Source organism: Trichosurus vulpecula, chromosome 8 (genome assembly GCF_011100635.1).
Source record: "Trichosurus vulpecula isolate mTriVul1 chromosome 8, mTriVul1.pri, whole genome shotgun sequence".
NCBI classification, from domain to species: Eukaryota; Metazoa; Chordata; class Mammalia; order Diprotodontia; family Phalangeridae; genus Trichosurus; species Trichosurus vulpecula.
The window spans coordinates 115281337-115569694 of NC_050580.1; the positions used below are offsets into that span (position 1 = coordinate 115281337).

At 39.0% G+C, this 288358-nt stretch overlaps 3 protein-coding genes across 7 annotated transcripts; 2 read left to right on the top strand and 1 right to left on the bottom strand.

Annotated features, from left to right (window-relative positions):
- Positions 1–35307: 35307 nt before the first annotated feature.
- HOMER2 (homer scaffold protein 2) lies at positions 35308–196123 on the bottom strand. Of its 2 annotated transcripts, none has more exons than XM_036735747.1 (9): positions 195945–196123; positions 110633–110789; positions 82725–82856; positions 71456–71548; positions 66683–66786; positions 65130–65286; positions 51163–51273; positions 43271–43351; positions 35308–41380 (listed from the first exon to the last, which is right to left on the bottom strand). In XM_036735747.1, the coding sequence occupies exons 1-9, from the start codon at positions 195947–195949 to the stop codon at positions 41192–41194; spliced, it is 1029 nt and encodes a 342-aa protein (XP_036591642.1). In that variant the 5' UTR covers positions 195950–196123; the 3' UTR covers positions 35308–41191. The 2 variants fall into 2 exon arrangements, with proteins under 2 accessions (XP_036591642.1, XP_036591641.1); XM_036735746.1 differs by having other exon boundaries at positions 40347–41380; positions 66683–66819; positions 195945–196085.
- Positions 196124–231480: 35357 nt separating this feature from the next.
- Positions 231481–238941, top strand: LOC118830148. The gene is made up of 2 exons (XM_036737044.1): positions 231481–231513; positions 238234–238941. The coding sequence occupies exon 2, from the start codon at positions 238234–238236 to the stop codon at positions 238921–238923; it is 690 nt and encodes a 229-aa protein (XP_036592939.1). The 5' UTR covers positions 231481–231513; the 3' UTR covers positions 238924–238941.
- A 40389-nt stretch (positions 238942–279330) lies between these two features.
- Positions 279331–285546, top strand: RAMAC (RNA guanine-7 methyltransferase activating subunit). 4 transcript variants are annotated; one of them, XM_036736894.1, is made up of 4 exons: positions 279358–279405; positions 279706–279866; positions 283630–283808; positions 284747–285546. In XM_036736894.1, exons 3-4 carry the CDS (start codon positions 283639–283641, stop codon positions 284931–284933), a joined length of 357 nt encoding a protein of 118 aa, XP_036592789.1. In that variant the 5' UTR covers positions 279358–279405; positions 279706–279866; positions 283630–283638; the 3' UTR covers positions 284934–285546. The 4 variants fall into 4 exon arrangements, with proteins under 4 accessions (XP_036592791.1, XP_036592789.1, XP_036592790.1 ...); XM_036736895.1 differs by having other exon boundaries at positions 279387–279405; positions 279809–279866; XM_036736896.1 differs by lacking the exon at positions 279706–279866 and having other exon boundaries at positions 279331–279405.
- The last annotated feature ends 2812 nt before the right edge of the window (positions 285547–288358 follow it).

Here is a 288358-nt window from a genome sequence, read left to right on the forward strand (position 1 = left end):
AGCAAAGCGGTCTTCTGTGTTCAGCTGGAGATAAGATTAAATCATCCTGGGTCCCTTCCAATTCACATTCTCCTTCTAAACATCTATCTTGAATATTAAAATGAATGGTGTAATCCACCTACCTCTCTTCTAATGTTTTTACAGTGATAAGATCTTTCTTTAGTTTGAAATTATGGACACGTTTTCTCCTATAATTGGACAAATTCCAATTATGAGATCAAAATCTGCCTCTCAGTGATTTCTACTCATTGGTCCTTATTCTGTCCTCTGAAATACTGAAAATATGGCAGTTTTTCAGAAGTTGAAGGCACTTGTGTTTCACTAGTCATTGTTTGCAGGCTAAACAACTCCAGTTCCTTAAAGTCTTTGTATGATATGGTGTCCAGACCCCCTCACCATATAATATTCCAAATATGGTTATACGTACATAATATATATCTATACAAAAACACATATTTGTGTATATGTGTCTGCATACATTTGTGGACAAATATAGTATAAATACATGTTTCAAAGCAGCTATCGCTTAAAAGTTTTATTGCTATATTTTATTTTTAAATAATCTTCAAATATTTTTCTGTCTTCTACCCAGCAAGCCATCCCTTGTAACAAAGAATAAAAAAAAAATGAAGTTCAGCAAAATTAGCCATCGCTGGACTGATATCATATGTATGGTCTAAGACTATACGTATGACTGCAAAGAGAGGGAAATGTTTTTTATTAACTCCCAGGCCAAGCTTGGGGACCATCACTTTTCATGATTCTATTTGTTACATTTAAAATAGTTTTCATTAGTAGCTATATCACACTGATTTTGTGGTCAAATAAAACCATGAGGGTTTTTTTGTTCCTTATTACAAGAAGTTTTCCCACATTGTGTACCTATGCAGAAATTCTTTTTTTAAACAGAGCAACTAAAATTCATGAGGGAAAATATAATCCATGATTTAGGCACAGCAATTCTGCCTATCAAGACCATTTGGGATCTTGATTTTGTTTCATCTATCACATTTACTAGCTCCTTCCTAGCTTTGTGTCATATATAAATGTGATAAGAAAATATTTTCTCTTCCAGATCATGGATTAAAATGTTAAGCAGGACAAAGTCAAATATATCATATTCCGGAACTCCACTAATGACATCCCTACAGGTTAAAACTGAGCAGTTCATCTGTTCTTTCTAGTTCAACCAACTACACTTCAGGGGAAAAAAAATTGAATTATTTCCACACCATCCCTCTAACCTCCACAGTGGAAGGAAATGGGGGATCCCTAGAGCCTTAAAGTTTCTGTTGACTACATTGGTCTCCCAATTTTTTAAATCATGCACACCTTTCAGTAAATTTTTTTAAAATTTGAAAAACATGCATATTTACTAATTCATGAATTATATACATACATTTCTGTACTAATAATTACAAGAATAGGGGATAGGGACTGGATCTGTGATTTCATTGGCATAGGGAACTCTATTTTCTGCAACTTCTAGCCTTACTTAGCAAGTTGCCTATGGTCATATAATCTGTGTGGGTCAGAAATTAGACTTGAACTAAGGTTTTACTGGCCCGTAGGGCAGTTCTCTATCCACTGTGCCATACTGCCTCCTGCTGATAATTATATTATGAAACTTCCACCAAAAATACACTTATTCAAATGGGATAAAGATGAAATAATATCTTATCTCAGAGGTAATAGAGAGCCCTGAAGTTTCTATAGCATGGTAGTGACAGGATCAAACCTGTCTACATTTTAAGAAAAACACCTTTGGTGGTTTTGTGAAAGACGGATTGGTGAAAGGGTAAGACAAGGCAGGAAAACCAGTTAGGAGACCATTCACTGTCTGTTTGCTATTTGCAATTTAGATGACAAAGATGACCAGTGGGAAAAGCAGGAAGACATCAGCATTGAGGAAAGAGGGGGGACCTTCTGATTAGAAGAGCAAACCACAGTCGGGCTCCATTTAAGGCAGGGGTCCACAACTCTGAGGGGAACTCAAAATTACTGAATTGAACAGACATTTGCTAAGTGCCTACAATGTGCCGAGCACTGTGCTAATCCCCGGGGAAACATAAAAATTAATGGTTCCTGCCCCCGCGGAGCTTACATTCTACTGTGGGGAATAACAGATGATTAAATACTAAATAATATGAAGAGAGAGGGACATCAAGAAAAGCTTCCTGTAAGATGCGGTGCCTAAGCTGATCCTGTAAGGAAGCTAGGGATTCTTCGAGGTGAGCCTGATCAAGAGTATGGAGCTGAGGACAGGATGGAGATCTAGGGGGTCAGTTTGAGCTGAATGCAGAGTACATGAAGGGAAGTAATATATAAAGTCTGGCAAGGAAGGGGGACCCAGTTTATGGCTATAAATTCTAGCAGTTACCTATCACTTACCTCTAGGATCAAAGATGAGATCCTCTAGGGGTGAGGAACATGCAGCCTCAAGGCCACACGTGGCCCTCTAGGTCCTTAAGTGCAGCACTTTGACTAAAACTGACCTTCACAGAACAAATCTACCCGCACATATCACTACCACCTTAGTTGAAGCTCTCATCTCTTGGCTGGATTATTACAATAGCCTCTTAATTGGTCTCCCTGCCTTCGGCCTTTTTTTTCCCCTCTCCAGTTTATTTTCCACACAGCTGCCAAAATTATATTCTAGATCACACTTCTGATCTTGTCACTCTACTGCTCAAGAAACTTCTGTTACTCCCTATTGTTTCTAGGACAAAACAGAAAATGTTCTACGTTTAAAGACCTCCATCATTTGGCTCCAATCTGAGTTAAATGCCTGTTAAACTGACTATCATTTTAAACATACTTCCCATACTCCCTGTCAATCTTTTCAGATTATTTGAACCCCAATAACACCCAAAGCATTCAAATTGCTTTACTCTATTCTAAAAAAAAAAACCCTCTCTGTGTCAGCAACTTCAAAGACCAGATAAGATTAACAAGGGGTATCTTTCCTGCTGGTGACAGAACAGTGGGCTAGAAACGTTTGCTTCTTGTGCTCGTAATGTCTAAGTGACCCTACCTTGTCAATTGTCTTGTTTACCTAAGAACTGCCTTTCTTTGATATGGAGATCATAAGCTGCAGTTGGGAAATTGTTACTCAAGGCTTGTCCTTCTTCAAGCAGTTAATCAACGGTAAGTTCTGGTTTTGACACTTTGACTTAGTGATGATATTGGGCAGCCAAGTGAAAATGTTTCGCCAGCAGTTGTAGATACAATGATGGAGTCTGAGAGAGAGAGATCAGAGTGGGAGATATATTTAGGATCATCTGAATTGAGCTAGTACTGGACACTCTGGATGTAGACAAGATATCTAAGAGAATATAGAAGGAGAAGATCCTTGGAGAATGCTTACATTTAGAGGAGCCAGGAAAGAAATGATGTGGTAAGAGAATCTTACCCCGTATCTTAAAGCCCTACTGATGGGGTGCTTGTGCTTGGACCCTAATTCTAACATTACATTTCTCCTTAGTCTCTGCTTGGGTACCTGTGCCTGGACCCCAATCCCAAAATCACATCTAGTTCTAAAATCACATCTCTCTCTAACTTCAAAGCATTGGCCCTAGCAGTTTCTCTCCAGTTCAAGGGTAGCATGCCTTAGCAAAACACTTATCTGTCCTCCTGATACTGCAGTCAGCTGCACATACAGAATTTATTGGTCCAACTCCTTGTGTATTGCTAATTGGCTGTGCACTGGGACATAACAATATTTGCTACTTACTGACCTTCCTGATAAGTATCCTAGACATAGTCAAATGTATACTCCCTTACATTCATCTTGTCTAACAAGACATTTGATGGAAGCAACCTGGGCATCTTCAGCCAGCCTTGACCATTGACTTAGTGATGTTTCATGGTCAAAACCACACCCCCAGGTAGCCCCTCCTTGGGCTATTTCCCAGTGAACTTGGGGTAAGATACCTGCAGAGTAGATACAAAAAGTGCATGTTCCTTTAAGAACTGACCACCCCCTTAACCACTGCCTAATCCCACCCCAAAACCCTAATTGACATGTTTCACCCCCCAAATCTCATATTTAAGCTTTCCCTGAACTGCTCTAAGGTTGCAGGTTCCCTAAGAACTCTTGCCCGCTGTAAAGTGTAATAAATCTTTGCCACCTTGACTTAAAGAATGTTTGAGATCGTGAATTCATTCCAGGCAGTCCCAACCCTCTCCAGTACTCGGGTCCTTGAGGGGCACTCCCCCTCAACGACCCCATCTAAGAACTCTAGTCTTGGGGTTCCTGGACCTTGTCTCCCTCAGCCCTCAATACTTCTCCATGCACTCTAGGCTAATTTTTCCTTTAAAACTATCTTTGAGACTAAATTGATCCTGGGGACCAATCACTGACATAGCTTCCTGGTGGCCTAATTACAAAAGGAGTCAGTAGTTCCTCCCTCAGGTTTCTGACCAGCAGACCAGCTTGACCATCACAGAGGCAGGAAAGCTGAACCCAGATGAATCAGTGCAGGATCCTCGTTGAATATCGCTTCCTTGTAACAGCTAGGTAAACTTTCTTTGTTAACTGTTAGATGGTCTATGATTGTTTCAGTTCATTCTAATTCCAAATCTGAAGCACCAGACTAATCTGAGCTAGGCCTAGACCACAACAAATTGGCTCCACCAATAGCTAGTTATCTGACCTTGGGCAAATCACTGTTTTCTTGGGGCATCATTTTCTTTACTCACAGATTAAGACTAGATAATTTCTATAGTACTTTCCAGCTCTAATATTTTGTGAGACTGAGAAAGATCAGGGAGGCAGGAGGAGAACCAGAATCACATAATGTCATTGGAGGAGATTTTTTCAAGGAGAAGTTAGTGAACACTGACATATATTACATAAAAGCAAGGATAATAGTGTCTAAGGAAAGCTTTTGAATTTGGTAATTAGGAGGTAATTAGGCTGACCTTTAAAAGAGATAAGGGCAGAAGAAGTGGATGGTGAGGTAAGCAGCCATAAGGCTTAAGGTACTTCTGCAGAATATTTTGCAGTGGAAGGAAAGAAAAATAGATTGTAGCTTAGGATAGGGCAGCGTGGTCGAGTGAAGGAAGTTTTTAATATAGGTGTTTGTACACACAAGGGGTGGAGAAGGAAATGGCAAACCACTCCAGTATTTTTGCCAAGAAAACCCCAAATGGGGTCATGAAGAGTCAGACATGACTGAAACAAATGAATGACAATAATACACACAAGGGGATGATGTCAGTGAAAGAGAAAGAGGAAGTGATTGATGGCATATGGCATTAAAGAAGATGAAAGGAGATGAGATTAAGAAAATTAATGAAAGGGTGAGTCTCAGCCAGAAAAAAAAAACAAACCATCTCTTCCTCCGTGGCAGGAAGGAAGGTAAACAGAAAGACTGAGGTCCAGAGATGTCTCTGGCATGTAATAGCTGCTTAATAAATGGTTATTGATTGATTGAGGTAAGAAAAGAATTGAAAGAGCTCCCTTCAAATGACCTCAGATGGACTCACCTGCTGAAAATGTAGGGTCTAGGGACTTATGAAGAAAAGGTTTCAGATGATGAAGCCCATCTCCTTCTTCACTGCAGATAAGTAGGGGCCTAATTAGACTGGAGAAATATTTATTTTTTAATATTTTCAGTTGAACTAAAGAGGTAGTTTTTGATATGGTTCCATACTATATAGCCTATATCAGATTGCATGCTGTCTTGGGGAGGGGGAAGGAGAGGGGAAAAAATTGGAACTGAAAATCTTATAAAAGTAAATGTTGAAAACTAAAAATACATAAAAAAATAAAATTTTTTAAAAATTTAAAAAATGTGGTTCCATACTGATAAAAAGAGAAAAAGAATTAAAGAACATTTGATTCAGTGACTGGATGATATAAGAGAATGACATTTTTTTCTCTGAAAATATTAAGAAATAAATAATTCTCCAATCTAATGTTCTTTCCAGACTTACCTAAAGGAAGACAATTTGATAGGTACTTAATCAAACTTCTCGGGAAGCAAGGCCCTCCGTGAAAATCCCTATTCTCAGGCCTAACATCTATCTTTTTGGAAAGTATATAAAAGGTCAAGAATGAAAGCTTGGGGTCTAAAATATGGGTCAAGTGGTAACCAAACTTTGAAAGAGAAATATCTCTTTTCTAGTTAACTTATTGCCTATCTCAGGCCCTGAAGGGATGAGAGCTATGTCCCACTTTAAAGGAATACTACCTTTCCCCATTCTGAAGAGATGGGGGCGTGGATCAGAGGGAAAAGTCTCCTTTGATTACTTCCTGGAGAGTCCTTAAGGGGAGGGGCCAAAGAGGGATGAGTGGTGTTTCTCCAGGGACATTCCAGAAAGATTATGTGATTATTATTCCATTTGAAGAAGTGAAATGATAACCTAGTATTACGTTTTATGGTATTATGACATTTTCCTTGTTCAAGATTTCCTATAAATATTACTATAAATTGTCTTGTGTTGGAGACATGTCCAAGGGCCTGAAGGGAATCTTCTGATTTGGACATTTCTCTTCAAGTAGAAAGATGATTGAATTTAGAATAATGAAAAATCAATACAAATAAGTTTCTGGAAGACTTGTTCCCAAAATGCAGAGTATAATATTAATATTTTTCCTTTGATGTGAAGATGGAATTAATCTGAGTGAAAGTTTTTTTCCCCCAGAAATGACTGGCATAATAATAAATGGCACCAATAAACCTTTTTTCAAAATAAGATGAAGAAAAGACTTGGATTAAATGCTGCGGGGATTGATTCTCTAGATTGTTGATGAATTGAACAGAATTATGAAGCAGGCCCTAAATTCACAATGGAGCTCAGCCTTAAAAAGACCCATTCTTGCTGCTGGTACCTTATGTCTAGGGCAGCTAAGTGGCAGAGTGGATAGAATGCCTGGCCTGGAGTCAGGAAGACCTGAGTTCAAATCAGGCTTCAGACACTTACTAGCTGGGTGACCCTGGGCAAGTCACATAACCCTGTTTGCCTCAGTTTCCTCATCTATAAAATGAGCTGAAAAAGGAAATAACAAACCACTCCAGTATCTTTGCCAAGAAAACCCCATGGACAGTATTGGCATGTGATGGAACCACAACCACAATTATTTAATTATTGAAACTGATTATTTAAAAATTCTTCCTTATGTTGAGTGGAAATATGCCTCAGTCCTATTAGTGGTCTTGGAGCAACATAAAGTAAATATTTCAAGACAATGATCATGTCCCTCTCTGCTCCAAGTTTTCCCTTTAGCCATGTTGATTTTTGTATTTAGCTAGTTATTGGCTAGCTGTGTGACCTCAGACAAGTCATGGGGCCGTCGAATTTTTAAGCTAGAAGAGTCATTAGTGCCACCCCCTCATTTTACAGATGAGACCCAGAGAGGGTAAAAAACTTGCCTAAGTTCACATAGGATTTGAACTCGGGTCTTTTGTATCCAAATCCACACTTCTTCCCATTAGAAAAGTGGGAGCGAGGTAGACGCCATGTGCCTATTTGTTTCCTACTCTTTAAAAATTCATGCTTTCAAAGGCTGTAGCGGTCAACTGGGAAAAGTTCATTTGGAAATCCAGATGTTTGGATAAAGGCAAAGAAAGTCACGTAAACATCTCTGGTATGTTGGTGTTCAGTTGTGTCTGACTCTTCGTGACCCCATTTGGGGTTCCCTTGGCAAAGATACTGGAGTGATTTGCCATTTACTTTTCCAACTCATTTTACAGATGAGGAAACTGAGGCAAACAGGGTTAGGTGACTTTCCTAGGGTCACACTTGCTAGTAAGTGTTTGAGGTTGAACTCAAACTCAGGAAGATGAGTCTTCCTGACTCCAGGTCTGGTGCTCTACGCACTATGGCACCACCTAGCGGTGCACCTCTGGTATATTAGACACACTAAATTGTAAGTCTTTTGGGGTCCTGGAATATGTTATGTAGTTTTGTATTTTTATGGTGCTTTGCTCATGGCTGGTGCTCAAAATTTGATGAATTTATCTTTTAACCTAAACCAGGGGTGGGGAACCTGCAGCCTTGAGGCGACATGTGGCCCTCTAGGTCCTCAAATGATGTCCTTTGACTGAGTCCAAGTTTTACAGAACAAATCCTTTTATCAAGGGGATTTGTTCTGTGAAGTTTGGATTCAGTTGAAGGTCCACCCTTGAGCACCTAAACCAACCCCCTTTCCCTACTGCCACTGAGGATACCACCCTCTTTCCTGTCAGCCAGGGTTACAACCTTAGTGCCATCCTCATTCATCCCACTAACAACAACTAGCGTCCATACCCTGTGCTAAGGTTTCCAAAGCATTTTATATGTGTTATCAAAGCTGACCCTCACAAACAACCCTATGAGGGAGCTGTTGTTCTTCCCGTTTACAGATGAAGAAACTGAGACAGATCAAGTGACTTACCCAAGGTCATACACCAGCAAAGTGTCTGAGGCAGGATTTAAATTTAGGTCTTCCTGACTCCAGGTCGAGTGCTCTGTGCATATACTCCGCTGTCTAACTGCTTATAGCTATAGCCAATCAATTGCCAAGTTTGATTATTTCTCTCACAATATCTTGCATCTGTCTCTTCATCTCTCCTCATGTAGCCACCACCATAGTTAAGGCCTTCATCACCTCTCTCCTAGACTACTGCAATGGCCTCCTATTGATGCCCTGCCTTAAGTCTTTCCCCTTTCCAATATGTTTTGCTAATTCAATGCTAAATCGATTTTCCTGAAGCCCTGGTCTGATCATATCACCCTCCCTCTACAACCCATTGAACTTAAGTGGTTTCCTGTTACCTCTGGGATCAAATGTAAACTCTGGTTTGGCATTTAAAGCTCTTCACAACCTGACCCCTTCCTACTTCTCTAGTCTTTTTATATATTACTCCCTCTCTCTCTCTCTCTCTCTCTCTCTCTCTCTCTCTCTCTATATATATATATATATATATATATACACACACATACACACTTATGCATATCTATTGTATATACATTTATGTATATACTAATTATATATACACCTATGTATGTATTATATATACACTTATGTATATGTATTATATATACACTTATATATTATATATACACGTATATAATTATATATACTTATGTATATACATATATATTTATGTACATATATTATATATATACACTTATGTATATATGTATATGTGTGTATATACCCATATGTGTATGTATACATCTGTAGTCTAGTTATACTGACCTACTTGCCATTCCTCATGTACCACACTCCATCTACCATCTTTTTTACCTTCTCATTCCCCATGTTTGCAATGCTTTCTTTCCATCTACACTTCTACCTCTTAGAATCCCTAAGTTTCCTTCCAGAATTTATTCAAGCCCCCCTCTGGTGTGTTGGACATTCTGAAGGAAGCCTATCCTGATGCCCCAACTGCTAGCATCTTCCCATCCTAGATTGCTTTGTATAGGTCTTCTATGTATGTTTCTATACATGTATACATATAAGATTGTATCTATGTATATATGCATGTATATGTTCACACACACACACGAGCACGCACGGTATCTCCTCCGTTAGACTCTAAGCTCCTTGAGGACAAGGACTGTTCTGCCTTTGTCTTTATAATCCCAGCATTTAGCACAGTGTCTGACATGTAGTCAGCGCTTAAATGCTGGTTGATTGAAGAGATGAATTATGGCAGTAGCTGGTGGGCTTTTCATAACATTTAAAAATGAGAATCTGATTTCCTTACCCACCTGTAAGCAAACTGGTGAATCTTTAAACTCCTCACGTGACTGTCCCATTCTGGCCTCTCACATACTGCAGCTTCCCTGAATAGCTGTCATTGTCCTAGACTGCAGCAAGGGATGCTTTCACCTGAAGCAAAACTAAGTTGAGCCAAATATGGGCCGTGGTGGTACAAAGGATGGTCCAACTGCCAGTTGGAATGGTATGAAGATGTATACTCTCATGCCAGAGAGTTCAGTCTTTACTTACCCTTCAGGTAGGGCCCAGGAGATGAGTATCAAAGTGACAGGGATCTGTGGTGGTAGCTCTAGAGGAATTGACTCAGCACAGGTTGATAGAGGATAGTAAGGCCGAAGAGGTGGGAATGAAGTATGCCCTCTAATGAAAGAAGCCCCAATTCCTCTCCCCATCATGTCAATGCCCTGGGCCAAAGTCCCAGGGTGACCCAGCCTGAGTTAAGGTTCTGGCTAGCCACAGAGATAGTTTAAGACTTGACATTGGCTAAGACCACCCTTGAAGTAATGGATTCCAAGCTCATAAGAGCTTTGGATAATTACCACTTTCACTTCTATATTCCCTCTCCCCCAAACCACATCAACAATCCCTTCTCAAATATTCCAGTCCCTCTGATGACTCATCTGTCCTGCTTATAACAACTGAGATTCTGAAACAACAGCAGCCAGAGTGAGCCAAACATATCAATTTGGTTCCATCATAAAATATTAACATTTTTTTTAGTTCTCAGTTAAAAATAACTTCACCACAGATAACACTTGTGGGTTGAGTCAACCCACATTGAAGGTGTAAAATATTCTCTTGCTGGAAAAAAAACATTTTTTTAATCTGATTTTCCTTTTTAAAAAATCACAGATGGAACAATTATACTTTTAGCCTCATGAAAACATGGGTGGTTCATTTTTTTTTTAAAATGGGACTTGTTCATTAAAAGAATGTCATTGGGAAGGAGACTTAACCTAAGACAGAACTCTCCAAGACCTTGCCTCTAAAGCCTGTTCAGACACGACAGGTGATGGTTTTTTCAGATAAAAACTTACTCAACAGGTGTCAATCTCTGCCTTTTCTGAAGGCAGACTTTTTACTAAAATGGAATAAATAATGGTAGTTTGTTTCCTGTGTCCTTTATAAGCATTTGCTTTCATTCATTTCCACTCGATTCAGAACATAATGCAACATACTCCCCCACATCCTAACTGGAGAACAAACCCTCTGCTCCAAGGGAGGCAGTTTGGTACAGAGAACTCAGTTCAGTTCAACAAGTATGAGTGCCAACTGTATGTCACTAGCACAATGCTAGGTGCTGGAAAGGCCATTGGCTTTAGAATCAATAAAGCCAAAAGAGAGAGAGGCCTTTGATTCCTGTGGTCTCTGATCTCTGATACTGGATTTTGGAGGTGAAATTTCAAAAACCCTCCTCACTTCTTCTCCCCCATCCTTATCTATAGTCATTCAATTCCGAGGGAAGAAGGAACTTGGTCTATGTGGAATCACTAAACTCTAGAGTTCTCACATATTTGTTATCAATGACTTCTGCCCTGGCTAGATCACTTTGAAAGCACAGGGTCTTAGTATCCCCATTTAAAAAGGTCAGAACACTTCATTCCTTGTCCTTTACAGGTTGAGGCACTTTTCACATTAGGAGGTAGGGAGCTGAACATCCCAGGTCAGGTGGGCCAATGACAGAGCTACTTCTGTGGCTTGGTGTCACTTCTGAAGATTCTGCCTCCTCATCATTTAGAGGATAAGGGCTGTTATCGGTCACTATCGTGCACAATAGCCATGATCCTGTAAAGAAGTGGACGGCTATTAGGGATAATCCATGAAGGATCCTCATCGATCACGCTGTCCAATTTGTGTAAAATAGATTGAATTTCTGTCATCTGATACTTCCATTGCAGCTGCCTCTGGATTTATCTTTTCTCACTTTAACCAAGGTGATTGCTTCCAGGTCAGAAGAGGTCCTTTGACTTGGTTTGGTCCTGCATATGACAGGACTATATTTTCTAGGAAGGAACCCAAGATCCTTTCATTTAATCAACAAACATTTATTAAGAACTTAATATGTGCCAGATACTGTGCTAAGTGCTAGGGACATAAAGATAAAGCAAAAATAGTTCCTGCCCTCAAGGAGCTTGAAATCAAATGGGAGAAAAGTATATTAAAGGTACATACAAAATATGTAACGTAGTAAATAGAAGATTATCTTAGAGAAGAAGGCACTTGTAGATGAGGAGACCAAAAAGGATCTCCTATGGAAAGAGATACTTTAGCTGAGTCTTAAAGGAAGCCAGGAATATTAAGAGGCTGAGGTAAGGAGGGATCCCCCTTCATGTTCCTTCTTTACTACAGACATAGCCTGGTATAGTAGGGAAAGACAAAACAAAAAAATCCATCTGGAAGTCAGAAGTCCCAACTGAAAATTGAGAAAATCAAATTGATTCTTTTTTCTTATTGATTTCATTCTGTGTCACTGCCTACATTTTTTGTAACTGCCTAAATCATGTTTCATTTATCTAAGAGTTAAGTTTGGAAATTCAGCTTTCCTGTAAATCGCTCATTGTCTCTAAGTTAAGTTTAGAAGTTCAGTTCTCTTGCTAATCACTATTCTATTCTGTCTCAAGGAATCTGTTATTCTTGAAAGATGCAGGTGGATATCAAAGAGTCCGGTCTGTTATCCGGGGTTCACTGTCTGGTCCATCATCGCTGAACTGTCATAGCAGGTGAATTCAAACAATAAACATTTCTTAGCAAAAGGATGGAAGGAGGGGTTCTTGCTAGCCCCTCATTGCCAATTTCCAGCCAATCATATTAGTCCTCTTACTTATGAAGCTTTGTAACCAATCATACTGTTTTCCCCAGCTATAATGCTGCCTTCTATTCTTGATGCTCCTCCTTTTGTCTATAAAGAAAGCTGTCTCCCTCATTCAGGGTCTTAGCTTTTCTGGGGAGGCTAAAACCCTTTTTGTTGGAAAATTCATTCTTTGTTAACAAATTCCAAACTTTGTGCCTCAGTTTACCCTGATTTCAATCGTAACATGGCCCAGCTCTACTACTTACTACCTGTGTATCCTTGGAAAAGTCTCATCACCTCTATGTGCCTTAGTTTCCCTATTTGTAAGATAAGAGGGTTGAATTAGATGATCTCTGAGATCTCTTCCATCTCTAAAGTTCTATGATTCTAGGAGTTTCATCCAAGATAAGCTGTCCAGATACAACTTGAAGGTAGAGCCATGCTAGCTCAGTTCTGTGATTTTTCCATGACCTCCTCCTGGTCCTATTCACCTAAAGAATCAGCTCCTCTCTACAGGCCCCATGTAATGGCAAGGCACAGGAAGACCCTGGTTACTCTCTATAGAATGGCTAATTTCCTAGTGTCTCTATTGCTTGAATTGGGAAAAAAGTCTCACAGTATACCTGTCAATTATCCTGTGTTTTTTTCAGAGACACCAAGACTACATAGCAAGACTCATCAACTCATTTATGTAAGGCTGTTTTCAAAGTTTTATAGCTGAGAAATACTAAAAGAACTGTTTGTAGACTATAGGAAAAAATATGTATTGTCTGCTTGTACCGTATCTGGTAGAACTATGGATTTGGGTTTTCATCTCAAGTTAGAGATAGATTGCTACTTGTGACAAGACCCTGGTTGGAGGGCTTAGAAATAAGAAACAGAACATAGGAAGAATCAGAAGTTGGGGGCAGAAGGTGAAAAGAAAAGCTGCTTATAGAAGCTACAACACTAGAAGTCAGAAAACACAAAACAGAATGAGACAATAGCACTTGCTTGAACTGAGATATTAGAATGGAGACAGACCTTTTAGCTGCTTTGTTGGGAGGTGTGCTGACTAGACGAGAGAGACATTGTTTTGATGAGAGCTGACTGACTGGAGAAAGGCTATGTTGCCTCAAAAAAGGAGGTATAGCACAAAGGAAGACTGTATTTCCCTTTGTCATCCTCGACAGCTCCAGAGGGAAAACCCCTCAAAGGTACCTGTGTTGCCTTTTGTTGTCCTCCATGGCGTAAGAAAGAGAGAAGGAGAAGGGGATGGATGGCATACCTGTTTTTGTAGGAGCTGTGCTGTTACTGGGATCCTACTGGAGAGGACAGAAAGAAACTTGTGTGAAAAGCTGGATAGTCTGTATTTGTTTTGGAATTAAGTGCCAGGTAAGGCAGAGACCTGGAAAACTGCAGACCTTATGCTTATGGCTATTTTGCTGAAAGAATGAGATACTGTTACATTTTTGGTAAAAGATGATATGACAATTTCTCAGGGCCCTGCCAAGGATGACCATGTGCTAAACAAAGCTAATATTGTTTCAACAGACCAAGAATAGCAGAAGAGTGTCTTTATCCATCAGGAAAACAGAGAAGCTCAGAAGGTAAGCAAATAGAGGCGATATGATCCTTCAAAAGACCAAGGATATTCAGACCTATAGTCCAGGGTCTACTACTCAGTATATCACTGGTGGGTACCTGTAGTGTGTACCCATTTTTTCCCCCAAGGACGCTATGTGCACTGATGGGAGAATGTGAACCAGGTTTTTGGGTGGAATCGTGTTTCAATTATTCTTCTATTTGCTTTTGATTAAATAAAAGTTATACTCCTCTTTGCTTTTGTCTTCTTTAGTAAATGTCATGTTTAAAAGTTAATGGTATCATTGTGACTGCTGTGTGTGGCTTGGAAACACAGAGATAGGGGCTCTGGAGACACAATGGCGAGCAATGGCAGTGTTCTCCCACACTCCCACACTCTCACCCCTGCTACACATACACACACAAATTATGCCAAGGACCTTAAGAAAGAGTTGTCAGTATTTGGGCCATGGGTGGTCCTCCCTTAGATAATTCCCCCTAATCTGCCAGTGGAAACAGACTGGGTTCAGTGAGCTAGTCCAGAAAAAGAGAAGAGGGGAGCAGGTGCCACATGGGTCACCTGTGGGCTATATTGCCTTGGTGAGTGGGCGTGAGCAAACAGACACAGGGAGATGAAGCGACTTGTCTAGTGAGCATCAGGGGTCAGATTTTAACCCAGATTCTCTGACTCCAGAGCCAAAGCTCTCCCCACACTGCCAGGTTGCCTTCCGAATACTTGGTCCAACATGAGGTCTGACACACAACTTCCTTTTGATAAAAGGGCTGTTAAGCAGAGCTTATACCTGATCGCAGAAGTATATTTAAATTTAAAAATTAACAAGTTTTTAAACAAAATAGTTTTATTTCACCAAGGGGATGGGGAGGAGGTAGTGGTTTGGTTTGGTTTGGTTTTTTGTTTTTATTTCCCAGTTGCTTAGAGGAAGTCTAGAGCAATGAAAGTTAAAATTTATTTAGTATCTATTATAGAGTACAATACCATTTTCTTTCTTCTCTTTCTTTTCTCAGGCTCCAGGGAAAACATATTCAGCAATTACTACTCTCTTCCCTTACATGTGAAACGGTGAATAGAGAGCTAGCCCTGGAGTCAGAAAGAAGACCTGGGTACAAATCCTGCTTCTGACACTTATCTAACTGTGTGACCCTGGGTAAGTTATTTAGCCTCCTTTTGATTCCGTTTCCTCATCTGTAAAATGAAAGCTTGGACCAGAGGACTTGCAAGGTTCCTTTTGGCTCTAAGCCTATGAACCTACGGAAAAGTCCTCACTGCTCCTGCTCCTGCTCCTGCTCCCCCTAAAATAATTTTTAAAACCATAGCAGAAGAAGTAGAGCCCTGAGAAATGAAGAAAGTGTTGAAAAAGCATCAGCAGTGATGACATAGAGCCTTCTCCTCATCAGTAGGGTGGATGAGAGGTACTAGCTAGCTCCCCTTGGAACAGAACTCTAGCAGAAATCACAGAACCTCTCCAGTGAACACTGTCATCATGGGCTGAGGATTTTCGTCTAAGGCTTTTTCTTCGCCCCTCCTATACATCTACCCCAATAAGTGGAAGGAAGGAAAAGTCATTCGATGTGGAAGTCAACCAAGGCAGAGGTCAGTTGGCAACACCAAGGGCAAACACTTCCCTTGATACAATCAATGCTGAGATAAAATAGGACCATCATAGCCAATCAGCAATAGGCAAGCATTTATTAAGTGCCTACTATGTGTCAGTGTCACGCTAGTGTAGATCCAGCTGCACAAGGAGGAGCTTTACTGGATGCTAGGAGACAAATAAAATGGTCCTTGCTCTTGCGAAGCCTACAATCTGACAAGGACTGTTTTAAGAGCATATTCAGAATAGGTACACGGTAGTTAGGGAGGAAGGGCACTAGCAAGTGAAGGGTATTGTATAGAAGGTGGTCTTTGAGCTATATCTTGAAGGAAGAAGGGTAATCCATTAGGTGGAGGTGAAGGTGGGAGTGCAGTCCAAGTTCAAGGGATGACCTATGTAAAAGTAAGAAGACTGGAGATGGATTGCAGCGCAGGAGAAACAGAGAGGCCAGTCTGGCTAGATTTCAGAAGGCATGAAAGGTCATAATATCCCATGAGGATGGAGAGATACGTTGGGGTCAGATTGCAAAGCGATCTAAAGCTAAATCTTTGGCTTGGTGACTAGACTCAGCTACCCCACAAAAAGGAACTGCTTGTGTCCCCTTGGGAAAAGCACTTCCCCTCACCTGGGCCTCAGTTTCTTAATCTGCAAAATGAGAAATTTGGAACAGGTGATCTCTAACAGCCCCTCCAGCACTACAGTTGCATTGGGTTTGGTGATTCTGAGAAAAGGCCACTATTCATTACAGTACATGCATACACACATATGCATACACTCTATTTCTCTCTCTCTCTCTCTCTCTCTCTCTCTCTCTCTCTCTCTCTCTCTCTCACACACACACACACACACACACACACACACACACACACACACCACATAGCAGGCACTTCCTGTCTGGTTTTATAAGCTGAATAGACCCTGTGTGCAGACTCCAGACATGTCAGAGGTGAGGTCTCTGGACAGAAATAGCCCCATTTAGGAATGGCATTTCCTTGGATTCATATGGTTAGGAGAGGCAGCACTATAGAAAACACTCTGGATTTGAATTCAGAAAACCTGTCTTCTAATCATGATCATTATTTTCTATCTGGAACAGTCTTTAGGAGGCCACATAATCTAAGCCCTTCATTTGAAAGAAGAGGGACCCGAGGTTCAGAGAGTTTAAGGGATTTGCCCCCAAATCACATAGCTAATAGGTAGCAGAGAAGGCACTCAACACATCCTCTGGTTTCCAATTCAGTGTCTTTTCTACTATAACAGGGGTTCTCAAAGTGTGGTCCTGAGACTCCTGGAAGTCCCAAGACCAGTGGAGTCAAATTCAGATAGATACAAATCCCTGTGGGCTATATATTCTCTTAGGAAACAACAAATTAACATTACCTGTGTTGTATTATGTTTTCATTTACATTATTAAACATCTCCTAATTATATTTTAATCTGATTCAGTGGCACTGGGAGTTTGGTGAATTTGACACCTCTGCTCAAGACCCTTTCAGAAGACCCCTAAAGTCAAAACTATTTTCATAGTAATATAGGCAACTAGGTGAATCAGTAGATAGAGTACTGGGTCTAGAGTCAGGAAGACCTGAATTCAAGTGCAGTCTCAGATACTTATTAGCCGTATGGTCCTGGGCAAGTCACTTAACGATGTTTGCCTCAGTTTCCTCATCTGTAAAATGAGCTAGAGAAGGAAATGGTGAACCACTTTCAGTATCTTTGTCAAGAAAACCCCATAGACATTATGGTTCACAGGGTCACAAAGAGTCAGACATAACTGAGTGACTGAACAACAAATTTCTATAACAACATAAAAAAAATTACTTGAGGTTCTCAATAATTTTTAAGCGTGTAAGGGGATCTTGAGGCCAAAACTTTGAGTACCACTACTCTATGCCATTCTGCCCTCTCCTTATAACTTCCTTTCTATGTAACATTGAGCAAGTCAATTGATCTATCATTCATTTCCCTCATCTATAAAATGAAGGGTATTGGACTAAACCAATAAACTAAACTAAGGCCTCTTCATACTCTAAAGTCTATGATCCTATGGAGGTCACTTTTGAGGAGCTGTGGCTTGGGCTCCCCATTTTGCTCCATGTGTTCAATTCAGGGGCACCCTGGACCCAACAGGAGGAAGCCAAGTTAGATGAGGCTCTTCAAAGGCTTAGGGATTTCTTCTTGTCCTGAGCCTCTGAACACAATCATTCTGAAATACTGTCCATATGTAGCTTGGGCCCAGATTTCAGAAGAGCTGGATCCTAGTAACCTTGGTCGCTCCCCTGATCTTCAGTTTCCTTCTTGGCAAAATGAGGAAACCTTAATCTCTAAGGTTCCTTCCAGCTCTAACACTCTGTGATGCTATTCTGGTCTTGTTCCATTCCCAAACATCTGCAATACCATTGCAAGGATTAAAGGCTGGGGTTGGGGGAGGCAGGGACTGACAGTGGGAGGGGGGGAGTTGTATACTTTGTATACACCAGGGTACATGGTAGCATGAACCAATGACCAAAGCCTCTCCATTTTTTCTGAGGTTTCTGACCGTTTAGAATCCCAAGCCCTTTAAAAATGCCACTCCAAGATCATGTCCATGCTAGGAAAACTCTGGGTAGTGTAAATGGCGCCTTTCCAAAGAGGACCCTAATTACAGATGAAATTGGTGGAGCAGGAGCCTCCAGGCAACCAATGTTGCCATGGAAATCGTGGGGCTAAGCAGGGATGGCTCACAGAATTGTCTCTTCAGCAGCACACTCCTAATTATATTCTACCAAATTGCCCACTGAAAACAAAGAGACAGCCCCAACTGATATGATAGAAGTCTTGGCTTCAAGACTACCTGGAAAATACAACAGAAGAGGCTTCATTTCCTCTAATACCTTCCTATGCATCCTCCCAGCAGATGTGACGGAGGCATTGTTAGAGATGCCTAAATGGTAGTGCCCACAAGGATGCTCGGAATTACAGCCACCAAATGAGTGGTATTCTGGCCTTTGGAATGATTTTTCTTCCTGAAATGAATAGGAAAAACTCTATAGGGCCTTTGTGCAAATTACCCACAGAGCTAAGATTTTACTGCTAAGGAACTGTGGGAGTATGAAAATGTCAGAGTTAGGAGGCCTGGGTTCAAATCCTCACTTTGCCACTTACTGCTGCTGGTATGATCTTGGGCAAGTCACTCCCTCTCTGGGTCTAAAGAAGGTCCCTTCCACCTTTAAATACTCTGATCCTAATACATTATCCATCTCACAGGGTTGTTGTGACAAAAGAACAATAATTTAAGGCACTCTGGAAACATCAGAAGTTATTATCACTATGTCCTTATCCTAAGTGATGCTTTAAAAAATCTTCTTTTGATCTAACCAGCCTCATTGCCCCTCATCTTACATCTCTCTTCTACCTTCTGGCTAAATACTGAGAAAGCCATCTATACTCAATGCCTCTTCCTCCTCTCCTCTGACTTGCATCTAAACCATCTACAATCTGTCTTCAAACTTCGTATTTCAGCTGAACTCCTATGTCCAAAGTTGTCAATGACTGCTTAACTGCCAAATCTAAAAGAGTTTTCTCAACCCCCATCCTTCCTGACCTATCTGCAGACTCTGACACTGTCAATCACCCTTTGCTATCGCATACTCTTTCCTCTCTAGGTTTTCTTGACAATGCTCTCTCCTGGTTCTCTTGCTACCTGCTGAAATGCTGCTTTTCAGTCTCCTCTGATAGATCTCTATTCAGGCCATGTGCTCTAACAGTGTGGTGAGTCTAAAGGTTCTGGTTTAAGCCCTCTTCTATTCTCCCTATACACTATCCCAATTGATGATCTCATCAACTCCAATAGGCTCAATTATTATCTCTACACAGATAATTTCCCAATCTATATATCCAGCCCTAATCTCTTTCCTGAGCACCAGTCTTATGTCACCAAATCCCTTTTGAACATCTCACATTGGATTCCCAAAGGCATCTCAAATGTCATATCCAAACCAGAGCTCATTATCTTCTTTTCCTTACCACCCCAAACTCTTCTCCTCACAGCTGCAAGGGGTACCATCTCTTCCCAGTCACCCCGGTGCATAACCTTGATGCCATCCTCAACAACTCTTAAATATGTCTTTTTGTATTCTCTCACACAGCTGCCACACTAGTGTAAGCCTTCATCACCTCACACCTGGACTGCTGGACCTTAAGTCTCTCTCCCACTCCACTGCCAAGGTGATATTCCCAAAGCACAGGTCTGACCTTGTCATTTGGCCCACTCCTCATTCAATAAATTCCAGTATCTTTCTATTACCTACCCTACAGGATCAAATATAAAACCTTCTGTATGGCATTTAAATCCCTTCACAACCCGGCCCCTTCCTACCTTTCTAGCCTGTCTTACTTCCTCCCATTATTCCAATTCAACAACATTGGTCTTTTTTCTGATCCTTAAACATGATACTCCATCTCCCAGCTTCACTCTTTTTTTCTGGCTGTTCCCCATTCCTGGAATATTCTTCCTGCCTTATCTCCCCTTCCTGGCTTCCTTCGATTCCTTGAAGATTCAACTTGAATCCTGTCTTTGGCTTTAGGTCTTTCTGGGTGTCCTCCGTTCCCAACTCCCATAATGGCTAGGGTGTCTCTTCTAAGCTGACCTTCCATTTATGCCATCACCCACAAATGTACCTCTTCCATGTTCAAGAACTCCAAAATCCCCTTATCCAACCATAATCTATTGGTTTTCCACTTCTTCTGCCTTCCCTTACCTAACTCAACTCTTTGTCTATAATGTGACCTCTATTCCCTTGACCCCTCAATTTTTTTCCGTTAGCATTAACCACTCCTCTGCATTAAGCACTCTCTTCTCTTTTCCCCATTCTGACCCCTTGGTGAACCAATCCAATCTATACTCTCGAGTCCCTAGCTCTCTGCACTCTGCCAAGCCCCAGCCTTTGGTCACTCGTATCTCCAACTGCCATCTGTGCTCCTACCCACATGCTGCTGAAGAAAGGCGGAGAAAGTCATGCAATAATTCTGATTGGGTCCACTGCAAATTTACATCACACAACATTGACTGGGCCCTCATTGCTGCTAGGCAATCTCATTCTGCCTCTCTCATCAACTCACTATCCCATTCTCCACAGCAGCTCTCCCAAACCTTTTCATCCTTCCTTAAACCTCCTACATGGCTCCCTAACCCCCCACCCTCTCTACTGAGAACCTTGCCTCATATTTTACAGAAAAAATTGAAACCATTAACTGTAAGCTCCCTCTTCTCCCCTCTTCCTCATTTTGTATACCCTCTGCCAATAACTTCCCCTTCACCCCTGTCTCACATGATGAGGTAGCCTTACTCCTTCCCAAAGCTAGCCTACTCCTATGATCCCATTCCATCCCATCTCCTCCAACAGATTGTCCCCTCTGCCATCCCCCCTCTATCAATTATTTTCAATCTCTCCTGGTCTACTAGCTCATTTCCTACTGCCTACAAACACGCCAATGTCTCCCTCATTCTCAAAAAGCTCTCACTTGCTCCTTCCATCCCCACTATCATCCTATATCTCTTCTGCCCTTTGTGGCTAAACTTGAAAAGGCCATCTACAACAGGCGCCTCCATGTTTTCTCCTCTCCCTCTCTTCTTAACCCCTTTACAAGCCAGCTTCTAACCTTATCAATTCCACTGAAACTGCTCTATGCAAAGTTACCAATGATCTCTTAATCACCAGATCCAGTGGCTTTTTCTCCTTCCTCATTCTCTTTGACATCTTTACAGCCTTTGACTGTTGATCACTCTTTCCTCCTTGATACTCTCTTCTCTCAAGGTTTTCATGACACCCCTCTCTCCTGGTTCTCCTCCTACCTGTCTGACCACTCCTTCTTAGTCTCTTTTGTTGGATCTTCATCCAGATCACACCCTCTCACCATCAGTGTCCCACGGGGTTCTGTCCTGGGCCCTCTTCTCTCCTCTCTCTGTATTACTTCACTTGGTGATCTCATCAGCTCCCATGGATTTAGTTACCATCTCTATGCTGGTGATTCTCAAAACTATCTATCTTGCCCTAACCTCTCTGCTGACCTCCAGTCTTGCATCTCCAACTGCCTTTCAGACATCTTGAAGTGGATGTCCAGTAGGCATCTTCAACTTAACGTGTCCCAAACTGAACTCATTACCTTTTCTCCCAAACCCTCCCTGCCTCTTACCTTCCTTATTACTGTATTACTTTCTGGGTCTTCTTCATTCCCAACTCCCACAATGGCTAGAGTCCCCCCATCATCCCAGCGCACTGTGGCTGGCAACTTAGGTGTCATCCTCAACTCCTCACTACCTCTCACCTCCCACATTCAATCTGTTGCCCAGGCACGTCAATTTCACCTTTGCAACACCTCTCAAATATGGCACCTTCTCTTCTCTGACACGGCCATTACCCTCATACAGGCCCCCATCACCTCACATCTGGACCATTGCTATATTCTGCTGGTGGGTCTGCCTGCCTCCTATCTCTCCCCACTCCAATCCATCCACCATTTAGCCACCAAAGGGATTTTCCCAAAGCACAGATCCAGCCATGTCATTTCCCTACTCAGTAAATTTCTATGGCTCCCTATCACCTCCAAGATCAATAAAAAATTCTCTGTCTGGGATTCAAAGCTCTTCTTGACTTAACTCCCTTCTACCTTTTAATCTTTAATAAAGTATAAACTTTACTCCCCCACATATACTTTTTGATCCAGTGACACTGGCCTATTTGTTGAGCCATGAACAAGACACTTCATCTCTTGGCTCTGGGCATTTTTTTCCTGGATTTTTAAATTTTATTTTATGGGGGGAAGGCAGGGCAATTAGGGTTAAGTGACTTGCCCAAGATCACACAGCTAATAAGTGTGTCAAGTGTCTGAGGCCGGATCTGAAGTCAGGTCCTCCTGACTCCAGGGCCAGTGTTCTACTCACTGCGCCACGTAGCTGCCCTTCTCCTGGCTTTTTTTGTACTTGAAATGCTCTCCCTCCTCATCTCTGCTTACTGGCTTCCTTTAAGTCCCAAATAAAACCACATCTTCTATAGAAAGTCTTTCTGAATCCCCATCTCCTTTTTAATTATTTCTTATTTATCTTGCATATAACTTGCTCATACATATTTATTTGTTGGTTCTCTCTCATGAGATCATGAGCTCCTTCAGGGCAGGGACTGTTTTTTGACTCATATCCTGAATGTTTAGCACAGTGCTTGGCACATAGTAGACACTTAACAAATGTTTATCATTATATGTGTATAGTTGTTTGAATGTTTCCTTAACCACTAGAATGAGAGTTCCTATAGGGTAGAGGCTCTGTTTTTGCCTTACTTTATAATTCCAATGGGCACCCAAGGGGCACAATAGATAGAGTGCTGGGTTTAGAATCAGGAAGATTTATTTTCCTGAGTTCAAATCCAGCCTCTCGCACATACTAGCTGTGTGACTCTGGGAAAGTCACTTAGCCCTGTTTGTCTCAGTTTCCTCATATGGAAAGTGAGCTGGAGAAGGAAATGTCAAACCACTCCAGTATTCTTGCCAAGAAAACCCCAAATGGGGTCATGAACAGTTGGGCATGACTGAAGCAACACAACAATAATATTTCCAATGCTTAATGCAGTAACCAACTGACCAGTTGACCTATCCAAGGACTCCACCACTCATCAAGTGCATATCTACAGGCCGCAAAGGAAACTTTGACCCAGTATTATTTTCGCACCTGAAGATCAGAGTGAACCAAAAGAGAAATCCAGAATGACCTCTTAATCTAGTAGTTCTCAAAATATTTTTGGTCATAACTTAGTGTCATCTTTTCGCCTAAGAAATCTAGCATACTAAGTGAGTCAAGAAGCTTACTTGTGCATACCATTGCAAGGATGAGCCCTGAACAATGTGTGGCACACTGAGCTGAAACTTGGGACTGGCCCATGCTTTGAGAATAAATCATTTATACAATATGGAAAAGAAAAAGTAATAGATTTGGAGTCTGAATTGTTTTTTCAGCCCTACCTCTGCAATTGACTTTTACTGTGTAGCTTTGGTTAGAGGGGAAAAAAATACCATGGAATTTTGGGTCAGAAGACCCAGGTTCAAATCCTAACTCTTTTAACCATTGCTTGTGCAATTTTGTGCAAATTACTTCCCCCTCTAGGACCTTTAGTTTCTAAACTCATCTCTAAAATATGAGGGCAGAAATTGCTCTCTAAATGTTATTCCAACTCTAAATCTTAATGATCCTACTTATGGTTGTTATGGTTTAATCTGTGGTCTCTCAGGGCCTCAATCTCTTGCAGACTAGATCAAGGCTTGGCAAACCTTTAAGATACAAGAGCAAATTTTATTATAAGAAAGAATGCTTGTTAAATTATATTCTTGATTCATAATTTTAAGTCTATAAAAGCCTTAAAGGCCTATATCTAACCTGTAAAAGCCCTTGAGAGGCCTTCTATCCATCCATCTACCTCTAATATATCTTTCTCTGTTGATGATCGGGGACCTTTGTAATGACTTCATCTGTATTGTAAAGAAGATAACCTTCTTCCATCAGCACTTTGGTGCAATGAGTTTATCAGACTAATTAATGTGCCTTGGAAGGAAATTAAAGTCTGACGCTGAGGAGCTGAGACATATATAGGACTGGAGGGAGTAGGGAAGTATAGTATCAGTGAACTCTTGAGGGAAAGGGTTGCCAAATAGGGACAATGACTAAAGTGAAGAGGCCACAGTGGGGTGCTGTGCTTTGGGGTAGTGGTGGGAGGAAGGAACGGGGAGGGTGGTGGGAGCTCTACAGCACCAAGGTTGACTCATTGATGAGTCAACACACAGGTACAGAAGACTGATTTGTTTATTTTGGCTGAAAGAGCCCCCTAGCATAGGCTCACTGTCTTAATAAGGCAATGATTCCCAGTTTCTGAAGAAGATGGTCTTTAAAGTTTCCTCCCCCAAAAAACAGTCTGATTTAAAGATGCAATAGCAGACATGGGATAGTCTTACACTACCCTTTAGAGCAGCTGGACATTTGCTCAGTAGTCTGAAAGGTATCTAGGTGGCATGATAGATAGAGTGCCAGGCCTGAAGTCAGGAAGACAGCTCTTCTTAAGCTCAAATCCATGCTCAGACACTTAATAGCTGGGTGAACCTTGGCCAGTCACTTCATCCTGTTTGTCTCAGTTTCCTCATCTGTAAAAAGAGCTGGAGGACATGGCACATTACTCCAGTATCTCTGCCAAGAAAACCCCAAATGGGGTCACAAAGAGTCAGGCATACTCAAATGACTGAATAACAACATACTAGTTATAAGTTGTGTAGCCATGAGCAATTCACTTCCCTTTCTGCCTCAGTTTCATCATTTGTAAAATGAAGATAAAGATACTTAAACTGCCTATTTTAGAGATAAAGCCCATCTAAGTTCTTCGGGTCTTTAGCCCAACACCCACTCTCATAAATAGGCATCAGGTCCCAGAGCAAGGCTACATCTCCCCAGAAGTATCCTAGGAGTATTCTCTGTCATTGGCTCAAGACCCCACTGATGTGTTTTCTCCAAGATCACCATTTCAGTCACCCAGAATCAAGTAGCTTTTAGAAAAGGGTATTTACTGAAGATCTTACCATAAAAACAGTTACTGCAAAGTACCTCCCTAAAAGTCTGTGACTCTATCCTACAAGTTCATATAAAGTCTAGGGGTAAATGGGCTTGGGTTTAAATGCACATATGGCGAAGTGACTACTGGTTCCTGGATGTTCTTTTCTCCCATTCATGGGTGCTAGAGAAGTTCCCGTTGGGTATGGTGTAGTTTCTTTGCTGGACTTCTTCTAAAGCTGTAAGTACATGTCCAGCCTGGCCTTGGCTTTTGATTCAGATACTACCATGGGCTGATCTGGAAATGACGCTAGGTTATCGACGAGAAGTTAGAAAGTCCAAGGGCCTCCAAACACTTTAATCTCTCAAGGTGCAAGGGGTTGGGGGTAGGAGACCAAGGCCAAGGTCAAAGCTGAAACATTTCCTTCCTCCGCCCAAATTGCTCCTTCTCCCGTATGGCTAGAACTCACTGTCTCCTAGCTTGCCTCTCATTGAGATTCCCTGATCCCAACAAACTTTATGCTTTTACACATGACAGAGGATGTGATGCCATCTCAGCCAACTAGAGCAGATTTCCTAGCTGGCACCATTCCACTTGATCCAATGTTTTCCAAAGACTTTTCACACTTAGTATAAAGCCTCTGATTGAGGTTGAGTGTCTTATCGCTTAAATGGGATAGGATGATTCGATTGAATAACTTAATCACCACAGGTGTACTAGGAATCAGTAAAAGGAAGTTTACACATCTCAAGAAGAAGGGCGATGTGTATGTCCATCCCATCAGTCAGTTAACAAGCATTTATTAAGTTCTTAATATGAAGCAGCTGGGGGCAGAAAAGATTGAGAGCTGGGCTGAGAGCTCAGAAAGACCTGAGTTCAAATCCAGCCTTAGAGACTTATTACCTGTGTGACTTGGGGAAGTCACTTAACCTCTCTTTGCCTAAGTTTCCTGTCTGTAAAATGGGGATAATAATAGCACCTATCACACAGGGTTGTTGTGAGGATCAAAGGAAAAAATATTTGTAAGGTGTTTACCAAAGTGGCTGGAGTATGGTAGGCTCTATCTATTTATCTATCTGTCTGTCTGTCTGCCTATCTATCTCTATCTGTCTGTCTATCTATCTCTATCTATCTGTCTGTCTATCTCTATCTATCTATCTGTCTGTCTGCCTATCTCTGTCTGTCTATCTCTATCTGTCTGTCTGCCTGCCTATCTCTATCTGTCTGTCTGCCTATCTCTGTCTGCCTATCTATCTCTATCTATCTATCTATCTCTGTCTGTCTGCCTATCTGTATCTGTCTGTCTGTCTGCCTGTCTAAGTTAACTATTATTATTATTGTTTTTGTTGTTATAATAATGGTGATGGTGATGGTGATGGTGATGGTGATGTTCCAGTAATCATGCTAAGTGGAGGAAACAGAGATAGGCAAAAACAGTTCCTACCCTCAAGAAGGGGGGCAGGTGGGCAGTGAAGTGATTAGAGTGCCAGGCTCGGAGTCAGGAAAATCTGAATTCAAATTCAGCCTCAGACACTTACTAGCTGTGTGACCCTAGACAAGTCACTTCACCCTGTTTGTCTCAGTTTCCTCATCTGTAAAATGAGCTGAAAAAGGAAAAGGCAAACCTCTCCAATATCTTTGACAAGAAAACCCCAAAAAGGGGTCATAAGGAGTCAGATATGATTGAACAATAACCCTCAAGAAGTTCACATCCTAAAGGGGGAAACCTGGAAGTAAGTACATGTAAATACATGGGGTGTATGGGTATTCATCTGGTGTGAAGGCTTGCCAAGCCTTTTTCAGAGCTGCTCACCCACCTTTGGTATCTACTGATTCACTCCACTCTCACATGTGGCTCCAGGAAGTTGTAGCATGGGCAGTGACTACACCCCTGTAAATCATCTTGGCAGACGGGCTAGTCCAGGTTGAGGGTAGCCAGTGGACCGCAAAGTCATTAGTGAGTTGGGAGGGTGTCTATCCCAAGACTTCTTCCCGTAGAATGGGAGGATAAGAATAATTTGTTCCAACAGCCATGAAGGCTGTCGAAGCAAGTGCTACGGAGTGCTTAGAGCTTGGTCAAACATCAGAAAAGACAAGGCCATCCACTGCATCCTGAGCCGTTGCCAGTCATCCTGCCTTTCGTCTTGCCACTGGACTTCAATGACCCTGGAAGAGACAGTGGAGCTGATGACTTTGTGCAACTCTTTCTCACTTAAATCCAATTCATGCACAAGTCAAGACATGACAGAGTGAAGTCACAGATTCTGTTTGAAAAACAAAGGACAAACAAGCAAGATATAAGCAGAATAGATGGGAAGTAATCTCAGAGGGGGAAGGCACTAGCCAAGGGCTAGGAAAGACCGTGCACAAGATGGGATCTGAGCTGAGTCTTAAAGGGAGAAGGGACGAGGGAGAGCATTCCAAGAGGAACTGTAAGCGGGGCACCATTGCTGGATCACAGAACTTGTGGAGGAACGCGGAGGGTGAGAAGACTGGAAAGCTAGGAAGAGGCTAGGTTATGAGAGCTTTAACTACCATCACACTTAACATTTGGTGCTGCAGGTAATCCCCTGGAATTTACGAGGGGGTGGGGGAGCGGGAGAGCAGAAAGGAGAGGAGGAGGGACATGGTCAGACCCAGGCTTTAGAAAAATCGCTTTGGCGGCTGAGTGGAAGATAGATTAGAGTAGGAGAAAGACTTGAGGCAGGGAGACCATATTGCAATAAGCCAGGAGGGAGGTGATGAGGGTCCAAATTAGGGTTGGTGATTGTGGGAGTAAAGAAAAGGTGTATGAGACATGTTGTGAAGGTGGAAATACTCAGATTTCACAACGGGTTGGATAAGTAGAGCAAGCAAGAGACTGAGGCTGGCCCAAAGGTTATACATTTGGTTGCCTGGGAGGGTAGTGGTATTTAGTCATCACCACAGAGGCTTGTCAGTTCAAGCATGAGACTCTGGGCAGGAGCCATCACCCCACCATGGCAAACAGACCCCAAGAATATTTAACAATGGCAATGTTCCCAGAAACTGAGATGTGTTCCTGGAGACATTCAAGTTCTTTCTCAACTATCCTCATACATCTTTTCTATTTTAAAATAAACAGAAAGTGACTTACAGGTATTTTTATTTTTAAATAATATTTTCTGCCAATTACATGTAAAGACAATTTTTAACATTCATTTACTTACAGTTACCTAATTTGGAAACAAAAGTCCCTCAGAGTTTGGCTTGATTATTTAATAGAACTGCAGGGGCCACTTTCTAGTCATCTTCTTACCATGTTCCTGCCTACAGTCTGGCCATCACCCTCATCTTTCCTTCTTCCCACCTTGGAACACTGCTTCTAGGTTCCTTGGCTATAACAAGTGACCTTTGGCTCTGTCTTGCCCAGAACCAGGCCTCCAGAACACTTTCCAGCTATCTCCCCACAGTTCACTCATAAGCCTACCACCACCACCACCACCACTCCCCCTCTCTGCCCCCGCCACCTGCCCTTCCCTCCCCCCAACAGTGCATTCACAAGCCTACCACCCCTCCCTGCCTGCCCTTCCCTTTCAAGGTTCCCACTAAGGGCAGTCCTTTTCCGCTAGAAAATAAATTCTTTGAAAGCAGGAGCTGACTGGCTTCTTTATATTTGCATTCCCAGCACTTCCCAGGTGCTTAATAAATGCTTCATCTCTATCTGAAAGCATGATATTACTGGTACTTCATACCTCACTGAATATGAGGACCAAATCAAATAATGTATGTAAGGCTTCATGAACTATAAAGAACTACTCGGACTGAGTTATTATTGTGATGCTTTTATTTTGACTATTCACACTTAGTTCCGTTTATTTAAAAAGCCCAATTTCAAAGATGTATCGTAAAAGAATATAACCTGTATGTAGCATTCCATCTCCATTTTATAGATGGAGAAACTGAGAGGGAAAATCAAATGACTTATCCATTGACTGAGATCTGTTTTTCACTTTAAAATGAATGCATTGGCTCTGTAGTACGAGCCTTTCCCAATTTGGGAATTCCCTGGGCCATTGAGTTGCTACACTTACCAGGCTAAGAGTCTAAGCTTGCAGTCCCTGGTGGACCTACCAAGGCTTGGAGACCCTGCACAGTTGGTCTTCAAAAGTACATAGCTTGCCTATTCATCTTATTACATTTGGCAACCTGGGAGAGAGGAGAACTTGTCTGTCACTTCTCTTTGCACTTTCTGCAGTTTATTTGGAGGTTCTACTGGTTACCTAGGAAACTTCTGGAGAATAAGAACTGATTGGCTAGAGTTTCAGAGATGCGGGCATTGTTTTTAAAGGTCCTTATTTGCATGAGTCGGTGTTCCTGCCTCAGTGGCTCAAGAGTAAAAGCCTGCTTTAAAATAAATAGCCTCTAAGCTACAGGTTTTTATTAAGAATTTGTTTCATTTACTGGGAAATAAGATATACAGACAATGGAGTATGGAAATCTATCTTGCCCTACAAGAAAGTAAGGGGAAAGGGGATAAAAGGGGGTGGAGAGTGGGGTGACAGAAGGGAGGGAAAACTGGGGAAAGGGGCAATCAGAATATATGCCATCTTGGGGTGGGGGAGGGTAGAAATGGGAAGAAAATTTATAAGTCAAAATCTTGTGGAAATCAATGTTGAAAACTAAAAATATTAAATAATAAAAATGTTTTAAAAATTTGTTTAGTTTAGTTAGAAGATTTAATTGGAGTAGTTATTTAAGAATGAGAAATAGACATATATTTACATAAATTAATAAACTAGGAAACCAACAAATACTTCAAGTGCTCATTGGATTCAAGTGCTCACTTCTACTATTAACAGTTAATGAACTATGTCAAACAATTCTGCCATTTTTGAATGTTATTTTTCCCCCAAGAAAAGGGACATTTTCATAAGGATCTCTTATAATCTTGAAAAAAGCTGATTTGGTTTCTGCAGAGTGCAATGAAGACAATATCCTTTCTCTCCAGGGGCTATTCCACAGACTTCAGACTTCTCTAGAGGGTACTTAGGCACATCAATGGGGAGAAGAAACATCAAGAAAGAGCCTTTCTACACAGCACTGAACACAGGAAGTTTATTTCTCTAAGTCATCACATACCTGGCAAAGCATGTTCTCTAGAGGATTGTAGCAAAGCTGAGAGTTTCAATAAGACTTCTTAAAAGGACCAAACTCTTCTTCCTCTGAAAGAAGTACTCGAAGAGAAAGAATGATTTTTTTTTGTATTAACGTTTTTATTTAAAGTTTTGAGTTCCAAATTCTATCCCTCCTCTCTCTCCTTCCTGAGATGATAAGCAATCAGATATAGGTTGTACATGTGCAATTATGTAAAACATTTTCAGATTAGTCATTTTGTACAAGAAGACTCGATTAAATTTTTAAAAGTGAAAGAAAGTGAAAAATAGCCTGCTTCAGTCTGTATCCAAACAGTATCAGTTCTTTCTCTGGAGGCAGATAGTATGCTTCCTCATTAGCCCTATGTCTTGGATAGTCTTGGATCATTGGATTACCTAGAATAGCTAAGTCACTCACAGGTTTTCATTGAATAATATTGTTGTTACTGTATACAACGTTCTCCTGGTTCTGTTCACTTCACTATGCATCAGTTCATGTAAGTCTTTCCAAATTTTTCTGAAATAATATATATAACACTATTACAATCATACCACAGCTTGTTTAGCCTTTCCCTAACTGATGGGCATCCCTTTGATTTCCAATTCTTAGCCACCACAAAAAGAACTGCCACAAATATTTTTATACAAATAGGTCCTTTTCCCTTTTTTTTTTTTTTGGATGTCTTTGGGATATAAACCTAGCAGTGGTATTACTGGATCAGAGATAAGCATAGTTTTATAGCCTTTTGGGTATAGTTCCAAAGTGCTCTCCAGAATGGTTAGATCAACTCACAACTCCATCGACAATGCATTAGTGTCCCAGTTTTTCCACATCCACTCCAACATTCAACATTTTCCTTTTTTGTTATATTAGTCAATCTGATTGGTGTGAGATCTTATCTCAGAGTTGTTTTAATTTGCATTTCTCTGGTCAATAGCGATTTAGAGCATTTTTTCATATGACTATAGATGGCTTTGATTTTGTTCTTTGAAAACTGCCTATTCATGTCCTTTGACCATTTCTCAATTGGGAAATGATTTGTATGTTTATAAATTTGACTCAGCTCTCTATATATTTGGGAAATGAGGCCTTTATCAGAAATACTTGTTGCAAAATCCCCCCTTTGCCCCATTTTCTGCTTTTCTTATAATTTTGGTTGCAGTGGTTTTGTTTGCGCAGAAACTTTTTATAGAATCAAAATTACCTACTTTACATTTTGCAATGCTCTGTATGTCTTCTTTGGCCCTAAATTCTTCCCTTATCCATAAATCTGACAGATAAACTATTCCATGCTCTCTTAATTTGCTTATGGTATCACCGTTTATGTGTAAATCATGTACCCATTTTAACCTTATCTTGGTATACAGTGTGAAATGCTGCTCTATACCTAGTTTCTACTATATTGTTTTCCAGTTTTTCCAGCAGTTTTTTTTTTTTATCAAATCATGAGTTTTTGTTCCAAAACCTTGGATCTTTGGGTTTATCGTATACCAGATTACTATGGCTATTTACTATGATGTAATCTGTACCGAATCTATTCCACCGATCCATTATTCTATTTCTTAGGCAGTACCAGACTGTTTTGATAATTACTGCTTTATAATACAGTTTGAGATCTGGTATTAGACCACCTTCTTTCTCATTTTTCCCCCTTGATATTCTTGAGCTTTTGTTCTTCCAGATGAATTTTATTAATTTTTCTAGCTCTATAAAATAATTTTTGATAGTTTGTTTGGTATGGCACTGAATAAATAGATTTGGTAGAATTGTCATTTTTATTACATTGGCTTTGCCTACCCATGAAAAATTAATACTTTTCCAGTTGTTTAGATCTGACTTTGTGTGAAAAGTATTTATAGTTGTGTTCATATGGTCCCTGGGTTTTCTTGGCATGTAGACTCTCAAGTATTTTATATTGTCTCCAGTTATTTTAAATGGAATCCTTCTATCTCTTGATGCTGGACTTTGTTGGTAAAATATAGAAATCCCGATGATTCATGTGGGGTTATTTTGTATCCTGCAACTCTGCCGGTTGTTAATAATTTCAAGTCGATCAATCGATTCTCTAGGATTTTCTGAGTATTACATCATATCATCTGCAAATCATGTCAAGTGATAGTTTTGTTTCCTCATTGTCTATTCTAATTCTTTAATTTCTTTTTCTTCTCTTATAGCTATAGCTAACATTTCTAGTACAATATTAAATAATTGAGGTCATAGTGGGCATTCTTGCTTCACCCCTGATTGTATTGGAAAGGCTTCCAGTTTATCCCCATTACAGACAATGCTTGCTAATGGTTTTAGATAAATATTACTTAGAGAAAGAATGATATTTTCTCAGTTGGATTGGCCCAAGTCAAAAGAGGAGAAGAGACAACTCTGTCCCCCCAAATAGAATCATAGATTTCAAGCTGAAAAGTACCTTAGAGGCCATCTAGGTCAACCGCCTCCCAGAGAGGGAAAGTGATTTGAGTAGTGACTTGTCTGTGGGCACACAGATCTAAGTAACAGAATGGGATCAGAATCCAGTGCTCCTTTCATTATGCTACTGGCTCCTCCTCTCACATAGTTACAATACTTTTCTAGCCTCCAGACCCTGTGCATGATGGAAAATTTGCAATAACACATAATATTTACAAAAAGTGCTTTGCAGTTTGAAAAACACTTTGAATAATAGCTCATTTGATCTTTACATTGCAAGAATTTTCAGAATCATTGCTAGCCATTTAAAGAATAAGTCAAGCAATTCAACCTAGGCCACATGTGTATCATTATGTATAACCCTTCCACAATACTCATGTTGTGAAAGACTAACTACATTTTACTCCTTCCCAACCCATCCCGCTTTATTGAATTTTCTCCCTTGACCCTGTCCCTTTTCCAAAGTGTTTGTTTTGATTACCTCCACCCCCATCTGTCCTCTCCTCCATCATCCCCCTCCTTTTCTTTTTTTTTTTTTTATCTTCCTCCCTCTTCTTTCCCGTGGGGTAAGATACCCAACTGAGTATGTATGGTATTCCCTCCTCAGGCCAAATCTGATGAGAGCAAGGTTCACTCATTCCCCCCTCACCTGCCCTCTCCCCTCCTCCCACTGCTTCCTCTTGCCACCTTTATGCGAGATAATCCACCCTATTCTAATACACATGTGGCCTAGGTTGAATTGCTCGACTTCTTAGGGAGGGTGGGTGGGAAGGGAAGAGGGGAGAGAATTTGGAACTCAAAGTGTTTAAAAACAGATGTTCAAAAACAAAAAAAAAAGTTTTTGCATGCAACTAAAAAATAAGATACACAGGCAATGGGGCGTAGAAATTTATCTTGCCCTACAAGAAAGGAAGGGAAAAGGGGATGAGAGGGGAGGGGGGCGATAGAGGGGAGGGCTGACTGGGGAACAGGGCAACCAGAATATATGCCATCTTGGAGTGGGGGGGAGGGTAGAAATGGGGAGAAAATTTGTAATTCAAACTGTTGTGAAAATCAATTCTGAAAACTAAATATGTTAAATAAATTTAAATTAAAAAAAAAAGAAAAAAATAAAAAGTTACAAAAAAAAAGAATAAGTCAGCACAGTTTACAGACTGGCACTGCAATTTATGTATGTGCCACCAGGAGGTGATGGATATGTGTATCTCAAAATTCCATGGATGATGCTTTATTTTCAAACAACCTAAACATAGACAGGTAAGCACTATTTCCTGTCAGTAATAGAAAATAGGGAAGGCTAAATAGATTGGTGAAGACCAAGTCTTTCTAGAAAGCCATCCAAGAAGACACTATTTTGGGGAGGGGCCCAGGCAAACCTTCATTCTCCTCCAGGCAGCTTCCAAACTTCAAACTACCCTATATCCCCACCAGATACCTTACTTCTTCCCACCTCCACTTTGCATCTTTTGTGCAGCTTCTTCTCTCATTAGAATGTAAGCTCCTGGAGGCCTGGAACTGTCTTTCCTTTTGCTTTTGTTTTCCCACTACTTAGGACAATGCCAGGCAAATAGTAAGCATTTAATAAATGACTGTTTCCTTCAACCCTTCTTCTTGAAACTGATTTTTTTTTTAAAGTCAAAAAACCCTGTCTCAAGTACAACTGGAATCTAGGTATATTCACATATAACTAAATAATATATCTGGGAGCTGATAAAATTTGGTTGGTTGGGTAATGGGAAAGAGGGCAAGGAGACCTATATATTCCCTTGAATCATTCTTTGAAGGAAGGGCTTTTGTTGTTGTTCATTCATGAACCACTCATTGTGACCCCATTTCGGGATTTTTTTTTTGCAAAGATACTGGAGTTGCCATTCCTTCTCCAGCTTATTTTACAGATGAGGAACTTCAGCAAACAGGGTTAAGTGACTTGCCCAGGGTCACACAGCTAGTCAGTGTCTGAGGCTAGATTTGAACTTTGGAAGATGAGTCTTCCTGACTTCAGGCCCAGTGCTCTATCTGTTGTGCTACCTGGCTGCCCTAAAAGAAAGGGCAGCCTAGCCTTATCTCTCAATTCTCTGGAGGAGGTGCAGGATCCTCAAAGTCTTTAAGTTTCAAGGAACAACTCTGTGTTACTGAGTGACAAGGATAGCCCCTAAGGAAGAAAAGAACCTCCCCCTCTAATCGTGCCAGAAGGGAGGCAAGATGGAAAAACGAAGTTCCAAAACGAACTTACCTTATGCTTTGGAAGAACTGATGGTTGAGAAAGTGTGCTGGTCCAACAGAGCATCATCTAACACGGGGAACCTGCTTTTTAAATTTTGGGGGGGCGGGGGGGAGGGTGGGTGGGAACCTGCTTTTAAAGCCAGAGCAGCCTTCGTTATACCATAGTATAGAGACCTGAGGAAAGCAACCAAACTTTGGGGATGACCTTGGATAGATGGCCCAAAGATGAGACCCAAAATCCATGCAGATCTGAGATATCCCTTACTTATGGAAAAAAAGAAAAGAAACAGACACAGACATTTTACTTAAACTATATATTTTTACATAAAACAACTCTATATGATACAAGAAAATCAGATAAAAATCACAAAGGTATATAAGTTCTTAAAGGAAAAGTGTTCTTTTTTGTTCTTAAATTACACACATATATAAAAAACAGCCTTTACTGCTACCGGTAAACCAATTGACCCCATCTGCATTTACTGTTAAATTCTTGTGTTTGATGCGAGAAATGTCTATTGGTTAATGGCACACAGGTGACAACATAAAAGACTTAAACAACCCAACCAAATACTTCAGCATGTTTCTTCATATATTAAGTATATTAAAAGAGGTTACAAATGACAATTGAGGTGTGACCATGTTGCCCCATCATTGTATATTGACAATGTTCTCAATTATTTGATAAATTTTTATTCATAGTAGCAAAAAAGCAGATTTGGAAACTCTCTTTATTACCAAAGTCTCTTGACAGGTCTAAAAACCCTGTGGTTGGTCACAAGAAGTTGATTATTGTTGATGAAGGTTTAAAAAGAGTTAAATTCTGTAGAATTACATCTAAATGAAAGGGGGAGGGGAAGCCCACACACAATTGATAAAACTCTTCCTCTCGTAAATAATTTGCAGAGCATATTATGCAGTATTAACCTATTAGGGACAGGACCTTTGATTTTCATTAGTACAGGGTAAGGGAACTTTCTCTGCCAATGCAGGTTATCACCTTCTTGGCAACTCATATAGTCTTAGAAGGTTGCCTAGGCAAAACTTGAACCCCGATTTGAGGCCAGCTCTGTCTCTCAACTATCCATTAGGGAGAAAAAAAAAAAGAAAACTTCTCTTATAAATACAGAATGCCTTGCCCCACCCTAACAACCCTCCCTCATCCCCTTCTTCCCTAAGTTATTCATACTCTCCTCCCCAGGATTATAGCTCAAAAGTCTTTTCGAATAGCCATTCTCATAGCTGGTCTATGGCTAAAAATTATTGCTGACCAGTATTTAAACTGAAAATAAAAAACATTTTCTTAGGTGTTTATGTCATAGATGCTACCATGAGAGGTATTTAAGGGACATATATACAACACACACATAGATACATAAACACAAGTAGAAAAACAGTATAAATAAATTTTCTTTTGGTAACCACTTGATCAAGAAAAAGGGATCTGATATCATGTGCGTAACTCAAAAATACACAGGCACCTTGATGAGTGTTCTCCATTTAAACCATCTGTGCTTTCAAATGTAGTGCAAACAACAAATTCAGCCAAGAGTCACATAACTAAAAATAAACAACCAGCAACATCTAGTTGTACAGGAAGGTACTTTGAAATCTAACAGCATCCGTGTTGTTCCCTTAATGAAAGAGAAATAGAAAATCATGAGCTAAATCCTTAATCTCCTATTGGCCTTCTGTTTTCAGGGTCTGCCTGTCAAAATGGTTCTTACAATCCAACATTTACAGGTCCAACTATATGTACCCACAGAGGGGTGGCCAAAGATGCCACAGCATAGCACACAAAGGAAACTGGATAGCTCTTCATGTTTTGGGAAGGCAAAATTTCTATGTCCTCCTCAAGTGCCTGGTTATTGCCTGCTAACCAAGAGTTCCCCAAAGGCCCACTTCTTCATAGATTGTCAATCATAACGAATGCCAACCTAATGGCTATGAGAGGAGAGCCAACTGCCTTTCATGAGGATTTATTGATGTGCTATGAGGTAACCATTACATTTAAGTATTAAATTAAATTAATTAAATTAAAACAGTTCTTCATTTTAAGGTGATACTAGAATGGCTTAAAAAATTGTAAGACACTGACTAAAATCCACATGAGGGGAAGAATTAGGAAATTCTTGAGAAAGAATCCTATTCATATTTCTAAGGTTAAGACTAATAATTTTATGTTAAATAAATTGTTCTGCTAGTAATACCTGTTTAAGGGATCAAATCCCCTTTCAGACTTTGAAGAGTTGAAGAGGGGAGGCAAAGGCACCCAAAGGGATGCTATACATAAATATAAACTATATTTCTTTTTTTTTTAAAAAGTGATATTCACAAAACTTTCATTTCACAGTAGGGACCTAGCCAGTGCTTTCCTGTGGTGATACCTGTGATCAAATGCAAATCTTCAAGAAAAAAAAAACCTAAATATATTCATTGTTATTAATATAACTAGAATGGGATGGTTACTTGTTCTTCCTTGCTGTGGACAGTGGCCAGAGCAATAGTTATATGCTCAAAACAAAATTGTTTTTATAGCTCAAATCAGGTTATGAAAAAAAAAATCACCTGTGAGCCTGATAGATTTTTAACAGAAAGGCAGGATGTTGTCATGGAAAATAGGACTGGACCAAGAGAAGACCAGTCTTATAGCTCTGGCTCTACCACTAAGGGAGGTCACAAATTTTTGAGCATCAATTTCCTTCTCTGTTAAATGGGGATGAGGATCCCTGTTCTCTCCCCCCCCCCCATAGAGGGGCTATTATAAGGATCAAATGAGCCTGGAGATGTGAAAGGACTGCAAAACACCATGCAAACATAAAGGACTATTGTCACAACTGTTTCCCCAAACCCTTGGAAGCCAGATCACACTGTCTCATCCGCATCCACTTTATTTTTGTGCACACACTCTCAGCAATCCTTCATCGTGACCCTCTTGACCACTGAAGGTAACTTTTCTTTCATTCTGAGGAGCCTCATGAATCCGTATCATTTTATTCTCTTTGGGCACGGCACCGTGTTTTACAGACAGAGAAGAAAGGATGAACCAAGGCTGACAGCGGAGTCTCCATGTTGAATCTAAAAAACCTTATTTCTAAGCCTTGTAGGTAGTCCGATATCATTTGGATCTCAATACATCTAGGAGAATTTTGTCCTTACTATATATTTCACTGAAAATGAAACCTAAGGCAAAGCTTCTTAGTCCAAAAAATTTGTTTTTTGATTCAATCCATACTGATGAGAAATAAGAGCTTTAAGGCTACTCTGAGGAAAAGTGCTACAACACTATTTCATGAGTCAATACTAGAACCAACTTAAAGGGTCATTCTCATAATCTTTACCCTATCACACTAACTCCAATACACCACAGTCTATCAGACACTAACTACTCATTCAATTGCTACAGAACTTCATTTGATTTTTTTTCCTCAGAGGTTTTTTTTTCTTAAAGCAAGAAAACATTGAGGCAATTCTCAAAGAAAAACAGGATTGATCAATAGGTGCTTGAAGTTTTTTCCCTCCCTCAGACTGCATTAAGCTCACTTTTTACCACAGAAGATGTTCCCACACCTTATTCCCATAACACCTTGTCCTTAACCAATGTTTATTAAATGGCTTTAATGTGGGACCACAATATGTTCCGTCAAGATCTTCCTTTGTGGAGCAGCCTCTCTCTGAAGGAGTTTCAATGATATTCAGGGGGTGTATCAGATATCATAGATGAAATACTACTGATAAAGAATATTTTTCCATTTTGAACAAATCTGTAAACTACACCTTTGTTTATAGGAAAATACTTGTAATAGTCACTGTAATATTCAGCTGTGGATAAAAATTGGTGGAAATAAATACTTTTGAATAAAAAAAAGATCTTCCTTTGTGTTGTTCCACATTGGTCATTTGTTTCTGAGTTGGGGCAGATGGCATATTTCAAAGTAATTTATAAGCTATTTCTATTCTGGAAATCTGAACCAACGCCTCTATTGGTTCTGAGGTCTGAACAACTTTAATGGTATTCTCTAGGAAGGCCTTCATTGACAGTGACTGGTGACAGAGACTTCTGCTGGCCTCCATCCTAGACTCTAAATGCACAATTCTCTCCCACCCACTGGTGTTCAAGGAGTGGCAATAAGCCTTCCTTAGGGAAGATTGCCATTTGGGCACAATAACCCCTTCTTTTATATAGGGCTCTAGGTGAAACAAGGCATGGCTACTCCCAAGCTCTGAAAATATTTATTTATGGCCCAGGGGCAAAGGCAGATACAGGCACCTTTCCTCTGAAACATACCATGAGCTTGGTACAACCTGAGAAAACTCCAAGTTTTCCGGATGTTTCCTCCAAGACCTCATTACAGCTATCTCTGCCCTTCTCTCCCATCTAAGCTGTAGGGTACTGAGTCTCCACTTAAAGTGGGTTAGTGGGATTATGGGATAGCCCCCTTTTAACTCCCACCCCACATGTGCTGGATAACACAAATAAATGTCTAGTTGGTACAACTTCAGGCAATGTGAGGGAGGTATTTTGGAGACAAGAAAACGTCCTCTAATGAGAGAACCTAAAGCCATCTGCAGGAAGGATGGTAAGAGTAGGGGGAGGGACACAGTTTTTGTTTTGCCCCTCAGGCCCCTCCCTTCCGTTGAGGGAAGAATAGAAGGGGAAGAAGAGAAAGATGCTCTGAGTTCTTCCACATCTGTAACAGAGATCTGAGAGGTAGCCCTAAGAAAGGAGAGATGGTAGCTAGAAGGGAAAAGCTTTATTCATGCTTCTCCCTTTCCCCCCCTCCAATTGTTTCTAGCCTAGAACTGGAATTTGCCCTGGTGTGAACCTTGCACCTAAATAAAGAGGCACCTTGACTTAAGTCAAGGCACCCAAGGACTCCTGGCTCCTACACTTAGACCTAGGGGCACCTGGCATCCTATGGCTCCCAGAACATCTGTGCTGTAGGTGTCCCCCACTGGAGAAGGGAAGTCATATATATATTCACCTGGAATTCCTAGGATCAGCAGGTTCCTAATTTACCTAATTCCCTCACACTTTCCTTTGACCCCAGAAATGGTTTGGTTTGGCTGTGGAAAAAGTAATATTAGACATTTAAATGAATTGCCTACTATTTATCCCCTATTACCATTCAGCTGGATGGTGTGTGTATGCGTGTGCATGTGTGTGTGACAGCATCCAGCTGAATGGTAATTAGGTTATTAGTTATATGTGTGTGTGTGTGTGTGTATATCACACACATATATGCATTTATGTATGTATGTGTATATATACATGTATATGTCTACACACACACCCCATCCAACTGAATGGTATACAATTATATATTATATATAATGTACATATAAATTAAATATGTGCCAGATGAAATTTATTGTAAGTTTTATTGGATTACAATACCACTCTTCACATAGGCCCAGCCTTCATGGTCTGTTGCTTATATATCATAGTTGTCCACTTGTAAGTTAAAAATAATTAAAAGGAAAATTGTTTTGCAGTCCTGCAGACCACATGATGTGTGACATGTGCAAATGGTGCACTTATTTAGAGGACATACCTATGTTTCTTAAAAACCTGATTCCCTTTCTCCTCATAAAGACTCCATGAATTCATTTTTTAAAGCATCACAACATCTACCATGAGGGATTCACTACACTCATACACGATGAGTTTTAGATGTACACCTGTTGAAAATCATAGACTTGGAAAGGACCTCAGAATCATCTAATCCAAAATGCACCAGAGCAGAAATCACCCTATCATATTTCTGATCAATGACATTAGGAATCCCAACTAATTCCAATCCCACTTAACAAAAAAGAATGAAATTGCATGTTGCTTAGAATATCGGTAGTTGGATTAGAAAATACTTCGTGTTTCTATGGTTGCAACAGTCCTTAAGAAATATAAATGTCCCTGTACTGACTAACTGCATATGCATTTAACATAAACCTAGTTCCTGATTCCTGAGGCAGGATCCTCCACCTGTCCACAAGTCCAGAGAAGCAAGAGGTTTCTATTCTGGACAGAAGTTAGTGAGCAGCACAATTGTTTGTAAAATACAACAAACTCTGAGCCTCTATTTACAAAAAAATGCAGACAAGGTGTACTTCCTGTTCCTATTTTGTAATACACACATTCAGGGTTAACAAACATCAAACTCCTGGAGCCTAGATCACAATTTGCACCCTAATTTTCTGTTCCCAGTTTGGAGAGCCCTCGCCGAAAATCATGCAAGTCATCGATCTTCCCATCAAGGACCTCCAAAAAGTTCTTGAGTTCCATTTTTAGGTGGCGCTGTCTGTGTTTACTCTCCTCGATGTCTGTCCTTAAAGACCTCACTTTATCTTCGAGATTTTGATTTTCTCTCTCAGAAGCCTGGAATGAAAGCAAAAAGAAGAGTCAGGAAGATTAGTAATCACAGGCACCATCAATGACAAAGACATCCAATAGCATTCCAGTCTCAATTATTTGCAGATGTGGGGACCAGGAAAGAAATCATGGTTAAATGGAACCCAATTTCTCCATACCTGCAATCACCGTCCTCGTTTAGATGTTCATCACCTCTCACTTGGACTGTTATAATAGTTTCCTAATTAGTCTCCTGGTCTTGAGTCTTTTCCCTTTGCAACCTATCCTCCATACTGTTGTCAAAGTGATTTTTCTTAAACCCAGCTTTAACCAAGCCACCACATCTTCCCCCACCCCTGCCCTGGGGCTCAATAAACTCTAGTGGCCCCATATTACAACCAAGATGAAATAGAAACTTCTCTGTTTAATATATAAAGGTTTGTACAATCTGGCTCCATCCTACCTTCTCAGCTGTTTTACACATTACTCCCATTCATATACTCTGTGGTCCAACCAAAATGGCCTTTTTGTGGTCTCTAAAACAGGACACTCATTGCCTGCCCCAAGCCTGGCTGTCCTCCATGCCTGGATTGCATTCTCTCTCCACCTCTGCCTCTTGGAATCACTATTTTCCCTCTAGGCTGAGCTCAAGCAACTTTCCTTCCCTTCCACAACCACTGCTAGTGCCCCTTCCGCCTCAAAGTTACCTTTATTTACTTTATAATTGCTTTGTATATACCTATATATGTGCATCTTGTGTCTTCCACTGGAATGAAGTTCCTTGAGGGCCAGGGTTGCTTTGCTTTTGTTTTTGTATCCACAGTGACCTGACAGTACTTGCTTACTAAATGCTTGTAGGTTGACTGAATGACATTTTTCAAAGGGCCAAGGTAAATCCCAACAAGAAGAGATTATTGACTGTATAATCTTGAGAGGTCAAGAAGGCAGACATCATTGCTATTTTTTGAGAGAAACGAAACCCCCAAATAAAGGATATGACATCCCACCTCAGAATTCCAAAGCTGCTCTTGTCTGATTTTTTTTTTTTAATACTCCATGAAAAGCTGGAAACACATATTGTGGAACCCAAAATGTCCAGTCTCATGAGACCCCAACATGAGATCTCATCATTACCATCACCTGTGGCTATGTTTCTGAAGAGACTCTCATCACCATCATCGTTATCATCATCAGCATCATCATCACAATGATAATTATAATGACAGCTAGCATTTATAAAAGCACCTACTATGTGCCAGGCACTGTGCTAAGCACTTTACAAATATTATGCCTCACCCCTGGAAATAAATTTGGTCAATAAAGATTACTTGGGAAAATCTCCTGGAATCTGTAAAGGTTGCTTGATCACAGTGACTCAATTTTGGTGACTTTTCTTACCTGGGTTTAAACTGTGCCCCCTCTTAGTATCAAATTAGATGTTTCATAATATTTTGTCCTGTGGATTTGTAAAGTGTGGTTATTTTGGGAATATGCCCAGAAACTATTTATTAACCGGCAGCAGAGGCATTTATTTCAAAAGGAGAGTTTGTTGCTTAAATAGGTTCCTGATGTAACTTGGAATAAAACTACTACTATATCTGGAATAGTCACCTTTTATGTTGCTACTGAAATTTACATTAGGCCTACATAAATCTGATGTAGTGAGTTTTGGACTCTGCCCTCAAATTAAGGAGAAGCCTTCTTAAAACAGGATTAAAACAACAACAACCGAAAGACAAATCCTATTGCGTTTAAATTCTGGGGGCAAAGTACCAGGTATACAATCACTATTCACTTCCTCTGAATTAAAAAATTCTAACCTTCTTCATCTAGGAAGCTAAATGAAGTGAAGCTAGAAGATACTAATAAAACAAGTGCCTTCCCCAATGTCCTCTGATAGATGTTTCTGACCAGTACCTCTAATTTCTCTGTGACAAAATCACATTCCGACATGAGCTGAGGTATGATTTCACCTTGTTTTCGCAGATCTTTCAACTCCTGTTGGAAAAAATGGAACAGGAAATGAAAAGGAAAGAAACATGAAAACCATAACTCAGAAAAGTTATTTTTGCCAGTGACCACTTTTCACAGTTATTGACAAAATCAGAGTAACTATAAAACGTTAACATAGCAACCAACCCTAAAGATAAGGGTAGGGTGAATATTTTTATGTAGGGTTTACTAAGGCTAGATTGTGTATCATAAGGGTAGGTTGTATTCTATCACATTTTTTCATTAGCTTTAAACTTCTTAGAAGCTTCATAGACAAGGTAAAGGGATTATAGGTGTGAAACACCCATACAATCTAGGACTTTTTAGAAGTGCTACTTAATTTTGTTGAGTTGTCTTATTTTCCTTTTATTCTGTGTTATAAGGATAGCTCTGTGGGAATGGAAGGAGGAAAGAAAGGAGATGGATACATTGGAAAATGTGGGCAAGTGGGGCAGCTAGGTGGTGCAGTGAGTAGAGTACCGGCCCTGGAGTAAGGAGGACCTGAGTTCAAATCTGGCCTCAGACACTTGACACACTTGCTAGCTGTGTGACCTTGGGCAAGTCACCTTAACCCAATTGCCCTGCCTTTCCCCCTTCAAAAAAAAAAGGAAAAAGTGGGCAAGGTAAAAAACAACTTAAAGAGTAATTTAAATGTCTATAATATCACAAGTTTTTTAATTAACAAACTAAGTAATTGAATATTTTTTAAAATAATTTTAAATAAATGCACTTTTTAAAAAGAAATAAATAGCCATCATCATGAGTTGAGTTTGGATGCCAAACTAACGCAATTAGAACTAAATTATCTTTTCAATGAGAGGAACAATAAAATTCTAAATTTACAAAGTCAGAATTATTTTCTAACTTTTTGTTCAGTCATTTTCAGTTGTGTTGAACTCTTTGTGAACCCATTTGGGGTTTTGTTGGCAAAAACAGTCGTTTGCCATTTCCTTCTCTAGCTCATTTTACAGATGAAGAAATTGCATGAGGCAAACAGGATTAAGTGACTTACCTAGGGTCACATACCTAGTAAGTGTCTGAGACCAGTGTCTGCTGTGCTTACCTTGGTGCCCCAATTTCTAACTACCAGCCAACATAAAATTAAGCCAATTTTACATTAGTTCTATTCTTAAATAGAAATAACAAGAACGCTGGTAGTAACCTCATCAGAAGGGGTTTTTCAAAGCTAAAACTAGCAACTTTCTGTCTCCCACATCTTGCACCAGAAATGGTTGCTAATTGTTGGATTTTAAGGAAAGTATTTTCCCAAATAAAACACCACAAACTGTTAAAATTACCTGAAATAAGAAGAAACTGAGGTACAAAGTTACTGAGCAGTTACCATTTAATTTTTAAAGCCAGCATTTGTATATCTGAGGTCATCTGACCTCAGAGACAAAGAGTGATTTACAGAGGCTGATTTTTATAATAGAATATAGGAATAAAAAAATTCCAGAAACTTGTTTTAAATATAATTCAATTGGACAAGGCAGGTCATCTGGCCAGTTTGTTTCACTCAGGCTCTCTTTGTACTGTTGGCAACATCTAGCTGTCAAAGTGAGATTACCCCAGAAGTCCTTGCCCTACAGGTGATGCCTTTAGTAACCAGAAAGCTCACTATAAAGGGGAACTTGTGGCTGGGGTTAGCCATCACTCCCCTCCCCCATCTTCTAGTTGCCAAGATTCCATTACTCAACCTAGACTCTAGCTCCAGAAAAAAAGGAACTTATCCACTAACACTGCAAAGAGGAACTTAAAACTTTGATCAATCCCTTCTTTCTTTAGCTGCCAGAAGGGGGAACTCAGCCTTTAAAAAAAAAATCTTATAATTCTATGAGTATTTTATTCCTACAAAGATATATGTCTTACTCTAAATTATCTCCTACTAAAAAATAAAGTCTTATTCAATCTATTCGCTAATTCAATAGGTAACCTACATTTAAGAGCCTATGTATGTTAGCATGACTTAGCTGTTAGGGGTAGTTTTTCCTAAAGAAGGGAGTTTAATCCCATAATCAAACTAAAAATAAAATGCTGATTTCCTTTTCAAAACTTCCCATGACTGCTGAAAAAGTTGATACCATGATGTAAGAGCTCTTTTTATTTTTTTTTAAAAACAGCATATAGGCTTCACTTTACAATTAAAGGTGAGGCTTAAAATGCAAATACTCCTAAGAAAGGGAAAATCTAGACATTTAAATCAAAGTAAAGTAGGACTGACATCAAATGCTTTCCATGGAGCAGATCAAGAAGAGGAAAGGGCACTTTTACTTTACAGGAATCATGGGAGAAAAGTACTGTATAAATGTGATCTATTATTAATATTTAAAGTGCAGGGGGAAATCAAACCCAGCAAATTGACATATACTCAATGCTGGAGGGGCTATGAAAAGACGAACACACTGATACACTGTTGGTGAAGCACTACATTTGCCCAACCATTCTGGAAAGGTATTTGGAATTAAAATGTCCATTCTCTTTGACCCACATATCGCATTGCTAGGTACATATCCCAAGGAAGTCAAAGATAGGAAGAAATATTCCACATACACCAAAATATTCATAGCAGTATTTTCTGTGGTAGCAATGAAAAGAAACAAAATAGATGCCCATCAACTGGGGACTAAACAAACTATGGTATATGAATATAACAAGTGTTAATGTGCCATAGGAAATGATGAATATAAAAAATTTGGAGAAACATAAGAGGAATTATATGAACTGATGTAGAAAAAAAGTAAATCCATGAAAATGACACACATAACTATAACAACCTAAATGGAAAGAATACAAAAAGAGAAACTGAATGTTATATAATTATAATGATCAAATTGAATTAAAAAAATGAAAAAAATCTGCTTCCTTTCTTAGTAGAGGCGGAGGGACTATGGATATAGAAAATTACATATGTTCTCAGACTCAGTTGATGTCTTGCTTAGTTTTGTTAAACTGCTTTCTCCCTCTTTTTGGTTGGTTCATTCATTCATTTATTGTAAAGGATGATTCTTTGGGTAGCAGAAAGGGGAAGGATAAATTTGGAAATGAAGGTGATATAAAAATAAAAGCTATAAATAGAATTTTTTTAAAATTAAAGAGCAAACGAGAACTCCATGGGGCAAGCCCTAAAGTTACAGAACAGACCAAAACATAAATTCTAAAAACTTCCTTCTTTGAGGTCACATAACGTTAAAGAGATAGGATGTAGCTAATGTCCAGGAACTCAGTGAATTTGATGATACTAATTTCCTTGTCTCTCTGACCTTGCAAAACATTTCTGGGGAGAAATTCTTTTCTAAAGTCATTCTGGAGAGCTCTGAAATTTGATCTTACTTCACTGATGAGAATCTGACCTTGAATTTGTTGAGTTGATTGGTTTGTTGAGTTAATAAATTGCCATTTTCATATCACTAAGATGGAACATTTTCCAGTTGTCCTTTGGTTCTCTTCATCTTCTTGCAACATAGCTTGTTTTACACATTCACTGTCACAGTACCTTCTCAGGCATACTCACAAACTCCCATTTATGTCCAGCCAAAGGGCTGTTAACTTAAATTTTCTCCTCTTCTTCCTTCCTCCACCAAAATATAAAAAGTCAATGGGGCATATTCACTGGGATAGTCCAACTCTGGCTTACCCTCACATGACAGAAGAACAAGGCTGTATACAGATCATTACCCTAATGTGAGGGAGAGCTTTTGAAGATACTTTAGGTTGTTCCAGAATTACTGTTATTACTGAGTCCCAAATGCCATCATTCACAGTGCCACTGGGATAGCAGGGACAACACCAAGAAAACAGATAGAAGGCTGTCTTTAGTGCTTACTGCTTTTAGCTTTCTGTCTTCTTTGTCTCCTGAATGGTGCCCTTCTCCCTCTCCTCAGACCCACATGCAATTCCACTCTTTGGGCCATTACAAAAAATCACACTTGATTACTAAGCCTAGACCCTTCCCAGGAAGATTTGCATTTTTAATAGTGATAAATTCAAACCAAAGGACTAAAACTCTGCTAGTAGAATTTCATACAGCGGGAAAAGGATTTTCTGAAAAAACGAGATATGCCTGACCTCCATTAAATGCCTCCTTGGGTGAAGGAGGTCTGGAGCTCTGGAAGGGTATGTCAATGGAGCATTAGGTCATGCAGGTTCTGTTCAGAGCCGAAAAGGCCTAGCATTGGTTTTATGTCCAACGTCTGAGTAAGAACAAACTCAATTTTTCAGCCAATAGCAACTCTTAGGATTAGATCTAGAATGGAAAGGGACCTTCGAGGACATCTAACCCAATTCCTCCATTTTACAGAGGAGGAAAGAAAGGCCTCAAGACAGAAGTTGGCAGAGCTTGGATTTGAACCCAGTTCCCATGATTCCAAGGTTAGCTTCCTTTCCACTGCTGTTAGATGTCATGTTCACACTCACAAAATCCTGTATTCTTACAGTACTACAATAGGAGTCACCTAACTATGTTATAATTATAAGACTGGACTTGGATCTAAGAGAAGGAACTGCTTAAAGAACCCCTGAAGGTACCAGGTGACCATTGAAGGAAAAATCATCTATACTACATATTAAAAGGTTTATGAGGGTAGGAACACCCTTTTTCATGTTTCTCTCGGAATCTGATATTTAAACATGGGTACTAGGTGGTGCAGTGGATAGAGCGCCAGGTCTGGAGTCAGGAAGACTCATATTCCCGAGTTCAAATTCGGCCTTAGACATTTATGAGCTGTGTGACCCTGGGCAAGTCACTTAACCCTGTTTGCCTCAGTTTCCTCATCTGTACAGTGAGCTGGAGAAGGAAACGGCAAACCACTCTAATATCGTTGCCAAGAAAATTCCCAAATGGGGTCACAAAGAGTCAGACACAACTAAAATGACTGAACAACTACCAGCAAGATTCTGGTTTCATTGGTCCAACGTGTGCATGTAGGGTTATGGGATAGGGACTGGAATTCGACTCAATTGGTCTGGGAAATTCCTGGGTGAATAAACTCTCTACCAGTGTACATTGTTACCTTCCCTGTAACTTACACCCCTAGACATTTACCTAGAGCACTGGGATCATAGGGCCAGCATACGTCAGTGGTGGGGCTTGAACACAGTGCTTCCAGGCTCTGAAGCTGGCTGTCTATGCACTACATTATGCTGCTGCCTCTGAATGTGCCGTTATCTCCAAACGTTTACTACACTAGCAATGTTGACAGTGGGTAGCAACAGAAAGCAAGAAAAGCAACATCTATTGCTTCGTTATTCAATTAATTTTCCCACTTATATGACTTTTTTTAAAAATGTAGACTCCTTTCTATTTTAAAAACAAAAAGCATTCTCTATTATGGGTATTCAGGTGTAACACTATTTTATGGTAGGCTTTATTATAAACCCATATCATTATCCTAGTTTAATTCAATTTTATCAACTAATAAATATTTACTGAACCTTTCTTGTGGGTAAATCTCAATGTGTTTATGTTCCTTAATTAAAACAGTGTCATTACATAGGCGGCTCTCTGATGAGCTCAGATTTTCAAAAGGCTTTGTTTGTACAAAGAATGGAGAGGAGGGGTGCATAACAGAGGATGAATAAAATGGATGGCATGAATCTGTAAGAATAATGCTAAGTGGGCTAATGCCCACAAGGAGCTTTGAAAAATTTCTAAGGACAATAAAAGGGCTTTTTTTAGTTATGATGAGGAAAAGAACAAGGAAAGCCTATTAGTAAGGATTGATGACACAATTTGGTCAACTCTCTTGGCTCCAATGATGAGTTCTACTTTAAGATGTTAAGAGGTAAGAACAGAACAAGTGTTCCAGACATCAAATTTTTTTTAAAAAAATGCCAGATTTCCCCAAAGGCCACCCTACAAGTCTTTAGAAAACAGAAAATTATCTCATACTAAATTATTTGGTGAAATTATGGCTTTGATTTGACATCTTTAACTTAATAAAACATTTATTTAGTATTTTATTTTTCCCCAGTCACATGTAAAAACAATTTTTAACATTTGTTTTTAAAACTCTGAGTTCTAAATTCTCTCCCTTCCTACCCTCTCGCCCATCACTGAGAAGGCAAGCAATTCTACATAGGTTATACACATGTAGTCATGTAAAACATTTCCATAATAAGTCATGTTGTGAAAGAAAACATAGGAAAAATATCAAGAAAAATAAAAAGTAAAAAAAAAGGATGCTTCAATCTGTATTCAGACACCATCAGTTCTTTCTCTGGGGATGGATAGCATTTTTCATCCTGAGTCCTTCAGAGTTGTCTTGGATCGTTGTATTGCTGAGAATAGCTAAGCCATTCACAGCTGATTATCTTACCATATTGCTATTACTTTGTACACAGTATATTTCACTTTGCATCAGCCCATGCAGGTGTTTCCAGGTTTTTCTGAGAGGACCCTGCTCATCATTTCTTATAGTATGATAGTATTCCATCATTGTGATCACATATCACAACTTCTTCAGCCATTCCCCAATTGATGGGCATCCCCTTCATTTCTAATTCTTTACCTCAGAAATGTGCTGCTACAAATATTTTTGTATGTATAGGTCCTTTTCCTTTTTGTTTTTTATCTTTTTTGGGATACAGAGCTAGTAGCAGTATGGCTAGGTCAAAGGGCATGCCTGGTTTTATAGCCCTTTGGGCATAGTTCCAAATTGCTCTACAGAAGGGTTGAATCAGTTCACAACTCCACCAACAGTACATTAATGTCTCATTTTTCCTATACTCCCTCTCCAACATTTGTCATTTACCTTTTCTGTCTTATTAGCTATTAGTATGATATAGTACCTCAGAATTGTTTTAATTTGCATTTCTTCAATCAGTAGTGAGTTAGAATATTTTTATAGATAGCTTTGATTACTTCATCTGAAAACTTTTTAAATCTTTTGATCATTTATCAATTGGGGAATGGCTCTTACTTTTATAAATTTGACTGAGTTCTCCATATGTTTGAGAAATGAAACCTTTATCAGAGAAACTTATTTCAAAATTTTTTCACAGTTACTATTGCTAACTGTACTTCCCTCCATTCTATTCCCCCCACTTCCGTTTATTCTATTCTTTTTCCTTTCACCCTTTCCCTCCTCAAGTGTTTTGTTTCTAATTGCCCTCTCCCCCAATTTGCCCTCCCTTCTATCACTCCCCCAGCCCTACTCTTATCCCCTTCCCTTCCTACTTTCCTGTAGAGTAAGATAGATTTCAGTACCCAATTGAGTGTGTATGTCATTCCCTCTTTGAGTCAATTCTGTTGAGAGTAAGATTCACTCACTCCCCCTCACCTCCCTCCTCTTCCCCACCATTATAAAAGCTTTTTACTTCTTTTATGTGAGATAATTTACCCCAACCTCCCTCTCCCTTTTTCTTTCTCCCAGTATATTTCTCTCTCACACCTTAATTTTACTTTTTAGATATCATCCTTTCATATTCCACGCACATTCCTGTACCCTCTGTCTACACACTCCTTCTAACTACCCTAATAATGAGAAAGTTCTTATGAGTTACAAATATCATCTTCCCATGTAGGAATGTAAACAGTTTAACCATACGTCCCTTATGATTTCCCTTTCCTGTTTACAATAAAGCATTTTAAAATTTTGAGTAGTATTGCCTCTAATGCAACACCTTATCATTAAGCAAAAACTGTTACTATATATATACTACATAAGTTACTACCAGAGGCAGAGGTTTGGAGGGGGCAGGGAGAGAATGTTCTCTCTGTCTCTAAGTCTACCCCAAGCACCTTCACAGAGTAAGACAGATACTGACCAACCAGAGCTGGCCACAGATAACATTCTGCTGTCCTGCTGGTTCTTACTTACCCTCTCCTTTTCTTGAATTTCAGACTCCAGGGCCTCCAGTCTCCTGCTCAGCTGCGCATTCCTCTCTTTCTCCTTATTTATCTCATTACATTGTTCTTCCAGTTCTTCAATCTTCAGTGAACATCACATATGAAAACAGAAATGCTCATTAAGTCTTGATGCAACACAAAAGATCCCAGGCTCTGCTCCCCGCCCTTCCCTTAAAAAAATTAACTAACCCATTTACAAACAATCCCATGTAACTGAGTAGCCTCTATCTGAAACCCCCTATGGACTCTATCTGCCTCCTTCTGACCTGAGGGAGGCCTTAAGTAATTATAGCTCAGCTGCTGTATAATTAGTAACAAGTCTTAGTTTCAGGATAATTTGTATTTCTATTTTCATGCTCCTGTTGCAAGCTAGTAAATGATGGTTTTCTTCAAGGATTCAGGCAAACGCAAGGGTCAACAACCCACTATATCTATTTTCCTCTTGAATCTATTTGCTTTTAAGGCAAAAAAATTTTATATTTATTCATGCACTGAATGTATTTTGTTTCATCTCAAGACCCTAATGGTACCATGCTACTGACTACACCTCAGGGCAAGGGAGTGATTTCCAAATGAGCAATACAGATATTAAACTTCTGAGCACAACAAAGACATTGCCCTACTGAACAGGGGACCTACTCCTTGGACTCTCTTCCTTGGAGAGAGTAGAGTCAGCTTTAAATGGCAAATTCCAAGAAGCTTTCTCCTTCCTAAATCAGTCAACATATAGCCTAGCCCTTTCTCCCCAGAATCACCAAAAAGGGAGATACTAAAATAAGACTGAATAAATCTGGTTTCATGTCCATCCAGCCACGTAGCTGAGTGGCTAGGACATTGGACTGGGAGTCAGGAACAATTGAGTTTGAATCCACCTTCAGACACTTTCTCGCTGTATGACCCTGAGCAAGGCACTTAATCTCTCTCAGGCTCCATTTCTTCAACTGTAAAATAAGGATAATAATCTCTACCTCACAGGGTTTTTGTGAGTCCCAAATGAAATAACCTGTGTAAAGCACTTTGCAGACTTTAACATGCTATATAAATGTTAGCTGTATAACATATCGCATCACATTATCCAACATGATGTCTTGTTATATAACATCACGTTACATTGTCTTGGATTAAGCCCTAAGGCTATGCCCGTAGAACACAAGCGACAACTGGTCCTACCAAGCTGGAAAGGCCTGTTTTCAGACCGATTCTGCTTTCTGACGACCAGTCTGGCTAAGTATGAAGAATCTCTTTACTAGGAGACTTGCTGACTATTTTTTTTCCCCACAGCATCTCATAAAAACAGATGTTGAGGAACTGCCATTTCTGTGGGAGAGAGGATTCATGTAAATAAAACCACAAATCTTTTCAATATTATAGTACTGAAGGTGAGCCCTAAGATTATTTTACTGTTTCACATGGGTGAGGTTTTTGTTCATGGTGAGGCTATTGCTAGCACTGTAGAGAAGACAAGAATGAAAACCTTTGCCTAATATGCCACACAGAAACAAATTAATGACCATGTACCCACTTGCTTCTGACAGCATGAGGTTAAATTAAATCTTGAGTACCATATATTGTACGAAAGCCAGCACAATGCATTCTTAAGGTCAGTTTGTCCTAAGTAGTCAATGCCTAAATCCCAAGAGATAAATTAAAATTCACATACCAAATAGGCACACTAATAATGCACTGTAAAATCAGTTCCAACCTTTTGTGGGATTAGGTGAGAAAAATCACTAAACGGTTTATATCCTATCACTCTGCAATGCCACTACTGAGAACGCACTCTAAGAAAGGTAAAGACAGGGGCTCAGTGAGTAGAGCACCGGCCCTGGAGTCAGAAGGACCCGAGTTCAAATCCGGCCTCAGACACTTGACACATGTACTAGCTGTGTGACCTTGGGCAAGTCACTTAACCCCAATTGCCCTGCCAAAAAGCAAAAAAAAAAAAAAAAAAAAAAGAAAAGAAAAGGATAAAGACAAAAAGAAACATCCCACACGTACCAAAATATTCAGAGCAATCTTTTTGTAGTAGCAAAAAGTTGGAAACAAAGTGGGCACCTCATCAAGTGAGGAATGGCTGACAAATGTGTTATATGAATGTAACAGAATATAATTACACTGTGAAAATGAGTATGAAGAATTCAGAGAAACATGGGAAGATTCATATGAACTGATGCCAAGCAAAGAAAGCTGAAGCGAAAGATCGATAAATACAATCACTGCAATAACATCAATAGAATCAACACTAAAAGGCAGTTGAAGAAGACTGACAATTAAACACACCTCCCTTCTAGTTAGAGAGAGAGGTGGAGGGACTGAATGCTTTATATGCTACCAGACAACCATTTTCTCTTCTGACAAGGGAGGATTTTCTTGGGGTAGGAGGAATATCGAAAAATATCTGCTGTATGAAAAACAAAAGGCACCAATACATTTTTTTCAAAAAGGCTTCAATCATCAAACTTTTAGCACCTAATGCCTGGATATTTGGGGAACCAAGGAAATTATTCTTCTAAATTACTAAAAAATATTTTTAAAGTAATGATAATGATGGGCAGCCAGGTGGCACAGTAGATAGAGTCCTAAGCCTGGAGTTGGGAAGACTCATTTGCCTCTGACTCTTACTAGCTGTGTGACCCTAGGTAAATTACTTAAATCTGTTTACCTCAGTTTCCTCATCTGTAAAATGAAGGAAAGCGCAAACCACACCAATATCTTTGACAAGAAAATCCCAAATGGGGTCATGAAGGGTCAGACATGATGGAAATGACTGAACAACAAAATGATACCAATGGCTGGCATTCACACAGCACCTTAAAATTCGCAAAACATAATTTGAGTCACACAACAATCCAGTGAGATAGGAGCTACACGGATTATTAGCCCCATTTTGCAGACGAGAAAACTGATGCTCAGAGAAATTACATAACTTGTGTCAAAGGAAGGATTTAAATCCAGGTCTTCCTGTCTCTAAGCTCACTCTATCAAGTATGCCATACTGGAGTAGTCCACGTTGAACATTTACATTCTTCTTCCTACTATTCATCCTCTAGTTGCCTTCGGTTATTGTATTAACTTACAAGCTTTGCTGGTAGTAAAAATGGTCAATTCAAAGCTTTGCTGACAATAGCAATAGCTAATGTTTATACTGTGCTTTGAGGTTTGCAAAGCATTAATTATCTTATTTGATCCTCTCAACTAATGAGATAGGTGCTTTTTTTTCTTTTACATTTTACAGATGAGGAAATGGAGGCTCAGAGTTTAAGTGACCTTCCCACAAGCTAGTAAGCATCAGGGGCAGGAGTAAAACCCAGATCCCTCTTGACTCCAAGTCCAGCAATCTTTATACGATGCTACAAATAAGTAATGCCTTTAGAACCCAATCTTTTACAGGTCTCCTTGGAAGTGAAATATTCAGAACAGATGACAGAGTTAGGATGTGTAATATCTTAAGTTTTCAAGTTCAGCTCATGAGAGGTTCAAATACTTGGGTGACTTTCCCTATCATTAGGGCAAGCTGCTAGTAGATGAGTATCAGCGCCCTGTTTTCTGAACAGTGTATCATTACAGCTCTTACAATTTTTGCAACTGACGCATTTCAGCTTAGGGAATCATTCCAAAAATTTTGTCATAATAGATCCCTCGGAAGTAATTAACAGAACATTTCTAAAACAAAGAAGGCTTACTTTCAGCCAAAGCCTATGTTCCCTCAACAAATCAACAAATATTTATGAAGTCTCTTCTGTCAAAGAATTTACATCATATCAGGAAAGACAACATCTATACATATAAGTATATACAGAATAAACATAAGCAAAATAAACACTAAACAAACACAAGGTCATTAAATATGAGATAGGGAAGGTACTAGCAGTTGGGAGGGAATCAGGAAAGGCTTCCTGACTGTAGAAGGTGATGCTTGAACTTTGTCTTTGAAGGAGGAAAGGGAATCTAGGAGGTAGAGATAAAGGAATACATTTCAGGCATGGGCACTATCCAGGACGAAGCTGATGATGGGATGAGAGATGGAGTACCATAAGAAAGAAAAATAAACGTAAGTTCAGTTTGTACGAATCATGGAGGGCAGAAAATGGGATAATGAAGAACAAGGCTGGAAAGATAAGTTGAGATTAGTTTATGAAGGCTTTAAGAATTAGACTTTATATTTTATCCTGTTGGGGAGTCATTGGATTTTATTGAGTAAGGGATAGAAGATGGATAAGATTTTTTTAATCCTAGGACCTTTGGAATCATCTTGAATCACTGAGTTTATCAGAGTAGCTAAACCTTTCACAGCTGATCATCCTTACAATATTGCTGTTACTGTGTACAAAGTTCTCCTACTCCTGCTCATTTCATTTTGCATCAGTTCATTTAAGACTTCCCCTGTTTTTCTGAAACCATTCTGCTCTTCATTTCTTTCAGCACAATAAGGATTCCATCACAATCATATGCCACAACTTGTTCAATCTTTCCCCAATTGATGGGCATCCCTTGATTTCCAATTTTTTGTACCACAAAAAAGAACTGCTATAAATATTTTTGTACAAATAGGTCCTTTTCCCATTTCTGTGATCTCTTTGGGATATAGATCAAGTAATGGTATTGCTGGGTCAAAGGGTATGCTTAGATTTATAGTCCTTTGGGTGTAGTTCTGGATTGTTCTCCAGAATGGCTGGACCAATTCATAACTCCACCAACACTTTCCGCGTTTGAAATGACTTGTCTAAGTCATATATGAAGTATATGCAGAGACAGGATTAAAACTCAGGTTCTCTGCACAGCCAGTCTTTGAGGTCAGTAATTTTTGCTTCCATAGTGAGCATATTTTTAAAATATTATGGGTTTCTTTGTTTCTCTTCTTCTAGATTGTCCCCTATTTCTGTGTATTTTCATCCCTAATCTATTGCTTTCTCTTTGTTTCTTTCATGAGACTTGCTATTGAAGATTCCAGTTTTTCTATTCAGCCCATTTCGGGGGGGAGTGGAGGGAAGGTGAAGGTTATAAATTCTGATATCGTAATACTAATTTCTCTTTTAAACCACTTGGGCACAGTATGTTGTGGTTCCATGTTCTCTTCAAATTCCACAGGTTCCTCTGCCTTATCAAGTGTCGGATCATCTTTCTTTGTTTTGCAGTATTTATTCATTGATGCCTGTTCTTGTTTACCAGATGGGGAAGCCATATTTCTTTCAGTTCTTAATGTTTTTCCTGTTGGTTTCTCTGCTTGTGTTGAAAATCTTTGTTTTCTTCCTGATATCTTTTGTAATTCTAATCTTTTTCCTCCCTCGTTTTCCCCTATTGCTCATTTCCTAACTTCGTCCCCTCTGACGATGTTTTCCTTGGGGGCTGAATCTCAAAGAGCCTCAGCCCACTCCTATGCTGAGCAGATCACAGTACACCAGCCTAGACTTCTGTCCCAACTAACTTTGGGGGGGAAATAGAGCTGGCCCCAGTTAATTGCTGAGTACTTTCCTTCAGGCTTAGTGGAGTGGTACACAAAGCTCCTCTGTTCTCTGGACCAGCAATCAGGGATTCAGAGTTTCCATACTGTGCTACGGGACTGATTTGGGGTCTCTGAGGCTCCAGTGGGGGTAAAGGATGGGATATGATGTTGACCTCTATTTCCAGCCCAGACACTGTCCTGCCCCTTTCTTTCCCTCTGTTCCTAGATCTCTGTGGTCCCAGGGAGCTCTCAGAGTTTAGACCAGGGCTGTCCAAAATGAGGCCCACAGATCACATGAGGCCTACAGTGAGATTTGTGCGCCCTCCTACAAGCATAGAAATTTACATAAATGCTTTAGTAAACAAAGCCAAGCTACTGCAGAGCTCTCACTAAAATGGCAAATCAAAATATATTGTCTATTGTTTCAATAAAAACCTAAGGTTGGACAGCCTTGGTTTAGAATGCTGCAGAAAACATTGGCTATCTGTCTTGGCCCAAGTAGACCTCTACAGCCTAAAGCCAGGATCTCCATGGCACTGGAAGGAGGGAGGGGAGAGTGAAGTGACAGGGTAGGTTGTGTTAAAAGCCCATATGAGTAGCTGGTACAGCATCATTGCTAGTAGCATGGGGTATGGGGAAAGGGTGCTGAGTGAGCTCAGTGTAGAAGTCAATTCATGGCTTTAGTTTTTTGTTTTTCACCTTCTTTTGGATTCTCAGTATCCTAAATCATGGAGACAGATGAAGCTTCTTTATCTTTGGTCCATAATTCTGTTTTGGAGAGGTTGAAAGGATAAGAAAAAAGGTCTAGTCTTCCATCTTATTTATCACATGACCCAGAGAACTCAGGTTCTCTGACTCTAGATCCAGTGTTCTTTTCAGTGTACTATGATGCTTCTCTATAGGAGGAAATGATAGCCATACAGGTGAGAGGTGATGAGGGCTTGAACCAAGGTAACGCTCATTAGTGCAGAGGTGCGGTCAGAATGAGAGATGTTGTAAAGGTAGAAACAAAAAGAGTTAACAACTGATAGTCTAGATAGAGTGAGGGAGAGGAAAGAGTACAGGATAACACTGAGGTTATGAACCAAATGGAAGAATGCTCCCAAGACCTCTAGCTTGGTTATGGTTCTGTTGCCTTCTTCCTATTTTGTCCTTCTTTCCACATGGCAATAGCCAGAATACAAATGATTATTATCATATAATGTTTCTTTACATCAGTGACATGATCTTCTGGGGCTGCTTTTTTCCAATTAAAAGCATTTCTTTGTTTTTTTCCTCTTCTCTTCTTTTTTTGAAGGGATCACTTGCGCTTCTTTCCACCAGATATTTGCTTAAAATTCTAAGAGGTCTCTCTAGGAACCAAAATAGGCAGAGGATGGCATAGATGTCTTTTTGATGCATTACCATGCTAATGTGAAAAGTTGTTTTCTGCAAAGGATCACAGAGATCATGGGATCACAACTTTAGAGCTGGAAGGGATTTCAGATCTCATTTAATCCAATGCATTTTACAGAAGAGGAAACTGAGGTACAGATAAGCAAAGTAACTTTTTTTAGGGGCCTATAACAATTCCAGAGAAAACCACCTTGAATACAAAATGGAAAACTAAGTAATTCAACAGATGTACAAAATGGTTTCATTCCATTAACATAATACTAAGAGGGCTAAGGAGTAGAACAAAATGTTACAATATAATAGTCTTCTGATGCTTCAGAAATGTCAAGGCAAGGCAGGATAAATTTTTCTTTAAGTCAGTACGGAACTTTCAGGATGGAAGAGGTCTTCTTGGTGACACAGTCTGCAAATTTATTTCAATCATAAAATGAAAGTATTAGGATTATAAGTTCTAGAGCTAGAAAGGACCTAGTAAGGACCAGAAAGATGTCATGTAGGCCAGCCTCCTCATTTTTACAGACGAAGCATCGAAAGGACAAAATGGTTAAGGGACTTGTCCAAAATCACAGAGGCAGAAGTGGCAGAGTTAGGACTTGAACCTAGGTCCTCTGACTCCAAAGCCTACGTTCTTTCTACTTTATAACTCCACTTCACAGTTTGGATCTCTTATGAAACGTCTCTATATGTAATTAAAAAGTGCTTGTTATGCGTGAGTCACTGTGCTTAGCTTTCTTGGAACACAAGAAAAGGCAAAAGAAAATCCCTGCCCTCAAAGAACTCACAATCTAATGAGAGAAACATAAGCAACTATGTGCATATGAGATGTATACAAGGTAAATGGAAGGTACTCTCAGAGAGAACGCATGGGGTAAAGGGAGACAAAACAAAGGGCCTGGGAAAGGCCTCTTGCAGAAGGTAGGAGCTGAAGGAATCCTGGGAAGTCAAGAGGCAGAAATGAGGAGGGAGAGCATTCCAGGTATGAGGACAGGCCATGAAAAGGCACTGAGTCAGAAGATGAAGTGTACCATGTGGCCAGAGTGGCTGAATCACTGAGTAAGTGGGAAAGGGGAGGATCAAAGTATAAGAAGACCGGAAAAGTAGGAAGGAGGCAGGTTGTGAAGGGCTTTAAAAGCCAAACAGGATTTTACACTTGATCCTGGAGGTGACAGAATTAAAGCAGGAACAATTAAACTAATACTTTAACACTTTATTTTTTTAAAAAATGCATCATTTAATAAGTGTTTATTATGTGTGAGGCAACAGTCAAAACTCAAAATATACATAAGATAAATTACAATTGTAGTGGGTGATCTCATCAAATTTAATTTTATGGACTTTTTTTTCCCCCAAAGGCTGAAAAACACACACACACACACACACACACACACACACACACGAGAGATCCTCAGACACAGTACAGACTTTATTCCTGTTTTCTCTTTCTAATTTAAGAACAATATTATATGCTTCTATGCTACTTCATTTCAAGAGATCATAGGTTTGCTGTCAAACTGCAATCTTACTCTTTCCCACCTTTATTTGAACTTACTCTTTCACTGATCCTCCATTAATGAAGAAACTAACTTCTCTTCCCTTGTACTCTATTTAATCACAGAAAAATTGTGGGGAAAAAAATGTCCAGAAAGATCCTTGGAAAGGGGACACTGGAAAATTAGTTACTTAGCATTTTGTTTCTGGCTAAGATTTTATAAAGAAACTAAAGCCCACTGTAGAAAAGATGGATTATAGAACATGTGAAGGAACTATGAAAGAATAGATATCTCCTTGGGGACAGGGGTATGTTGGCAACACAAGTTCAGACTATGGGTCATGAATCATTCAAATAGAACAATTTGGAAAGAAAGAAGTATTAGGGACATTTAAGGTTATTCTCTGGGTGATATGACTAATCATCTCAAGAGGAAGCCTTTACTCTGGCTAGAACATGCCGCAGACATAACACAAAAGTGATAGGGGATTGATTGAGAAAAACTGGCAGCTAAATGGCCCAGTGGAGAGGGTGCCAAGCCTGGAATCTAGTATCAGGTACCTACTGGCTGAGTGACCCTAGCAGATCACTTAATCCCATTTGCCTCAGTTTCCTCATCTGTAAAATGAGTTGAAGAAGGAAATGGCAAACCATCCTAAATGGGGTCACAAAAGAGTCAGACGCAACTAAAAAACAAAACACCTATGGAGTCTGAAGGAACCTACTATTCATATCACATGCAAGTTAAATATGTAAGAATACTTCAAGATCATAATACTCAAATGTTTATGGATGCTGGACAGGCCATTTGGTGGCCTTGAGAGTTCTGGGGATACTTATGTGAAGTTACCATCAAATGCCCAATAGGAAAAGAAAAGGCTAAGATTTGAATGACTGCTCCAGGTGTCTGTCATTGAGAATGTGGGAGCTGTGGTCATGACATGGATCCTATAAGGCTGACTCAAGTGATAAGAGGGACTGTATAGGATGACATAGTGTTAGTGCACCTTTGGCCACTGTGAGTGGTAGGAATAGATTCCCCTAGCTACTGAGAATGAATCCTGTTGATTTGGGAGATAAAGGGAAAATTTACGGATGCTGAAAATACGTGCAGGCTAAAAAAAAAAAAATCCTCCTAATGCCATCAGCGTTCCTCAGGAGTGGGCCACTAAGACTAAAGTAGAAGCTGAGACATGCCAGAATGATTAAACCGAAGCATAAGCCAGGCCTTCTGGCTCACAGTAACTTCCCCCAAAAGGAAAAGGAGGTTTGGGTTTAAAAGGTATGGCCATTCTCTTCAAGAACTGCCCCTTCTCCCAAAAGGAAGGACAAAGAGGCTGTGCAGTATTTTGTTCTACCTGTGAACAAGATAGGCATGTGCATGCTGGATATCTCTGAAAGAAGAATCCAGAATCCCAACTCTACTGGAATGATACCAGGACACAGGACTGAGGTCAAGGATAAGGTCAGCTTGGGCCCAAAGAACTGAACTACTGTTTGCCCCACCCACCTTTTCTGGGTCCTTTCCACTTGGACTCAGGGGACACAGAGCATCTGTGTGTGAAGATCAAAGATACACAATGCAGCAGACTCCAAGCAGATTCTGAGTGACAATTATCTTCTAGTTCACTTATGAGGAATGCACCCCATAGCCAATGAGCTAAAAAGAATATCCATTTAGGCGTTATGTTGCAGAGATTTAGGAGTTTCTTGGGGAAGATGTAGATGCCAGTGAGAAGGTGAACACTGTAGCCCCGGTATATCCAAACACAGGAAACCTCTCTCAGGTTTTGTCACTGTCTGTGACCAAAACTAATCTATTCAAAGAATTGGCTGTATACTACAGGCGGTGACCTGGAGTCTATTACCTAAGGATGCTGCCAGTCCATGACTCCTATACAGAAATTTACAGTAAGGAAGAGGACAGTGTGAGCAGAGGACAGCAAGGAAGCACAAAAGCCTCCAGCCTGGAAGTGAGTCTAGCAAATTTCATCTCTGAACATGTTCCAAAGCCCCATGAACAGAAGGATTACTAAAACAAAAACACATTGAAGGCCAGTGTGTTCTCCATGCAGGAGTGGGATGTGAAATATGCCCAAGAGGAGCAGCTAGGTGGCACAGTGAGTAGAGTGCTGGCCCTGGAATCAGGAAGACCTGAGTTCAGATCCAGTCAGACACTTGACACACTCACTAGCTGTGTGACCTTGGGCAAGTCACTTAACCGTAATGGCCCTGCCTTCCCCTCTCAAAAAAAAAAAAGAAATATGCCCAAGGACCAATGCAAATAATGTCTCAGTTTAAGAAAGTGGCTCTGAATCACTATCACAACGTCCCAAAGCCCACATGCCTTACTCACAGTGCCAGTGTGGAAGAATGAGAGGAAGATTAAGGTCTATATTTATTTGAAGACCCTCAGACTTGAAATAAAAGAACTAAAGTAGATCAGTGGAAAATACAATGAATTCAAGCCCCCTTGACTGTTTTCTAGACAACCAGTGGTTCTCAGTATTAAACCTGTATAGGGGCTACCACTGTCAAATACCCATGGCAGAGGAATATAGGGAAAATATATTAAAAATAAAAATATTTAAGGCAGCTAGGTGGTACAGTAGATCAAGCACTGGACCTGGAGTTAAGAGGGACCTAAATTCAAATGTGGCCTCAGACACATCCTATCTATGTGACTCTGTGTGCTCTGCCTCAGTTTCTTCATCTATAAAAGGGAGTAATATCTACCTCACAGGGTTGCTGAGGAAAAAATGAAATAATATTTGTAAAGCACTTTGTAAACTTTAAAGCAACAAATTATGCTGGCTATTGGTACTATTATATAGCTTTTATAGATTTAATGGGATCGTAGCCATTTTAAGTGCAGGTCTCAAGAGGTTTCTGAGGCTATCACTTCTTTTCAGAGATTCAAAGAAAAAGTACTGATGACCTGAACTACTTGGAGGTGGTGATCCATCAGGACACTTGTTAAATCTGGAAAAAAATACTAGAGGAGCATGATGAAAGCCACAAGAAAGAAACCTTGGTGATGTCTATGAGAGGGCAAGGGGGAGGAAGGTAGATGAAAAGGATCTGAGACACGCAGGAAAAGGGTCAGTAACACCAAATCACCACTAGATTGGATAGAAGTTACTTGTCTAAAGTAGTCAAATGACAAGCGTCCCCTCTGCAGAGCCTTTGTCAAGGACGTGAGTCATATGCTACCTCAGCAGGGAGGGAGTGCTTGTCATAAGAAGATGGAATCATCGCTCATCTAGAGAACTCTCAAATACTCAGAGGGACCTGGGATCTCATCAATTTGGACATTCCTTCCAGTGGCACAGATCACAATTGATCCATGTCTGCCCATCCTGTGCAATTCTTGTCCACGTTATCCCATGAGGTCACCACAGGGCACACCCAATGTGTGGAAAAATCAACCTCAACTTCTCCTGAAACCCCAAAGATAGCAATGGAGCAATGCGGATTTCCACCAGTCATCCCTGGCCATGTGACCAGTCCATCTTTTCTTCCTATCATCCTTTCCCTGATGACATCTTTTACTCCTGTTCTTCAAAGTTTGTTATTGATTATGTTGTCTGCTCAGATCTCTCCATAGCCTTTTTTCTGATGTTCACTTTCAATTTGCCAGAGACTGTTGTTTTCTATGTATTGCTGCCACATGGGAACATTGATAAAATACTGGTATTACAAAGATGGGCCTTTCTTGTGTGTACGGTCAAGCCAAACTCTCAAACGGTTATGAATCTATTCCAGGAGACTTTTCAGTGTTCTAGGGCTTAAGGTAACCAGCAAACTATCATCTACAAATAGAAGCATCTGGAGGATCTCACCACCCACAGGAAATCTCTCTCTTCTATTTGGAATTTATGTTGGCTGTTCTCCATTTCATTTCATTGGTAAAATAACTTTGATGAACATACATCTTCCAATTTTATACCTTATTTGATGTTTATGACCAGAGAGTTGATAAAAAGGGTTACTTCTGTTATTATCCCTTTCCAGGAACCTTAAATGATTCTGATGTATAGGAAATATTTTTAGAAAAGATCCTTTAAGACGATGTTTTGGTTTACTGAATTGTACAACCCACCACCTAAGTTATGCAAGTCTTAAATGGAGGCTGGGCAGCTAGGTGGCTCTGTGGATAGAGTACCAGGCCTGGAGTCAGGAACTCATCTTCCTGAGTTCGAATCTGGCCTCAGATACTTAGTAGCTGTATCACATTGGACGAATCACTTAACCTTATTTGCCTCAGTTTCCTCATCTATAAAATGAGCTGGAGAAGGAAATGGCAAACCACTCTAGTATCTTTGCCAAGAAAAGCCCAAATAGGGTCATGAAGAGTTAGACATGACTGAAAAGTGAAGGAATAAAAAAATAGAAGCTATATACTATGTACTTGCTTGTGATCTATGTATTTGGCATAATTTACCTGTAACTATTCTGTTTGTAATTTGACAGATATTGTGTAACTTGTGCCTATAGACTGGATATACGCACCTGACAGAATTTACAGAGATTACCACACACACAGCCCTCCCTTTTTATGGGGGAAGAAAGGTGTAATAAAGCATTGCTGTGGTGAAAATAGAAAAGGACAATTAATGTATGACTACATCAAAAACAGGAAGAACAAGAACTGTATTTTCCATGAGGCCCTATCTGTCACAAGTTAATTTCAGCAGATGAAGATGCAGAAAAATTAGTGGGTTCTGGGTAGGTTCATGATCATACAGGGATGAGATGTGGGATCCTGATAGCCCAGAAATATCTGAATTCCCATGGAACAACAAGATGAGACATCCAGGATGTACAAAAGCTGATATACTTTAATTTGTGTGGCATGTTTGAGGAAAAGCAAACCAAGACACATTCAGGAGTACAAGCAAGCTATTGAGACTTGCCTATGTCTTTCCTATCAGAGTCCTAAGTTTGGGCTGGAACTCGAAGTCCAAGCTTCTTTTGGAGGAAAGGACGTGGAAGCAAAAGAAAGAAATGGTTCAGTGGCTGCTAGTGCTTTTCTCTTGCTTTACTATTCATTTTAAGTATTGATTAAATGCTTTCCTATTTCAGAGCTATTCACCACTTGGGTATGTTAGTATTATGATAATGTCTAGACCTGATTTAATGATCTAAAGTTCCTACTTTTCCAAATGAATGGAGGACAAAGCAAGCTTTTACCAATACTGTTTACCAATAAAAGTCCCTAAAATTTGAACCTAGCTATGATTTAGATCATTCAACTAGCTTTCTTTCTAAACTGCGAATATTAAGTAATTTAGTATATGCAGTTTAAAAAAAAGTCATCAACTCCATATTATGTCTTGTAAAGTAAAGAAAAAGAAGGAAGACAGCCCAGTAGAAGGAGATGGGCAAAGGGGACAAAAGCACTTCCCCTCTAGCCAAAGGGAAAGCAAAAAAAAGGCCCCCTTGGCCTGTACCCTTGTAATTCTATTTTCTTTCTTCTTCCTTTCCTCATCACTCATTGGCCCATATCTTTCATCTAGATAGCCTGTGCCCAGCATATAGCAAGCCACGCATCCCCTTCAACCACATAAACTCCCACCCAATTCTAAGCAGCCTAGGAAATCTGACTTACCTTATTCCTGAGTCGATCATTTTCATCTCTACAAATAGAAAACTGTTTTTTCCACTGATCTACACTGGCAGCAGATTCTTGAAGTGCTGCTGTCAATCTTGCATTGCTTTCTCTCAGAGTTTGCAGCTCGATCTCCCATTTCTTCACATTGGAGGCACTGTTGCAGTGACAGGAATGAAGGTTAGATTCAATACCATAGAGCTTGGCCTCCCATGAGAAGCTCTGGCCCTGTCACATCCATATGATCAACATCTCTGTATTTTAGAACCCATATCTCTCCGCCCTACTTAATATAAAGCCCATTTTTCTATGGAGATAACCATATTATCTCCAATATTGTACAAGTTCCATTAAAGATAACCAACATTATTCACTGGTTTATATCAAATGCCAACCTAATTCTTCCTGTAGCAAAAGTAAGTAATGAAAGCCCAAAGCCTTGCCATAGAGATGAAAATATTTTTACTGGGGTTAAAAGAAAGTGAGTTTCATACTGGTAGTCATCATTCCTTAACAACCCCCGGGGTTATTTTCCTTATTCCAAACCTTTAAATCTTTGATACTTAAGGTAAATCTCCAACCACAGCTGGGAGGAGTTTCACAGTAAAACTTAATTGTAAGATTTCTGGAAAGTTGGGTCACTAACCTGACAGCTACTCCCTGGTAGCACTAGCTACTGAGCTCAATTTGTCTTCTATGCATTAATTTCAATTGACGTATTCACATACTTTGTTAGCCTTTTTTTCTTGTGATATTTAACATTCAGCCTCAAGGCTCTAAAAACTTGGCACAAAGCCATGTCCTTTAAACTTCAAAGCCCACACATTAAGAATGATCAGAACTCATTTAAGTTGGTAATTTTAAGGCTGATATCAAAGAAGTCAAGCTGATTTGAAGAAATGGCTTAAAATTCATTCATATCATTCTTTCACTTGCTCATTAATCTAGGGTGTTGCAGCAAGATTAATTTCAGGTATGAAATCTTTCTATTTCAGTAGTCCAAAATGATGAAGAAAATATCCTGAGAACTTCTTTATGCCTAATAAAGACTGCTATACAATGCAAATCAAGTCAGTCGAGAATCCAAAATAAGACAGGTCTGTCTGAAAAATTATCAAATTACAAGACATTCCATATTGGGTCAGACTCCTGGAGTTGAGTTAGCTTAATCTAAGTTAAGTTACAGGGACTGGATAGAAGCATTTCTTCATTGCCTCCTTCAATGGAAGAATGCTTATATTTAACTTCTTCCCTAAAAAGAGAGTGCAGAGTCCTTAGCTTCTTCCTCTAAAAGAAAATGTGTTAGCTTCAGTTAGAATTTCTCTGATTATGTATGGGCAGAGAGCCAATGCAGGAGCAAGAAAAGTGCCATAGCTTTCTGTGTAGTGTCCTCCTCCAGTTCACATACATGTTACCTCTAGTGTCAGATTCAGGGGTCTTTCTTTAATGGTCAACTTACTGAAACATCCTCCTACCCAGTGAAAAGAATGGAAATACCACCAAGAGAAATTAAGCATCTGGGAGAAATCATTTAGAAGTGAAATCCTCATTACCTCTGTGTAAGGGCCAGTTTCAGCTTCTCATTCTCTGACTTCAGATGTGCTTCAGCAGGGCCATGAGATGCCTTTTCATCGTCTGTTCCATTCACACTTGATGCCTGAGTAGAAGATGGGGTTTCACATCCTGATTCCTATAACAGGGGTCATAGAAGTCGCCTAAACTAAACTAATTCACTCTTCTTCCCACGTGTGCAAATGAGAGATATGGAAAACAAGACGTACACATGTGTACACAGGTGCACATGTATATAGACAAAGAAAGAGTGGAACATTTTGCTTCTTGGGATATAAGGGACAACCACCCCTTCTAGAGTCATAAGAAATTTCAAAGTTTGTGCACTAAAGCGCAGACCTTGAACTCATAGGAGGATTTCTCAGTCCTTCGATAACTACCTATTTTCTAATACTTTATACATAATTCTAACAAACTTGCTTTAGGTTCCAACCCCTCCCTCCCAAAGCAGCAAATCAGAAGCATTGTTATTATAAATGTCATGATATAAATTATATAATTAGATTAATAATTACTGCTAATAATAATTAATAATGATAAACTGGAAACACATGGTAATGGCTAACAAACTGTGGTATATTAGTGAAACAGGTATCATTGTGCCACAAGGAATAGAGTATGTAGAAGAAATATAAAGAATATCACCAGAGACAACAGAAAATTAAATAAAAGATGGATCTGCAGCAACATAACAAGAACCAGGGATACCTGACATTCAGTTTGTGGGTTCCACTTATATCCAGGCAATATCAAGAGAAAGAGGGGAAAAAATATTAAGTTTAGGTGCTACAGATGTCAATCCTCAGTTGTGACTGATATTCTAGGGATTATAAGACCTCAACTATCACTGCATATTTGAATTCTAACCAACAGAAGAGGAAAAATAACAAAGGTCTTCTGTATGTTGTCTGTGCCATCCTCAGTCAAGGTGGAGAAAAATGAAAAGATTTCAATAATATTCATTTTTAGATTTACAAGTAACAATTGAATTTTAACATTTAAAATTTAGACAACATAAAAGTCAAAGATGTTATCATGGAATGGATTCTATAATGTTCAATTAGTAGTGATGATCTCTTTAAGCAACATAATAAGGAAACTTTTGTACACAGCTCACAGACTATTCTAGGGACCCAATTTCATAGGTCTGTAAAGCTTAAAGAAAATTACCTAAATGGAGTGTACTACTCTATCAAATTAACCTTCTGGACAAATGTCATCAATAGCCTCTTTCTTTCCAAACCCAATGGCCCTCCACCACTGCCCTCGCCCTCAGTCCTTATTCTTTCTGATCTCTGTATTTATCTTGTATATTCTGATTTATAAATATTTATATACAAGCTCTTTGAGAGCAGGGACTGGTTTTACTTCTTTGTCATCCCCAGTGCTTAGAACAGAATCTAGCAAACAATAAATGTTTAATAAGTTCTTATTGATTGATTGCTCTCTCTGTAGCATATAATACTTCTCAACACCCTTCTTTTTACTGTCTTCTAGAATTTTATTGTATTGTATTAGATCTTGGGCTTCCTCCTAAGTCTTTTGATGATTCTTCTTCCTCTCCTCACCCCATCAGCATATCCTAAGACTCAAACATCCCTTCTTCTCTATTTACACTCCATCCCTTAGAGGGCCCATTCATTCACCTTAGCCATTTCTTCCACACTTTTGACTCCTAACTACAATTTTGGTAATGATCTTTTTGTCACAGAGCTACCAAGTTCTCGTGACTTTCATGGTATCAGATTCCTTACATTCAAGTCTTCTTCTCTATTCCCGGTGCCACTAATCTAGTCAGGAGGAAGCATGACAAAAACACTAGCTCAGTCAGAAGACCCTCAATCTGAACTTGAATTGCATCATTTATTAGAGGTGAGGCCATTGAGAAGTCAATTCCATAAGCTTCAGTTTCCTGATACGTAAAATGGGCAGAATCATATCTGTCTACCTGCTCCACAGGGTTGTTGGGAAAATCAAATGATATCCAGGAATACCTTCTATAATAATGGTTCAATTAACATTATTTTGCAACAAAGTCATTACTATAACCAAATTCCACTGCAATATAATTAAATTCCTCTATAACACTATAATGATATGGTACCTATGGAACTGCACCCTCTCATGTTATTTTGTGTAATGTGACCCTTTCAAAGAACCAATTAATGATGTTTGGTGGAGTATGCCTGTAATGATTGTGAAGGCGCCGTGTTAATTCTAACATGTTTCTTAGATTTCAGACACCAGTAGTAGAAACTTAGGCCTTCATTATCTTGTTGCCTTGACTACTGCTATAGTAACTAATTTTCTACCTTCCTTCTTCAACACATCATCCTACAATGAAGAGCTCCAACTCAATTTTCCAAAAACACCATTTTCGTCCAGTCACTGCCATGGTCAGATGCCTCTAGTAGCTTCCCATGGCCTACAGAATAAAGTCCATACTGTTCAACCTTGAATCTAAAGTCCTCCATAGGCTGATGCCAATCTACCTATCTAATTCAGTCCCCTTCAGTGGAAGGCTCACCTTCTTCTAAGCCTGTCTCATCTATTAACCTCCCCACCCCCAACATTCTGCATTTATTCACAACCACAAGACTTTGCTAAGGTTCACAACTCCCAGAATAACTCCTACCTCATCATCTAACCAAACTATATCCATTCCTCACAGTCTGGTTCAAGTCTCTCCCCCCTCAAAGAGGTCTTCTTCAACTGGCCTAGCCCATAATGATTTCTTCTCACTTCTGGACTACACCACTAACTGTCTCTAACATTAATCATGGTACTTAATAATTTCTTGATATTTTAAACTGTTACATTTTCTACCCTTAGCCAGAATACAAATCTGTGAAAGCCAGAAACCAGGACCATCCCTTCCCTTCACCCCATCACTACGTTATACTTCTTTCTGACTCCTCTATAGCATGGGTTCTTTTTTTTGTGTGTGTTGGATACCTTTGGCAGTCTGGTGAAGCGTATAAACCCCTATGGACCCCCTGTATAAAAGACATAGGATTATAGAGGAAACCAGTTATTGAAATAGTTATTTTTTTTTTATTTTTGGAGGGAGGAGGCTTGTCCAAGGTCACACAGCTAGTAAGTGTCAAGAGTCTGAGTCCTGGATTTGAACTCAGGTCCTCCTGACTCCAGAGCCAGTGCTCTATTCACTGCACCACTTACCTGCCCCTTGAAATACAGTTATTAAAATTTTTCAAAACAAATTCACAAAACCCAGGTTAAGAACTGCTGTCCTACAGTGTCTAGCACAGTGCTGTAGCAGATGTTCAATAAATATTTTAATGAATAAATAGCAATTCTGTTAACCAAGGAGATAATTATTGTCACTTTGCAAATTCTAAATTTGTTTCAAAAGATACAGAAACATAGATCTAGGTGAGAAACTTATTTTAACTTTTTCATGTTGACCCAGTTAAAATCCTTACGTTTTGCTTTGTAGTATTGTTAGAAACTTGAAAAGATGTTTGCAAAAATCAATATATTTAAGCATTTTGTATATACAAAATGCTTAAGACAAGCTTGTTTTTATTTTTTCTTGAACAATTTTAATGCCTGCTATTTGAAGAGTCAAGGTGGCAAAGGTACCCCTCCCCAACTGATGATTAGCTTACTGGACCTGACTAGCCGTTTAATGATGTTGCAACAACCAGCTTGAATTTGCTTTGCTAAATAACCGCAACAAAAAAGCATCATATTTCAGTTTTCTTTCATAGCTGGAAAACTAATATTATAATTTAATTATAAAATGCATGTTTCTACAACACATCTTCTAAAAATGAAATATCTATAGCTGAATTATAAAGGATGTGGGGATTAGGATTATACCAAACAAGAAATTACTTTTTGTAAAGAAATCTGTTTAATAATTTTAATGAGATTACCAGGAAGAGTCTTAATAATTCAAATAGTTGGTTATAGAAACATTTCTATGTATATATGTATATAATATATATATACACACATATATATGCATATATATGTGTGTGTGTACATATATACATATATACACACACGTATATATATGTATGTATGTATGTGGGGGTGGGTGGGTGTGTATATATGTGTAAATATCTGTATGACCAAATACATGGTCATTACTACTACTAAATAAAAGGGATATTGATCATATGTAAACCCCGAAACAAATTTTTCTACTGAAAGCATAAACAGGGATGGCACTTTCCTGAATCTACTCAAAGTATAACTTGTGATGGTATAGCTTTCCCAAAGCAAAGTTCTCCACTCTACTGGTATAGAGGACTGTACTTAATAGATATAGATGTCCTGAAGTCAGATTAAAATAAAATTGAACTGCACTTAGTCAATTCGCTTTAAAAAGGTCATTATTAGAATAATATGCCACTCTTAGGATGATAAAGCTAGATCTCCTCTGATGAAAAGGAAACTAGGACAGAAGTGAAATCCATCTTTCAGCCTGACGCTGTTCACCTTAAAGTATATGGTCACAGGGAATATTACTGAGTAAAAGAACATTCAACAGAGTATAACTGCTGTGAAGTAAAGTTTTCTATCAAAACTCTATATGGCTTCAATTTCTGTGACATTCATGAGTTCTGTAAAAAGGCTGGTGAACACCAGGAGAACCGTAAATGGCCAACAAGTGCAAACATCCTTTCCAAATTCTCCATTGCCAATGTTTGTTTTTTTGCCCAAAGCCATTCATGAAACCTAATAATTGATGAAATACAGGTTTATTTCATGGATAAATTACTTACTTGAGAATGATTGCTTGAGGTCTCGATTTTCTCTTGAGACTTGTCTCTAGCTAATTTGGCAGCTTCCTTCACTTCCTGGAATTTCTCTGCAAACTGAACATTAATAATGTTTACTGAAGTCATTCCTGGCCCCAAACGTTACTGCTGTTCAGAATCACCATCACCATTATGCATCCTTCTCAAGTCAGCAAATACTGTAAGTATGCAAAAAAAAAAAAAAAAGCAACAGCAAGCTTTTTAGATAACTTTTAGAAAGTCAGGAAAATGTTTCTTACGAGTCTAGCAAATGCTTTTTTCTACAGAATACTAGAAAATCAGAGTTTTCTCTAGAATACTAGAGTCACTCAGACTATGACTTTCTAAACTTCTAGGAGAAAGATTGCAAAGTTAATAAAGACTCACAGGTTATTACTAAAATATAATGATTAAAAATGATATTGATTGAGATGAAGGTAAAAATAATTTTCTAACTGCACAGAAAAATTCAATGTGCCCCAGGGAACAAAGAACAATCAAACGTACACATGAAGAGGAAGAAGTACAGGAACACAGTCCTTTTAGCATTTCACATTATTAAATACTGTGTTTTAGGTACTAGTTAAATTACATTTGGAAATGAACCCTTACCTCTAGGATAGTGGAAAACTCACTTTATGTATTGAAAAGATAGACAAAGAAAACACACTAAGAGCCTAGGTTACCTGTAGAGTGATTAATAAGCCAGGTGAAAGCCATATTACATTTCAAAATCTCCTGTTTTTGGCAAAAGTTACTTCTTGTTTTTAATCACATAACTATAATTCTACTTTATTACTTTAACTTCAATCAAGCAAAGAATATCAGGACTAACAGATGAATCAATATTTACTTTGCATGGAAACCACAGTCTCAACTCTAAGCACTGATGTACAATTTTCCCTCTTCAGAAATGTTTTGCTAAATATTCATAAGGTAAGACCAAGTCTTTATAGGCATTTTCACTGTGAAACATTGCCAAATTGCCTTTGGGCTGGGAGTGTTCCATATCTATTGGAAAAAGTTGGTACTTGACCTAAATGGATTAGAGACAGCAAGGAAGGAGAAGCCACTGGAAAACAGAATATGCATCAGCTGGCAAGACGTAAACCTCTCTATAACCTTAAGCATCCAAAGGAACATCAAACCTACCATTAAAAAAAAAAAAGTGTGCCTGAAAATGAAGCAACAGCTTCTAAGCAAGAGGCCAAAAAAGAGCCAATGACTTAATTATTATGTCCATTATACTGTGATTGTCTGTTTTCTCATTAAAAGGAAAAGAGTATTTTCATTGACATGTGATCACTATATAAGGCCAGGATTTGAAACCAGATACTCTGATTCCAAGGGGTACCTAGGTGGACAGTAGATAGGGTCCTGGCCCTGTAGTCAGGAAGATTCATCTTCCTGAGTTCAAATCTAGCCTCAGATACATACTAGCTATGTGACCCAAGGCAAGTCACTTAACCCTATTTGCCTCAGTTTCCTCATCTGTAAAATGAGCTGGAGAAGAATATGGTAAACCATTCCAGGATCTTTGCCAAGAAAACCCCAAATGGGGTCATGAAGAGTCATACATGACTGACAACTCTGATTCCAAATCCAATGCTCTACCATACCAGCAGAATAAACCAAGGTATATAGAAATGACCCTAAGAAGCCCAAACTTTTTTTAGCTGAAAGATCAGAGGGTACTTCTCTCGGTTCAATGCTCGCTGAAAAGACACAAGTTTTTATGAGCAAATATAGTTCACTAAGCTGTGTGTGTTTGGATAAAGGTGGCTTTGGTGATTCAAAGTGAGACATGGAATTAGAAGTTGAGATTTTGCTGGTAAAAAGGATTTAGCAAACCTAAGCTACTGAATAACCAGGTAGTTTTTAAAGATATTTGTTGTTGTTGCTGAGTCACTTTTCAGTCATGTCCAATTCCTTGTGACCCCATTTGGGGTTTTCTTGGCTAAGATACTGGAGTGGTTTGCCATTTAATTCTCCAGCTCATTTTACAGATAAGGAAACTGAGGTAAACAAGCTTTAGTGACTTGCCCAGGGTCACATAGCTACTAAGTGTCTGAGGCCAGATTTAACCTCAGGTTCTCCTCACTCAAGGGCTGGCACTCAATCTACCCTACCACCTAGTTTTTAAGATAATTCATCTTTATTGGGAAAGATAATAAGGGACATCAGGAAAGGTTTCTCAGAGGAGATGGCACTTGAGCTGAGCCTTGGGGGAAGCTAGAGTTTACAAGAGGCAGAAGTGAGGAAGGCGAGCATTAAGACGAGGGGGACAGGCTGTGAAAAATAAGATGGAGGCAGGAAATACAAGGCCCGGTACAGGGAAACAGCAAGCTGGCCAGCAGATAGAGAACATGAGGTGATGGAAAATTCCATCTACATCCAGAGAAGAACTATGGAGTCATAATGCAGAGCGAAGCAGATTCTTTTCTTTTCTTTTTCATTCTCATGGGTCCTCCCATTTGTTCTAATTCTTCTATACAACATGACTAATACAAAAATATGTTTAATAGGAATGTATACAGAGAGCCATCTGATTGCAGGCTGTCTTGGGGAGGAAGGGGGAGAAAATTTAAAACTTAAGGAAGTGAATATTGAAAACTAAAAATAAATAAATAATAGAAAAAAATAAAATAAAATAAAGAACATGAGTGAGCTAGCCTCAAGCTAGTTTGCTAATGGCTCTAAATACCAAATGAAGGAGTTTGTAGTTGATTAGAAAGGAGCCACTGAAACCTTTAAAGCAAGGGAAGTATCATGGTCAGACTTGAGTTGGCAATTTGGCAGCTGTGTGGAAGATGAATTAATGCTGACAAACAGGATGCAGGGAGACCAGTTGGGAAGCTACTAGTTTAATAGAGTCGATGAAAAACTAGGTGGTTGTGGTATGAATGGAAAGAAGAGAACATATGTGAGAGACATTGAAGAGGTGGAATTGCCCAAATTTGACAACTGACTAAATATTGGAGAGTGAAGAACTGAGAAGGAAGATGTCCCAGGATGAAGCCCTGGATGACTAGAAAAGTGGAGGTATTTTGAACTTAAAAAGTTAGAAGAAGGGATGGGGGGGGCAGAGTGGGGAATAATGTGTTCTGTTTTGGAAATGTTCAGTTTAAGATGACTATAAGGCCATCCAAGTAGAGATGTCAAGGAAATGTTAAGAAGATCTTGGAAAAAAACATGGCCTACATGTCCGATCTACACAAGTATCATCTTCTAATTACAGTGTGTGTGTGCAGGATTTAGAGCAAGTAAGCTTCCCCAAAAGACACTAACACAAACATTTGAAAACATGATTGGTGTTCCTTCTCTACACCCCATCAACTAACTTAGTGCAAATGAGATAAAAGAGTTCAGGTAAATTAACAAGAAAGTATCTGTGGTTCATTGTAATAGCGATAGAGGAACCATAAATACATTCTGGAAAAAGAGGAAGTAACTTGAGAGAAAGTTTCCTCAGAAATTTATCATCATTGTTTCTGTCAGCATTCTTTGACTTAAGTTTGGCAGACTATGCTCAAAGTATACCAAAATCTGGATTCTGCTCCAGAAACACAGAAAAACCTGAGTAGGGATAAGGGTAGGGGAAGGGTAGAAGGCAAAGTGGACAAAAATAAGAGAAGGAACAGTTCATGCAACACCTCACCTGGAAGAGGAGCCAAGAACACAGGTTATAAGAGAAACACATTCACGTGTCCCAACACGTTCTCGTTAGGAAGACTTTGACATCTTTGTTTCACAAGTATGGCCTCAGAGAAGACCTCATATTGGCAGGTGAGAGCAGGACAATCCAAAGGTGTGGAATATGGCATAGGGCAATTTTTTTTTAATGTATTGAGCAGGGTTACTGATTTTTTTCTCCTTTTTTACTCTTTGTCACAAGGGATAGCTCTCTGAAAGGAAAGAATGGAAGGCATACAGATGGAAATATAAAAATAAAATATCTCAATAAAAAAATTTGAAGATAGTATCACAAATCCCAACACTGCCACTCTTGTGACTTCCACTGAGTTGGTAAGTTGAAGAGAAGGATATCTTTTATTGATTTTTCTCTGCTCCAGAGATGGAGTACCAGACACACAGACATCTTGTCTTCATTCCTTTCCACAGGTGTGGGTATTTTTAAGAACACCCCTGCCCACCCCAATGATAAAGAAGGACAAATAGGAAGAGGTTTAGGAGATGCTTGGAGGCAGATGGTTCCATATAGGGTTTCTTGACCAATTTGCATTCATTTTCACTATGTTCAATAAATTGTGTAATTACAGGTTTATTTTAAAATGAAAGAACAGAAAACTCCATCTCCTGTGTCCATGTCTTTTCGCAAGCTGACATTCCTGGAATGCACCCATTCTTGGAAAAAGGAAGGAAGATACATGTTCCCTTCTTTCTCCAAGAATCAGTAGCTTCCTTCAAAGCTCAACTCTAATGCAACATTCTATTGAAGGCCTGTCTTAATCCCTCCAGGTTCTCTTACTCCTGAAATTACTTTGTATTTACTTTACACACACACACACACACACACACACACACACACACACGTGCGCGCGCACAGGTATGCACATATGCAGATACTTGCTTCCTACAATAGATTAAGGTCCTTGAAGATAGGCACTATTAATTTTTTTCTGTTTCAGTAGTCCCAACCAAAGTACCTGGCACAAAGTACGCATTTACTAAATTCTTACTGAATTAATAATTTGCAAATCATTACTAGTTTTGGGAGAGAGACTAAGGTTGGATATACTGATCTGCTAGACAGCTACATAGAGATGATGACCAAACTCACAGGAATTGATAATGAAGGCACTTTCCCTGCAGTAACTACCATAAGTAGTTCTAAGGAAAATTCAGAGATGTACATACATATACATGCATGTGCACACATGCACAATTATATGACATGTAGACACAACTAGGAATATAAACAATAACTTTTATCTATCTGCTATAAGCCACTCTCAGTTTATGCCAAGTCATATTTCAAGTATACATCTCTGCCCAGAACCATGGTCATAACAACTGTTCAATAAATATTTATTGATTTGATTTGTAACATGCAAGGCCAACAGCAAAGGAACAGAACTTATAGGGACACCAATCACAACAGTGAATTTTGATCACTGTTCTTTTCCTAGAACCAAGTACTATGCATGAATGTTTATGAAGCACACAAAAATTTAAGTTTCAAATCCCTTGATTTCAACATTAAAAAAAAATTCCAATATTTAGCTATCCCTGTTGTGGGGGAAAAAAAATCTCATTGAATCTAACACATCTCTTTTAACTACAAACTATTCCTTTTATACCTGCAGTGACCAGCTGAGAAGCATTGTAAACACTCACTGGATGTTTGCTGATGGTCACGATGATCTGTACCAGAGAAGTGGAAGCAGAAGAATGAGAAAACAAGAGGTCACTTCCAATCTGCAATAAAGTATTTTTCTGAAAGGGCCTCATTTCTGCTAATTTTGGGCTATTCCAGAATGATACCTCCTCACAAAAATAAGGCCCCGAATAGCCAAAGAAAATATCCCAATGGCTTACCAGGAAGCTTGTTTCTCCAAAGTCGAACTATCCCTGGCAGCTGTTATGATTGGTGGCAATCTTGTACAATTCCATAGTTCCCCGAAGGGAATTTTGTCTCTATTCATATCCCAAACATGTACTCTGACATGGAAAGGGCCTTGCTGGTAGGGAGGATGGAGCAATTCTTTTACAGCTTCCAGGGGCAGTAGAAGTTTCCTAGCGTGTAACATGGTCTTTCTCCAAACACAGAACAATTAATTACTGGAACTTATTAAAGTAGGTTACCACTGGTATAGTATCTGGACCATTCAGAGGTAGGGGGCAAGGTAAGGTGGAGAACAGCCAAATTATTGGACTGTAAAACATAATAGTTTGAGGTAATAATTCCAAGCATAGTGTATTATGAAAGTGTGGAGGACAAGATCCTGAAAATTTAGACAAATTCTAAAAGAAGCCAATATAACCAATCTAGACATCTAGGCTGAGGGTAGTGGTGGAACAGAAGAGACCCTATTCTGGGGCATAAGAGACAGATCATCTCCTGATCTGTCACCACCAGACTGACCTGTTCAAGAGCAAGTCAAATGGGACCAATGTGGGTCAAATAGGCCTTAATGGCTTAGAACAAAGAATAGGAAAAAAGATAGCTCTGGCCACTAAAGGAAAAGTCTTATTTAGAAGCCCTGGAGATTTCATATTCTGCCCTCTGGTAACTCGGTCTAGACAAAGACCCAGAAATATCTCTTCATGAATGCCTAGAACTCTGAGACAAGCTCCACGAAAACAAGCCCTACAAAAAGCAAAGCTGGAAGGGACATATATATTCATTCTCATCCTCTCTCTCTCTCTCACCCCCTCCACCCCAGGTATTTACCCCGATTCTAGATAGATAGGGTCTGAAAGTCTCAGGCTTAGCCAAAAGCCAGGATAACATGAAAATACCAGCCACTCTTCTAGGGAAAAATTCTTCCATCTTTGGAGAAATAACAGTTATATGGAAGGAATACTTTGAAAATTGATGACACTAAAACAGTCATATAAACAGAGACAAAACAGCAGCCTCAAAGAACAAATTATTATAGCTGAAATCCTTCCTAGAATTCCAGAACTAAAAGAGCATTCTCATTAAGTCAATCCCCCTGCCTCCAAGTACGGCATACCTAATTCACTCAGATAGAAGAAATTTCATTCTGTTTTTAAAAAAATCCTTCTGTCATAAAGTATGTTGTGACTTAGGTTAAGTATATCTGCTTCATGCTCTGTCCTCTATAAAGATGACGAAAGCAACATTTTGTGACCTATAACACATTTCAAAGATTTATGAAATAGCTATTCAGCAACTCTGGGATTCAAAATGTTTACTGTAAACTCCCCTCCCCTCAACTCCAACTATCACACCATAAACTATTTACCATTCACTGATAAATTTTCATAGGTTTAAGACTGACAATCTCTGAAAGCAATAATTAGCTGGCATGAAGGAGCTCAAGCCTTTAACAGTCTCAGAGTGGCACAAAAGGAACAACTGTGCCTGAAGTATTTCTAAATTCACACAGCAATCCTAGCCACCCACAGACTTGTAAAGGAAATAAATGATCAAACTCTATAACTGGGCTGAAAAAGAAAACTAGACAGAAAGCAAGTTTTCATTAGTGAAACAATTTATACATCTTGCTTCCCACAATAAAAAGAAAGAAAATACTTTGCTCCTGTTGGTTCCCATTAAAAAGATTGTTCCCTCCTCTCTATTTTCTCCCCTCCCCCCGCAAAAAAGTATAATGATGGTGAAAGAGAACAACCCTTTTGGCTTTGTACAGATACTTTCTCAAATTACCAGTTTGTATTGTGTATTCTCAGAGATAAATGTGGATTTATTTGTCCACCCACTTGGTATAATATAAAACATCAACCTATTTAAGAATGCTCAGAAAGGACTAGTACATACAGAGAATTATCTAGCATGTGGGCACTGGTAAGCCAGGGTTTCTGGGCAGAGATGTGCCAAAATCCTGGCCCATAAGTTGCTTGGGTTCTGAATCTTTCAATTAATCCCTCTGTTAGGTTGAGTTTATATCCTTAAATCAACTCCAGTGGCTCTGAGAACATCCCCATGTCTCCTACCTAATTATTATCTGCTGCTTCATGGCCTAAATACCAAAAATTATTCCTTGAGTATATAACAAAGGCAGTAGTAACTACTCCCCATGTCTGTTAGTGAATTAATGGTCCAGGCTAAAGGAGAAAATCTAGCCAACAAATCAATCTCAGATTAAATACACTACCCAATTCAGGTTCTAGAGGACAGATGATGAAATATATGTCTCTTGGTAGGAAGGGTAGAAGGTCTAGCTACCAATGCAAAGTGTTATATAGATGTGGTCCCTCTATTGGTCAATTTTGTATAACTTTTTTTTTCCTTTGTTATAGTGAAAATTTCATGGGGATAGGTGGAGCTATATTTGGAAATAACTGTGATATGAAAAACAAAAGACTTAAAGATAACTAAAAATTAATATCCTTCAGGTTCCTTTTAATTTACATCTGGAAAAATCAAAATCAAGCCAACATCCATTGTTTTTCCTACTTCTATATTAACTGAAGAAATCTTTCAGAAAATGAGTAAAAAACAATTATACAGAAAGGGTTCATCAGAGATAGTGTAGCAGACAATTTTATATTATGAAAAGCAAATGATTTAAACCCTGTTAGGCACTGGAGCCTTTACTCTAACAGCATAATGATGGATGGAGAAGGAGATCTGCTCACATAGGCAAGAATCTAGGTGTATCAGCAAGCATAGCAGCCCTCTGACCACCTCTAAGCTTATACCCATAATTTTTACCAACCTGCACGTTTGCAGCTACCTATGCCACTAAATCCCTCCAGGCACACATTCTGTTTACTGTATGCCATCCTGGACCATAATCATAGAATGAGCTCACTTTGGCAGGTGCGCTGAAAATCAGGCAGTAAATATTTGGATCAGGAAGAAGAGGGGTCCGCGATGTCCTGGGATAGACGACTAGGACAAGGGGCTTGTGTCCTAAAACTACAGAAGCTAGTTTATTTCTTTTCTCACTACTCCAGGTAGGCTGAAGAGAAGTAAGGGAAAGGGAGACATCTGACACAGTTAAATGAACTGTTTGTTTAAAAGAGAGATAAAATGACATAGTGAAAAGAATGTTAAACAAAGTTAGGAGAAATCTGGATTCAAATCCTGACTCTGATATGTACTAGATGTGTGAATAAGCCTCTGTTACCTCATTAGTAAAATGAGGATAACAGCTCTAGTGTCTAGCTCAAAGGGTATAAAGGACAAAAATGAGACTATGAAGCATTTAGCAAATCTCACAGTAGTAACATTAAAAAGTCAGCTATTGTTATAAATTATTATTAGAAAAATTTCCAAGTAGGCAATGTGTGTGTTTGGTACCTCCTATCTCCCTTCCTTCTTCAATCTTTTGACACATCCTTTTCCCCCTTGCCTTCCAAAGCTCTCATTTTAGCTACCTACTATGCCAACCCACTTGCCTCTGTCCTTTGCTGCAACATTCCCATATTCCAAAATTACTTTTTACTTCCCATTCCCCATTAACCACATCAAAATTCTCCTATCTTCAGTGCATCTCAGCAGAGTGTTAAGAAAGCAAATGCATAAAATTTCAATGTCTCATAACCTACACCTCTCAACTGGAAAAGAATTGCTAAAATTTCAGCTAGTAGAGGGAACTATTTGGGGACTAGAAAGTGAGTGGCGTGTCTTCTCTTAAATTATTTCATTCAACCTACTCCCCTACATGAGGCAGGCTTCACAGGAGAAAAGGGGAGAAGGAAGAAGAGAGTTTTGTGATGGCTAGTTCCTTTCTCTTTCAGGGGAACTGAGGGTTGTCATTTCTAGTGTCTGTTCAGTATGTCCCACCTTGTCCCCTAACTTTACCCTTCTACCCTGCAAAATTTAATCTTTGAACCACAGTGGAAAGGAATGGGTGAAGGAGGTAGGGAACTACCAACATAGTCGCTGTACTACACACTGAAGAGGAATGCTGGCCTTGGTAGAAGAAACAGGTTCAAATCTCGCCTTTGAAAACTTCGCTGAGCTTCAGTTTTCTCATCTGCAAAATGGGGATGATAATAATGATACCTTCTCCAGGGGACTGTTGTGATGACAAATGAGATTACATATCACTTTGCAAATTGTAAAGCTCTACATAAATATCTGTTATGTTGTTTTAGTAAAAGAGGTTGGTTCATACTAATCTAAGTGTGCCCAGGGACTTCAGACTATGTCTTGCCTTGTTCCTGAGATCTGGTATATCTGTCAATCTGAGATTTGTGGAGCACCTGTGTCATGGGTGCTTCCATTCTGAGGAGCAAGTAGGTCCCACTGCTCAAGTCTTCCACATTACAAATCCAGACTCTCAGACTAGTTTCCCACACAGTCCAGTTCCACTTGACCCCCAAAATACTTGGTTTGGTTATCTAATAGTAATACTAATGAGAACCATTTGAATCAATGGCTTATCTTTTATGCGTACTAGCTATGCAGGACGGTGGCAATTATGAACATTACTAACTAGTATGGCTAGATTTTGCTGTGTTTTATTTAATTAAAACAGTAAGCTCTACTTACATAAATCCAATTTCCTAGTTGTAGGATCATTCAATTACAACTTTAACAAATTAAAGGAAACATTGCCTACTATACTCTACACAAGCATTTCATCCTGAGCTACCAGAATTTTATAAATGACCCCCTCAGTGGCATTTATTAAGCTGAATCAGCACAAACAATACAAAATTTAGGGATGTAGGAGGAAAGTACATGGTTAAAAGGCAAAAATAATTACACCTATTAGTAAGTTACCCAGTATTGACTAAGAAGGGAATTTGCAGAGGACAATGTCCCCAAAACTACTGCAATAGACTAGGAAAGAAGCAGGACTAAACTGTGACCCAAAAGCAACTTTGAGATGCCTTGCCCACTGCAAGAAATATTGATGCCTCTATCGCTAATCAAGCAGGTACAGGTAATTCCATCCCTTTCACCCACTTGGTAAGGAAGGTGTAACTGAGATCTAATTTTTAGGACCTTGAAAGCTTAAAGCATCTAACTTTGGAAAACAATGCGATACTCACATTTTTGTACTGACAATGAATGCAGCTGGAGAGAGGAAGCTCTCATTTTGGGTGTCATAGCCTAAAACTTTAGGAAAGAAAGGTCAACAAACCAGAAAAGTAGTCCTACCATGACACTTCTGAGTTCACTCTTAAAGCTAGAAGAAATCTTAAAAATCATTAAATCCAGTCATTCCTTTTACAGATGAAGAAAATGAGGCACAAAGAGACAGGATAATTTGACCTAGAATATAAAATTAGTGTCAGAAATGGGATTTGAACCCAGGACTCCTGAATTCATTCCATTTCTCTTTCTACCACAGTAGGATGGCTCTAGAATTTTGCTAGGCATGAACAATTTATTTACACTCTGCTTTTCCATTCCCAAGGTAATTCTTAGGTTAGCAAAGTACATATAGCTTAAAAAGCAAACAGTACAGATAGTTTTAAAAGTTATGTCCTGAAATAGAATCCAATTTTTGACAAGACTTTTATTCAAATAGTGTTGACAGCATGAATTAGGCCCTAAATGTGCAGCAACTGAAGTCTGAAGGACTTCACCAAGCACAGCAGCATACTGTAGGAAGAACCAAGCTACCTTTGTCAGCTGTTGCTCAGAAGAAAAACCCAAACCAAACACAGTGTTTGCTCTGCTGTCTGCCCACTGGCCAAACTTCTGCGATGTTTTGGTGAAAGTCATATTAGGTGTGATTGTGCTGTTGATGATCACCTGCAGAAAAAAAAAAAGAGAGTGCAAAGAGAAAAACTATATTAGAAACCAAACTGTTTACTTTTGAGCAAAAGAACTAATTAATAAACAGCCTCCTCTGCCTAGATATATTTGGTACTAATTTTGAGGGGAGAGTCCAGCTAAGGAACAGCAGACAGTGAGTCTAAATTAGGATCCTCTGAATTACTGGTGGGACAAATTATTTTCTAGTCATATAATATTTTGCAGAATTGCTATTTTATTTTCCCCCAGAAGCTGCCACCTACTAGAATTCCCATTCTGTGGCACCTATGAGCCCAGAAATATCATTCCTTTCTCTCAAAGTGTAGCTACGACTAAGAATCTCTGTGTTCACCCACATGCAAACCAGCTACCTAAGCTTCCAAATCTGCATATTCAAATGAGATGGTAGTCCAGCCAATCACTAAAGGGGTCTGTTCCCTTTACTGTCTTCTAGCTGCCAGAATCCCAATAGAATGTGAGCTCCTTAATGGCAGGGATCAACCATATCTTTGTCTTTCTTTCAGCCCCAGCACTTAGCATTGTGCCTAGTACAGACTAAGCACTTAAATTTGTGTTAACTCCCTGAACACTACCAAATGGACTCCCTATGGATTCTATGACTGTGACTATTTTACCTAACAACCTCCCTGGCCCCCTCTCCAAGTTTGCAATTTTACACCATGTGCTTAAAATTAAATGATGCCAGCTGCCAATCTTTAGAAAGCCAGGCCACACCTACCCAGCAAAACTGAGTATAATGTTCCAGGGCAAAATATTGACTTTCAATAAAATAGAGGACTTTCAAGCTTTCTCAGTGAAAAGACCAGAGCTGAATAGAAAATTTGACTTTCAAATACAAGAATCAAGAGAAGCATGAAAAGGTAAACAGGAAAGAGAAATCATAAGGGACTTACTAAAGTTGAACTGTTTTGTTTACATTCCTACATGGAAAGATGACATTTGTAACTCATGAAACCTTTCTCAGTATTAGGGAAGTTGAAGGGAATATACATGTATATAGACAGAGGGCACAGGGTGAGTTGAATATGAAGGGATGGTATCTATAAATAAATAGATGGATAGATAGATAAACAAATAAATAAATAAATGGATTGATGGATAAATAAATAAATGCGACTAAGGGTGAGAGAGGAATATATTGGGAGAAGGAAAAAGGGAGAGAAAGAATGGGGTAAATTATCTCACACAAAAGTGTCAAGGAAAGGCAGTTCTATTGGAAGGGAAGAGGAGGGAGGTGAAAGAGAATGAGTAAATCTTGCTCTCATCGGATTTGACTTAAGAAGATAATAACATACACACTCAATTGGGTATCTTACCCTACAGGAAAGTGGGGGGAAGGGGATAAGAGAGGGGGAATGATAGAAGGGAGGGCAGATCAGGGGAGGAGGTAATCAAAAGCAAACACTTTTGAAAAGGGACAAGGTCAAGGGAGAAAATTGAATAAAGGGGGACAGTATAGGTTGGAGGGAAACATAGTTAGTCTTTCACAACATGACTGTTATAGAAGTGTTTTGCATAATGATACATGTGTGGCCTATGTTGAATTGCTTGTCTTCTCAAGGAGGGTGGGTGGGGAGGGAAGAAGGGAGAGAATTTGGAAGTTCTAAAAACAAATTCTTTTAAAAAAAGTTGTTTTTACGTGCAACTGGGAAATAAAATATACAAGCAATGAGGTATAGAAATCTATCTTGCCCTACAAGAAAGTAAGGGGAAAAGGGATGGGGGGAGGGGAGTGGGGTGACAGAAGGGATGGCAGACCAGGGAAAGAGGCAATCAGAATATATGCCATCTTGAGGTGGGGGGATGGTAGAAATGGGGAGAAAATTTGTAACTCAAATTCTTGTGGAAATCAATGTTGAAAACTAAAAATATTAAATAATAAAACAATTTAAATGAAGAAGAAGAAGAAGAAGAACAAGAACAAGAACAAGAACAAGAACAAGAACAAGAACAAGAAGAACAAGAAGAGGAAAGCCAGGCCACTCTCTTGAATGTTGAAAGAAAAAACAGTACAAATCTTTGTAAGCCTGAGTCTAAGAAAGAAATCATGAAAAATATTTATGGATGAATATGATTGGAAACTTTTTTTTAAAAGCTTTAGGAATATAACCTATCTATTTAGCAAGACACAGTTTACAACACCATAATCCCCATTGTTTCTAGTTATTTACAGGTCATTTTCCCCGTTAGAATATGAGCTCCTTGAAGGCAGGAACTGCTTTTGTCTTTCTTTGTATGCCCATAGTTTACCAAAGTGCCTGGCATATTACTCAGTGTTTAATATTTGTCTGTTGACTGACACCACAGGGAAGGAATGGTAGTCATTTGAGCAAGAGTCCTAAAAAGGGAAACTATTAGTAAATTTGCTAATTAAGTGGATGTTCACATCTGTTGATTGTACTCAACTAATAACAGTTGGAGCTTACACACCCTAGCATCATTATTTTACTACAAGAGAGATAATGCACTCAGATTTCTTAAGTATGCATAAATTCCACAGAAAAGGTCAGTAGTGGAGAAATAAAAGAGAAAGGGAGAGAGCAAATTACCTCTAATAGGAGCTCATGGGAGAGAGAGCAAAAAGAAAGATATCTACAAACTTGCCTTTTTGGAATCACATACTAAGCAGGCATGGAAAAATGTGAACCCCACAACAATCGTTATTGAGGAAGACAAATGAGATTCCTGGACAAAGAGGTACTGTGTGAAAATCTAGAGAGAAAATTATGAGGTCTCACAGGGTTTTCACTGAGGCCTGGTCTATGTCAAAACAGGTGAAAACTTCTTGACTGTCTTCGGAGGAACTGTTACCAGTAACTCTCGCCAGCTTCCACTAATATAATCTTCCAAAAACTTCAAATACCCTTTAAATATTTTAAATCCCTTGAAATAATAGGAAGCTAAAAAGACTCAAGATGGAAAAGACTATACACATCCAGAGGAATTACAGAGTCTGAATGCAGATTGAAGCACACTATTTGCTTCCTCTTTTTATTTTATTTTATTTTTGGTTTTGTTTTATCTTTCTCATGATTCATTTCATTGGTTATAATTCTTCATTACAACTTGAATATTGGGGAAATAAGTTTAATGTGAAGGTATATGTAGAACCTATATCAGATCACATGCCATGGGGTGGGGGCGGGGGAGAGGAATGGGAGAAAAATTCGAACTCAAAAACTTGTGGAACTGAGTGTTGTAAACTAAAAATAAACTCTGTATCTTTAAAAAAAAAAAAAGAAATAAAAGGAAGCCAGTCTGATTTCAGATGATTATAGTCCCTGAATTATCAATTAGATAGTGTAAGGCATATAACAGTCCTTCAATAAATATTTAAGGAATGGATTTTTTTCTAAGGGATGTCTCAATTCTAAGATTCTATGAATGAATTACAATCATACTACAGTTCCACTCAACCCTACCAAAGGACAGAGAGCCTGTCTACATAACTAAGCAGAAGCTTTTGAAAGGTAGTTTCCCCAATTATACCTAGGTAATGGTGGGGTAGGGAAGGGGATGGGAGGATGATTCACTTTTCTGGCAAACTGTTCCAAAGGCATCAATGAGTCAAACATTATTAAAGGCGTACTATGTACCCTGCACTGTGCTAAGTTCTAGGGCTAAAAAGAAAAGGCAAAAATAGTCCCTGACCTCAAGAAGCTCACATTCTAATGGGGGAGACAAAATGTTTATAAATAGATACATACAAAATATGCAGGGTATGTAGAAGATATGAGGCATAATGAAATCAAGTAGAATGACAGTCCAACTAATGAATACTATAAGCAGAAAGTTCCTTAGAAGGAAGTTAATGTGAAGCATGCTTCCTATTAACCTATGAAGACCAAAAATCTCACCATCTTATGTTTGTACTTTAGCAGTTGAAGGTAAATTGGGCCTCTGCAAACTTCTACAAGTCACTAGCCTTCTCTCTGACAACATCCCCAGCTTTCCCTTTCAACGCTTTTTCCCTTCAAGGAATTCTTTCTTCCTTTTCCCCCCTCTTCACACAGGTACCCAGTGTCCTCTGGATCTCTGTCTGACATTCACCCTTCTTTCAAAACAGAAAAAGGTATCAGTCACTTATACTTATGGATGAATTAACTGAAGGTGCTTGCAATGAACGTGTGTGTGTGTGTGTGTGTGTGACACAAGCAATTTATTTCCAATTGTGTAATGAAAAATGGGAGCAGGGGTGGGGAAGGCAGCTAAAATCACCCTGCACCATGCTTATTCTGCCGTCACTGAAGGTAAATCTAATTAAGTTCTTTCAAGGTAACTGAGAAAAAGGAATGTCCAAAGGGAGAATCTCTCCCAGCTCCTATCTCCCACTTCCCTAGGGAACCCATAGGAACATCTTGCAGATGGAGATCTAATTTCTTGATATCAAAAAGCTGCCTGGGGTAGAGATGACAGGCTCTCCTAGTTACCAGCAGCTTTTTCCTAGGAACTTAGAAACAAGTCAAGTCAACCAGCATTTATTAAGTGCCTTTTATGTGCTAAGCACTGAGTTAAATGCTAGAATCCTAAGTCTTTCTAACCGTCCTCTTCCCTGCTTGGGCACAAGTCAGCCTCCCTCCCTTAACCTTGATCCAACTTTCCATTACCTCCTCCCTCAAGACTCCCAGATGCATATTTAATATTTTCCAACACATCTGAGGCCTCTTTAGTTAATACGTAATTACTTTGTATACCTTTACCTCCCTTATCTGCCATTGTGAAAGATATCCAATGTTTCTTGTATCATTTCTACCTCCGATAACAAATGTTTCTGACAAAGTTTTCTTTGCTTAAAAAAAAAAATGTGACTACAGTCTTGGGGAATACACTACAGAGTATCCAGATCAATTACTCTAGTAATACTAAGGCAAGTAAGACCTCCCAACATGAGTAATGCAGCATCTTCCTGGGTACAGATTTTACGACATATTCTAGTGAATTACTCCATAAAATCCTTGGATCAGAAGGACCTCCCAGGTCACCTAGTTCACAAATATGTACCAATAATGCACGTTGGGAAGGCAGGAAATGGTATATGTTAAAGAAGTTGCAGGGAATATTTCACAGATAGTTCATAGGAGTTTGTAATTTTAAAGCTGTGAAAGGTGTCAGTCATCATATGACCCTAACAATCACTCTATGGACTAGAGGACTCATGCCTGGGGAGTTTAAGTGACCCATCCAAGGTCCTACATCTCATACAAATGATTGTAGCAAATAACCCCTTATGAGTTCTAGGAAGGTCAAGAAATGCTGATGGACATCACTGGGAGGCCCTAAAGCATACGAAAACTTTAAAGAAAAAAACAATCAGAAGGAAAATAAAGTGGGAAAGTAGGAAAGGGCAGGAGCAGTAAGAAAGGATTCCAAAGAGACACTATTCAGTAGCAAATGCCAGCAGCATTAACTCCAGTGGCACATTTTGTTTACCCTTGGCAAAAGCATATTTTCTTTTTTTTTTTAAATCTCCAACAACAAAGATCTATGACCCAGGATTCCACATTTATAGGTGGCTTCCAGGCCAATAAAAATCCTCTTGTATTGCTACAAGCAAAGCAGGGTATTTGTTTTTGTTGTTGTTTTAAACATGCAACTTAATTTACACAATAGATGTATTCTTCAGAATTTTATTATCAACATAATTATGTTTGAACTGCCATAACTGATCTCCTTCTCTCTTTTAAATTACTATAGATTTTATTATAGTGCTTGGAATTATAGTTATTTGTGTGCAGCCAGTATCTTCTACACTACATAGGCAGTTCAGTAAATGAGGCAAAGTTGGAAATGGAAATCATTGGCCTTGAAGCTAGAAAGTCTGACCTCAAGTCCTGACTCTACTTCCACTAGCTCTGTGATTATGGGCAAGTCACGGAATCTGATTTTCTTATCTGTAAAATGGGAATAACTGTATTTACATTATTAACCTCAACAAGTTCTATATGCTGGTTTAATCAAATGAATATAGAACTAAAAGTGAAACTACTTATGTCTGCTATCCTGGATAAGGCACTAGAAAAAGAGGAATGATAGAGTCAGATTTAGAAAGGTGGCCAATTGGTTACCAGCCCAATAATGCAAAATGCTCAACTCTGCCAACTTTAGCATGTAGTTTGTCTATATGAAAGCATCAATTACTCCCCAGCCAATCTGCTTCCTTTGGAAGACAAGCATGAGTCACGCAGTCAATCTAGAGGATGTTTTGCATTTGAATGTGAGAAGCCATCTGGACCAGCCCAAGCACTGAAATTGGATGTTTCGATTGCATATTCCCAGCCTTTTCGTGCTTTGCTCTCTTCCCAGCAGAAGGGCAAATGAAGAATCTACAAGGGACATCCTTAATTGGGGTTGTTTGTTCCTGATTTCTTCAGTTAAAATAAATTAGAGAAGGATGGCCTAGCATGGTAAGTCTAAAAGAGTCAGACTATATCGAGGCATTTTCATGATCAATCAATCAATAAGCATTTATTAAGCACCTAATTACCAGCTGGCTGGGCACTATACTAGGAATTAGAGATACAAAAAAAAAATTAAATAATCCCTGCCATCAAGGGGCTTGCATGATTACTAGCGACTGGGAAGAATTTTGAAGAAACAACTCTAGAAGGGAAGAGAGTCTTCCCTGTCCTCCCCCCCTACTTCCTCATATATGTAAATGCTTTGTTAACCTTATTATTATCTTCCTTGATAGACTGAAAGCTCTTTGAGATCAGAAACAATCAGTTCTTGAATGAGTCATTCTAGAATTTCATCAGAAATGAAGATTGTGCTCACTGGACTCTGCTCTCAGCAACATCCCCTTTAAGAAAGAAAGAAAACAGAGCATTTGTCTTTCTCTGATCTTCTGGTACTTCTCCTGTTTTCCATTATCTTTCCAATATCATTGACAAAAACAAGAGAGTATAGATAACTGGAGAGCAGAAGGATCAGGAAAGGTCTGGTATAGGAAATACCATCCAAGTTGCCCTTTGAAGAAAGCTGATTCCAAGTGGTAAAGGTGAGAAGGAAGGGCATTCCAAACACAGGGGACCACTTGGAGAAACATACACAAAGACAGATGGAAAATCATGTACCAGCAATAGCTAACAGGCCAGTTTAGCTAAAATAGTAATATGAAACATTATAAGGGGGAAGCAATATTGTGAAGGACTTTAAAAGCCAGGGTAAAGATTTTGTTTCTACCTTAGCAGCAACAGAGAGCCACTGATGATTTTTTTAAGGGGTATGGTGTAACATGATCAAATCCATACTTCCAAGAATAGAGACTTAATAAGGAGGCTATTTGATGGTCCAAGATGATGAGGGCCTGAACTAATAAGGTAGAGGCTGTGTGAGTGGAGAGGGGACACTGATACAAGAGATGCTCTGGAGGCAACTTTGACAAGGTTTGACAACTGTGTAGAAATGGAAGTTGAGGAAGAGTCAAAGATGCCTTCAAGGTTGTAAACCCTGGAAGAATGGTGGCATCTTCAATAAAAATAACTAAGTTTGAAGAAGGAACAGAGCTGGGGGAAAATATGGGTTCCAATTTGGAGATGTTGGACTTACACATAAATTGATTTGATATATTAAACCAATGTATGTTTGGCACGAAACCCAGAGTTTGCTGGCTGAGACAATATTTAGGCTTGTTCAGTCTCTTCCTTAGAGCAACTGATTTATGTAAGTTGAACTTCCTTAGGAAATGGTGATAGTTTCTGTTTATGGCAGTGTATTACAGTACAAAGAGTGCTGAATTTGAAGTCAGAGGAGCTGGGTTCAAATTCTGACTTTGCCACTTACTATCCATGTGACCTTGAACAAGTTATTTCATTTCTGGGTAATCTAAGTTTCCTCATTTATAAAATGGGGGTGAGGAAGACCAGAGGACCTCAAAAGTCCCTTCCATTTCTAAATCTACAATTCTATGGTATCAGTTCTTTTATCCATTTTGGTTTTTTGCATTAACAGTTTGTTTACATGTGCTGCCTTAATTGGGTGTCTTGTGGTCTTCTAATTGTTGTTTTACTGTAATTTGATTGTAGTTTTTTTTCTTTTCCTCAGTGATGTGATTATGCCCAGAGAGCCAACTCTGAAATAGCACCCACACTGCCAACCAGTCCTTTCCTATGTTAGAAAAAAAAAATTGATTTCATGTTTTGTGATGTCATTTGATGCAATTTTCAGTACCTATGAACTTTTTCCTTGAATGCTGTATTCATGATAAATAGGTGTGAAGCTTCTTAGAGCCTCCAAGCCCACAGCCTCCCTCCTGTCTTACTCTTGAATCTTGCATTCTTACCTTTTTTTTTTTTTACCACCTCTCCTAGACACACCTTTGCACTGAAGTCATCAAGTAAAAGTATATGCTGATTTTATTTAGAAGGTCTTGGTGAATGACCTGTGGAATTTCTTTACTTTTCCATTCTCTATATATGAGCATTGCAATACAAAAAGATCAAGCATCCCACAAAATATATGTCTTGTTGCCTTTGGACATATGATAAAGTCCATCAACCTCTCCCTCCCCCCTCCCAAGCATTTTATTGGCCTCTCCAAGAATGATCCAAGTCATTTAGCTTTCCTTTTCTTCTTTGGTTTCTCTTATTAAGGGTATCAAGATCAATAGGCTTTGATTCCTCTGACATAATGTCCACAACAAGACATGGATCTCACATTTAGACGACCACTGGCTAAATTAATGTTTGTAGACAGTCCTGTTCCTGAACCAGACTGCAGCATCTGCCTTAGGACTTGAAAAGGGCTTTTTATAGTGCCACTGCTAGACTAACACCCTAAAGATGTCAAACACAGAGTCAAAGGCCCGATAAGTACAAAAATATTTATAGCAGCACTTAATTGTTATAGCAAAGAACTGGAAACAAAATGGGTAACCATCAACTGGGGAATGGCTAAACAAATTATGGTATACAACTACAATGGAATATTACTGCACTATAAGAAATGACAGAGGATGGATTCAAAGAAAACTGGGAAGACTTGTATGAACTGATTCAGAGTTAAGTGAGCAGAACCAGTAGAATGATTTACATGACTACAATTACATAAAGGAAAACCATTTTTAAAACTTTAGAACTTGGATCTATACATTTACCAAACATGAAATCAGAATACTGGTGAGAAAGCACTCTTCCCACCACTTGCCAGAGAAGTGATACACTAGAGACATAGAACAAGCTACATGTTTACAGACATAATCTATGTTTTGGTTTGTTTTGCTTGACTATACCTATTCATATAGGAGGGCGTCTGTTTGGGGAGCAGAGTTGACAAAGAGTGACACAGATTTGAAAAAAGGAAATAAAAGAAAAGAGCATCATAAAATGTTTTAAAAATATACTGAAGAGAATCAAGGCAACTCCAGAAAGGGATACATGCAAGCAGGAGTTTTTTGTTTGTTCGTTTTTTACTGACATGTTAAATTTATTGTATACTTGAAAAAACAATGCAATAAGTTCACATCATATACAATCTTGTCTCTTCTTTGCATATTAAAATAGTCATATGCTAATGTTTAAATCCATAAAAAAAAATAAAATTAGAAAAAAATGATCAGAGACCAGCCAGTGATTAAAAAACAAGAGGCCTTTCTTTATTTGGTATGTTTTAGTTCAAACAAGGGAAGGGTAGATGGCTTAGTTTGTCACACCCAAAATTGGAGTTATTAAGGGGATGACATGTGCAGGGAAAAAGGACATCAAGGCAGCATTTGTTGCCTTTAAACTAGGGAAGTCCGCCCTTCTTTAGCCGCTCCCCCCCATAAAAAACATAACTTGGAGCAGCCATTGGTTACTATAGAATGGGACTGGGCAGGACAAGGAAGAGAAGATGTAGTCATGGGCACCACCAAAGCCACAGGCATAATGATCTTTAAGCTATAAAAGATAGGAATCCACAATGACTCTGAGAGATGCTGTTCCCTGGACTTTGCACATCATCACCCCAAGCTATGGCCATATTCTCGTCTTCCTTGTGTGGACTCATATTTCCATCATTATTCCATAAATCAGAGCAGCTCAGAGATTCAGACAAGGGTGAAGAATCTTATAGAAAGTAATGGGTCTTGCCTAAATGGCTAGGAATCTGAGAGTTTCTAATATGAAAGGTTAGAGGGATAGAAGAGGGTAACAGACAGGAGAAACACAGATGGCCTTGACAGAAAAGAATGACTGGAGTCAGAAAGCCTACCTATCTGGTCCATCATAGGATCATTTTAGATTTTTCTTCATTTCATGGATTGCTATGGCTAAAGAACTCATGTGACCAGACTACTTTCATAGGATCATCTTTGTACAGCAGACATAAGGTATTGCTGGGACCACACCTAAAACATTTCCAACATGGTAGAACCTTCCAGAGCTTCTACTCTATTGGCACAGCCTTAGAGAATGCAGGGCCATGATCACGCTACAATCAAACTTTAGGACAGAAACTTTTGAGGAATATAAAATTTAATGGGGACAAATACAAATTCCTACATTTAGGGGTTTTTAAAAAATCATCTGTGTAAATATAGGATGGGGGACATGTAGCTAGACAAGAATTAATGTGAAAAATATCTAGGCCCTTTGCTTCATATATACATATACATACATATATATATATATATCTCCAAGGAGATTAAAAACAGAAAGGTCCTCTTGCATGTATATGTGTGTGTGTATACATACACATATATGTACGTATATCTCACATCATTTTTGTGGTATCTAAGAACTAGAAAAAAGGTAAATTAATTACCCATCTATGAGAATGGCTCAAGAAATTGTAGTATATGAATATAATGGGACAGTGATGTATCATAATGACAAGTACAAAAAATCCAGAGTAGCATGGAAAAACTTGTGTGAAATTATAGAGTGAAATAAATAGAGCTAAGAAAACAATATATACAATGACTATGACAATATAAATAGAACAAAAAAACCTGAAACATCAACCTGTATAAATTAGAAAGGTCAAATCTGACTCCAGAGAAGAATTGAGAACATGCACCTTTTATTTCCTATTTGCAGGGGTGGGGGACTATGAGCATGAAACATTGCTACCTTCATCTCTTACAATGGAACATTGTACATGCTGGCAGACGCAAGTGGTACATCAATTAATTTTGATAAACTGATATTCCCCCTCCCATTTAAAAAATAATCTTTCTTACAAAGGATAGGTATCTGGGGAATCAAAAGGGAGGATAAATTTTAAAACGGAGTTGACATGTAAAGATGTCAATAAAGATTTTTTTAAAGAAAGAATTGAGAATATTACTATACAGAAAATACAGTATGAATAAACAGTGGTAAATTAGTATAAAAACAAACAAAAAAGCTGTTTACCTTAACCTTATACTCAAGACTCAACACTCAAGACAAGGAACATTTTCTCCGCTCACATCCTATCTAGAATAGCATATTCAATTCTGGATGCCACTTTTGATGGAGGAGACAATGAGGATCCTGGAAAGGTCCAGAGGAAGGCCCAGGAAAGAGTAAGAACTGGACAAGATATACAAGAACTTTTTGAAGAAACTAGGGATCTTTAACTTGGAGAAGAGCTAGTTTATCAGGGCAAATGAATGCTATCTTCCAGAATCAAAAGGCCTGTCATGTAGTAAATATTTAGTTTATTGTGTTACCCCCAGAAGAAAGAACTAGAACTAATGGGAAGAAAGCATATAGTAGCAGAATTCAGCTCAACATGAGGCCAAGTTTTCAAAAAAACAAAAAAAAATTAAGAGTTTTCTAAAAGCAAAATATTGTGAAGGACAATCTCGCTCACATATAGATTGGACTGAATGACCTCTGAATTTCCTTCCAACTCTCAGATTCTAATAAACATAACACTTTCTCAGATTTTTTTTTAATGGGGAGGTTGGCTTTTGAGATTTCATTGGTATAGGTAAAATCCAGTAAGGAAACTCTTTATCAATACAAATCTCCCTCTCTTCCGCAACTCATAGTTTTGGGGAGTTGCCTGGGGAAACTTGTCAGGATAAATGTCTTTGCTACCATCACAGAACTTGGATGTGTTAGAGGTGATTCATGAACCGAGGTAGCCCTCTACACACTGTGACCCACTGCCTTTCATTGCATGCTCAACAGACTATAACTTATTCTTTCCTCTACTTCCCCCTCTAACCTTTACGCTGGTTTTGTGGCCTCTGTATGCTCTCATTTGCTTTTTTCTTTTTGGTCCCACCCTTAGCACCATAGTGACTAAGCAATGGAAAGAAAAATGAGGCAAATATTATATTTTATGATTTATGTGAATAAAACTGGCATTTAAAAAACTCTCTAGCAACACAGCACACCAAATACTGAGTCAGCCACATCGCTGAAATAAGAAAGGTGCATTTGACTGAGAAAACCCAACTTAAAAAATTATTCCGGAGCTGACAAATTGAAGTTTGTTAACAAATCTGGTATCAATGAAAAAGCACTAAGTAATTGTCAAGCAATTGACAAAAAGGTCCACGACAGAGAAGCCAATACAGATGTTTCACTTGCTCTCAGAGTAAATACAAAGCTGAATATTGAAGAAATATCTAAAGAACAAAGAAAATGATGAGGGGAAGCTATGGAGAAAGAAGCAATCTGAGCCATTTACTTAAATCTTAACTATATAGCTCCCTCATCACCTAGAGTGTTTTGAACACAGCTGGCAGTTAAAAGGTTTGCCAAACAGCAAGAGTTCTACCGTTTACTCAGTCCTTTCTTAACAGCAACTCTCTGAGATAGGTAGGGGTAGGTATACTATATATCCCTACCTACCTCACAGATATCTTGTTGGACAAAGGATTTTGTAGAAGCAACCTAGTGGCAAGGCATCTACAGCACTAGAACTGGAGTCAGGAAGACCTCACCTGCAATCTTGCCTCTCAGACATTAAATAGCTGGAGAAATGCAGTAAAGTCACCTAACCTCTGTCAGCCTCAGTTTCCTTATCTGTAAAGTGGCAATAATAAAAGTATCTACCTCACAAGGTTGCAGTGAGGATGATATGAGGTAATATCTGTAAAACATTTTGCATGCTATTTAAATCTTAGCTGTTATCATTATCATTACCATCATACAGATGAAGAAAAGGTGGCCAAGAGAACAAGATTTTCTCAAGTTCACTGAAATAGGAAATATCAAAGGCAGGATTTGAATTCAGATTTTCTCACTATCCTACACAGCCTCAAGGAAGTTATAAGCAGAGGGAAAATAAATACACCAGACATTAGAGGCCACTAATAAAAAGATCTGTTTTTTTCTATTTGTGCATATTTATTTTTCAGACCAGACCTCTGATTTCATCTTATAAGGGGGTAATTGCCCACACTCCTTCCCTCTATATACACTAATACAGCATACATGAAGTTGAGCTGATCTCCTTTAATTCAATGACCAATAAAAGAATTTCTTCATCACCACAAAGGTCAAGCCCTTCAGTGCTGAGCCATATATAATACTCAAATGACCAGGAGAGCTTCCATCAACTCTATTCATCCTCTGATGGAAAATTCTCTAGCCAGAGAAGATGGGCTGGGGACTATCCCTAGTTGTCAACATTATAATTGGTGTAAAGAATTTCCACTGAAGAAACTCACTCTACTAAAACAAATCTGCCCCTCATTTGAAATTAAGATCTGTGTGTTAGAGAGTTGCCTACGATACCAAGAGATCAGATGACTTATCTAGGGTCATGGAGCCAGTATGTTTCAGTGGTAGCACTTTGAACCCTTGTCCTGACTTAGAGGCCAGCTCTAGGTTGTAAATTAAAGGTTGCTGAACTTGGATTTTAGGCTCTGATACTGAATAGAAAAGCAATAGGAATTTTTCTTGATAGTTCTATCAGTATTATAAAAATGCTTCTATCATACTCTTTGGAAAGTGTTAAAAAGAAATACATAGTTAATACAGTAAATAGCAGGGCATAAATACTTATGGTGGATCTTAGCAACAATAATTTGCACACAAGTAGCAGCATAAAATATACCATCTAACAAATGTATAATCAGGAAAAAAAATAGATGGAGTTTTCATCTAGTGAAAACAACTGTCAGATGGACAATCCAAGAGCTACAGTAGACATACAAGATAGTAAAAAACACAGAGAGGAATGTCCAGCACACTGGGTACATACTGCATAAAGGATTTACAGAAGGAATGACAAATATGGAGATGATGGCTTCAATGAAGAATAGCTAAAAGTCAGGCTTAATCATAATAACCATATTGGAGCAACTTTTCTCAGTGAGTTATTTGTAGTACAGGAAGAGACAGACTCTTCAAGGCATTGTGCTTCATATAAACTGTGCTATATAAAGAGTTCTTATAGTTCATTGTAATATATAAATAGTTCTTATAGAACCTGGAAAAAAGAAATTGCCTCTCAGGGCAAATTATGGGGTAATGAAAAGCACCAGATTTACAGCCAGGAGTTTCACTCCACAAGTTCAGATTATGTCATCATTAGTAAAGTGAGTTCTTTAAAATGTATAAATGAAAGGACAGAGAATGGAGAAGAAAAGACAAAATGCAAAGAGCTTTTTGGCTTTTAAGTAGGGAGTTTTTATCCTTGGAGCAGGCAAATTAAGGTGACTATCTTCAGGCTAAATCTTGGCTCTGCGGGTGCTATTACCTTCATTAGTTAAGATAAAATTTGAAGAAAAGGCTGTGAGAAGTTTAGGCTTTTATTAGGCCTGTGGCAGAATCAAATCAAAGCCAAGTTCCAAGTGGGAACTGCCTATATAGCACACACTCTGGATCCTAAATTATACACTAGCATCACCACTCTCAAAACCTGCAGTACCAAGGAGACTCCCACTTATAAAACAGCTTAATGATTGTGAAATTCAGCTCATACTCATCTCAAAGGCATCAATAAAACACCAAAGCAGGATACCAGTAAATTTAAATGATCATGGTCACAGCCAAAATAAATTCATTAATTCATTAAACAAAAATTGTGCTAGGAACAGAGGAAATTACAAAAGAATTCAAATTAGTAAGTAAAATGAGTATCCTTTCAAAATGTGTAATTCACAAGCCTAGAGCCAAGGAGTTTAGCAAGTCACCTATTGAATGAAACTGAGTTCTTTTGCGCAGTGTGATCTGAGTGGTTCGGGGTCCACTCTCACTTCAAAATATTTCCTTTACCATTCTCAATGCCTAAAGTTCCACGAAAAGAACATCCTGCTATAGTTTTCAGGCACCAGTCTCCCGTCAAAATGTAAAAGCCTCGTGTAGCTTACTTACTGTTGAATTGGAGGAAAATAAGACAGACAGAAAAATACAATTGTTTACATAATATTGGGCAGTATTAAGTATCCAGAGAGTGATAGACAGTTGAGTTGCTACCAGAAAATGGGTGAAGCTGGAGTATATCCCATGTTATTGTTGTTGTTGTTGACATCAGGAAGGTGATGCCATGACTTGCAAATGAATTGGATATAAGTGAGCAGAAGGCTGTGCAAAATCACCAGCCTCACTTTCTCCTCTGGAGCCATCTATGGGTCCAGCAGCAGGATCAGGGCAACTGGAGATGGCCCTGGATGCAGTGGGAGACCTTGGCCTTTTTAAGCCAAGGTCTTTCCCAGCTCTCAGTTTGACTGAGGCAACACCCATTCAGTGATTAAGGCTAGGTAAGAAATGAGGCAAAAAATGGCTCACTTAATATCCCATGTAAGGCCTAACGGAAAGAGGGGAAACTTAAGGTGGACCTTGAAGGTCAGACCAAGCTGTCATGTGAGGGGAAAGTCATTCTAAGACAGAGAAAAAAGGATTGTGGATGAGAATGGGTATACAGGACACAATGAGGGGACTTCACTGTGTAGCTTCAATGGAGCAGTCACAGACTGCTAGAGCTGGCAAGGATCTCAGAGATCAATTAGTGCAATGCTGCCATTTCACAGGCTAGGAAACTGAGGCCTTTGGAGGTGAAGTGATATGCCTAAGGTCACACAACCAGTATATGGAAGAAGTAGGACTCAAAGTCAGGTCTTCTGATTCCAAAGTCTAAATCTAGTGCTTCTTCTACACTATGATTCATGTTGGGAAGAAAGAAATAAGGTTGGAAAGGTTGGTTGGCAATTGATTGTAAAGCGCCTTGAATGCCAAGGTAATGAGTTAGGACTTCATCCTATGAGCAGGAAAGAAGCATTAGATGAAAATCGCCCTCCAAGTACCTATGTTTTTCAGGTATTTGGCCGCAGAGACGAGTAGATAGAATGCTAGGCTTGAAGTCAGAATAGCTAGGATCAAGTTTTGCCTCAGATATTTACTAGCTATGTGATCAAGAGCAAGTGGTCCCAATTCTCAGAGCTTCAGCTTCCTCTTCTATAAAATGGGAACAGTCCTATCTGTATTGGTCACTTCACACGGTGTTTGTGAGGAACGTGCTGGCCAAACTTTAAAGTGCCCTATAAAAGGGAGTTCTTATTATTAGGTAGAAGTGGGTCATTGGGCACAACAGACATAGTGGCAATGATTTGGAGCAAATGACACGTTCATGGTCTACACAGGGACTAAATATGGACTAAACATGAAGAGAAGCTCATGGAGGGATCAATGGCCTGGAATTAGACAGGACAGGCTGCCTTCCTTTCCATATATAGGTGACCCTCTCTCATATCCAAGTGCCTAGAGAACATTTCCATTTGGATGTTCAACTATTACCTGAAATTCAATACCATGCAAAACTGAACTCATTCCCCTGTGCTGATCTTGGCATCGCATGACTCAAGTATGAATGTTGGCTCTGTCTCTAACCTACTTGGTGTGACTGGTCTGGGCCAGTTTGCTCATTTGCAAAAAGAAGGGCCTAGACTTAATGACCTCTAAGGTCCTTCTAGGCCTACATCTATGATGTCTAGAATTAGATCCCCTCACCAACTTTCCTATTACCATTATTTAAATCACTCTATCCCCATATTTTTGCTTATAACAACCCAAAAGGAGAGTCAGCCCAAGTGACATTGTGGTAGTTTGTCTCTAACATCTTCCCAGTTCCACATAATCATCCTTCTCCCCTATCCTGCCCCTATTTCAGTACTCTTTACTCTCATGCTATTCCCAGGGATCCCCAATCTGAGCCTCTATATGCCCCTGCTACATCCTACCCCAACTGCAGCTGTCATTTTAGAAAAGCCTTGACAAATCCACATCTAGGTATTAATAGCTTATAAGGTTAAATGTATCACATCTCCTAAGAACATTTGCATGTTAACTGGGGACAATATTGAAAGAAGGAAATCCTAATGATGGAATTTCAAGCATCAGGCATCAGTAGGGAAAATGTTTCAGTTGAGATTTTCCCCTGGGTCCCTCAAATAACATTATTCAAAGGAATTTGGCTTCTTGTACTAGGCACACATTTCTTTATCATTGACTCAAGTCTTTTGCATTAGGCCATTTGAAATTTAAGACTACTCAAGTGTAAGATAATCAAAAGAATATGTGAAGTCAGACAGGACCAAATGAGTCCCTTTTCTGGTCCTCACTTTCCTTATCTCTGAAATGGGGATAATAATACTTTAACACCTAACCTCATAGGTTTGCCATAAAGATAAAATTAAACACACACACACACACACACACACACACACACACACGAAAGAGGCATGCAAGGGTAAAGCTAAAGTACTACAGAAATGTGATTTTTTGAGTTCTATTTTTTTTTCCTCCTATTTTTAGCTCAGTCTCTGAAACCTGGGAGATCACTTACAGCCAAGAAGCTGTTTAAAGCTAAGAGGACACATTGTTCAATGAAACAACTATTTAAGTTATTAGGTATTCTGTTTTCCCCTGCTGCATTGCCAGAGGTATCTGGCGTTTGGAAATGCCTACACAACTGCTAAAAGAGTCTGCAAGTTAATGCTGCAGCTATTCTAATGGTCAGTGGCCATGGCAGCTGAAGAGTTATTTATAAAGTCAACTGCTTTGTTCACTGCTGTGTTTGCTCATCCAGGGAGCTCGGGTCTGGTGTGAGATTTCAGTGATTTTTTTTTTTAAGCTATCACTTCTTCAGTGTCTCATCTTGTTGGGTCATAACATGAAGGATGTGTTTTAATAACCAACAAGAAAAAAATGTTCTCAGCACAGTAATGATCCTGAGACACAAATGATATAAGTGATATGTGAAATAACAGAATATAAAATATGTCTATAAAGCAGAGAGACAGATTTCTTTTTTAATTCCAGAATTTATATATCCAAATGAGGGCTATTCTTCAAAGTGCTCACCTTGGGAAGATAGAGCTCATTGGTCCAAAAATAGGCTGCCATTTTCCCATCTTCCCATCCCAGGAAAATGAGATCTATTCAGAAAGAACCTTGTTCTGCTATTTATTATATTACTTGCATAACGCTGGACAGGCACTTAATCTCTCTAAGCCCCATTTGTGAGGCTGTGAATTTAGGTAGATTAGATCATCTGAGGTTTCTTTGAGTTCTAAATCCTGTAATATTGTGAACATATATAAATATATACTGAAAATAACCCCGTCAATACCACTCCTCATACAATCATTCCTGTTTTACCCAATCCATGACATACATACTCCTTACTCGGCTTTAACTCCATTGTCTATACTATAGCTTTAGTTCTTAACCTCACCATCACCCCATATTACTTTAAGCCCTGATCTTTCACTGTGTTCATTATGCCAATCCACCATACCTAAACTTGGAATACAAACAGAGGCTGCTTTCTCTGTTTCAACTGACAAGCCCCAAGGTAGAATGCTGGGAAAAGACACAAAGCTGTGCATCTCTAGTCCACTGCAAATTTACATTGTCCTGCTTCACTTGAATCACCACCATTAACAATTCTGTTAGTCATCCCTTGGTTTCTTTCTTAGTATGCCTACAAAAATTACTTCTCTGACTTTCCTGAAGCTCCCACTCACAGCCACAGGGGCCCGTACTCTTGGCAGGTAACTCTACCATTTTATTGAAGTCAAGGTCACCCATAGCTACCTTATTGCCTAACAAAAGTGGGTGAGGGAAAAGGCTGAAGGCAGGAAGATCTGCTACAGGGTCACTGCAGTAGCATAAGCATGAAGTAGCAAAGACCAGAACAAGGGCATGATAATGGCAATAGAAAGGATAGGACAAATCGAAGAAATTTAGTGACAAAAGACCTGATAGTGTTTGATGATTATTGCATATTAAAGATGTTAATGAGAATTTCTACCAAGTTTTAATTCTAGGTTATTAAGAAAGGATAGTATAATTGAATGAATGAATGAATGAATGAATGAACAAAAAAGCATTTATGTTGAAGAAATTGCTAAGCACTGGGAATACAAAGATTTTTTTTTTTAAACATAGTCCCTGACTTCAAGTAGTTTACATTCCAACATGGCAAGACAACTCTTAGTGAGCAGAGGTGACCAGAGAAGTGTTTTGCTCTAAAACTTATAGTCAGGTAGAGAGCTAAGCGGCTCAATGGATAGAACACCTGGCCTGGAGTCAGGAAGCCTCAGGTTCAAATATGGCCTCAGACACTTACTACCTCTGGTTAAGTCATTTAACTCTCTTTGTCTCAGTTTCCTCATCTGTAAAATGAGCTGGAGAAGGAAATGGCAAACCACTCCAGTATCTTTGTCTAGAAGTGGGTCACAAAGAGTTAGATGGGACTGAAAGTGACTAAACAGCAAAAGCAAGGGTGGATGGCCAAATGGGATGTGAAAGAGAAGCACGGTCTGATTAGTCTGGGATGGGGTCAGACTCAAGGGGGTAAGCTCTGAAAATTAGTGGATTATCATCAAGTACTGAAAGATGGATTCTGAAAGACTTGGGTATTTCCAAGTGATAGCAAGATACCCACAGGGAAATATCCAATGGACAGTTAGAATTATTAAACAAGAGGTGTGAATGAGGGGATCAACACCAATGAGGTAATCCCTGAAGCCATCAGAGTAGAAAAGCTTACAGAGGAAGAAGCTGTAGAGAGAAAGAAACAAAGGACTGACCCATGAGGGATGCCCGCAGCATTAGAGGATTGGGAGAAAAACCAGAAAGGACACAGTTGGACAGGCAGGAAGAAAACTAAAATAGTTTACAATCACAAAGGGAAGGACAGACTTTCAAGGAAAGGTTTGTTCAACAATGTCTACCACAACAAAGATGTCAAGGCAAATAGAGGTCATGAAAAAAGCCACTGGATTTGGAGAGAATTGGTGGAACTTTAGAGAACAATTTAATAAAATGGGAGAGCGAGGAATCAGATCAAAGGGGATTAAGGAAGTTAACAGTATAATATGAATAAATGAAAAAAAATATTAACTGCCTGCTATGCTCTAGGCACTATCCTATGCATTGATACAAATACAAGCAAGAAAGAAAGCTCCTTCCATCAAGAAGTTTACATTTTAATGGGGGGAGACAGCACAAAGAGGGGCTAGAAAGCAGGAAGAGGGGTGTTATGGTTTGGAAATGGCTGACAAGTGCGCTGGTGACCTGGTTCTGGGCAAGACAGGTTGAAAGTTCCCCTATGAGAGCACATGGTCCCGGGGCAGAGTCCCAATTCTGGTAGGAAATGGGCCAGAATGGAGGCAATAGGGCTTGATTTTTCTGACAAGAAAGTTAATGTGACCTTAGGCTGCATCAGTAGATCCATAATGTCCACAACAAAAAGGGTAACAGTGGACTCAATACTGGCTAGGCATTGAGCAAAACAAACATATCATGTATCTATTCTGTCCTAGGTATCACATTTGAAGTGGAATACTGAGAAGCTAGAGGATGTCTAGAGGAAGGTGGATCAGGTTGTGAGGGGATTTAGGACCATGTTAAGTGAGAGATAATTGAGGAAAGTGGGGATTGGTAGCTTATGTAACTTCAAATAATTGAAGATCAACATGTGGAAAAGGGAACAGATCTGACTGAGACAATCCTATCTTCTGAAGTTATCCAAAATAATAGAGAGATTTGGGAATCAATGTGGTATAGCTCAAAGTACCAGATCTGAAGTCAAAGGATTAGGGTCCCAATCCCAGCTTTGCTTCTTACCACCTATGTGAACTTGAACAAATCATGTAAACTTTTGGGACCTTCATTTCCTTTTCTATAAAATGAAGGAGGAGGGAGGCAGATTACATGATTTCTAAGCTTTAAAGATTCTGCTCCTAAGAAGCTATAGAGGAGATTCATCCATCAGATGGAAGATTAGACCAGGCGACCTCTAAGCTCCCTGTCTCTCAGAAGCTATGACTCAGGCAGAATGAGTAGTGAGAAATGGAGGTATTATTCTTTCAACAAATTTGGTTGTGCAAGTAAGAAAAGAAAGGAATACTGCAGGGGGCAAGAAGTTCAGGTAAAGCTATTATTTTTTTTTTAGACAGTGACCTATGTACATCTGAAGGCAGGGGGAAAGGAGTCAAAGGAAAGATTCAATTATTAAAGGAGAAGATACACATGAACAAGATTTCCCAGGAGTTGTCAAGGCATCTTCGGCATCAACAGGTCTAAAACATGGGTAGAGAAATCAGCATAGCAAAGAAAAAAGAGGACTCCTTCCTCTGAAAGTTGAGTGAAGGATGAAATAACTCAAGAAATACATATCTAGGAAAGTGAAAATGAATAAGACTATGTCTGATCTAAACTTTATATCTCCTCTATTACTTATCATCATGCTATGGACACTGCATACATGGGGCAGGTTGGTGGCACAGTGAATAGAGCACTGGCCCTGGAGTCAGGAGCACCTGAGTTCAAACCCAGCCTCAGACATTTACTAGCTGTTTTTGTTTGCCTCAGTTTCTTCATTTGTAAAATGAGCTGGAGAAGGAAATGGTAAACCACTCCAATGTCTTTGTCAAGAAAACACCAGACGGGGTCATGAAGAGCTGGACACAACTGAAAATGAATGAACAACACCAACAAAATACACATCATACAGACTCAAAAATTTTTGCTGAGTTGATAAATTGAGAAAGGTGAATAAAGTTATGCTGGGTAGCTGCCACCTTCTCAGTAAAAAGGTGAAATTGTTGACCAAGAGCAAATTTGGTAGGCAGAGGAATGGTGAAAGTGTTCTTGAGCTGGTGATTGTCACAATGGGTACAATAGGTCAGATAAACAATGGAATCTGGGGTCATAATTAAAGCAGCACTGATGTAGATGATCATGGAGTCTAGGTTGGTGAAGGGATTGAGGTTAAACAAGAGAGGAATTATAGTTTAGATAAACTAAGTTGGGTGAAATTAAAAAAAAAAACCCATGAGGGAAGAACTGTGGTTCAGGTTGTGGTTCTGACAATAGGTTAAAAAGTTATTAAAAAGAAAGTAATAATGAACGTCATGATTTTGAAGGTGAACCTGTACCTTATAAACATGAGATCGATGGTATGCCAGTACCTGTTTGTAACATTTATGAAGTGGAGACAGAGAAGCAGCTGCATTGAGGAGGACACAGTCAACCTGACTAACAGGTTACCAATATAAATGTTGACATCTTCAAGGATGACAACAGGGGACAGGATGGAACCAGGCGCAAATACCATCTATTAAGTTAGAAAAGGGGTAATGTAAATAATGTCAGTAATTTCAAGTAGGTAGTATAAACAGATAAAATAAATCCCTCAAATGAAATCCTCACATTATAATCCATATTACCATTCCTTATTCTGAACTCTGACAGATTGTACCTATCCATTTACATGCTTCCCTGGTCTTTTTTATCTTCTAGTACTTAAGACTCTGCATGTCCCAAGATGGGACAGAGACCAAAAAATTTAATATCTCAATAGTTTGAGGCCCCCTAGTCATTTAAAATAAGTATACTTTGACTAGATTATAATGGAATAATTCTGGACTTGGATCTGAAGACTTTGATTAGAATCCTGACTTTGCCTCTTATTAGCTATGTAACCATACCTCTGCCCCCCTTATCTGTAAATGAGAATAACACTTGCTCTATCTATATTACAGGGCTGCTGGGAGAATCAAATCACAGAATGGATTTCATATCAAATATTTTGTAAATGTAAAACACCGTATAAATTTCAAGAATTGTTATACTTCACTGGATCTATGATTTCATCAATGTGGATATTCCTTCCATCAATAAAGACTGCAATCAATCCCTGCCTTCTCATCCTTGTCCAATTCTTATCTATATTCTTCCATAAATACTCCATAGAAGAACCACCCTCCATATTAGAGACCCTCCTCTAGGACTTGGTACATTTCAACAGGAACCAATAGATCACATATGGTATCCCTATGGGATCCCTCATTTACCCTACGAAGCCAAGCCGCTTCCATTTTAGATCATACATATCTTCAAGGGTATCGCTTATTTCACTCCTTGAATATAGATCATCACAGAAACAAAGCTGCAGCTCATTTGTGCCTGACCTAGCATTCCTCCACTGGTTATGTAAAACATTACAATTAACATGTATTTTCAAGCTTGATATTCTTTTTTTATCAATTTCACTTCTGAAGATATTCCTTCTTCCCTTCCCATAAGGACATCACTTATATGTAATTTTCTCATACTTTTCTAAATTCTTTTTATTCCTCATTTCTTAATGCATAGTACTATACCATTACATTCATGTACCTCAGTTTGTTTAACTATTTCCCAATCAATGGGCAGCTACTTTATTTCCAGTTCTTGACTATCGCAAAAAGTGTCTCTATGAAAATTCAGTGTATTTGGGACATTTCTTCCTGTCTGTCGGTCTTCTTGAGATATATGTGTAAGAATGGGATACTTGGGTTAAAGAGTAAGAATATTTTATATGTTTTCTTAGCATAATTCCAAATTGCTTTCCATGATGATTGGATAAATTCAATGCCCTACCAACAATGTGTTAGTGCGCTCATCCTCTCAGCCCTTCCAAGAATTGTCATTTTCCTTTACTGTCATCTTTGCCAATCTGATGGGCATAAGGTGGAACCTCAAAGTTGTTTCAACTTGCATTTTTATTATTATCAAGTATTTTTATTCATGAAAATACAACTTCATTAGAGTAGGATCCTTCCACTGAGTATCCTAGGTCATTTTTGTACATATAGGGTTCAATCCTACATCTCCCAATCACTATTCTAGTGATTCCTTAATGTCCAGATTTCAGGTCTACACTCAGCAAATTCTATTCCAATGAACTAAGACACAACTAATGCTACCCTTTAGCCTTATGCTCGACCTAGAGATGTATACTACCTTTCTAGTGGTATCTAACAAGTTAACTAGTAGAACCTCAAAATGATTTCCCTCATCTCTAATTTGGGCTAATAGCTACCCTATTCACTGCCTTCTTTGTATATGGAAGGCCCTTATCTATATAGTCATACTGTTACTAACGCTTCACCAAAGCATCCCAGGCCATCTCCAGTCGTCCTGATCTGTATCTCGCCACTGGACCCAGATGGCTCTGGAGGAGAAAGTAAGGCTGATGACTTTGCATAGCCCTTTCTCACTTAAATCCAATTCACTTGTAAGTCATGGCGTCACCTCCCTGATATCATAGACCTCTTGGAGGACAAACAACAACAACAAACTACTAATAGCTCAGCTAACAAGGCTGAAGTACTTTCTCTGGGAAAGTAGTTTTTATCTATAATTAAGTCCAATACATCCCTTGATAGCACAACACTCCAAATTACAAGTACAAACTCATCTCAGGGGTAGTGGATGAACTAACAAGATTAGCTGTTAATGGAAGAAAATAGGCCATCCTGAGTCACTACCCTTACTCAAAATGGCCTGGTGACACCCCAGGAGGGCTCAAGCTCAACATCACAGAAATGATTTGGGGTTTAATAGCTAACCAACAATCCCAAGAGAAAGTTTAAAAAAAAAAGTAATTTGCCTCTCGTTGGGCATATCCAGCAAGCTCCCTTCCAATTCTAAATTCTTATGAAAGTTTAAATCCACATCATGTCATCATAGCCTATTAGATCTAATATCAAAAAATATTTCTATACATACCCAAGATACAACATGGCACAGGGGAAATAAATCAGACTAAGAGGAAGGAGAGTTGAGTTTTCAATTTAGTGTTGTCACTACTTAGCCACCTAGCCTTGGGCAACTCGTCTCATCATTAAGGGCTTCAGTTTCCTCATTTTTCAAATGAGAAAGTTGGGCCAGATTCTCTCTCAGGCTCCTTTTATCTCTGTGATTCTATAATTCAAAAAATTTAAGGAAGAGGGTTATGAAGAATTGCCAGAAAGAGTAACATCAAAGAAAAAAGGAACATAGTTTGCAAGTACTTTGAGGGTACAGACCCCCTCTTACACTTCTTTCTTGGGAATAGCAGTGTCTCCCAAATCACCAGATCTACTCCTGGTCACAACTCTACAGTTCTTATTGAGGGGGGAAATCATTGTGAAGAGGGGGCTCACACGCCTCATCACCACCCGAAACAAATGGCCACCAACAATCAGGTAAACACAGGAGCCCTGGGAGTGGCAGCATCTCCCAGACCACTGCTCTTGCTTCTAGATCAGTCTTCAAAGCTATCATCAAAGGAAGCAGGTGCTGAGGAGCCAAGTCAGCTAAGCTGAAGCTGCAAGGTCCCCTGAGGGAGAGAGGGAAGGAGGCAGCACATGCCAGGCAAATCAAATCACCACCACCATCATTCCCCCTTAGAACTTAATGGAAACAGGCCAGGACCTTGACCCCAAGAGCCCTGGAGATAGCATTATTCCCCAAACTACCAGACCTGCTTCTAGCCCAGCTCCCACAGCAATCACTGGGGGGATAAGTTACTGTAAAGAGGGATTACATATTCCTCATCACCATCAGAGACAACTGCTGACCAACTGCCACCAACATTCAAACAAGCACAGGAGCCCTGGGTGTGGCAGGACCTCCCAAACCACCAGTCCTGCTTCCAAACCAGTCCTCAAAGCCACCATGTGAAGAAGTAACTCCAGATGAGAAGGGGCCACTCATGTCCACCAGTTGCCAACAAAATGCCAAACACCAGGCAAGCCAACCAGCCTAGCTGAAGAAGCACATGCCAGGCAGGTCAGACAATCACTGCCACCTCAGATTCAAATGGAGATAGCCCAGAATTGAACCCAAAGCCTTTGGAACAGTAATGCTTTTAGCCCAGAGTCCTCAGATATCATCCTGGGAGGCAACATCTGTCTAGATGCAGCCTGGCAACTGCTTCTGCAAGTGTTAACAGACAGAGCTACTGAAAACCCAGAAAAGAAAGTTCTTGCCACCAAAGTCCTTGGCATTATCACAGTCCTACGTCAGAAACAGATATGATTTTATCAGTGGAAATACCATGAAGGAAGAGGCATTAACTTAGCTACTGCAACCTAAGAACCATGGGACCTTTCCATCTGACTTGCATCTGAAACCTTCCATATGTGTGTTGTCTTCCATTGGAATCTAAGTGAGTTTCCTGAGAGTAGGAACTGTCTTGCTTTTCTATCTGTATCACAAGCATTTAGCATGGTGCTTTGCACACAGTAAACAATTAATAGATACTTCATTCATTCTTTCAAGTCCTCTAGAGTCCAATGACATGCACCTAGGCACATAGACCCTTGAAAACTTTCTATAACTGAAGAATTTATGTCTTAAGGCAGAGGTCACCAAACAGTAGATAGTGATCTATTATTTTTTAAATTTTAGGTAACATTTTATTTTTCTCGCAATTAATTAGGATCTATTATTAACCCAGAAGACATTCAAATAAGATAATGCAATAATGTCCCATTCTCAAGTTGGAGAGGGAAACAAAACTTGCAATAACTTGCTATATGCCCACCATACCTAATCCAGACAGCTCAGACTTTATTGTGTTAATGTTATAGAAAGATTCATCTGACCGTGATATAATGGATAAACTGGAAATCGAGTGGAACCTGGAGGGCAGGAATCTAGCTAGGAGATTTCTATAATAGTCCAAGCATGAGAAAGTAAAGGTTTAGAGACCATGGTGGTAGTAACCAGGAATCAAAAGGGGAGGAAGAAAAGACATTTTTAAAGACTTGAAAAGCTTACTAAGTACTGAGTGAGAGAGAAGCAAGATTCAATAACAACTCCCAGTTTTCATTTGAGAGACTAGAAACAGAGAAATAGAAAAATCAGGAATGAGGAAAAGATATTTTTCTGTTGTTGGGGAAGTGAGAGGGAAGGCTGGGGATGACAGGTTGAGTTTTAGGTATGTTCAGTTTTATGTGATATAGGCTAAACGGAAAATGTCTAGGAGACAAAAGGACTGATACTCAGGATGAAGTTCAGGGCTGGAAATATAGATTATGTAATTCTTGGGTCTAGTTTCACATTATTTTTAATTACTTTCTACAGAAGCCTTATGTCATACAAGCATATGTGTCATATTTGTGATTTCAAGGAACAAGATAAGGTTGTTACACACAGCTGATCTAATTACAGCACACTGAGAGAGTATACACACTCAAACACAAAAAGTAAAAGGCATGTCCCAACATGCTGCCATTCTGGATCTTGACTTTGGTTTGGCTCAGGGATTACACCTATTATATTAACTCGGTTACATTAACTCAGTTAACTGCAACACAAGCAACTTTATCTTTCCAAGTAATAGACAAATTATGATGGCCAGCAGATATGAGTGGCTGTACAGTTCTTCATTGCACTAAAGCAGACAAAGGGGTCTGAGGTCTTTTGCCAGGTACCTTTGAGTAGCCAATCAGGAGCAGGTCAAATTAGACTTAATACAGGGGTAGGTAAAAATCCCTTTGTAGTCAGTGACTGTACTCTGAATACAACAGGTAGGCAAGTCATGAGCATGCTAGTGTACCCTCCTACCTTGGCTCCATCCACACTGATAATCCGATAGCTGTTTCTTGTGCTGTCATAGAAGTAGGAAACGGTGACTGCCTGCTTGCTTGCAGGCATCCAGTTCTTCTTAGTGCTGGGGTCTATTTGGAAGACATGTGCTCTGGTGGTGAAGATGGGTTGTTCTCTAGAATAGGGAAGGATAGGGGAAATAAACACATGAGTTTGTGGAAGATGACACATTCCCTCCTTTTTCAAAGCTTGGCATAACAACAAGATTAAAAGAAGCTTGCCTTTAGTAATACTGGAATTAATGAGTCTCCTGGGAACAAAGCCAAAGCAGTGTTTAAAAAAATACAAATAAAATATTAATACATCATTCAAAGAAGTTTGTTGGTTGCTAGTTGCTATTGTGTGTGTGCCCGTGTGTGTGTGTTTTAAGCAGGTTGTAAAATTTCTGGGAGTGAGGGTAGTTAATTGATAATCTTAAGCAGTTTTATGTGGCCTTTTTTTTTTTAAACAACCTTGAGCTTTAGAGGCTAGGGTAAGGACAGGAATCCGTGTGATTCCTCTCAGCCTGCAGGTAGGAGTCATCAACAAATCCATCTCTTTATACTCTCTTATAACCCCCATTCAAACCACCTGTCAACAGATAGAAGCAGGCCCACAGGAAAAACTCTGATATGGGGGCATGGCCTTGGACTTGTCATTTAACAACAGTGGGCCCCAGTTTCCTTACTGTATAACAGAGTCGAACTAGATTATCTCTTTCTAGCTCTAAATCCCCTTATCCTATGACATAATGTTCTGTTTTCTTCAAGGAACAGTTGTGGGTTACTTCATTCACTTCTCCCTCCTCCCCTTCACAACCTACCTGATTTCTATTTGTCAGTAGCACCACCATTCTCTCAGACACTGGGCTCAAAAACTTAAGAGTCATCTTTGACTCAACCCCCTTCCTCTCTATAACCGGTGAGTATATACTATAAATATTTTTTGCTTCCAAAGTTCTCTGGTATCTACTCCATCCATCCCTCTTCATTCCCACTGCCACCGCCATCCTCCAGTCCATCCATAGCTCCATTATCTTATACCCAACTTACCACTTGTTTTATAGCCTCTCTAAGATCTCACATACCACTACCAAACTTATATCTTCCTACCGCACTCCTTCCTTCATATAGGCTCACCTGCAAAGGGAACTACATTGTCTTCCCCTTGGTTGCCTGTGTCCAATGCAAACACCTTTGTTTAATTTCTGAAGCTCCTTGAGGAGTTGGTCTCATCCCACCTGGGCATGTTCATTTGCCACTACTGTTCAACATGAATACACTGTTCTAGTCAGGCCATTTTCCTCACTATCCAAACTTGCCATGATAAATTCTTTCCTTTCTGCCCGTACTCATGTTTTTTCTTCTCCCAGGAAAGTACACCCTTCTTTTCCACCTACTCATTTCCTACCCATTCTTCAGGGTTCAGGGCAAGTCCTACATTTTTCTAAACTTCTATTACACTAATAGTCTATACTATGTCACACAAGGAATTAGACCATGAACATAAGTCCCATAAAAAAATTAACACTGAGGCAAGGTTTGGAGAGAGACACATATGTCTCTTCAGACTTTGCCTCTTAATTCCCCAAGGTTGGGTCAAGTTCTACTGAATCATGGAAATACATATTGGAGAAAGTCTAGTACCCTGGAACTTCCTGGTCCACCCTGGAATTTAGAAAGTCCCAATCTTAAGTGAAATGGTTTAAACTTAAGGACTTGTTAGTATGAATGTGTCCACTGTAGTACTATTATACAGTCTGAGACTCAAGCTGACAAGTCAGTTTTCATTCAAGTTAATTTATATTTCATTATGGTTAGCTATTGTCAATTCAAGTACAGTATTTCTTAAAAGATCCAGAAATAATGAGATCCTGGCCAGACTAGTAATTGAGGAAGAATGAAGTAGTCTAGGAATATATTAGAATATCTCTTTGATCTCTTCCTCTTTTCTTCCTTCAAAGTGGAGAAGTGTTTGGTTATATGGAAAGAAACTGGGCTTCGCTGGACTAACCTTGTCTGGGGTAACAGTCTTAAATCTGGAGAATCCAAGCTATGCCTGATAGCTTTACTCATGCTAGTCTTTGACTACTCAAAGCCTCTACCCTTCACCCAGTCTTGCCTTCCTATACCAAAATCCCCCTTCCTTCTTCAGGTCCCATTCAAGTTTCCTATTCCTATTTCCTTAGTGATCTCAAGCAAGCAGTATTCTGATTAGCAAAGCAATTCAAAATAAAGCCTATTTTCAGCTTCCACTTCCCATCTCATTCCCAGCTCCCCACCTAGGCTTCCCAAGAGTCAAAATATATCAAATTGGCCCCATAACCAAACACCATTAAGTTCTGAAAGCAGCTAGGGACCCAATGGAACGCAATAAAAACCAAAGTAGCCACTAGTGGAGAGAACATAGATTGTCATAGCAATCCCCAAGACAATTAGATGATAAATCTGCAGGCATGAATGGCCTCCTACTTTCAGTTGTCTATCCTGGGAAAACTGCTCCTAAAAATCTCCCTTTAAAATTTGGTTTCAGAAGTCTTCCTGTGAGCAGATTAATATTTTAAACATGTTAATTTGAAAGATAAGAATCCTACTTAATGCTAATATAAAAGTACCATAGCACTACCTTGCCCCTTAAAATGTTTAAAAATTTTTTACTTTTTTTTTTTTTTAAGATTTTCACCTTGGAATATAAATTGGACTTGGTGAATAACATTCATGGTGAAATTTATGATTATTCTGAAAAAAAACTGCACCTGATAGCTTCCTTTAAGTTATAGTTTTGAGGCCCCAAAGCATTATGACTGCTAAAATGTCTCAGCGATACAAACACTATTAAATACTGAAATTAATTTCTATAAAATAGTTGGCAATTTCACTAAAGAGACAATCACAGGATTATAGAAACATAGATCAAGAGCTGGAAGTAACCATCGAGGTCATCTACACAAGTTTTTCTCTGTTTCCTAATTAAAGCATAGTCATTGAATGTCCATTTTGTGCAAAGCTACAAACTGACAGGACTTGTATAAGACACTGATCTAATAATCAAAGTATAAAGTACCTTGTTTTCTGGAATGTATTAATAATTTACCAATATTCTTGACAATGATCACTTTAGCATGTTTTATATTTCCAAGTACTTGGATTCACATCATCTCATCTGACCCTTACATCACCCCTCTGAAGTAGACAGAGCATATATTTTTATTTTACAGATGAGGAAAGCCAGGCTCAGAGAGGTTACAGTGTTCTGCCCAAGTTTACATGGCTAGTAAGACACAGAACTGAAGTCCTCATCCACTCCTTCTTACCCACATCATGCTAGAGGGCAGAACAAGGCAAATTATGTGGGGAGACAGATTTTGGATAACTACTTGTTGGGGCCATTTTAGATGGGCTTCATGACTCAAACAAGGGTTGGGGTACAGGAACTCCAAAGTCTTTTCCCACTCTAAACCTATGCTAGACTTCTAGGATTCAGTATTTACTTTTCTATGATATTTGATGTTACTTTGTTTAGCAATTGACTGTGTTTTGTACAAAATCTCCCCTTTTGATCAGAGAATACATGGCAGAAAGAGCTCTGGCTTAATGGGAAATCTGGGTTTGTAGATCTGACATTCACTAGTTGTTTGACCACAGGAAAGGCACATGCTTCTGTGACCCTACCTGAAGAAGCTAATAATAGTTGCACATTGCACAAGGCACCTATATGGAAAGCAATGTCATATATGACCTAGCTGTAATCTTTAAATCTTGTCTTAAGGCTCCCTGATCTCTCACAGCCAATTACCAAGACCAATTACTGGCAATTCTATTCCCACTAAAACAGCCCCTTCTAAATTCTCCATGACACCAGCCTAGTAAAGTTGCTCTCTCACTTTCATGTACTACTATTATAAACCCCTGGAACAGCTACCACTCTCTCCTCCTTCCATTCCATTGTTCAGACAAATATCAGAACATTCTCTCTTTTACATAGATCCAGTTATACCACTGTTCTCCTTAAAACTCTTAAGTTTGACTTTACTCCACTGAAGTTCAAACATGTCTGGCTGACATTCAAGGCCTTCCCCCCAATCTAGTACCATGCCACCTTTCCAGCCCTATCTCATATAATTCCCTGCCATATATTTTGTGCCCTAGTTAAACTGGACTACTTTTCCTACCCTCCCTCCATGGATTCTCATACCTCTGCACTTTTGCTCCTACTGCTCTGTAACAACAAGGTTGCTACGTGCTGCTACTGTGGCTGTGTAAGGCCAATAATGCCCGCACACAGGAGGGCTACCAGAGAGAGAGAGAGAAACACCAACATTTGGGTTTTCAAAGCCAGGGGGCTCCTCAATGGCTACCCAGAGTCTCCACACCAACACTCTTCCAACGAGTGAGCCCCAAAGCAAAATGCTAACCTCAGGACCCAAGGGGTTCACACCTCTGGAGGGCTTCATGCCTCTCATGACCTAATTAGCAAAAGGATATGGGCCTTCCTACAAACAAAGGCAAGACTCAGTCAAAGGTACTTGACTGCCTTAGCGCTGAACACTCCAAAAGAAAAAACAGTAAAAAGTCCCACTTTTCTTGCTCTTACATGCTCCCTATGCCAGGAAAACATTTCCTTCCCATCTCTGTGTGAACTTCTGCCCACTCTTTAATGACCAACTAAAATGCAACCTTCTCCAGGAAATCTTTGGTTTGATTAAATCTTTCCCCTCAGACATCACATAATGTTACTTGGTAAATAGTGCATTTGCTCAATAATATTGTGGGCATGTTTAGTATTGTCCAATTCTGAGTGAGAGTCCATGGTTCTGACTTGGGCTCCAATCCCAACTTTGCAACTTAGTACTTCTATAACCTTAGACAAGTCCAGTAGACTAGAAACACTGAGAGCAGGGACAATTTCACTTCTGTCTTTGTATCCCCAGCACATTATACATAGAAGGTACTGAACGGATGTTTGTCAAAGTTAACTATAGTTGCTTCCCCCATGGGCTTTAGTTTCCTCTAAAGTAAAATAAGTGGAGCAACAATGTGGCTAGTAGCTGTTGTGGGGCTGAAAGACCAACACAAGCCCAACAACAAGAATGCTGCTAGCACAGATTCTTTGATCTGCTTTACTAAGGAAAGTAACTTTAAGGGATTAACAATCTCAGTTTAATTAAACATACATATATCAATCACTTAGTTCAGGGGGAAAAGATCAGCCCCCTGAACTTCAAGGCACATACAAACAGAAATTACAAACATCAACAGACAGACCTTGTCTGATTCAAATGACAATTCATAGTTGCCAGAGAAGCACCAATATCCGTCTGAGTTATCAAAGCCTGGGGGCAGTTACAATGGCTTGCCCAGAGTCTCAACACTCTTTCCCTGAGAGAGCCCCACAAGTCAAACACCAACCTTGGAGGGCCCTGGGGCACTTGGTTATCTCAGTACTGAGAAGCACTCAAACAACAGTGAAACATCCCATTTAGGGTATGGGAAAGTTAATCCCTAGTGCCACCATATACAAGTCAACGACTCCTGATTGTCTCAGTTCTGAGAAACATTCTAAGACAAGATCCCACTTTATCTGCCCCATTCAAACAAAGGCCAGAATCATTAAAGGCACTTAAGAGAAGAACAGCAAAAAGTCCCACCTTAATTACTGATACAATAAGGAGGTGGGATAATATTATTTCCAGATTTATTAGGATTTAATTACATGATCCTACTAGACTCTAAACTACCTGAAGTCAGGCACCATGTCACAGAATCATAGAATCAGACCTGAAAGGGTCCTTAGAGGCCACCAAGTCCAATCTTTCATTTTTTAGATGAGGTAAAGGGAAGTCAAGTAACTCGACCAGAGCCACAGATCTAGTAATTTTGTGCAACAAATCTGAACTCAGGTGAACTTCCTGACTCCAAGCAAGGTTCTATACCCAGAAAATTGAAAAAAAAAATTCTCCTGTTTATGGCCAAGTCAGTTAGCCTCTTCTTGCTATAGGCAACCCCCTAAGATTATAAATTCCACAGAAAGTGCAGAACTTCATTGGTAGAGTGAGTAGCCACCCCTAGGTATATCCTATCCTAATGAAATTACAGTCCCTATCCCTTAAACCTTAAATCACTATACATATTTTGAATACATCATTCCTAACTTTTATAATAAAGATACTATCCACATTATAATCTTACTACTTCCTATTTCATCATCTGGGACTGAAATAGCTAGAACAAATAGGAACACACAAGGAATTAAATTGTACTGAGCCTCATCACTACAAAGCATCCTTGGTAAAAGAGACAGCAGTAAGTGTGGGAATAATCTAACCTTCCACACTGAATAAGGCAAAGTGGAAAAGCAACTGTAGCCCCACACTATGACTTGCAAATAGATGGGCAGCCCAATGAATTAGTCCACAAATATGTTTTATCTTGAGTAAATGCTACTGATGGACAATAAGGTAGGCCTAAAATTGATTAGGAGATCAAGCTGGGCTGTATTTGGGGAATTGGGTGATATTTTCAACAGTCCTCAGATGCTCACTGACACAAAAGTCCATTTCTTTAACGCTAATATTCTTCAGTGAGGCTACATGACTATGAATCATGGAACATGATTATCTTGGGAAAATCAAAATTACAAGTGACCGAAGGGGCAATGAAATGCACACAGTGGGCGTATGCTACCAACAATGATTTGCACAGAGAAAGAACATAGTAGAAAATATAACTGAGCGTATGTATGGCCAAAAATGTTCCACTGTTTGTGGAACAAGAATGAGAAATAACAGATGGGCAGCTTGACTGTTACTCCGGTTCTCTCTTCCTGACATATTAAAAGACTCACAGGGAAGCTGTTTAGTGAATTGGGTGGATCTTCTACGGAAGGGGATGGACTGCACGTAAGGTGACTTTATGGAGGGGTAGCATACACATTGGTGGATGAAATATGTACCTAATGAAATACCAGATCCTTCAAAGTATTAAAGAAATTTTTAAAGGCTCTAATTTCCATCTTAACAGCTAGATTTATGAATGAACTATCTCATCTCTAAATATATTATAGACCGGCAGAGGGAGTATCCATGCTGATGATATCACTGATTTACTAAAAAAAAAAAATAAGTAAAGACCATTATATATCATTTTAATTTAGAAGAAGTCCACATGTCTATCTCCAGGTAAAGATGGAGGAAACTCCTTAACAACGTGACAGTTTAAAAGCTTTCTATAAAAGGTGTGGAAAATAAGGAAGTTATTTAGAACTGAAATATACCAAAGAGCTTAGATTTCAACTGACACTTGAAACCTTAACTATCCTTCTTTTCCTTTAAAGCTCAGCTCAAACCCCACCTTCTGCATAAGGCCTATGCTGCTTCCCTCAGCTTCTAATGCCTCCCTACTGAAATGCCTTTCTACTCACTTTGTATAGGCCTGTTTGTGTATATGTTGTCTCCTTGGACAGAATATAATTCCTTGAGGGCAGGGATTACAGTATTTTATTTTTTGTTTTGTATCTCCAGCGTGTGGCTCAGCATAGGGAACACAGTAAGCACTTAATAAATGCTGGTAGATTTTCTGAACATTAAACCATTAAGGTAAGGTTCTCTTCCTTTTTACTATTGCTATCTTGTACCCTTTGGGGGGGGGACGGTGCTAGTAGTGGGGAGGACAGCTAAATGGCACAGTGGAAAGAGCACCTGACCTGGAGTCAGTAAGACTTGAGTTCAAACCCAGCCTCAGACACTTACTAGCTGTGTGACCCTGGGCAAATCACCTAACCCTGTTTGCCTTAGTTTCCTCTTCTGGAAAATGAGCTGGAGAAGGAAATAGCAAACCACTGCACCATCTTTGCCAAGAAAACCCCAAATGGGGTCACAAAGAGTCAGACACGACTATATAACAACAAAAATCCTGTACTTTGTTGACATAGAAAAAAATGGAATGAAAAAGAATATTTACCAAAACTATTTCAACAAACACCTTTCTCCTTCAAGGATAGTGAACTACTACCCTTGCACCTTAATATCACAGTCCCTAAGGTGTAGAAAAGAAGCTAAAGCACAAAAACAGGAAAAGCAGCCAGAATGAACCGAACATACATAGAAGAGATGTGTGCTGGAGTTGATAAAGTTGTGAAGGCACTGGGGTAGCAATAAACTAGGAACGGCCTGATGGAAAGGAACATACCAGCTCCACAAAGATGTAGGAAAAATTTCAGGCCTTATCAATGAAAAAAGATAATCAAGAGAACTTAAAAAACTGCCAACCTAGTCTTCCATAGATACAAAACTTTAATGAAAGTTATCTATACATAAACTGAAGGCATCTCATTGACAACATCAGCAGGGACAAGGGAGTTTTTACAAGAAGTAATCAAGAATGAATTCGACCATTGCACAGTTAACTAAGACATAATGAATAGAAGATGCCACTGTGATTACTGTTTGTTGAAAAGGCATTTGATTTGGCAGAATACACCAACACCTTAAAAGGGCTTTTACAGGAAGGTATAGCCAATACAGTGTCCAAATCTTTCAGGTGTCCTTGGATAACATAACAACACAACTAAGCCCGTTCTGTGACCCAGTTACTGATGTTACTAAGTAGTAGTATGATGTGGAACATCACGGCCTCCAAAAAACCTGAAGATAAATATCACAAAGAGGGCAGTACATGGTGAGTGTAAACAGATTGCAACATATAACCAACAAGAAACTCCCAAGAAGGACAGGAGCAAAGGATGTTGTCAAGGAATTGCTGAATGAAGTTGAATGAAGAAGCTAAAGAAGATTATGTGGAATTTAGAGAATGAGAACATACATATGAAATGACATAGGGCAACAGGACAATTGGCACAAGAACTACCGAAATATCCAAAGAGGTCTGTGAGCTCATCAATTCAGAAGCTGCCTCTAATAACATAGGTTGCAACTGGCCATGCCTGCCCAACCTGTACAATCCTCTTTCATGTCCTCTATAGGTTTTTGGGGGAGGGGTCTACCAAATTGCTAGAGTGTTGAACAAAGCCCTGTGGCTTTCCTACAAAAACCTTCCACCACAACTTCCATTCCTTGATCACCTCCCTCTGGGTCTAGATGAGTTCCAAATCCAAGTAAGTATGCTATTATTACACAGCCCAGGACTTTCCATCCCATCCCAAAAGAGATACTGTGAAGGACTGTCAAATGACTTGTTGAAATCCGGGCATACTATTACTCTTGTAACCTTATCAAGAAAGGAAATGGGATTATTTTGGCATGACATACATATTTCTCAATGAATGCATGTTGGTTTGTAGTGATTAACTGAATAAAAGACCAAACCCAAAAGATACCCAGCAGGGTATGAATAAAAACATCACAGTTAAGTGATTCTGCAACTATACAGAGAGCCTCCAAATTGTGCTATAGTTAAGGGGCAGCTAGATGGCACTGCCTGGAGTCAGGAGGATCTGAGTTCAAATTCTGCCTCAGACATTTATTAGCCACTTAACTCTGAATCCCTTGCTGAAAAAATTAAAAGTATTTTAGTGAATTAAACTCTTTGCTTAGTTTGGTTAAAAAGGATTAAATTACAATTTTGTTTTATTTGTTTCGTGGTATGGGAAAAGTCTATTTGTTTTAACTTGTATGTGCAAAATGTTATGTTCAAAACAAATATAGCTCATGTTAGTTGTGTATAAAAATAAGTCATTCATCTAGCTTCTGAAACTTAAGCAGGATAACATCATCACAGAACTAAAATATATAAGACAGCTCAGAAGAGGATCCAACTCCAGGCTTCCAACTCCAAAGTTCACAGGGAGATTGAGCAGGAAAATGGAAGGGAGGCATTCTCCAGGGAAAAAAAAATGGCTGCTTCAGAAAAGAAAAAAAAAATACAGAGGATAGTTTTGATTCAAGAAGATTGCTTCAGGGTTTTCAGACTGAGGAAACCAGCTGCTCTGAACACTAAGGCAGAAATAAGCCAGGAACATTATAAGACCTTGTGGTTCTTCACTTATTAGGAAAAATAAAGCAATATGAATAGAAACCTCTCAATGAGACTTTGGTTAACAGCTGGAAATACACTGTTAGAGAAAGTTTACGGATGAAAAGTTATAACAAGTTAAACGAGAAAGTACAGTTCATCTTGTTTTTAATTTAGTTTTCTTTTTTCTTTTGCGGTATATTTCAGCAACATTTATCTGTGATAGATGAAGCTAATTGCTTTGTTATGGTAAATATTTACCTATGTTTCACATATACACACACAGATGTGCATTTTCCCTCAGAATTTTCTATTTTCTAGTTCTAAGACACAAGCCTAAATTCTGTTCAGGCTGAACCAGGAAAGAGGAATACCAATTTACCTGGTGGCAGTAAAGAGAGCAAAGGGCATGAGAAATAAACCCCTTTAACATTTTTCTCAAACAATATATGTGAAACCTAGGGAAGGTGCCCTAATCAGGACTGAATGCAATACACATGGCCATGTGTTTTTCATTTCACAGATGCTGTGTTACTTGCCCTCTTCCCATTCCCTCATGCTCCAAATTCTCACCATGTCATTTGAATTCATCTCCCTTCTAGAGGCATGTGTCACCAAAGGGCTGTTTCATAACTATAGGTAGTCAAAGCAATGAGAATATTTTTTTTTCTTCAGCAGGTGTTTGAGTAAATGGAGGTCATGATTTCATGACAAATATTTACCGAGTGCCCATTATGTGCCCGAAACCATGCCCATCCTCCCCCTCAATTTTACCAAGGTTCTCCCAGCAAAAAAAAGATAGAGATATCTCAGAATTTTTTAAAAATTGAAAATTGCGTAAGAGAATTAAGTTTAAATTTTTTTCTCCATATAAAAGAGGAAAATTAAAGACAATTTCCCACATAAGACCATCTAAATAATTATTCCTCCCTCATGACATATTTCCTTTTAGCTACTTTTTCCTCAATCAGTACTGCTCCCCTCACTTAGCCTCCCCTCCTCTCCTGCCTATCTATGGCTCCCATTGCCCTTTTCTGGACATCTCTAGCTTCCTTATATCTCCATTGAGACACAGAACTGAGCACAGTGCTCTAGGCATGACAGTGTTAGTTTTACATCAGGGTGAGATGGTATTTTCTGGTTCTTCTTGTTGCTACCCAGCATCTAATTGGTCTTTTTGGCCACAGACACACATTGAGACACTATCCTGAGAGAATAATCTACAGTGATTCACAGATGCCTTTCCTGAGTCATGACTGGCAGTTGAAAGTCTATTTTCTATGTATAATTTAGGGGTTTTTTTAAATCCCTTAATGCAATATCTTTCACTTGCCCACATTAAAATTCTGCCACTTTTCCACCCACTTGCAGATTCATATTTTCTTTTTGTAGTCTATCCCAGTCAGACTGAACACCCAGAAGAATTTAGTATCATCTACAAACTAAGCCATTGCTCTGCATTTACTCCTCAAGATTATTCACAGATAATGCAAATAAGCACGAAAAACTGAAGTACGTTTTTAAGATGATCTAGTGTGAGACACTGAATACAGAACCAAGGAGACAACCTGGACATCCCAGCTCGGGTTGATTATAACCAATAAATAAAAGTTATCTAGAATCATAGCAGTGGAGAGTTGGAAGGGACCTCAGTGGCCATCTAGTACAACCCATACACATAAGGAATCCTATGCAACAAATGGTAATCTAGCAAAGGCCTTCATTTCCCATCAGCTGCTCTCCTTGGTTTCTATGGACATCCTGCCTCTCCTGGGAAAAATTTGTCAACTGAAATGTCATCATCATAGAAATGGATTCGGCTTTCACACTCAACACCTCTTCAACACCCTGTGTTGCCTCTCCCTTTTAATTAGAGGGCAGGGCAATGAACACTTCCCTTTATACAAGGCTCAGATTTTTCTACCCAAGTGCCCAATAGCTGTTCTGCTGGGTTTAGATTCCATGATCTTCAAGTCCCTGGCCAAGTACTCTGGTGGGGTGGGGAGGACTTTTTAAGTTTCCTTTTGTCTATAGTCTTCTCCCATTAGACTGTAAGTACCTTGAGGACAAGGACTATCTTTTTCTTAGTTGTATCCCCAGTACTTAGCACAAAGCCTGATACATAGTAGGTACTTAATAAATATCCCCTGACTATGACTTTGACTAAGGAAGGGAACTCCACTTATCTAGGAAGCCCATTCCACTTTTAAATTGTTCTAATTATTAGGAAGCTTTTCCCAACATCAAGCCTAAATTGGCTTCTTTTCAACTTTCCCTCAGTGCTTCTAGTTGCACCCTCTGGGGCCAAGCAAAAAGTCATGTTCTCCCTGAACCTTCTTTTCTCCAGGAGATCCTTTTATATAACAAGGTCCTTCTCTATCCTTAACTGATGGTAAATTAGGCCATCTTTTGTCTCTAGACAAAATCTAATCTAGACCTCAGTCATTGAATGTGTATTGCCTCAGGGAAACTGAAGCCTGGGAAAGACCAAGGTCATCCATGGTATCCCTGGCCATCACCCCTTGACTTCTGTCTTGCCACTGGACTTTGATGACTGTGGAAGAGAGAGTGAGACTGATGACTTTGTGCAGCTCTATCTCATTTAAATCCAATTCATGAGCAAGTCAAGACACCACTCCATGATATATCATTGGCCTTCTTCAGTAATGAAGGATTAACAACCACATTGCCTCCCTCTGAATACTCCATATTGTCAAAGTCCCTTAGAAATGCCCAGAACTGAGCACAATACTTACTCCAAGAAAGGTCCAACAAGGAAAGAATACATTGGGACTATCACCTCCCTATTTCCAGAAGCTATGTTTTTCTTAATGAAGCCCAGTATTAGCTGTTTTGGCTGCCACATCAAAGTGCTGTATCATATTGGTCAGGAGATGGAATGGCAACAGGAGATGGAACAGCATGCAGGCCAGTGTCACTGAATGGGGGGGAGGGAGGGGAACACGTAAAAAAGAAAGGTTGGAAGGAGTAAGGCTATGAAAGGCTTTTAAAGAGTCAAAGAGAATTTTATATTTAATACTAGAGGTAACAGGGAGTCATTAAAATTTATTCTCTGAGGGAGGAGACATGTGATATAGTTAGGATGTGTGCTTTAGGAAGATAAATTTGACTGCTTTGTAGACTTCTTGGAGCCCTGACCCTAAGAAAAGGTACCCTATAACTGAGCACACTCTGGAAAAACAGAATTCTATAGACAGACCAGCATCTATCCTTCACCACCATAGCTTTATGGTTCAGACATTATGGCATAGTGAAATAAAAAGAACTTGTTTCTTCATTGAAGTCAACATCCTGGCTAACCACTGCTCCCAGGTCCCACCCTCTCTGAATGAATGGAAATCTTATCCGTTTTTATGCAAGAAAAAGCATCAAGAAGATGCCTGGGAGTCCACTTAGGGGATCTAGATTCAGATTCTGGTTTTGCTACCTTGGGTATGTCCCAACTTAAGTCTCAGTTTCCTTAACTGTAAAATGAAGGTATTAGACAAGATGATTGCTGAAGTTTTGTAAAGCTCCAGATTTATGACCATATAGCACATTGGCTTAGGTACCTTAAGTTTGTAGAAATTTCAAATAAAGCAAATACCATTTCGGGCTGGGCTTAATTTGGATGGTAGGAAGCATGGTTGAATTAAACTTTGTATCTTCCCTTACCACCTAGCATAAATTTGTTGGCACAAAGCAAATTCTTAAAATGCTTGTCCAGGACCTTGCCTCATCAAGTATTCTCTCCTCCCCCATCTTTAATCTCTCCCAATTAGCAAACTCCCTCATCCTTAAAAAGCTTTCACTTCACCCTGCTATCTCTCAAGCTATCCTAAATCTGCCTTTCTTTTACCAATGAGCTCCTAGAAAAATTTATCTCTTTCTCTGCACAGTCAAATCCCCATCACCACACTCACTTCTCCACCCTTTTCAATCAAGCATCCCACTCCAACGGCTCTACTCAAAATGCTCTCTCAAAAGTTAACAGTAATCTGGAAATACCATGGGAGGAGGGAGGATGGGACAGGGCTAACAAGGGAAGGGTGCTATGATAATACCCAAGCCACCCCTCAAACAAGGGCTGCAACTGACACTCCCTAAAGTAGAGATCACACTGACTCCCTGTCTAACCTAGCCCTGGCCAACTGCTTCCTGGTGCATCCCAAAAGTCCTAATGCCTAGAGCCCATCTCAGGAGAGTTAAGAGTTAAATCAGGCAACAAAACACTTTGGCACCTTTATTTTTCATATAAGCTCATGATCACTTTTGCAGGGGAGAATTTCTCAGCGTCCAGACAAGGCCATGAAGAACAGGTTCCTATCTTTATATAAACAGACTCAAAGTTAGCCATGATGAGTCAGACTCTCTTTGCTTCCGTTTTTCCTTCTTCGCCCCCTCAACCCATTACCATGCCCAAAGATCCCAAATCTTAGATCTGGGAGCAGAGGTAACAGACAACATTTTGCTTCTCCCCAATCACTGCACTAGCACCCCTGGGAATTAGGGAAATTAACAGATCGTAGATGATACTTGTCCTATACAAAAGAGGAAAGATGAACTTTGGTGAACTATATACCACCTATCCCCTTCACCCAAGTACCATTAATCACTTGGAGATTTTTCATCTCCAGCTCTTCAGAGGCTTGGGGTGGTAGTACAGAATATCCCTCAATAAATCTCATTTGGATATTAAACTTTGTGAATGGATGTCTTCCTTTTTCCTTTCCTAGTATAGGTGCTGGCTTACAACCCAATCATTTGGAGAGGCATTTGCAACCAAATGTAGGCATTAAAACGGTGGGAGAACTTGATCAATTCCTTTCATTTTCAGAAAAATACTTTGAACAAAAAGGAATAGCACTAATACAGATTGGTTCCCTTTTGGTGGTGCTAATTTACACATACACACACACACACACACACACACACACACACACACACACACACACACAGGAACCACCACACACTTCTAAAGAGGGAATGGTGATCAAGAGAGAACTCTGGGCACACTGGTCTCCATGCCACCAAGAGAGATGTTGGGCTGCTCCCAGGACTTGGCAAAACCTTACACAAAACTTTTATAATTCAGTGGATGAAATTGCTGGGGCAGTCATCATCACTCCATGCATCAGGAGAGCTCAAGGATCATGACAGCTTCAGCTTCCAAAATAAGGCACAAGTCTGTCCACGCCACTTGACTGCTTAACAACCTTCAATGGCTTCCTATTGTGTCTAAGAAGAAGACAAACTCGTTAGCCTGGCATTTAACTCTCCTGGTTCCAAGCTACCCATCCAGCCTTACTTCACTCTACCATTCTAGTCCAACTAGATTATAAATTGTTTTCTGAACACCACATTCTTTCTCCATGTATCCCAATGCCTGCAATGCACTTTTCCTCCACCTCTTATAATCCTTGTTGTTGTTCAGTCATTTTTCAGTCATGTCCGACTCTTTGTGACCCCATTTGTGGTTTTCTTGGCAACAATACTAGAGTGGTTTGCCATTTCCTTCTCCAGTTCATTTTACAGATAAAGAACTGAGGCAACCATGACTAAGTGACTTGCTCAGGGTCACACAGCTAGTAAGTGTCTGAGGCCGGATTTGAAGTCAGGAATCTTCCCTGACTTCAGGCCCAGCACTCTATCCACTGTGCCACCTAGCTGCCTCTATCATAACCCTTACCTTCCTTTTAAGATTTTGAAGCCTTCTTTAACGTCCCTCACTAATACTGTCTTCCTCTTTAAAAATTGTTCCATCTAGTCACTATGTTAACATAATACTTGTGTGTGTTCATGGCATATCATCACAGGAGAACTTCAGCTTTGTAAGGTCTGTGGACATTTTGTTTTCTTGTCCCCTCAGCACTGAATGCAATGCTTCTCATATTGTAGGAATTTAATAAATAGACAAATAAATTGAATTGGAAAGGTTGCAAAAAATGAGTTATCTTAAGAAAATACGTAACTGTGACCAAGAAAGAAGAATGAGGACATTTTAGATGGGAGGAACAACATGGGCAAGAGTTCAGAAGCACGTGGACTTGCCCTCAGTAGTTAATCCATATTCTCTCAGGGCTCTTTCCTGGGAAATATGAACCATGGCAAAAGTATCCTATCAAAGTATCCTATCCTATCAAAAGATCACCTTAGACAGTGAGAAACTCAGAAGTTATTCCCTCTGTGTATTCAGCTATGGTTAGGATTTTACTAGAAAAATATCCAGTTTGGGGAAAGGATCTAGAAGGGACTAACATATGGACAACCACAGCTGAGAGGTAATGAATTAACACTCATGATGATGATGGTCCAGATTGAATAGTCACTATCATCCCCAGCAAGGTTAGCCAACTACTTCTGGGCTCAGAATAGAAAGAGATTGGAAATGAAACCAAGTCCTTCCTCACTGGTTGCCAAGAATAGTGCTTTATGCTTTAATGATGTCACTTTTGCTCAACATGGCATATTTCTGTTCAAACATATTATTAAACTTCCATCTACTTTCAATTATTCAAGCACACACCAGCACAAATGATACTAACTCAAAGTTTTAATCTTAACCTTTTATCAATTTCACTTAGGACAGTTGCTATGGAGTACTTGCGTTATTCCCTCTGACCATGACAAAGGGCAAATCTATCATTCTCTCATTTCTCATGTCTCTAAACCAGAGAAGAGTACAGTATTGTACATGTCTGGGTGGAACACCATAGTCTGCACAAATCCTCAATGCCAAGACTTGAAAATAATGCCTTTGTTTTTTACATTGACCTCACTATGGGGCTACTTCTAAAATGTAAATGTGAACTTTAGACAAGGGATGTAATTGGGCTATTATTAACTGTCTGTTCTTTAAAATTGCCTCTTTATGTTGTTCCCTACAGAGTTGTAGCCCCTTTTCTCCAATGAATCAGCCTCTATTCTAGTGTAGTGCAATAACTCACATCCTACCTAATACTCATATGAAATCTTTATTCTATGTAATGCCTCTATGGAAGCAGGCGACTAACAGTGGAAAATAACACTGGTCTTACAGTAAGAAGCTCTGAGTTGAGTCCTATTAGCTGTGTGACTCTGGACAAGTCACTTATCCCTTCAACAGCAGTTTCCTCTTCTGTAAATTGGAAATAATCCTTTCCACCTCCCAGTGTTTTGTGAGGAAAATATTTAATAAACCTTATAGAAGTTTATAAATAATAATAATTATTCTTATTATTCTTTCTTCTGGCCCCAATTGTCCCTCAGCACTGGCTTAAAAACACCCTGAAGGAAGGAGTCTCATTTTCTCTAAACCAAAAGTCCTTACTCTCACTCTCTCTTTCCTCTCCTCCTCTCCCCCCACCCCCTTGCAATTACATTACATATCAAGTGAATAATTGGGAATCTCTCAGACAAGGTTTCATTCAAAAAAGAAGACAAACAACCCTCCAGGTGAGCTAGTGGGAAGGAGGCAGAGAGAAGCTCAAGGAAAGAAATAGTCTTCATATTTAGCTCAAGTTAAAGTAATCAAACCTTGAATATTTTTCAGTGATAATTACCATGATTTTTTTTTAAAAAGAAAAAAAAGGATAAATAGCTTAAGAACCAAAGTGGGAAATCCTTACTCCACCTTCAGCATGCTTGGGTCAGCATCTATAAACTCAAAAATTCTGTGGAAAACAATAGCAGGAGCTCTACCAGTGGGTTATCTGGATTTTCACCCTGGTTCTGCCTAAAGATTTCTTCCAGCTTTAAAATGTCCTCTGATTCCAATCCCCTTCATTTACAGCCTTGTATCCATTTCGTAGATCAGTTCTTTAATTTAGGGTTATAGGATCAAAGACTAAGTGCTGAAAGGGACTTTAGAGATTATCTTGTCCTATTTTACAGATGAGGAAACTGAGGTCCAGAGAAGTGAATTAACTTGCCCAAACTTACAGACAGGTAAACGGTAGAGTGGGTCTCAAAACCAGCCCTCTTTCCATTACAGCACACTTTCCCTAAAGATTGTCAATGCTTCACAAAGAGCACTTGCCTGTGGACAACCCTGTGAAATAGTGGCTCCAAATCATGAAGTCACCATTTTGCAGATGGGGAAAGCTTTGCACAAAGGTTAAGCTGATTGCCCAAAAGTCACAAAAAACTTGGTGTTCTTTTCATTATATCATGATGCCTCTGGGATGTGAATATGCAGTAACATGAAGAATGATGTATACTTCTGAATGTGGTCCACTGGCAGATTTCGCTGCAAATACTAGGCGGCACCATAGTGACCAATATTTATGTAGGACTGACCAGAAATATTATGAGAGTAAAACCTCAAACGTAATGTGGTGTATTTGTATTAGTAGTTTTAGTAAGGACATTGCCCATCCATTTGTAAGCAGTTTAAACTAGGACAGGATATCATGGAAAATATTATTTGAAAAATACTGAACAGAATGCAATAGTTCAACTGAAAATAAAAATTTTAAGAAGTATCCCTGAGTAAATCTATATTTGGATAGATTTAATGCCAATTTGATACTAATTTGATTCTCAACAACTAGGTCATCTTTAAATAAATGTAGGCAAAAAGTTTTGTCATGGACTTAAATATAATGTTTCAAAATTACTTATACCTGTCCACATATCTACCTAATCAAATCCTGCTCATTCTTTAAAGTTACGATCAAGTTAATTCTCTCCATCAAGACTTCCTTGTCCCATTGGCTAAAGTGAGTTTGCCCTCCTGTGTACATTTGGTACCTAGTCATATTATTGTCTTCTTACAGCTCTGATAATTTAACTCATATACAAGTGGTCCCAAGATACAAATCTGATATATACAATTGCCCTAAGATAGGCTAAAGAAAGACTGTGGGGCCTCCTTCCTTCTTGTGCCTCATTTTCTAAAAAGAGAACTTACTTCTCTCTTGTTGATAAAAGTGGGAGAAAGTCAGGTCTAGGTACCCTTGAGTCTAATTTGCTCTCTATGCAACCTCTTAGCATTCCCACTCCTCACCTCTCAGACACATAAGCAATGGTTCCTCCAAATCAGGAGCTCTTAACCTAGAGGGTATGGACTTATTTTTATATTTTGACAACTGCATTTCAATATAATCGATTTCTTTGTAATCCTGTGTATTGATTCTGAGAAGGGGTCCACTACACTGCCAAAGGGATCCATGACACAAAATAGGTTAAGAATCACTACTCTAAATGAAACATGACAACCCACAGCCAATTAGGTCTATAAATTTAATTCCTATTGTTCCACAGCTTCAAGTTAGTATTTCCAAGAAATGTATTCCCCATGTAACTGAGGATTTGACTGTAATTATACCTTCTCTTGTGTACAGTACTCCAAAACATTCAGCACAATCTTAAGTACACAGTAGGTATCCAATAAATATCTGTTAAATGAGTAATCTTCACTTAATTTTCAGTGAACAAGCCTGTTCCTACCACCTTCCTCACATCAGAATTGGCACTTGGCTATGCTACCAGTAAACAAGTTACAAACATATCTCTGAATGCTAAAGAAATTGACTGGTCAATTTTCCTCATTCACTATTATATTTATTCCAAAGCCCAAAGCTCCATAACCTTGTTTCAGATAAGTATAGTAAGAGCTTCCTGAAAAAAAAAATACTCAAAACAATACAGTATTTTTTGACTTAGGAGGAAAGCACATTGGATGGAGGACCAGGGTTCAAATCCCAGATATACCATTCTTCACCTGTGGGGGCTTGAGCAAATCTCTTTACAACTCTGGGCTTCAACTGTAAAATCGGGTTAAATATGCACTTCCCTTGGACAGACTGTGGTAAGGATCAGATGAGATAATATTTGTGAAAACAAACAAACAAACAAAAACACTTATCAGGGTGTGTAGCACATAGGAGGTATTATATAAGTATTTCTTCCAGTCCTGATTTGCATTAGGAGAAAGAACTTCCTCATCCCAAGTTCCATAGGCCAATGAAATCATAAGTCCTGCCAAGTAAAGGAAAGCAAGGGGGTTGCACTAATTGATCTCTACGGTCACTGGCCTAAGTCAATGATCCTATGAATTACTACATCTACAGTAATGAGGTCTACACATACTTATCCATTATCAAATCTTCTTTTGAATAATTGCCCTTCCAAAGTTTCTTCTCATGCTCACAGCAGATTCTTGTTCCCTATGAATGAGGCTTGTTACTTCAGCTAGGTGGTGCAGTGGATAGACAGGTCTGGAGTCAAGAGGACTTGAGTTCAAATCCAGCCTTAGACACTTACTAGCTGTGTGACCCTGGGCAAGTCATTTAACCCTGTTTGTTTCAGTTTGCTCACCTATAAAATGAGCTGGAGAAGGAAATAGCAAACCACTCCAGTATCTTTGCCCAAAAAACCCCCAAATGGGGCCTTGAAGAGTTGGACACAACTAACTGACAACACTTCAGAAAGAATTTCAAAGAGATTTTTACCGGATACAAGGAATGTATAGTTATGACTGCTATTAAAAATATAACACATTCATTATTGCATGCCTTATCACTAAGTAAGCACACTTGGTACTGGCTTTAAATTTATTATTTTGTGATCCTTCTGCCTTCTCCCCTTCACTCAGACATTCACTGAGGACTCACTCTACATCCAGCACTCTATTCACTCTATCCACTGCTCCACCTTCCCGTAACACAAACTTATATCAGATGTTTCTTCACATATGCCACTGCATCTACCATAATAGCTTATACTTAATAATCAATACATGTTAGACTGAAATTGGAAAATTGAGGATCTACCATAGAAAACATGAATGCTCACTAAATATGAACAGTCAGTTGCCAAATCTTATAATTTCCCCCATGAAATATCTCAAATACGTCCCCTTCTTTTCACTCACATAGCTACTATCTTACTTAGTTAAGGCCCTCATTACCTCTCAAGTGAACTTACAATACTAACAGCCTTCTAATTGGACTTCCTACCTCAATTATCTCCCCATGCCAATCTCTACTTCACAGAGCTGCCAATGTAATTTTCCTAAAGCATAGACTGATTCTCTCTCTCTTTCTCCTGCCCCTTCCTAACTTTCCAGTTTTCTTAAACATTATTCCCCTCCTACCTACTCCAAGAATGAGGAACCTGAGGCCTCATTTTCTAAAAAGAGAACTTACTTCCCTCTTATTGATAAGAGTGGAAGAAAGTCAAGCCCAGGCACCCTTGAGTCTCATTTTCTCTCTATCCAACCTCTTAACATTCTCACTTCCTCACCTCTCAGACACATAAGCAATGGTTCCTCTAAAGCAGGAGCTCTTAATCTGCAGTATATGGACTTGTTGCTTGACCGATCTCTAAGTGCTCCATAGCACCTGTTTCAGCCACCTTCATGGCTGTTCTCCAAACTGTTCTCATCTGCCTATTCCACTGGGGAAAGACTTCATGTGTTTGCGGTAGACACCCCCCCCCCCCCCCCCCCCCCCCCCCCGCCCAAATTCATGGACAGGTGTGAGGCCTCAACCTTGGTTACCCTCAACCTGGTTTAATCTGTCTGCTGAAACAGTTTTACACTCTGCTCAAAACAAAAACCCATGAATTTAGCTTCAGAGGACCTGAGTTTAAATCCAGATTCTGTTCCTTACTTCCTGTTTCACTTTGGACAGATTACTTAACGCACTTCTCCGGGTCTCAGTTTCCAAATCTTTAAAATAAAAGAGTCAGACTAGGTTACCCCTCAGTTTTGCTCCAGCTTGAATTCTTTGATGACCATATGTTGATACTCTCCCTCCTCTGAACCACAAAAACCTTTCTATTCCCCTTATTGCATGTACAATCTGAATCTGCCTAAATTAGTTATTTGTGTAACTGCCTTATTTATCCCTCCCCCCACCCAAACTTCCACTCTGCCATACCTGCACATTATAATTTCTCAAAGGCAAGACCTATATAATCTCATCCTTTTACCAGCCCACCCCAACAGCACTTGATACAACACCTTAAACAATAAATACTTGTTAGATTGAATTAATGTGAACTTTTAAGACTACTCTCCCTTCCCCCCTCCCCCTTCAGCACCCCTAAAGCAATTATCTTAAACCTGTGCAGGCATCTCAAGGCAAAGTGACAGCTGCAAAAACAAAGAATTTATGGACTAAAGGATCTCTTCAGTTGTGATTTTCAGCAACTGCAAATCAAAGGGCCCAGAAGGCAGGGCAGATAGAACATACCAGATGTCTATAAACCCCTACACAGCAGATTTTATCATCATGTTTTCTGACATCTGACTCTATTAGCAAGGCTAACAGTCAACGTACCTTGTTTTGCCAATTATTTTAACAATATAATACCATAAACAAAAATATTTCATCAATCTGTACTGTATTAAAGTCCAAGCATTAAGAGTAGCTAGAAAGCACATAGTGACTTGAGAAGATTTTTTGTTGGAGGCCAAAAATTATTAAAACGTAAATTAATTCTTGGGGCAGCTAGGTGGTACAGTAGATAGATTCTGGGGCCTAGAGTCAAAAAGACCTGAGTTCAAATGTGACTTCAGACACTAGGCAAGTAACTTAACCCTATTTGCCTTGTGTCCTCATCTGTAAAATGAGCTGGAGAAGGAAATGGCAAACCACTCCAGTATCTCTGCCAAGAAAATCCTAAAGGGGGTCATGAAGAGTCACACATGATTGAAAAAGACTAAACAACAACAAACTAATTCTGCCTTCCCCTCCTAGGACAAAAAAATGAGCACGAAAATATGAAAAGTGTCATAGTCCTACAGGCCCTTGTATCTCAGGCCTGCTTGCTCTTTCCATTTTTTTAAGCACCTGGCTAACAAGGAAGAATAAATTAGGTCCAACTTAGATCTCATATTAAGATAACAGTATTTTGAAAGGGAAAAAAGGTAGGAAAGACCATAAACAAGTACTACAAACTGAAAAGTACACCCAGTCTCTTCCCTCAAAAGAGACTTTAAAATAAAAGAAGCTGATAGTTACCATGTCTCTTCAAGGGAAGCATGGTTTTAGGAACCATCTCTGAGATAGGTCTAATCTGAGCTGGAGGACCTGATGTATACAGGGGAAGTTTGCTCTCAACAGGAACCAGCATCAAGTTAGGGCAAAAGGAGACAGTAATGCAAAGTAGGTCTATTAACATGTTGTTCAATGCTCCCAATAGAGGAATGAATCAGGTTGGAAAGTGAGTCTAGGAACAGCAAGAAGAGGATTCCTTTGTTTACTTTATTTTTTAATTAATTAAATGTTTTTCAATTATCAAGCATTTTTTCCTCTCCCATCTCCGCCTCTCCTCTTGGGGAGAAAATCCTTATGATAAATAAGCATAGTCATGCAAAACAGATTCCCACATTGGTTACATCCAAAAAAATTGTCTCATTCTACATATTAGAATCCATTCTCTCTTTGCCAGAAGATGGGCAACAGCATTTTACATCCTCAGTCAGCTGGTATCATGGGAAGATCTTTGCATTGATGAGAGTTCTTAAACCTCAAAAAAAATTTTATTATAATGATGTTACAGTTTAAACTGTTCTGTCTGCTCACTTCGCTTTGCAATAGTTCATACAAGTCTTCCCAGGTTTCTCTGAAACCATCTTTCTTCATTTCTTACAGAATAGCATTCCATTACATTCCTATCCCAATTGGTAAGCACTCCCTTAGTTGCTAGTTATTTGCCACCATAAGAAGAGCTGCTATGATTTTAAAAAAAAAAATTTTTTTTACAGATAGGACCTTTTCCTCTACCTTTGATCTATTTGGAGTATAGCCTTATTTTATTTATTTATTGCTGGGTCAAAAAGCATGCACAGTTGAGTAACTTTGGGGGCACAGTTCCAAACTGTTTTCCAGAATGGCTGAACCAATTCATTCATAGCTACACCAATCAATGTGCTTGCTTCCCCACAGCCCCTCCAACATTGTCATTTTCCTTTTTTGTCAGCTTTATATTCCTTTACTTTAAATTTGGTTTCTTTTGTATCTTTTTTAAGCAATAAACTAATCACTTTGTCTTAAGATGTAAATTCTAGATGGAATTCTCTGGAATTTCTTTTCGAAAGATTTTGAAATTTAGGATATGTAATCGTCTATTGGGGATTAAGGTTAGGTGTAGTTAAGTAAAACACGAGCCAATGTATGGACATGTCTCACTGGATGCCTCATATAGGCCATGCAAGTGTGGCCTCTTAACTTTCTTTCCTCCTCCTGGAATGCCCTCCTCAAGAGTTTGATGCCTCTCAGATCTGTTTAATTTTCTCTGGAAATGAGTAGAAAAGGAAACCAGAGACATAGATCTAGAAAGAGAGAAGGTAACCTGGAAATAGGAGAAAGAGAACTGAGGCAGGGTGGGGGTGGAGTGGGGTGCAAAGCAGTCTCACACAAAGCTCAAAACAGCCCCGATGGGAGAATAAGAGAGAAGCGGCTTAGCACAAGGAGCTACCTTATCACACTTTTCCAAAACATAAGGCAATAGCATACAAAACAAGCCTCCCACGATGGGAGTGGGGAGGTGGGAAGGAGTAAAGAAGAAGTATTAAATGACCATCCTGGGGAAAAAAAAAAAGGGAGGGGGGACTTTGATTAGCGATGGAACTGGTCTGGCCTCAAGGTTTAAGAACTCTTAGCATTCCAGTAAAACATGCCCTATCTCTTTTCCCAAGGGTCAACATATGATAATCATATTTGCACATTTCTAGAAGCAGTTTTGCCTAGAGATCAAATTGTGGACTAACTGAAAGCCAATCAGTCCTAAAAGACTATGCTTCCAAGTTTTGGACAAATGGAAAAACAAAGCCGGGTGTAGGGAACCTTTGGCCTTGAGGCCACATATGGCCCTCTAGGTCCTCAAGTGTAGATTCAGTCAAAGGGCCTCACTTGAGGGCCCAGAGGCCTCAAAGCCACAGGTTCCCCACCCTTGATCCAAAACCATATGCTACTATTTTTCTTCTTGGGTTTCAAGTAATGTGTAGAACAGTTCTTGATATTGCTACAGAATATTTCACGTGAGGGGAGTGACAAATTTTGCAAACCCTATTTGTCACTGGATCCTATAAGGTCAGCACGGCCACCCACATTTTAGAAAAGAGAAACCAGCTCCAGAAGAGGGACTTGTCTTAAGCCAGACAGTTGAGTCAGTGTCAGGGCTGGAAATAGAACAGCGAAGTCCACACTAGTATACAAATCAGTATAAATAGAAAACTCAAGAGAATCAGACCTGTACTACTGAGGAGGCAGCCCAATGATAGTTTGAAATGGGAGGAACTAAAGATTCTACAAATCACACAATAGGAACCACCTTCTTGCCCATTTTTGTCTCCTTCTTTCTTTAGAACTTAATCATTAAGGGTTAAGGAGTACTTTTCAAGTATATTTCTATTCCTTCTTGAGGGATTTAAATAGAAAACAGATGTTTCAGGATGGCAAAGTATTTCTTTAGGCAGTCAGTAAGAAACACTCTTTCCTTGGCTAAGTCTTTTAGATGTGAACAAACAACAATTGCTGCTCAATGAGCACGTTTTAAAAACTGACAGTAATTGTCACTAAAAGTAAGAATAATTAGATACTGTTTGTGTGCATTTGTAACTTTGAATCAAAAACTCACGTACCAAGCTCACAGTAGCTAGCATGTATATAGCGCTTCAAGGTTTGCAAAGCATATTGCCAACATTATACCATTTAATCTTCACTACAACCCTGGAAGGGAGGTACAATTATTTTCCCCATTTTACAGATGAGGAAGCTGAGGCAGAAAAAGGATAAGTGACTTGCCCAGGGTCATATAGCTATTAAGTATCTGAGGCAGGATTTTAATTCAGGTCTGACTCCAGCCCAATATTCTATTTACTGTATCACTTGGCCTCTGTGGTAGGGTTCCCAAACTTATTGATATATTAATTTTTTTTTTGAGGCAATCAGGGTTGAGTGACTTGCCCAGAGTTACACAGCTAGTGTCTGAGGCTGGATTTGAACTTGGGTCTTCCTGACTCCAGGACCTAGCTGCCCCGCTATATTATTTCTTGATCAGATTTTAAGTTAAGGAAAACTGAAAAGGAAAAATGAGACAAAGTCAATTTTCATAACCTTTGGCTTGCTGCTCTCAGCTGCAGGTTTTTCTAGATTTAAGTTATGGAAAAATCCATAATTCTTATTTACATAATTTTAAATTTTTATTTGAATAAAAAACCAAACCTGACCTTAATTATGTTTCATTAAATTCTTAAATGTGGAGCTAGAAAGGGACCTTGGAAATGAACTAGTAAGACCCTCACTTTTTTACAGTGAGGAAACTAAGCACCAGAGATGTTAAATGTATCTGAAGTTATTAGGCCAGTTAGCGGCAGAGCCGCTTACATCCAGGCTTCCTGACTTCCAGTCCAGAGTTCTTTTCACCATACCACAATGCCCTCTAATCATAATTTCAACAGTACACAAGTCAGGTTGGATTAAGTTGAATAGCTATAGAATTCTGTTGAAGATATCTGAAAGACTTAAAGAAAGACATACCAGCATGGCTATATTTATATATGAGAGAAATGATTATTTCTTGTAGGTAATTCAGTCAGTCTCTGAAGGACACTGCTGATAGATGAGATCGCCCATATCCTCTGAGTACATGCTTCTCGATCTTGGGTGGGACCCCACCCAACTAGAAGACCTTAACAAACCAGTCTAGGTGAGATCTTGCCCTTAGGAAATAATCCCCTCTCCTAGGAACCTTCCATTAGAATTTACTATGACCCAGTTTATAAAAAGGAAAACCAGCCAGGGTAGTCTCAGTAGAGGATTCTTTTGTCCAGATTGCTGGAGGCAGCTGAATCTCATGATAAGGTCACTCTCAGGAGGGGCTGAAGACTTTTTGCCCACCTCCTCATTAACATGCCCACCCCTTCACTGATTATTAACCAATCAGAGTTGATTTCCACCTTCAGGAACACTCCCTTTTCCAAAGGTTTTTTTAAGCATTCAATGTTGGGGGGAGGGGGGACTGGGAGGCTAGTCACCGATCTCAATTAATTATTTGCTAGCCATAATTAATACATTGATTATTAATTACCCAGAAATTATGCCTCTCTGACTTTACATTCTCACATGAGAAATAATCAGAGGCTCATTAGATTTAAAGCTGGAAAGAACCTTAGAGACCAACTAGCCCAACCCCCTCATTTTACAGGTGGATAGCTGAGGCCAAGAGAGATTAAGAGACCTGCCCAAAATCACAGAGTTAGTATGGGAAGTGAGATTTGAAATGGGATTTTCCTGCCTCCAAGTCTAGCATTCTATCTATCCTCATTCTATCCATTATATCATAACATGAGAAGAAACACAGAATAGTAAACAAGAAACTAGACCAGGAGTCAGGAGATCTAGGTCCAGGTTCAGCCAACTAATAGCTCTTTGATGTTGAAGAAGCTACTTAATCTGAATTTCAGCATCTTAATTCATCAAATGGAGATAATGATGCATGTACTGTCAGTCAGTCAGCCCATCAACTAGCATTTACTAAGTGCGTACTATATGCCAAGTGCTGGGCTAAACCTTGGGAATACAAAAAAAGGCAAAAAATGAAAAACGGTCTGTCTCAAGGAGCTCACAGTCCAATGAGAAATATAATATACAAATAACTATATACAAACAAGATATATGCAGAATAGATTGGAGCTAGTCTCAGAGGGAAGGCATTAAGATTATAGGAGGACTGAGAAAGTCTTCTTGTAGAAGATACTAACCGAGATTTCAAGGAAGCCGGAGAAGCTATGAGGTAGAAATCAGGCTGGAGAGCATTCCAGACACGGGAGACAGCCAGTGAGAATCAGGGTCAGGAGAGAGAACATCAGGTGCAAAACTAGCAAGCATGTACTAAGTGCCAATTATGTGGCAGGCAATGTACTAAACACTAGATATTAAGGCAAAAATGAAATAGTCCCTTCCCTCAAGAAGTCTGCATTCTAATGGAAAAGGCACCATGTATACATATGAGTCTATAAAAAATGTGAATACAAGATAGTTTGGGGCAGGAAGACCTAGTACCTGGCAAGGAGGTTGCAATGACAGAGAGAAGTCAGTCATCAGAGGTCTTATAAGAAAAGTACTTTGTTTAAAAAAAAAAAAAGCACCCTATAAGTATGAGCTATTACTTGGTAAATCAAATTTTTTATTCTAAAAGACACTTTGCCTGGCATTCAAGGCCTTCTATGATCCAATACCTCCCACTCTATCTTACTAGCTATTTCTCATGTTATTGTACCCCGTCAATGGGGACAGCTTTCTATAATCTGTGCCTTTGTGCCCATGTGTCTTTATCGATGTTACTCCTTATTCCTGGAATAGCCTCTTTTCTTCTTACCTATTCAATTCCTATTCATTATTAATGCCCAATTCAAATGTGACCTCCATGAAGTCTTCTTTGATCTCCCTTGAACCTTGACAATGTGATCCTTTGTAATATATGTATCTGTTTTTGCTTTGTCTTTCCTTACTCCGCATGGTGCCTAGACATAGGAGCTTAAGAAATGTTTGCTGAATTTGGTAAATCTGTGACCCCCTATTAGACAGTATCAGAGAGTCTTAACTGGAGCTTCATGAACTAGTTTATATATAGTTTAGATAACTATATTTCAATGTAATTGGTTTCCTATGAAACCCCATGTATAAGGATTTGTGATGAAAAACGCTATCCACCTCCAGAAAAAGAACTGAAAACAGATTGAGGCTTACTTTTTTTAATTTCATTTTTGTTGTTTTGGTCTGTGTTTTCTTCTGCAACATGGCTAATGTGGATATGTTTTGCACAACTGCTCATGTATAATCTGTATTAAAATGCTTGCCTTCTCAAGGATAGAGGTGGAAAGGGAAAGAGAATTTGGAACTCAATTTTTTTTAAATGAATGTTAAAATTTGTTTTTATATGTAATTGTGAAAAAATAAAATAAATTAAAAGTAAATTTTTAAAATTCTAAACAAAAACATCATTCGGAGAAGGGGTCTATCAGTTTTACCATGCTACCAAAAGGGTCCATGCCATAAAAAAATGGTAGGAATCCCCAGACTAGATGTTTCATGAGAGTATAGAGGATATCTTACCTAAACTTTGTATTTCTCCCAATGGCTGGTGTGAGGCTCTGTATATACACACTTTTCTGAATGAACTACAACTAGGAAAAATCTGTGGTAACTTCACTTTTTAAATCTCAATAACCAAGTAAATTATATTTCCAAGTCAAAGGAATAACTATTCAGAAAGCCTGTGTTTCTAAACAAAGGAGAGTAAATAAGGATAGGTGGATAAGCTTAAATATGCTTATCCCCATGTTAAACACTTTAGCATCATTCAATCAACAAGCATTTGTACTTAGTATTCTGTCTCCCAGTTTCAAGCACTTTTACTGGCCTTCCCCCATACCTGGAGCTCCCTTCCTCCTCACCTCCATCTCCCTGGCTTCCTTCAAGTCTCAACTAAAATTTGACCTTCTGCAAGCTTTTCCTCTCCCACTTTGTGAATGATCTCCAATTTCTACCATATGTTGTTTGGACTTTAATGTCTGTGAGTTGTCTTCCCTGGTTGACTGTGAGTTCCTGTCTTTTGCCTCTTCTTGTATCACATCAGTAACCTCATGGAGCCACTGAAGTACTGAGATGCAAGTGCAGCATTGTGGAAAGACTATAAAGGTCAGAATCATAAGCCATATTCCAATCCCAGCTCTAACATAAACTATGTGCCCTTAGGCAAGGGAAAGGGCCAAAGGAGTAAGAATTTCCAAAGGGAACGAGCATTTATGTAGATCCTACTACGTGTCAGGACATGCAGTGTATAGACTGCTGGACCTGGAGTCTAGAAGACTCATCTTTTTGAGTTCCAATCTGGGCTCAGACACTTATTAGTTGTGTGACCTTGAGCAAGTCACTTAGCCCAGTTTTCTCATCTGTAAAATGAGCTGGAGAAGGAAATGGCAAACCACTCCAGTATCTTTGCCAAGTAAAACCCAAATGGAGTCACAAAGAGTTGGGCATGACTAAAAAACAACTGAACAGTACAGTGTACACCAAAAACTATGCTAAACTCCTTACAAATATTATCCCATTTGATCCTCACCACAACTCTGTGAGAAAGGTACTGTTATTATCTCCATTTTACAGTTGAAGCAACTGAGGCAAACAGTTAAATGATGGGTCAGGGTCTCACAACTATTAAGTATCTGAAGGTACTTCACCTCCCTAGTTCTCAATTTCCTCTTCTTTAAAACAAAGGAGAACTAAAGAATGATCTCTCTAAGGTGCTTCTAACTAGGAAGTGTTAGGATTACCTCTCACTCTACCAGCCACATGTGAGCATCTCAGCATGACTAGTGTAAGCTAACTAACCAGCCTTTGAATATTCAGCTTCCTCACCTCTACAAATCAAACTGGGAAATATTCCCATAGAAGAGAATAAAAATGAGGTTACCCAAGATGCTCCGATTACAAAGATTCCACCACACAAAAAGTGACAGCTTCTCTGGCCCAGTTTGCTGCTCCACTTGTCAATTTGAATAGCTGTTAGTCCATACACATATACTTGATAAAGGGAGGAAAAACTCTAGCTCACTCTACCTTGCAGCACAAAGCACTTAACTGCTAAGGTTATTCTAGGAAATGCCAGAATATATCAACTCTAGAGGAAAGCAAAGAAATTGGGATGCCCCTTCACATTATACCCTGCCATCAGCATGACATCCCACCTCCTGAGTTCAGCAGTTTGTACAGTATTTCCATAGCTTAGAAAGCCCTCAAGAACACTGCGAAGAATTACATATCCCACCAAGAACAAGGTATAATTCAAATACAAGTTGATTTTTTTTCTTTTAAATCTATATATTTGTAGGGTCCTACAAGTTGTTAAGAGCTACAATTAGCCTGTATATTAATAATTATCCTGTGTATTTGAAAATGATGCTATTTGGGAGGTGACCTTTCCACTGGAGGCTGTGGATGTTACTGATAAAGGTTGAGACTGCAATACTCTCTCTTGTTCTTGAGAGACAGAGTATGAAAGAGTAGAAACAATGCTAGAAGAAATCAAGAGACCCAGTCATAGACTTTAGTTGGTTGGTTGTCATCCTGCATTCTTGAAGAGGACCAAAATGACATCACTACGTTGGGGTCTATAACAATGTTACTTATAGCTGCTGTGGTGGTGTAAGACCAATAACACTAGGACATAGGAGGGCTGCTAGCACAGGATCATTGATCTGATTTTCTAGAGGAGAGCAGCTTTAAAGAGGTCAGCAATCTTACTTTAATCAAACATACACACACACACACACACACACACACACACACATCATTCACTTAGTTCAGGCGGAAAAGTCAGCACCCTGAACTTCAGAGAAAATACAAACAGAAATTGCAAGCAGAAATTATATAAACACAGAGCAAATACAAACAGCAAAGACCAACAGATAGGGCTTCCAACTGTCCGACCAAAAGCAATACATACATAGTTACCAGAGAGAGAAGCACCAACATCTGGGTTTTTCAAAGCTGGGGGTGGGGTGGGGGCTCCTTAACGGCTACCCAGAGTCTCCTCTGGCTACATCACATGAACACTCTTCCCATGAGTGAGCCCCAAAAGCAAAATGCTAACCTTGGAGTATATATATACTTCTTCAGTGTCAGAGGGCATCACAACCCACGTAACCCAGGCTCATGTGACTCAGGCTTCTGAAACAGTAAGGTAATAATCACAATGTAGATGATAATCGTGAATATGCCTTTGTAGTTCTGTATCACAAAGTATACGAGACTCTCCACGTAGAAGTAAGCCATTTATTCAGACACCAGAGAACCATATCCCACGAGCCATTTATCCAGTCTATCACAGCAGTAAAACATTCCACACACACCATGACAACCTGGAGACTCGCCATCCCAAAACCTCTCCAAACCCCTGCTGGGGTCCCCGCAAAGAGAAACTCACAGTCCAGCTAAGTCACCCTGTTCTCAGTTCTCTAACAATCATGAGGGCGGCCATTAGCAGCCATAATTTCCTGTGACATAACTTCCTTTTCTTGCCAGGAAGCTCCTCCCACCACATGTAACTTAGGCTTCCTGTGATGTAAGCAGGTCACATGGCCTATTAATGGGTGGGAAAGATCTTCAAATCCAAATTGCTATTACAGCTTCCATATGACTTAAGCAGATCACATGGGCCTATTAACAGATGGGAAAGATCTTCCCATTAAGCAAAAATACATTAACAATACAGGATCACGGTACAGTGTATCTAGCTGTGGCTGATCAGACCAATGAGCTAGGAAGGCTCTACTACAGGTCAGGCACAAATGGTCCAGAACATTTGGAGTGGAACACTTCAGTATGAGCTTGGGCAAAGCATTAACCACTAGGAACTCAGTTTTCTCTGTAAAACAGGGATAGTAATGTCTCACAAGGTGTTTGTGAATCTTGACTGATGACTTACATGAAACTGCTTTTACATTTCTATTGTTCTCTATATATTGGTGCTTCTTCCAATGACTGATTGATTTAATTCTGTAGTTCTCTAGCAGTGTGGTATCATAATGGACTGAAGTTCATCTCCTTCATTTAGAAATATTAAGAAAATACTCAAATACTACAGCAGACTGAAGTCTTTAGACAGCTATATCAGCCTTTCTTCAATCAATTCTAAAACAAACAATGTCAGGCTCCCAGTTCCCAATCAACTCAGGAAAGGATTCCTCCCTAAAGCAATTAGGGCAAGAACCATTCAAGGGCAGGCCTGGGATTAATCTTGACCTTGACATGATAATGGTAATGAATAGAAGATAAGATAATGTTCACACTAAGAAAAGTAAGAAGTTTCTTTCACTTCCTTAGTAAATATCTGGAATTTATTTCTGATAAGAGGAAAGGGGAATAATACTTAAAGGGAAGGGTCAAAAGGGGAATAAATGGTTTGGGGGAAAAGATTCTACAACAGTATTCTGCAAATTGAGTAACTACTGTTCTGTTTGAGGAAACAGATTGTTCACTGAAGTTTTACCTTATCCTGAACTCTGTGACTCTATTTGATAACAGTATGAAATTTTCATGGTTGAGAAATACCATCAAGTATAACCTCAAAAATGGCTTGTCAGAGCTAGGATTTCAGAGTCATGTGGTGGCTCTGTCCCTCCTTTGTTTCTCTAAGTAAAAATCCTTAGATTAAAATAATCTAAATTAATGTTTTAAAAACTGTTTCTGGCAGGGCTTGCGCATAAAATGCAGAGTACAGGATTTTCTTCCAAAGTATCATTGCTTGAGGTTATAGTGTATCAGGCTTTATTCACCATTCCTCATTTCAGTAAAATTCCATTTTCACAAATATTATAATTTTGTTGTTGTTCAGTCATGTCCAACTCTTTGTGACCCCATTTGGGGTTTTCTTGGCAAAGATACTGGAATAGTTTGCCATGTCCTTCTCCAGCTCATTTTATACATGAAGAAACTGAGGCAAACAGCATTAAGTGACTTGTCCAGGGTCACACTGCCAGTAAGTATCTGAGGGCAGATTTGAACTCAGGAAGATGAGTCTTCCAAGTCCAGTTCTCTCTATCTGTTGTGCCACCTAGCTGCCCCTCCTCTTAATATCGTGAAGTGTGAAGCTTTTCTATTTACCCCCCTCCTCTCACCCATGAATTGCTAGATGGATATGGCCACAATCAATTCTATCACTGGAAAAAAACATCTATAGGACTAATCTCTTCACAAATCCAATTAGTTTATTATTCAACATATCCTTGAAAGATATTTAACTGCAGAATTGAACATGCTAAACAGCTTTTTTAAAATAACTATGACAGGCTTTCTGAAATGTGTTAGTACAGCAGCAGATCTTTAAAAGTTTTAAATTTTAATTAAAAAGTTACTTTCCTAGAATGTGGCAAGATGTTGGCTGTTGTCTATGCTTTGTATTTACTTGTCTGGGCATATGTCATATCTCCTTATATAGAGCGGGTCTTTTCCTGGGGTCCAGATTGTAAATGTAGACAAATTTCAGGGGGTCCATGAATATGGGGAGGGGGAGAATTGCATCTCTATTTTCATTAACCTCTACCAGAAATTTGTTATTTCCTTCAATGATTTAAAGACATTATTTTGAAGTCACTAGACTACCAAAGGATTTCATGACACACACAAAAAAAGTTAAGAACCCCTGACTCAACAAGTATTAGGTTATGATGCCTGAAGATTTACAGTAGAGACATAATTAACGGTGGAGACCATCAAAGACACCAAGCATCCCAGGCCATCACCAGTTGTCATGACTTTTGTGCTGCCAATGGACTTTGATGATGCTGGGAAAAAATAGTGAGGCTGATGACTGTGCAACTCTGCCTCACTTAAATCCAATGCACGCATAAGTCAAGACATTACCCTGGTCCTCTTTGAAAACAAGGACAAACAACAATAGTAAGGCATTGAACACTGTGAACCTTTGCTCTGTTTCTGATATTGACTAAGACACTGGGCAAGTTACTTGGCTCATCAGTCCCTCAGTTTTCTCATTCATAAAATAAAAGAGTTGGATTAGTCATTATCCAGATTCTCCAAGGTCCCTTCCAGCACTAACATTTTATCCCTTACTCTCAACATCATAGTTCAGCAGAAAGGACATTGGTTTTGGAACCAGAAGCCCTGGGTTCAATCCCACTTCACAGATTCAGTGAATTTTGAGCACTGGAATGGACTTCAGTGGTCACCCAGTCCAACCCAAACCAGAAATGATCCCCATCATAATATGCCTGACAAGTAGTCATCCAGCCTCTGCTTGAAGACCCCCAAGGAGGGAAAAATCACCACCTCTTGAGGCAGCCACCCATTACTTTGGGCCAACTCAAATTCTTAGAAAGTTTTTCCTAACATGAAGCTTAAATTAACATCTCTGAAATTTCTACCCAATGCTCCTGGTTCTGCCCTCTAGGGTCAAACAGTCTAATCCTTCCTTCACATGACAGCCTTTCAAAGCACTTAAAGAGAATTCTCATGCTTCTCCTAAACCAAACTATAACAAACTCAACATATTATTCCAGATGAAGTTTAACAGAGGTCAGTGATATTATCACTCCTGTATTTCTGGAAGCCATGCCCTTATTAATGAAGCCCAACATCACATTAGGGCTTTTCTTTCTCTTCTTCTTTTTTTTTTTTTGGCTGCCACATCACACTACTGATTCACATCAAGCCTGCAGGCCACTTAAACCTCCAGATCTTTTTTGGAAAATTTGTTGACTAACCATGCCTCCCTTCTTTTTCCAATTTTTCCTCTACTTCTCTAACTTGCTTTTCCAAATCCTTTTTGAGCTCTTCCATGGCCTGAGACCAGTTCATGTTTTTCTTGAAGGTTTTTGTTGTAGGCTATTTGACTTTGTTGACTTCTTCTGGCTGTATGTTTTGGTCTTCTTTGTCACCAAAGAAAGATTTCAAAGTCTGAGACTGAATCTGGGTGCGTTTTCGCTGCCTGGCCATGTTCCCAACCAACTTACTTGACCCTTAAGTTTTTCAGTGGGGTATGACTGCTTGTAAAGAGTACTTTGTTCCAAGCTTGGGGGGATGCGCCAGCTCTGCCACACCAGCACTCCTCCTTCCCCAAGAACCCCCAACCAACCCGGACTGGACTCAGATCTTTAGCAGGCTCTGCACTGTTGCTCTGATCTGTCACTGAATTCCTCCCACCAGCTGGGCCTGGGGCCAGAAGCAACTGCAGCTGTAGTTCTGTAGCTGCCCCACCTCCACTGCCCCCAGGGCAGTGGCTGAACTGCGAACTCTATCACTCTGTCCCCAGCAGCTTTTCCCACTAACCTTCTCTGTTGTGTTTGGTGTTTGTGGTTTGAGAAGTCTGATAACTGCTGCAGCTCACTGATTTAGAGCACTAGGGCCCGCTCTGCCCAGCTCCTACTCCGGTTGGTCCACGCGGCCCATGCTGGGCTCTGCTCTGCTCCACTCCACTCCCAGCTCCATGCAGGATAGACCTTACCAGAGACCATCCAGGCTGTCCTGGGCTAGAGCCCTGCTTCCCTCCGTTATTTTGTGGGTTCTGCAGTTCTTCTCTTTGGTGTTTGTGGGTTGAGAAGTCTGGCAACTGCCACAGCTCACTGATTCAGGGCGCTAGGGCCTGCTCCGCCTGGCTCCTGGTCTGGTTGGTCCACATGGCCCACGCTGGGCTCTGCTCTGCTCCCAGCTCTGTGCAGGATAGACCTCACCCAGCAACCATCCAGGCTGTCCTGGGCTGGAGCCCTGCTTCCCTCTGCTTTTTTCTTGGTTCTGCAATTCTAGAATTAGTTCAGAGCCATTTTTTATAGGTTTTTGGAGAGACTTAGCGGGGAGCTCATGCTAGTCCCTGCTTTCCAGCCGCCATCTTGGCTCTGCCCCCACTTCTGTTGATAATTGTTAAACTCTTCTGAGGAATATACTTTCTTAAAGGAGACTTTTGGGGGTGATTGTTAGGAAGTATTGGTAGTATCCAAACAAAATGTGCCATGCTGTGTTATAAGGGATGGCATTCTGGGAGGAGAGATAGGGGGAAATCTATGTGGGATATGACCCTATATGGAATAGAAACCCACAGTTTAAGAAGTGCTGAAGGAGTCTCAAATGTAAACAGTTTACCTGATCTAGGCAATGTAAAAATAATCAATCAACAAACATTAAGCACCCACAATGTGCCAAGCACTGTGCTAAGTGCTAGGGATACAAAAAGAAGCAAAAGACAGTCCCTGCCCCCAAAGAATATACCGTTTTATGGAGGAGACAACATGCAAACAAATATATACAAAGTGACTGTATAAAGAATAAATGAGATAATTAACAGAAGGAAGGCACGAGAATTAAGAGAGGTAGGGAAAGGCTCCCAGTAAAAACAACAGTCATCAATTAAAAAGATTGTTAAAAACGTCTGTCAATAAAATCAAATTTAAAATTAATATTACAGCATGTGACAAATGCTTAATGAATGCTTATTCATTCATCCACAAATGGAGGGCTTTGCCCAAGGGAATCATAGAACTTCAGAGGTGAAAGGGGCCTTAGAGACAGATCATCTAACCCATCTAACATCATTTTACAACTGAGGAAACAGAAACAAAGAGAATTAGTGAGTTGCCCAAGATAACATAGAAAAACAGCAGCGCCCCATAAAACCCAAGTCTTTTGGCTCTTGATCTTGCTCAGAATACACAGAAAGAGTAGGAGGGTCTCCTATGCATAACATTTGAGTAGAAGGGACCAGCTCAAATGCAAACAAATCCCAACTTCCTTTATCAGTTTAAAATGGTTAGTTTGAAAGGAGAATTTGAATAAAATTCTAGCATATGTTGGTACCTATCCTTTCCATACTGGAAAATGGTCAGGAGATTCAGGTCTGGGAACGTGCTTTAGCAAACTGGTTTGGCCTTTTTTCTCTTCTATATGCCTTAGGGAAAACAATTGGCTAGGAAAACTTACCTGACAGCCACCTGCAAGGACTGCCACTCAAAGTAGGTCTTGTTTTTAACTTCTCAAGAATCAAAGTTAAGATAAAATTAGAATGGCATGGTGTGACAGTGTTGTTAATTTGCCTATTCAACCGCAAAAGCACAATCACTGATTCAGAGGTACAATACCAACTCATGCTTATTTCTGGTGTTTTGGTTTATCCTGAATATTAGTTAAGTCTCTCAAGCTAACTGGGTATTAGCCAATTTTTCAACATTATCAGTAACCATCTTTTTGTCCAGTTTACTATCTATTAAAGAGGTACAAACAACATTGGCCCCTAGGTGTAGGGCTGAAAAGAACCTTAGAGAGCATCTAATTCTGAGGCAGCTAGATAGATGGCTCAGTGGATAAAGCACTGGGCCTGTAGTCAGAAGGACCTGAGTTCAAATCTAGCCTCAGACACTGATTAGCTGTGTGACCCTGGGCAAGTTACTTAACCCCTGTTTGCCTCATTCTCCTCACCTATAAAGTGAGCTGGAGAAGGAAATGGCAAACCACTCCAGTTTCTTTGCCAAAAAAACCCCAAATGGGGTCCTGAAGAGTTGGATAGCACATAACAACAATCAATGTTTTGATAGGTTCAATGTGAATACCCAAATGGATAAGATCACAGATCTTAGAACAATAGATAGAACAGTTAGATACTTCCCTATTTGGGATTGAAATTTATATCCATGAAACTTCCACCCATTGGTCTTAGTTGTGTTCTGAGACAACACAGAAAAAATCTAAACCCTCCACCACTTGGTAGTCCTTAAAACATGATTCAGTATGTATTAAATACCTACTATTTGAATAGAGCAAATCATAGGCTTTGAATCTTCTCATATCTCCAACAAGCTTTTCCTAGATGCTGTTGTATCCTGAAAATTTTTTTTTTTTACAACCATAGACACTTGCCCAGTTGGCAGCTAGTTGACTGCTAGCTATTTGTCCAAGTTGCTTATCTCTACAGGGCTTGTGATTCTGTCTTGTGTCTATAGCTTAGACACAAGCCCTCACTCCTTATCTCCTGTGGTCCTCCTCTTAACCATTCAAATAGGAATATACTCTCAGACCAGTTTGCTTCACTGTAGCAGTAACTACTTCAGGCTGTGAAGAGATACACACATAAGAAATTACAAACAATTCAGTCCAGCTTCATAAGGTTTGAGAGATTAGAGGTTGTACTTACTGAGTTCCATTGCTCTTGAACCTTAATGGGCATCTATCTTCTTTTTAGACCTACTTTATCTTCCTCTCTGTCCAAGCCAAGTTGAGCTTTCTTCCTCCAGCTACCTAAGAAATATTTCCTTTCCCCTCAATTGTCATTCTCCCCCAAGGCCAGATGCCTGGTTCTCTTTGATATATGTTACTTCATATGAAGGGCATTTGGTAATAGACCTGGAGATAATAAGACCTAAGTTTGAATTCTGAATCTACCATTACTACCTGTACAACCTTGGAGAACTCACTTCAAATTTCTGATGGCTAGCCTCCTGTTCCTAAACTGGAAATAATAATCTTTGTTCCGCACACCTCACGGGGAAATTAAATGAGATAATGAATGGTAAGGCTCTATACCAAGTTAATATCTCCTAGCAGGGGTGGGGAACCTGTGGCCTCAAGGCCACATGTGGCCCTCTGGGTCCTCAAGAGCAGCCCTTTGACTGAATCCAAACTTCACAGAACAAATAAATCCCCTTAATAAAAGGATTTATTCTATAAAGCTTGAACTCAATCAAAAGGTGGCACGCAAGGATGCTATATTCTTCTACAATTTTACAGCGTATGTGTGTGTGTGTTTGTGTGTATATATATATGCATATATATATATATATATATTTATATGTGTGTGTGTGAACATTTAATAAGAAACCCATCAGTGAGTCGATTTGAGGAGAGGAGCAAGATGGTCACTCTAACTGGGGAGATCCTCCATCGGTATGGGAATAGAAGTAGATATCAACAGGAAGAAAGTGAAGAGGAACCCCCCAATACAAGTTAGGGGTTCTTAGGTGAAGACAGTGAAAAGGCTTAGAAAGTCTCTTTTAATGAAAAAGATGCTAAGGATCCTACAAATATAGATGTGAACAAGAAGTGTTATTGAGGCATTCATGTAGGGAAGGGGTGATACCTTTTGTGTGAAAAGAAGGGATTGTTGGGAGAAAGATCCTACTGGTAATAAGATACTTTTGAGACCCTTTGGAGCAAAGAGAATGGGGAAGAGGTGATGTAACTCTTCACAGGTATGTTGGGGGTAGGAGGGAGGTCCTTTGTTACCCTGAACACCTCTTCCTTCAAGATCTGATTATAATGGTCACCTACAGCAAATTAGACCCAAGTCTTTTCGCCTCAGAAAGCAAGCCACATCCAGAGTCTTGCCTAGCAAAATGGCTAGTGACACGAACTGCCAAGTCTCTCCCTAATGAAAAATTGTATATTTCTTAATAGTATCTATTTTGGCAGATCATAAGCAAAGGTAAATCAAAATAACTTTAACAGGAAAAGGTTAAAACTCTCAGATTTATCATTTTAATATAGGAGCCTAATAACAATAGAACCACACAGTTTTGGTCAGCTACTAGCTGGAATAGTCAGAACAATGAATTACATTGAAAGAGCAAATCCTCTCCCCCACCCCCAAGGCTGTAACATTCAACTTGCTTAAAGTAGTTGTTACAGACTCAAGACAAAGAGAGAAAGAATTCCATGCATGCATGAGGAAGCTAACAGCTCAGTTGACACTTCAGAGGCGGTAGAGAAAAAAGAAAAGGCAAACCTGTTATTAGTTTCTAGTAGAATCTGCTAATAAAAGACATCAGTGCCAATCAAACATGTTTGAAGTTTCTTGCTAATACAAGAAGTCAGCATGATTATTCAAAATTCTAATGTGAATCAGCATCTCAGCAGATCTTGGTACTTCCTTCAAAACATTTCTTAAATTTCCTTGAGCTAATTGCCTGTATTTCTCCTAATCCTTCACTCCCAAACTCCTAGACAGACCTATCTACCATTGCTGCTTCCTCTTCCTCACAACCAACTCATTCTTCAACCTTTTTTATAATCTGACTTACTGCATTACCACTCCATTGAAATTGCTCTCTCCAGAGTCAAAGACTTACATTCAATTTCACTGCTACTTTTTGGTGGCCATTTTCCTTGATTTTCCAAAACATTTAACCCTTTTCACCATTCTTTCTTCTACTGAACCTTCCATTTTTCCTTGATTTCTAGATCTCTCCTGGTTTTTCCTCCTACTTGTGTGACCACTCCTCAGTTTGGCTCAGCTGGATCATTATCCTCCACTCATCCCCAAAGCATAGATATCCCACAAGGCTGCTGTCTGTCCTCTTCTCCCTCAATATTTTCTTCCTTGGTGATCTCATCTACTCCCTGGGGTTTAATTACACTTCTCTGCAGACAACTTCCTAGTCTATATGTAGCACCCCTCTGGGCTACCCTGCCCCCACTCACATTAGCAGGTTGGGTCCTCTTGGGGACAAGTACTCCAGTTTAAAGGTGTTTGGTGGGTTTTTACTTCTAAAAGTAAAGCTCACAAGCTCCCACCAATGTGTTCCCCTTGCATCTACATTAGAGATCACAATTAACTCAAAGCAAATGCATCTATTAAAAAGCATGATAATAATACTGATTATACCTCCCTGATAAACTTAGGGGGCACACTCTCCCACTAATAACAATAACAATAATAGGTAACATTTATATAGCATTTACAATGTGCAAAGCATTACGCTAAGAGCTTTAAAATCATTACTCCATTTGATCGTCACAACAACCAAGCAGGGTGGGTGTTATTATCATCCCTATTTTAAAGATGAGAAAACTTAAGTAAACAGTGGTTAAGTGACTTGCTCAGGGTCACACATCTAGGAAGTGTCTGAGGTCAAATTTGAACTGAGGTCTTCCTGACTCCAGACCCAGTCCTCTATATACTGTGCCAACTAGCTGCCCCAATAAAAGCAATGTCTAGGAAAAGAGTCAACAGAGTTTAAAAGAGACATAGGGAAACATACCCTCCCTTCCCTGTGTCTTCTTATGATGGCCTTATAAGGTGTCTCTGATAGGACAATTCATTCTTTAGGGCCTATTGGGACTGTTCTAGAACTGGGCTGTGATCGCCACTGTCTCCAGCCCTGTTGACTTCCTCTCCTAGGGTCCTTACTATGCTTTTTCAGAAATAATTGCAACTCATTCTCCAGAACCATCAGAAATCTGGCTCTGGGGCCCTGCATCTCCCAAGCAGGATCCGAGTTCCAGGCTCAAGATTCTCTCTCTACTCATTTCCTTCCCTGGATGAGACACTGCAGCTGGATTCTGATATATGCCCCTCCTGAGATGTCATTGTTGATGAGGATGGGAGGAGACAGATGTCCCCTCCCTTGCTTCATTCTGCTAGAAGCACTTCTAGCTGGCTTGACCCTCTACAACAAAAGGGCCAATAGTCTTTACCAACCCTCAATCATTTCCTGACTTTTACAGGCAAATGTCCACTCCCTACCATATCACCCATTCTGGCAATCAAGGCCCTCCACAGTCAATCTACAACCAAACTTTCAAGTCTTATTCTCCCTTCTTGTACTTCTACATTCCAGCCAAATTGGGCTACTAGCTATTTCCAGAATGTGGCACACCCTCTCCAGCCCTTGCACATTCCTGCAGACTAACCTGATTCACACTAGAATTGCACGCCATCCTCGCCCTTCCACATTTGCTTCCTTCAAAGGCCAGCTCAAATGCCAAGGTTACCCTCCTTTAGAGAACCTTCCTTTCCCACTCCTACCTTCTGGCACTGAATGAGATCTGGCTCAAGGCCTGATAACACTGCATCCCTGGCCACTCTTTCCAGTACGGTTTGCACTTTTATACATATTCCCTGACTAAATGGTTGTGGTGGCAGAGTTACTTTCAGACTCCCCCCTACTACCATCACTCAGCAAACCCTTCTCCTTTAAAAGGATTGACCAAATTTATCACTCAATCCAGATTCTGGTATCTATTATCACTTGATCATCTGGTCATTCCCTTTCAAATGGCTTTCTCTGTAATGTACTTTCCCTCTCAATGGCTCTTTCTCTGTAATGTAGTAACAATCCCACAGCTCCGTCATCTTTAAAAATAAAATAAGACAAAACAAAAAATCCTCACTTCACCTGACCATCCCCACTAGCTATCATCTGATAACTCTCCCCTCCTTTTGGGTTAAACTCTGAGAAAGTCAGATGCCTCCACTTCTTCCCCCTCTAACGTGCTTCTAAATCTTCTGTAGTCTTACTTTTGATCACAACTCAAGGAGTCTGTCCTGGGCTGAGCCCTCTTCTCTTCAATGCCATCTCAATGTGTGATCTCATCAGCTCACTCTTAGTTGTCATCCCTATGCAGATGACTCATAGATCTATCTATCCAGCCCTAGTCCCTAAACTCCTAGTCTCCTGAATGCCAATCCTTTATCATCTTGAATTCAACATGTCCAAAACAGAACTTAATCTCTTTCTCCAAAATCTCCCCTCTTCTCAACCTCCTTATTGCTGTTGAGGGCATTATCATCTTCCTAGTCTTCCAAGGTCTTAATATTGGAGTCATACCTAACTCTTTGCATTTGCCCCACATCTAAAATCTGTTTTTTCTAACTTCACGGCATCTCCTATTTATGTCCCCTCTCCATTCATGCAACCACTATCTTTATACAGGACCTCATCACCTATTTCCTGGACTACTACAAAAAAACTTCCAATGCGTCTCAAGTCTTTCCCCACTCCAACTTATCCACCATTCAGCTGCCAAAGTAACTTTCCTAAAGGACAGGTATGACTTTATCACCACTCTACTCAACAAATTGCAGAAGTTCCCTACTACTTCCAGGATCAAATATAAAATCCACTTTTTGGAATATAAAGCCAATCATATCTAGTCCCTTCCTACTTTTCCAATCTTTTCCATTTCCTTGCATCCACACATTCTACAGTCGAGCTACACTGGCCTAAGTGTATATCAAGTGATGTTCTATTTCCCAACCCTCTGCCTATGTACTTCAAAAACTTGCCTCAAATTCCACTCTCTGTAGTAGCCTTTTTCTATTCTGACCCCTGCACCCCATCTCCTTCCCTATGAAATGACCTTCCATGAGAAATTAAAGATATCTATAGGCATATGAAAAAATGCTTGGAATCACTACTGATTAGAGAAATGCAAATCAAAACAACTCTTAGATACCACATCTCCCCTGTCAGATTGGCTAACATGACAAAAAGGAAAATGATAAATGCTTGAGAGGATGTGGGAAAATTAGAACATTGCTACATTGCTGGTGGAGTTGTGAACTGTTCCAGCCATTCTGGAGAGCAATTTGGAACTATGCCCAAAGGGCTATAAAAATGTTCATACCCTTTGACCCAGCAATACCACTTCTAGGGTTGTATCCCAAAGAGATCACACAAGTGGGAAAAGGACCCATATGTAGAAAAATATTTATAGCGGCTCTTTTTGTAGTAGCAAAGAATTGAAAATCAAGGGCATGCCCATCAATTGGGGAATGGCTGAACAAATTGTGGTATATGAAGGTAATGGAATACTGCTGTGCTATAAGAAATGGGGATGATATGGACTTCATAATAACCTGGAAAAACCTACTCGATATAATGCTGAGCAAGCAGAGCAGAACCAGGAAAACATTATACACTACCACAAATACACGGATTCTGTGATGACTAAACCTGATAGACTTCGCTCTTCCCAGCAATACAGGGTGCAAAGACAACTCCAAAGGACTCGTTATGAAGAGAGCTACCTACATCCAGAGAAAGAACTATGAAGTATGAATGCAGATTGAGGCACACTTTAGGCTCACCTTTTCCCCCCTTTGTTTTTTTTTCTCCTTTTTTTTTTTGGTTTTGTTTCTTCTTTTTCATGATTCATTCCATTGGTCATAAATCTTCTTTACAACTTGACTATTGTGTAAATAAGTTCAATGTGAAGTTATATGTAGAAGATATATCGGATTCCATGCCATCTTGGGGAGGGAGTGGGGCGGGGTGGGGGGAGAAAATCTGGAACTCAAAATTATGTGGAACTGAGTGTTGTAACTAAAAATTAAAAATCTAAAAAAATAAAATAAAATAAAATCTGGCAAAAAAAAATGTTACATCTTGTATAGACTGCCAGGCCTGTAGTCAGGAAAACCTGAGTTCAAATTTGGACTCAGATATTTAATAGGTAGATGATCCTGGGCAAGACACTTAACCTCTGTTTGCCTCAGTTTCCTCTTTTGTAAAATGGTGATAATAATAGCACCTACACCCCTGAGTTGTGAGGATCAAATCAGATAGCAATTGTAAAGTGCTTTGCATGGTGCCTGGCACATAGTAAACACTCTAGAAATGTTAGTGATTACTATCATTGCATTGTCTCCCCCTTTCAAATGCGAGATCACTGGGGGCAAGGACATCATTTTGTCTCTTTGTATCATCACCACTTATAACAATGCTTGATACATAGGGAACACTTATTTTACCAATGTTTATTGACTGGTGTACTGACTTTCACCAATCCCCCCAGTTAAAAAGCCTCTCTACCTCCTTAAAATTCACTTTGTAGATTATATACATACATACATACATCTATACACACACACACACACACACACACACACACACATACATATATACATATACAGACAGAGGACAAAGGGTGAGTTGAACATGAAGGATGAGATCTAAAAAATAAAATTAAGGGGTGAGAGAGGAATATATTGGGAGAAGGAGAAAGGGAGAGATAGAATGGGCTAAATTACCTCACATAAAAGAGGCAAGAAAAAGCTTTTACAATGGAGGGGAAGAAGGGGGAGGTGAGATGGAGTGAGTGAACCTTACTCTCATCAGGTCTGGCTTAAGGAGGAAATAATATACACATTCAATTGGGTATCCTACCCTACAGGAAAGTAGGGGGGAAGGTGATGAGGGGGAATGATAGAAAGATGGGCAGATTAGGGGAGGGGATAGTCAGAAGCAAACACTTTTGAAAAGGGACAGGGTCAAAGGAGAGAATAGAATGGGGGAGGGGGGTGAGATAGGATGGAGAGAAATATAGTCTTCCACAACATGACTATTACGGAAGTGTTTTGCATAACTACCCACGTATAACCTATATTGAATTGCTTGCCTTCTCAGTGAGGGTGGGTGAGGAGGGAAGAAGGGAGAGAATCTGTTTTAAAAACAAATGTTAAAAACTGTTTTTACATGCGACTGGGAAATAAGATATATAGGCAATGGGGTATAGAACTCTATCTTGTCCTACAAGAAAGTAGGAGGGAAGGGGATAAGAGGGGAGGGAGGTGAGAGAAGGGAGGGCAGACTGTGGGAAGGGATAATCAGAATCCATGCCATCTTGGCGGGGGGAGGAAAGATGGGGAGAAAATTTGTAAGTCAAAATCTTGTGGAAATGAATGTTGAAAACTAAATTAATTAACCAAAAACAAATTCACTTTGCCCATACCTTGTATTGTATGTGTACATGGCATACTTCCCTCAAGTAGGCTGTAGGGTCTTTGAGGGCAGGTTCTGAGTCTTTTTTCATCTTGTATTATCAGAATGTGACACACAGTAAAAGCTTTATAAATGTTTATTGATTTGAATTAAGTTGAAATACTGTGTTCAAACTTTGATGGCTTATAGTCATTAAATTAGACGTCTCCAATTAACGATCTATTTGTCACTAAATCATCTATCAGAATGCTTCAAAACTACCTGGTCCATAGAAACAAGAAAGGAAGTAAAGAAAAAGAGGGGCACTTGGCTCAAATAAAACAAACAACTCATGAATCACTTGAAATGCAGATTTTTGTGCTACTCCAATTTCAATTAGATTAGCCAGTCAATTAGTTTAGCTAATCTAAATGGGTGGCTCATTTTACTTTATGTGCAACTTTGAAAGCTGATTTCCTTCCCTATGTTTTTCTGGTCTACTAAAATTCTCAAGTGGGAGTAGTGGTATAGGGTTAAATAATTTGTTTTCATTTATATTTATTTAAGTGAGGCAACCAGGATTAAGTGACTTGCCCAGGGTCACACAGCTAACAATTGTCAACTGTCTGAGGCCACATTTGAACTCAGGTCCTCCTGACTCCCAAGGCTGGTGCTCTATCCACTGAGCTACCTCGCTGTCCCCGTTTTTATTTATTTTTAAAGCTATTGCAAAAGTACAGATTTTCTAAGGTCATCTTCCCCCATGTTTTCCACTCACTGCTTGCTTTACTATTTCTTGGCCTTTTGAGCAATACCAACATGGGCTTTCTGGAATTGGCCCTTTTTTATGGAAGAAGCCTGGTAAAATAGTACCCTTTTAAATTTTTAACCTGAATGCATTATACTCTTCAGTAGCTGTGCCCAAGGGAAATCTATAGATTTTATTGAAATGCAACAAGCCAAGCTGGGACAGCATACTTTTTGTTTAAATTCATATATATGAATTTGAAAAACTTATATTCACTTTAAAAGTTTGGTGGTTTCTCTCTATATATTAGACATTTGGAGAATACAAATATGAGGCACGAGCCTCAAGAAGCTTACAGTCTTGTAAATTATTGATTGTATTTCTTAACATGTAAATGGTTAAATACTCCATGGAAGTGCAAGGACATTTTGGGCACAAAGTTGTGAGTCAACTTAAATTTTCAGTGAAAACTTGGCTTTTAATGGTGTCCTTTTTTCTGAGCTCATAACTGCGGAAGAGGTGAACAATTGTTTGGTGTTCTTGGATACATTCTATCTTTTGTATACAAAGATGATGAGTCAACAGAGTGATAGCTTTCAAACCATCCATGATCTTTCCCTATCTCCTCTGTGACCACTGGCACATATCTGAATTTTTGTTTTGAAATAATTTAACCTGTATGGTGGTTTCAAATGCCAGCCAAAAAGGTAAGATAGAAATTGTGCTTTTCTTCATGAATAATCATATGTAATTACAGGGTTCCTCTGAGCTACGCATTTCCTCTCCTTTACTGCTTGCCCTCTGCAATATACAAAAATAGCAACTTGCAAATGAAAAAAAAAATCTATTCAGTTCAAAATTTTTAAGTATTTTCATACCTCTGGGATTTGTACCTTAGAAGAAAAGGAGGATAGCAAGTGCATTTGAGTTTGGAATCACACCAGCCATAATAATTATAATGGTTTTCATAATTGGTTTTGTGGCTTTCATAGGTGTTTCTAATCCTTTTTCCTTCCACTGATTTTTATTAGTTGAAATGTAAGGTAAGTGTAGGCACTCATACTCTTTCCCCAAAGTAAATTCTTTGAGGGCAAACACACCATCTCTCCTACCTCTCCCTTAGTCTCACCAGCACCAAGCACAGTGCCCTAAACAGAATATACACTCAGTAAATGCATGCTGATTATTATGGTAGCAGCTGATATGTTTCCTGTCAAAACAAATAATCCCCTGGGTACCTCTTAAGTCCCCATATAAGCAACTGAGAGAGCTCCACCTCAAAGCTGGCCTAAGAGCAGATGCTTCTGTGGTGCTTTAGAGCCCTTCACATACATTATCTATTTCATCTGCAGCAGCCCATACACACTCTAATGAGAACCTTGAAGCCCTTTAGCTTCCCACACTTGGCACTCCTCATGAACTATGGCTTACTTACTACCTCCAATTCCTCTGATCCTGCAGATTTAGAAGTTCCTTTAGCCTGGGGAAAATTCCCTTTCTCTTGCTACCTTTCCCCAAAGTCTAATCGCTAACTAGATCAACCTTAATCCATTGGAGTACCCATCCTCCCTCCTCTGCTACTTCTGGTCCAATAGGCCCTCTGGAACTCTTCTCAACAGGTAACAAATCTCTTCACCCTGGGTCTCTTCTTCTCACATTCCTTCCATATTTTAGAATATAAGCTCCTTAAGAGTAGGGATTGTTTCATTCTTTGTATTTTTATCTCTAGTCTGACACAGTACCTGGCACACATGAGGCACTTAAATATTTGCTCATTGATTAATTTTAGAAGTCACTGAATGAAATCTATCTTTCTGCTAAAGAAACCACATCTCTTGGCACACTTCTTATCTCATGCTCCCTGCTACACTGAGACAGGGAGAGGAAGTAGAGTACTCTTTGATCCCCAATGGCTCCTGCATTCAGGAACCCCATATCTCCCATCCTTTTACTCCTATCCTTTTTTTTTAAATATATGTTTTACTTTTCCCCTCAATCATATGTTAAAACAATGTTTTAACATTCTTTTAATTTTTGAGTTTCAAATTCTATCCTTCCCTTCCCTCCCTGAAACAGTAAGTGATCAGACATAGGTTACACATGTGCAATCATGTAAAAAAATGCCATATTAGTCATTTTGTATAGGAAGACTCAAAAGAATGAAAGAAATGAAAAAAATGGCATGTTTCAGTCTGTATTCAAACAATACCAGTCCTTTCTCTGGAGGTAGATAGGTCATTTGCTATAACATAATTTGTACCTCATCTATTCAGCTGATCCACCACTCTATTTCTTAGCCAGTACCAGATTGTCCTGGTAATTACCACTTTATAATACAGTTTGAGATCTGGTATGGCGAGACATCCTTCCTCGATCTTTTTTTTTTTTTATTGATGCCCTTGATATCCTTAAGGTTTTGTTCTTCCAAATGAATTTCTGTTATTATTTTTTCTAGCTCTATAGAATAATTTTTTCATAGCTTGATTGGTATGGCACTGAATAGATAGGTTAATTTAGGTACAATTGTCATTTTTATCATATTGGCTTGGCCCTTCCTACTTATGAGCAATCAATATTTTTCCAGTTGTCTAGATCTGACTTTATTTGTGTGAAAAGTATATCGTAGTAGTGTTCATATAGTAACCGGATTTGTCTTGGCAAGTAGACTGCCAAGTATTTTATATTGTAAATGGAATTTCTCTCTCTCTTGCTGCTGGACTTTGTTGTTAATATATAGAAATGGGTTTATTTTGTAGACTGCACCTTTGCTAAAGTTGTTAATAATTTCAAGTAGTTTTTTAGTTAATTGTCTAGTATTCCCTAAGTATAACATCATAACATCTCCAAAGAGAGAATTTTATTTCCTCATTACCTATTCTAATTTCTTCAATTTCTTTTTTTCTTCTATTATTACTACAGCTAACATTTCTAGTACAATATTGAATAATAGAGATGATAATGGGCATCCTTGCTTCACCCATGATTGCACTGGGAAGGCTTCTAGCTTATCCCCATTACAGATAAAGCTTGCTGATGGTTTTAGATAAATATTACTTATAATTTTAAGGTAAGCTCCATTTATTTCCATGTCCTCTAGTGTTTTTAATAGGAATGAGTGCTATATTTTGTCAAAGGCTTTTTCTGCATCTACTGAGATAATCACACGACTTCTGTTGGTTTTGTTGTTGACATGGTCAATTATGCTGATACTTTTCCTAATATTGAACCAGCCCTGCATTCCTGGTATAAATTCCATATGGTCATGATATATGATCCTTATGATACATTGCGGTAATCTCTTTGCTAGTACTTAAAATTTTTGCATCAATATTTATTAGGGAAACTGGTTTATAATTTTCTTTCTCTGTTTTGGCTCTTCCTGATTTAAGTATGGTTTGAGACACCATATTTGTGTCATAAAAGGAATTTTCTCCTTCTCCACCTATTTTTCTAAATAGTTTATATAGTATTGGAATTAAATGTTCTTTAAATGTTTGGTAGAAATTGTTTGTGAATCCATCTGGCCCTGGGGATTTTTTCTTGAGGCGTTCACTGATGGCTTGTTCTATATCTTTTCCTAAAATTGGGTTAAGTATTTTATTTCTTTTGCTGTTAATCTGGGTAATTTGTATTTTTGTGAATATTCAACCACTTCATTTAAATTGTCAAATTTGTTGGCATATAATTGGGCAAAATAACTCCTAATAATTGTCTTAATTTCCTCTTCACTGGTGTTGAATTCATTCCTTCCATTTCTTGATAGTAGTAATTTGGTTTTCTTCTTTCCCTTTTTTTAATCAAAGTAATCAATGATTTATCTTTTACTGGCTTTTCATAAAACCGGCTTCTAGTTTTATTTATTGGTTCAATTGTTCTCTTTCAATTTTACTAATCTCTCCTTTGATTTGCAAGATTTCCAATTTGTGTTTAATTGGGGGGTTTTAATTTATTCTTTTTCTAGTTTTTTTAGTTGCATGCCCAATTCATTGATCTGCTTTCTCTCTATTTTATTGATGTAAGCAATTAGAGATATAAATTTTCCCCAGAGTACTGCTTTGGCTGATTTAGTTTCCAATTAATATTTATCTTTTCACTGCCCATTATTGAATATAATTTTTATTGCATTATGATCTGAAAAGGATGCATTAACTACTACTGCTTTTCTGCATTTGATTGTGAGGTTTTTATGTCCTAACACATGGTCAAGTTTTATGTAGCTGCCATGCAATACTGAGAAAAAGGCAAATTACTTTCTATTCTAATTCAACTTTCTCTGGAGATCTATCATATCTAACTTTTCCAGAATTTTATTCACCTACTTAACTTCTTTCTTGCTTATTTTTGGTTAGATTTATCTAGTTCTAAGAGGGGAAAATTGAGGTCCCCTACTAGTATAGTTTTATTGTCTATTTCTTCCTGTAACTCATTCAACTTCTCCTTCAAAAATTTAAATGCTATACCATTTGGTGCCTATGTTTAGTACCAACATGATTTTATTATCTATGCTACCTTTCAACAAGATATAGTTTCCTTCCTTATTTCTTTTAGCTAGATCTATTTTTGCTTTGTCTGAGATCATGATTGCTACTTCTGCTTTTTCTGCTTTGGTTGAAGCATAATAAATTCTGCTCTAGCCCCTCACCTTCATCCTACATGTGTCTCTTTATTTCAAATGTGTCTCTAGTAAACAACATATTGTAGGGTTCTAGTTTTTAATCCATTTTGCTATATGCTTCTGTTTTATGGATGAGTTCATCCCATTCACACTTACAGTTAAGACAACTGTGCATTTTCATCCATGCTATTTCCCCTTGTTTACCACTCTCATACCCCCCCTTTGCCTCCTAACAAGTCTTTTACTTCTGATTACCCTCTCCCCCAATCTGTCCTCCCTTTTATTAGTCTTCCCCCCTTCTTTTATTCCTCTCCCTTTTTACTTCCATATAGAGTAAGAAAAATTTCTGTTTCCAACTGAGTGTGAATGTTACTCCCTCTTTGAGCCAATTCTGATGAGAGTAAGGTTTAAGCTTTGCCTACTCCCACACCCATCTTCCCTTCCATTACAACTCTTTTGTGCTTCCTTTATGTGGGATAATTTACCTCATTCTATCTCCCCCCTCCTTTTTCTTCCAGTGCAATATTCTTTCTCACCCCTTTATTTTTTTTTTAGGTATCATCCCATCAAAGCCACCTTACATCTATACCTTATATCTACTCCTTCTAATTGCCCTTACAGTAATAAATTTCTTAAGTTACAAATATTATCTTGCTATATAGAAATATAAAGTTTAACATTATTGAATTTCTTGTTTTCTCTTTCTTGGTATTTCTTTTAACCTTTTTATGTTTCCCTTGAGTCTTATATTTGGAGGTCAATTTTTTTATTCAGCTTTGGTCTTTTAATTAGGAATGTTTGAAAGTCCTCTATTTTGTTAAATATCCATTTCCCCCCCCGAAAGATTATATTCATTTTTGCTGAGTAGATGATTCTTGGTCATAAACCTAACTCCTTTGCCTTCTGGCATATCATATTCCAAGTCCTGTGTTCTGTAATGTGGAAGCTATCAAATCCTATGTATGATATTTGAATTGTTTCTTTTTGGGTGCTTACAGTACTTTCTCCTTGAGCTGTGAGCTCTGGAATTTGGCTATGATGTTCCTGACAGTTTTCATTTTGGGATCTCTATTTTGCCCTCTGGTTCTAATATATTAGGGCAGTTTCTTTTGATAATTTCTTGAAAGCTGTTGTCCAGGTTTTTTTTTTAAATCATGGCTTTCAGGTAGTCTAATAATTCTTAAATTATCTTTCCTGGCTCTATTGTTTAGGTAACTTGTTTTTCGAATGAAAATTTCACATTTTCTTCTATTTTTTTTCACTTTTTTGATTTTGTTTTATTGTATCTTGATGTCTCATGGAATCATTAGCCAAGCAGTTATTTTCTTCAGTGAATTTGTGTATCTTTTTCCATGCTATTGATTCTTTTTGTTTTCATGATTCTCTTGCAATGCTCTCATTTCCTTTCCCAATTTTTCTTCTACTTCCCTAATTTGCTTTTTAAAATCCTTTTTAAGCACTTCCAGAAGTTCTTTTTGTCCCTCAGACCAAATTACATTTTTCTTTGAAGATTCACCTGTAGCCATTTTAACACTGTTGTCCTCTTCTAAGTTTGTGCCTTGATCCTGTCATCATAGTAACTTTCTATAGTCAAGTTTTTTTTGTTTTTGCTCATTTTTTTCTGTGTATTTAGTGACTTGGTGTTTTCATGTGAGATTGGACTTTGGTCCTGCAGTGTCCCAAGCTTTTTGTTCTGGGGCTCAAGGTCTTGCTTCTGGCTTTCACTGGGATTCAGGAACTAATTGCTTACTTGCACTACAGGGCATGCTTCCCCCCTTCAAGCTTATACTAGGCAGGGGGGCTACCTGTTGGCCTTCCCAGGGTGTGGGGTTTCTCTGCTAGTCCCAGGGGCAGGGTCTCACCATTGGGTTGCTATAGAAACAGTTTTTCTGCTGGTTGTCTCTAAGGGAGGGATCTATTTGCTGATCTGCCATGGTGGGGGAGGCCCTGGTGTTGAGTTGCTATGGAAACAAGGCCTCTATGGGAGAGGGCCTCAGGGGTGGGGTCTTGCTGTTGACCAGTCCTGGGGCAGAGCCTCACTACTGGTCAGCAAAAGGGTGAAGGCCTGGTTAGTGGCTTGTACTGGGGGGTGGGGCCTTGCTATTCTGCAGAGACTGCTGGCTTGCCTAGGCGGTTGTTGATTTGCACAAGGGTGAGGACTGGCTGGTGAATTGCCTCAGGCTTGGAGCCCTGCCACAGGCCCTCTACTGCTGCTACACCCAGACAATACTCCCCTTCCACCCCAGTGAGACAGACCTTTCCTCCTGTGCTGGTAAGCTGCTTCACTGCTCCTAAATCAGTTCTGAGCTGGTTTTCAAGTTGTTTAGAGGGGAATTTGGAAGTGCTTCAAAGGGTTCCTTTCTTACTCCTCCATCTTTGCAACAGAAGTCCCACACCCATCCTTTCTAGATCCTTGTTGCTATCAAATCTATGGACCTCCAGGGCACTCTTCCTTTTCCCCAATAAAATCAGTGTCTCAAAGTTATCTTCTCCATTCCAACTTCTGCCTGTTCTCTCATCTTCTTGACCTTCCAGGGCACTTAGTACATTGTCTGGCACATAGTAGACACTTAGGAAATGCTTGTTAATTTGACTTCTCAATTCCCATGATTTTTATTCCCAGTCTCCCTCAACTATGCACAGAAATATTCATACTTTAGTCCTGCTCCACTATTCCCCAGGTACTAGATTGTAGTTCTGTGCTTGATACAAGCAGGAAAGATGTAGGGTGACCCAGATCCCTAAAAAAAAAAAAAAAAAAAAAGTTTTTGGTCATTTGCAGCCAAATTAGCTTCAAGTTATCTTTCAAAATTTTTCATTCCATGGAGAAGATCAGCTCAGTGAGGGCCTGATTGATTGATTCCCTTAGGTGTGATTTAGATTCCCTAGTTAAAGGATTCTTCTAAGGCTTCAAATGAAGGAGAAGAAAAGGCATATTTAAATAGCAGTAATTTCCTATTGGCCTTTCTACCTCCTAATGTTTCCCTCCTGCCTCACTGTTTCTCTGTTAACTAGAAGCTCTCGCTCAGCACTAGGGCCTTCTGAACCCTGTTCTCTAGTCACCACCTGCACAATCTTGGTGACAGACAGAGTAAGATGTGTAACTCTAGCCTCCAAAAGAACTGCTTGAAATTCTCCTTGCCCACACAGGGTTGTCATCGGTGGCTTTATATCTCCTTGTCACTTTTCTGGGATTTTCCCTAACACTGTGTCTGCTAAGTCCCTCCTGTAATCCCAGTTTCCCAGACACTTCCAATGGTGTCTGTTTGCCTTAACGCTAGTAGTATTTACTAAAAAGTGTTTAATGTGACAGAAGGTGAAGCAAAAGAGGAAACTTAAATAATTATAGCACTCCAAATTTCTTTTAATTTCAAGAGTTCCCTGGGGCTGAATCTATGAGAGGGGAAGACAGAAAAATTATGGGAATTTAATTTCAAAGAAAAATTAAGGCTAAAAATGCATCAATTTTAAAAGAATGGCTGAGAAATAATACGAAAAAAGAATAAGATACATAGCTAGAAAGTAATGATATTCTAATACCTATAGCTGAAGGCAGAATAGCATCATAGATGGAAAACCAGGTTTAGAATCAAGAAAACCTCCTACTAGTTATGTGACTGTGGGAAGTCACTTAACCCCTTAGGGCCCAAGACCACTCTAAGATTATAACTTGACAATCTACATCAGTGGAGGAACTACAGGTTCCCTATACTGAAGAAATCACAAATCCAGGCAAAAACAAAAACAAGAGCTTGTACATCCAAATGACTCATATTCCCTCAAAGTCATATCCTTCAGAGACTTTACACTTACTTCAAGAATGCTGCCAGTGCTCAAAACATTCATGGAACTACTCATTCAGAATTATCTTCAAAGACTGAGTTTTTTTAATATGGTGCCAAATTTCTGTCCTTTGAGGGTAGATCTGAGTTTCTTAAAGAGTCTGAAATGATTCAAAAGGAAACCAAGTAGTGGACAAAACTGGGTAATATGGGTTTTATCAAAAACAATTCCTTAGAAAATATAATGTGAGCCAGGGCATTGTCATGATGTAAAAGCTAATCATTGTGGGGCAGCTCAGTGGCACACTGAGTAGAGCACTGGCCCTGGAGTCAGGAGGACCTGAGTTCAAATCTGACCTCAGATACTTGACACACTTACTAGCTTGTATGACCTTGGCCAAATTACTTAATCTCAATTGCCCTGCCTTCCCCCCCTCTCCTCCCCCCACCAAAAAAAGCTAATCATTGTGCCATAATTCACAATTTTTATATCAGACTATCTCAAATGCTTCAAAATTTCCACATAAACCTAACTTACTTGATCAAAGTTGAGTTCTGAATGAATATTGCCACTAATGTCAGAGAATCAAACCAATCTTTTATTCATTTGTGATTGTGATTAGCAGTGCCTTCTTGGCGTGTCAGAAATGGTGGTTTCAAAGTCCGGGCCTTAGGCTCTTCTGCTAGAATCCTAATCCCAGGCTTTGAGGAAGAGTTAGAATTTTCTCAGTATCAAAACTGAAGAGCAGAAAGTAAAGGCTCTACCAAACCAAGAAAGAACTACTGCGCCCTGCTAAAAGAGAAGCAAACATGTGATGATGATACAGCATAGTAGTAATGAGAGAGACCAAAGACACACACACACACACACACACACACACACACACACGCACACAGAAAATGGAAAGGGGGGGAGGTAGGAGGGAGCGTGGGGAAGTGGGGAGAGAGAATAAGCTTTTGCTACATGAGTAGGAGGAAGATACAACACAACAGTCTGAACACTCTTAAGATTGAGAAGACACAAGGCCTCAGGGATAGAAGCAGGGCACCAAGTGGACCTAGAGTGCATATTTACTTTTGTCAGACAAGCTTCCAAAGGCAAATAATAGACTGGTGAGAGCATGGGATATTGAAGTCAGGAAGAGGACCAGCCACATGACCATGGACAAATCCCTGACGCCTATCTGAAGCTTCTCTTCCCAGGATAATTGAAAATACTAACCTTTTATCACCACCTCATCTGTATCCCAAAGAGATTTTTTAAAAAGAGGAAAAGGACCTATATGTACAAAAATATTTATAGCAGCTCTTTCAGTGGTGGCAAAGAATTGGAAATTGAGGGGATATCCATGAATTGGGGAACAGCTGAACAACTTGTTATATATGATTGTGATGAAATACTATTATGCTATAAGAAATGAGCAAGCAGATTTCAGAAAAACCTGGAAAGACTTAAATGAACTGATGCAAAGTGAAATGAGCAGAACCAGGAGAACATTGTACACAGTAACAGCAGTAGTGTATGATGAACTACTGTGAATATCTTAGCTATTCTCAGCAATACAATGACCCAAGACAATTCTGAAGGACTTATGATGAAAAATGCTCTTCATCTCCAGAGAAACAACTGGTGGAGCCTGAATGCAGATTGAGGTTACTTTTTCTTTATTTTTCTTGGGATTTTTTTGTCTGTTTTCTTTCACAGCTTGACTTACATGGAAATGTGTTTTGTATGACTACACATGTATAACATATCAATTTGTTTACCTTCTGAACGAAAGGGGAAGGTAAGGGAGGGAAAGAATTTGGAACTCAAAATTGGAAAAAAATGCTAAAAATATTTTTTTACATATAATTGGGGGTTAATGAAATTTTAAAAAGAAAATACTAGCCTCATGGTGTTGTTTTAAGGAAAAGTATCCTGTAAAATAAGTAAACAAATGGGAGCCATAATTATTGTTCCTTTGGAGCCATCTATAAAGACTGACCTCAGAAAGGGGCTTTCAGCCTATTTAATCAACTGGCAGACACAAATCAGGCCTTAATCACCTGTCCATTGACCTATCTGTACTTACTGACACAAGACTGACTGACCTTTAAGATTCCTGACTATGTAAACCACGCCCATAGTCTAAGCCCTGTTGGTAACCACAACCTGCACCTGTAAGCACCTGCCAAACCACACCTTCAACTAAACCCAGCCAGTGTTTCAGGCCTGCTGAGATTCAAGGCCAATGACCTAGAACCCACACTGGCTACCTTTAGTTGGAGCTAAAAGTCTGTAGCCACAGAGAACAGTGCCGACTTTAAGGTTTTGTTTCCAGCTTATACTAGAAATACTGTTTCATCACTAGTTACCATTTTCCTTTAAAAAAAGAAAAGTGTTAACTTTGTCCAGTTTCCCTAAAAAGAATATAACAAATGTCAAGTCTTCAAAGTTTCTGTTCCCCCCAACCCCTCAACGTGGGAGGCACAATCTTTACAGAAACTTTCCTCATGTTAGTTTTCTGTCAGAATGAGCCTGCTTCTTTATCAAAATTTAAATCTTCAGCCTTAGTTTTCCAAGTTAATCACCTATTTGAATGCATCAAATCTCTGACCTTTTCACCATCTCCCCTGGCCCATTAATAATGGCTGATATTTATGAAGAGATTTAAGGCTCTGCTAAGTTCTTTACATGAACTGTCTCATGGGAGCCTTGCAACATTGTGAAGTAGGAGTTATTATTCCCATTTTACAGATGAGAAAACTAAAGCTGAGAGATCGATAACTTGCCCTAGATTGCAGAACAAGTGTGCACGAGGCAGAATTAGAATCCAGGTCTTACTCATTCAGTCCAGAATTTCTAGCCATTGTTATGTTGCCTCTCAACTGGGCAACCACTTAACACATCATCATGGATATCTTTCCCACTTCTTTCAACTTTGTGTGCCAAAGTCTCGCTCCTGGCATCCACATAAGTTTCTTTTTAATGTATGTTATACTGGGAGATTGCTTTTAACTTCACAAAAATGTAAAATGCATAATTTGGTTTAAACAATGGCAACTGATTTTTATGCAGGCCTGGAATTATACCTATTTCTATTCACCACAGTTAATAGAAGACTGGCTGACCTTTAAAGTCATACTGCTCTCCAAGATGTTGCAAACATGTCACTGGTAGGATCATGCTTCCCTCTGAAATAATAAGAGCTGGAACTAGCCCCAGTCCCTCTGTGCCCCAGATACTAAGTCAGGGGAATGTAATTCCTCCCCCAGGATACTGTGCTTCCTCCTAACCGAGCCTGGTCTGTCACACCCCAGGGTCCTGGGACCAGAAGCCCCTCTCCTAGGTTGCCCTCTCACAAGGGTGGAGGAAGGTAGCCTGCCCTCCTCCCTTGAGGTGCCTGTCCTGAAGAGCTAGTCTATCTAGGGCTCCTGAGATCAGCAGCAAAGCAGGGAGAGGAGGCATATTCAACATGGGCCATTGCTGGCCCTTTGCACTCTCAGTGCCCTTAGTAGACTCAGCCTCAGGACTTTCTAGTACTGATCCTCTTCGGCTATCTACAGTTATCCCTTCCACATCATGCGGTCAGGTTTGTAGCACCCTCGCAATCTGGAAAATCTGTGTCAAACTTTTTGGCCCTCCTTTCATACCAGAAAAGAAATCTGAATTTTTTTCTTTTTCTTTTATGGGATGTTTACAAGTACCTTATTGTAAAATTTGTGTTAATATTACATAATACTATATATATTCCATGTATTTTTGAGTTTCTAAACTTTTTCTGTGTCATCTGTTGGCTTTCTCCTGTTGTCTGCAGCTTCCACAAAACTCCCCCAAAATTCCCACTTAATTTCTTTTTTCTGTTTGGGTTTTTTTTTGGAGGGGGGAAGGCAGAGCAATTGGGGTTAAGTGACTTGCCCAAGGTCACATAGCTAGCAAGTGTGTCAAGTGTCTGAGGCCAGAGTTGAACTCAGGTCCTCGTAATTCCAGGGTCAGTGCTCTACTCACTGCGCCACCTAGCTACACCCCCCCCCATTTAATTTCTTATGCCAACCTGTCACATAACTGAAATTGAAATGGGGAAAGTCATGATGTAGAAGGGATAACTGTATTTCCATTCCATCATTTGGACCCCTTCCCTTCATTGAGGTGCTCTATGCAGTTAGAATTAGATGATGAGTTTGAATTTCACCTCTACCATTTACTTATGTGACCTTGCTGTTGTTCAGTCATATCCAATTCTTTATAACCCCATTTCAGGTTTTCTTGGCAAAGACACTGGAGTGGTCTGCCATTTCCTTCTCCAGATCATTTTACAGATGAGAAAACTGAGGCAAACAGGATTAAGTGACTTGTGCAGGGCCACACTGCTAGTCAAAGTCTGAGGCTGGATTTGAACTCAGCAAGATGAGTCTTCCTGATTCCAGGCCCAGCAGTCTATCCAGCACACCACCTATGTGACCTTAGAAAAGTCAATTTGCCTCTCTTGGCCTCAGTTTCCTCAGCTATAAAATGGCCTTCAAAGTCCCTTCCAGATGAAAATTTATGATCCTATGGTCCTTGATCTGTCCTCCTAAGACATCTTCCTCCTTCTAGACTGAAACCTAACTTTCTCCTGAATATGCCACATCTCTTTGTACCCTCACCAAGACTGGTAATATCATCTTTCACACCCTTGATACACGGGACCAGGAGGATGAGCTGACATACTCTGCTATACAGTGCCACTTTCAATGAGTGAACGAAAAATATTTATTAAAGTGCTCACTGTGTGCCAGGCACTTTCCCCTACTCTACTACCACCAAACTATCACTTAAAAGTTCTATCTTGTTATTGTCATCTACATACCTGTGTGTAACATTTTCTCTTTCTAAATAAATTCAATGTCTAATTCACAGTCCATTTCTCCACCCCAACCCTTGTCTTCTTATATATTCAACCCTCCCATTTATTCAGCTTCCTCAACCCCTACAGCCTCTATCTCTAGGGTAACCTCAAACATGGCACAAGAATGGTCTCATCTTATACCTTAAGACACTCTGCCCTACCCTGCTTGATTGCTCCAACACTGAATCTGCCTCCATTGTTAGAATTCCTACTTATGGCTTTGGCTTCCACGAACAACATGTGGAAACCAATGTTTTATATATATCGAAATGGAAATGGAGGCAGCTAGATGGCACAGGTGATAGAGCACTGGGCTCAGAATCAGAAAGACTTATCTTCATGAGTTCAAATCCATCCTCAAATATTTACTAGCTGTGTCACCCTAGGCAAGTCACTTAACCCTCTTTGCCTCAGTTCCTACTCTATAAAATGAGCTGGAATAAGAAATGGCAAATCACTCCACCATCTTTGCCAAGAAAAACCCCAAAATGAGGTCACAAAGAGTCAGACAGACTGAAACGACTCAACAACAACATGAAAATAGGTATTATTTCCTCTACATCCCTTGATTTGGAGGGCACCATGGAGGTAAAAAAAAAAATGGCTTCAACCTTCTTCCTATTATAACCACTGTCCATAATAGATGGAACAGAAGTATAAATTAATGAATTGATAAAATATTTGTGGTTTTATCTTAAACTTTTAGCTATTATTTTAACAATCCTTAAAATTGGAAATTATTTTGTAATCTTTACTTTATTACCAGAACACATGCATTTCAAAATTCAAGTAGAGAATAATCTTTCTCAAATCAAAACTATAATATGAGGACACCTCATGTAGGTTGTATCAGGTCACAGAGGAACCTTTTATCCAGGGGGAAAAGCCTGTGTGATAGATCTTTGCTTTATAAAATGAAAAGTTTAAAAATAAATTTCAGGCATTTGAACTAGCATAAAAATAAGCAGGGTGGTTTTTTTTTTAAAAGAAATCTAGGATTGCTCCATTTTTTTAAAGTAAAAAGGTTTGCCAGCTGTGACCACATGGAATCAGTTCTTCCAGAAGAAAGATTAGCCATTGTCCACAGTTTTCACTATGTATAGAATGACTTGGATGACTCCCCAAGAGACTAAAGCAGGTGGTATACAACTGAGAGGAGAATTTTCAGCACCTGGTTCCATCACCCTAAACTACCCTAATGACTCCTTTTTCATCCTCAGCCCTTCCTCAACATTCAGGTTATCAATAGGTTGGCTCAGATTTTCCAAATATGACATAAGTGTGCTATGGAGAAGTCTAACCCAGGGAAGTGGTGAGCTGGAAGACCCTAGTATCCTGTAAATTAAAACTGGAAGCCCTCAAGGAGCCAAGCATGCCCATATGAAGCTCTGATTGGATTGCTTCCTGTTAGTATGTGGTAAATTAACTTTAATATGTCATTTACCAAAGAACATTGAAACCTGACTGCAAAGGAAATATTAAGAAGGCATTTGGCTATTATGAAAAAACACTGATAAGGCCTCTATTAAAATTCCTTTTTTATACTATTCTGGACATGGTAGGAAAGCTGCAAATAGCAATAAAGTATAAAATGAGAGAAGTAAGCTCAAGAAGAAATTATGCTATCAGATGCAATGGTGCCTGAAAATTATTACTATACCACCTGAAATTCTTAACTCAAAACTTCAGGAAGCCCAAAACCTTCCAAATAGCATAAAAGAATTTAGGGAGAAATAAATTTAAAAATTTCAAGTCCTTCAAAAATGGCAAGAAACTAAGGAGGTAAACAACCGACAAATATTAAATTGATTACATTGGGTTTTTTAAACATATGTAAAGCATTACAGTCATGTTTTCATTACTGTTCTTTCTCCTACTTCTCTAACCTCTTGACCTTCTAGCTAGCTCTCCTCCTGGATCTTTTACACATTGATAGGCTTTGACAGAACAGTTCTGCCACTCTTGCTGGAGTTGTTAATGTCTTCTCTATCCACTGTTTAATTCCTAAGAACTAATAGATTCTTTAGCCTTAGCCTGCTAAATAGAATACCCAAAAGCCTCCCAGCAATCCTGGCCCCTTTTCTCCGCATTACATCCTCCCAATGTAAATTCAATTTCTCAACTAATTTGAAGCTTGTTTCAAATTTCCTTTTTATTTTTCATATTAAATTTTTCTTTTTAATTAACAAAAGCATTTTTCCCTCTCCTTCACCCTACCCAAAAAGAAAAAAGCATCATCCATGCAACAAATATGCATACTCAAGCAAAACAAATTGGTATTTGAATTACCCATTCCTGTTGGCTTTATCCAATTTAATTATAAGGGTCCCTTAGCCCACAGTCCCTTGGCTAGGTCACTGTCCTTATCCTTTGTGGAACAGACTTTCATAATCAAGCCACCTCACCTCATATGTTTCTTCTGGGCTCTCATCTCTGTTCCCTTCTATTTTTCTATAAAGTCTCATATAATACAAAACAAAGTAGCTACATCTACTTTCTTTCCTTTCTCCTTCTTCCATGCTTCCCCTCTTCCACCATCCTACCCGAAACCTTCACCTTCTTTCTGCCTTTCATTTGCAGCTGACATGTGGCTAAAATCAGAGGGAAAGCACTCAGGGCCTGCTACATCTATCATGCATTCCCTCTCCCCAGTCCCTATCCCCCAGGTCTATGCTGCTGATGCTGATCTTGTGGCTCCTTTCTCCACCATATTCTTCATCACCTGTGATCACAGTATACATACAATCTTCTTTCTGCCTCAGACTGCTGGAGTTGCAGTAGTTCTGAGATGATATTAAAGGAGACAGGGCCCAGAATTCACCTATTCTTAAGTCCCAAGTCCAAAAATCAGGCTGAGTTGGAAGGAAGGAAGGAAGGAAAGAATGAAGGAAGGAAGGGAGGGAGGGAGGGAGGATGCTCAGTGTTCAAAGGTTCAGGATGCACACAAGAAAAAAAAAAAAGGTGTAAAGCCTGGCAGGAAGCATACTCCAGACAAGGAGGTTGGGAACATCCTTCAAAAGTTCTAGGATGGGCAAACAAATGCATGAGAGGCACAAGAAAGTTAGAATGATGGTTGACTGAGGTCAGACTCTATCAACCCTGGTCTTGTGTGTTCTGCTTGGTCTAAGAAGAAATAGATTGAGGCAAGTGGAACCTAAGGCAAGCCTTACCTCTCAGGTTTCCTGAGTAACTGATTATGCCTAGGCTGACACAAGAGGCAGATATCACTGCCCTCATGGCAAGGAAAGAACCCTGGGTTCTCAAAGGCTTTGCAAATTGGAAAGAGCATTGGGGCAGATCCTATCAAGCTAGAAAGGTTTCCAGCAAAGCCTCAGCAATGGGCTGAGGGTCATCCAAAGACTTAACCTAGGCAAATTTAAAGAGACTTTACCAGATGGTTGATTACAAGACTGTTTAGTTGTTCTTTTTCTGCAATTCCAGGGCTTCCACCCCTGAGCTATTCTAACTCATGCAGACCATCTACAAAGTGAGAGAAGGGATGCTATCTAAGTAGTGGCTGGAATGTCTCCAAAGGTGAAATCAAGGATCTTTTCAAGTATTTACAAATAACCAGGAGGCTCAGAGAGGTTAAGTAATTAGTGATTAAATAGAGAATTGTGTAGTGGCTGAGTAAAACTAGGTAAGGAGGAAGAATTATCTGAAGATTGAATGAAAGAACTTGGTATAATATCTACAAAAGAAATCTCTGCAGCAGAATATTCTAGAAGTCTCAAGGGACAAGTTTCTTACTATAGTTTACATTAATTTGAGAACTAATAAGGGAATTGTAGTGGGTTTTTTTTTCCTTATGCTTATCATGGAAACAGACATAAGAGATTTTGTGAAAAGCAGTGTGGAAATCATAAGAAACCAGGCCTCCCATCTCCTGGCCAATGGGCTTTTCACTACAGCATGCTACAGTCTATCAGTCATGGAGATTTGGTTTCAATCAAATCACTTTAGAGTTTTCATCAGAAACCCTTGATTTAATGAATCTTCCTTTTAAAATTACATTCTCGATATGTAAATACAAAGTCTTGATATGTTAATACATCTTTAGTCCAAACCAGAGCTGACTGTTGATTTGAGTTTTAGAAAGTATACACTCTTGATTCACTTCAATTTAATCAGATTCATTTTGCAGATATCTTAAAAACTTAATGCTTTGGCCTGTCTGAGCATGTTTCATTTATCATTTTCAAAATAACTTCTGGGATATCAACCAGACCTTACATTTCTTGGTTATGTTGTTCTCACATTGTATATGCATTCATTCATAGGCAAGTGAACTTGGCTAAAATATTTGCAGGATCATATGATCATAGATTTAAAGTATAGAAGGGACTTTAGAAACTATCAAGTCCAACCCCATCACTGCACAGATATGGAAACTGACAGCCAGAGAGTATCACAGGATCACATAGTTACTAAGAATTGGAGCCAGAATTTGAAATCAGGACTTGGCACTAAGTCCAGAGCTCTAAACACTATACCTCATTGCCTTTCACAGCATTTCTAATGTCTTGTTTCCATGATAGGCAAGAGGAAAAATATCTATAATCTCCTTGTTAGTTTTCAAATTAATGGAAATTATAGTAACAAACATGTCCTTCAAGACTTCTAGAATCTTCCACTCAAGAAATTTCTCTTGTAAATATTAACCCATTTTTGCATTCAATCTTTGGACCCTTCCTCCTTGCCTAGTTCTATTCAGAAACTACAATATTCTCTAACTTCTCAAAATTTTATTCAAGGTTAAGAATAGCAACAGAGGACCACCCGATTCCAAATCCAGTGTTCTTTTCCACTATACCAAGTTAAAAGTGATATTCTGATTTTACAGAGGAGAAAATGAAGGTCCACTGAGGCTGAGACTTGGTGAAGCCATGATTAGTACTTACATCTCTAACTCTTGGTCGTAGAATGACAGAATTAGAAATGACTTCCAAGGTTGTTTAGTCTAACCCCTATCTGAAGGAAAATCCTTCCTACTCCCTCCCCCCAAAAGTGGCCATCAATACCTTCACCTGTAACGCTACAGTGAAGGTGAATACACTATCTCTGCCAGGCAACCCATACCACTTTTGAGTAGCTATGACTGTTTACTAATAGTCATAACAGAAAAACTTACTAGTTTTTCAGTACTTAGGTCAATCCACCCTAAATCAGTTCTACGTAATCACCACCTATTGGTCATAGATCTACCCTCTATGGCCAAGCAGAAAAAAAGTCTATTCTCTCAAAGAAACCCATTTAAGAACCCTCTAAGAAGGAAAATAGGAGAGTAATGAGAACATTGAATTTGGAACTGAGCTCATAGTTTATTCTCTTATATCTGTGAAATCTTAGGCAAGTCATACCACTTGCACCTCAGTATCTTCATCTGTAATATGAGGGGATCATTTTGAATGAACATAATCCTATGATCAGAAAGTCTGGGCAAGGGACAGGGAGAGTTAGGGATACATGACTGGAGAGGGGGAAATTAGTAAGGGATGGGATCAGAAGCATCAGAAGTTAGTATCTCAGCAGTTGCCCTTTGAAATGTGAGTTAATAATGCTTTCTGCACTGTGGGATTTGTTTGCTACTTTTCACATTTCCAAATTCATTTTGAAATAAAGGCTTATTTTCTCTTGGAATTGTCAAGGTTTTTCCAGACTGAGAAGGGATAACCTAAGTTTTAGAGGTGTGTTTGGGAAACTTAGAGGTGTTGTTGAACCATTTCCATAGATATCAGCCACAATTATGTTTAATCTTTGTTCTTTGCAATCTTAGCCCACCCTTTCCTAGAATCAGGTAAAATAAAGATGTCCTTCCCTCTTCCCCCAAATACAGTATTGATGCCACACAATTTAGGTATTGGCAAATCATATTTTTCTCTTTTGGAGGGGGTGGGGGGTGTGAGGAATTATTCATGCCCTTCATTTTTACATCACATTCATTTCGGAATATGTCTCTCTTTAGTTTCTTACCTAATTAGCCTTACCTTGTAACAAAAATTCCAAAAAATGTTTAAATAATTTAGCAAAGCCAAATACATCTACTGCATCTGAGTATCTATGAAACGTTCCACAACCTTGGTCCCTTTTCTCTCCTGTGAAAGGAACTGCAGAAAAGCATTCCTTTTGCTGCACAATCTTCCATCACCTCTCCCTCTCCCTATAATACAATATACATAGTTGTTTTACATAACAAAAAAGAGCTTTCCTCTTTTAAAAAAATTGTATACAATTATTATACAATGTAACTATTGATGTTCGAAGCTTGTTAGAGCAGTATTTTCCTATCTTTATTCAAACATTTCCTATCTACATTGGAACCCAAAAAGAATTCAGTGACTCAAATTCGATCTCAAACTTCAAAATATTTGCCTTTGGGAAGCAAATGCCAAAGTGGAAAACACACACACACACACACACACACACACACACATCCCAAATGAAATGGGAAAAACTCACAGTTATTAAGTCAACTCCCAAACTTCCTTTAGCAGTACACATTACTTATCAGGCAGCACAGAACATGCTGTCCCTGAATTGTGTAAATGTCTTGGGGTTGACTAGACTGTCACAATTTTATTTTTAATACCACTGTTTCTGTAAAGACTGCTTTAGCTTCATAAGTAGCAAGAATAAACACAGGACCAAAATTCCCTTGGGGTTTTCCCATTTTTGCAAGACCACAAGCTATCAAGACATCCAAATAACAAAAGTTTCAGGTTCTCCTTGTCTAAAATGCCTGACTTGGCTAACTGTTTTGTTTGGTTTTTATTGATTACCTCCTCCATTTGGTAATAGGCATCCCTTCAGAACAAGTTCAAGGAAGTGTTCTTTGACTTTTTAATAATGAATTTCTGGCTTTTTTGTTTTGGTTTGGTTTTATACCATTTAAATCATCAAATGCTGAATTAAATCAATTCACAAAATGTAAATTAAATTACCTTTCCGCCTCTGCTCAGAGAGTGGAAGTTATAAATGGAGGTAGAAATTAGAAAAAGACTAATTTGGGCTTGACACAAGGAAAAACTTTTAACAGCTACCCAAAAGGAAAATGGACTGCCTTGGGAGGAGATGGACTTCCTTTCCCTGAAGGTCTTCAGTCAGAGGTTGGATGACCACTTATTGGACTTGTTGCAGAGAGATACTTTTTCAGATGGGAGGTGGCCTAGAGGACCACTGATTCTGGCTAGTTGGCATAAGTCCAAGTCACTGGGACCAGAAGAACTACATTGTAGTATATTGAAAGAAACGGTGGGTGGGATTGCTAGATCACTCTCAAAAATCCTTGAACAAATTTGAAGAATGGAAACAGTGCAACAGGACGAACAAATGATGAAAAACAGATGAACAAATCTTCTAACTTTCAGAAATGACAATATAGACGATTCAATCCTATATGCTAAACATGAATGATACCTGGCAAAAGTCAAGAATACTTTGTTAAAAGAATTGGTCGATAAGCACTTCGTTTTCTCAGAAAAGTAAACAGTAATCACCATGTGCCAGCAGTGGTCCATCATGAATAAGTTTATAGAATTTAGAGATTCAAGTCTTAGAGACCATATAGTTTAAATCTCTTCAACTTACTCAATGAGGGAACTAAAGCCCAGAGAGATTAAATTACTTGCCCATGACCCCTCTGTCCCCCTACGGCCACCCCACTCCTAGCTAATAAGTAGCAGAGCTCTTAGCCCAAGTCATCCAACTCTAAAAACAGGCTTATGAGAAGGTGTGAAAAAAATTATCTCTTTCCACTCAAAGAAATGTTGGCATGTTACCCCTGATCCTTTGGCTTAAACACAATTGTATCTTAGAATCTGGAGAAAGTGAAGTATTTTTTTTTAAGCTACTGTTCTAAGTCTGATCAAGTGAACAACAAGCAGGATGGATCTTTGGGTTAAAAAGGTTATCAGTACATTATCTGGTCCAGCCTCTAGCCTCCAAAGCATATGCATAATTTATTACAATTTATTATCCCCATTTTATAAGTGAGGCACCTGGGGGTGCAAAGAGGTTAAGTACGGTGTGATAAGTAGAGACAGCATTGAATATGGAGTCAGGAAGACCTGAGTTCAAATTTGGCATCAGACACTTACTAGCTGTATGATCCTGGGTAAATCACTTAACTTCAGTTCCCACAACTGTAAAATAAGGATCAATAAGATATCTGTAAAGCACTTGGCACAGTGTATGACACACAGTAGGCATTATATAAATGCTAGCTATTATTATCATCCCTATTTTACAAATCGGGCACTTGGGGGCCCATTGAGGTTAAGCACCGTGTGATGGAGAGGAAAGGGAATTGAATATGGGACTGAAAGATCCAAGTTCAAATCCTGTTTCTGCCACTTACTATGTGTGGCCTGGATAAGTCATAACTTCTGTGGGCCTCAGTTTCCTCACCTATAAAATGAGGGAGTTGGATTTATCAACGATATTAAACTCCCCACCTAGCTGCATGAGATCTGCAAAACTCTGGAGTGCCCAGGAACCAGACTGACATGTAATTGGGAAATGTTTAACAAAATAAACAAAAATTCAATACAACATAGATAATGTTAGTTTGTGGTTTACTAAGTTAATGTAGCCTGCAGTGATTTGTTTCTATCTGACTTTAATACCACTGGACTAGATGACCTCTAATGTCCCTTCCAGAACTCAAATGATAATCCTGATTACCCCCAATTTTAACACTCCTTCAAGACTATACTCAGGTCTTCTGAAACCTAGAGTAGGGCTCTTTCCACTATTCCACAGTACCTCTCAAGAGGGTTCTAAAGACAGGAACAGTGATACAGTAACATGATTAAGTCATCCTCTTCCTTGGATCTGGGAAGACAGAGGCTCGCCAAGAAATTGCTTTTGCACTTTCATTTTCATTCATTCTCAGCATAACAATGCTTGCCATGTACACGGATTTGTTCCTGTGCTACTAAGGGACTCCCTTGGATGCCAAAATAAACTTTCTTCTTTCTCCTCTTCTTTCTCTTCTTTTTGTTTATTTTGTTTTTTGATAGAATCAGCTACCAGGCAGTACAGAAACTGAGATGGATTTCTCCACTGTCAGTACAGGATATGTAGAATTGTGTCAAACATATCTGTCCCAGCCCCACCATGCTGTCTACTGCCTGAAAAAGGAAGAAAGGGATCTTTGGAGGATCTTGATACTTAGCAGTGTAAAGAAAAGGGAGAAAGGGGATTATATACTAATAAGACTCCTGGGGAAGAATATATTTGTCATAGTTATAGAGTACAAGGTTATTTTTAACCACAAAAAGAGTAGAAGATATTCCTAGAGCCAAAATTGCTGGGATTAATTATACAGAGACAAAAGGATTTTGCATAGCAAAAAGCAGTATCTCCAAAATTAAAAGGAAAACAGATTGGGGGAAAAAAGATTTATAGTAAATATGTGAAACAAAGGTCTGACATTTGGAATCTATAAGGAACTGAAGTGCCTAAGATAAATACAGTGGTCAAATGAATGAAGCAACTGTCGAAGGAGAAAATACAAACAACCACATAGGAAAAAAAATCCTCAAACTCCCTAATAATCAAAGAAATGAAAGCCAAGACAACTTTAAGAGTCATATACCAGAATGGCAAAAAAAAAAAAGAGCAAAAAACTATAAAAATTTGTAGTTGGTGGTGTTGTATGAAAAGAGACACTTGGATAAATTCCTGTTGAAAGTACAGATAAACACAAACATTTTGGAAAGCCATATGGTGATATACAAGTCACAAAATAGAACACACTCTTAGATCCAGAGATTTCACTGGTAGGACTCCATACCAGAAACATTATAAAAAGGACCTATGTATACAAAAACCTTTTATATCTACTCTATGAGCAACAGGGAAAAAATAAGAAAACAGCCTACTGTTGAGTCATTTTTTTAGTCTTGTCCAATCCTTCATGTCTCCATTTGGAGTTTTCTTAGCAAAGACACTGGAGTGGTTTGCCATTTCCTTCTCCAGCTCATTTTACAGAAAAGGAAACTGAGGCATACAGTATTAAGTGACTTGCCCAGGATCACACAGCTAGTTAGTATCTGAAGCCAGATATGAATTTAGGTGTTCCTGACTCCAGACTCAACACTCTACCCACAGTACTACCTAGCTGCTCCTATATGGCTAACAATTAGTGAATGCTTGAATAAATTTATTTTCTTAACATAGTGAAATATTATACTATTATAAATATGAAATACACAAAAGGAATATGGAAAGACCTATACAGCATAATAGCAAATCAAATTAGTAAAACCACAAGTGTATATTAACTAACAATATTTAAAGAAAGAAACAGAAGAAAACATGGCCTCAGGCAGTAGAAATTCATGCAGGCCTGAAAGGGAACAGAGAACAAAAGCATTTCCCTTGTTTGTTTTCTACTTGGCAGTGCATTTTGTTTGGCCTTGTTAAAGGTTAAATGTGTAGGGTAAGATTTTTGCCCTTTATTTTTTCATGTTTACTAGATAATTTTTGTTTCAGGTTATTAAGTTTATAATAATTTTTTGAAGTACTAGAAGTAGTACACACACCCACCTGAAGCCTTTAACAAAGGTGATGTCCCCAAAGTGGTCATTTGTGACCCAAGTGATAATGTGATCCTTACCGTTTTTGTGAATAACAAGCTAATTTGTGAAATTCTCTGTATGACGCTACTCTAGATGACTTCATGAAAAGACTTACTCTGCCAGAAAGAGGGTAAACATTGTTTTCTTGGCTTTCCTACTTGGATTTTTCTGGAGGTTCCTCAAAGTGCAAAGATCAATGCCAATATTATAGTAGTTATTAGGATATAGGACAGAACTGAATTGAAGATACAGTCATTTCATTTGGACAGTCAGGTGAGAAGAAAACAAAAGCACACCAAAAAATTTATAAGACTGGTATTAAAGAATTGATAGATGCAGTCCCAAGTGGAAATTTTCATTCAATTATTAATTCTTCCTTTTCTTATTCTAAGCTTACTTCCAAATTGACACCTATTTCTCCAGATGCTTTAAGGAAGATATTTTGAACAATATTAACTTTTGTCAGTAGTCTGATTAGCCTTTAGCTGAATGTATAATTTAGAATGCTAAAGAGTATTACCAGTTTCCATGTCTCATGGTGTGATTCATGTTGTATTCAATGATCTTAGAACAATTAAAATTAATAAAAGCCAAGCAGTGCTCGTTTTTAAGGTTCTATCCTTGAAGCAGCCACATGGAGGTTCCATTTCATTCAGGCTGTGTGGTTCCACTCGAAATTGTTTTTAGATGATTACTTCCCAGGGAAAATCATTGGTGAAATTTGTTGGCTGGAAAAAGAGGAACTGGAAAACCAAAACGTGATAATCAGATCATGCTCTGCTGCTGAGGTTCTCATTTAAACTTAGTAGATCTGATTCTGTCACTGAGAAAAAAATAAACTCATTCACTATGAGAGTTACACTGATAATTACTATTCTAGTAAAGCAAATAGGGGCAAGGATTGCAATCTCTACCTTTTTGTGGTTGTTCAGTTGTGTGCAATTCTTTGTGACCCCGTTTGGGATTTTCTTGGCAAAGATACTGTAGTGGTTTGCCATTTCCTTCTCCAGTTCATTTTACAGATGAGGAAACTGAGGCAAACAAGGTTAAGTGACTTGCCCAGCATCACACAGCCATAAGTTTATGAAGTCACATTTGAACTCAAGAAGATGAGTCTTTTTGACTTGAGGCCTGGCACTCTATCCACTGTGCCACCTACCTGCCAAATCTCTACCTTACACATGAGGAAACTGGAGTCCATGGTAAAACAACTTGACCAAAGACACAATCTAACAGAGCTGGTATTCTCCATTCTCCTAGTGCTCCCATGGCTCAATACAATCCTCTTTCCACTAGACTTCAAGAAATAGTGCATAACTGGTACCATAGCGGTTTAGATAACGATAAAAATATGCAGTGAGGGAGGAAGAATCTTATTTCTATCATATCCCCAGGAAAAACGAACAGAACCAATATGGTCTCTGCTATAGTCAAGGGCACCAACACCCTTCCAGTAACCCAGGTTCAAAACTTTGGTGTCATCCCCAACTTTTCACTCTCATCCACCCCACATAGCCAATCGCTTGCCAAATCTTGTTTCTATCTCCACCATACTTCTTGCATAGTAAGTCCTCTTCTCTAAGTTCTCACTCCTCACCGCTTCTCACCTGAACTATAGTAATAGCATTCTAATTGGTCTCCAGGATCAAGTGTCTCCCTGTTCCAATCCATGCTCTACTCATCTGCCAAGGAAATTTTCCTAGGGCACAGGTCTGACCATGTTATTAAAATTCTAGGAGTGTCCTCTTATCTCCAGAATCAAATATAAACTCCTCTACTTGGCATTTATAGCACTTTACAACCTGGCCCCTTCCTACCTCTCCTTTCTTACTCTCCTCAGATACTTGATGGTCCAACCACACTGGTCTTGCTGTTACACAAACACACACACACACACACACACCATCTCTCCCCCATGCCTGAAATGCACACTTTCATTACCTCTGCTTCTTAGAATCCTGGATTTCCTTTAGGAAATCAGCTCAAGCATCACTCTCTGCAGAAGGACTTTCTTGATCACTCACCTGACTGCTGGAGCCTTCTCATCCAAGGTTACCTCATATCCGTTTCATATGTGTCTGATACATACATTTGTCTTCAACAGTAGAAAGAAAACTCCTTGAGGACAGAGACTGTTTAGCTTTTGTCTTTGGACCCCCAGTACTTTTTTTTTATTTATGGAATAAAACAAGCATTTCCATAACACAGTATAATAATAAAAGACTGCACATGAAATTGCAAATCTATTATGTACAACTTACTATTCCTTCTAAATATATAACAAAGCTGCCATGTGAATCTTTTTTTTTCTTCCCTCCCCCACACTCTACAGACAGCTACCACTAACACAAGTCTGTGTGTCTGTGTGTGTGTACATGCAGGTGCTTATGTGTAAAATCATTCTATACATATTTCTAATTTATCAGTTCTTTCTCTGGATGCAGATAGTATTTTCCTTCATAGGTCCTTTGTAGTTAATTTGGGTATAATACTCAAAATGACTTATTTGCTCAAAGTTGTTCTTAAAACAATATTACTGTTACTGCATACAACATTCTCTTGGTTGGATTCCCAGTACTTAACACAGTGCCTGACTTTAAAAATGTTTGTTACTTGATTAATTTTACAGAGGAATAAACTGAGGCAAAAGTAAAAGTGACTGGTCCTACTCATAGAGATGAAACTTTGTATCTTCCCTTGAGTGGGGAACATCTCTCCTAACTTCTAACACAAAGCGTGTTTCACTAGGCTCAAATGATGATCCATTTATATTTGGATATCCCCTATCCTTAAACCCACATCCTACTCTGCTCAAGAAAACTCAGTTGCCAGGTTTCTAAAACAGAGAGAACTTCAGACCTCAATATTCCAGTAGGGATTTCTTTAATTCCAGAGAGACATTTCTACTCAGTAGGCTTCCCTAAGGAGAACCTTAACCTGAAAATATCTGAAGCTGTTTATTCTTCAAACAAGGAGGATAAGGAAATCTATGAGGACAGTCAGACAATCCTTTACCAATGCAAGTCTACTAATAGTAAAACCACTCACTAGAGATGACAGACAGACAGACAGACACACACACAGAGACACACACACGCGCACGAACGCGCACACACACACCCCAGAGGAAAAATAGTAAACAGAATGAACCACAACTCTCCTCTAGTAAAGTATCATTAATCCCCCAATCATATAAGTACTCTACTTGCAAAAGACCTTTATGTATGATTGGGGGTGGGGAGGGGGGAAAGGGGGGGGGGAGAACAGAGAGAAAAGAGAATATCTTTGTTCAAGGCATGCTGACTGTCATTTTTTCTCCAATTCAGATACCAGAATGACCAACGGAGGAAGCACTTTATGAAATAAATTTTTTACTAAGCATATATTATTTTGCCATAATAAATAATATCTCCAAGTGCTTTGACATAGGTTCTCCTAGTTGACCTCACAACAGCTTTATGAGGTGGGTATTATCATCCCCATTTTATGGATAAATAAATAGACTCTTGTGCAAGTGATCAACACCGATAGTAAAACAGAAAAAGTAGTGAGTATGATGTAGTATACAGAGCAATGGACTTGGAGATCAAGTCCAAAATTTCGGTCCCTTAAACTTCTCTGAGTCTCAGTTTCACATTTGTAAAATGGGTAATAATTGTACTAACAGTTTCACAGGGTTTTATGAGGAAAGTGCTTTGCAAAGCTATATAAATGAGAAGTATTACTATTACAAATTCCCATAACTTATTAAACTAATGTTTCATTCATACCTAACCATTATCAAGTTAGCATGGACACATTAAAATAGAATTCCTTTAAAAAACTCTTTCTTCCATGACTAACACCAAAAGTTTATTACATGTCACAAGGTTCTTTCTATAAAGCCAAGAATAATATGCCTCTAAAATAAGGGACATTCAGTTGATATACTGATTTGATAACTAATAATAATACAAACCAGTAGAATATCCATGTGACCTTGAAAAAGACCTCAAAGCATCCCAGGTAGTAGCATGACTCCATGCTGTGCCTACTGTCATGGTCCTCTTCAAGAACAAAGGATAAACACAACCTGTGAATAGCCTCTCCTCTCCTCTGGGTGCTCTGCCCAAAGGAAGGTACATTTCATGAACCAAAACCTGCCTCCTTAAATTTGGGTTCCCTGGCTAGATTTCTTTCTCAAAAACCAAACCTTAAACCCAACTCACCCTGGAGCTCCAGCCCTCCTAACACAGAGTGAATGTAAATATGAAATAGTAACTGTTGTTCTTTTGGCCAGGAACCCTGAGGGTCTTCCCCTCCCAGTTTTGGGGTTTGTTTGGTTTGGGGTTTTTTTTGAGTTTCTGATTAAAGGGGCAACCCCTTGATTAACTTCTTAAAGAGACCTATTCACTGAATGGGCATTACCTCACTCAAAGTGAGAACCTGAAAAGATCTTAGCCTAAAAGGGCTGGAGTCTCCCAATGCACCTTGGGCCACCTCCAGTTGTCCTGGTGAATGCCAGACCACTGGACCCAGATGGCTCTGGAGGAGAAAGTGAGGCTGGTGATCTTGCACAGCCCTCCCTCACTCAAATCAAAGTCAACTGCAAGTCGTGTCATCATTTCCCTGATGTCACGGTCCTCTTCGAGAACAAAGGACAAACGCACAACCTATAGCATCATAGCATCTATTGGGGGAACACACAGAGCAGGGTTTTTGTTCCATCTCAGTGTTTAATCAGTGCCAGAGGCATATTTGATCAGCCCTCAAAATGAGGCAGTATGGCATAGTGGACTAGACTAGGAGTCTGGAAACCCAGGTTCAAAGCTGGCCCCTGACATTTACTGGCTATGTAATCAAGGGCATGTATCATTTAACTCTCTGAGTTGCAGGTTTCTTAATTGTAATTTGAGGGGGTTAGAGTAGATGACCGCTAAGGATTAAATCTATAATCCTATGATACAATTATCCCTCTCCTCTAAAAACCTGGTGCCCTTTTTGGGTTGTGGTGTCAAATCTAATGTTCCTTCCTTTTCACTTTCACTTCCACAAAATAAATAAATAAAAGAAGGAACAAGCAAAAATTCTTACTATTTTTGCTTTGGCATCACCAAGAGGACTTGCAATTTTATACATTTTAAAGAAAGATTCCAAGAAGTTCTATCAGAGTGTTTACTGAAGCTACCAACTAGATCACATGGTCAAAAAAAACCCCACAGGTCCACACAGATATGTTTGAGGTATTCATATTTGAGCAGGTATGTATGACTTGTGGTTTGCATCTCTGGAGAAGAAAAGGTCAACGTCAATAAGAACACACAGATTCATTTGAGTAATTAAGTCAGACTTATGAAAGGATAGGTGGGTCATTCATCCCTGGTCACTACTGTGCAGTTTAATTTATTAGAAGAAGGACAAAACTTTTCTATTCTGTACCTCCATTACGTGAGAAATCACATAAAAAAATAAGCATAGACCTCAAATGAACAATTCATTAGACTTAATAACAGCTAACATTTACAGAGCGCTTACTATGTGCCAAGCACTGTCCTATGTGCTTTATAAATATTTCATTTGATCCTTACAAACAATCTGGGAAGGCAGGTGCTGTTATTAGCCCCATTTTACAGATGAGGAAACTGAGGTAAATAGAGGGTAACAGTTAATAAATATCTGAGGCAGGATTTGAACTCAGTTATTGCTGACTCCAGGCCCAGCAATCTATCCACTACACCACCTAGCCACCTGATAAGGCATTTAAAAATTTGGATGCTGCTAGTAAGCAAAACTGGGAACAAGTAGGACTTCAAATCTCACTTGACAGCATATGATGGTTATCCATAGTCACTATCTCTGCTCTTATATAGCACTCTTGGCCCTCATTCTAATTCATTTTCTCTCTTAACGGCAACAGAATCTACTTGCCACAAGCAGGTAAGGAACTCAGAGAATTCATTACCCTAATTTGGTGGCATAGAACTCATTACCCAGCCACTGGCAGGAAACAAAGGGACTCCAAAATGATTTGGACAAATCTATGAACGATAGTCACAAATGGTTTCTGATAGAAGCTGGTTTTTTCTTTCAGGTTGATATCAGAAATGATGATCATGATACTGATAGCAACTGAAGACTCAGTTGGCTGAAATTTGTTTCAGATCTGCTCTAATATTAATACAGTTATTAAGATATAGCAGATGCTTAATAGATTGGCCTAAAGCATGTCTGTGACCCTAGGCAAGTCGTTTAAATTTTCAGTTGTTGTTTAGTCAATTAGTTATGTCTGACTCTTCATGACCTCATTTGAGGTTTTCTTGGAAAAGATACTGGAGTGGTTTGCCAATTCCTTCACCAGCTCATTTTACAGATGAGAAAACTGAAGCAAATAGGGGTAAGTGACTTGCCCTGAGTCACACAGCTAGTGTCTGAGGTTGGATTTAAATTCAGATCCTCCTATCTCCAGGTCAGGCAATCTATGCACTCCTCAGTGCCCCCAAACAACTCAAGATTTGCCAGGTGCAGAGCTGGGGCTGATCTGCAATTAGTTGAGGGAGTTTCCTCACTGGAAAGCCCCTGTGTTAATGAAATTACACCCACCCTCCAAAAAAAAAAAACCACATAAGTTTTAAAGTAGCCATATCACACTCCTGTCTCATGGATAGTATAGATCTGCACTGCAAGACCTAGGAATTCAACAGGCAATTCCCGATCAACTGGGGACACTGGCTCCACCATTAAAAGGATCCTGTCACCCTTCCCTGGGAGCCTGTTCCACCACTTAATTGTTTTTGCTGCTCAAGATGTTTTTTTATAATGACCAGTCAAAGCTTTCTTTTGTACAGGCAGAAGAGAAAGCAGGGGCACTCATTTGAAGCCAGGTTCCCTTGTTTCTTAGATGAATTATAGTCAGACTATCAAGCAGTATTGTGAATAGAATTCTCCTTAGTTCTTTGACAACCATTCTAAGTGTGTTCCCCCACAAGCATATTTATATTCTAACAAACTAATTCCAAAATACAGTTTAAATAAATTCTATCTGCCAGAGTGATACGATATGACTAACAGTTCTGGAAGGTAAAGCTGCAGGAGACTTAATCATGCATTCAGCAGAATCTTCAACCCTAACAAACTTCCCACACAACACATACCCTGCTAAGAAATATACAACAGCTGGTTCAAAGCCCCAGTACTCACCTCCAAAACCTATAAATACAACTCAGTGGCACAGGTTATAGTTTCCAGGTACTGAACATTTAGATAATAAGCTGTACTTAAAGTACAAGAAAATAGATTTTAATATACTTGAGACTCAATTTTCCCAAACTGTTACTTCCTGTTGAGAGAGCTGGGGAGAATTAACAAGACAGGAAGACTTGAAGGAGAGGAGGAAGGAGAGAGATATAAAAACTGTCTTAAAATATCTGAAAAATTAAAGCATATAATCAAGATATATAAAGAGAGCACTTGACTGGCACTAAAATTTCTCTAATCTGAAAAAGATCTTTTGGATAAATGTTTTTCTTCATTACATTAATACTGCTCTACTGTAGTTCATTTCATGTTTTATATGCCAAGTATAAGGTACTGAAAATGAAATCTCCTTTTCAAATTATAAAAAAAAAGTTTACATTTGACAAAAAAAAATTTGAATTTTTGTGAAATTCACTTTATAAATTTGTAGATCCTCATCCAGACTACAGGAATAATTAATTAGATGAAGAAAAGAAATAAAGACACAAATCCCATCTCTGCTTTAAAATCAAAACAGTGAGTATGACTTCCCTTGTGTCCTCTTCTATACATTCTGCTTAGAATTTTCCTCCCTCCCCTTCACTGAGGAAATTCACTTTTTTTCTTTCTTAGACTAAGAAAAGTGTCAATGCTTGAGTACCTCAGGAAATGCCTTTGGGCCTGGTTTGCCTCCTCTGAAACATTAATAGAGATCTTTCTGTTTGTAAAGTGCTTTATCATCTATATTCACTACTGTTTTAACTTGTATAATGTTCTGTTTTTTGTCCTGATAGTTTTAATCAAATAGGAAGAAACAATTTGGGCATCTGGGACCTAGTTTACCACCATCATTAATCTTTGACACTACCCACCCTGCTCCCCATTTACTAAGTGACATCTAGAATGATAAAGCAGTAAGTGGCATAATTGTGAGTTAGATCTTCTAAGACTTCTTTTCCACTGTAACATCTCATTGCTTAGGATGAATTACTATGATTGATTGGGATAAAAATACAAATACCATATTGGTTAAAATACTGTCTATATTTTTCCAATGAATTCCAAAATTAATATTATTTTCAAGCATATCTCTATGTGCATTTTTTTTCCTATTAAAGGGATCTCCATTTTAGGACTGCCTCCTATATTCAACCCAATATAATAACTAAAGATGACTTTTATATCTAGGACCTCTTTTTCTTCTGAATTTCTCATTTGAGTCTTAAGATCTTCTAATTCAGAGAAAGGACCAGACAACTGGTACAACCCAAGCTCGATGTTGAGATTTCCTAGCATTTCTCATCCCAATCCCCTTCAGCCATCTCCAAGAAAGAGCTACCAACAGTCCCATATCCCCATTCTACAGCAGAAAGGCTCTTAGATGGAGATGGAAAAAAGAGGCAAATGAATATTAGTAATTATTATATAGTTCCACCCCTCCAAACAACCCACAATAGGATGAGTGATCATTTTTCTTTCTCCTATAAGTGTGAAAATGCACCCAGGCTTCAAACTGCCTAATGCATAACATTTCTAACTGCTAATACCTGGCAATTTTACTACACAAAAGACTTCCTTTCACAACAATTAAACACAAAATAATAGATTCATAGATGGGGGAGAGAGGAGGGAAAGGGAGGGAAAGCACATTAGTGAGGTCATCTAAGCCCAGTCTCCTAGTCAAACAGGTGCCACCTTCTAGAACATCCCTACATGACTTTTCATAATTTCTAAGTCTAGGAAGACCTTTTATGGTTTAACATCATAAAGGGGGCATTTTCAAAATGGCTTTTACTATTAGCTTTTTTTATAAATGAAAGAAATTTTTGACAATTTTTTCAAGATTTACCCATATTTTTCAACTAGAGATTATAGCTTTTCAAAGGAGGACAACATTATTCAGTTGGCTAGAATAGGGACTGGCAACCTTTCAGAAATGGGGTGCCAAACTGCTGATTCCTGTTCTTCTGGCATGTCAGGAATGGGAGGAGGCAGCTATAGACAAGGAGCATGAGAAAGCTCCTAGCTCAAAAACATGTCTTCCACACAAGCTACCAAAGATTCATTTAAATCAACCTCCTTTTAAAATTTAAATACCTCCCTGCTGCACCTACTCAGGGATGGGTGGCTTTTAATCACTGTATTTCAGTGTAAATTATTTTAATCAGATTTTTACCCTTTCTAAAATCTAGTAGAGATAATAGGAATTTGGTTGTAGGAGGGAGAAAAGAGAGATAATTTTGGAACATGTGATATTTCTGGGAAACATAAGTTTGAATGGTACAACTCAGTTGAGGGCTTTGGAGAGCAATAAATATAAGGATGCTGAACATCTGAGAAACAGGTGAATACTTTGACCTTTACCCAAAGATTTACCATTGCCTTCCTTTAAAGATGGAGTTCCTTTAATGCATATGAAATGTAAGTGGTTATATACACATACTCTATTCTCTCAACCAGCCCCCCTGCCACCCACCCATCCAATCAGTTGCCAAGGCCTATCAATTTTATCTTTATAACATCTCTTGAAGATACCTTGGACAATATGACCACTCTGCTTTGGGCTGGCTCTTATTACTTCACACCTAGACTATTGCAATAGTCTGCTGATTAGTCTCCCTGCCATGAGTCTCTCCCCACTCCAGATGATCCTCCATTCAGCTCTCCAAGGGATCTTGCTAAACTTGGGCATGTCATCACCCTACTCAGTAAACTCCAGTGGTTTCCCATCACTTCCAAGATCAAATATAAACACTTCTACTTGGCATTCAAAACCCTTCACCCCAGCTATCTAGTGTTCTTATACTCTACACTCCTTACCCCATCACATGCTCTGTGACACTAGCCTCCTTACTGTTGTTCCTCTAACAAGACACTCTATTTCCCAATTTTGTCAATTTTCACTGTCAATGGCTATTCCCCATACCTGAAATGTTCTTCCTCCTTTTCTCCACCTCCTGCTTCCTTCAAGTCCCATCCAAAATTCCACCTTCTACAGCAAGTCTTTCCCAGTCCCTCTTAATTCTAGAGTCTTCCCTGGGTTACTTCCAATTTAACCTGTATATTGTTTGAAATAGTTATTTGCATGCTGTCTCCCCCATTTGATTGTGAGCTCCCTGAGAGCAAAGACTCTTTTACCTTTCTTTGAATGCCCAGCAGTTAGCACAGTACCTAGCACATAGCAAGCACTTAGGAAATGTTTATTGACTGATTTGGCACAAACTTAATGTACACAGAACTCTCCAGGACTATCACATTAAGCAGAGTATTCCTGCATTCTTCATTCTTTTATAACCTGTGATGGTGAAGGGAAGAAACATAACTAATATTTACTAAAAAGCTATGGATAAAGAAACACTGCTTCCTAATGACAGGGAATAGAAAACTGAGTATTCTTGAACAATGATAACAACAAAAAATAAAAATCACTTTATTGTGTTCTCTGAAAATTACCCAAAGATGTTGTGTGTAGTGTTTTAAGTGAATATAATCATTTAAAAAATGATGATAGTGTACCTCACACGTTTGGATGTAGGAAAGAATGGAAAGTTAAAGGGTAGCAATGTTCATTAAAGGAAAGTTAATAGGTAAAGTATCACATTACTGAAAAGGAAGCCCATAGTTTCAGATAACCAAGATTATGTCATCCTTAACTTGCAATGCTATCTGTGGTAAACTCCCCACCCCCAAAAAAATGTGTATATAAAGAATATACAAATACAATAGATCTTGTTTATAAAAATTAACAAGATGGACTTGACTAAATCAGAAGAGCAGATAAACTTTTAAAAAAAAATTTTCTGTTGCACAGCAAAAAGAATATATAAATATATTACTCAGGATCTTGACAATAGTCTTCAAAGAATTACAAGACCACAATGAAAACTCTAAGTCTGACTGTAACATTAAAAGAAAATTGCATCCATACACTATTTCATTGTGTGTTTTGGCTTCCTTTGAGGTTGCTTCTTTAGCAAACTGCTTAAAAAGTACCAAGCAGCTTGGGTGGCTATTACAGTTTCCAAGCTAGCATTAACATCACTACTGTGTTAATAATAGTTAAAAAAAAATTTTCTTAGGGACTTTTCAAAGGATAATCTACCTAAAGCTTTAAATGGAGTAACTTTGGTGGAGATAAGTGGAAAATATGCAAAACCTAAAAATCTGAATATACCATATTAAACAAGGTATTTTTAAAAGTTAGTTTAACTATTTTCACAAAATCTTTATGTCACGCAAGATGAAAAATATAAAAAGTCACAACTTTTTCTCAAGACGTCCACTTTTTTTCCATTTCTCCCTTCCAACTACTCGAATTCTCTGGCTAAGTCCATTTGACCTTGAAATATGGCCAACCCATCAGCTTCCAATCTCCCCACCTGTCTACTGGCCCAATCAGAAGAGGGAGGTGGCAAGTAGAAGAATTTTTAAAAAACAACTCTTTACCTATAACTAAGTAATGGGTAATGTCTGATATCTGACATTAAAATATAGGGAATTAAACTATGTCTCAAAAAATTGCCCAAGGCAAAATTTTATTTTAAATTTGCAAGTAATTCAAACACACAAAGAGGAGTTATTGACATTTTCTTTAGGTTTATTGGTGAACCTCTTAATTTTTATACAACTCTTCTTTCCACTCTTAAGAACTTTAATGTTTGAGGGGGTGAGATGAAGAATTGAAGAAAAGAAGGTTTAGGTACTACAGGGTGTTGTTCCTAAAGTCTGGACACATAGGCAATTGATGGCAATGTGGAGTTATTGCATTGAGTTCACCTGAATCTTGCAAAGCTCATCAACTTTTGCATCACAAATGATGGAAATCATATTGAAGATGTTATTAGTTAATATTCCAATTAAACAAAAATTTCATTCATTTCATTTCTTGAAAACATATATATTTTTGCCTGTGTGTCCAGACTTTAAATAGGAACACCCTGTAGATTTCAGCTAACTTTACAATATTTGAAGATTAATTTTCCACTTTCTTCTTCCCCAAACACCTAAAAACAATTCTAGACTCTAAGATCCTATAAGATCCTATATAAACTAGACTACAAACTTTACATATAGCATATGGCAATTTTCTCAAGGGCCTACTGAGGATTACCCAAATTACCCAAATGCACAAGTGCATTTTGTTCAACCGCATTGTGTAGAAACAATGGATAGGCCATATAACCTAAACACAGTACTGATTTACTCTGTGCTTTCCTGACTAAAGTAGTGACAAGTACCAAAATTTATTTATCATATATGCAAAACACCACCAATGAGATAAACAAACTGCGTATCAACCTGTAAGAATATCTGGGTCACTCAGTCTTCATGATATCTGATGTTAAAATATAGGGAATTAAACTATGCCTCAAAAAAATTGCCCTTGTAAAATAATCCCTTTCCCTTCAAACTCCACTCAAAAAAAAAAAAAAAACCTTCCCTTCCCTAGGAAGCTTTCCTAATAAATTCTATCTCAGATCACTCAAACACCCCAGCAATCTTTATCACTTTATATACACAACAATCCTCATTTGACAGTCTATTTTATGAAATTTAAAAGAAGAATACTATAGATCCTCTAAACACCATGTATGTATTGTTTCTATGGGAAAATGCACTGAGTTCCAACTTGGGACTAGAGTAATACACATGCTACTGGAGGAAACACTGGTTGTAAAAAGAGACTACCCCATGGGGGAAAAAAAGAGGTCCCCTTAAAGAACAAAATTGCGTTATGGACTATCTCCTGAAAGTCTGATATGTGTGTGTGTGTGATATATGTGTGTATGCATATGTATACATATATATGTGTGTGTGTAATATGTGTGCATATATGTATGTATGTTTGTGTATACATATATAAATATATACAATATACATGTGTGTCCATGTTTTATAGACTTTTACCTATAATGTTGTATATGGGGGGGTGTCAATATTTCTCCTGCATTTTCTCTATCTTCCCCATTACAGAAAGGAGAAAGAAATTGATCTATTTTAACTCCTGTTTTAACATCGAGCTACCCACATTTTCTAAACAGAGAGCCCAGGATATAGGGCAAAAAGCACTGGGCTAAGAGTCATAGAACCTGGATTCCAATCATCCTCACTCCTCTGCTTGCTAGCACTGTGATTTTGGGAGAAGCCTTTTAACTACTCCGAGTCTCGGTTTCCTCATCTAGAAAATGGGGTAATAGCAGGTGCCCTGCCTACCTCAGAGAGTTATTCTAAGGATCAGAGGAGATAATCCATGAAGTAGCTGTGTAAGCTAATTGCTGCATAAATGGAAGGTGTTCGTCGTAGTAGTGTAGTGCTTTGTAGTCAGTGCTGACTGACTGTGTGTGACTCATGGCTCTTACCCAGATACACCACATAGGAGCTGAAAATAAATACAGGTTTTTCAAATTAGTTTGTATACGCAGACTGATTAGTCAATTCAACATCAAAGTACCCCAGCGACACCTGTGAAATCCATCTTACTTAATCTGCCATTCAAAGCCAAATCCGCAGAACTCTTTGAATCTCCATCCTTAATGAACTCCGAGTAGAAGCAAAGTAGTTCGAGTCGTATTTGGGGGTGGAGAAGGGGGGATGTGGGGGGAGTTTGGAGAGTGGTGCTTATGAATGCGGAGGGTGCTTTTTCTCCCAGACAAATGTCTGAACGCTGATTGCAATAAAATCAATCACAGAAATTACAGCAACAAAACTCTTTACACTGTCCTACGTTAAACACCACAGCACCTGTGCTTGAATTTGACCAGACTGTGACTCCAGAAGATCGAAGAACTGACAGTGTTTCCCCACTTAACTTTCCAGCTGTGGGCACAGTGGCGCCGACACCCTCCGGCCCCATCCAGTCAATGCCCCAGCAGCCCAGCCCGCTCCACATCATCACCTAGCCAGTTTTGTGGCGCTCGATATGTCAGAAAAGACAAGAAGAAAACCCACCCAGTTTTCCCATGTGTCCAGATCCAAAGCTGTGGCTGCCTAGCAATGCCTCACTCATCAAGCGGACGCTACAGTAACAGCTCCACCCCCACCCCATCCCCCTTCCCCAGTTCCTGAGAGGCCCTGGGCGGAGGGCACCCAGGTTCCGCAGACTTCGATTCTCTGCCCCCCTCTCTCGGCCCCCAGCAAGTCTCGCTCTTGGCTCCCAGTTCAGTCGAGCTCAGTCCAGAGCTCCGCAGCACCCACTCAAGAAAGCCGGGCGGGCGGGACTGGATGAAGCAACTGGGGTGAATAGATCGATAAATGGGCAAAGGGGTGGGTCAGGAACCTTCCCCCAAGAGGGCGATCCGAACCGAAGAACCAACAGCGCTCCTCAGCCCCCGGCTGCCCGGCGAGCTCCAAGCGGAGAAGAGCGGTGTGCCACTATGAGAGGCACTAGGGAGAGTAGAAGGCGAGAGTCCCGAAATAGGGAGACAGAGAAAGCCAAGAGTCGAGGAAGAAGGAAGGAGAGAAGAGGGAAAAGTGAGAAGTATATGGAGAAAGGACGGTTGGGGTGGGGGGAAAAGAAAGGGAAAGGGACAAGAGGGGAGGGAAGAAGGCAGGGAGCAAGAGGCAGAGGAGTGGTGAGAAGCCGGCACCGCACTCACCCCATCTTTGCAGGCTTGCCTGGCCGCCCACTCCGACGGGACTCTCTGGCATTCGCTTCTTGCAGAAGAGCTTCTCCAGCCGCTTCCGAACTTGGCACATGCGGCTCCTAGTCTGCGCCCCACTCAATCCCGGCGCGGCTCCATTCGGCTGGGCTGTGGGGCCGCCGCCTGGCAAGGGCGGGGGCGGGGCGGCAGGGAGCTCCGACGGCGAGCCCTCCCTCCCTCCGCCTCCGCCTCCGCCTCCTCCCTCTTTTTGCCTCCTCCCTCTCTCCCTCCCGCCGCTCCTTACATAACCTTAAGTCCCCCGCGGCACTGGCGGTGCGCATGGGCTCCCAGAGTCTATACTCCCAGAGCCCAGCTGGGGACCAGCACCGGCCCAGCACCATACCTTACATCCTGGGCAGCTGCCGAGTGGAGGGAGAAAGAAAGGAGAGAGAAGGAGTTTCCATGCTGGGCTAAACACACTCGTCCCTCCTCCCCGCCGCACCCCAACCCGCACCAGGTTTCATTCACAGCTGTCTTCAGCCGAATGACTCTAGATCCACTCTAGGGCGATCCATACACCTGGATAACTGGGCATCCCTATCTCTGCCAACTAGTCTGGAATACTTAGACCCACGGAACTTAAGAACTGGGAAGAACCTTAAATATCATCAGACCAGGGTTTCTTAACCTAAGGTCTACAAACCCCCACGGGGTGCTTGGATAGATTTCAGAGGGTCTGTGAGCTTGGATGGGAAAAAAATGTATCTTTATTTTCAACAATCTCTAAATGAAATTTACCATCTTCCATTAGGAATGTAGGCAATAAAACTGTCCTGAGAAGAGGTCCGTGACACCAAAAAAGGTTAAGAACACCCTATCTAGACTAATTCATTTTTTTTGACAAAGAAAGAAAATGAGGCCCTCAAAACATTGAGACATGCCCAATTAAGTTAGTGGTGTAGGAAGAACTAGATAGATCCAAGGTTTCCTGATGCACTGATGCTCCTTCTAGTGACCTTTCCACTGTACCAATTTCAACAAGTATTTATTAAGCATCTTTATTAAGCCTTACGCTGCCCCCACATGGCATGGAAATGATCCTGGGTTCCTAAAGGCTATGTGCAAGATCTGTTACCTACTAAGAAGCTGGAAAGAAAAGACATCAGAGTACTGCTGGTAATGAACTGTATGTCTGTTTTGAAAAGACCAGTCTAGCTACCTTGGGAAAAACTCATCACCAGTAGGTTGGCTATCAAGTCAAGACCTTTGTTTTCTTTCTTTCATCTTTCTTGCTTGCTTCCTTGCTTCTCTTTTCTTGCTTGCTTCCTTGTTTTCTTCTTACTTGTGACAGCAATTTACAAAACCATCTACTAAGGAATGAAGGGCATGGTCATCTGCTATCGTGCCTGACATATGCGCACAGATGAGATCAAGATATCCTGAATCTCTTTAGTCTGAAGTTTTCCCATTGCTGTTGTTTGTCCTTTGTTCTTGAACAGGACCATGACTATAGGGAGGTGACATGCAAGTGAATTGGATTTAAGTGAGGGAGGGCTGCGCAAAGTCACCATCCTTACTTTCTCTTCCAGAGCCATCTGGGTCCAGTGGCAAGATATAGATCAGGATGCCTGAAGATGGCCTGGGATGTGATGGGAGACCTTGGCCTTTATAAGCTAAGGTCTTTAACAGGTCTCAGTCTGACTCAGGCAACACCCAGTTGATTCAGGCTAGGTAAGAAATGAGGCAGAGAATGGCTTCTTTACCTAGTCAAAAAAAAAAATCAATCTGGGAGGGAAAGGCCCTCAGGGTTTCTGGCCAAAACAGGAACAATTGCTATTTACATTCACTCTAAGCCAATCAAGGCCCAAATAATGATCAAGAAGGGCTTCCCCAGGGACCTGTTGTTGGCCAATCAATGAGAGCCAGAGAGAGTGGGCACAAGTGTGCACAAGTGAGTAGGAACTGTGTTGTGTTGCCCAACTGGCCAGTTCCAGTTGGGTCCCCAGTGGGCCGGCTCCTATTTTCCACTCATAGAAGTTGTTTGTCCTTCATTCTGGAAGAGGACCATGACATCAGGGAGGTGATGCCATGACTTGTAAGTGAATTGGATTTAAATGAGGGAAGGCTGTACAAAGTCACCAGTCTCACTTTCTCCTCTGGAGACATCTGGGTCCAGTGGTGAAATATAGATCAGGATGACTGGAGATGGTTTTCCCCTAGTCTTTCTTTGAAACTACAGGTTGTTCAGGAAGATGCATCCGAGGAAGGAATCCTAAAAAATGTCAATGATGTAAGGATTTCAGAGCTTACTTACGGCCCTTTTCTTCAATGCTTACAGAGAATAGCCAATCATTTCTCCATGTACCTCACCAGAAAAGGCACCATAAGCAAAGTTGTAAGAGATCATGCCTAGTATAGTGTGGTCACCTGGAGGCTTCAAACAACTGGAAGTAACTGGCCAGTTTTCTATCATGGGAACAGTCACTATTAGCAGTGCTCATATCTGTTAGATACAAGAGATACAGTTTTTACATTGTAGTTGATCTAAGAGATTGGACATTTCCCCAACAGTGGCAGTTGGGTAGACAGCTAGTTAAGTTGGTCCAGAGTAAATATCTCTCAGATAGTCACTGAAGATGGCACTAGGTCTAGAACTAAATAGGAGATTGTGCTACATCAAACTGGAGAAATTGTATGATATTTTCAATTATCTCAAGTTCCTCCCTGCTACCAAATCACATCTTTTAAAAATCAGTATTCTCCCAATGATGTTATGCCTGTGATCCATGGACTCTTCCAAAAGAATCAAAATTTCAGGTAACCTAGAAGATATTTGGTAGGTTACAAGTAGGCTACAATATGTTGCTAACAATGACTTGTGCAATGTGGCATAAAAGACACCAGGGACATATATGACTTGAAAAGGATGTAGGCCAGCTATATTTGTTACAAGGGAAGACTTCTATTTGGTGGGGTCAGAGTGTTTATGGGATGTGATAGAGATTTAAAAAAAAAAAAGGAAAGCAGCCTCAATGAAACAAAAAATACAAGGAAGAAAACATGGCAATATTGTTCAACCTAATAAAGTTGCATAACAGTTTATGATCTCACATACAATTCTCTTTTGCCCTTCTTTGTATATTGGAATGTTTGTGTTAATGATTGTAATTTTAAAAAAGAATTAAAGAAATATTTAAGAGTGACATGACAAATGAACAGCGCTATTGTGGTACTCTATCCACAAAATATTAGAAGACTCAGAGGCTTTCAGCAACCTGGGTAGATCTTCTGTAAAGGAATCATGGAAGGACGTGGACAGGAATTACACAGGAGGAGAAAGTGAGACTTGGGAGAAGTAGAGAGGATAGGTGACTCATCCATAGTCACCAAGGTCAATAAATTGAAATATGTAAAATTTCCAGGCTAAGGATAAGCTGTGCCAAATTGTCTAAACTAATATAGTCATTTAACACTTTGGGGAGTGAGATAGGCAGATAGAGATAGATAGATAGATAGATAGATAGATAGATAGATAGATAGATAGATATTAAGATATCTCTTTATGTGTGTATATATATATATATACACATATATATGGAAAAAAAGAAAGTGACAGAGAGAGAGAAAGGGGAGAGGGAGGGAGAGAGAGAGAGAGAGAGAGACATCATATAGGATTTAGACAAGGGTACTAGCACAGGATCCACATGTACACAGTTAAGCAAAGTTGACAAGAGGCCAACTTAAAACAAGATAGATTGAGATAGATATAAGTAACTGTAAATAAAATAAAATAAATAAAACATAAGTTAAACTTAAATAAAATTTGGGTGAAGCCAAAACACAAGAGAACCCAAAATACAAGCTTGGGTGGACCCATCCAAAGTCCCAGGTGTGGTAACACAAAACAAGGATGCTTCAAGTGAATCTAGGACCTGGGAGAACTCAAAATATAGCCATCTCCAGTATTCCTAGAGAATTATGGGGTCAGGTGGTATATGGACAACCTTTAATCACATAAGATCAGATTAAAATAGTATATTAACTTTTCCCAAACAACATAAATTATTTTCCCCACAACCTCCAATCATTTAGACCTCTTGAGCTGGATGTCCAGTAGACATTTTAAACTCAACATGTCCAAAATGGAACTTACTATTGTTCCCACTAAACCCTCCTTGCCTTCTCTATTGCGGTAGAGAGCAACCATTCTTCCACTTCCTCAGGCTTGAAACCTGGAAGTCATCCTGGATTCTTTACTGTCTCTTATGCCCCTAACCAAGTTACTTCAAAGTCTGGCCAATTTCACTAATTTTAACATCTCTCTAATATGCCCCCTTCTCTCCTCTAACAATGCCAACAGCTTTAGTGTAGGTCTTCATCACCTTACACTTGAACTGTTGCAATCACCTGCTGGTAGCTCTGCTTGTCTCAAGTCTCTCCCCACTCCAATCTATCCTCCAATCAGCCACTAAAGTGACTTTTCTACTCTCCTACTTAATAAACTCCAGTGGTTTCTTATTGCCTCCAGGAACAAATACAAAATGTTATCTGGTATTCAAAATCCTTCCTAACCTAGCTCCCTCCTACTTTTGCAGTCTTCTTACATCTTACTCCCCAATGGCTACACTTTGATCCAGTAACACTAGCCTCCTTGCTGTCCCAGGAACAAAACACTCCATCTCTTGGCTCCTGGCATTTTCTCTTGCTCTCTCCCATGCCTAGGACTCTTTGCATCCTCCATTCTGACCACTGACCTCCCTGGCTTCCTTTAAATCCAAACTAAACTTCCACCTACTACAGGAAGCCTCTGTTAATTATTTTATGTTTATGTTGTATGTAATTGTTTTCTATGTATTTGTTTGCATATTGCCTTCCCTATTAGATCACAAGTTCCTTGAGGGCAGGAACGGTCTTTTGCCTCTTTTTGTTTCCCCAGTGCTTAGCACATGGTAGGTACTCAACCAATAAAATATTGATTGCTAGTCCATACTTTGTGTTACTAAATATTTTCTAAGCATTACCTAATTTCTCCCTACACACACACACACACACACACACACCCCTAAATTAAGCCCCCATTCCCCAAAACTACTTCAAGAATACCCCTAGGTAATATCATGGGATTAAGGGTGAATTTTAAGTCACAAAACAGAAAAACACAGACAGAATTGAAATGAAAAGAATGTTGTCCTTAGAGTCACAGGACCTGGATTTGAACCCCCCTTCTGCTGCTTACCATTTATGTGACCTTAGACAGATCATTAGCCCTTTCTTGTCCTCATTCTCCTTACTCATAAAATGAAGGAGTTAGACTAAATATATTCTAAGGTCCCTTCTAGCTCTAGACTCATGAACCTATGATCCTAAAACTAAAGGAAGGATGAGAAGAGGGAGAGGCTGGCAGGTAGCAGATACTGTAATAGTGGCTACCTTGAATGCTGAGCCTTCAGGGCCTTCCCTAAAGACAGCTAATTTGGGGATTGTCTAAGAACTATGGGAATGGACTGCTTGAGGTTCTTACAAGGCATTTGGGGGACTATTAAGAATTAGTGCCACATGGACTTTGTTGAGATTCTTAGTGCAAGGCACTGAGGGAGGCATTTGAACTGACCTTCTCATGGAGTCCTAAGCCTGCGCCCTGGCCATTTCCAGGCAGCCAAGTGTACTAACTTAGTCCTGAAGGACTTGGTGTTTTGGGATGACAGAGAATTCCCTGGTCTCTGTGATGGCAGCAGGAGAGAGTGACTGCTTCAGAGAAGATTGACCACTAAGCCAGGAAGAGATACCCTTTCAGTAAAGGAGATGAACCCACCCTCTGGACCACTCTTTTCCTATCTGCCAAGCATGTCAGGACTTTTTGAGTCTCTCTCTGAACCTCCTCTGAGGCAAGAGATAGAGAGCTCCTCCCTCCAAATATATCAGCATGTTCACACAGCAGCCAGAATATATATGTGTTGGCCTAAGTGAGGTTGAGACTGAATCTCAAAGCCCTAGCTGCCCCTTCTGTTTTATGTTTCTTTCTCTGAGCATAGGTGATCAAACAGCAATCATTAAATTGATATTTGCAGCATTGGAGACAATCTCATGAGTTCAAAAGATCAAGAACTCTTAGGTCCCTTAGTTGGTCCCTTAGCTGTACTATGGGAAATACCCCCTATAGCTACTATAATGCTTCTCAGAAGAGAGGACTATCTCTGAAAGGAAGAAGAGCCCAAATCCTGGCCTGTTTGCTAGATGAGATAGTCTTTGCAGGAGACAGTGCAAATGCTGTAAATATAAAATGCCTACTCAGCAGTCAAACAATGCTTTGTGCTTTAATGTTTTAAATATCAACTTTCTGGAAGAATATAATGCTGCTTGTCTAAGTCTTTGTCAGTATATACTTGTGAGTCTTCTGTATTAAGCATTTCTTCTGTGTAAAGGAAAGAAATAGCTGTCCTATACCTGATTTACAGTTTACACTAACTCCTTTTTACTCCTCATTTTTTGGGAAAGACCCTAGACATGAATCAAATCTAAAGTGAAATGATTTTCCTCAGAGCTCTAGGTTGGAGGTTATGAAGAGTCAAAGGGTGGGGGGGAAAGGGCCCTCTCTTTGGGGGCCAGGCTCCCCAGAATTGAATTCCACTTCTAGGGAACTGGAGCAAAGACCCCTTGAGAGGGAAAGTGAGAGTGCTCCAGACCCCCTGGACCCAGCAGTAATTTCACATATTGTTATACTTTTCTTCCCCAAATACTTACTAGTTTCTAACCTTTATCTCAGTCTCCAAAGTGAACAGACTGCATTACATTCAAATTTCAGTTTGAGGACTGGATAAGTGGCAAGGGTTTATCAGGGAAAGTTTCCTAGAGAAAGTTTCTTCTGCACCAAGTTTTAAAGAAATGGAGGGATGTGGGATTGCAGAAGAAGAAGGGCAACTATTCATTCGTGGGTCACATTCAGAGTAAAAGAGTAAAGTGAGGACAATAGTGAATAAGAAATGGCACGTTTGCTTGCTCAGTGAGAAGTCTTACTTTAGGATTCCTCAGTATAAGTTTTAGCATATCAGAAGATGAATAGGGATGTGATAAGTCCTGTAGGTTTGTTGTTTTTGTTGTTGGGTTTTTTGTTTTGTTTTCAATACTTGATCCAGTAACTGGGAGCCCTAGAGGTATGTGAGGATTGTTGTAATGAGATTAAATAGTTGCACTCTATAACTCTTGCTACTCAATCTAGAACAGCCTGAAATGAAAGGAAAGCTTGAATGGAGGAAATTGGGTTGGTTGGTTGCTGTCCTTCCTCTCAAAGAGGACCAAAATGACATCACTATGCTAGAGTCAAGTTTCAATTCATCCAACTGTGGCTGATCAGACCAATAGGAGCTCAGAGTGCTCTACCACACAATGTTCATGTGAACATTTGGGGGGGGTGAAGATATTCTAAATTTTGCATCCTGCACTTCCTTTGAGCTGTTTCAATTCTGCTTTGCTCATAGAGCACAGCACCTTCTCTGGTGTGGGAACACCATACTGAGCAGTCCCATGCCAGTGTCTCCCATATTACACAATCAATTCCAAAGTTCTTGAGAAAGACCTTGAGAGTGTCCTTGTATTGCTTCTTCTGACCAGCATGTGAGCGCTTGCCCTGTGTAAGTTCTCCATAAAATAGTCTTTTTGGCAAGCATATGTTTTGCATTCAAACAACACGGCCAGCCCATTGGAGCTGCACTCTCTGAAGCAGAGTTTGAACGCTTGGCAGTTTAGTTCGAGTAAGGACCTCAGTGTCTGGTACCTTATCCTGCCAAGTGATGTTCAGAAGCTTCCTAAGACAAGTCAAATGGAAGTGATTCCATTTCGTGGCATGGCACTGGTAGACTGTCCAGGTTTCACAAACATACAACAATGGGGTCAGCACTACAGCTCTGTAGACCTTCAGTTTGGTAATGTCTAATACCTCTTCTCTCCCATACTTTCCTTCGGAGCTTCCAGAACACTGAGCTAGCTCTGGCAATGTGTGCGTAAACCTCATTACCAATATGTACATCCCTGGAAAGTACACTGCCAAGGTAAGTGAACTTATCCATAACATTCAAAGCTTCACCATTTACTGGGTAGCGAAGTAGATAGAGCACTGGGCATGGAGTTAGGAAGACCTGAGTTCAAATTTAGCCTCAGATACTTTCTAGCTAGGTAACCCTAGGCAAAGCATTTAACCTCTGTAAAATGGGGATAATAATGCTACCTATCCCAGCAGAGTTGTTGAGAATAAATGAGACAATATTTGTAAAGTGCTTTGCACGATGCCGGACACATAGTAGTTGCTATAAAAATGTTTATTCCCCTTTCCCTCCAGTAATATTCCATTAGTTCAAATCTGGCCTCAGACACTACTAGCGATGTGACCCTGGACAAGAAGTCACTTAACCCTGTTTGCCTCAGTTTCCTCATCTGCAAAATGAGCCGGAGAAGGAAATGGCAAACCACTCCAGTATCTTTGCCAAGAAAACCCCAAAGAGTCCGATACAACTGAGACAACTGAACAACAATATTCTTCTAATAAAATAACTGTCATATTTGCACAAGGGATTACACAGTGGATATGAAGAGGAAGAAAGGGTGGATCCGGAAAGTGAAGTGAATGTTTCTACAGTATTTGGACATGGAACAGCCCTTCTCTTTCTCCCCTTGCTTGTTTCCTTCCTCCTTTGTATTATAGGTTTTTCTGGGAAGTACTCCAGGAGCTCCATGTCATTGCCAGTTTTTTCTCATGTTGCATTATCTCTTCATCGCCCTTCTTGAACCATCAATGTTATCCAATATTTCTTTCATCAGGTTTTCCCTCTGCCAGAGGGAATGACAGAGAAATGGAGATTGCCAAGAGACCTTTATCTGTCTCCAGTTGTGCTACGGGAGAAATAAGTGACAACCTTTCTTAGCATGTACTTCCTGCTTTGGAGTAGAGTGTAAGCATCTTGGGAATAAGGACGGTGTCACTTTTGTGTTCATATCCACAATGCCTTTCATCTAATAGAATTGAGAAAATTCGTGTGCTCTACAGGGCTCAGAAGAGTAAAGCAAGAGCAAACATTACATAGTACAAGAAATGTTCTCCCTCATCCATAGGAAAAGATACAGAGTTGGCCTACGTTATTCCACACGAGACAATCAGTGCTGTGTTATATCCCAAACATATGGAAGAACAGTTCAGCTAATCCAACCATTTGTAAATTGGGCTAGGTGGGCTTCTAAGTCCCTTTATAAAGGAAAAAGGGTCTTGGTTGGGGTGGGGATGAAGCCAATACCAACAAAGTGTTCCTTCAAATTAGATGGCTAGGTCTCCCAGCCTCTGGACTCTTCTTTTACTGTCCATATAGCTTGCACACCAGTTATCAGATTCATCTTCTTAAAATGTTGCTTTCTAATAAGAGCTGACATTTCCATCACATTTTGGATACAGAGAGCTGGCCTCAAAGCCAAGAAGAACTACATTCAAGTTCTATTTTTGACACATGCTGGCTGTGTAACCTTGGGCAAGTCACTTAACATCTTCATGATCTAGGAAGTTCTCTAAGACTATAAGTTGCAGGAAAGGTGCTAACCTGCATTGGTAGAATATATGGGACATTTCCCTGTACCAGGAAAATCACAGGTTTAATACTTATCCTTAAGTCTGTTCTTCACAATAATGCTGTGAAGGAGGTATGATAGGTATTATTATAGCCATTTTAAGGATAAGGAAACTGAGGCTTAGAGGCATTAAGTAACTTGGCATGATCGTATAGTAAGTACCAGAAGCAGCATTTGGACCTGTGCCTCTTTTTAATCCAAGTCAAGCATTTTTTCCCTCCACTACACCACAATGACTCTACATGTAGCATCATTCCCACTCCCAAATCCTTCTACAACACTTCATTGATACTGGATCTTGAGTGGACAAGGGGAAATTATTCCACTGACACCTCCCCTCCAACCTTGAAGCAGCTTCTGCTGTTAGGTGTTAGATAAGGCTTCCCAGGGACTGCTTTGTTTCCTACAGCTCTTATTGTCTTGCCAAGATTGGAAAGAAGCCTCTATTCATGTTTATCTTTTCCTCTTAAACTCAAAACTAAGCTTATAACACAATCATCATACATTTCTGATTGGAAGCAAACAGATGAAAACAGTCATTATGCTTTATTTTCACCTTCTAATTGGATATAATAGGCATATAAAGGGCATTTTCCCCTGGATAAGTGCATATACTGACAATTTATTCCCAATAGTTTTATACTTGCCCTAGAGTTACATGTGCTATCCTAGCTTCCCATTTCCTAAAAGTAAATGTGACTTCCATGTTTGATACAGATATAGCTTTGTTCTCTCTGGATCCGAATTTGCTTTCCACCCTCACATTCTAAAACTCATCAGGTGCTTCTATCATCATTTGCTCAACCTCAGGCTGTAGGCACCCTTCTCAGGCTTCCACACAACAATTACCCATAGGGGTTAAATCCAAGCTCCTTAGCTTGGCATTCAAGGCCATCCAAAGTCAGGCCCCCAAGCTACCTTTCCAACCTTATCTCTCACTGCTACCACAACATAAATTCTATGTACCATCTAGTAGTTCTGCTTGCTGTACCCACCTTCTCTAAAATGCCCTCCATGGGGTAGGGAGGTGGCACAATGGATAGAGCACTGGCCCTGGAATCAGGAGGAACTGAGTTCAAATCTGGCCTCAGATACTTATTAGCTATATAACCCTGGGCAAGTCACTTAACCTCAATTGCCTCCAGAAATGAAATGAAATAAAAATAAAATCTACTACTTTTGTCCCCACCCTTCAAAATCCAGCTCAAGTTTTATGTACACCACAGAAGGTTACTCCTTACTGCTTTAGCAAAAAGCAATCATCAGCTTCTTTGAATTCCTATGGTGGTTCTTGTCTATTCCATCCATTCACTACCTCTCTAGAAACTCAGAGTTGGAAGGAAACTCTATATGACCTGTCTATTTTTTACTTGAAAACATCAAGAGAAGAGGGAGCCCACCACATTTCTGGGCACTCTGTTCTACTTTAGGAAAGCTTTCTAGTTACCATATCCTCTCTTAAAAAGGTGTTATGTACTTTTTCATGTGTGTCTTATCTCTCCAATTAAATAAGTTCCAGAAGGTCAAAGACCTTTTTTTATTTCATTTGTGGAACATAGCAGAATGCTATACACATAGCACGAGCTTAATACATATTTGCTGAAAGAATAGATGAATGAAGCTGTTTTGCTTGGGTCTTAGAGCTTATTTGGAATTTAAGGGGAAAGTGATGGAAGGAGATATTTCTGAAGGCTAAGTTATATACAAGGGGCAGCTAGGTGGAGAGAGCACCAGGCCTGGAGTCAGGAAGACCCAAGTTCAAATCCAGCCTCAGATACTTTCTAGCTGTGTGACTCTGGGGAATTCACTTAACCCCTCCTTGCCTCAGTTCCTTATCTGTAAGATGGGAACACACTGGAGAAGGAAATGTCAAAACACTCAAGCATCTTTGCCAAGAAAACCCCATGGACAAAGATAAAGTCTACGGGAGAATGTAGAGTTAGACATAACTGAATGACAACAAGCTACACAAAGCTTATAACTTAATTATAATAGTGCCAAGATCAGAGATATAAGTAGTTGGGCCTTCCCCATGGGGTCTAGTACCCCATGAAGCTAAAGAATCTAGCAAGAGAACAGAAGGCAGGTTTCTTACTACAATGCATACAGAATCATGAGGCAAGGTAGCATGCCTACTCTGGGAAAGTAAATAATAATATTTGTTATATATTTATACAAATTCAAAATTTTGGAAAAGGATATTAATTTCATCAGTATGGGCACTCCCTCTACTGATACAGGAGGCAATTCTTTAACTTGACAGACAGTCTTTGAAAGATACCATAGTCAAAAAAAAAAAGTCACCAACCCCATGCTAGGTTGGCCTGCTTCACCAATCTAATGATGTCTGTCCAAACTTTTTATGCAACACTCTAAGAAAAAAAAAGCTTTAAAAATTCAGCCCCTGGTAGTTGTACTAACGACTACATTCTCATATCTGCTATGTGCTAGTGTTGCAGATTGTGACTTTTACTATATTCAGGATGGTGCTGGTATCTAATGTCCACCAGAGAGGTAAGACATAGACTCTCCTTGAAATATGGGAGGCCATTGCCTGCAGGTAAACTTATAAGCAGCCAGATCTGTGAGTCAAGTTGTTGTCTGTTTTTCTGTGTGAGAAGCAGAAAGCTGCAGAGAATCTGATAGCCTGACTGGCAGAACTGCCCTGACTAACATTCCATACTAAAACTGTGGTAGATTAGATAACTATAGGTAAGACATTTGATAACGATTTCCAAGCCTGAGAAACTGAACTATAAAGGAATGGCTGACTGACAGGACATTCTCTTCATTTTCATCACTTTTGTTGTTGTTTAGTCATCTTTCAATTCTGTCCAACTCTTTGTGACCCTATTTGGGATTTTCTTGGCAAAGATACTGGAGGGGTTTGCCACTTCCTTCTCCAGATCATTTTATAGATGAGGAAACTGAGGCAAACAGGGTTAAGTGATTTGCCCAGGATCACAAAGCTACTGAGTGCCTGAGGCCAGATTTGATCTCAGGTCTTCCTGCCTCCAGGCTCAGCACTCTACCCACTGTGACACCAAGCTGCCCCTTTATCATCATTAACGTCTCTCAAATATCCAGAGCATGGAGGGCAGAACATACTCCCTTTTGAAAGGAGTTTATATCAATATGATAACCTTCCATAGATCTAATGTCAGGCTATCTGAAAGCCTACCAAAAAAAAAAAAGGATGCTCATGTTTTCTATTCACGTAATTCCCTATTTAGCAATACCAGTAGTATTTTGTTATTTAATAAGATTAAAGAGTTTTCATATTTCTAAAAGGTAAACCAATACAATATTTTCAGGACTAGAGTAAGAATTACTAAGAAGAAGTTTAGTGTCATTATTACTATGCTCAGATTTCTGGTATTGCTAATTTAATGTATTTTAAATTCTCTTCTAACCTTAAAAAATGCCAGTTCTCTCAATTTCCTTGTAAAATAAGCATTATTAAATTCATTTTCACAGAGAAAGACACTGAAACTGAAAATACTTCATGCAGAGTTCTAAAGGAACCAAAATAAACATGTAAGCTATGAAGTAAGGTTCTCCAGCAGCTATGAGCCTGAAACCACATCCCAAGGCTCTGCAAATTATCTGCACTGTGTTTCTTTCCCTGAGAAAAGATGAGTGAGTAGTAATCCTAAAATGGGTGTTTAGCCTTGGTGAAAAACCTCCTGAGTTTGAGATTCCAGGAGCTCCTGGGTCTCTATGCTCATTGCCCATCAGGAGGTGACCTTCACAACAACTTCTTAGAGGAGAGAAGATAACCATCATTATGGAGATATTGTAGAACAGGCATTCTTAACTTTTTTTTCTTTTTTTGTCATGGACCCATTTGTCTGATGAAGCCTCTGGGCCCCTTTTCAGGGTGATGTTTTAAATGAATAATGTGCATAATATTGTAAAGGAAGCCAATTATATTGAAATACAGCTATCAAAAGTTTGTTTTGTTTTGTTTTTTAAATGTTCATGGACCCCAGGTTAAGAATCTCAGCTACAGATAAAAGGACTAAAAAAAGTCCATGGATTTCCATAAGATATGGCCGTTGATTGAGTTGCAATTGTGACTTTGTAAAGTTCTGCCTCACTTAAATCCAATTCATTTGTAAGTTATCACCCTCCTGATGTCACTAGTCCTCTTTGAGAAAGAAGGATGAACAACAACAATTGAATTGTGCACCTAACTTCCCCTTCCCTAAAAGACTAAGCATGACTTCCCTGTTTGCTACTGCAATGGTTTTGTTCTGGCCGGGTCCCAATATGCTTCCACAGAATATTCTAAAATTCATCAAGTGTTCCCATTATAACTTGGCCAACTTCAGCCTCCAATAATCTACAAAGTGAAAACCAACCTGTTCGTGAGTCCTACAAAACATTTCATGGTTTAATATTTTGAGTACCAATCTCCTGAGAGTATGATAAGAGTTATAGGTTAATGTTTCATGCTCTAAATATTTGTCAATGTATATTTATGAGTCTTTTGTTTTCATTAGAAAGTTATTTCTATAGTTGCTGGTCACTTCCTTTATTCAAAGTCTTTCACATAAAAGATTCTAGCAACCATTGTTGGCTAAATAAGTGGCCACTTGCCCTCTGCTAAAAATGGCATTGTCTTCTCCTTCCTGGCTTGAAATTCCCACAATTTGAGTCATTTCTCTGGATTAAACACCATAAGCATTGTCTCCAGAAGATCATCATTTTCCCTCTAGTATATCTATTTCTTTCTAATTATCTCCAATTACTACTAGATTTTTGTTCTATTCACTAATTTTCACCTTGAAAGTGATAATGACCCAGGCACTGAAGGGATACGATATAGAAAATGTAAGTTTCGAGGTGGAGGAAAAGGCTAAAAGAATATACCAGTAAAAAGTCTTGGGAGAGAGATAAGATTGATAAGGCATTTTGTATGAAAACCCTAGGCTTAGGAGGACCTGAATAATAGAAACCAATATAAAAATGTAATGTGTTAAATAGAAAATTTTAATTATATGAAATTGAAGTTTCTGCACAAACAAAATTAATGCACATGCGATAAGAAGAGAAGCAGTTAATTTGAAAAAAATGTATCAAATTTCTCAGATGGAGATTTGATAACCAAGATATAGAGTTCACTTATAGAAATATATAAGATAGAGATAGATATTATATAATATAAATATATAATATATGTCATTCCCCAATAGATAAGTGGCAAAAGGAAATGAACAAATAGTACTCAAAAAAATTGTGAACTATCAATGACCATATATGAAAGAAGGCTCCAAATCACTAATATTAAGAGTAATACAAATCAAACCAACTTTGAGGTTTTATGGTATATCCAGAAAATTGGCAAAAATGACAATAATGGGAGTAGTCAATATTAAAGGGGTTTAGGAAGATGGGCACACTAATAAATTGTTCATGGTGCTATGAATCAGTATGGCCATTTGTAGCAACAATTTGGCTAGCAGCTGTTGTGGGATGTAAGACCCAATAAGACCAGCAACAAGAGCTGCCAGCACAGGTTCTTTTGATCTGCTTTACTAAGGAAAATAACTTTAAGGAGTTAACAATCTCACTTTAATTAAACATACAAATATCATTCACTTAGTTCAGGAGGAAAATATCAGCCCTCTGAACTTCAAGGCAAAAGCAAACAGAAATTACAAACATCAACAGACAGACCTTGTCTGATCAAATCACAATACATAGTTACCAGAGAAGAACCAATGGGTCTGGGTTAGCGAAGCCAGGGGGGCAGTTACAGCTTACCCAGAATCTCAACACTCCTTCCATTAGTGTGCCCCCAAAGTTAAATGCCAACCTTGGATCTTATATACCTGTCTCAGGACCCTGGGGCACTTGATTACCTGCTGAGAAGCACTCAAACAAAGAACAGTGAAAAATCCCATTTTGCTGGCCATTACATTTGAAAGGCAAGACTCATCAAAGGTACTTAATTACCTAAGAAGAAGACAACAAAAAGTCCTTCTCTGATTACCATTACATTGTCTTAGGGCTAAGAAACACTCCAAGACAAAAAGATCCCATTTTACCTGTCCCATTCAAACAAAGGCTGGAATCATTAAAGACACTTAAGAGAAGAACAGCAAAAAGCGCAGCCCTGTTTACCATTACACCATTTAGGAAAATAATTTGGAATTCTACAAATAAAGTGACTGAAATGTCTAAACCATTTGAGTGAGAGACTCCAATACTAGACATATATGTCAAGGACATATAAAAAGAAAGGCCCCATATAAACCAAAATATTTATAGCAGCTCTTCTTGTGGTAGGAAAGAACTAAAGACAAAGCAGATGCCCCTTGATTAGAGAACAACTAAACAAAATATGGTACATGAATCTGTCTTTATGCTGTAAGAAATGAAGAATATGAAGAATACAGAGAAACATGGAAAAATTTACATGAATTGATGCAAAATGAAGAAAGCAGAGCCAGATATACAATATATACAATGACTACAATAATGTAAATGGAAAGAACTACCACAACATAATTGAAAATGAGCGTTGCAAAATTAAAATTAAAAGCATAGCCCCGAAGAAGAGATACGAGATGAGAAAACACCTCTCTCCCCTACTTTGCAGAGATTGAGAGGGAGGGGCTGGACAGTCCTTGGATGTGGAACATTTCACATAATTTCTAATTTTTCCAGTTTTGTGATTATTTTCCTCTTCTTTTTTTCATTAAAAGATTTCTGTTGTATGGGACAATTATCTGGGAGGATGGGAGAGGAAGAAATACAGAGAGAAATTTAGACAATGCTAAAACAAAAGATAGGAATATAAATTTATTTTTTAATGTAGAGTAGTATAATTGTTATCAGCAATATATATTTAACTGTATAACTGTGGGAGAAATAAGGGTGACAAATTTAGGGATTAAAAAGGGAAAGGCAAACTTTACCTGTTACCATCTAAGCTTAAAACAAATTTCAGTAATAATATTCCCTGCAACATCCTTGCAGGGAATCCCTTCCTCCTCCAACCCCCATCACTGTCATATGAGGTTTCTTGGTAGATTGTATTAGAGTTTTCCAGGAACAGCTAGGAATCTAACTGTGCAAGATATAGGGATTATAAATCACTCAGAAATCTATAGGAAAAAGGAAAGATTTTTGTGTTCAGCTGGCAAATTTGGACATATCTCTAATGAGAGATTTGAAGTAGATGATCTCAGAGTTTCCTTCTCAGAGGATCTAAAATTCTATTATCCTAATGAAGCCAAGACTGCAATAATCTTACTACCAACTCATGGATATTATCTAATACAACTGCATTTGACTGAATTAACTGTATTTTCAGTGGATTCTATTGGAAATGTGCAGATACCACTTGCAATGTTATTTTAGAAATCTTAAAATTTTCAAGCACGGTAAGACTTTAGAGATATCAGATCCAACTCTCTCCTTTTAGAGATGGCAAAACTGAGGTCCAGGGAAGATGCGTGTATTCCTCAAGGCTTTTTTACATTCTGTTTAACTATATTTTAAAAGTTTAGTACTGAAAAAATCAGTATGGCCCCTGTAAAACTAGAAAGGATAGGAATTTGATCATGTTTAACATGTTAGTAAGATGCCATTTCATGTAAATTCATCATAAGTATAAGTACTGACTTCAAAGATCAAGAAGGATCTCTCTTTTGAGAAGGGGAAATTACTTTTAATTGGGTGGGAGGAAGTACAATCTCAACAGTGTCAGTTTTGTTTCTGATTATGATTTTTTTTTCTCTACTGGTAAGCCATGTGAAAGGGGAAACAGAGGTCTGCAGAGAAGGAAATGAAAATCTATTGATGAATTTCTTTGGGAATTAAGGAAGGGAGTTTTAGAAAGCAGACCTATTAAGTAGCCATTGAGTAATGGAAGTGACTGGATGAAGCCTTTAACTCCTAGTGAAACCAGAACCCAACCATGGTCAAATTGTAGAGTTTCAGCATTGGATTAAGTAGAAACCCAGCAGAGGAGCCAGAAAGAATGGAAAGGTCATCTATTTAATGAGAACATATGGAAATCACAGGAACCCAGAGGCTTTTGCCAAGCTTTAGAACAGTACAGTAAAGGGTCTGATTCTAGGAAAGATCCACAGTTAGTTACTTATACTCCAGCCTGCAGAAAATACAGTTTGATTAGTGATTAATAATGGTTAAAGATTAATAGGTATTTGTATTGCTAAATTATAAATCCCATTTTAAAAGAATAACACAAATGCTAATTGTTATGTTTAGTAGTTCTAATGAAGAAATTGAGTTCTGATGTTATAGAAAAAAGTCATAATTGAATAAAAATAATAGCTAACACACAGCACTTGGTTTCGAACTTGATAATATATGTCAAAACAAAATTCATTTGGAGAAACAAAAGATCCAGAATATCAATAATGAAAAAAGGTAGGGATGAAGGGGAAATAGTACTTCCAGACCTTAAACCACATTATAAAGCAGCAGTCATAAAAAAGTCATTATTTAAAAAAATAAGTAGATCTCTGGAACAGATTAGACAAAGGAGAATCAGAAACCACCAAAATAAATAACCTGGTGTCCAGTAAACCAGAAAATATAAATTAGTTAGGAAAGAATTCTCTCGCTGATCAAAACTGTTGGGAAAACTGGAAAATAGTCTGGCAGAAATTAGACTTAGACCAATATATTATGCCATATTCCATAATAAATTCAAAATGAATATATGACCTTATTAAAGATGATACCATGGGGGGCAGAGCCAAGATGGCAGCTGGAAAGCAGGAACTTGCTTAAGCTCTCCCCCAAATCCCTCCAAACACCGGTAAAAAATGGCTCTGAACAAATTCTAGAGCTGCATAACCCACAAAATAGCAGAGGAAAACAGGTCTCCAGCCCATGAGAGCCTAGATGGTCACCGGGAAGGGTCTATCGTATGGTGCCGAGAGAGGAGGGCAGCCTGGCATGGGCTGTGCCAGGACAGACCAGACCCAGAATCAGCCAGCCAGAACAGGCCTTGGGGACATGAAACAATGAGCTATGGCAGTTACCAGTCTTCTTAGCCCACAAACGCCAAAGAGCAGGTTAAGGGGAAACTGTAGAATCGAGTTCAAAGCGGTCCTATCACCAGCCCTGGGGGTGGCAGAGGTGGTGCAGTGGTGGTGGTGGCAGCAGCAGGAAACTCCTGAGGCTGCTTCCAGAGCTACAGTGTCAGCTGCTTCCCGAGTCCCTGGATCACACTGTGGGAGGATTCTAGCAGAAGATCACAGCAGTAGTACAAGGAATGCTTTGTGGGCACAAAGGCAGATTCTCTTGCTGTGCCCTTCTTGGATCTGTATTGTGGTCCTGGCTGGCAGTTCTTGGGGGAGGAGGAGTGCTGTGGTGACAGAGCCTGGGGTGACAGTGGGGTAGAAGTAGCTCTGAAAACAGCAGTGCTTGGACCCTAAAGCTTGGGACAAAGTACTCTCTACTCTACAAGCCGTCATATCCTGACAAAAAGCTCAGGGGTCAGGTAGTTAGCTGGGAACATGAACAGGCATGGAAAACAAACTCAGACTCAAATGCAGACTCAAACTCAAACTCTAGATTCCTTTTTCAGTGACAAAGAAGATCTAAACATACAGCCAGAAGAAGTCAACAAAGTCAAAGAGCCTACATCAAAAGCCTCCAAGAAAAATATGAATTGGGCTCAGGCAACTCAAAAAGGATTTAGAAAAACAAGTAAGAGAAGTAGAGGAAAAATTGGGACAAGAAATGCAGTGATGCAAGAAAACCATGAAAAACAAGTCAACAACTTGCTAAAGGAGACCCAAAAAAATACTGAAGAAATAACACCTTAAAGAACAGATTAACCCAAATGTCAAAAGAGCTCCAAAAAGCCAATGAGGAGAAGAATGCCTGGAAAGGCAGAATTAGCCAAATGGAAAAGGTGGTCCAAGAGACCACTGAAGAAAATACCACCTTAAAAATTAGATTGGAGCAAGTGGAAGTTAGTGACTTTATGAAAAATCAAGACATTATAAAACAGAACCAAAGGAATGAAAAAATGGAAGACAATGCGAACTATCTCATTGGAAAAACCACTGACCTGGAGAATAGTTTCAGGAGAGATAATTTTAAAATTATTGGACTACCTGAAAGCCATGATCAAAAAAAGAGCCTAGACATCATCTTTCAAGAAATTATCAAGGAAAACTGGCCTGATATTCTAGAACCAGAGGGTAAAATAGAAATTGAAGGAATCCACCAATCACCTCTTGAAAAAGACCCCAAAAAGAAAACTCCTAGGAATATTGTCACCAAATTCCAGAGTTTTCATGTCAAGGAGAAAATAATACAAGCAGCCAGAAAGAAACAATTTGAATGTTGTGGAAACATAATCAGAATAACACAAGACCTAGCAACTTCTACATTATGGGACTGAAGGGCTTTGAATATGATATTCCAGAGGTCAAAGGAGTTAGGATTAAAACCAAGAATCACCTACCCAGCAAAACTGAGTATCATGCTCCAAGGCAAAATAGGGATTTTCAATAAAATAGAGGACTATCAAGCTTTCTCAGTGAAAAGACCAGAGCTCAATAGAAAATATGACTTTCAAATACAAGAATCAAGAGAAGCATGAATAGGTAAACAATAAAGAGAATTTATAAGGGACTTACTAAAGTTCAACTACTATATTTACATTCCTACATGGAAAGATGATGTATGGAATTCATGAGACCTTTCTCAGTATTAGGGGAGTTGAAGGGAATACAGACAGAGCACACAGGATGAGTTGAACATGAAGGGATGATATCTAAAAAATGAAATAAATTTAAGGGGTGAGAGAGGAATATATTGAGAGAAGGAGAAAGGGAGAGATAGAATGGGGTAAATTATCTCACATAAAAGTGGCAAGAAAAAGCAGTTGTGTTGGAAGGGAAGAGGGGACAGGTGAGGGTGAATGAGTGAATCTTACTCTCATCAGATTCAACTTGAGGAGGGAATAACATACACACTCAAATGGGTATCTTACTCCACAAGAAAGTAAGGGGAAGGGGATAAAAAAGAGGGGGGGATGATAGAAGGGAGGGCAGAGTTGGGGAGGAGGTAATCAAAAGCAAACACATTTGAAAAGGGACAGGGTCAAGGGAGAAAATTGAACAAAGGGGGACAATAAAGTTAGTCTTTCACAACATGAGCATTGTGGAAGTGTTTTACATAATGATACATGTGTGATCTATGTTGAATTGCTTGCTTTCCTAGGAAGGGTAGATGGGAAGGGAAGAGGGGAGAGAATTTGGAACTGAAAGTTTTAAAAGCAGATGCTTAAAAAAAGTTGTTTTTTGCATACAGCTGGGAAACAAGATATATAGGGAATGGGGCATAGAAATCTATCTTGCCCTACAAGAAAGTAAGAGGAAAAGGGATGGGAGTGAAAGAAGGGAGGGATGACTGGGGAACAAGGCAATCAGAATATAAGCCATCTTGGAATGAGGGGGGCAGGGTAGAAATGGGGAGAAAATTTGTAACTCAAAATCTTGTAGAAATCAATGTTGAAAACTAAAATACTAAATAAAAATGATAAAATTTTAAAAAAAGAAAAGAAAGATCATACCATAAAAAATTTAAAAGAAAACATCATATACCTATCTTTCACAGCTATGGGTATGAGGTATATTTTAAATCAAACAAAGGAGAAAGGAGATTAGAAAAAATAAAACTTAAATCATTATTTACCAGAAACAGAAAAGTTTCTGCACAGTCAACAATCAGTTATTAGGTTCTTACTATGTGCCAGGATATGTGCTAAGCCATGGGAATATAAATACAAGCAAAAAGAAAAACAATCCATTCCTTCTAGGAGCTTATATTTTAATGAAGAAGACAACATATAAAAGGAAGCTGAAAAGATGGGGGAAAGATATCGGTGGAGAGATCATGCTGGAGAAGCCCCGAGGAGTGAACTTGTAGGAAATGAAGAGTTGGCTGGCCCGCACACCCTTCTTAAATGGAGGTTCTGGGGGGAACTGTTCACACTCTAATCCAAAGGAGGGACCCCAATAGCAGAGGATACCTTATAAATTGTGAGTTCCAGGCCTAAGTAATCTACTAGGATGAAGGAGTTGTAGTGATGAGGTTAAAGAAAAATGATGATGGTAGGGAACCATAGGTTTTCAGGGGTGCTTGAGACCCCAAAATAGCAACACGCCAGGTCCTGCCAAAAGAATTCAACTCAAGCCTTCTCAGCCAAGGAAAAAGACAAAGTTTATTAAGGATTCACCATAAGGGTTGTCTTAAGAAATCTTACTCTTTGTGATGCTTGTTTTCTCAAGTGGGCCAGATTCAATCTGAGCTAGATTGAATCTGAGGGCCGTCATGGAGGCAAGATGAAACTTAAATACACAAAGACTGTAGGAGGGGTCTAGGGTGGTCCTGGGGTGATGGGAGGAGGGGTTTAGGGAGGGTCTTGAGGAGGAGTCTAAGGAGGAGCTTGATGGGACTGGGATGAGGTCAGACTCCAGGAACCAAGAGAATTGGATTAAGGGTGGGAAGTAGCTGGACAATAAAGGGCAAGGCTAGGTAGATAATGTCAGGCTTATGGCCTTAGGGGAAGGCCAGTTTAATGGGAAGATTCAAGGAGAGTTCAAGGAGGCTCCCAGAGACTGTATTCCATCAGGTTCGAGGGGGTTCCCAGAGACTGTACCCTCATCAGTGGGAAGACAGGCATATTAACAGACTCTCGGTGGAGGTGTGAATCAATACAACCATTTTGGAAAGCATCTGGAGCTTCTGTAAAATAAAGTGACTAAAAATTCCAAACCTTCTGACCCAGAGATTCCAATACCCAGCATATATACCCCCAATGAGATAACTGATAAAAAAAAATAAAGGCCTCATAGATACTAAAATATTTATAGGAACACTTTTTTTGTATCAAAGAACTGCAGATTAAGTAGATGCTCTTTAACTGGGAAATAGCTAAATAAACTGTGATACATGAAAGTAATGTAATATTGCTGTGCTGTCAGAAATGATGAATATGATAAATACAGAGAACTATGGGAAGAATTACATGATCTGATACAGACTGAAGTAAGCAGAGACAAGAAAACAATATATACAATAACTACAACAATAAAAGTAGGAAGAACCAAAAAGTCAAAAGTGAATGTTGCAAAATTACAGCTAACAAGCATAGTTCTAAAGAATAAAATTGGAAAGACACTCCCACTTCAATCTTTTGCAGAAGCAGAAATTCCACAAGTGTGGTACATTGTGGCACACTACTAAACCTTTCTGACATTGTTTTTTTTTTATCTCTCCTTCCTTTTTTCTTTAAAAGATACTCTTTATCTTATGAGATGTTTTATGATACCTTCTCATAAAAGGGAGGGGTACTGGGAGAAATTCTGGTTATGTAAAAACAAAGATATGGATAAAATTTATTTTAAAAAGAGGTAGTTTATTTACATTTCAGTAAAACATGAAATAAAGTCTCTAATGTTACTCTTGTGGGGAAAAAATGAAGTGATGTGGGCTTGACAATAGTAAAATTGTGTGGAGTCAGAAGTGACTGAATGGCAAGAAATAAAGATGAACATTAATTGGTCGATATCAATTTGGGAAAAGGTTTCTAGTAGTGTCCAAGGGATCTACATGCGCTTGGTCCTGTGCTATTTAACATTATCATCAGTGACTTAGATTAAATCTTGGATGGCATACTTATCAAATTTGAAAGTCTTCACAGGCTAGAACCATAGGCTGAATCAAATAAGAGGCCATTCAATAGAGAGAAGTGTAAAGTCTTACACTTGAGTTAAAAATCACCTTCATGAGTACAAAATGGGGAAGGTATGACTAGAAATCATTTCATCTTCTGAAAAAGATCTCAGAGTTTTTTAGTGGAGTATAGTAGTAGTCTGGTAATTTTTATTTTAGGGTAGATCATTTCTATTTCCTCTTTGTCCTTTGGTTCTAAGAGATCTGGACAGTTTTCTTTTAAGACTTCTTGAAATACAATATCTAGGCTCTCTTTTTGGTCATAGAATTCAAGTAGTCCATTGACTCTTAATTTCTTTCTCTTTAATCTGTTCCTTAGTTCAGTTATTTTTGCTATGAGGTACCTTACATTTCTTTCTTTCTTTTGATTTTGTGTGAATATTTTTTGTCTCATGAAATCATTGGCTCTTACTTGGTCCATGTTGGTTTTCAAGGAGTTCATCACTTGAGCAAGGTTTTGTACCTCTTGTGCCAAGCTGTTAATTCCTTCTCCAATTCTTTTTTCCATGATTCTCATTTCTTTTCTACTTTTTCCCTCTAGCTCTCTCATTATTATTTTTCCTAAGCATCTTTGGAAATAGATCTAGTAGTGGTATTGCTGGGTTAAAGGGTATAGGAAGTTTAATAACTCTTTGGGCATAATTCCAGATTGCTCTCCAAAATGGTTGGATCATCTCTTCTTGTGGGTTTATTTCTTGATTGTCCATGTCACCATAACAGCTTTTTTACAGTGGGATTCTTTTCCTAAATTTTTGCTTATAATCTAGCCTACTTCTGATTTTGGACTTCATGTTAAGGTCAGGATCTGGGCACTTCTGGAGTAAAGTCTGGGCTGCTCCCATTGCTGTATTCTTTGGGTGTTTGAGTGTTGTATTATTCCAGACTCCTAGGGACTACTCAGGCTGGGTAGCTGAAAATTTATCAGTATTCCCAAAGCAGTTTGAGCCAGGGTCAAATTTGATCACTGTCCTCCTAGTCTGAGTTCTGCAAGTTCTTGACCTGAGATTGAGACTAAGCAACAGCAGACTGTTGCTGGACTTAGCCACTATCAGTCAACTAGAAAGATTCAGGAGTAACAGAACTGTTGTGCTATTGTTCAGTCTTCTTCAGTGATGTCCAACTCTTCATGACCTCATTTGGGGTTTTCTTGGCAAAGATAGTGTAGTGGTTTGCCATTTCCTTCTCCAGCTTATTTTATAGATGAGGAAATGGAGGCAAACAAGGTTAAGTGACTTGCCAAAGGTCACACAGTATCTAAGACCAGATCTGAACTCAGGAAGATGAGTCTTTTTGACTTGAGGCCTAGTACCATACCCATCATGCCACCTAGCTGACCTTAGTATCTGGGATTCCTGCCCTGGTTATTGCTCTTTGGGCTTCATACTGGGCTTAGAAGCTGGAACTGAGCCCCCGATCCATTGCTAGGGTCTGAGCCATATAACTGCTGCTTGCTTCTGAACTTCCTTCTGCTCAGGGTACACAAGCTAAGGCCTGCAAGTGCTCCTCACCTCTGGGTGAGGGTCACTTCCTCAGTCTTCTAAGTTGTGATTTGGAACTGGGGATTGGGGATGATGCTACCAGTTGGCACCGGTTCCCACACCCTATACAAGGCTGCATTGCCCAGGTATGGGACTAGGATTTTGTCTTAGCCTTGCGTACAGTTCCTGGGCATAGCATAGCAATGCTATGAGTAATGTTCCTGGTCAGACCCATTCCCAATCTCCACTGACCTCTTTCTCTCTCTACCTAGGCCTGTGCCAATCTGAGTTGGACAAATGACTCACTGTTGTTGTTGGTTTTTTTCCCTTGGATTCTTGATCAGGATTTGGGCTGATACATTTTCTAGATCTGTTGGGAGCAGTTTGGGCAGGGAACTTGCTGTACTTCTTCCTGCTACTCTGCCTTCTTGGCTCCACTCTTCATAACTTTTTTTGTTGTCATTTTGCAAAGCACCGAGTGCCTGTCATTCATTCATTTAGCAAATATTTATTGCACTCCTATAATATAAAATGAATTACATTTCCATGATTTGGACTTGAAGGCCTTTAAAATTCTTTCCAACACTGAGATATTGTGAATTTAAATTATCTGCAAATAAAATGGGCTTGACTGAGATGGTAATAAGTTCCCCATCACTGGAGGTCTTCAGGTAGCAGCTGGGACACTTGTTTGGTATGTTGAAGAGGGAATACGTGTTCTGGTATAAATTGGATTACCTCTAAAATTCCTTCCAGTTTTAATAGTCAATCAATCAGCTAACCAACCAACAAACACCTATTTTAATGTGCCAGGAGGCACACATTTAAAAGAAAGGTTGTTGTTTGTCCTTCTTTCTCCAAGAGGACCATGATATCAGGGAGGTGATGCCATGACATGCAACTGAATTGGATTTAAGTGAGGGAGGGCTGTGCAAAGTCACCAGCTTCACTTTCTCCTCCAGAGCCATCTGAGTCCAATGGCAAGATATAGATCAGAACAACTGGAGGTGGCCCTGGATGCAGTGGGAGACCCTGGCCTTTTTAACTAAGATCTTTAACATGTCTCAGTTTGACTGAGGCAACACCCAGTTGATTAAGGCTAGGTAAGAAATGAGGCAGAGAATGGAATCTTTTACCTAGTCAAAAAAGAATCAGTCAATCTTGAAGGGCAAGACCCTCAGAGTTTCTGGCCAAAACAGAAACAATTGCTGTTTACATTCACTCTGAGCCATCAGGGCCCAAACAATGACCAAGTGGGGTTTGATCTGGGACCTCTTGTTGGCCAATCAATGAGAGCCAGAGTGATTTGGGTTTAAGGCTTGGTCCTTAAGAAAGAAATCTAGTCCATAAACTCCAAGACATTTTGTGAGGTTAGAAGAAAGGAACATGGCAGCAAAGGAATAGCCTAGAACATACCTAGGTGGCATGTCCAGTGCAAGTTTGGGCAACTAAGAATGAAAATGAGATTTTTAGTCAAGAGAGAGCTTTTGGAGCAGGGAACCAAGAGGAAAAATTATTTCAATAGTGTAGGGGAGGGGAGGCATTGAAATAAGGAAAGGTACTGAAAGGGGTTGTCATTAAAGATGAATTCTGTCTTTTTCACAATTTGACCCAATGTCTCTTTTTCTGTGTTCTGTCAAGTGCCTATTATATGCTATACTTGTGAGCATTACACAGAAAATTGTCTATCTAAAAAGCTAGCAAGCAGCTGTCATTATAGTGCCAGCAGTACATGAAGGAGCAGTATGAAAAGGCACTATTTGTATAGTGAAAAGAGCACTTAACTGAAAGTCAAGAGATTTGGGTTCTAGCATCTAGAGGAGGGTGACCAGGATGTTGAAGAGCCTCTACACCAATAGTTTCCAAACTTTTTTGGTCTTGTACTTCCACTCAGTTAAAAAAGAAAAAGAAAAAGTGAGTATGTACCCCCCATATATCTACTTATTTATAAATTACATACATGTACTAATAATCACATCCATTATGAAACTTATGTAACAAATTAAAAAGTTTAAAGGAAGAGAGAAAGATAAAATATCTGATTGTAAAATCAAAATGGAACCACTTGAGTTTACTGAGTAGTGGAGTGACACGGTCAGATCTTTGCTTTAGGAACATCAATTTGATAACTGTGTTAAGACGGATTAAAGTGGGGAGATATTCAAGGCCAGGATAGGAATTAGGAGACTATTGGGGCAGCTAGGTGGTGCAGTGAGTAGAGCACCGCGCTGGCCCTAGAGTCAGGAGGACCTGAAGTTCAAATCCAGCCTCAGACACCTGACACACTTACTAGCTATGTGACCTTGGGCAAGTCACTTAACCCCAATTGCCCTGCCTTCCCCCCTCCAAAAAAAAAAAAAGAATTAGGAGAGTATTACAATAGTTGATCCAGTGAGGAAAAATGAGGGTCTGACAAGGGTGGTAGTTGTCTGAGTGGAGAGAAAGGGATGATTTGAGAGATGTTTTGAATGTAGAATCAACAAGACTTAGCAGTTGCTTGGGGTGACAAAAAATCAAGGTTGTGACTGGAAGGTGCCCTCAACAAAAACAGGAAAATACAGAAGAGGGGTGCATTTTGGGGAAAAGACAAAGTAATAAGATCTGTGATGTTGATTTCAATCCATTGATGCCTATTCATCCTGAACAATTCATTCTGTCCCACCAAAAACTAAAAAGGAGAAACAGGTATCTTACTGGTCAGTGACTTAAAATGAAGAGTCTTCCAAAAGAAAACTGCTGAAGTGATGCGGAAGGCTGGGGTGGGGGTGGGGCAGGAAAGGAGAGAGAAAGAGAATTTTGCTTTGTGACTGTTACTCTAGTGTCCAGGGAAGAGGTTCAGAATTTGTACAGTTAGGGGAAGCTAATGGTAGGAGGGGAAGAGTGAGTATTGGGTAACAACAGGTGAAAAGAAATTAAGATTGTGTTGGAAACAATTCCTGGAATTAGTTATCATAGGCAGGGTATGATACAGTCTACCTAATAACCCCAATTAGTTAACCCTTGAGGTCTGCGACAGGTCCTTTGGGATGATGCCATGACCAACATGGGGTATGGGTAGATTGCTGCTCTAGGTCATGACATATTAAGATTGTTGAAGGAACTGAAGAGCTTTAGATTGGTGAAGGGAAGGCTTAGGAGGATCATGAGAGCTGTCTTCAAATAGTTCCAAAGAAAAGTTGTTAGGTGAAAGAAGGATTAGACTTGTCCTATTTGGCATCAGAGGGTAAAGCTAGGAGGAATGGGCAGAAGTTACAAAGAAGCAAATTTGGTTTTCAAGAAAGGAAAAAAACTTTTAAGGGTGAAATGTGCTGCTTTGAGAGTAGTACCTCCACCAACAAAGGTCTTTAGGCAAGGGCTAGATCACAACTCATCTACTATGTTATAAAGCAGATTCTTGGTCAGTTACTAGTTGGGTTGGATGGCATCTAAGGTACCTTTCAATTCTTAGATTCTGTGTGATTCCGGTCCTGACTCTGCTTTTACCTTTCTGTATGACTTTTAGGAAGTCGCTTAACCTTTCTTGCCCTCAGTTTCCTTTTCTGTAAAATGAAGGGGTTAGACCAGTACAATAATGACTTGCAGACACTGAGCACTTTAAGGTTTGTAAGCTGTTTTACGTGCTATTTCATTTGATCCTTACAACAGCCGAGTGCTGTGCATTTGTTTTCATGATACTGCTTTCTCTGGGTCCTTCTTATACCTATTTAAACATTCCTTCTCCATCTCCTATCCTGGTTCTTGGGTGTCCCCCAGGGCTCTTTCCTGGGTTCATATTTGGTGATCTCATCAGCTCCCATGGATTCAATTATCATCTCTATGCATATGCAACCCAATATATCCAGTGCTAGTTTCTATCCTGAACAACTGTAGTCCCATATCACTTGGGTTTACAACCTCAGTGTCAGTCTTGAATCCTCACTCTCACTCACCCAACATATTTTATCCATTGCCAAATCTTGTCATGTTTACCTTCATAATATTTCTCATGTATTTCTCCTTTCCACTCTCACAGCTGCCACCTTAGATTAGGTCCTCATCATCTCTTACCTGGACTACTGAAATAACCTCCTGATTAGTCTCCCTGTCTTTCCCCATTCCAATCCATCCTCTACTCCAATGCCTGCTCATTTCTTATCTAGCCTTAATCACTGAATGGGCATTGCCTCATCAAACTGAGACCTGTTAAAGATCTTAGCTTAAAAAGGCCAAGGTCTCCCACTGCATCTTGGGGCAATCTCCAGTCGTCCTGATCTATAGCTTCTCACTAGACCCAGATGGCTCTGGAGGAGAAAATGAAGCTAGTGACTTTGCACAGCCCTCCCTCGCTTAAATTCAATTCAGTTGCATGTCATGGTATCACCTCCTTGATGCCATGGTCCTCTTCAAGAACGAAGGACAAACAACAACTCCAATGCCAAAGTGATTTTCCTAAAGCATAGGTCTCATCATGTCTCCTGCCTACTCAAAAAACTCCAAAAGCACCTGCTTACCTACCTGATCAAATAGAAAACCATTTGTTTGGCAGTTAAAGCTCTTTACAATTTGTCCCCTTCCTACCTCTCTATTCATTCTGCATTTTACTTCTCTCCCCATATTCTATAATCCAGCAACACTGACCTATTTGCTCCTCAGACACAACATTCCATATCTTGTCTCAGTTACTACTGTACCTTCGTACCGTCTCTCCCCCATACCTGGAATGTTCTCTCTTCACGTCTAGCCTATTAATTTCCCTGGCTTTCTTCATAACTCAGCCCAGATCTCACCTTCTGTAGTAGGCTTTCCCTGGTCCCAAAGTTATTAGTGGCTTTCCTTCTGACAATGTACTCAGATATTTTCATGTTTGTCTTCCACATTAGAAGGTGAGCTCTTTGAGAGTAGGACTGTTTGAGCCTTTGTATTCTCAGTGCTTAACATAATATCCAGCACATAGTAATCATCTAAGAAATGCTTTGCTGGAGTTTATGTTTTAAAGATGGGGGAAATCTCTTTTTATTTCCCTAAATTAACCATATTCTCTAACTTAAGGAAACAAGAAATGTGAGGGTCTTGCAAACTAATGGTGCGTTTTTTTCTAGATTTTGTGCTTGAGTTTTTTAAATGTATACAAGTAAGAGTAATGAAAGATTTCTTGAATTTTGATCAAATAACTTTTCTGATACTTTTTAGGGGGAGGACTTATCTAATAACATTTTAACTTACTGAAAGATTCATCTTATTAAATGTGGAAATATGAAAATTGCTCATATTTAATTATCTTCAAGTTCAGAGTCCTGAAAGTCCATTAGACTATTAAAATCATTGTCAACATAGAACAGGCTCAGGAGCTTTAAAAGCCACAAATTATTTCATCATTATCTAAATTAATTCTGCTACAGAATAAATGAACTAGACATTTATTGTTATGTTAATTAAACAAACAAAAACTCAAGAATCATATGAGACATCTAAGATGCCTGGTTTAGGAGCAGTTAAAAAATAGTTTTTGATATTTACAATTTAAACAAATTGCTTATTAAGTAGCCTGATAGGTTATTTCCAGGGAGAGAAATTTCAATCAGTGCAGCAATCAGGGGAAAATCTCCAAGACAGATTCATGAACAAAGATAAAAGAATAACATCCAAAAAGGTCAGTGGAGAAGGAAGTTACAACTTGGAAAAGGAAGCTCAACTTGAGTTGCTATGACAGAAGTTCTGGGGGATTCTTCTTTGTGCATTGAGGCAACGCATGCTGACCTCCTTTGCTCTGATAAACCTTCAGTTTCTCAGAGCTTAAGTTCTTAAAAACTAAGAACTCTAAATGTCTGAATTAGAAGACAGATTTATATTGTATATACCCAATTGGAGGCCCTAACAGGGATCTACTAAGGTAGGGCCTGATTTTGCTGGACTAGAGCTCCAGTGAGTGCATCATCAATTCTAGGCATGGGCTAGTACGCAGGCTTCAAGCACTCTGACAAACAGAGAGGAAGCTTCCCCTACAAACAAGGCAGCTTTTTTTTGAAAAGTGACCTAATGAGGCAATTTGTAGCACAAGACAAGGCTAAATTGGATATCACTAATCCATAATTCTTTTTTTTAATTATCCTCTCAATTGCAGGTCAATAAATGACAGAAGTTTTGTTCTCTTTACTGGGAGAATTTATTTCAGTGACAACTTGTGGATGGTTGGTAGTCCTATATACTATTGTTATCTATGGTATAATGGAATTCTTTATAATATTTTATTAGAAGAGGAAAAGGAAAAATTAAATGCAGTCATACCTCCTTTGATGGAAATTCTTCCAATGGAACGCCTTTAAATTAAATCAAGTGTATTCCAAAACAAACAACCCTTCATAGACCATGAAAGGATTTCTTGATGATTCAAATGATTCAACAGCAGTGTTCCTTCCAAACTGCTGTGCAAGGTAAAAATACTTCCCAACACAGGTCTTATTTTTCTATAAACATTGGGAAGTAAACAAGGTTGACCCAAGTCAAAATATCAAGCTCGTGAAGGTATAATGAAGAGAGTATTGTACTTAGAGATGGAGGACCTAGGTTCAAATCTTTGTTGTTCTGTTTACTACCTGGTTGTCTTAGGCAAGTCATTAAACTTCTCTAGGCTTCAGTTTTCTCATCTGTAAAATGAGAGGGTTGGAGTAGATCAATCCATCAATCAAATACATGTATTCAGCCACACTATGTGATAGCCATTGTGCTACATGCTGGGAATACAAACCCAATGAATGAAATAAGCTGTACTCTTACAGAGCTTCTGTTCTCTCTTTCAGCTATAATATTTATGATTTGTAGATTGTTCTTGTTTGCAGTCTCTTCTTTCAGTTGGTCCATCAGTCCATAAACATTTATGAAGAGCCTACTCTGTGCCAGGTACAGTGCTAAGCAAGGGGGATATGAAGACTGGCAAAAGACAATGCCTGTCCTCAAAGAGCCTACAATCTAATGGGGGAGATAACATGCAAACAACAATGTATTAAAAGCTCTATACAGAATAAATTGGAGATAACCAATGGAGAGAAGGCACTAAAATTAAGGGAGATCAGGAAGTACTTCCTGTAGAAGGCGTGATTTTAGCTGGGACTTGAAAGAAGTCGGGGAAGCCAGAAGGTGGAAATGAGGAGGGAGAACATTCCAAGCATGAGGGACAGCCAGAGAAAATGCCAAGAATTAGGAGACAGAGTGTCTTGTGTGAGGAGCAGCAAAGAGGCTGCTGTCACTGGATTGCAGGGTACATGGAGGAGGAAAAGAGGTGCAGGTATAAGAAGAATGGAAAGGTGTTGGGGCAGGGGTCAGTTTGAAGGGCTTTGAATGCCAGAGGATTTTTTTTTCCAGTATTGCCTTTTTTAAGACAGTATTTTGGGTTTTTTTTAACCAATTATATATCAAGAAAAAATTTAGCATTCATTTTTACGAGATTTTGAGCTCCAAATTTTTCACCCTCCCTCCCTCTCCTCCACTCTCTTCCCCTCTTCTGAAAATGGTAAGCAGTTTGATATAATTTTTACATGTGTTATCAAATAAAACATATTTCCATATTAGTCACAGTTGTGAAAGAAGAAATATATCAAAAAGGGGAAAAACACTAGAAAAAATAAAGTGAAAAAAATATGCTTTGACCTGCATTTAGAGTCCATCATTTCTATATCTTGATATGGATAGCATTTTCCTTTGTGAGTACTTTGTACTTGTCTTGGATCACTGTGCTGCTGAGAAGAGCCGAATCATTCATAGCTGATCATCACATAATGTTGCTGATACTGTGTACAATGTTTTCTTTGTCCTGCTCACTTCACTTTGCATCAGCTTGTACAAGTCTTTTCAGGTTTTTCTGAAATCTGCCTGTTCATCATTTCTTATTGCACAGTAGTATTCCATTACATTTATATACCACAGCTTGTTCAGCCATTCTCCACACCAGAGGATTTTATTTTTGATCCTGTAGGTGATAGGGAGCCACTGGAGTTTAGTGAGTAGGGAAGGGTAAGCTTGATATGATTAGACCTGCACTTCAGGAAGATCACTTTGACAGCCAAATACAGGATGAACTTGATAGGGGAGAGACCTATGGCGGGGAGAGGGAGGGAATAATGAATTCAGTTTTGGAAATACTGAATTTAAAATGTCTACAAAATATCCAATTTGAGATGTTCAATAGGCAGTCAGAGATGCAAGACTAGAGATCAGCAGGGCCTCTTTCTGGGTTCTTTCCTATTCTCATTGGACTCTTCATTAAGACCTCTAGCATTCTTAGTCTTCCAATCAAAAGAGGAAAGGATTTCTTATGAGCATTTACATTTATTAATTGCTTACACTTTAATGTGACTGGATTTTAATTAGTCTGCTAGCTTCAAACAGTATTTTTAATTTTAATCTTTTTGTCCTTAACAGTAGAATGAAAAGTTTGTCCTGGGGAACCCTTGTGACCAGGACATACACATGAAGATACAATTCACACCTCCTAAGCTTTAGGGCCACTAGTGTCTTGTGGTCATGTTATCACGCTTCTCCCACTGGATCTGCTCCCTACTGGTCTCATGAGGCATGCTGTCTTGGGCAGGAATATAGTATGTGCCAACCTCATGGACATGGCATATTGTTTCAGCCAAGGCATTGCTCCCAAAACTTAGCTCAGTTGCTACATAGCATTGATTGTACCAAGCATTCAAAGTCAGTCAGTCAATCAAAAAAACATTTAAGTGCCTATTATGTGCCAGGCACTGTGCTAAGTGCTTGGTACACAAAGAAAAGTAAAAGACAGTTGTTGCTCTTGAAGACCTTGGAGACACCATGCAAATAGCTATGTACAAACAAGGTCTATCTAGGACAAATTGGTAATAATCAGTAGAGGGAAGGCAATAGATCATGAAGGGCAAAGGTGGTATTGCTGCTGGGTGAATCCTTCCCCTGGACTGGAGATCCAAAGGTCACTTCCAAGATTACATCTATTAAAATAATCATGTGATTCTTTGTTTTAAATTAATTGATCTGCTATGTTTATAGTTCTCCTAAAGTTTAATAAATATTAAATTCCTGGGTATAAATCCAAGCCTGTCATACAGTAAATCTTTTAAAATGTTGCTATGGCTTCTTTGCTAATATTTTGTTAAATATTTTTGTGTCAATATTCATTAGGGATATTGTTTTCTTTTGATTTCAGGGACAATATGTGTCTCATAGGAGGAGTTTGGTAAGATGCCTTCTTTTTACAAACAATTTATACATGTAAAGTTTCCCCTTGCAGCTCACTAGCCCAGTACTCTACTATTGATAGGTTTGGTCCCTGAGGGTTAGCTGTTAACTACTTCCAGAATTCTAAGGGTAACCCTGTGAGTGACTATTCTCTTAAAATTAGCTCAAGGGTCCCCACTGGTGTGCTTCCCTTTAATTAACCAGTAGATAGATAGGGTTTTTAATGACAATTCTTTCCTGCTTCTCCTCCCTGTCTAACTATTCCTTTTCAGTCTTCTTTGCACAATCATCATTTTTGTCCTTTGCCTTAAGTAAGGTTTACACAAGCCCTCTTTCCTGGGTTTTTTTTCCTTCTCTCTACAGTTTCTTTCTTGGTGACACCATCAGCTCCCATGAGTTCAAATATCGTCTCTATCCAGATATTTCCCAGATAGATATATCTAGCTATAGACTTACTCCTTAATTCAAGTTCCGTATTAACAACTGTCTCTCAGACTTCTCTAACTGGATGTCATTGTTGGCATTTCAAACTGAACAAATCCAAAATGGATCCTTTTAACTTTCGCCCAATTTATCCCTTTTCTGAACTTCCCTATTTCCATCAAGGGAACCACCATCATTCTATTACCAAAGTTCACAGCTTAGGAGCCATTCTCAACTCTTATTTTACCCTACACTGAATAATTTGCTGAGCTTTGCTGATACTATCTCCACTCTACTTTCTGTATCTGTCCCCTTCTATCTATTCACACTGTGATCACACCATAGTTCATGCCTTCATCACCTCTCCATCTGAACTAATATAACATTGTCCTAATTGGTCTCATGGACTTGAGTCTCTCCAGTCCATCATAGCTGCCAATTTTGGATTCCTAAAAAACAGATCCAACTCTGTCACTTACTTGCGCAGGAAGCTCCAGTGACTTCCTATTTTCTCTGGCATAAAATGTAAACTCTTCCATTTGGCTTTTAATGTTCTTCACAATTTGGGTCCAGACTATATTCCCTGGATTAATGCACATTATTCTCCTTCAAATACTCCACATTTCAGCCAAAGTATCTTATTTGTTGTTCCCCATACATAACAGTCCATCTCACATTTCTGTACCTCTGCACAATTCTGGAATCTACTCCCTCCTTATCTTACCTCTTTAGTTTCCTTCAAATCAGCTCAAATGCTACCTCTTATGGAAAATCTATCCTGACCTCCTCCTAGTTGCTAATACCCTGCTGTTAGGGGCGCTCTGGACCTGGGCCTCCTGAAAGGGTAGTGAGACGCCAGGGAGTCTGGACCTGCTGACGCAGCAGTGCCTGTGTGGCTTCTGTTACGTCAGTACCGGGGCGGCTCCAACTGGAAGGGCTCCACCTTCGGGGAGGAACTGGGGAGGAGCTAACCCGAAACTCCCAATATAAGGAGCACCCCAGAGAGGGTCAGTGGGATTTTGTGTAAGATTTCTGGTACGCCATTGCAATAAAACTGCTTGTCGCATTCCGGTAGCTGCCTGGTGATTCTCCTCTCGCATCCCCCGGGAGGAGCCGGAGACGTCCGAAGACCCGTGGGCAGGGTGAGTGTGAGGCGGTAGTCGGGGAGAACGGGGTGCTATTGTGGGGCATACCCGTCCGGCCGCCGACAGCTGGCGCCCAAACGTGGGGCTTGACCAGTGAGGCCGCTCCTGCTCCCAATAGATAAGGGGAGCGGAAGACCAGGCAGAACCCAAGGAGACAGGTTGAGCCCTTGGGATGGGACCGAAGGTCTGTAAAGCCCGTGTTGAGCCGGAGGACAAAGGCGTACTCGCCTGCCAGATCTACAAGGTCTGTAAGGAGCAAGGCGTTAGAATTCAGATAAGAGCATGTAGAGAGTGGGTGGAGAAAGTTTGGGTAGTTAGCCCGTGGTTAGAACACACGGGGGTAGATCTGCAGAGATGGGGTTTGGTGGGCCAGCAAATGGCCTCTTACCATAAAACAGACCCCACATTCTTAGACCCCAAGGATTTTGCGATTTACTCGGCGATTGGGGCTGCCCTATCGCCCCAGCCACCCCCTATACGGGACGAAAGGGGGGCCCAAGTAGGGGCATCCCTGGCAGGCTCGGATGATGACGATGAGGAAGAGAAAACTCCCGAGCCAAAATCCATCTACCCTTGGGAGGCTTTACAGCAAGGCAAAGAGGACTTCCCATGTCCCCCTCCGAGGGAGGGGTTGTTAGCAGCCCCCAAAAGGAAGGAAGAGCAGAACTCCCTAGGCAAAGGAGGTGCTTCTTTACCGCCTCGGCACCTCTTCAAAGAGGGAAAAGAGGAACAGACAGGCTGGCATAAGTGGGAGGGAACTCATGAGTTCAGGGAGAAGGAGGAAGGGGCCACTGCCCTGCTGGCAGAGATGACACTGGGGCCGCGGAAAGGCTTTTCGTTCAGTACAAAGGGTGCAGCTGCAGCCCGGCCCCCACAGAGCCTGCTGTCCTTCAGCCTACGCCAGGCTGTGAAGGACGGGGAGGATGTAGATTGGGCAGAGTGGGACTCCCCGCTGGCACTACCGGTGCTGATAGAAAATCCAGGCGATATAGACGAGGACAGATATCACCGACCTGTTCCCTTTAAGTTTATTAAAGATTTGAAGGAGGCAGTCCAGAAATATGGCCCAGGCTCAGCCTATGTACAAAAGGCTTTAGAATCATCCTGCCTTACGCTCCCCTGGACCCCATTCGATTTTCAGGAAGTTGCAGAGGCGATTTTTGAGCCCGCCACGGCAGTAGCCTTCAAGGCTTACGTCCGTAGGGAAGCGCAGAAGTTTATTGCAGAGCATAATATTGCAGACGAGCAGGATGCCTTAGACATGATTTTGGGACAAGGACCTTATGTGTCTTTACAACACCAGTTAAATTATGACGACCTGGTGAGGAGGGCAGTGAATACCTGCCACATTAAGGCCCTCCAAAAATTAGGCACTCCTGGGAGCAAGGTCTCCTTAACTTCCCTCAAGCAGAGGAATAATGAATCACCCCTGGACTTTATTAGCAGGGTGCAAACAGTAGTCCATGCCATCTTTGGCAAGACGGGCGCAGCACCACCTCTGATAGTGCAGTTAGTGAAGGGAGGGCTGTTACCGCAATATCGTGCAGCGCTTGCATCGCTGCCACATAATCCCTCCCTTGATCAAATTATTGACAAAATGATGGATTTGCCACACCGAGACCCTATGACCATGATGGCTTCATGCCTGGAAAAACAAACTCAGTTGATGGCACAGTGGGGCGGGAATGGAAGGAGGCTTACTTGCTTCAACTGTGGGAAAGAGGGGCATATGAAGAACGCTTGCCGTGCGCCATTTAACGGCATTAAATGCTTCTCATGTGGCAAGTTAGGGCATGTAGCCAAAAACTGTCGTTCCATGCTAAGACCATTGGAACTATCCTTACCCAGTCAAACTGCCATTTCTGAAAATGAGATTTTAAAGAAAGAGTTAGATGCCTTGAGAGCCTTTTGTGATTCAGTTAAACAAGATAAGATTAAGCTCCAAAATGAACTGGCCCATAAGGTGGCAGAATGCAAAGCTTTGGCATTAGAATGTGAAAGAGTCAAGGAGGATTCTGATGACCACATAAAGCAGTTGGAGGATGCTTTAAAAGATGTGCAAAAGAGAATGTATGATTCAGAAGGTAAAGTAAAGCAAATGCAGACTCATTTTCTTGCTCTAAAGGAGCACTTGACGAATGAGGCAGCTTCAGGAAATAACAGATTAACAGAAGAACTAAGGGAGCAATTGAAAGAAATGAAAGCAAAATATGAGGGAGCTTCTGCTGAAGCAGGAAGGCTAAAGAACCAAATCAAAAGAAATGAAAAGTTAGTAGAGGAATTTAAAAGGGATAAAGGGAGACTAGGAGAAGAAAATAAGCGACTACAGAAAGAATTTAGCATGTCTGAAATAGAGCGAGAGAAGAGAGGAAGAAAAGCCTTGGAGATGGAAGGCCAATTAAAGGAGTTAGCAACAAAGTTGGCCCTCTCCATCCCTACGGAAAAATTTGAAAACATGAAGAGCTTACTATCAAATGAAGTGAATGAGAAAGCAAAAAAGTTCGTAGAGATGGAAAGGGAATATGAAAAATCACAGGCTGAACTTAGGCAGTTAAAGAGAGAACTTGAGAACTATGAAGCTAAGCTTTCTCAACATGTTAGGCCAGAAGAACATGAACAACTTAAAGACAAATTTGAACAAAAGTCAGGTGAATTTGGAAAGAAGATCACTGAGTTAACTTTGAGGAATCAGACATTACAGAAAGAACTTGAGAAGGTTGGTTCAGATAATAAGCTACTAAACCAACAGTTGCAGAACTTAGAGATTGAGATGCTGAACACAAAGCCAATGAATGTGACACAAAAGTATAAAGAAAGAGAAATGGAAACTGAGAAACTTAAGCCACGGATCAGGCCACATTCATAAGAATCATATACAAGATGGCCAAGATCAGGGGTGTACAATCACTCCCCGAATTACAGATGTGGCTACCGGAACAGAGCAAGAGGAGGAATTTGCACACTTGGTAGACTCCAAGGACAAGATACCAGAAAAAGGCAACTTAGCATATGGTCCGAAGGAAAGAATGAAGTCTTCTTTGGCCCCTTCCCCAACTCCTCACTTTCTGAAGAAGTTAGTAAGAGAAAGCTGTCTCTTTAAGAGACCAGCCAGCGATCTGCCTCTGATCATCTTAAACGCAGGGTCTCCACAACCCCAATAAAGCATGGCACCTGGCCTCCGTTACATCAGAGGGCCAAGCAATTTGTGCATAGGATTCAAAAATCCTCTCTGTGTTTTTTGTCTCTGTGTCTGTGTGCTGTATCTGTGTTTCTGTGTGTGTGTAACCTGACACCCTGTAATGTCCACTGTCTCTTTCTCTCCCTCCCTGACTCCAGTCTCTTCAGAGGAGCGGGAGGGCAGGGGGGGAGAGCAGGAGAGAGGAAAATGTCTTCTTGTTTAACGGTTTATAGTTGTTGAAAATAATGCTCTTTCTTTCTCTCTTCATCCCAAATCTGGCCAATTTGGGATGTGAGGAGAGATAAGAGAGGAGGCGGGGACCTTTTCCCTGAAATTTAAAGAAATGTGTTACTCCTGATTTGATGCTTAAGATAAAGTCAGAATTTCTCATACCATTTGGCACTAAGGCAAATTTGGAAAATGCATAAGGAAGAGACACTCTGAGTCTCCCAGTATGAGGAGAAAGGGACATGGTACCACTGGATCTTTTCCAGAGTCCCACTCACCTTAGACTGGCAAATTCAAAGCTCTCACTTCCAAAAAAGTTTTTAAGGAGTGAACACAGAAGTAAAATTTACTTGAGAAAATTAGAACCATTAAGATCTTGATTTAGCAGATTCTGTTGTAAAGAAAAATCAGTTTATAAGACAAAAGATATTCTGTATCCCCCTCCAATCCGTAGACTCCTTGGGGGGCTAAGAATTCCAGCTCTATGTCAGAAGTATATACAAAGATGTTTTAATTCCTGTGTGGTGAATGAGAATCACCATGAGACTAGTATAGATAAAAAAGTTGGAAAATATTTAGTGACATAACGGTATTAAATCTATAGAGTTGATAAGTACTTTTCAATCTACAACTACAGAGATCCTTATGTGCAATTTAGTGACCCTCATTCCTGTTTGAATTTGAAACAAGTGGTTTAAAGCTTCCAAAACAGAGAAATGAAAGCCAAACGTGAAAGCCAATCTGAACATAGTGTACCCAAAGGACTGTTACTGACTGTTACTGTAGTCCTGAGAAACAAAAATACTTCTTCGGATAGGAATTATCTCCATAGATATAACCCAGTCCGCCCGGGTGAAAACATTTCTAGCTCGCTGTGATTTTCCTACGTTTGCTACTTGGAAAGTTTAAAGTGATTCGTAAATACACAATAGAGAGTTGGCTTCTTTTCAAAATAATTGCCCTGTGTACAAGCTGCTTTTTCTTATTTAGGCTCTTTTATTCTGATGTGCCTTTCCCCTAAAAGTCCTCAAATAAATTAAATCATAATACATAGAAACTGTAGAAATTAAAATACAACCCCTATAAGAAGGTAAAGATCTCTCAGGGACCCCTCAATAATTCCTTAGACCTTTAATTCAGGTGCTGGACTCTGCAGCTTCCCAGCACCTTCCCCCCTTTCAGTCCACAGCCAGGCTCTGCAACTATGAGGAGAAGAAAAGCCTCTATGCTTGGTAAGCCTAATGTATGTAATGATTTGGGAATGCAGTTAATGTCATCTGAAATTTTTCTATTGTACTTCTGAATTGTAGTAAAATTCTCCTACGTTGTAAAATTTAAGTGACTAGATATGAGATTAGACAAAGTGATCTTTAATTTGCATTTTGGTGAAACTACAAAATGAAAACAATTGTGTAAAACTGGTTAAGTTACTTTCTCAGCCTTGCTAACCCTACCTTGTTAAGATCACAGCTAAAACACTTCTGCCAGCACTTAGGAAACTTGTAAGATTGTTAACTAGGTTATTTGGGATTACTGTTTTAGTGTTAAAAACCAATTAAGTTCTGAAGAGATAAAAGAAATTATGTCACCCACCTTTTGACCTAGATTTGTGGGTGGATTCTATTAAATTTTATACGAATATTGATTAGGGTAAAGATGTTGCTTATTATGAGTTGTTATAATTGCTGTTCCATTAATTATCAACCCCCTCTGCCTGGAAGGGAAACCGACTATACCTTCTTCGCAATGATTCAAATTTCTTAGGTCTCCTTTTTACCCAGAATACTGGCCCAGCACATTTTAAACCGAGCTAATTCTAATATGTGATTGCAAACTATTTGTAAAACTTTCCCAAGAAACATGTGAATGGAACTTAGAAATTCATATTTGAATAATTTAAAAGGTGCATATTGTTATTTGGCATTGAGAAATTTACTAACTGTATAACCCTGAGAAAATTCTGTTCACTGTAGTTTACTGTTCAGTAAGGGAATGGTGGTGGAATCCATTCCCAGGGATATTACAAAGATCGCATGATTGTAAACGTGCTTGGCACACTACTTGATATAAGATACATGCTATTTACATGTAACCTGTTTTAAGTTAAAAATAATTGCTTTATATTAACTTTATGTGGATTTTCTTCAATGTGAAGTTTTGGTAATGAGATGAATGATTCTCTGTATTAAGCAATTTGGGGTCCTATCTGCCTGCGGTAAAGCCACCAACATGGAAATTAATTGGTCTTGGTTTTCAAGTTTAAATGGATGATAATTATGGTTTTTTGATATTTTGTTATACGTCTCAAATTTTTCTTATTGCGTAAATTGGTGAGCAGCTATATCATCTGTGTTGTTAGAAACGCAATTTCTTTTATAATCTAACTGTTATTAGGTTCAGAATTGTAATTTGAGGAATCTTAAATTACCAAATTTTGTGTTTCATTGTTTTGCTATCATTTGGGAAATTTGTGAGATCATTAATTAAGCTATTAATGTTGTTGCTTAGTGATAGTATTTACTATGGTAAGTTTTGTGTTCCTTTTTTTAATTATGTGGAGAAGGTGTGGTGATTAACAGTTCAGAATCACGTAGCACTTAGAAATTAATAATATCGGGATAAATTATAAGCTGTCTGAGAAAGAGAGATTTTTCTGAAGGAAAGTTTTGTGCACCCCTTTGCATAATTTTTGGTAAGACTCGACCTTGAATAAGTTTGCTCAGAGGAACAGCAAAAGATAGCACACAGAGTTCTCTATGTAACCCCTTCCTAGGGACCATGTTGCTTCTCCTTATTTTGTAACATTGCCAAGGCCCTTGGAAACTCTCTGCACTCTCTGCACGGGCAAGGTCATCAGCCCAGAAAAAGAACTTGTTTGAGTTATGTAGGTCCTACACAATGCACTTGGCTTGCTGAGGAACTGAAAGTTTATGTACGAGAATGAAAGATGTTTAATTAACTCCCTTATGTATGTGAGTCCTATTGTCATTAAACAAAAAGGGGGAGTGGCGGGTAGGCTGACCCATGCACAGCTCGCTACAGCTACCTTTACTGCCACTGCCAATTTTTCAGCTACCTTTACTGCCAATTTTCTGCCAATTTTTTGCAATTTCGTGATGATGGCCTTACGCCTGCATTAAAGTACTATGCTGGGGACCGGTGTGACAAACAGGAACCGGGCCCACAAGAGGCACCGCCGCCAACTGCGTGCCTTCAAGGCAGCACGGTCTGGTGGAAAGACGAAAAAGGGGTGTGGCACGGGCCAGGGAGGGTTGTAGTTAGAGGGAGAGGGTATCTTTGTGTCTCCACAGATGATGCCACAGGAGAACACGTCTGGGTGCCCCTCCGCCGGGTCCGTGAGGTCGCACCCCCAGCAGATGCAACGACGCCCCAGGGGACGGAGGCCACGACGAAAGAACAGGACTGTCTGGAAACAGAGGGCGGCCTTCACCAACGCCCTCAGCTGCCTGCTCGCCATGATCCAGTTGGTGACCCCGTCCACAGCTGCTCCTGCCATCTTGCCGCCCCTGGCAGCAAAGCCCACGCACTGGGCTGTTACCCCGAATCTCCCGATGTTCCAGTTGGTGACCTGCAGCCCATCCTGTCTGTGTAACCCCTATTCCCTACCATGTTTCCCAGTATGCACTATTAGAAAGACTTCTAGCACTGCCACTACTTTCACCACTGAACTGCATATGCTAGATGAGGTCATTGCGGCCATACAGAATGCCACTATACAATTCAATGGCGACTGGGAAGAGAACTATACCAACGCTAAGGCCTGGTGGGACACTCTCAGTGTCCACCAGTTGCTCCAATGGGCCTCCATTGGAGGACTTGTTCTCATACTAGCCTTTCTCATCTGTTTGTTCCTGCCCTGCTTGATTTCTTGTATGATTGGGGTTTTGCGCCGCTCCTTAGAAGCTGTAAAAGCCGATGTCATTAAACAAAAAGGGGGAGTTGTTAGGGGCGCTCTGGACCTGGGCCTCCTGAAAGGGTAGTGAGACGCCAGGGAGTCTGGACCTGCTGACGCAGCAGTGCCTGTGTGGCTTCTGTTACGTCAGTACCGGGGCGGCTCCAACTGGAAGGGCTCCACCTTCGGGGAGGAACTGGGGAGGAGCTAACCCGAAACTCCCAATATAAGGAGCACCCCAGAGAGGGTCAGTGGGATTTTGTGTAAGATTTCTGGTACGCCATTGCAATAAAACTGCTTGTCGCATTCCGGTAGCTGCCTGGTGATTCTCCTCTCGCATCCCCCGGGAGGAGCCGGAGACGTCCGAAGACCCGTGGGCAGGGTGAGTGTGAGGCGGTAGTCGGGGAGAACGGGGTGCTATTGTGGGGCATACCCGTCCGGCCGCCGACACCCTGCCTCCTGGAGACACACTCCAAGTGCTCCTTTAGGGCAGCGACTGTTTCATTTTTGTCTTTGTATACTCAACACCCCGCACAGTGTTTGGCACATATCAGAAGCTTAATACTTACTAAATTAATTGGATGGCTCAAACTCTAGCCTGTATGCATACATACCCTTTTGAATTTCTAATTTTTTTACCCTCTCCTGAGAGACCTGGACTTCCTTACTTTGTAGGAGTTTGATTTATTTCTTAGCTCTTGAACTTGCTGTTCCTGGCTGTAGCCTATGACCTGACTCCTGGACACTGTCTCTGAGTTGACATCATAAGGCAGCAGAATCCTGTATATTCTTGGGTGAGCAATATTAAGGATGCTTTGCTATGTCATCCATATTGCTAAATGGGGTGAATGAGACCTCTAAGATTTATCACAATATGTACAGTATAGCTCCAACAATTAGCCAGGGAAAAGACTACACCACAGAGGCACCTCTTCCAATAAGGAGAATGGGACACCAAGGAATACTTTGACAATTCCATGATTTTCCTCCAGTCTGGAAAGCTAGCTCAGAGGGTCTTCATCTGAATCAGGGAATGAATAATTATTTTCACTTCTGACACAAGTATTCCAAGAAACTTTAAGGAAATGACTCATTAATTACTTCTTACAGTCTTAAGATAACATTGGACAGTAGTGATGTAAAAATCAGGTTTAAACCAACACCTCACCTCATACAACAAGATAACCTCCAAATGTATACATGACTTAGATATAAAAGGTTACATCATAAAGAAATTAGAGGAATAAGGAAGAAATTTCTTTTCAGATCTTTAAATAGAAAAAGAATTCATGGCCAAACAAGAGATACAAGAGATCACGGAAAATAAAATAGATTATTCTGATTACCTAAAATTGAAAAGGTTTTGCACAAACAAAAATAATGCAGCTTTAATTAGAAGAGAAACAGTTAACTGAGAAAATCTTTGCAGCAAACTTCTCTGGAAAAAGTTCAGTTTCCAAGATGTACAAGAAATTTACTCAAATGCATAAGAACAAGAGCTGTTCTCCAATAGATACTAACAGGCAGTTTTCAAAAGAAGACATCCAAACTACCAACAACCATATGAAAAAATGTTCCAAATCACTAATAATTTTTAAAATCCATATTAACACAATTTTGAAGTTCCATCTCACATCCATTAGATTGGTAAAGTTGACCAAAAAAGAAAAAGAAAATAACAAATGTTGGAGGGGCTATGAGAAAATAGCCCATTAATGAAATATTGGAGCTGTGAATTATCCTAACCTTTATGAAAAGCAATTGGAAATATGCTCCAAAAGTCACTGAATTGCATACCCTTTGACGCAGCAATACTGTTACTGGGCCTATATCTCAGAGATTAAAAAAAAAAAGAGGAAAAGGACCCCTAAGTATAAAAATGTTTATAGTACTTCTTTTAATGGAAAAAAAAAACTGGAAACTAAAGGAATGCCCATCAATTAAGGAATGGCTGATCCAAATTATGATATATGGATGTGATGAAATACTACTGTGCTGTAGGAAATGAAAATATAATGGATTCAGAGGAACCTGGGAAGACTTATATTAATTAATGCAGAGTGAAGTGAGCAGAACCAAGAGTACAATTTATTAGCAACATTATAAAGACAAACAATTCTGAAGTCTTACTATCCCTGATTCATGTAATGACCAACCATGATTCTAGAGGACAGATGATGATTTATGCTGCCTCCTGATAGAGAAGTAATGGATTCAGGATGCAAAATTAAGCATATCTTTTTAGACATGGACAATTTGGGGATTTATTTTATGTAACTATAACTACTTATTTCAAGGGATTTTTTTTTCTTTTAAATTAAGGTGGGAGTTAGAAGAGAGAAAATAAAGGCTTGTTAATTAAAGAAAATAGATTAACTTTGACATTTTGTTAATAATAAAAACTGGTAAAAACTACAAGATGACACCAAAGATAATGACAGCACAATAAATATAGTGTTTCTATTAAGTCCTAGACTTTGCAGTGCTATGCATTGGCTACTTATTAGAAATTCTTCCTAAAAACTTTAAAGGGACCTACTGTCTTCATACATTTTTTGGCCTCATGAGAACTGCATGTTGCTAAGTTAATTATACTCTTTTGCCAAAGTTTTGTTTCATTTCCTTTTAGGAAATTTACCTTTATTTTGAATAACTTTTTAAAAATTTGCTTCAACTGTTTGATTTGGCTCTTCTATTGCCCTACCCAACTGTTTGGGGGAAATTTTCTAAATTATAGTATCACATAGTATCGGAGAAAGCTACTAGATTTTTGAATCTTGGGTTCTTTCCACTAAGCCATGCCAAAGTTTCTGCTTTCCTGATTCTATGATTCATTCAATGGCTGCACCTGGCTTGTGTTGTGTTCATCACCAGGCCAAATCAACCAAATGTGATGAATGTTAGTTAATTCTTGCCCAAAAGGACTAACAAAAATTCACCCAAAAAAGGAGCTCTCTTATGTGGGAGGATCACACAGCTGTGTGGAAGGGAATTAGAATTTTGCCATCTATCATTAAAACAAATCAATATAATTCAAAATATGGGATTATGGAAAATATTAATTTGAATTTATACTTTGTGTAAGTTGAAATGTGTCACTTGAGGTCAACTATGTATATCACTCAAACAGGTAATAATTTTTATCACAAAGTATTTTCAGTTGAACTCAGAGTACTTTCTAAATAAACATTCCCTATGAATCAACAAGTGGCAGATATTACTGTCCCATTTTGCAAAAGATAAAATGAAAGCACAGAAGGGTAATGTGATTTGCCCAGATTCATGGAACAAGTCAGGGGCAGACAGCATTCCTGCATGTAATTTCATCTTCTGATTAGTCAAATCTTAATTCATAATGTGCAATGGATAACAAGATTTCAAAATTATATTACATATCTAAAATGTTCAATAAGGAACTTACTTTTAACTTCAAAGAACACAATTTATATATCATCTTGCTTTCACTTAATCATATTCATTCATTCAGTAAACATACTTCACACCTACTATATGGTAGGTACTGGGGGGTGGGGAGAGTCACAAAGATGAATTTTCTGAACTCAAGGAGTCTAGTGAGGGAAATAAAACACATGCAGTTAGTTATAAAAACAAAGAAATGTAACAAAAGCCACAAAAGAAATAAAAAACAAAATATTATAATAGTTCAGAGTAGGGAGTGAGAAGATTAAAACTGATTCTGTATCATTCTTACTAATTGATCTTATTTTCAATCAACTGACTTTGTCCTGTAACTGTCTAAGTAATGGTTCTTTGTCTCTGTACTTAGTTCAGAAATTCAGCTGGCCTGTAATGAGTTAAGTTTAAAAACCTAGTTCTCCTAATCACTGTTCTATTCTTGCCTCAAAGAAATCTGTTATCCTTGGAAGATGCGAGTGTTCACCAGGGAGTCTGGTCTAGTATCTTTTCATCACCAAGCTCTCCTTCATAGATGTCTGGTTTGCTATCCAAAGAAGTCTGGTCCACTATCTCTGACCTTGTAGGTAGATTCAAACAATGAACTTTTCTTAGTCACAGGAGGGAAAGTGGGAGCTGTTGCTTGACCTTCATTCCCAACTTCTAACCAATCCTATTGTCCCCCATGTCTCAGTTATGTAACCAGTCATGTTATCTTCAACCCCATGCTGTCACCTATCCTGTTCTGTTCTTTGTTCTAACCCTAAAAAATGAGTTAAATCTTCATTTTGGGGTCTTTGGCCAAACTATGGCAATCCATTGACCCATTCTATTGACAAGTAGCACACCTGCCAATGTTATCTTGCTCAGAGAAAATGTGCCTCCGTCTACCTTTGTTGTATTTCACTCTCAAGGTTTGGGAAAATTCATGGAGGATCTTAGAGCTATGTGACCTTCCAACTAAGCTTTGAAGACTGGGAGAATTATAATAGGTAGAGATGGGACAGAATGGAAGGTAAGAATCATTTATTAAGAGCCTACTATTTGCCAGGCATTATGGTAAGTACTTTTGGGGGGCAGCTGGGGGGTGCAATGAATAGAGTGCCAGGCCTGAAGTCAGAAAGATTCATCTTCCTCAGATACTTACTAGCTGTGTGACCCTGGGAAAGTCACTTATTCCTGTTTGCCTCAGTTCCTCATTTGTAAAATGAGCTGGAAAAGGAAAAGGCAAACCACTCTAACATTTTTGCCAAGAAAACCCCAAATGGGGTCACAAAGAGTCACTACTGAAATGACTAAACAACAATTCTAATCATTTTTATAAATATTATCTCATTTGATACTCACAACAACCTTATGAAGTAGGTGCTATCACCCTTATTTTATAGTTGAGGAAACTGAGGTGGTCAGAGGTTAAGTGACTTGACTAGGGTCATACAGCTAGTAAATGGCTGAGGACACATTTGGACTCAGGTCTTCCTGACTCAAGGCCTAGCACTCTATCCACTGTACCTCCTAGCTACTTGAATGGGAAGGCATTTCAGGCAGAAAGAATGTTATGAGCAAAAGAACAAAAGCAAGAAAACAAACATAAACACAGAACATAGTGAGGATTGTAGTGGATAAATAGCTAACCTTGGAAGCAGGAAGACTTTGGTTCAAGCCCTTCCTTCTCATTTCTAATGTATTACCCCTGGAAAATCACTTAATCTTTTGATGTTTCCAAGTAGTTTAAGATTATAAATTATGGAACAGTTTGTGATCTGTATTAGTAGGTAAAATTTCCACACTGGGTGCTCTCTGACCTGATGAAATCAAAGTCCAGACCAAATATGACTTTTTAAAAACACCTATTCCAGAATTGCAAACTTAAAAGAGACTCGTCTTCATGATCAACTAGCACTTGAACAAGAATTCGCTCCACAAATCCCTTATGAGAAGTCATCCTGTCTCTGAAGACATTCAGTGATGGAGAACTTACTAAATATTAAGGAAGCTTTGTGATCTTCACCCTCTGGATTCAGCAGGAAAGAGAAAGATTTTCTCAGTCTTGCCAATTTTAAAGATGTAGCCTCATGAAATTGGGACATTTTTCCTTAGTAGTAAAACTACATTCCTCCCCTCAGCAACTTTTGCATATTGCTCCTAATCGTGGTCTCTTGGGCCAAGCAGAACAAGTCTAAACTCTCTTCTACATGAATATCCACCATTCACATATTTGAAGATAGCTATCTTATCTCCTTAGGTCTCCTCCTTTTTAGTACTCCTCATATGGCATAGTTTCAGTCCCTTCACTACCCTAGTCACTTTCCTCTTGACATGCTCCAATTCGTTGATGCCCTTCCTAAAATATGGTGCTCATAACTGATCACAATTTTCCAAAGGTAGTTTAGTCATAGCAGACTATGGAAATACTATTGCCTCTCTCATTTTGAACACTATGCTTTTATTAAAAAAGATATAAGATAACATTAGTTGTTTTATTTGTTTGATCACTATGTCCTACTATTGACTAATATCAAACTTGTGTTACCTCAAAATCTCAAAATCCTTTTGACATGAATTGCTATATATCCATTCATCTCCCATGCTGAATTTGTGCAATTAATTTTTCAACCTGTATTTATGAATTAATTTGGCCCACTTTCTAATCTGTAAAGATTTTTTTGGATCCTGCTTCTGTCCTCCAACACATTAGCTATCATTTCCAACTTCATGTCATCTGAAAGTTGCTTGTCCTGGGTATGCCCAGATCACCTAACATGGAGACACTTTGAATCCCCTATCACATATGTGAATATAACTCCTTTGACAAGCTGTGTAGCCAGAACAGGCTACACCTATCAACTTGGCTAGGCTGAGATAAAGTTCAGAGGGAATACATGTTACCATCTCCCTGTATTTAAATGTAAGCAATTTATCCTTGTTTAGTCTCTCATCATTGTTCATTCATGCTGACCTTTTTATGTTTCTTTTAACTCCTGTGTTTGAACTTCAAAGTTTCTACATGGTTCTGTTCTTTGCATCAGGAATGCTTAGAAGACCTCTATTTCATTAAAATCATTTTTTCCCTTGTAGGATTATACTCTGTCTTATGGGGTAAGTTATTCTTTATTGTAAGTTTGCCTTCTGGAATATCATGTTGCAAATTCTCTACTTATTTAGAGTGGTGCTGTTAAATCATGTGTGATTCTGACTATGGATTCTGAGTATTTAAATTCTTTCTGGTTGCTTGTAGCATTTTTTCTTTGATAAATTTTATCTTCCTGGGAGTTTTCATTTTAGGGTTTCTTTCAAGAGGTGACTAGTAGATTTGCTTTACGTCTATTTTTCCCTTTCGTCTAAGAGATCTGGGCAGTTATCTTTTAAGATTTCTTGAAACATGATGTCTAGGCTCTTTTTTTCCATTGTGACTTTTGGGTATTTCAATGATTCCTAAATCAGTTATTTTTACTGAGATACCTTTATATTTTCTTCAATTTTTTCAGTCTTTTGACTTTTTAAAATTGTGATTCTTTTCTCATGGAGTTGTTGGCTTCTGAGTCCATGCTAATTTTCAGGGAGTTTGTTGCTTGGCCAAGGTTTTGTACTTCTTATGCTATACTATTAATTCCCTTTCCAATTCTTCCATTTCTCTCATTTCTTTTCCAATTTTTTCCTCTAGCACTCATTTTTAACTTGAAAAAAATTTTCCTTAATTTTTTCCAAGAATTCTAGTTGAATTTGTGCCCAAGCTGTGTTTTTCTTTGAAGCTTTACTTGTAGCTGTTTTGGAGTCATTTTTTTCTTCTTGGTTTGTGTCTTGAATGTCCCTGTTACCATAATAGCTTTTTTATGTTGGGAATCTTTTGTTGTTTACTCATTCTTCCAGCCTACTTCCTGATTTTGTGCTTGATGTTAGAACTAGGCACTGTGCATTTCTGGAGGGAAGGTCTACCTGAGTCAGTTCTGTTGCTGCTTTCTTGGGGGATTGAGTATTTTGTTATTCTAGGCTCTGAGGGACAGCTCATGCTGGGGAGCTGCAAGCTATTAGTGTTCCCAAAGTGGTCTGATCCAGTGCAAAATCTTATCACTGTCTTTCTGGTCTGAGCTCTGCAAGTTTCTGACCTGGGTTTGGGTCTGAGCAATAGCAGAGTTCAGCTGGACTCAGCCACTATCAGTCAGCTGGAAATTTCTGCTAGTTCAGAGTGATAGAACTGAAAGGTACCTTTTGGTCTACGATTCCTAATCTGGTTATCCCTCTGCAGGCTAAAGAGTGGGCTGGAAGTTGGAACCAAAACCTCATTATGTTCCTGGGGTCTGAGACACACAGCTGCTACTTGCTTCTGAATTTGCTTCTCTCTCCATGATACAGCATAGAGCCTCTGATGGCCCCCTTCTCAGTCCATCCTGGATCTGTGACCCTGGAACTGGGTAGGGAGAGACAAAGCTGCCAGTTGGAACCTGATCCTGCAATCGTCAGATGACTGTGTCTGTCTCTCTGTGTCAACTTGTGCTGGAAAATGATTTATTTTGTTTTTTTTTCTTGGATTTCCCCTTTAGGATTTGGTCTAATGTGTTTTCTAGATATGTGTGAAAGGAAGTTTGGAGGGACCTTGTTCGCTGTCCATCTTACTACTTGACCATGTTGGCTCCACCTCAGGCCCTCTTCTCTCACTTCTGAACAGGTGAGAAACTCTCTATAGCAATTCAGGTCAACATATTCTCTGTAACTTAAAGGCTTAGAGCAGGGGTTCTTAATCGTTTTTCTGTGTAACAGACTTCTTTGGCAGTTTGAAAAAGCATATGGACCCCTTCTCCAAATGTTTTTTAAATGCATAAAACAAAATACAGAGGATTACAAAGGAAACTAATTATAGTGAAATAATTATCCAAAAAAAAATTTAAGTTCATATACCCCACATTAAGAACCTCTGTCTTAGAGGGATGCCTAAAACACTGAGGAATTAAGTGACTTGCTCAGAGTCACAGAACCAATGTGTCAGAGGCAGGATTTGAATGCAGCTTTTCTTGGCTCCAAGGACAGTTCACTATTATGTCACATTGCCTCTCCAATGAAATCATAAGTCTGCTCTCTATCCCTAATGATATAATACAGTTTTTGGTTTCCTTTTAGTTTTTGTTAATATGGTCTCCGTTGTCCTGATGTTGAACAAATACTGCATTCTTATTCTATTAATCTGGGTATTTTCTATTTTTTATAAAATTCATCCATTCCATTTGAGTTAGTTTGCTTTGCATAGAATTGATCAAAATCAGTTCTAATAATTTCTCTTATTTCCTTTTAATCTGTTGTAAATTCTTTTTTCATTTTGGTAATTTAGTTTTCCTTTCTTTTTATAATATTATTTGAGTCTCTATTAATTTACTAGACTTTTTGAATATGTAACTTTTACTTTTATTTAACTCAATGGGTTTTTTCTTTTCAACTTTATCTCTTCCTTGATTTTCAGAATTTCTATTTTTGTTTTTGAGTTTAACTGGTTACTTTTCTTTTAAAAAAAAATTACATGGGGGTGGAGCCAAGGTGGTGACTGGAAAGCAGGGACTTGCTTAAGCTGTCCCCCAAATCCCTCCAAACACCTGTAAAAAATGGCACTGAACAAATTCTGGAGCTGCAGAACCCACAAAATAGCAGAGGGAAACAGGTCTCCAGCCCAGGAGAGCCTAGATGGTGGCCAGGAAATGTACATCGCACAGTGCTGAGCGAGGAGGGCAGCGCAGCATGGGCCGCGCCAGGATGGACCAGACCCAGAATCAGCCAGCCAGAACAGGCCTTGGGGACATGAAACAGTGAGCTGTGGCAGTTACCAGACTTCTCAACCCACAAACGCCAAAGAGCAGGTTAAGGGGAAACTGTGGAATCGAGTTCAAAGCAGTCTGATCACCAGCCCTGGGAGTGGCAGAGGTGGTGCAGTGGTGGTGGTGGCAGCAGCAGGAAACTCCTGAGGCTGCTTCCAGAGCTACAGTGTCAGCTGCTTCCCGAGTCCCCGGATCACACTGTGGGAGGATTCTAGCAGAAGATCACAGCAGTAGTACAAGGAATGCTTTGTGAGCACAAAGGCAGATTCTCTTGCTGTGCCCTTCTTGGAACTGTATTGTGGTCCTGGTTCGCGATTCTTGGGGGAGGAGGAGCGCTGTGGTGACAGAGGCTGGGGGTGACAGTGGAGTAGAAGTAGCTCTGAAAATAGCAGTGCTTGGACCCTAAAGCTTGGGACAAAGTACTCTCTACTCTACAAGCCGTCATATCCTGACAGAAAGCTCAAGAGTCAAGAAGTTGGCTGGGGACATGAACAGGCAGCAAAAACAAACTCACACTCAAATGCAGACTGAAACTGAAACTGAAACTCTAGATTCCTTTTTTGGTAACAAAGAAGATCTAAACATATAGCGAGAAGAAGTCAACAAAGTCAAAGAGCCTACATCAAAAGCCTCCAAGAAAAATATGAATTGGTCTCAGGTCATGGAAGAGCTCAAAAAGGATTTGGAAAAGCAAGTAAGAGAAGTAGAGGAAAAATTGGGACAAGAAATGCAGTGATGCAAGAAAACCATGAAAAACAAGTCAACAACTTGCTAAAGGAGACCTAAAGAAATACTGAAGAAAATAACACCTTAAAGAATAGACTAACTCAAATGGCAAAAGAGCTTCAAAAAGCCAATGAGGAGAAGAATGCCTTCAAAGGCAGAATTAGGCAAATGGAAAAGGTGGTCCAAGAGACCACTGAAGAAAATACCACCTTAAAAATTAGATTGGAGCAAGTGGAAGCTACTGATTTTATGAGAAATCAAGATATTATAAAACAGAACCAAAGGAATGAAAAAATGGGAGACAATGTGAACTATCTCATTAGAAAAACCACTGACCTGGAGAATAGATCCAGGACAGATAATTTTAATATTATTGGACTTCCTAAAGCCATGATCAAAAAAAGAGCCTAGACATCATCTTTCAAGAAATTATCAAGGAAAACTGGCCTGATATTCTAGAACCAGAGGGTAAAATAGAAATTGAAAGAATCCACCAATCACCTCTTGAAAAAGATCCCAAAAAGAAAACTCCTAGGAATATTGTCACCAAATTATGGATTTTCAATAAAATAGAGGACTTTCAAGCTTTCTCAATGAAAAGACCAGAGCTCCATAGAAAATTTGACTTTCAAATACAAGAATCAAGAGAAGCATGAAAAGGTAAACAAGAAAGAGAATTCATAAGGGACTTACTAAAGTTGAACTGTTATATTTACATTCCTACATGGAAAGATGATGTGTGTAATTCATGAGATCTTTCTCAGTATTAGGGGAGTTGAAGGGAATATAGACAGAGCACACAGGATGAGTTGAATATGAAGGGATGATATCTAAAAAAATGAAATAAATTTAAGGGGTGAGAGAGGAATATATTGAGAGAAGGAGAAAGGGAGAGATAGAATGGCGCAAATTATCCCATATAAAAGTGGCAAGAAAAAGCAGTTCTGTTGGGAGGGAAGAGGGGGCAGGTGAGGAGGAATGAGTGAATCTTACTCTTATCAGATTCAACTTGAGGAGGGAATAACATACACACTTAATTGGGTATCTTACTCCACAGGAAAGTAAAGGGAAGGGGATAAGAAAAGGGGGGGATGATAGAAGGGAGGGCAGAGTTGGGGAGGAGGTAATCAAAAGCAAACACATTTGAAAAGGAACAGGGTCAAGGGAGAAAATTGAATAAAGGGGGACAGGATAGGATGGAAGGAGATATAGTTAGCCTTTCACAACACAAGCATTGTGGAAGTGTTTTACATAATCATACATGTGTGGTCTATGTTGAATTGCTTGCCTTCCTAGGGAGGGTAGGTAGGAAGGGAAGAGGAGAGAGAATTTGGAACTTAAAGTTTCAAAAGCAGATGCTTAAAAAAAAGTTGTTTTTTGCATACAGCTGGGAAGGAAGATATATAGGGAATGGGGCATAGGAATCTATCCTGCCCTACAAGAAAGTAAGGGGAAAGGGGATGGTGTGGGGAGTGGGGTGACAGAAGGGAGGGCTGACTGGGGAATGGGGCAAACCAACTTTATGCCATCTTGGAGTGGGGGGGAGGGTAGAAATGGGGAGAAAATTTGTAATTCAAACTCTTGTGGAAATCAGTGCTGAAAACTAAAAATATTAAATAAATAAATAATGATTAAAAAAAGAACAAAAAGAAAGGGTAGCTGCTAAAATAACATTTTAAAAGTCAGCAAACATTTCTCTTCATTTTCTTTTGAACTATCTATCATTATGGTGCAAAGAGGCAACATAATATAGAGGCAAACACCAGACCAGGAAGGCTAGACATGTTTTTGTCCAAACTCTGCTACTTACTAACCCAGTAACATTGGGAAAGTCACTTACTGTCTTTAAACTTCAATATTCTGATCCATAAAATGGAAATCATGACTTGCTTCACAGGGTTATTGTAAGGATCAAGTGAGATAATGTCTATAAAAAAACTTCATGAATTTTAAATTCCTATACTGTATAAATGTATGAAGGACAGCAGAGAGTGGTATAAAGAGCTTTGTTCTTCAAGGAGTTAGAATACCTCGGTTCTAGAGCTAATTCATTTACTAATTAGTAGTATGGCCTTGAGAAAATAACTTAAACTGTAAGCCTCAGTTTTCTCACATATAAAATGGGGAAAACATATGATGATTTCTTCACAGGTATATTGTTAGGATTAAATAAGAAAAGAGATATGAAAGCCCTTCATAAACTCTGAAGTATCATACAAGTGTAAGGGGAAATGATGATGATGATGATGATGATGATGATGATGATGATGATGAATTTTTCTGTGTCAGGGAAAATTACTCCCTGTTCTTTTCAAACAGCAGATCTGATAGAAAGTTTCTCATTCAGATCACAAACATTTAGAATGGTGAAAGAGGCCGGGCAGATACTTCTCTTATTTTTTTTTTTGGTTTTTTGGTAGGGCAATTAGGGTTAAGTGACTTACCCAAGGTCACACAGCTAGTACATATGTCAAGTGTCTGAGGCCGCATTTGAACTCAGGTCCTCCTGACTCCAGGGCCAGTGCTCTACTCACTGTGCCACCTAGCTGCCCTTACTTCCCTTATTCTAAGAGAAGAAATTAACAATTTGAAAAGCTATCTAATATTTAGGAAAGTTAGTGCATTTATTAATGAAATTACTTTCTATTTTATAACTATCCTGGAAAATAAAAACAATAGGAATATACCACAATCTTCTATAAACACTTCTAGGGAACCAGAGTTTGTTGTAAACTAAATTGTTAAGATGAAAAGTGGTTAACAAAGTTTGGTGTTACATGAGAACCTACTATAAAAGGTGTTTCATACCCTTCAACTCCAGTTAGTGTAATTAACAAAATGCTCTATATCCTCATACCTTTTGAGGTGAAAATGCCTCTTTGAATTACTGAAGGATCAATCAAAGGTATAAACTAGATGTCAATAAGTCCCAGACATCTCCATAGAATTAACAAATCACTCAAAGGTGAAAGCAAGCTATGAACAAGTCCTTAAACAATTTGGAAGGAGTGAAGTTCTTTGAACCATTGAATGAAATCAGATGATAAACAAGAAATGTACTAGGAATGGCTGGAAGAATTAAACACAAAGTGTGCCTGTTTATGTTGCTGTTGTTTGTCCATTTTCAGAGGATCAATGACATCACAGGGTCACATCTTTGACTTGAATGTGAATTGAATTTAAATAAGGCAGAGTTGCCCAAGGTCATCAACCTTACTGTCTCTTCCAGAGTCATTGAAGTCCAGTGGTAAGACAAAAGTCAAGATGAAGGACCATAGCCCAAGAAGCAGTGGATAACCTTGGTGTCTCAGATATCTGACTAAGTTCTAAGCACTCCACAACATTTCCTTCAGCTGCCTTCATGGCTGTTGGAACAAATTGTTCTCATTTGTCCATTCTTGGAGGCAGTCTTCACATGGTTGAGGTAGGACACATCTCCCATACACACACTCCACTTAATTCACTGATGGGTTTGAGGCTTGTCAATTACCCTCAACTTGGGTTAGCCCATCTGCCCAGATATAGCTTCTTGGAGCCACAAGTGGGAGTTGGGATGAGGTGGACGCCAAAGTTGGATGAGCAGACCTAAAAAGGACTAAGTAAGCCTTCACACCAGAGGTGCTAGTCCTCCCTGAATATCCAATCCACACCTGCCTATTTGTATTTTAGAGAAAGGGATACCAAAAGCAAGGCCAGTCAAACTTCAAAGTCTGTTCCTATCCTATGTGGAGAATGGGGAGAGCGGCAAGGAAGAAATACAGGGTGCATTCAACCTTCACTTCCCCCTTGACTCAATCATTAGAGAGACTGAGCCATCAACAAACAATTCATCCATTTGGGAATTGAAAGAAACTAAACACACTGGAGAAAGGCAGCTTAAGAGTTTTTGATGTCTTTGAGGTGGAGAGAAATGTACCCCACAAAGTACAGACTTTGGACACTACGGAGGTCCTAACTCTTAGAACCCAGAAGTTCTCTATTACAAGCACCAGGGGTCTGCCCTCCCAGTTATATAAACAGGCCCACGATATGTCTGATACTTTCAACCAATCAGTGGAAGAGAAATCCATAAAGGAAGAAAAGGCTTATTTAAGAGCCCTGTTGGCAAAGGGAGAGCCAACAGCTCCTGGTTAGATGGATAACCTCAACCGGGGAATTCAGTGGATGTTCTTGGAAAACAGTATCCCAACCTTCTGGGAAATGCTTTGGTACCAATTCTTCTTACTATGCCAACTTAGTTAATACTCCTTTTGAAAAACTAATTAGATTTGGCTAGGGAACCAGTAATCAGATGAGTGCTTGTGAGTAGAAAACCACCAGACCCTCAGGATTAATGCTACAACACTAAGAAAGAAGTAGTCATCATCCTCTGGGAACCCAACCCGCTAGTCTAGGTTGTGTTAGGAGAGTGAGTCCAAACAAATGCTACACTACTCTATTATAAGATGCTATTATATGGCCATGGATATCACAGAATCATAAAATGTTTGAGCTATACATTAGAAAGCCATCTAATCCACATTTTAAAGGTGAGGAAACTACAACCCATAAAGGTTGTGAGTTTCCTAAGGTGACAATTATTCTATAGTTAAAATTATGTCTGTCTTTACTATGTCCTCCATCCCCTACCTCTGATACATAAGTATCTATAGTAAAAACTTGGTATCATTTTTTGTGTATAAGGTTTATTTTATAACATAAAGCAAAGCGGAAACTGGATAAGTCTCAACATAAAATCTTAAAACCAAAAAAATCCAAGATATTACAGATTAATTTTCATGTGAAATTATTTTTGGAGAAAGTAGCCTTTACTATATAATTAAATCTGACAAGGAGGATTAGTTTCCTGGAGATAACATTATTCTATAAAGTCAGTTAACATTTAAAGGTCACAGTGAATAGGAAATGTTCTTTTAGTAGTCAGAAAATATTCTCAGTTAAAGGATAGGACTGGTCACAGGGAGGATCCCAGAAAAGTTTGTACAATTTTTGTCTCCAGAACACAGGCCAAGGGATACATATTTCTGTCATAAAGGTTTCAGAAAAAAGTATGACCGAAAAAGTTGAGTAACAGGCTAATTCTTAAAGTGGTCTTAGAAATTTATATTCTTTTTGTGTTTTTTTTCTCAAAAGTGACCATAGTATTAAAAAAAATAAGGATTCATTTTATAGCTTCCAATTACTTCATGCATGTGAAGCACCCCATACAAGTTTTTATGTGAAATGAATTTAAAATATTAATTTTTAGAAACTTGAAAGATTACCCCCACCTATCACTTTTTCAAATAATATCAAGGCAGACAATTCTTAAGAAATAATAAAATTGCAGCAATATCTTTCATATAATAGAACAGTCTTGTTTGTTACTACCTGGGGGAACCTTGAGCAAGCTAACTTTACTTTCCTGGATGCTGGCTTTCAAATTAGTAAAAATTGAGGGGGTGGTACAAAGGAATCGCTAAGGTTCCTTACAGTTCAAATCCTATGATATGAACTCCAGAGTTCCAAACACATAATTTGCTAAAGCTAAATGTTTTAATGGCCTGGCCTGTTCACTACCATGGAGAAAAAATGTACTTTTAGAAAGTACATTAGAGAAAGGTGGGAAAGCAAGACTGCATGCTATAAACTGAGATAACATTTTGTCTAAGTCAGCATTCTGTTACTTGCCCTAGCACTGAGCTTCTGCAGCTTGAATTGGCCTTGAACTTTTGCAGCCTAAATCTTGGGCTTCATCCTTTATATTCCACTTAGATTTTTAATGGGATCTTGATTTCACTCCAGACACTATTTTTCACACCTTTAAAAGATTTATTGATTCTGGCGGGTTCACTTTTGGGTTTTGCCCCTACCTACAAAGAAACCTCCTATAAGTGACTTCCATTTCCCCAAACTGAAGAGGTTTCAATCAGTACCACAGAACCCACTCAGACATATCATTGTCAGGGCTGCCAATCATAGCCCCTGAATAGTTATTCTCCTGTCATCAACTGTTTTGTTGGCTAGAACCAATTCATTACTTGCAATTATATCCAAAGGCCATAGTCCAACATCACCTGAGGCCCGAGGGGGGAAGTGAAGACAACAAAAAAGGTTATTAGTTTTGCAATGCCATGGTCAAAGTAAGAAAAAAGAAAAGCCCCCCTGAACAGAAAAGACTGTATAATGTCAACAAATGACTGAGGAAAAAGCAGAGTTATAGCTAATATTCACTTTTTAAACCTCTCTATGTTCCAAAAAACCAAAAAGAATGGAGGGAAATGACAATATTGCTGATAAAGCATTTTCTAGGCATATAGGCTTGCAAGAGTCTGTGTTTGTACTTTGAACCATAGACAGCATACCAATAAGAGAGCTAGCAAAAGACTGGATGCAGACAAGCTTCCCAATTTTCAAAAGAAGAGGTGGGGGTGGGGGTAGGGATGAGAAGGTAGATTCTAGCAACTACAGGCTATAAAACTTAACATTGACTCTGGGCAAAATTCTAAATGGATAGTTTGCAAGCATTTAAAAGACCAGGTAGTCATTACCAGGAGTCATGGAAAAATCAAACTCATTTCAATTAATTTCCTCTTTTTTTTTTCCAAAGTAAGTTTCATTTCTTCATTCAATTACTATGGTTGAACACAAATGCAACCAACTATTGTTCACAGATGATCTGAGTTCAAAGTATGGGAGAACAAGGAGGGAATAAGCTCATACTTCCAGGGATAGAGAGAAGTCCTGGTAAAGATGTTGTAAAACTTCTAGTCTTAGAGGAAACTTCGTGCATCATTGGCTTGATCTGGAGGGAGGTTCAAAGAGGCAGTTTGGGCAGTGCATTTTTATATAGATCATCCTTAGGTATCTAAGCTAGAGAGTCATGTAATTCTCTAGGCAGCTATTATAGACAAGAGAATTCTATTAGCTAGCCAGTTCAAGGCACATTTACTACCTGACCAAACAGGTGTTGATAGTTCTTCTGGCTGATTCAGACAATGATTACCTGACAGTTTCTTTTTTTAATCTTGTCCTTCCACTTAAAATCTTCCACAAATTCCTAGTCTCCTAAACCAACATACACTTTGGTTCAGTGTCAGTTAACAGAATGGCAGCAATGCACTGAGAACAACCACCAAGGTAACAAAGAATGTTACTATATCTTCAACAGAGGATATGCTGCAGATGTAGAAGACATAATTCACACTACTTTCTTCTCTAGCGTATAAGAGCATTTGCTAGGACTCACAGGGGCTGGAATACTTGCCTCTCTTTGTCTTGGACTCAGGCATGTGATCTTGTAATGGATTCAGGACATGGGAGCCCTCCTCAAATGAAAGGAAGAAGGCTCCCATTCTTACATTCATTGGCCCACTGCTACTTAAGTTATGGATGGAATATAATTTGTTTTGTTGGAGGGGATTTCAACAAAAATCACAACTGAAGTACCAACATGACACCAGAAAGAAAATTGTAAGAGCAATGAAAAGTAATAAATCACAAAAAGAATTGAAGGTAGCATTAAAAGATACTACAAAAAGACCAGAAAGAAATAATGAAGAAAATGGCCAATTTTAATAGATAAAAGAATCAATAGAAACAATCACCAACAGTCTTACTACAACGGAAAATGAAATCACAGACAATGCAAGCTAACTAGAAAAACTTGCCCAGAAAGTATATGACTTAGTAAAAGAACCGAAAAATACAGAGACTCATGACAGACTTAAAGAACAGATCACAACATAGCAATGTAAGGAATGCTGACATCCCAGAAATTTTAGAAAAACAATACCACCAAAACATTGCATTAGGAAATCATTCAAGAAGTACTTCCAGGCTTAACAAAAACAAGTGACAAAAATATATAAGGAAAAAAATCCTACAAACTGTAGAAAGGTAGACAGAGAATAAATCAGAATCATAGGGGACTGACCTCTCAAAGAAGACAAGGGACATTCAAGAAAAACAGGAATATGACATATATAAAATTAAGGAGCATTTTTAAGAAATCTAGAATTACACACTTAGTGAAATGTAATATGCTCTATGCAAGTAAGAGATCAACATTCAAGAAGGACTTTAAGACTATATAGATATGTACATTTCAAGGAAACCTTTGATCAATGGCCAAGTCTCTAAGTCAAAAAGCTAAGTATTTAAAACAACTTACATTTATTAATTCAGTTATTAAATGAGATAAACCAATTGCTAATAAAATGTTAACTATACTACCTACCTTATATTGACTAAACTAAATGTTGAAGAAGAATGTCTCAGATAGACAAAGGAGAAAAAAGAAAGGGAAACATTGGAAAAGAGGGTGGGAGTAGTATAAACCCAAAGTGAAATTTATCTTTGATAAAGAAGAAGTTAAGCAAAACTACATACTTACTAGTATAAGAAGGGAATTGTGTTTACATTGGTTTTGTCATGTTTTAATTAATAACAGTGATAACAATTTTTAAAGTTTGTGTTTTGTCCTAATAAATTTGGATAACCATCCAAAATGGAATAGAAGAAAATTCAAGTCTAATAACTATAGTACTAAATGTAAATGGATTGAATTCTCCAATAAAATCCAAAAGAGACACAGACTGGGATAAAAAAAAAAGACTCCAATAACACACTGTTAATAGGTAACACATTAAATCTAGAATAACAGGATCATGGATTTAGAGTCAGAAGGAACATTAAAGGTCACCTACTTCAATTCCTTCACTTTAGACATGGAGAAATTGAGGTCCTGAGAGATCTAGTGATTGCCAAAGTGGGAAGCAGCAAAGCCAGGATTTCAATCCAGGTTCTCCAATTCAAAATTCAGTAGTCTTTTCAAGCATCACAAAAAGGATTTAAGTGGATTTAAATTGAAAAAGTAGTCTATGACTGACCAATATAATCAGAGCACAAAAAGTAGGAGTAGCATTAATACTGAATAAAGTCAAATTTAAACTAAAAAGCATTAAAGAAGCTAAACAATAATATTCTATTATTCCAAAGTGATACAGTCAAAATAAAAATATATAAATTTTAAATATATTACTTAAAAATTTTGTAATAAAATTAGTAAAGGAAATCTCACTGATTTGCAAGGGAGAATAGCTAAAAAATTCAACAACAGTGGAACATTTTAACATTCCTCTATCAGAATATGATAAATCCAACAGAGAAATTGATAAGAAAGAAATTTAAAACCAGTTAGAACTTTAAACACACACACACATTTAATAGGAGAAAACAATGGGAAGATCAAAGGAGATGTGCATATGTATATATACATATTTCCTTTGATATGTATACATATCAAATTTACAATGCTACATACCTATGTCAAAAAGAGAAATAACTTTCCAAGTTGAGTTTTCACTTTAAAGCTTAGAAATAGGATATCATAGGAAAAAAAGGGAAATACAAATAGTCAAGATCAGAGAAATGATTAATATAAATAAGAATTTTTTAAAATGTAAATGTTAAATAAATCAAAGAACATTTTAAAGACCAACAAAAATGAAAAAACAATGATCAAACCTAATTTTTAAAATAGAAAGCCCAAGTCACAAAAGTTAGAAATAAGAAAAGAAAGAGCACAATGAGGCCAAAAGGGGGTGGGAGGGAGATTATCAGAGGTTATTATTAGATTTGAGAGCCTAAAAGAAATAGATAGTTGTATACAAAAATACTAAAATTAATACAATAAAAGATTTTTTAAAAATTTTATTTTAGACTCAAGGTCCAGAACACAAATACAGAATAGAGAAAAGAAACAAAAACATATCATAAACTTAAATATCGAAACAAAAACAAAGAAAGAAAAAAGAGCATGTCATGTGCATAGCATAACTAAGAGAGGATTCAAAATATGTAGCAGTAAATTTTCATTTCAAGAAAGCCTGTATAAATAATATATGTTGTGTTAAAAATTGTCTATCTTTGCTTCCTTGTGAGTTTTCTTTTGTTCTCTGCTATGTACTTTTTTCACTTTGTTCTTTTTTCCCTCCCCCCATGCCCCTCAGAAGGCTACAATAAAGCTTAGATATGTTTCTCTATAGCTATAGATATATACATACTCATATACATATATACACATATATACACATATACTTTCCCAAACATATTTTACTCCTGATCTTTGTTTTTAATGTTTGTGTATATCTCTTGTTTCCTATCTCTACCGCCTCCTCTCCTTTACTTCTACCCACTACCTTGCCCTCCTATTACTTGCCTACCCCACTCCAAAGATCCCTCCCAATCCTCTTATTCCCATAAATTTAAACACCCTTCTATACTCCTTTTTACCTATTGCCTCATCCTCCCCTCTAAAAATTCCTCCCTTGTCCTCTTCCCTCTCCCTATGCCCTTACCATTTTATTTCTTCTGAGTTTAGAAGACTTTTATACTCTTCTAAATAGTATTGTTCCCTCTTAAACCCATTCCTGATGAAAGTAGGTTACCAGAACTACCAGCCCTCCTCCTCCATCTAATTCCTCTGTATCCATTTTTTCTCTTACACCTCATTTGTATAAAATAATTACTCTTTTTAGCTGTTCCTAAATGGTTTCAGTTTTTAAATTCATATCATAGTCAGGTTTACCCCAATCTTTCTTATGAGCTACCCAATTATTAATAAGAATCTTAGACATACATTTTACATATATAAAAGGTAAACAGTCTGTCCTTATGAATCCCTTATAATCAGTCTTTGGCATGTACCTTATATTTCTATTGGTTCTTGTATGTTGAATATTCTATTAAGTTCAGGATTTTTTAAAAAAAAGTCTTGAAAGTCTGAGAGTTCATCAAATATCCATTTTTTTAAATTCAGGATAATACTTAACTTTGCAGGGTATGATATTTTTGGCTAGAGCCCCAGTTCTTTTGCTCTTTGATTTATTGTGTTCCAAGACCTGTGGTCCTTTAATGACTCTGCTGTGAGGTCTTATGTAATTCTAATTGTGGCACCATCATATTTAAATTGTTTTAATCTTGATGCTTTTAATATTTTATCCTTGAGCTGGGGGCTTCCAAATTTGACTACGATATTCCTATGAGTTTTCCTCATCAGATCTTTTTGAAGTATTGATTGATGGATTTTTTCTATTTCTACTTCCTCCCCTCCTCCCCCTTATTCTAATGCTTCAGGACAACTTTCTTTAATTATTTCTCATATTGTTGTATCAAGATTCTCTTTTTGATCATAACTTTTAGTTAGTCCAATTATTTTTATATTTTCTCTTCTTGATCTGTTCTCCAAATCTGTTGTTTTTCTTATAAGATGTTTCACTTTCTCTTCTATTTTTTCATTATTCATATTTTGTTTAATTATTACTTGATCTGTTACAGTTTCACTGACTTCACTTTGCCCAGTTCTAATTTTTAAGGTGTCATTTTCTTCCTTAAGATTCTGGATCTCCTTTTCTAATTGGTTGACTTTCTTTTCATAACCTTCTTGTTTTTCTTGGATTGTACTAATTTTTTTTTTTTTTTAGTTTTTTCTCCATCTCTGTCATTTGATTTTTAAAGTCTTTTTTAAGATCTTTTGTAAACTATTTTTATTTGATGTTACTCTTTTGGGGTATCTTTACTTCAATATCCTCCTCTGAAGATGAACCCCGGTCATCTCTATTCCCAAAATAGCTTTCTATGGTTGGATTCTTTCTCCTTTGCCTGTGCATTTTTTTTGTGGTAAGAGCTTGATTTTTGTAATCACCTCTAGCCCTGAGGTATGGGAAATGGTGCCTCTTGCCCCAGATCTTCAATTCTCCCCTCTAGCCTGGAACCAAAGCCAAACCTCCAACCTCCTGTAAGTGCCCACAGCCAGGGGCTTTCTGCCCCACTGCTTCTGCACTCACCCTGCATGGGCTGGTTCCTTCTCACCCCAGCTGCTCTTTGCAGTGCAGCTGGGTCTGGGGTTCCTCATCAGCAAAGGTTCCCTCAATCTTCCTGGGCTCAAACACTCAAGTCCCCTCACTGTCCTGGGGTGAAAAATTCCTCTGCCTGGGGCACTCAAACCAAATAACCTGAGGACTTGTGCTTGTTGTTTAAGCAGCTTGCATTGGAATGTAGCCTGCAGGTGCTTACTCCTCCCAGGAACCAAACCTGATCTTCTCAAATTGTCCCAGGAAGACCTGGGTTGTGCCCTTACTCTTCTTTATCTCCACCCACCCACACTTTGTTTGCCCTAAGGTGCTATTTTAACTCTTTTGTGCGGGAAATCTTGAGAGCTTGGAATTTTCTGACCTACTCTGCCATCTTCCCAGAATCCTCTCCAATAAGAGATCTTAAATAACCTATTTACACTAATTTTGGATGGAAAAATAAATCAGGCCATTAAAAGGCTGTTTTTAGAAAAAGAAAGAAGTTCTAGATGAATGCACAAGTGAATTCTATCAAGACTTTAAAGAACAAGAAAGTCCAATATTATTTGGACTTCATTATAGTCTGTTTCAAAAAGTTAGGCTACCCAGCTCCATTAAAGCAAATACGATGTTGACCCCTAAGTGAGATAAATGCAAGGTTGAAAAAGAAAATTATAGACTCATATCATTAATGAAGAGGCAGCATGGCATAATGGATAGAAAACAGCCTTAGAGCCTGGAAGATTTGGCTTCCAAGCTTCTGACACATACTGATTGTGTGAACTTATCAAGTCACTTAACCGACATCTTAATGCCCCATGGCAACTCTCTAAGATTGTACTTTATACAAAAAGGTTCTGATCTGCGTCAGTTAAGGGAGTTTTCTCACTGAGAGTTCTCTATAGCAATGAAATCATAAGTCTAGTCCCATCTCATCATTAATAAATATAGACGCAAAAACATTAAATAAATATTTGTGAATAGCAAATAAATTTTTTAAAATACCAGGTATACATTATAACTGAGATGCATGAGCAATTTAATACCAAGAAAGTAATTAATATAATAAGTCATATCGTCAAGAAAAAATAAAAATAACATAACTACAACATTAGATATAGAGAAAGATATTTTAAAAATACATTAAAATATTGAGGTAGAAGGATTTTTCCATAGTACAATAAAAGTATATACAATCAAAACCTTGAGCTAATATTATATACAACAGAGAAATTCTAGAAGTATTATCATTAGAAATAGGTATAAAACAGAACTGCCTAATTTAAATAGCCATATTTTAGGATACTCTTAGAGTTAGATATCATCTGAATCTATATCTTAATATAATCTTAAATCATAACTAGAGTTAATATAATCTTAGAAATGTTAATAATAGGAATAAGGCCATAAAAAAGAAATTAAAGGAATAAGTATTATCAGTGAAGAAGTTAAAACAACTTTCTTCAAAGATGACATATTTGTAGATCTAGAAAACCCCAAATCATTTTTTAGAAATTGAGATAATAAATAACTCCAATAAATAGTAGGGTTAGTAAATCCCCACCCCCATCCCCAATAATCTGCATTTCTAAACCACCACCAGCAAAAAACAAAATATTGGAGAAATGCCCTTTAAAATAATAACAAGTTTGTTTATGTTTGGACGATAACTTACTAAGGTATACAAGATACCTGCATAAAGACAACTTCAAAATGGTTTTGGCAGAAATAAAGGGAAACAACATATACAGTAAAACTGCCCATACTTCCTGAACTAATTTAAAGTTTTAACTTATTTCAATTAAAGTACCATTGACTATTTCACAAAGTTAAAGTCATAAAAAAAATTCATGTGGAAAAGCAAATGAATAGTACAAGGAGAGTTACACCAAAAGGGAATAATAAGAGGAAACTTAGCCTGCCAAATTATAAAATTATACTCAAGCAATAGTTACAAAAGATAATCTGGAATTTTTTAGATAGAGAAATAGACAAATGGAACAGAATAGAGAATTCGATTCAACCTCACAAACATTAAGTACCTATAGTGTTCAAAGAGCTATGTTAGGTAGAGAGAGAGACAGAGAGAAGGGAGGAGAGGGAGGGAGAGAGAGAGAGGGAGAGAGAGAATAGAAAAATGATAGAAACAGAAATTGAATAAAGCATACCCCGCCCTGATGAGCCTTAGATTTTGTTGGAATCCATAGGAGCCCTAGATAGATTTCATGGGGCCTGTGAACTTGGAGGGGAAATATTATATTTTTATTTTAATATCACATATTTCCTGTGTGAGACAGGAGTTTTAAATAATAGGAGAGACATCCTTAGGAGAAACAAAGTAAATTTATTTTACAAACCTTGCAAGATTTGGGCACACCTCCATAATGGAGGAGGCAAGGTAAAAGGGAACCTGCCTTAATTTATGCTCTTAATGAAAAAGATCCCCACCCACCTCTATCCCTTCTCACCATTGGCTGGGAGGTGGGCTTACAGTTTAGGTGCGAAAACTAGGCAGAAGACCAAGGTTGATCTGGTCCATTCCAGTTTTCCCTATCAGAACTCAACTGCCGGGGTGGTGGCTGAAAATCTAGGAGAAGAAATGGGGTGGGGGGGAGGAGAGAACTTCCTGGAGCAGAGAACAAATAGCTCACAGGAAGTTCATTATCTTCTAACATCTGAGAGAGAGTGGTGGGGGGAAGGGCATGCCCACATCTCCAGGCCCTGACCTTCCAGAATCACAAGGCCAAATCCCAAACCTCTCCTACTCTCTTAGACATACCTTGCGAAGTCTTCACAATTATCCATCCCATTCATTTCCCTTGTAATTCTATGTACTTTATGCATTTAAACCATTATTCCAAGAAGGGTCCATGGTCTTCTCTAGGTTGTCAAAGGGGTCTGTGACGTAAGAAAAATGAAGAAGCCCTTCAACAAAGTTCATGAGTATGTCTTAGCAAGTAGACTCCCAAATATTTCGTAGTGTCTATAGTTATTTTAAATGGAATTTTCTTTTTATCTCTGGATGCTGTAATTTTTTGGTAATGTACAGAAATGCTGGTGGTTTACATGGGTTTATTTTATATCCTATAACTTTGCTGAAGTTGTTAATTATCGCAACTAGTTTTTAGTTGATTTTCTAGAATTCTCTAAGTATATCATCATATTGTCTGCAAAGCCTGGTAGTTTGTTCCCTCATTGCCTATTCTAATTCCTTCAGTTTTTTTCTTCTCTTATTGTTAAAGCTAGCATTCTTAGTACAATATTAAATAATAATGGTGATAATGGGCATCCTTACTTCATCCCTGATCATTTTGGTAAGGATTCTAGCTTATTACAGATAATGCTTGCTGATGGTTTTAGATAGATACTACTTATCATTTTAAGGAAATTTCCATTTATTCCTATGCTTTCTAGTTTTTTTTTTTAAATAGGAATGAGTGCTGTATTTTGTCAAAAGATTTTTCAGTATCTACTGAGATAATCATATTATTTTTGTTATTATTGATATGGTCAATTATACTAATAGTTTTCCTAATATTGAACCAGCTCTGCATTTCTGATATACATCCCACCCGATCATTAGTGTAGGATCTTTGTGATATATTACTATAATCCCCTTATTAGTATTTTATTTAAAATTTTTGCATCAATATTCATTAGGAAAATTGGTCTATAGTTTTTTTTCTCTGTTTTTGCTCTCCCTGATTCAGGTATCAGCACCATACTTGTGTCATAAAACAAATATGATAAGAATCCTTCTTTGCCTATTTTTCCAAATAGTTTCTTTGGTATTAGAATTAATCATTCTTAAATGTTTGTTAGAATTCACTTGTAAATCCATCTGGCCCTGGAGATTTTTTCTTAGAGAGTTCATTGATGGTTTGTTAAATTTCTTTTTCTAAAATGGGATTAAGTATTTTATTTCCTCTTCTGTTAATCTGGGCAATTTATATTTTTGCAAATAGTCATCCATTTCACTTAGACTGTGAGATTTATTGGCATACAGTTGGGCAAAATAGCTCCTAGTTATTGTTTTAATTTCCTCCTCATCGATGGTGGATTCACCCCTTTCACTTTTGATATTGATAATTTGGTTTTCTTCTTTCTTTTTTTTCAATCAAATTAATCAATGGTTTATCTATTTTATTGCTTTTTTTTCATAAAAACTAATTTCAAGTTTTATATATTAGTTCAATAGTTTTCTTCCTTTGAATTTTATTAAGCTCTCCTTTAATTTTCAGGATTTCCAATTTGGTTTTAACTAGGGATTTTTATTTTGTTCTTTTTCTTTGTTTCTTATGTTTCTTTGTTTTTCTATGTTTTTTAATCGCATGCCCGATTCATTGATCTCCTTTCTATTGATGTAAGTGTTTAGAGATATAAATTTTTCCCTAAGTACTGCTTAGGCTGCATCCCATAAATTTTGGTATGTTGTCCCATTGTTGTCATTCTGTTTAATTAAATTATTGTTCCTGTGGTTTGTTCTTTGGCTCACTCATTCTTTAGGATTAGATTATTTACTTGGCAATCAATTTTAATCTATGTTTCCATAGCCCTTTATTAAATGTAATTTTTATTGCATTATGAGCTGAAAAAGATACATTTGATACTTCTCTTTTTCTACATTTGTTTCTGAGGTTTTTATGACCTAATATATGGTTGATTTTTATGTAGGTACCAAGTACTGTTGAGAAAAAGGTATATTCCTTTCCACTCCCATTCAATTTTCTCCAGAGATCTATCATATCTAACTTTTCTAAAATTCTATTCACCTCCTTAACTTCTTTCTTGTTGGTCTTTTGGTTAGATTTATCTAGTTTTGAGAGGGGAAAAGTGAGGTCCCCCACTAGTGTAGTTTTACTATTTTCTCTTGAAACTTGTTTAACTGTTCCTTTAAGAATTTGGATGCTATACCATTCGGTATATGTTTACTATTAATGTTGCTTCATCGGCTATGGTACCATTTAGCAAAATATAGTTTCTGGGCTTATCTCTCTTAATTAGATCTATTTTTGTTTTTGCTTTGTTTGAGATCAAGTTTGCTACCCCTGCTTTTCTTTTATCTGAGCTGAAGCATAATAGATTCTGTTCCAGTCCCTAATTTTTACTGTGTGTCTCTCTCTGATTCAAGTGTGTTTCTTGAAAACAATTTATTGTTGGATTCTGGTTTTTAATCAACTCTGTTATCTTCTTCTTTCATTTTATGGGTGAGTTGATCTGTAGTGCCAATGCAATATTCATAGCACCTACAGTAGCTATGAGTATGTGGGTGTAGCTCTGAATTGCAAAAAATGTAACAGACTCTCCACATGGAAGGCAGAACCAAAACATTTATTCAAACACTATAATGCTGAATCCCAAACCCATCATAGCAACAAAGAAATCTATTCACATTAGCAATGCAGGGGGCACTGACAACCCCAAGCCTTCCCTCTGTTAGGGCCTTCCCACAATGAACCCCCTCAAGCAAAGTCACTTCCTGGCTCTCACTCATGCTGCCTGCTGCTCTCTCTGACAGCCTCCTCTCTCTCCAAGCTGCAACTCTCACCATCTCTCTCCCAGCTCTTACCAACTTCCTCTCAGCTCTGCTCTACCCTTCCTGCTCTACCCTTCCTATTTCACCTGTTCAGCAAGTTCCTCCCACCACAGGTTTTATGTGAGTCAAACTCATGTGACTTAGGCTTCCATGTGACTTAAGCAGGTCACATGGGCCTATTAATGGATGGGAAAGATCTTTCCATTAAGCAAAAGAATACATTAACAATACACGATCCCATTCACATTCAGTTATGATTACTGTATATCTCTCTATATCCTATTTTTCCCTGTTAATACTTCTCTCTTCTTTTACTCTGACCCTCCTCAAAGGTCTGTTTTGCTTCTAACCACCACCACCTCCCCCAAATGGCCTTCCCTTTTATCACACTCCCTTTCTCTTATTCCTCTCCCCTCCTATATCCCTGTAGAACAAGAGAGATTTCTATACCCAACTGAGCCCAGACATTTATTAAATGCTTACTATGTGCCAAGCCCTCTGCAAATTCTTGACTAGACCATAGAATTTGTGAAGGAGAATAGTACAAGGTAAGGCTAGAAACATGTTGGAACCAAATTGTAGAAGGCCTCAACAGCCGAACTATGGAGTTTGTGTCTTATTCTGAGAGAAATATGGAGATATCAAAGGTTTTAAAATAGGAGAATAACAGCCAGACCTGCACTTCAAGATTTTGTTTTCTTAACTTATTGATAAATTTTGTTTTGATACAATAAACACTTCTCAGCAATCACCCAAGGAAGTTCTTTTACAAAGGATATTTTTCTTTTAGACCAATCTTGGTCATTATAATTAAATATCATTGTTCTCTTATGTTGTTTTTTCCATTTACATTGTTGTCATATAAATTGTCTTCTTGATTCTGTTTATTTCACTTTGCCTCATTTCAAATATTTTCATTTGTTCTCTATACAGCCAGGTTGTTATTAATGTGAGTTTGCATAATGCAAAATTCAATTTAGTGAAAATTATGAAATGATACCAGGTCTCATTTAATGCAGGCCAAAATTCAAATAATTAATTCAGTAATTAAGAGGTGGCCAATATGTGAGCTAGTTAAGGTTTTAATACACCACTCCTTCATCATTGCCTTTTGGATATAATGTGCTGCCTGGCAACATACTACCAACAGTTGTGCTATTTTTTTTTAAGGACCCTTAAAATTAACAAAAGGAAGAACACTTCAAACAGGAATACTGCCAGCATATACAAAAAGGAGAAACTTGTTATCATAGTAGTACAAAAATTTGATAAAATTGACAGGCACAAATTTAAAATAGAGTGAGGTCTTAGAATACCTGAATAGCAGAAAATATTATAAAATATGTTAGCTAAATTCTTAAAAATGCAAAGTTGCATCAGCTTTTTATGATTCCCAAATAACTACAAGAAATGTTACAATGATAGAAATAAAGCATCTTTTAGCTATATGGATTAGAGATTGCAATCAAAAATGTATTTCTCTTAGTAGAGCATTCATTCAGTTAAAAGCTTCTTATTTAAGGCAGTGAAAAAAAAACTACAAAGGAAATGGAGAGTAAAGAAACTTCTACTGCAAGAGTTGTTGCTTTGATTGCTTTAAAAATCAAGTTAAATTGACTAATGTTGCTCTGATTGCTTTTAAAAAATCAAGTTAAATTGTCTCATGTTAAAATTATCAGCAAAGTGGCCGGTGCAGATGAGGGTACAGCAGATATCACAATTTATATACCCCTAGGCCTAACACAGAAAAGCCCTCAAGCAAAGTACTTGGGCAGGAAAATCTTCCCTTTGTCCATCCTCAAGAGAATGATACTGGGGAATTTGAGGGCTCTCTCACCTGAGAACTCCTGCCTTGTCCTTAACCCTCTTGGTCCCATTTATTCTTATTACAAGCTGGAGCTCCACTCTACATACACATCCTTCTCAGGATATCACCTGTTATAAGTAGAGTCCTCATCCTCCACTACATATTATATCAGTAAAATAGGAAACAAGGTTATCCCCTGAAAGTGAAGAGCAGAGTTGCATTCTTAAAGAAAATGGAAAAACATTGTATCAGTAAATCCTCTAATCACTGATGTGTCAATGTAAGATGAATAAAAGGATTGCTGAGCAGCATTAAGCCGAAAAAGAAGTTTATATTTATATAGGACTCTAAAATTTATGAAGTCCTTTCTTTAAATAAAGCCTTTGAGGTACATGGTATAAATAAGTATTATACTCTCTGTTTTACCAAAGAGTCACTGAAGAAGAAACTACCGATAAAGATAGCTAGCAAAATGAGATTGATTAAACAAAGTTCTAATAGCAACTGGTTTATTCAATAAGTTGATGTGGTTTTTTTTAAGGTGGTGGTTAGGGATGAGATACCTTTCTTAATTAATTTTTTGAAATGTGTATATTTTGTACCTGCTTGACATAATGGACACAGCCCAGCAAACATAACTTTTATAATGGTGATGTTTTTCAGTTCTCAAATTTGTATGTATTTTGATAAACTGGCAAAAACAGAGAAGCTAGATTTTATAAAGTTCAGAGGCTTATAGCTTCGTTTGTTACAAAAAATGAATAGCTCTTAAAAGTAAATTAAATTAGTAAATATCTTATTGCCTGAATAACTTATAATTTAAAATTTTATAGCTCAAGCATGATAATTATATGAGCATTTCAAGTTATGCATAATTTAATTTATTGTTAAACTAAGCTTTAGATCTATAAAAGTTCTAAGCAAAAACAAACATTACAGCATTTCCACTTTCTCTAAAGTTTCTCCCTTTTTACCCATGACTTCAAAATTTCCAGAAATTTTATTTCTCTCTATGTAGCTTTATGGCTGCTAATCATGGAACATTATGACCTCAAAAGAAGGAGAGTCACTGTTGACTGTTGAGATACAAGGTATGTGTAGCAGAAGTATGTGTTCGTTTTGCTGTTTCTTTTAGTGACTGTATCAGCTATATGGGTAATGGAATCACTGCTGAGAAGGAACTGTGGGTGGACTGAACCTCCAAATCTGAGGGTAGGGCATGTCTAAGCTCCTGCCCAGATCACAAGGACAGAGCCTTTACCTCTGCTTCCTTTTTCTCTGTCAACCTGCCTCCCGAACCCCTTGCTCTCCTTTCCCCTTTCTCCTCCTAATTTTGCATATGGGTCAACAGCTATAAAGGTATTTGCTGGGCTTGTCCCTTAAGGTGATGTGAAGGCCATTTGGCTGTCTTGCAACCTGAAGTAGAAAAAGACCCAGCCAACTGGGAAATGATGCCAGAAGTTTCACCTGACATCTTACTACCCTCCTGGGAGTGCCTTTCTAAACTGATTGACTAGTTGCAGCAGTGATTTTGAAGAGGGAAGGTAGTAATGTTTTATTTTAAATTAGCATTCTTTTAAATTAACTAACTTAATCTCTTATCAGTAAAGTTGTTTTATTGCATTTTATTGTCTATGAATGCTTTGTTTAATTTTAACCCTTTAACCCTGAATCAGTGTACCGGCCTAATTTGGGCCTGAACCAGAATGGTGGGTATAAGTTACAGTATATTACCAGTGCTAACTTGCACATGACAAGTGGCAAAACAACATTGATGAGGATGTATATGACTGATAAAAGAAGTGGACTGACCATGTGGGGCTTACAGATGACCAACCAAGGTGTTACACAGGTTTCCACAAAACAAGAACCAGAGAAAGGACTCCACATGGAACACTGCAAGGATCTTCTATTGAGAATTTAAGGAAATGACATGCTTGTTCCCTTCCCTAAGTACTGAGGATACAAACAAAAAAAGCAAAAATAGTCCCCATTCTCAAGGAACTTACATTCTAACAGGGAAACAACATACATAAATCAGAATATAAGAGATACAATTTAGATGGGAGGTAACCTTAAAAGGGATAGCCCTAGCAAATGAGGTGAACAAAAAAAAATTATAAATAACTGGCACTGACATAGTAATTTAAGGTTTGCAAAGCACAATACAATTATTATCTCATGTAATCCTCACAACAACACTGTAAGTTAGGTGCTATTATTATCCCCATTTTACAAACAAATTGAGGATGAGAGGTTAAGTGACTTGCCCAGAGCCACACAATGTTTGAGTCAGGATTTGAACTCAGATCTCCCCAACTCCAAGTGCCTTACTCTGGTAACTGTGCTACCTCAGATGCCTCCTGCAAGAAATGGAACTTAAGCTGAGTCTTAAAGGAAGCCAGGAATTCTAAGAGTCAGAAGTTGGGAGAGAAAAGTATTTCAAGCTCATGAAGAAAGAGCAAGTACAAGGCAGAGACTGGAAAGCAAGGAGGCCAGTTTGGCTGGATAGTAGAGCGATGGGAAGGGAGGAGAATGTAAGAAGAAGAAAGGAAGAAGAGGTCATGTTGTGAAGAGTTTTAAATACCAAGAGGACTTTTTATTTAATCCTGGTGGTAAAAGGGAACCACTGAAATCTATTGGTTGAGGCAGGAGTGGGGGGCGGGGGATGGGGAGAGCATGACTATGGTCAGACTTATGCTTTTGGAAAATCACTTGAGCAGCTAAGTAATGGATTAGAGTGGAGAGGGATGAGGCAGAAAGAATAAGTAGAAGGCTACTGCCATAGTGCAAGAGAGAAGTGATAAAAGCCTACAATAGGGTGGTAGCTGTGTGAAGGAAACATGGGTAAGGGATGTTGGAGGAGGCTAGCTCAGAAGAGGGGAGGGTTTGGGGGAAAAGATAAAGAATTCAGTCTGAAGTGTCTAGCAGGCAGTTGTTGTCATTTGTCCTTAGTTCTTGAAGTGGACTATGACATCAGGAAGGTGATGCCATGATCTACAAGTGATTTGGATTTAAGTGAGGAGGGGCTGTGAAAAGTCCCCAGTATCACTCTCTCCTCCAGAGCCATCTGGGTCCAATGGCAAGACATAAATCAGGATGACTGGAGATGGCCCCAGATGTAGTGGGGGACCTTGGTGAGCTCCTGAGTGATGAGTTCCAGCTCAGAAAAGTGACTAAAGGCTAAATATGTAGATTTAGGAATCATCTTCAAGGAGATAATTAAACCCATGAGAGCTAATGAGTTCACCAGGTGAGGGAGTATAAACAGAAACTGGGCCCAGAATGGAGCCCTGGGAGATAGCAACAACTAGGGATATAGTGGTCAGGCAGGTTGAAGAACAACAGATCTTGAAAACCCAGAGAAAAGATAGTACCTAAAAGCAGAACGTAGCCAACAGTATCAAATACCAAATACTTCAGAAAGAGGTTAAGAAAGATGGCGAGAAAAGAGCCCATTAGATTTATCAATGAATAAATCAATAGTAAATTTGGAGAAAGTAATTTCAGTTGAATAGTGAGGTTGGAAGCAGATTGCAGAGGGTTTAAAAAAGGGAATGAACGATATACATGATATATCAAGATAAATTCCAAATGGATTCGTGATTTCTTGCTGTTCATCCTTCATTTTTTTTTGGAGGGGGGAAGGCAGGGCAATTGGGGTTAAATGACTTGCCCAAGGTCACACAGATAGTGTGTCAAGAGTCAGAGGGCAGATTTGAGCTCAGATCCTACTCACTGTGCCACCTAGCTGCCCCTGTTCATCCTTCATTCTTGAAGAGGACCAGTGACATTGATGGGGTACAGGCTCTGGGTGCCCCTTTGAACTCTCCTTCAATCTTCCCACTTGATCTGGCCTTCCCCTGAGGCCACAAGCATTTCATTACCACTAGGCCCAAATAACCTAGCCTAGCCCTCCATTGTCTGATTACCTCCAGATTGCCTCCTGCCCCTTCCCACCCTAAATCCTTATCAAAATATCTATACCCAAATCTGTTACCCTTAAACTAGCCTAGCCCTCCATTGTCTGTCATCTCCAGATAGCCTTTAGCTATTTCCCACCCTTAATCCCATTCCTGGAGTCTGACCTCACCCTAGTCCCTCCCAGTCACCCCAGTCCCATCAAGACGCTCCCTAAACCCCTCCTCTAGTCACCCCCTACTACTTGGACCACCCCTAGATCCTTCCCACAGCCTTTCTGTATATAAGTCTCATCTTGCCTCAGATTCAATCTAGCTGAGATTCAATCTGGCGTCACAAAATGGTGAGATTTCTTAAGAGTCTACCCAAAATGGCGAATCTTTAATAAACTTTCTTTTACTTTGACTGAAAGAAGGCTTGGGTCAAATTCATTCAGGCTGGACCCAGCATGTCAGTATTTTGGGGTCCTGAGCACCCCTAAACCCTCAACAACATCAGGAGCATGATGTCTTGACTTGTTCATGAATTGGACGTGAGGGAGGCAGAGCTATGCAAAGTCATCAGCCTCCCTCTCTTCTCCAGTCATCAGAATCCAGTAAAGACAAAGGTCAAAATGATTAACCTTGGGCCAGGATGTAGTGGGAAACCTTGCCCTTTCTAAACTAAGATCTTTCCCAGGTCCCAGTTTGTCAGAGGCAAAGCCCATTCAATGACTAAGGGCTGGTAAGAATTAAGACAAAAGATGGCCCAATTTCCCAACCCAAAAATATCAATCTGGGAGGGGAAGACCCTCAGAGTTTTGGCCAGAACAGAATACAATTGCTATTTACACTAATTCTAAGCCATCAGAAGCTAAACAATGAGCCACAAAGGCTAGGGATAGGCCTATTATTAGCCATTCCATGAAAGCCAGAATGATTTGGGTTTAAAGGCCAGTCAAGTAGATCCATTGAAAACACAATGGGCTTTTTGAAAGCCTGCTTTTCTGCTCTATATTTCAAGAAATCAAAAAGGAAAATTGTAGGAGAGAAGAAGAGGAAGAGAAGGAGGAGAAAAAGGGGGAAGGAGGAGGAGAAGACAAAAAAAGATGAAGGCTTTCCAACCTTGTATTCAAACTGGGAAACAGTTAATACAAAACATTCTCCTAAGAACCTGGTTCACTCCTTCCCACAAATACACACAGCACCCATGGGAGGAGTTAGCTTATACTGTAATAGTAGTAAGCCACATGTGTAAGAAATATATGTAACAAGGTTCAACTCACATCGCCTGCTCTGGAAGTCCTTCTCTCTATGTAGAGATCTCTGTGCAGGACTCTTGTCATTCATCCTTCATTATCTTTTTTCTTCACCAGTACCAACTCATTTTATTGGGATATAAATGGTGGTAATTTTTTGGCACAGATTATGAAAAAGTCAGATAACCAAAATATGCATGCACTGAAAGACAGTAGGAGTCATGCCCATAGTTCTGTGTCAGGTAAAAGACTCTCACCAATTAGAAAAGTTATTTTTCTAATAAGGAGACATCTCAGGGTGGGAACAGAAATAAATTTTATTCAGTTCTCACGAGAAGAGGGTGTCCTCTGCCAGGACGGGACTAGCAGAAGGAGGCAAAATACAAGAGGCAAAGCACCAATAATTATACCTAACAGAGAATTCCCGCCCATCTCTGACCCTTCTCACCATTGGCTGGGAGGCAGGCTTACGATCTGAGCACAAAAAACTAGAAAAAGAACTGGGAAATCAAGGCACAGAAATTCCAATTCCCATTTCCTTAGTTAATGATTACAACTGAGGTGACATCTATAAATCTAAAGGAGAATAAGATAAGGGGAGGGGGAGACGCTCTCCTTCCTTTTACAGTACATTTACAGTAAAGGAAAACAGGTCATAGTGACCCTATTCTTACTTAGTAAATCTTTAAACCAGAACAAGAAGAAAGAACAAAAAGTTTCAGGAGAAAAAAAAAAAAGAAACTTTCCCAGGGGCTGAGTAATCAGACTCTCACAGCCTCAGAATTTTTCCACTTCCCTATTTCCCTATTTCTTGATTTTTTAAACATTTTTTAAGAATAGACACGAATATATATGTACATGTATATGTATATATATATATATATAAAAACACATATACACACACACATACACACACACACATATTCCCTGCGAAGTCTTCACATTTTATTTTCTCACTACCTCACACAGTTCCCAGGTGTGGGGGAAGCCAGGGCTTAGCTCTCATAGTCACTGTCTCCAAGGGTGTGCTTGTCAAAAAGATATTCTGCCATGCCAGAATGGGGCCCCCATTTTGCACAGGTTGGTTACGTGATTTCCCAGCTGTTTGATGGACTTTACCTGTTCGTGCAGGTAGTGGGTTTCGATAAAATCACATAAATGGGGGTCAGTCTTGTCAGTTGCCAGCTTGCGCAATTCCGATAATGACTGATTGACATTTTCTTCCAAATGCAGAGCACATTCCATTCCATTGAACCCACTCTCCCAGTCATCTTGGTCCAGTTTCTTGATGTCTTGCAGGAAGATCTGGCCACCGCATTGGTTTTGGAGTTTCTTTTTTTTTAATTTATTTGTTATTTTTAGTTTACAACACTCAGTTCCACAAGTTTCTGAGTTTCAAATTTTCTCTCCCTCCCGCTCCTCCCCTCTCCACCGCAAGACAACACATAATCCAATATAGGTTCTACATATACCTTCACATTGGACTTATTTACATAATAGTCCAGTTGAAAGAAGAATTATAACCAATGGAATGAATAATGAAAAAGAAGAAATGAAACCAAAAAAGCAAAGGAAAAAAAAAAAAGAAAGCAAATAGTTTGCCTCAATCTGCATTCAGACTCCGTAATTCTTTCTCTGGGTGTGCATAGCTTTTTCCATCATGAGTCTTTTGGAGCTGTCTTTGAACCTTGCATTGATAAGAAGAGCCAAGTCTATCAAAGTTAGTCATCACAGAATCAATATGTCTGTGGTTCTGTACAATGTTCTCCTGGTTCTGTTGCAGCAGTTATCAGACTTCTCAACCCACAAGCACCAAAGACAACAGAGAAGGTTAGTGGGAAAAGCTGCTGGGGACAGGGTGATAAGAGTTCGCAGTTCAGCCACCGACCCAGGGGCAGCAGAGGTGGGACAGCTATAGAACTACAGCTGCAGTTGCTTCTGGCCCCAGGCCCACCTGGTGGGAGGAATTAAGTGGCGGATCAGAGCAGGAGTGCAGAGCCTGCTGAAGGTCTAAGTCCAGTCTGGGTTGGGGGTTCTTGGGGAAGGAGGAGTGCTGCTGTGGCAGAGCTGGCTGTAATAGCTCTGAAATTAACAGCGTATCCCCACAAGCTTGGAACATAGTACTCTTCACTCTACAAGCAGTCATACCCTGCTGAAAAACTCAAGGGTCAAGTAAGTTGGCTGGGAACATGGCCAGGCAGCGAAAACGCTCTCAGATTCAGACTCAGACTTTGGAATCTTTCTTTGGTGACAAAGAAGACCGAAACATACAGCCTAAAGAAGTCAACAAAGTGAAGGAGCCTACAACAAAAGCCTCCAAGCAAAACATGAACTGGTCTCAGGCCATGGAAGAGCTCAAAAAGGATTTGGAAAAGCAAGTTAGAGAAGTACAGGAAAAATTGGGAAGAGAAATGAGAAGGATGCGAGAAAACCATGAAAAACAAGTCAATGACTCACTAAAGGAGACCCAAAAAAATACTGAAAAATACACTGAAGAAAACAACACCTTAAAAAATAGACTAACTCAAATGTCAAAAGAGCTCCAAAAAGCCAAAGAGGAGAAGAATGCCTTGCTAGGCAGAATTAGCCAAATGGAAAAAGGAGGTCCAAAAGACCACTGAAGAAAATAGTACTTTAAAAATTAGATTGGAGCAAGTGGAAGCTAGTGACTTGATGAGAAATCAAGATACTATAAAACAGAACCAAAGGAATGAAAAAATGGAAGACAATGTGAAATATCTCATTGGAAAAACCACTGACCTGGAAAATAGATCCAGGAGAGATAATTTAAAAATTATTGGACTACCTGAAAGCCATGATCAAAAAAAGAGCCTAGATATCATCTTTCAAGAAATTATCAAAGAGAACTACCCTGATATTCTAGAGCCAGAGGGCAAAATAGAAATTGAAAGAATCCACAGATCGCCTCCTCAAATAGATCCCAAAAAGAAATCTCCTAGGAATATTGTTGCCAAATTCCAGAGCTCCCAGATCAAGGAGAAAATACTGCAAGCAGCCAGAAAGAAACAATTTGAGTATTGTGGAAACACAATCAGAATAATCCAAGATCTAGCAGCTTCTACATTAAGAGATTGAAGGGCTTGGAATATGATATTCCGGAGGTCAATGGAGCTAGGATTAAAACCAAGAATCACCTACCCAGCAAAACTGAGTATCATGCTCCAAGGCAAAATATGGATTTTCAATAAAATAGAGGACTTTTAAGCTTTCTCAGTGAAAAGACCAGAGCTGAATAGAAAATTTGACTTTCAAACACAAGAATGAAGAGAAGCATGAAAAGGTAATCAAGCAAAAGAACAAGAAAAAGAAATCACAAGGGACTTACTAAAGTTGAACTGTTTTGTTTACATTCCTACATGGAAAGATAATGTGTATGATTCTTATGACCTCAGTATTAGGGTAGCTGAAGGACATATGCATATATATATATATATGTATATGTGTGTGTATGTATACATATGTATATGTGTGTGCGTATGTATGTATATATATATGTGTATATATAGAGAGAGAGGGCACAGGGTGAGTTGAAGATGAAGGGATGATATCTAAAAGAAATAAAATCAAATTAAGGGATGAGAGAGGAATATATTGAGAGAGGGAGAAACGGAGAGATAGAATGGGGTAAATTATCTCACATAATAGTGGCAAGAAAAAGCAGTTCTGTAGGAAGAGAAGAGAAGGCAGGTGAGGGGGAATGAGTGAATCTTGCTCTCATCAGATTTGACCTGAAGAGGGAATACCATACACACTCAATTGGGTATCTTACGCCAGAGGGAAGAAGGAGGAAGCAGATAAAAAAGGGGGGATGATAGAAGGGAGGGCAGATGGGGGAGGAGGTAATCAAAAACAAACACTTTCGAAAAGGGACAGGGTCAAGGGAGAAAATTCAGTAAAGGGGGATAGGTTAGGAAGGAGCAAAATATAGTCAGTCTTTCACAACATAAGTATTGTGGAAGGGTTATACATAATGATACACATGTGGCCCATGTTGAAGTGCTTGACTTCTTAGGGAAGGTTGGTGGGAAGGGAAGAGGGGAGAGAATTTGGAACTCAAAGTTTTAAAAACAGATGTTCAAAAACAACAAAAAAAAAGTTTTTGCATGCAACTAGAAAATAAGATACACAAGCAATGGGGCATAGAAATTTATCTTACCCTACAAGAAAGGAAGGGAAAACAGGATGGGAGGGAAGTGGGGTGACAGAAGGGAAGGCTGACTGGGGAACAGGGCATCCAGAATATATGCCATCTTGGAGTGGGGGGGAGGGTAGAAATGGGGAGAAAATTTGTAATTCAAACTCTTGTGAAAATCAATGCTGAAAACTAAATATATTATATAAATTAAATTAAAGCTAAAAAAAAAATTCAGCTTCAGACCCTTACTAGCTGTGTGACCCTGGGCAAGTCATTTAATCCTGTTTGCCTCAGTTTCCTCATCTGTAAAATGAGCAGGAGAAGGAAATGGCAAACCACCCCAGGATCTCACATAGAGTCAGACATGACTGAAAAGAATGAACAACAAAGATTTGTGACTTAGATATAGAAGGTCACACTATAAACAAATTAGAGAAGGGAGGAAAATACCTTGTGCAGTTGGGTAGGGAAGAATCCAAGACCAAACAAGGGATAGAGAGGATCACAGAAAATAAAGTGGACAATTTAATTAACATAAATTGAAAAGTTTTTGCAAAAACAAAATCAACGCAGTTGACTTGGAAAAAATGTCCAGTGCCTGGCATATAGTAAGTGCATTAATTAATGCTTATTGATTAATACTATTTAATAAATGCTTGTTACTTGGTAACTTCTAAACATTTTTAGATTTTACTTCCCCCTTAAATACCTAACATTTATATACTGATATATATGTATACTTGTGTGTGAGCCAGGCACAGGGCTTTACAATTTTCTCATTTGATCCTCATAATAACCCTGGTAGGTGCTATTATCTTCCTTTTACAGATGAGGAAACTGAGGCAAACAGAGGTTAAGTGATTTGTCCAGAGTCACACAATTAGTTGTCTGAGGCTGGATTTTAACTCAGGTGTTCCTGACTCCAGGCCCAACTCTCTATGCACTGTACCACTTAGCTGCCTCCATCTGGGTAGTGGTAGTTTCCAAAAAGTACAACCTAGATAGATTCTAATTTTCCCTGCACTCATCACCCTAATAAATACCTTATTATTTACCTCTTGCCTTCTTAATTCATTCCTTTGATGGTATCTGTCTCAGAGTATGTGTTGTCAACTAACCCTGTTCACAGCATCTTCTCTTCTATCCAGGAGCTTGTGCCCAGCAATCAGTCTAACAGGAGTAAAAGTAAATCCAGCAAAATAGTTCGATCTAACAACATTCCCCAGGAACAGAAGTGTGTAATTTCTTAGTAGGAACAACTTTTCAGAGTGATATTTCAGCCCTTTTCCCTAAGGGGACTATTTGGGATACTGGAGTGGTGTGGCGCCTAGATGAGTTCTGTGTAGACAGTGCCAGTGTTGCTGGCACTACATGGCGAGACTTTTGGAAAGGAGAATTAAGTTGAAATATATTAAAAAGTTACCACATACATGACAGTAGATAGGGTGCTGGGAATGGGAAAGGATGGCAGTTGAAACAAAAAGCCTAATAGATGGAGAATAGAAACAAAGAGTTGGACTTTCTAGCAGAAACTAACAAAGCCCCTAAGACTGAGAGCCCGTAACTCCTAGCCCAGCCCATCAAAACAAATGTCCAAGACTGTGGGATGCCTCCCACAGACACACCCTCTTCTAACCCTTCATGTGGAGAAAGAAAAAGTACCAAGAAAGGAAATAGAAACAGTAACAAGTTGAGGGGAAGGTATTTCAATAAATTCATCTTTACTTAGCCCTGAAGACTCAACTTAAATTCTAGAATAATATTGTTTCAGAGAGGTAAAGGACCTTCAATTCAATTTACTTCAATAAACATTTATTAAGCGCCTACTATGTGCCAGGCACTGAGGTTACAAAAAAAGGCAATGGACAGAGTGCTGGGCACAGGAAAAAGCAACAGTTGAAACAGAAAACCTAACAGATGAGGACTGAGCCAAAGATGGGGAACCTGCTGCTTCAAAGCCACCTGCAGCCATCTAGGCAAAGAGAGACTGACAGACCAACATCCGGGTCTCAAATGCAGCCTCTTAGAGCGAGCGGAAGCGGAAGCGTGTTCTGCGCTCGGCTCAGCCGGAAGTAATCTTGTTGCCCTGACGAGCACCGGAAGTGGCTCTCCAGGTCGGCGGCCGGAGAACGGAGGCGGTGAGGAGGGGAGGCGCGCGATCGTGGGCGTGGGAGGGGGAGGGGCGGCCGGTCTTACGTGGCCCGCGGGTTGACCTGGGCCCTGGGGCCGAGCCGGGCAGCGGTGGCCGGTCTGATCAGGGCTACGTGCGGAGGTGCCACGGTCCTAGCCCTGTTTGAGGACTATCTCAGTGGACGGGCGCCCCTCACCGCCCCGTCCTTTGCATTCCAGCAAAAAAAAATCTGAAAAAGTTAGAGCGAGCTGGGGGCTCTGACCCCCAAGAAGCGCAGCGCGCCTTACCCTTATCCTTGGTTTTCTAGTGAGACTACTGGCTTTAACGAAGTGTAGCGTAAGCAGATACTGACCCACATGCCGCTGTCGACTGCTATTCCTTATGTTCGTTGTTTCATGCCTTTGATCTAGGACTTAGATTTCTTCACCAAAAAAGTCGACTAAACTATAGCAGCCCTAAGCCACTGAGGTAGGTAAAGCTGTTCTTGTTTTTTTAAGTCATTTGGAGAGGAAATGTGATTTATTCGTCTAAGTAAGCCCCACACACCTACCTAGCACAATACGATATACGTGCCTAGTACATGAAGAGCAGATGAACTAACACTGCTAATGGTAAAGATGGTGTAGACCGATTTGCCTAGAAAAGTTGAGATGCTGAGTGCATCCTTAATAACCTGTGAGGGTTGTAGTACTTTGCGTGGTGGATGAAACTGGGTCACTAGAAGGACCTTTTCTGTAGGCTCGTCGTTAGGGTTGGATAGTTTTAATCATTTGAATTTAAACTAATTTGGAGATGGAGGACTTAAAATAATTTGAAGATAGCGGTTCTGGCTTCAGCTTAACATTCCAGCAGACTTTCACATCTATAAACAAAATCTTCATGAAGAATCTTTGTGCTTAGAAAGTGGTGTATGATAGAGCAATGATTTAAAAGTATCAGAGTACCAGGAAACTCGAGTTTTATTTTTTGTGTTGCCTTGTGGACTTGGTAAAGTTACTTGTTTCTGTTTTGGTACCTTTAGAATGACAATAATATTGATAAGGATGTTAGATGGGAGCCTCTATTTTAGTGTTAGGATGTATGCCGCCATCCTTTTGAATGACTATATGAATAAATATGTGAAAATGTTTTGAGCTGTCTGAAGAGAAAATACAATAGTAATGAAAATAATGTATTCCAGTAGCATACTTCTTTGGCAGAACCTTCATTACCAGAGATGGAAAATAACAGAGGAGTTATACAAGTGAGTTCCAGGATATCAGATAAATTATACAAGCATATTAAATACCAAGGTAATGTTTCAGAACAAACAGAAGTGGACATGGGAACCTTGGAGTGTGAGTGCAGGGCTTGGTGGGGTTGTAGTGAAGATCATCTCTGCTTAAGCAGGAAGGAGAGTGCCTACTAAAGTACTTGTACTATGGCAGAGCAGACCTCACCTAGTTAGAATGTAAGCATCTTGAGGGCAGGGACCACCTTATACTTATCATTTACTCAGTAATTATTTTGTTGAATTGATGCTACTGAAAAAGGGATACAGGCTCACTTGCTGGGTAAGGGAATTAACTTTAAGCCTATGAATCTGGGTAAATCTCCATGTCATCAGAGGAAGCAGTATGAAAGGAAAGAGATCCCATATAATTATCCCTCATAATCTCCTCTCCTTTCCCTGCTACTTCCCCCCAAATTCAAAGGCAATCTCTAACTTCATTTGTCCTTAAAGAACTAAATCAGGTTTACCTTCAGGAGCCAGGCTACTGCCAGGTGTGATTTCAGTGTATATAAATTTCAGTGACTGTAGTACTTAGACTTGGAATTTTAACATAAGCAACTTTTACTAGTCTTTAGAATTCTAAGCAGAAAAGAATGCTGAGTGACTTGGGTTTTTTTTCCTAATGCTTCTTTTTGAAGTTAACTCTTTAAAATTAAAATATGGTTTAGTAGTGATGGATAGTTCATATTTGAACTAGGGTTTGTGTGTTTGATTTCTAACACAGTCATGAACTTGCTGTGTTGATATAAAAGAAAATAATTTAAATGAAAATTGAAGCATCCCCGTCCCAAAACTGTTTCCTCTACAATTGGTACCTTTTTTTTCTAAGTATGTTATGATAGCCCTAGAGTATTTATTTTAATATAAGTTTAGAACTGTAAAGAATAAAAAAATAACGAGCTTCCCTGAGGACAGGAACCATGTATTTTATTTTGCACAACACAACACTTAGCACTGTACCTCATAAACATGTTTAACAAATATTTATTAATCCTATCTACATAAATATATCTGATACAGTAGTCTTTGGTTGATATAACAAGTCTCTATTTTCTACTATCTCTTTCCTGGCTTAAATAACCAATATTGTACTGACTAGACCAGTTGAGTTTGACCTTTGAGAGAGCCATCGCTACAGATGGATTAGTTGGGGAAAGATGGAAAACTTGATATTCAGACTTTGATACTTAATATGGCATATTGTATTGCCCCTGGAAGGACAAATCTTTGATGCCCAGTGGGTGTCATTCTATATATAGTTTACCATTCTAGTCTGAGTGAGGTAGCACGCTAAATGAATTGTCTCCAGCAGGCAAATTATATTATATGATAGGGAGTAGCAATGTAACTCTGGTGACGGTGACAAAAGGCTGACAGGCAGTACTAAGCACATTTTGCCACTGTTACATTTATGCGCTGTTACATTGACTTTAGAAGAATATAGGTTCTTGAGTGCAGTTTTCACATTTATAAATTCTAATTACTTAGCTTGCACATATGATGGAAACGATCTGTAAATAGCATTCTTTTTTTAACCCTCCCCTGCTGGAGTTATCAGCTTCTAATTTTTTTTTATTAATGCCTTTCGTTTCTCTAGAGTCTAGCGTATTCATTTCCAAATAAAGCCTTCCTTTATAACAATGACTAGAAAAGAAAGAGATACAGTACATGCCATATTCCAAGACATAGACTACACCCCATAATCTCCCGTCACCACTGTCACTTCTGCTGTGAAGGGAGTGAGGCATTGTAAATGGCATTACATTTTCATTTTATAGCTGGTTTCAGTTTTGCTAACCATAGTACACAGTTTACATCCTCATCAATAAGAGCCAGTTTGCATTTGTCACAATCAGTGGGATAACAAGTATTTATTAATGTTACTGATAAAGGGATATTGGCTCTTTTTCCGGGAGGGGTTGCCTTGAGCAACTGAGTTTGGATGTGTCCCCAGTTCATCCTCTTCAAAAGATGGGCTGGAGGGAAGAGACCATATAATATTCTCCCTTATAACTCTTCCCTCTAATAATCTGCTCTGTGCCAGGAACTGTGCTGAATACTGGTAAAAGAAAAGCAAAAAAAAAAAAAATACAAGATCTGAAATGAGTATGTAGAGTACAATTGTGTAACGTTGTCACGCTAATCTTAAGTGTATTTGCTTTTTAAATCTCTTTTACAGACTTTTCAAATATCTACAAACTCTTACTTCAATTTTTCAAGGATCAATGATCGCATTTCTGTGTAGGTTTTTCCTCCACCAGAGGAAATCTTAACCCCTCTGCACCTTATTACAGTATACATGGTTTTATTTTGTTTGGGGTTTTTTGAGATTATGGCCCCCCCAAAAAAAATCACCACCTGATGATCTGGTTTCTGGTGATAAGCCTCCCTTAACTTATCTAGGTTGATCTTCAGGTAACAGTCTGCCACCAAGGTCTTACTTGAATGCTTTCCATTTTGTTAGGACTTTCATTGGCAAGTCCAAGCAAGGCCATTGCACTGGCATTGCTTTTGAGGACCCAAGCTCACCTCTGTGGCATGATCAGACATTGAGAGCAAGACTGTGGAAAAACTCTATTTGCAGCCTGGTTATTCACTAATTAGAAAGAAAACTACTATTACCACTGCTGATAATAATAGCTGGCATTCATATAGTGCTTTAAGGTTCACAAAGTGCTTTTGTATGTTAATTCATTTGATCCTCACAACAACCTTGTGAGGTAGGAACGATCGTATTAGCCTAATTTGACAAATTAGGAACCTGAGACAAACAGAAGTTTAAGTGACTTACTCGGGTCCAAATAAAGGTAAATGTCCAAGGAAGGATTTGAACTCGGCCTTCCTGCCTCCCGAATTTTGAGCTCTGTCCACTCTACCACCTCGCAGCCCCTAGATGTTTTTAAAAGATATGCATTTTAAAAGTAATATTGTCCAACTAATACTTTTGTTTTATAAAAGATTTTCAGAATGACTGACACTCCTGATGCTGTTCCAAATTTTGAAGAGATGTTTGCCAATAGATTCACAGAAGATGATACAGAGTATCAAGAATACCTGAAACGCCCTGCAGATTCCCCTCCTATTGTTGAAGAGTGGAATAGTAGATCTGGTGGTAATCAAAGAAACAGAGGCAATCGGTATGATTTTCTTTTTTAACATAAGTTTTAAAAAAAATTCTCTTAATAGATATCAATAAACATTTCAGTATATAAAGAACAGAAAAAGAGGATTATATCTGAAACTGTAAACTTTTACTATGCAATGTTTTTTAAAGTGTATATTAAATTTAACCTAATAGTAGCAAAACTCTGTTTATGTGTGTTCCCTTCTCAATGGGTACTCTTTCCAAGTAACATATACATATGATTAAATAAAATATTTGATAAATAAAATAATCCTAGAAAACATGATTTAATCAGTAGCTTTAGTACTTTAATATCTTTTTAAAAAAAGCAGAGGGTCTGCTATTTGACTGTGAGCTACAATTTGCAGAAAGAAAACACTATAATTGACTAGTCTCTTTCTTCAGAAAAATTGGTTTTAAACAGACTTGTCCCTGGAATCTTACACATATATTTTGTTTGTTTGAATTTTTTCAAATACATTTAACTTATCTATTTTCTGTTTGGGTTTTTCCCAAAAGAGGACAATTTTTTTGTTTTCAGGGTGGGGGAAGTCAGGTTATAAAATAAAAAAAAATATATTACACTTAACATTTTAGCATAGACAAGCAATAAAGTGTTACCTCTCTTTTTTAATAAGATTTTGCAGAAAATACTTGGCGAATTTTAAAGCATTATATAAATGAGTTCTCATTAGTGATAGTGTGGGATAAAATTAAAACAGGTCTTGTTAATTCTGTGTACAGTTGATTTTGCTTTGTGTTTTTAAATATAATTTGAACTTTGGGGTAATTTTATGATTAGCTATGGTGTTTTAACATTCTATTATTAAAAAAATTGTTCTAGAATATGTAACTGGGAATTATACTGAGAACACAGTTGGATCTAAGACTTAATGATTTTTTGTATCTTTATAAAAGAATGTTAAACTGAGGGTACCTTTTTTGTTATAGGTTGCAAGATAACAGACACTTTCGAGGAAGGGATGGCAGGCGGGGTTGGCCAAGTGACAACAGATCTAATCAGTGGCATGGAAGACCCTGGGGTAATAACTATCAGCAGCACAGACAAGACCCTTACTACCATCATCAGTATGGACAATATGGTTATAATCAACGGCCTCCTTATGGCTACTATTAATGTTGGCAGCCATCAAGTAAAACCAATTACATTCTCTTCTAACATGTCAGAAGCTTGCCTGTTTCCTCTGTTTGGTTATGTTTTTTGTATATGATTTTGTATAGATAATATTAGGCAACTTGAGGCTGTCATGTACAAATAAACTAGAAAGAAGTGATGATAACTGGGAATGATAAATCCTGTAGAGAAGTTATGGACTATATTGTTCAACTTCTACCTCAAATTCATCTCTATTTCATATTTTGTTAGTGCGTTGAATTTCCTGTGTTTTCCATGTAAGGCTGCTAGTAGTCATAAGTTTGTAACATAGGCATAATTAGGAATAGGAAAAACATTTGCTTTCTTTCAAATTTAAAGGAATTTCTATAAACATGGATGTGATTATTTCTGGAATTTTGCAGACTTTAATGAAATAATTCATCAAGAGACAGTTATATTTAGCTTACAAAATATCATATTTAACAGCAGCTGAAAACATAATTGATTTACCTTTCATTTGACTTTGATGATTTTGAAATAATAACTGTACTATGTGAATGCCTATTTTAAAGGTCTGAGTTCTGTACTAGTAACAAAAGGAAGACAAGAATAAAGATGTAAGATAAGCAAAGAATTTTTATTTTTGGATTAAGTGGGTGTAGATCTGATTTTTTTTTTGCCTTATATTGTAGTATGACTTTGCTGGTGGGTGGCGGGCAGGAGAGAGATATTCTTCCCATTCATTTAAAAAAAGGATTGAAATTCAAGTGCAATGCATACATTTAAACCTGTTACTTTCAGTCCTTTTTTTTCCAATCAGTATATAAAACATAACTCAATATTTTGGCTCTATTATTTTTAGAGACATGACAGCTTAGACTTATTTTACATTGTTTTATTCTTTACCAAACATGAAACCTGCTGTATCTTGTATAAACAAAATAATTGTGTGAATTTTAAAAAAAAAATCTTCCCTCTATTTTTATAACTCCATTATGATGGCTATTATAATTGCATTTTATTCAAGGGAAATGGTTACTGTTTAACCTCACTCATAAGTTTTGGGTTATTAGCTCTTAATGATTTGCCCTTTTATATGCCCTGCCTGATAAGAGGAATTTTGGTATAGTAGGAAAAACACTCCCATTTTTGAACCCAGAGCACTTAAGTTCAAACACTGGCTTTCATGGACTTGGGCAGTTCACTTAAACTCTCTTGACCTCAGAAATCCCTGTCTGTAAAATGAGGGAGCTGGACTAGATGATTTCTCTGAGGTCTCTTTCAGCTCTCAATCCCTTGATCTAATAAGAGTAGCATTTTGACTTTTTATGAGATAGTTTTGAATACTTTGTGGGAAAGGAGTTATTTTGTTGAAGTAAAAGTGTCTTAGTATGAGTCAGAGCTTTGCAGTGACAGTTAAATCTTTCTTTTGGCTGATTGATACCTACCTTCTTGGAATTTCACCTTAAGAACCTTCTCATAGTGTTTTCTCTCTCAGAGTGAAGGAGTCTGCCTTCCTCAAGTATCCCTCCCCCTTCTACTCCCAGAAACCTATGCCTCTTATTCCCTTAAAAAACTCTTCTGTTAGCTGCTATGCTGAAAGAGGAAGTAATTTACTTCAGGGTGTAAATAACTGGTAAAGAATAATGAGTTACTTTCAAGAAGTATTTACATTTCAAGGAGGGAAAATATTGTGGGAATTAACATCTTTGGAATTTTAGGCACTGAGGCTGGGAGAGAGTTGGGGAGGTAAGAGGTAAGACCCTCCCTATGCTCCACAAATCATACCATGTTAGCAAATGTCTATTCTCTTTACATATATGTAAAGCCAGTCTTGAACATGACATTCAATAAAAATAAATCTTGATAGTATTTTTATACTGCCTTACTGGTGTTTATGTGCAGCCTGCCCTGTACAGAATTCTCTTGTGGGAAGATCACAGGGAGGGAGAGTTGAATTATTTCTAAAGCCTAAAACACAAGAAGAGCTAGTCATCTGCCTTCGGTTGATCTTCAGTGGCAGGCAGGCTCTGTATGCTCTAGGTATAGGTTGACTGACTGGTTCCCAGCTCTAGAATCATCCTTGACCTGATTTCCATATCCTACCATTTGCAGTCAATCAATCAGCAAGCATTTAGTAAATACTTACTACGTGCCAGACGCTGTATTGAGCTCAGAGATACAAAGACAAGGCAAAAACAGTTATTGTTCCTACCACAAAAACATCTTTCACTTCTGTTTCCTCTCCATGCAGCCTTTAGGCCCTCGGCACTTCTCGTCAGAGCTATCGCGCTGGCCTCCTGATTGGTCTCCCTGCAGCTAATCTCTCCAATCCATCTTCCACATAGTTACAAAATTGATACTTATAAAACATATGACTGTAATTCCTGATCCTACTCAAAGGTCTTCAATGGCTCCCTATAGTCTTGTGGATAAGAGTGTCATTCAAAACCCTACATAATTTGACTCCCACCTTTATTTCCTTTTATTCTGTTTCAGTCAAACTTGTTTGCTAGCTGTGCCCTGTACATGACCCTGTGTCTCTGACTGCCGTCCCTTTGCACAAGGGGCTTCCTATGTCTATAATGAATTCTTTCCTTACCTTGCATCATCCCTAGCTTCCTTCAAAACAGCTCAGGTGTTCCCTCATCTATGAGGCCTTTCCTGATTTCCCTCCCCTCCCCTACTCCCAGTTATTGGTACACTCTCCCTCTTGAAATTAATTTGTATATGCTTTGTATTTGCTTATATCTGCATATTTTATTCCCATTCCCAGTAAAGCCTAGGCCTCTTGAGGATAGGAACTTATTCTTGTCTTTATGTCTCTAATTCCTTGTATATATTAAATGCTTATTAATAATCCTTAGTTGGACTTTATAGTTGCACTATGTGTTAGCAAGGCACTCTTGGAATGCAAAAATGAATAAGACTTAGTCCTTGCCCTCAATGACTTAAATGCTTAGTTTACAAAATATAACCACTGGGGAGAATATCTGCTGTATGCAAAAGCCTGTAAGATAATATGGGGAGGTTAAAGAAAGATATAGTCTGCTTCTTGCCTTAGCTGGGGAGCTAGGAAATACACATGCACATGGCTTGAGAATACCATATTTCACCTCATAATCGTCGCAGATTTTATGCCAGAGTTTCTGGCCAAAAAAATGGGGTGTCACCATTATGTGAAGTTTTTTTTTTAATTTGTGCCAGTATTATTTAAAAATAATTTATTACTAAACTGTCTTTGGTGCAAGATTAGGATGCACGGAATACTTGTGGATATATTTTAAAATTGAATACTGACAATGCACGTGCACTGAGAATTCTAGGCTCACAGCTTACAACGTGCAAGAAATAAATGCCTACCCACATGCCACTGGTGAATACATTGCTGCTATGTTTACCTTTTAAGTGGCATGATGAACAGAAGAACAGAATTATACCATGTA

Excerpts from the sequence above, each read along its gene's own strand:
- HOMER2 (XM_036735746.1), bottom strand. Across the intron at positions 82,857-110,632 it reads TCAGTGTGGATGGAGCCAAG|GTGATCATCAACAGCACAAT; the intron begins GTAGGAGGGTAC and ends TTTTTTCTGCAG. Across the intron at positions 51,274-65,129 it reads ATGATCGACTCAGGAATAAG|ATTGAAGAACTGGAAGAACA; the intron begins GTAAGTCAGATT and ends TGTTCACTGAAG.
- LOC118830148 (XM_036737044.1), top strand. The coding sequence starts at position 238,234 with ATGATGCCACAGGAGAACACGTCTGGGTGCCCCTCCGCCGGGTCCGTG.
- RAMAC (XM_036736896.1), top strand. The coding sequence starts at position 283,639 with ATGACTGACACTCCTGATGCTGTTCCAAATTTTGAAGAGATGTTTGCC. Across the intron at positions 283,809-284,746 it reads CAAAGAAACAGAGGCAATCG|GTTGCAAGATAACAGACACT; the intron begins GTATGATTTTCT and ends TTTTTGTTATAG.